Source organism: Haliotis cracherodii, unplaced genomic scaffold, assembly GCF_022045235.1.
Source record: "Haliotis cracherodii isolate W230 unplaced genomic scaffold, xgHalCrac1.p SCAF_6, whole genome shotgun sequence".
Taxonomy (NCBI): Eukaryota; Metazoa; Mollusca; class Gastropoda; order Lepetellida; family Haliotidae; genus Haliotis; species Haliotis cracherodii.
The window spans coordinates 60,106,870-60,395,227 of NW_027266319.1; the positions used below are offsets into that span (position 1 = coordinate 60,106,870).

At 40.3% G+C, this 288,358-nt stretch overlaps 11 protein-coding genes and 2 pseudogenes across 11 annotated transcripts; 9 read left to right on the top strand and 4 right to left on the bottom strand.

Annotated features, from left to right (window-relative positions):
• The first annotated feature begins 1,563 nt into the window (after window positions 1-1,563).
• Window positions 1,564-6,875, top strand: LOC139446553 (uncharacterized). The gene is made up of 2 exons (XM_071227853.1): window positions 1,564-6,762; window positions 6,846-6,875. Exons 1-2 carry the CDS (start codon window positions 1,564-1,566, stop codon window positions 6,873-6,875), a joined length of 5,229 nt encoding a protein of 1,742 aa, XP_071083954.1.
• Window positions 6,876-7,029: 154 nt separating this feature from the next.
• LOC139445785 (uncharacterized) lies at window positions 7,030-8,073 on the top strand. Its single transcript, XM_071227003.1, has one exon. The coding sequence runs from the start codon at window positions 7,030-7,032 to the stop codon at window positions 7,573-7,575; it is 546 nt and encodes a 181-aa protein (XP_071083104.1). The 3' UTR covers window positions 7,576-8,073.
• Window positions 8,074-17,360: 9,287 nt separating this feature from the next.
• LOC139445892 (uncharacterized) lies at window positions 17,361-29,573 on the top strand. Its single transcript, XM_071227132.1, has 6 exons — window positions 17,361-17,497; window positions 20,819-20,900; window positions 22,917-22,933; window positions 23,754-23,924; window positions 26,557-26,625; window positions 29,511-29,573. The coding sequence occupies exons 2-5, from the start codon at window positions 20,828-20,830 to the stop codon at window positions 26,611-26,613; spliced, it is 318 nt and encodes a 105-aa protein (XP_071083233.1). The 5' UTR covers window positions 17,361-17,497; window positions 20,819-20,827; the 3' UTR covers window positions 26,614-26,625; window positions 29,511-29,573.
• Window positions 29,574-34,033: 4,460 nt separating this feature from the next.
• On the bottom strand, window positions 34,034-36,606 carry LOC139444678 (uncharacterized). The gene is made up of 2 exons (XM_071225610.1): window positions 36,528-36,606; window positions 34,034-35,130 (listed from the first exon to the last, which is right to left on the bottom strand). The coding sequence occupies exons 1-2, from the start codon at window positions 36,604-36,606 to the stop codon at window positions 34,034-34,036; spliced, it is 1,176 nt and encodes a 391-aa protein (XP_071081711.1).
• Window positions 36,607-36,842: 236 nt separating this feature from the next.
• LOC139445198 (uncharacterized) lies at window positions 36,843-40,555 on the top strand. Its single transcript, XM_071226327.1, has 3 exons — window positions 36,843-36,861; window positions 37,825-37,961; window positions 39,086-40,555. The coding sequence occupies exons 1-3, from the start codon at window positions 36,843-36,845 to the stop codon at window positions 40,553-40,555; spliced, it is 1,626 nt and encodes a 541-aa protein (XP_071082428.1).
• A 3,227-nt stretch (window positions 40,556-43,782) lies between these two features.
• On the top strand, window positions 43,783-127,528 carry LOC139445219 (uncharacterized). The gene is made up of 39 exons (XM_071226357.1): window positions 43,783-43,916; window positions 52,530-53,123; window positions 55,436-55,522; window positions 60,030-60,139; window positions 60,618-60,737; window positions 62,457-62,533; window positions 63,682-63,819; window positions 65,719-65,798; window positions 67,214-67,379; window positions 68,152-68,358; window positions 69,233-69,394; window positions 70,280-70,384; window positions 72,094-72,280; window positions 73,268-73,342; window positions 75,205-75,357; window positions 76,310-76,400; window positions 77,881-77,989; window positions 79,964-80,118; window positions 80,707-80,757; window positions 81,493-81,575; window positions 82,037-82,117; window positions 83,662-83,830; window positions 84,395-84,466; window positions 88,389-88,585; window positions 91,533-91,605; window positions 92,092-92,172; window positions 95,697-95,887; window positions 97,184-97,315; window positions 97,582-98,019; window positions 100,390-100,417; window positions 102,490-102,759; window positions 107,750-107,944; window positions 109,059-109,117; window positions 121,129-121,181; window positions 122,165-122,245; window positions 123,686-123,816; window positions 125,485-125,692; window positions 126,019-126,180; window positions 127,134-127,528. The coding sequence occupies exons 2-39, from the start codon at window positions 52,619-52,621 to the stop codon at window positions 127,327-127,329; spliced, it is 5,478 nt and encodes a 1,825-aa protein (XP_071082458.1). The 5' UTR covers window positions 43,783-43,916; window positions 52,530-52,618; the 3' UTR covers window positions 127,330-127,528.
• A 6,222-nt stretch (window positions 127,529-133,750) lies between these two features.
• Window positions 133,751-143,286, bottom strand: LOC139445728 (COMM domain-containing protein 7-like). Its single transcript, XM_071226934.1, has 8 exons — window positions 143,200-143,286; window positions 142,944-142,997; window positions 142,048-142,150; window positions 140,487-140,543; window positions 139,250-139,378; window positions 137,999-138,048; window positions 134,979-135,027; window positions 133,751-133,834 (listed from the first exon to the last, which is right to left on the bottom strand). The coding sequence occupies exons 1-8, from the start codon at window positions 143,284-143,286 to the stop codon at window positions 133,758-133,760; spliced, it is 606 nt and encodes a 201-aa protein (XP_071083035.1). The 3' UTR covers window positions 133,751-133,757.
• Window positions 143,287-169,763: 26,477 nt separating this feature from the next.
• On the bottom strand, window positions 169,764-170,912 carry LOC139446554 (galactose-3-O-sulfotransferase 2-like). The gene has a single exon (XM_071227854.1). It carries the CDS (start codon window positions 170,910-170,912, stop codon window positions 169,764-169,766), a length of 1,149 nt encoding a protein of 382 aa, XP_071083955.1.
• Window positions 170,913-190,434: 19,522 nt separating this feature from the next.
• Window positions 190,435-202,370, top strand: LOC139445229 (prostaglandin reductase 1-like). The gene is made up of 9 exons (XM_071226367.1): window positions 190,435-190,632; window positions 192,732-192,777; window positions 193,019-193,069; window positions 193,876-194,061; window positions 195,741-195,858; window positions 198,172-198,324; window positions 199,443-199,548; window positions 200,831-200,949; window positions 201,397-202,370. The coding sequence occupies exons 1-9, from the start codon at window positions 190,527-190,529 to the stop codon at window positions 201,505-201,507; spliced, it is 996 nt and encodes a 331-aa protein (XP_071082468.1). The 5' UTR covers window positions 190,435-190,526; the 3' UTR covers window positions 201,508-202,370.
• Window positions 202,371-207,609: 5,239 nt separating this feature from the next.
• Window positions 207,610-215,456, top strand: LOC139445336 (prostaglandin reductase 1-like). Its single transcript, XM_071226465.1, has 9 exons — window positions 207,610-207,822; window positions 209,695-209,740; window positions 210,381-210,431; window positions 210,831-211,016; window positions 212,223-212,340; window positions 212,818-212,970; window positions 213,160-213,265; window positions 214,372-214,490; window positions 215,172-215,456. The coding sequence occupies exons 1-9, from the start codon at window positions 207,717-207,719 to the stop codon at window positions 215,280-215,282; spliced, it is 996 nt and encodes a 331-aa protein (XP_071082566.1). The 5' UTR covers window positions 207,610-207,716; the 3' UTR covers window positions 215,283-215,456.
• A 6,678-nt stretch (window positions 215,457-222,134) lies between these two features.
• LOC139445335 (prostaglandin reductase 1-like) lies at window positions 222,135-235,034 on the top strand. The gene is made up of 9 exons (XM_071226464.1): window positions 222,135-222,367; window positions 225,113-225,158; window positions 226,414-226,464; window positions 227,121-227,306; window positions 227,915-228,032; window positions 228,615-228,767; window positions 231,870-231,975; window positions 232,682-232,800; window positions 234,657-235,034. Exons 1-9 carry the CDS (start codon window positions 222,262-222,264, stop codon window positions 234,765-234,767), a joined length of 996 nt encoding a protein of 331 aa, XP_071082565.1. The 5' UTR covers window positions 222,135-222,261; the 3' UTR covers window positions 234,768-235,034.
• Window positions 235,035-239,911: 4,877 nt separating this feature from the next.
• LOC139446556 (prostaglandin reductase 1-like) lies at window positions 239,912-245,517 on the bottom strand (annotated as a pseudogene).
• Window positions 245,518-245,917: 400 nt separating this feature from the next.
• Window positions 245,918-274,566, top strand: LOC139446557 (uncharacterized; annotated as a pseudogene).
• The last annotated feature ends 13,792 nt before the right edge of the window (window positions 274,567-288,358 follow it).

Here is a 288,358-nt window from a genome sequence, read left to right on the forward strand (position 1 = left end):
GTTGCTCCACAGCGTTTTCCTAATATATCCCCGACCCAAATCTCCGCTACACTTTATATGTAACAAATGTTATATTTGGGGTAACACTTCCTCAGTAAAGTACAGATCCTCGTACATTCTTCTTCTTTTTTTTTTTTTTTTGGGGGGGGGGGGGGGGGTGTATCTTGTCCGAGATTCGAACGCCAAGGTGAGGCACTGTGTCCGGTTCTTGTTACTTCATATATTGTGATTATACAATTGAACAGATTTAATAATCATTTTATGTCTTTGCTTAAAGCGATATGAGAGAATATCACCAAGAAGGGTCTTCCAAAATCAGACCATTCATTTTAACAATCTCATTGTGAGGCACCTAATCGCCTGCACACTAGCGATCTAACTCACTCAGCCACCGAGGCTTCCACAGAAAATGAAAGTCCGACAACTGGTAGTCTAGATCACGTACTTTGAGTACCCCTCTGACAAGTGTAAATTGGCACGGCTCCCATGGCCGAAAGCTACGAACACGCGTTGCCATTAAAAGTGTTATCCCTGTAAATGCAGAAATGGTGTTTTTCATCTGTTTCAAGAGTTTTGTTTAAAGTTCATTTTCTATATTTTGGTAATGGTTTAAGTTTCATTTATTTTTAAAAACAAAGTTTTTCTTAGTTAAATATTTGGTCCACTTAAAGTCATCTTCATTTGAACCTCCTCACTTTGGCTTAGTGGATAAAGTGTTTGGTCATAATATGTCACATGACCTTTGAAAGCTAGACATTGTGAGTTCAAATCCCCATTTCTCAATAAACTTTTGCAGATAAATTAATTACTTGTTTACAGCCTCAATTCCATTTCAAGTCACATGATCTAAAAAGCACATGTTCCCCACACAATCAGTCAAATCTCCATCTTGTTAGGACCACGGTTTCATTCTCCAAAGTGTAAAGCAACACAAATGTAAGTAAACTCATATTTTTCAATGCCAAAGTTAATATTATTTTATCTCTCAAGTGCTCAATGCATTTATAACTTCAATTCAGTAACCATTTGGCAGTTGTAAGCAATTTTGAGTATTTTGTCAGACAGTTGTTTGTTATTCTTTTAAATTGGTAATTTTGACTATTTAATTGGTTCAGCCTAAAGTAAGGATTGTATTTTCTTTCTATTTTTAGTTTTCTGAACCTCACCCACCAACGTATTCAACGTAAACAATGTAAACAAAGATAGTCGTCTTGTAACGAGACTGAAATTGCCTCATTATAACGCCTTAGAACGTAAACATAGTTTGAAGTTGTATTTTGAAGTCGTCTTTACCGTTCAACGTCAGCTCTTCAATTCAACTCCTTCACCAACGATTATATCTGAATGGATATTGTTCAACGTTTGTACTGAACCTTGTGATTAACGCTCAACATCATGTAATAAAAATCCCTGTGGGTGCGAGTGTCAGAAGTTTGTGTTTCTTGCATCTACATTAGTTCAGAAAAATTTATACTGCAAGATAACGTTGAAACTAGACTTGTCCAAAACTGAAATTGATAAAAAGCTAAAACTGAACTTTGACTTTTCAAGTACAACGTAACCATGGCAACTTGTCAAGATTATTCAATAGTTGATGATGAGACTGATCTGTCACATGAGCAGAATAGACAAGTGAGCTTTGAAGAAGATGAAGGAGAAAGTGAAGGTCGTAATCTTAGAAAAATTAGGACTCTAACTGATAAAGGGAAAGTTGAGAGACTCAGACTTTGGAAGAATAAACAGATAGCAGCTACCACAGCAGTGACAAAGAAGCGCAACGAAATCTCAAGGCTCATGGAACGTGGAGATAATTTGCACTTAGTGAAGATGAGTTATCAACATCTAAATGAACTGTTTGATCAATACACAATGTGTTTTGATGCATATTTTGCTGCATTAGAGACAGAAGAGCTAAAGAGTATTGAGAGCAAGTCGAATACAGAAAAGGAACACGACTTCATCAAATACAGAGATCACGTTTCCCAATGGATCTCCAACATAGAAGTTCAACTTGCAGACAACATTGACTCTGCTTCAAGATCTTCATTTAAGTCAACAAGTTCAACACGATCAGCAAGAGCCAAGGAGAGAGCTCGCCTTGCAGAATTGCTTACAGAAAAGGTCAAGTTTGAAGATATTCGCAAGTTAGAAGAAATAAAGCTTGATATTGAAATTGCAAAGGCTGAGGCAAGGGAGAGAGTATATGCAGAAATGGAGTCTCCATCGTTTCAAACAACTGTGCCACCAATTGTTAAGCCACGAGGTGATCATCTGCATGCTCAATCAGAACTGCAACATGATGCTAAAGACATTATATATCTTGTTTCCTCCAGTCAACAGAGTACTGTACATGTTCAGCATAACACTCCGGTCACTCCATGTGACACTGTAACGCCTCTGTGGTATACTAGGAGTGCAACAACGTCATATCATCAGACTCCTGTGAGGCAGAACTTCACCTCTCCATATCAACAGCCTCCCAGCTTAAATCCTCCTGCATTCAGCTCAACGTTTACTCAACCTGCAACAGAAAGTATGGTCCAAGCTCAGCAACAGATGTTGACTGCCATGTTTCTCCCTCAACCTGAAGTACCAAAGTTCAAAGGTGACCTAATTGAATATGGATCCTTCATGATGGCATTTGATGCTAGAATAGTGCCTCATACTAACTGTGACAGAGACAGGCTGTACTACCTCGATCAGCAACTGGAAGGTGAACCGAAAGACTTGATCGCTGGATGTCTGTATATGTCTCAATTCGATGGATATACAGAAGCAAGGGAGCTGTTGGACAAGGAATATGGTGATCCATACAAGGTGTCAATGTCCTACATCAACCAGGTTCTGTTATGGCCTGATATCAAGTATGATGACAGCCAGAAACTGAAGAAGTTCTCTGTGTTCCTGACAAAGTGTCTCCATGCAATGAAGAACATATCCCACATGTCAGTGCTGAACCATGCTCCGAATCTTCAAGCAATTGTCCACAAATTGCCATCTCATCTTCAGAACAGATGGAGAGATCGAGTGACAAAGTGCCATATCATCAGTTCAAGGTCAATGGAGTTCAAAGATCTTGTCGAGTTCATTGACTTTGCTGCCAAATCAGCCAACGAACCAGTGTTTGGAAAAGAAGCCATGCAGCATAGAGAACATTTAAGTACATCTTCACAAGGTAAAACAACTAAGGGCAGACAACCATCATCAAAGTCTAGATCAACTGCATTTGCTACTTCAGTTAATTACAGTTCCTCAACTGATAAACCGAGAAGACTGTCATGTTACTTCTGTTCAAAGTCGCATGATATTGATGACTGTTTCGAATTTGCCAAAAAGACACTTACTGAGAAACGAAGCTTTATGATGGAGAAGAAAATGTGCTTTGGATGTTTCGCTTACAACCACACTGTTAAAGGATGTTTGAAGAAAAGACTCTGTAAGAAGTGCGAGAAGCGTCATCCAACTTCACTTCATGATGACAACTTCACCATGAAATCAACACCGCAGTTAACAGACACTCAAGCCAAACAAGTATCAAGGTCAAGTGATGGTGTAACCACGTCCTGCAGTGCAGCAACTTCAGATGCCATGGAAACAGTTCTCCAGTCAATTCTTCCAGTTACAGTGCATCTTGAAGACAGTGATGTGAACATAAAGACATATGCTTTCCTGGATAATGGGAGCTCAGGGTGTTTCATGACTGAAGATCTTCAGTGTCAGCTTGGTGCTCCATCAACACAGACAACTTTAAAGCTTCGCACGATGCATGGTATTGACATTGTGCCGACCTCAGTGGTGACTGGTCTTGTGGTTATGGACATTGATTGTGCTAATCCTGTTCCACTTCCAAAGACATATGTGAAAAATGATATCCCTGTCAACCGTGATCAAATTCCTGATCCAACATTCTTGAAGAAATGGCCTTATCTTCGTGACATGGCAAACAAGCTTCCAAGAGTGTATCCCAATCTTGAAGTTGGACTGTTAATTGGAAGCAATTGTCCGCAAGCACTGGAACCACAACAAGTTATCCCTTCGGGTGACAATGGTCCCTTTGCTGTGCTATATAAACACGGATGGACTGTAAATGGGCCTCTGCATGTGAAATATGATCAGGTTCAGAATTCTCTTTGCTGCAACAGAGTGATCTTCACTGAATCAACGGTTGTAAAAGAATGTTTAACACCGGACACTGTAGTGAAACTCCTGGAGAAGGACTTCAGCGAACAAGACATTGGTGATCTTCCTGGTCAACGTGGCTATTCCAGAGAAGACAAGCTGTTTATGGATATAGTTGAACAGAATGTGGAGTTCATCAATGGTCACTATCAGCTACCACTACCGTTCCGGATTCCTGATGCCTACTTTCCAAACAACAGACAACAAGCACTCAGCAGAGTTAAGTGGCAGAGAAAGAAGATGCTGGCAAGTGAAACCTACCACAGAGACTACACTGTGTTCATCAACAATCTCCTAGAGAAAGGTTTTGCCTATCCTGTGCCTGATGATGAACTCTCTGCATCTGCTGATAACGTCTGGTATCTTCCACACCATGGTATTTACCACCCAAGGAAACCTGAGAAAATTCGTGTTGTATTCGACTGCAGTGCCAGATATGAAGGATCTTCTCTTAACGACAGACTACTCCAGGGTCCTGATTTAACGAACTCTCTGATTGGTGTGCTGACAAGATTCAGGACTGAACCAGTAGCTTTCATGAGTGACGTGGAGGCTATGTTTTATCAAGTAAAGGTTCCAGTTTCACAACACGATCATCTGAGATTCCTTTGGTGGCCAGAGGGTAATCTTGATACTGACTTTAAAGAGTACAGAATGGCTGTACATATCTTCGGCGCAGTGTCATCCCCAAGCATTTCCAACTTTGCCTTGAAACACACAGCATCCAAAGCAGAAGAAAAGTATGGTATTCTTGTTGCTGAGACCATCCGAAAGAACTTCTACGTAGATGACTGCTTAAAAGCTGCAAAGGATGAAGACACAGCTGTGAGTTTGGTGCAAGATCTTGTATCAGCCTGTGCAGATGGTGGATTCAGATTAACCAAGTTCACCTCTAACAGCAGAAATCTACTGAAGTCGATTCCCACAGATGATCATTCCAAAGAGCTGCAGTCCAGAGACCTTGACTATGATGATCTACCAATAGAACGAGCCCTGGGCATGAGATGGTATGTGAACTCTGATATGTTTGGATTTTCTGTGGAGTTACCAGACAAACCAGTGACTCGCAGAGGAATCCTGTCAACCGTGTCTTCATTGTATGATCCACTTGGAATGGTGTCCCCAGTTATTCTGCCTGCAAAGAAGATACTCCAGGACTTGTGCACCGACCGAAACCTAGATTGGGATGATGACATACCTAGTGAACTTGCATGTGAATGGAAGAAATGGTTATCAGAACTTGACTTGATGAAAACTCTGAACATTCCACGGTGTGTAAAGCCATTTGACTTTGGGGAAATCACATCAGCTCAACTGCATGTGTTCACCGACGCAAGCACTCGGGGATACGGATGTGTAGTATATCTCAGACTGTGTGACAAGAGTGAGAACATCCATGTTGCCTTCCTGATGGGTAAGTCAAGACTATCTCCTGTGAAAACTGTCGCTATTCCTCGTCTAGAACTGACAGCAGCAACTATGTCAATCAGAATTGGACAACAACTCCTTAAAGAACTTGATGTGAAAATAGACAATGTCTCATACTACACGGACTCCACAACGGTTATCCACTACATCAACAGTGAGAAGAAGAGATTCCCGGTGTTTGTTGCCAACAGGGTCCGGCTCATTCGTGATTTCTCTTCTCCTGACCAGTGGAAGTATATTGATACATATGACAATCCTGCTGATGTCGCCTCAAGGGGAACAACTACAGCAAAACTACTCCAGGACGACAAGTGGTTCAATGGGCCAGTTTTTCTCAGAACTCCTGAAACGGAATGGACAATAAAGCAACTACCAACTGACTGTGATGAACAGTGTGAAGAGACTGTACAATCGTGTGTCACACAAGCTCAAATCTGTGAAAGTGGTATGGACTGTCTGATCAATCACTATTCAAATTGGTACAGATTGAAACGTGCAGTTGCAGTCTACAGTTGTGTGATAGACATTCTTCAAGAACGGATGAAGTGCCAGTTAGAGAAACATGTCCCTGACTGCCAAACGACAGAAGCGCTCACTGTAAAACGCCTAGAGCATGCTTCAAAAGCTGTAGTTAAGTATGTTCAGTCAAAGACTTTCAGTTGTGAAATCAATTCTCTTCAAGACTCATCTGGTAAACGAGGCCGAGTACCAAGAAGCAGTTCTGTCTCCAAGTTGGATCCATTCCTAGATTCTGATGGAGTACTCAGAGTTGGAGGCAGACTCAACAAGGCTCAAGTTCCAGAATCCATGAAGCACCAGATACTCTTACCAAGAAAGAACCATGTGACAACACTCATCATTCGTGACGTCCACCATAAACTGAGTCATTCTGGTAGAAATCATGTGTTGTCAGTGCTAAGAGAAACTTTCTGGGTGGTCAGTGCCAACTCAACAGTCAGAAATGTGCTTCATCAGTGTGTGACATGTCGTCGACTAACTGCCCCAACATGTGAACAGAAAATGGCCGACTTACCACCAAGTAGAACAAGTCCAGGACCACCGTTCAGATTCACTGGTGTTGATTACTTTGGCCCTTTCATCATCAAGGAGGGCAGGAAGCAGGTCAAACGTTATGGAGTGTTGTTCACTTGTCTTGTGAGCAGAGCTGTCCACATAGAAACTGCTAACTCTCTCGACACAGACTCCTTTCTCAATGCTCTACGTCGTTTTGTTGCCAGAAGAGGACCTGTGCAGGAGATGTGGTCTGATAACGGGACCAACTTCATTGGGGCTACAAGGGAACTGAAGGAAGCTCTAATGGAAATGGACCAAAACCAAGTGAAATCTCATCTGCTAAAAGTCAACATAGACTGGCACTTCAACCCACCATCAGCTAGCCACATGGGAGGGGCCTGGGAAAGTATGGTGCGATCAGTTAGAAAGGTTCTGGCTCCAATGCTGTGTGAGTTTGGAGATAGAATTGAGGACGAGTCATTCAGAACCTTGATGTGTGAAGTTGAAGAAATAATCAACTCAAGACCTCTGACAACACCTTCCAGTGATCCCAGAGACCTCACTCCATTGTCACCAAATCATCTGCTAAAGATGAAGTCCAACGTATATGTAGCTCCTCCTGGACAGTTTCAACGAGACGATATGTACATGCGTCGGCGATGGCGCAGAATCCAGTATCTTGCCAACGTGTTCTGGACAAGATGGAAAAAGGAGTATCTGCTCTCTCTACAAGAACGCCAGAAGTGGAATACACCTCAACGCAATCTGATGATCAACGACATTGTGCTCGTCAAAGATGACAATCTCCATAGATCCTGCTGGTCTATGGGACGTGTGATCAGTGTAGAGGCCGATAAAGATGGCTTTGTCCGCAGTGTTCAGATAAAGACTCTGAACTCTGAACTACGTCGACCAGTGACCAAACTTGTTTTGCTGGTACCAAGTGAAAAGTGAACTAATCAGTGTTTAATTGACATTGCAGTTATGTGATTCAGAGACTCTAAAAGACAATTGATTGGAATGGTTGATTATTTATATTCTGCATTTAGTAGTTAGGTTAAACATGTATGTTTAAGAGGCCGAGTATGTAAATGCAGAAATGGTGTTTTTCATCTGTTTCAAGAGTTTTGTTTAAAGTTCATTTTCTATATTTTGGTAATGGTTTAAGTTTCATTTATTTTTAAAAACAAAGTTTTTCTTAGTTAAATATTTGGTCCACTTAAAGTCATCTTCATTTGAACCTCCTCACTTTGGCTTAGTGGATAAAGTGTTTGGTCATAATATGTCACATGACCTTTGAAAGCTAGACATTGTGAGTTCAAATCCCCATTTCTCAATAAACTTTTGCAGATAAATTAATTACTTGTTTACAGCCTCAATTCCATTTCAAGTCACATGATCTAAAAAGCACATGTTCCCCACACAATCAGTCAAATCTCCATCTTGTTAGGACCACGGTTTCATTCTCCAAAGTGTAAAGCAACACAAATGTAAGTAAACTCATATTTTTCAATGCCAAAGTTAATATTATTTTATCTCTCAAGTGCTCAATGCATTTATAACTTCAATTCAGTAACCATTTGGCAGTTGTAAGCAATTTTGAGTATTTTGTCAGACAGTTGTTTGTTATTCTTTTAAATTGGTAATTTTGACTATTTAATTGGTTCAGCCTAAAGTAAGGATTGTATTTTCTTTCTATTTTTAGTTTTCTGAACCTCACCCACCAACGTATTCAACGTAAACAATGTAAACAAAGATAGTCGTCTTGTAACGAGACTGAAATTGCCTCATTATAACGCCTTAGAACGTAAACATAGTTTGAAGTTGTATTTTGAAGTCGTCTTTACCGTTCAACGTCAGCTCTTCAATTCAACTCCTTCACCAACGATTATATCTGAATGGATATTGTTCAACGTTTGTACTGAACCTTGTGATTAACGCTCAACATCATGTAATAAAAATCCCTGTGGGTGCGAGTGTCAGAAGTTTGTGTTTCTTGCATCTACAATCCCAAATATTACATTTGTTAAATTTGACCACTTTCTAAATGGCATCGTGTGTTCACACCTTGTCTTCTTCAACAGTCGTTGATAAAAGTGGTAAAACTCCTCGGAAAGCCTCGGAGTTTTTCCCCTTTTTATCAACTCGTGTGATGATATATTTGATATCAAAAGACACGAAGGTGAGATTAGATATATAAATGAAAGCTAAACAAAATAGTTACACGTCAAAGTGAATGGGGTATGAACAAATGCTGTCACTTGTCTATTAGGAATCTTTTAGGAATACACTATGGAACAGACTCTAGCTCTGTGTAGCGACACGGCAATATCAAAATTGTTTATAGGGAGCAGCGCCTAGATACGGTTACCGCAGATACCCAACATAAATAACTCAAGCGTTTTTGTCAAATATGTGTATTTGGTTGACATGAGAGAAGCTTTACTCATTTCCCACGAATATACATGTATCGTAATATTCCACACGAATCAATCTCACAACGTTTGTCATTCGTGACCAACTCGTGTTATTCCGGGACAAGCCGAAAGGGGCGAGTGGTGACGAATGAACGTGTGTATCAATAGCGATGGTACAAGGGAGATAATTCTTACACAGCACTTTGACTGAAACGAAACGCGATTGTTTTATTACAAGTGGCTCATTCAGGATCGATTCTCAAGTAAGGAGTTCGAATCATGTTTACATGTCAAAGTCGTAAATTCACGTCTATTTCAGTTTCACATACTTTTCTAATGTTTTTGTGTGTGTAATATTTAAGTGAGTGAGTGAGTATGGTTTTACGCCGCTTTTAGCAATATTCCAGCAATATCACGGCGGGGGACACCAGAAATGGGCTGGCTTCATACATTGTACCAAGCTGAATATTAAAACGTGGAATATAAATGGGGACCATTGTATGGACGTTGTTATCATGAAGCCGTTATCATATGTCACATTAAAGTCATAATGAACGACTGAAAGATGGTTCAAGTTACTGTTTCATGCGACCTACAGATTAAATGATTATAATGATCATTCTTTCTGAGTTCACACATTCTCGATTATCCAAGATCTCCATTCTAATATAATTTATAAACCTACTGGCTGTTTGTGTAACTCGATATGGAGTTTTTGAAATTGTGGTAACACCTCGAAGGAGGTATTACAACGATTTAATCAACCTATTCATTGGGATCTCTATCAAGGAAGAGAGTTCTTTCTATAGGCATTAAAACCTATTGTGAGGTTTTACTTTCAAAGTAAAACCTATTATGAGGGTTTTTTTTCGTTCGGGAGGTTTTACTTTGAATGTAAAACCTCAAATCCCAGGTTTAACCAAGTAACTGAAACAAGTAGCAATTCAAAATTAAAATTGAATGTCATGTGTACAGTTCCGCATAGATATTCAAAAACGACATCACTTCAGAGTCTCTGGTGAAAGGACAGCGAGGTTTCAAAACACGTGCTTTTAAACAAGTCCTTATCAATGCTGAACAAATTGCACGTGCAGTAACTGCTAGCCGTTACGTCACAACTACCTCTATGTAACAGTTGGATTGTTTAAGGTCGAAATTCTTGTAAAGCCAAAAACACATTTAAAATTTGCGAATTTTCGTTTTGAAAAGTTGAAAAGAAGTGGAATATTGCAACACAAACATTTAGAAACCGAAGATGTCACTTTCATTTAAAAGTAAGTATTTTAGCTTTTTTTTGTTCTTGACACATCCAAGTGCTCTTGAACGCCTGGCAAGTCAGCGAATTTCACGTGCAAGTTATGATATCACGTCTTCAAGGAAGCGCTATAATGAAGCGCCTCATTTATAGATGCTCGTTATAACATTTAATCAATGTAGACGGTTTATAAGTATGGAAAAACACTTACCCTCGGTTTTGGTAGACAGAGCATCGCCCCCTTGGTTTTTCCCTCTCCCCAGGGCATGCATGCTCTGTCTACCAAAACCTCGTGAGCGTGTTTTCTCCAATACGCAACACCTCGCAGGAGGGCTTACAATCATTGATAGACCAAAACCTACGAACAACCTACGAGACGCACGTGCAGATTTCGTGCCATTGCGAGACGCACGTGCAGATTTCGTGCCATTGCGAGACGCACGTGCAGATTTCGCACCGTTGCGAAACCCACGTGCTGAGGTCACCGGTTTCATTGAACCGAATTCACGACAGCAGGCGATTTTTCATCTCCGATACAGGTTATACATTTGAGAGTTTTTATTACAGTTATTTAATTAAAAACGTTGTCTATGCGGTGAGTCGGTTTATTAGGTGGACAAACCATGTCTCTTCGAGATTATGTGAGGGTTTACAATCTCTTGTAATCCCCCGGAGACATGGTTTCTCCTGCACAATACCCCGGACCAATTTGACACAATTCAGAAGTGACGTCACGTCTCTATTTTCCCTTGGGGGCACGGGTGGCCCAGTCGGTTTTGACGCCGCGATTCGTTGTGCAAAGATGCGTCCCTTGGGCACGCCAGAAACCTATGACCGTGGGTTCGAATCCCGGTTCACCCCAATTATGTTTCTAGGTTTGTCAGCACCATACCCGTGCTCTTGGGTTTCACCGAAGTGGTAAACGTCTGAGACCTGCATCACTTCGGGCTTTCCTCCCACATTAAGCTTCCACTGGAATCCTGTTAAAAGCGACTTTAAACCCAACTCACTCACTCACTATTTCTCTTTGTCTTTGTCTAAGCACATAATTTCACTCGCTCGTGAGAGTAAATTGATTGGACGGCTATATTTAACATCGGGTCATACGAATCTGGCCCAAAACGAGGCTTTCGTGGCGAATGGGTCAAGGGTATTTATCACACTATAAAATGTCATGACAGATTTATGATAGTATTATGAAAGAATAGGGTGTTCCTTAACTTCTTTTGAGTAGTATACTTCCTTATGGTATATACCCTGGGCATATTCACCACCAAAGCTTCGTTTGGGGAGTGACATCTCCAGCTCCATTCTGCTTCTCAGTAACCTTGCGCAGAATTTCTCTCTTATGAGTTTGAAATCGCAACCAATCAAAATGCCTCAACTTGACGCTTGTTCAACATAGATCTATATTCAAAATGGCGGCCTCGTCCGATCGAGCCCTGGGTGTATTTATTCGAAAATGATCATGAAGACTGTTATTAATAAACTTTTAGCTCCCACAGATATTTTCCTAGGGATGTTTTTCTAGGTTTGTTTGTTTGTTTGTTTGTTTGTTTGTTTCTTTGTTTGTTGTTTAACGCTGATCTGCAATATGGCGGCGGGTACAAAATCGACTCTGTCGCTGATATTGTGGGCAACAACCCACGCCTTCAGTAGTCGACCAAGTCACAGAACCTGACCACCCGAACCATTAAGTCGCCTCTTACGACAACATAGGTTGCTGGGGACCTACTCAAGTCCGAGATAACCCGGGATCACCACGGTGTGTTCAGAATGCATATGAGACAACAGTCGTCTAAAAAAAAAGGTATGGCGGAGAAAGGCACGACTGTCACAGGTGGAGATTTAAAAATAGTGATTAACGATTCTCAAGTAAGGAGTTCGAATCATGTTCACATGTCAAAGTCGTAAATTCACGTCTATTACAGTTTCACATATTCTTCTAATGTTATTTTTTGTGTAAAACGCATAAAAACTGCTAAATATTAAAGTGGTTTGGTTTTGGTTTGGTTTGTTGTTTAACGCCGCATTCCAGCTATATGACGGCGGTTTGTATTAATCAAGGCAGGAAGCCTGACCACCCGATCCCGTTCGTCGCCTCTTACGACAAGCATAGTCACCCTTTACGGCAAGCATGGGTTGCTGAAGACCTATTCTACCCCGGATCTTCACGGGCCGAATAATAAAGTGAGTGAGTGAGTATGGCTTGACGTCGCTTTTAGCAATATTCTAGCAATATCACGGCGGGGGACACCAGAAATAGGCTTCACACATTGTACCCATGTCGGGAACAGAACCCGGGTCTTCGGCGTTACGAGCGAACGCTTTATTCACGAGGCTACCCAGCCGCCCTGGCAGTTTAAGAAGCGGCATTACATCATCAAAAGAAATTAAACTTGAGAATGACCTGAGAACTATTCAATATTAGATAGAGAAAAAGTATTTTACAAATAATTTTCACTCTACACCATTTGTCCTGCTTTTATTCATCAACCGTTTTGTATCGATACGGACGCGTATCACTGAACATGGTATCACGATGCATCCATACTCGTGACCTCCTTATGTTTGAGCGAAATCCACAACCCCCAGGTCAGAACAGGGTTCCGCGTCAGAATAGATCCTGAGTGTAATGCTGCTTTTAACAGTATTCCAGTTATATCACGGCATGTCAGCTTTATGTGGGAGGAAAGCCCGAAGTGATGCAGGTCTTAGAGGTTTACACTTCGGTGAAACCCACGACCACGGGTATGGTGCTGACAAACCTAGAAACATAATCGGAGCGAACTGGGATTCGAACCCACGATCACAGGTTCCTGGCGCGCCCAAGGGACGCAACTCTGCACCGTGAATTGTGGCCCCTTAGATGACTGGGTCAACCGTGGTTCTATGTCCTCAACCTACTTGGATACAATTTGCATACAATTCTTTGCATTAGGACCGATTAATGAGTATTGGGTGGTCACAATGTGTGATCTGGCTGCAACTGATTTTGTGTCATGATATGATATGATATGATATGATATGATATATGATATGATATGATATGATATGATATGAGATATGATATATCTGCTAGCGGTAATACTCGATGTCAGTAATCAGTGCGATCAGTCAAATTGTAAACGGACATTGAACTCTTTGTTTAAAAGAGAAAACATCCGTAAAACAGGACAGATTCTGAACATTCTAAAATTCTAAAAAATCACATTCCCCGTGTAAACAGGTAGAAATTGACTCAAACTATGTAAATAAATTAAGTAGATTTTCACCAAAAGTTGACTTAGGTCTTCAGCAACCCATGCTTGCCGTAAAAGGCGACTATGCTTGTAGTAAGAGGCAACTAACAGGATCGGGTGGTCAGGCTCGTTGACTTGGTTGATGCATGTCATCGTATCCCAATTGCGTAGATTGATGTTCATGATATCAATCATTAGATTGCCTGGTCCAGATTTGATTATTTACAGACCTCCGTCATATAGGTGGAATGTTGCTGCGTGGGGCGTTTAACAACAAACAAACAAACAAACAAAAACAACTTCCCCGATTACTGGCCAGTCTAGTCAAAACTTAATTATTTACAAACAACGGTTGTATAGATGGAAATATTGCTGACGATGCAAAACCAACATTCACTCACTAACGCTCGGGCGAACTGAATTAGCCATTCTCTTATCATTCGCTGAAAGTCGCCTATCCTTCATATGGAAAGTCACATAATAGTCCGAAATGATCATTATAAAATTATAAATTATAACGTAAGATATGAGAAAACCATTTTTAGAACAGGACAAGGATATCGGAGACAGCTGTCGTCAACAATTAGCCACGAAAATGTTCGGGTTTTAAAAAAAACAACAACTTCGTGTACACGCTTTTATCCACGTGAGTTCGCATGAACATAAATGAGGTCATACTACATGTGAATAGACAGCTGTGAATTAACTGGATTTGTTTTAAAGAGGGACAAGGCACGACAAAATTGCAATCCCAGTAACATTAATGGTTTCAAGGGGGCGGTCGGGTAGCCTAGTGGTTAAAGCGTCAGCTCGTCACGCAGAAGACCTAGGTTCGATTCCCCACATGGGTACAGTGTGTGAAGCCCATATTCCGGTGTCCCCTGCCATGTTATCGCTGGAATATTGCTAAAAGTGGCGTAACATTCACTCATTCACTCACTCACTCACTAATGAATTCGAGGCTTTGAAAGTTTATCATATTACGTTTCATATCATAACAAGTATCCAAATAACACAATGTTTACATATGGCACCATCCTCGCTTATCCAGTATATTATTTTCCATTCTATTCTATACTGTGTCCCATTCGCCATCGTTAAAAGGCCGGTTTGAATGAGCAAATCACTGTTCATTCATGATTTAAACGACCCGTGAAGATTCCGGGTTAGAATAGGTCTTCAGTAACCCATGATTGCCGTAAAAGGTGACTATGCTTGTCGTAAAAGGCGACCAACGGGATCGGGTGGTCAGGCTTGCTGACTTGGTTGATGCATGTCATCGATCCCAATTGCGTGGATCGATGCTCATGACATTAATCACTTGATTGTCTAGTCCAGACTCGATTATTTACAGACCGCCGTCATATAGCTGGAATATTGCTGAGTGCGGCGTTAAACAACAAACCAACCAACCAACCAACCATGATTTAAACAAACATCCATATCACCGTGTGCATGATACAAACTGAGTGAGTATAGTTTTACGCCGCCTTTAGCAACATTCCAGTAATATCACCTCGGATACTAAAAATGGGTTTCACACATTGTACCCATATGGGGGATCGAACCCGGGTCTTCGGCGTGACGAGCGAACGCTTTAACCACTAGGCTACCCCAGTACAACCTGAGAGTCTTCCAACATAAGGACCTCCCTTCCCATCTCTTATTACTGAGGAAAATATATCTTCCTGGTGCAAATAAGTCATTTATAATGATCATGTGATCCGTTTAAATATATCGAGGGGTCGTTCAGGTGGGGCCTCGGTTTTGAACGTAGATCTATGTGGAACTTGCGTTATGAAGAGGTTGGTTGAAATCCTAATAACAGCGATGAAGCTGGTGACGTCACTTCCAACGTCATGGGTCCGTGCTGAGTAGAATTCTAGAATGGAAATGATACACTGGAAATGACATCTTTAGCAACATCTGGACAAGCGCCCCGTTCCACAAAGCGATGTTAGCTCTACGGGTGTCGTAAGTCTGTGTTAAAGTATGGGAGTTACGATCATCTTAGCGCTTAGATCGCTTTGGGGAACAGGGCCCCGTTCCACACAGCGATCTTAGCTCTAAGATGATCGTAAGTCCCATACTTTAACATAGATTTACAATCATCGTAGCGCTAAGATTGCTTTGAGGAACGGGGCCCAGGGCTCTGGTCTGAAAATTGGCACTTGGTTGTGTAAGGTGGGCCCTCTTCAACATCTAGTGCTTCAATAGAACAGATCCACGCGTTGTATTAATTGTACACTAAATATTCATTGTCCGACGATGTACCCGGGTCTCGATCAACACGACGGCACCGTACATCCATTTACTATCTACAGAGCACGCAACAAATTGACAGTTCCTCTACTCTTCTGATACTTCATGAAACGGAGAACCCGCTCAGGGTTTTAAATATGAAATTAAATTACCAATGGTTCCAGACTTTTTTAAGCCCGCCATATTTGGATATTAAGATAATAAAAAGTATTACAAGGGTATATTCACACGGTACACTTTACTTTGATAATTTAATGTACCATCTTTAGTTCGACTCTGGACCCGACAATCCAGTGATTGATATGACCTACGGCCCACCTCGTCGGGGTACGATGACATGGACGACCTGGTCACCTCACCTGACCTCACGGTACATTTAGTAGCCCCTTGACCGCCTCCGTGGTCAAGTGGTAGGCGTCCGTCCGGAGAACCGAAGGTCCGGGGTTCCATCCCCGGCCGCGTCGTACAAAAATACGTTAAAAGATGGTACTTGTTGTTACCCTGTCTGGCGCTCGGCTCGGCTCGGCATACTGTGTCTGAGTGAGGTATTCATGTTAAACAGCGGCATGGTATCTCAGTGTGCTAGCACTATAAATCGGCATCATTCCGGACTGTTACAAGCAGCCACACACACACACGTGCATGCACGTCGTTATACAATTGCAATAATCTTGGACGCGACGTTAAACCCCATTTCACTTCACCTATATAGTAGCCTCTTACGACCTTCATGGGTTGCTTGGCATCTTGTCTTGCTACGCACCACCAAGGAGGGTAAAAGGTGTCCATCTCTGGGAATGAGAGTGATAGTTTGCTAAGGACCAATTCTATCCAGGAATCCGTGTGTGCATGTATGTAGTGCAGCATCAAATTATGACATGTTGTTAATCAGGAACGACACAAAAATACATATAATTTTAAAGGGGCGGTCGGGTAGCCTTGTGTTTAAAGCGTTCGCTAGTTACGCCGAAGACTTTGATTCCCGACATGGGTACAATGGTGTCCCCCGTCGTGATATTGCTGGGATATTGCTAAAAGCGTTGTAAAACCATACTCACTCACACTCACTATAATTTTGAAATAACGAACAATTGTACCGATGACTAATAATTCAATCACTTTTTACTGTGATCTCACTTTTTTAACGTTACTTATACTGAATGTGTCGACATATAATATCGTACGTGGATCGATGCTCACAATCTCAGTCACTGGTTTGTCTAGTCCTGACTCGATTTATTAACAGACCGCTGTCATATTGCTGGAATATTGCTTAGTGCGTCGTTAAACAACAAACAAACAAACAAACAAACATATAATATCAAGTAGGTGATATGTTTGGTGTGTTTATCTTCTTGTACTCGGCTGTTAAAAATCGAGCTGTTCATTTTTAGCCATTTTATTTTTATTTTAAGGCCAGGTCGTGCACACGTGTACAATGAATTGGCAGTTTAATGTGTCTTTTTAAATTACGTTACTATAGAAGTCTATGGGAAAGCATTTGGTGGTGAGAAGCCTAGTATCACTCGTGACCTTATCTGGTCTGTCTCTTGATGTCACCGTGTCACCTCGAGAAGGAGGCGGTCCTGTGTTCTGGGAGCGGCGGTCTGACGTTGTAAACATCTAGGTCTGGGATTGTTGATGATATAAACATATAAACACACACACACAGTCAGACCGTCAGCAATTCTTGAAACAAGGTAGGTGTGTTGTATACGAGAGAAGTATATTAACTTTGAGTCTCACCTTAGGTAGTAGGTATGTCATTTTTCAGGATTACTAATATTTGATGTTTTTACAACAAAGCTGGTATTTTATTTAGTGGTGAGTAGATCTTACTACTGACATTTGCGCTACAGCTCAGGAATCGGACAGTATAAAATGGCCCTGGCTTGGTAAATATAGATGCGTGTGACGTCGAGTGTATTTTGTGTGAAGTCTGGCAAAGTGGATTGAGTTTCAACTCGCAATCCGTTATTCGATCTGGACAGAAGGAAAGCATTTTAGAACTTGAGTTTTTCTCGTATATCAAAAAATATTTTGAAAAGTAAATATTTCGATTCATTGGATCTGTGCCCGAAAGAAACCTACATTTTATTTCTTGACCTATGATTTTCACGTAATGGTATGAATAGAACTATTTGTTTGTTTCTTGTTTAACGCCCCGCACAACAATATGTCCATAAATAGTCGAGTCTGGACCAGACAATCCAGTGATTGGTATCATGAGCATCGATCCACGCAATTTGGATACGATGACATGCAGCAACCAAGTCATCGAACCTGACCACCCGATCCCGTTAGTCACCTCTTACCACAATCGTGGGTTTCTGAAGACATACTCTTCTCCGGATCTTCAGGGGTCATTAGTAAAATTAACTTATGAATGCATGTCCTTGTTCGCCATCCATCCACTGACATATCCAGACTGCAGCAACACATAGGTAGCAATGCCAATACCTGGTGGACTGGCAGATGTGCGTTTTATAAAACCACCATGCATAATTGTCAACTAGATCTTTCCAAAAATGTATCCAAATGCTATCTTGCTTGAAGGCATGACAACTTATTTGTTGTTTTGTAACGACGTTTCAGGGCTACTTCTTGTCCCGTCTGATGAGGTTTCGGGGCTACTTCTTGTCCCGTCTGATGAGGTTTCAGGGCTACTTCTTGTCCCGTCTGATGAGGTTTCAGGGCTACTTCTTGTCCCGTCTGATGAGGTTTCAGGGCTACTTCTTGTCCCGTCTGATGAGGTTTCAGGGCTACTTCTTGTCCCGTCTAATGAGGTTTCAGGGCTACTTCTTGTCCCGTCTTATGAGGTTTCAAGGATGCTTATAGAAGAAGAAGTTTATTCATGAGTGGAGGCCACATGACCCAGAGTTCATTTACAGGAATACTATATGCTATGCACATGCACAAATCTTCGTTAATATTTTTTACATTTGTATTTACATAGGTAAATGTCTTTTTAAATATATGGACAAGGTTTTTAATAACAGAATCATTTCTGGTAGATAGAAGATAGAAGAAATATTTGAACAGATGGTTGCACGTGGTAACATTTTGGAATTAAATTTTCTCTACTCCTTTTATGAAAAGGACAAATTAACAAAAAATGGTATTCATTTTCTATTTCATAGCGGTTACATTTCATACATAAACTAAACGATGACTCTGTGGTTGTATTAAATCGGGTTTTCTGTACATTTAAATTATGGCTTAAACAACGGAATTTACATAAAGCTGAAAGAAGATCTCTTTCAAATGCTAAAGTAGACAGGTATTTTTCTGGTTCGACTAGTGATTTATAAGATGAATAAACATCAGAGAAAGAAGAATTGGTGATTTCGTAATGCCAGTTTTGGAATTCTATATCTTTACGTCGTTGTTTGAATATAACCATGAAGCACTTCATATCGCCGCAGTCCTGAAACAACCATATGAAGGATTGCATATTGTCCCTTCTGGTGACGTTTCAGGGCTGCATATTGTCCCTTCTGATGACGTTTCAGGAATACCGACTGTCCCTTCTGAGACGTTTCAGGGCTGCATATTGTCCCTCCTGGTGACGTTTCAGGGCTGCATATTGTCCCTTCTGGTGACGTTTCAGGGTTGCATATTGTCCCTTCTGATGACGTTTCAGGGCTGCATATTGTCCCTTCTGGTGACGTTTCAGGGCTGCATATTGTCCCTCCTGGTGACGTTTCAGGGCTGCATATTGTCCCTTCTGGTGACGTTTCAGGTTTGCATATTGTCCCTTCTGATGAAGTTTCAGGGCTGCATATTGTCCCTTCTGATGACGTTTCAGGGCTGCATATTGTCCCTTCTGATGACGTTTCAGGACTACTCTCCTATTGTCCCTTCTGATGACGTTTCAGGGCTGCATATTGTCCCTTCTGATGACGTTTCAGGGCTACCTATTGCCCCTACGACGTTTCAGGGCTAAGTATTGTCCCTTCTGATGACATTTCAGGACTACCTCCTATTGTCCCTTCTGATGACGTTTCAGGACTACCTCCTATTGTCCCTTCTGATGACGTTTCAGGGCTACCTCCTATTGTCCCTTCTGATGACATTTCAGGACTACCTCCTATTGTCCCTTCTGATGACGTTTCAGGACTACCTCCTATTGTCCCTTCTGATGACGTTTCAGGGCTACCTCCTATTGTCCCTTCTGATGACGTTTCAGGACTACCTCCTATTGTCCCTTCTGATGACATTTCAGGACTACCTCCTATTGTCCCTTCTGATGACGTTTCAGGACTACCTCCTATTGTCCCTTCTGATGACGTTTCAGGGCTACCTCCTATTGTCCCTTCTGATGACATTTCAGGACTACCTCCTATTGTCCCTTCTAATGACGTTTCAGGACTACCTCATATTGTCCTTCTGATGACGTTTCAGGGCTTCATATTGTCCTTCTAATGACGTTTCAGGGCTACCTATTGTCCCTTCGACGTTTCAGGGCTAAGTATTGTCCCTTCTGATGACGTTTGCCCCTTCAGCAAAGTCGCCATGAAACGGATTTACAAATATAACTGCAAAAAGGTCATCCAGTAAAATGAGATCTGAACCAATAATGTTATCGAAAGATGTATGATTAAACCAAACAAGATATTGGAAAGTCATACATATTGCATCATACTTACTGATATACGAACGCTGGTTCGTGTGATACACCTTGTTTGTTTGTTTACACTTGAGGGGCAAGGGTGGCCCAGTCGTCTTAGGCGCCGCGATTCGCTGTGCAGAGTTGCGTCCCTTGGGCACGCCAGAAACCTATGATTGTGGGTTCGAATCCAAGTTCGCCCCGATTATGTTTCTAGGTTTGTCAGCACCATACCCGTGCTCGTGGGTTTCATCGCAGTGGTAAACGTCTGAGACCTGTATCACTTCGGGCTTTCCTCCCACATTAAGCTGACACTCCGCGATATAACTGGAATACTGTTAAAAGCGGCGTTATACCCAACTCACTCACTCACTTGTTTACACTTGAATTATTTTGAACATGTTGTGTTTAGTTGTCGACCATGAACACCTGTGTGGCTGTCGCTGTCGTCGCCGTCATCGTCGTCCTCGTGAACGGAGCGCCTTTAAATAATGGTATGTGAGGTGAGGTGAAACGGGGTTTGACATTGCGTTGAGAGTGTGTGTATCTGCGTGTTTTATAATATACCATGCCTCAGTTAAACATAAAATACACAGCTCAAACACATTATACTATCGCCGAGCCCTCCAGTCTTTGTTTTTGCCTCCCTATATGACTGTGGCCTCTAAATAGTCGAGTCTGGAACAGACACACCAATTCTTGATATTATGAATACCGTCCCGCGTCATAGGAATACGATACAACGCAATCAACCAAGTAAAGGGGCATTCACACGGTACAACTAGTTGTATACAATTTGTTGCATGCAACACATTGCATCGTTTGAACGGACAAGTCGGTCCAACTTTTGACGTATGCAACCTGTTGGACGCGAATTGTACCAAATAGGACATGCTCTATTTTCATGCGACAAGTTGTATTAACGCAGCCAATCAAAACGCGTATGAAAATCACGTGACATTTACACGACAATTTGTAAGCCTGACCATCCAATACATTACCTCTTATAATAAGCATAGGTTGACCGGGGCCTATTCTTACCCATACTCCTCGCAGAGACTGAAATATACCAGTCTTACAGTCTGTGGTTCTTATCAGAGAGTCTATGGGCGCGTTGCAAGCCAGGAATCGCTTAGAGAAAGCAAATTCATCGCTCGAAGCGTTTGCGCACTCTTCCAAAATGGCGGCGCAACTACCGCTGGGCTGCCTTTACGTGATGAAGAATGTAATAGAAGAGGCTCGAAGACGGGCTGGTGAAATCTATGACTACTTTGAAGATGCTGTCAAAGTCAGCCGCCATTTTGGTTTGAGAACGAAGCGACCTCAGCCAGCGATTATTTCGCTTGCAAGCGGCGTAAAGTTAGCGCATTGTTGTAAGGCGAATCGCTGTACATTGCTTGCAAGCGATTCGCGCTTTGCAACGCAGCCTATGTGTACATCAGACTGACCAGTGTGATTGTTACTGGCCCGGATACAGCTATAAAAATACAAATTTCTACGGTGGCCCATAAGGGACATTTTTCAATATTTTGATATTTCACTTACTGTTATCGTAACCTTTTGCAAATTAACACGATTTGTCATACAACTATGTGATAAATCATGTATAAAGAAGATATTAAATCGTTGAAAAGTGAAGCGAAAATGTCGAAAGCTAAAATGGAAATGTCAAAAACAAAAACGAAAAGGTCAAAAACTAGAATGAAAATACAGAAAACTATTTCCATCGCGGTGAAACCGATTTCGCAGGGGAATAGTGCATGAATACATCAGCGAAGATTACATAGTTCCTGATGTCAGAATTAACAGTAACGTTAATACACTATGATTCTGGGTTCCTCTGGGCATAGTTCATTAGATTAAATAAACTTTATAATGCAAAATGCTGAGCTTTAGCCAAATTCAGTAACTTCATCGCGACCTGATCTACCTGTCACAAAGTTAAAATGGCGGGCGTCGGCAAAACACGTAGCTGCGCCCTGTTCACAAATTCACTCAAATATGTATAAATATCAAGCTGCCAAGTGATTGTGATCTGTTTGTTGAAGAACAAAGGTATTGTTGATATGTATCTGATGGTTAATTTGCGTAACTGTGTGCTTAGAACGATGAATTCTTCATGATGGCATGGACATATGATAATAATAACAGTGTGCTATGAAGCTCTATAACATCATGCAATGATCCTCTGGTAGATTTCTTACCAGAACGGGATTCAAAACAATGAATTACGTGAATACGAGGTTGGCAAAAATATACTGCTATATACATACCTGCAAATCTAATTACAGTTTACAGGATAATTATGATATAATTCGTGCACTGTCATATAACCATCAAAAATACAACAGGGAAATATTTAGGAACTATTTCTAATTTTTACAAGCTGTCATAACTTACACATTTTATAATAAAGACACATTAATATTTATATATTCTTCGTGATGGCCATCGCATCATCAACATCCCTTCGTTTTCTTCTAATCTGCCAAACTGTGTTTTCCTTTCAGGTTTACCTGCTGGCCAGGTAAGTCGACTACCGTCTATTTAATTTATCTATAATCAAAGGAGGCATATCTTATTCGGGCCGCCTCCGTGGTCAAGTGGTAGGCGTCCGCCCGGAGAGCGGAAGGTCCGGGGTCCCATCCCCGGCCGCGTCATATCAAAAGACGTTAAAAGATGGTACTTGTCGTTACCCTGTCTGGCGCTCGGCATTAAGGGGCTAAAAGAAGGACTGGTCGGCTCGGAGTCCGTATACTGTGTCTGAGTGGGGTATTCATGTTAAACTGTGGCATGGTATCTCAGTGTGCTAGTACTATAAATCGGGATCTGCAAGTTTTTGTTTGTTTGTTTGTTGTGTAACGCCGCACTTAGCAATATTCCATCTACATGACGGCGATCTGTAAATAATCGAGTCTGGACCACACAATCCAGTAGTTGACATCATGAGCATCGATCCACGCAATGTGGATACGATGACATGCATCAACCAAGTCAGCGAGCCTGACCACCCGATCCCGTTAGTCGCCTCTTACGACAAGCACAATCGCCTTTTACGGCAAGCGTGGGTTGCTGAAGACCTCTTCTACCCCGGATCTTCACGGGTCTTCTGCAAGTAGACATGTGTATTCTCTAAACTTCTTGTCGTCTCAACCCTCAGATGTGGATATATATGAATTGTACATTGAACTCGACCTGATCATAACGTGACTGAATGAACCATGCTCATGCTGTCGACCTTTAGTTTGCTTTTTCTTGGCCAGAAAGTACTTTGTAATGTGTAACGTAGCTTAATGTTTTGTGCGTACGGGGACACACTCTCTTTAAAGTTGAACGTTGATAACAAGGTTGACCAGATGCCGGAGCCGCGTCCCACTGCCGACAAGGTGATTGGTCACTACCCTATCAAGATGATCCTTGACCCACTGAATGTTGACCAAGCTGGCCTCGCTCCGTTTCTAAGGAGGGCTCGAAAGGACAGAAAACAGGAAATTGGAAACGAACTCCAGAAATTACAGGTACGTTTATATTTTTCCCCCTTCAGGGTAATATGGTATGTAATCAAGAGCAGGTAACTCTCGCCAGTCATATAGCCACTCGGATTATTCCGCTACCGTCCGGTCCTTTTGCATTCATCACCACTCGCCCCTTTCCGTAAGCGTCAAGGAGACCCGTTCCCCTATCGATGTTATTTGCAAAAATACGACAAACCAATAAAAATGCGCGTATGACTTCAAGTACTTCGGTCAAAGAATCCCTCAGGAATAATGTTTAATTTTACATATGTCTTGCGTTTAAAAATATACCTAAGATACAGTAAAATGTGTTAAGTCACACTGTATGTGGTTTCAGTAGCATCTGCAATGTATATGATGTATGGGGGAAATATACGTGAATCATTAGGCAAGGAGTTGACAAGTCTTTTAGCTATGCCCGTTTGCGCTTAGACGGAACCCAGTCGCAAAAATGACCAACTCGTGTTATTCCGGGACAAGCCGAATAGCAACTCGTGCACCTCTCGTGGCCATTTTTTGGCGACTGGGTTCCGTCTAAGCGCAAACGGGCATAACTAAAAAAATGTCAACTCGTTGCGCAATTAAAAAAAATAAAAATATTATTATTTTTTTTATTTTTTCTATTTTTTTTTTGACTCAATGATTCACGCAAATTTCCCATATGTCATATATATTTCAGATCCTATTTAAGACACATCGGGAATTAAGGTATTATACAGTATGATTGAACACATTTAACTGTGTCTTGGGTATATTTTATTATGCAAGACATATGTAAAATCAAAACTGGGATTCTTTGACGAAGAACTTGAAATCATACGCGCATTCTGACTGGTTTGTCGTATTTTCGCACATAACATTCATCGACAGGGAGACGAGTCTTCTTGCAGGTTACGGAAAGGGGCGAGTGGTGACGAATGGGCCACGAGAGGGGCACGAGTCGCTATCCGGCTTGTCCCGGAATAACACGAGTGGAGACGTACGAGACGAGTGTGTCGCTATAATTAAATAGTTGACTGGTCCCACCTTTGGTTCTCGCGGCGTGCAAAGCTCTTCCCCCCTAAAGGGAGACAGGAAACAAGTCTATTTGACGCGGCGGCGGAAGGATAATTTAGCAATTTGCAATCTGTGAAATAATACTTTAGAAAAGGTACAGATGTCGTAAAACAAAGAGAGAGAAGTTATATACATATGTAAGTATATGTGACTGACTCAAGACGAGGAAATAATAAAATTCACTATATGTGCTCAGGCGAATCAACAAGTTATGCAATGCGTTAAATGAAAACCTCATCTGTTAAAGTATAATAAAAGCAATGACCTCGGCTGAGACTTTATGCTCATAATTCTCCTCTCGTACACCAGATTACATTAGGATAAATCATGACGGGCGGAAATCGTATCTCATAAGCGTTTTAAAAACTCATTAGGCCTTGGCGTAGCTGTTATTTATAATGCACATGCATTTGACTTAATGGATACCAAATGCCAACGCGATAATTTTATTAAGTTGTTAAAGGTAGTTTTAACATGGCATATTGAAGTTGTACCCAAATGGTTGTATGTAGAACCGTCATTCTCAGTGTCTGTTGAAAAAAAAACCCTCATTAAACCACACACAAAATAAAATAATATTTCTCCTTCGCCCGACATCACAATCGGGCTGATACGCCACTGAACTTTAAAACAGATTACATTTCGTTTCCGATTCCGTTTGTTTAAAGTGCTTACCACTACAAAGCTGCAGTTGCCAAAAAAGGATTTTGTGGCTCTGCAAATGATGCAATTGCAAAGAATAATTGATGAGAAATGAGGTATTGTTTATCTGTGGTCACTCTGTCAACGCTATTTGTCCTCTCTCCGGCTCCTGTCTGGCGTAGGCAAGGCACATGGTCGCATTGAAATTAATTGTTATTATCGCAGGAGTTTTAAATAATTTGATTCTGTATCCGAAGTGTGGCCGTGAGCAAATGTTTTTCGGAATTCAGTGTTTCTCTTTTTTGCAATTTTTATTCCGATCTTCTTAATATGAGCGCGTGGTGAGATCTTATAACTGCGCGCACCTCCCTACCTGGCACAGGGGGGGTCGGGTAGCCTAGTGGTTAAAGCGTTCGCTCGTCACGCCGAAGACCCGGGTTTGAATCCCGACATGGGTACAATGTGTGAAGCCCATTTCTGGTTTCCCCTGCCGGGATATTGCTGGAATATTGCTAAAAGCGGCGTAAAACCAAACTCACTCACTCACCCACCTGCCTGGCACAAAAATAGCCTGACATGTTTTGACTTGAAGACAAGTATAGATTAGGAGCATTATAACCACTTTATAGACACACCGATGCTAGTTCGAATGTTTCAAGTCAAAAATCGTCTTGTAATGTTTGTGCCATGAGTTTGTGAACATTTCACAAGAGAAATATGAAAATATATAACTTTTTAGTTTTCTTTTAATCAAAACGGAAAAGGATTGATTTCATAAATCAGTTTGACATGACACCAACCAAGTCGCCCAGTCTGATCACCCAAGTTGTTTATCACTAGAAAAACATATATAATTCATATATGACTTGAACTTCGTACCTGTAGTATTCATTTATCCTGATTTTCTTGTCTACAACACTCTGACGTTTTGTTGCAGTTGCAAGCCCTCCTGAATGAAGCAATTTCGCAATTTCCGATCAAAATGCACCTTTAAGACATATCAAAGGTAACAATTCTTTTTAATCTCCTCAAAAAGACATAGCACTGGACTAGTAGATTATTTCGCTTGTGAACTCATCTGTGTCGTCATCTGTGTCGTCACCTGTGTCGTCATCGGTGTCGTCATCTGTGTCGTCATCTACGTGCAAGGGAAGCGGGTAGCGTGGTGCTTTAAGGCGCCGCAACATGCTAAGAGTTGCGTCCTAAAGCCATGCCAGGATCCGCTGATAGTTGGTTCAGTTCCACGATTTTGTCCGATTATGTTCCTTGATCTATTTACTTCACACCCGTTTTCGGCAGTACGCATGTATACGACCAGTGTCACTGAAGGCTTCTTCTTGCAGTTTGCCGTCAGGCTGTGGTGGAACCCAAAACGTTCGAACAAATCTAAACCCAAGCCACTCACTCATTTGCTCTGTCTTATGCGCTGTGTTACGACGCGGTACACATGTCACACCGTTGGTGTCGTGCATAGCCATGTAGTTGACTATTTTGCTCGTCACGCTGAAGACCGGGTTCCATCTTCCCAAGGCAAGGGCATTAACTGACTGTAGAAGCCCAGTTTCACCTTGCCGAACTAGGCTGGAATATATATGTACGATCGTAGCGCTACCTGTGGCTATTACGAGTTATGTCCCTTCTATGTCCCTCCTAATGACCAATCAGATTCAACCTCTCATATCACTTGCGTTTGCTTCATACAAAATGGCGGTGCCCAGTCATGACGATCCCATCGATAATGAAAAATCTCTATTGTAATAAAACGGGTCTTACTTCATGAAGTGCAGCAAATCACGTGAGCACCTTGCTTAAAAACATGAAAAGATTTGGAAAATATCTGTTGACGCTAAGTTGACGGTGCACATGTATTGTAAATCCTGCAATCGATCGAAATCTCCGTTTACGAACCGGATGTTGATTTCGTAACACGATTTTGATTGGACTATTCACAGACTCGTTAGCCTAGCCGAATTATAACCCCATAATTGTAGTCTAGTTCGGCAAGGGTGGGAGTGGACCCTTATAGTCGGTTATCTCCCTTGCCTCTGGCATATGCCGTTCAGTTCAGTTATATCATATTAGTCCTTTTCCTTGGACCGCTCGGAGTCAGTATACTGTGCCTGAGTGGGATATCCATGTTAACACTCCAGCATTGGCTAGCACTATTATACCGGCGTCAGTCCGGACTAGTACAAGCATGCAGGTCGCTATGTAGTCGAACCCCATGCGACGTTAACCCCATTTCACCTCACGTTGTCTTTGCATAAGAACGAACGATTAAAATACCACATTATTGGGTGTATATGATTAAATATTACCGATGCAAATTAATGGGGATAAATTTGCAAAAGTGACCTTTGAATTAGGTGTGTGGGTCTAGAGAGAATTGTTTATCTGACTTTAAAATGTCACGTTAGATAAGATATAAACGCTCGTGATCCATCTATTGTCCTTTATCATGTATACAATGTATTTCAGCTGTCGTGTATAGTGATCGTGTATAGTGTATATCTGTCTGGGTTTGTACGCTATGTGTCGAAGTGTGCGCGCAAAAAAGTACATCTCTTGAAATCCCCAACACCTGCTTGTGACACATGGAAGTAAGTTTCAATCATAAATTCCCAAGTTAAAGACATAATTTCGCTGACGTAGTTGTGAATGACAATTAGAACTATCTTGTGACCGCCTCGAGACTGGGTCTATTAGTTACGGTGTCTTTAGTTGCCGTACACGGTGTCATATCAGGTTAGCAGAAACACATTGGGCGAAGCGTATCACAAAAATGCCCGCGTGTTTACGGAAATCTGCCGGCCTATGTAACTTGATAGCAGTCCGCTTTCCCCTAACGACGGGCTGCTGTCTGTTCATTTGCTTCACGTTTCTTGTTTGTGACGTCATCCTATATCATGTTCAATGACGTTGCTATTTGTAACTCAGTGACCTCCGTTGTAACCATTCTTTCTCTATAATTTTTATCAATAAAGTCACGAACATGGTTACTTTAATAAAAAATGCCTTTGCTCATCACAATTAATGATATTAAAACACAAACCAGTGTCAAATAACCAATTTGTGTACCAGAATTTCCATGTGAAATATGTGAGGTGGGCGTTGGAAAAAATAGAATGGCTGTTACTGACGGTATACGGTCTGATATTAGGTCAGTGACAACCATCTTGGATTTGTACTGACGGTATACGGGCTCATGTGGGGTCAGTATTTCTGCTCTCTGATTGGTCCACCTCACTTTGAGGCATAATAAATGCAATTATGGCGTCACAAGCAAGAGACGTCATACATTATGACAGCCCGTCGACCTATATGGGTTTTTACAAGATGGCGACTGGCAAATCAGATTATTATATTCTTCAACAAGTATATAAGACAATATCTCCTTATTGTAACATATGCTATTACAGAGTTTAAAACAATTTCTTTTGATATCTCCAGGAAGGAAAAAAGTTAGTTGTAAATATATGTCTTACACGTTTCATACCATCATCACAATTTGTGATAATGGTATGAAAAATTATCGGACATTTTTTCACAAACGTTTTCGTAACTTTAATATATTGAATTCCATGTGAGCCAAAAATGGTCCTTATCCTACATTGTATTTTAAAATAGAGATTATGTGATTCGTTACTGTCTCTTTTATCACAAAGCAAACCCAGCATCGAAGCTATCCCGACGGTAGCCACCATTTTGAATATTGAATTTGTTGGAATTTTTTAAGTCCTTTGGGGTGCATTTTGACGTATAACAGGGACAATAGTGTTATGAAATGCATGATAGGGTGATAGTTTGGACACCAGTACTAGTGTCTCCATGAAATGGAATAAGGAAGCCCCCCTCTTCTCCAAAATGATTTCCACATCTCGACTGTTTCAGGAGCGAGCCTTGGAAGAGGGAGTGCTAGGACAAGCCTACTCGCAATACATCTGTGACATGGAACTTTTGATGTTTTGTTTTGTGTATTTGCTGGATATTTTGTATATATAATCCTTTTGATGCGTTTGTTTGTACCTCGGTACGATTTACGACGTCGGGCGTTTACACTTGACGTAGTTGACAACTGTCAGCTAATAATGCCGACTGCCGAACTAGACTGTCGTTATCGAAGAGAAGTAGGGCTTATAACGGGAGAGGCAGTGATGGAATACCGGCTCGTTGCACAGGGGGATTTACAGTGCATTTCCACATCCCCCGTGGTGATTCTGGGTTAGAATTGGTCCAATCTCATTGAAATCAGATCTTAGTTCTCGCTACCGCTCAACAAAGATCTGAAGACATCCCATTCCGGGTCATGTCAGACCGACCTTGCGCGAACTATGACAGACCAATGGAATGACCAATCAGAAGGCAGCTTTGTCGTGCTTTACGGCACTAATTTCAAATTGGCGACTACGCTTCGAAACATATTTTGACAAATTCTCGATTACAAGTTTGAAACCTGGACAAAAGAACATTATGGAATGGCTAATAGATGGGCTAGAGTGTATGGATTCAGTCGTTAAAACCGTAACTTTCTTTGGGAATAAAGTTTTCGAGGTTGCATGATTAGAAATCACATTCCGACTGTCACTTTATAATCTGGTAAGCGACGCTCTGATTGGTCGGATGAAAGGTCGTTCTGACGTGACCCCTTGCGAGAACTAAGGTCTGAATTTTATGAGATTGGAATCGGTCTAGCAACCTATGCTTGTCTTTATGGATCGGATGGTCAGAGTCGTTGACTTGGTTGATTCGTGTCATCGTACCCCAACGGTGTGGATCGTTGCTCAGAATATCGACCACTTGGTTGTCTGGTCCAAACATCTCTGAGAGAAATAGGGAATCATCATCACAAAATAGTGTTACATTCTACTTACCCATCTCTTAATAAATGATATGTAGATATTTAAACCCAATCGGCGATGTAGAAGTGCGCTGTAATTATTACAGTGGATTGTGACACGAAGTGACCTTTGGACGAAATGAAAGAATTTACAGTTAAAAGCTGTGATACTCATTTAGGTATGGGTGTCAAAAACATGTCACCATATATTTGTTCCTTTTGACATTACATTTATTTGAAAACGTTCGAGAAAACCTCTGTTAAGAATATGCTCGCCCCTTAACGATGACATCATCAGGAATATGTCGGATCCCCAGAGAAAGGAGGATGGAGTAGTAAATATGTATAACCTGGCTGAATGTGTATTATCTAATCTCCATCAGCGTTTTTTTCAACCACGTTTACTTGGCTTAAACTTAGATTATCGTCGACACCACTCTCTGAATCTCATGATAGGATAGGTCTTCACCAACCCATGCTTGTCGAAAGAGACGACTAACGGGATCGGGTGGTCAGGCTCGCTGAATTGGTTGAAGCATGTCATCGTATCCCAATTGCGTGAATAGATGCTCATGACATCAATCAATGGATTGTCTGGACTATTTACAGACCGCCGTCATAGCTGGAATATTACGGCTTTGAACAACAAACAAACAAACAAACAACATGATTGAGGAATGATTGCGCATGCGGTGGGGCGGTTGAGGAAACACCCATTGTCGTACAGCAACGTCACTGTATCAGAGCGGTGTGGAGCAAAGGGGCAGGTTTCACAAAGTGATCTTAGTTCGACGGACTATCGTCAGTCAGGGAAAAGTACAAACGTTACGTCAGCCGTTGCGCTACGATTTGTGAAGCAGTGCCCCGCGTGGTACCGCAAAGCGACAACTGTTGTAAATCATGTTTCAGTAGCAGAGTGCGTCTCAGCGTTCATATCGCTTTGTGAAACCGAACCCTGGTCCTGCTGTCACTCAGTAGGTCAGCAGTGAATGAAATGCAACATGATTGTTTGCGGACACAGGAGTAATTTTATTTAAAATGTGGCTCTCATTGAATGCTGGATAACACACTCGTGTCCACGTGAGCTCACAATCAACTTCACCTAAAACGATTGCCTTGGACAATAAACGTGGGTGACTTGACTTGAACATGCATGGTCTGAATATATCCTTATCTTCGCCCACCACGCATCTAGACGTAGTTGGGGGCACGGGTGGCCCAGTCGTCTAAGGCGCCGCGATTCGCTGTGCAGAGTTGCGTCCCCTGGACACGCCAGAAACCTATGATTGATCCCGGTTCACCCCGATTATGTTTCTAGGTTTGTCAGCACCATACCCGTGCTCGTGGGTTTCACCGAAGTGGTAAACGTCTGAGACCTGCATCACTTCTGGCTTTCCTCTCACATTAAGCTGACACGCCGTGATATAACTGGAATAATGTTAAAAGCGGCGTTAAACCCAACTCACTCACTCAATCACTCACTCACTCTAGACGTAGTCAGAAGTCCAAGGTGTAAGTACATGTAGTAGCAGGTATAGTCAAATCTCTCTCACATTAAAATAGTCCAAAACTGGGAGCGACACATTTATTGAAACTTACACTCATGACTCACTGTATATATACATAGAGATTATTATATGAGCATGTGTGTCATACTGATTCTGAAATCAGTTTGACACACATATGAGTGTAATAATTTCTTTATTACCCATGATTTCTTTATCCTTTTGAGCTCCCCTTTATAAAAATGTAGTGATCGCCAACGTCAATGTGCAGCGTTGACGTCGTTTCTAGTGTAACGTCATTCAGACCTTACGTCACAATAAGAATCGTTTGACGTCAACAATGTCGTTCGGATGACCGAAACACTACAATGGTGCGCGAGAAGTGATATTTGCACGAGTGCACATACGATTTTAAGAATTCAGTTATTTCTAACCCTATTTGGTCATAAAAAACAATTATGACGCTTGGTGTTCATGACACTACGATTGTACAGTGCAAACTATTATTCTCTGAAGGAATTAGGAAGATGCCATTTTATACGTGTGACAGTCAATTGTAAGCTGTACCGATGGTTTTGAATGAACAGATTATTAATTTAGTCGCTATATGAGCAGCAGTTGTTGGAGTGAGTGAGTGAGTGAGTTGGGTTTAACGCCGCTTTTAACAGTATTCCAGTTATATCACGGCGTGTCAGCTTAATGTGGGAGGAAAGCCCGAAGTGATGCAGGTCTCAGACGTTTACCACTTCGGTGAAATCCACGAGCACGGGTATGGTGCTGACAAACCTAGAAACATAATCGGGGCGAACCGGGATTCGAACCTACAATCATAGGTATCTGGCGTGCCCAAGGGACGCTACTCTGCGGCGCCTTAGACGATTGGGCCACCCGTAACCCCCGACCCTTAATAGAAGCATGGGTTGCTGGGAACCTATATTGTGTTACCTCGAATCCCCTTCAGAGACCATATTGTGTGTTACATATACTTCGCTATACTAAGATCTTGTCTTTGAAATGAACATATTTTACAGAAAATAAACCGTTGTTAAATTATAGTTATGAAATATAATAAAAGGAGCCAATAGACTTTCTTCCTTTTCAGATACTGCAGTAATCTAGACCTGCCAAATATTATAGACTTGCATGGGCTGTATTGGATATACTCGTATTTGTTTCAGGGTCTGTATGACAGACTAATACTTCACGAAACATGAGGATCAGACTTAATCGTGCTACCATCAGACAATCCCATATATGAACTTGAGACGAGGAAACGAGACCGAGTAAGTCTAAGATTGTAGAAGGTCAGGCATAATATAGGTGAACTTTAAAGGTAGATAAAACATTTGATGATATTCTTGTTTCACATTAACATATATGGTTATGAATTAAAGTGATCATAATATCAAACGTGTCCTACTCTAAGTTTTTTTTCGTGAGAGGATTGTAATTATACCAAATTATTTGTTTACACAATAATACCATATCTGTAGTCCAGTGCTAAACGGAGTTGCTTCCCTTTGCCGTGGCACGATTCGCTGGTACTGGGTTCGAATCCCAAATTCGTCATGATTATGATGTTCACTTATTTCAGTCAGCCTCATACCCCTGATCATGTGTTTCACCGGAAAAAAAAGATCTATTATCTAAAACTTATGTCAGTAATCCAGATCGGCGTTAAACCCACTAACTCTCTACCAATGTTTGTGAAACTTTTTTTTTTCATAAATGTATGATTAAAACTACATAACATATCCTGAATACAATAGTTTAATAATACGCCATGTCACTAAATATACATACAAATAAGAACTTGTGAGTGAGAGTGAGTGAGTATGGTTTTACGCCGCTTTTAGCAATATTCCAGCAATATCACGGCGGGGGACACCAGAAGTGGGCGTCACACATTGTACCCATGTCGGGAATCGAACCCGGGTCTTCGGCGTGACGAGCGAACGCTTTAACCCCTAGTCTACCCGGCCGCCCCCAAGAACTTGTGAATATATTAACTTGGTCTCGTCGCTATATGGCTGAAATGCCGATGCGACGTTACATTTTGACTTACTACTCTCTCACTCACTACTCCAAGAAACTGTCCTCGCTTTTGAAATAAACTTAGAGCTTGAACCTTTCGATTCACAAGAATCAGAAGAAAGAGACGAAGGGGGTTCGAATCTTGCTGAATCAGGTTCCTCATCGGAAGTTTCGGACAACAAATCATATTTGAAATTATTCAGCCCAAACATATCGTTCGTTTTCATGGACATAATTTTATCTTTCATCTTCCCAAAGCTCTCATTATTCCTACCTTTCGTCTTGTGGGCAGTGTATATACACACGCCTAGTACCAAACCCACAAATAGCACAACCCCAGCCACGACCAGACCCGTGTACAACTTGTACTCAAGCATCAGGTTGTACAACCGTTCATACAACGGCGGGGGTGGAGTTACGGCAACGTTGTACCACGCTGTATGCCACGTTCGTTTTGTCACCGGGTCTGTCACTGCGCATGTCCAATTTCCTGCCGAACTTCTTCGTACCTTTTTAAGAATAACTTTCTCACTTGTGTTTGTTTTTATGGCTGGTATATATTCTGTGTCATTCAAAAACCACTTTACGTTTGTTTCTGGGTACATTTGTGACAAAGCATTACTGTTGCAGGTGAGCTCCAGTGTCTCTGTTTCACGGACACTTTTTGAGGGCTGTTCTGTCTTCACTACCAAAGAATACACCCCAACCGTTTTAAAATTCTTCTTAGTGTATTCCATAAAGCATACATACACACCGGTGTCGTCAGAGTTTAAATCCCTGATTGAAAATGTCCCTTTGAATAAAAACATCCGGGATGCATCCATGACAATAGGGTATTCGTTGACTGACCAGTGGTATATAGATTTGGGGTACTCTGAAGCTATTTTCTGTGAGATTTCGTTTTTACAGGGAAGCTCCACACTATCACCTTCGGTCTTCGCGAAGTCGTAATGCATCCTCTTAATGAATTTTACCCAGAGCTTCTCGGTTTCTGAGGACAGACTGTCATCTATGTACTTCTGAAACATCTTTTTGTTTTTGAACTTATCATAAAGCCAGAACCGTTTCTCCCTTCGTAACAACTTATCATTGGAAACTTCGTCTGTGTTACCACTGTTGGCATCAGCTCTGATTCCTGAAATAATAAAAATGGTTATTCTATTGACTTTCTAGTTTTTACCCTATAATGGTGATAATACAATACCGTGCATGGTCGAAGAATGGATGCTAAATGAGGGTAGATTTAATTTGATCAAATTTAAGGTGTACAAGACATATGGTTGACAAAAAAACTGTTTTAATGTATCCTGTTAAACACGGATACCCAAAAGAGTGCGTCAGTCAAAGAACAACAAAGTTTCTTTGAGGAGACTTGGGCTTTGGAGGGACGGGGTACAGTTTGGACAACTGTTATCAGTATTTCTGTACAAAGCCTACCATTTGTTTTTTGATACATTTTTCAATTATCCATGTATGAATGAATGAATGAGTATGGGTTTACGCCGCTTTTAGCAATACTTCAGCAATATCACCGCGGGGGACACCAGAAATGGGTTTCACACAATGTACCCATGTCGGAAATCGAACCCGGGAAATCGGCGTGACGAGCGAAAGCTTTAACCACTAGGCTACCCGACCGCCCCTACATTGTTCATGAAATCCCATTGCTTTAGGTTATAAGTTATTGCACATTTGACTTATGATACAGAAATTATTTTTAAAATGGCAAGAAAGTATGTAAGGCAAAAGCATGCCTGTGTACATACCATATGTTAAAAAGAAGGGGAAATGGCTATCGTACGAGAATATAGCTTTTGTTCGGTGCGCAAGTTTTCGACTTCAAACAGACATATGGTAGGCAATAGAAGATCTCTCAAGACATTTTTAACTTTTATGCATAACCAAGTTCTTCTTGCCGAGAGAGAGAGAGAGAGAGAGAGAGAGAGAGAGAGAGAGAGAGAGAGAGAGAGAGAGAGAGAGAGAGAGTATGTGCGTGTTTGCTATTATTGGTTTTTTTGTTTGTTTGTTTGTTTTGTCTTATAAATATTTTGGGCGATTGGGTGGCCAAATAGATAAGCGTTAACGTGATAGGACAGCTAGTAGGACTTCGACGAGTCCAAATTTACAACCCGGGTAACCACACCCCTATTACCCGGGTACCCGCTGTAGGTCTCCAGAGATAGGTCCAAATGTCCGACTGGCAATTGTATGACCGAAGACCTGTTAAAATGTATTTAGATACTCGTATAAAACGATCTGGTCATGCATAAACTGAAGTTGACTGAAGTTTTATCTTTATTCAAGCATATGAAGTGAGAAGGAACGCAAATATTAGTCACTTATAGTGTAACCATAGAGTTCTAGATAATTTTTGTCATTAAACAATATTTCACGTGAATAACCACGGGTCCGGGTAGTCCTGTCGGTTCCCGGGTCCTACTCAGTACCCACCCAACCCGAGTACCCGAGTTACCCGTCCAAGCCCCAACAGCTGGGTTGAGGTGATGAAAATATAGTTTGCAGACATCCTACCTTGAAAAATGAGGAGGAATGCCACGAGCATACAACTGAACGTGGCCAATGTCGCCAAGACTAGTTTTGAAAGCTTCATATTAAAAACCCAGATGGATCTATTTCCACTGCGGTTGTTGTTCCAGCGATCTCGTTTATGACGAAAGGAAATATGTACGTCATAACTATTGTGTTACGGCGCAACCGCTCAAACACCGTGACGTCATCATTCACTGAGAGTTATCTCCCTTCGTGGTGGCGCCGTTGCATGACTTCCGCCACAACGTCTTTTTCTCATAAAGATGTTCGGAAATAGAGTAATATGAACTGCAAAATATGAGTAACTCGACGCCAGGTGGGACTTGCATTCCATGTTTTCAATAATATGTCGGTTTAAGTTTGGACACTGTCCTGTACATTCAGTTATACCGTAGATTTCTGTTTAAATCCATTATCAATTTATGACAAGATTTGAAAATAGCTCAGACGTTTTCTAGCTACTCGATCAGGGGTGTTTTTATTTAAACGATAGGACAGATGAACATAATGATCAACATAAGCTTATAGTATATGCAATGCATATTCATATTAGCCTGTTGTTTTCCTGTTTTCCGTTCATATTTTAAAATATTAATTAATTATTGATAATTAATATGAAAATAAATGTAATCAATGTTCGATGCCTATGTCTAATAGGCCTAATCATGGTGACCCGTGAAGATTTCGGGGTAGAATAGGTCTTACCTAGGTCTTCAGCAACCCAAGCTTGCCGTAAAAGGTGACTATGCTTGTCGTAAAAGGTGACTAACGGGATCGGGTGGTCAGGCTCGCTGACTTGGTTGATGCATTTCATGTCACTCATCGATCCCAATTGCGTGGATCGATGCTCATGATATTAATCACTGGATTGTCTGGTCCAGACTCGATTATTTACAGACCGCCGTCATATAGCTGGAATATTGCTGAGTGCGGCGTAAAACAACAAACCAAATCAAACCAAAACCTAATCATGGTGTCAACCAGATATTTTGCAAAGAGGTATTATACGCCTGGGTCTTACAGTCTGTCTTTATTCATTTTTTTAGTAAGTGAGAAATATTAGTGACATTGATAGTTAATCCTCAATTCAGCGTCAGAAATTGGCACAAGTCCTATCGTCCTTGCCAAAATACTCATAGGTAAGGTACCATCAGGACTAGTAGAAATTTGCCATTATTAAGGCTTTTGCTATATGTGATCATTATAAGGACAAGTTGATTAAAACAGTTAATTTCTATCGCTGCAATTTCTGATAGTTTCGATTATGTGATGTCTGCAGGCACCCCAGTGTGTCACTGGAAGGAGTCGGCCATCTTGAGTGGGGAGAATGGACCAAGTGCTACACCGAACCTCGAGGCAAGTGGAAACAGTTTATCTACCAGATGCAGCCTTGCTTCGAGAAAACTCCAGTTCAAGGTGTGTATTGGGACCCAGGGACCCATTAAGGGACATCTGCATCACATGATCTGCATAAGTTTAGCAAAATAGCTTTTAGAAATTCATTCGACATCTTCCGTAAAAGGGGTCACGGGTGGCCAAGTCGTCTAAGGCGCCGCGATTCGCTGTGCAGAGTTGCGTCCCTTGGGCACGCCAGAAACCTATGATTGTGGGTTCGAATCCCGGTTCGCCTCGATTATGTTTCTAGGTTTGTCAGCACCATACCCGTGCTCGTGGGTTTCACCGAAGTGGTAAACGTCTGAGACATGTATCACTTCGGGCTTTCCTCCCATATTAAGCTGACACGCCGTGATATAACTGGAATACTGTTAAAAGCGGCGTTAAACCCAACTCACTCACTCACTCACTCTTCCGTTAAAATGTATTAACGTTCCCACCGGTTTAGGGACCAAATACTGCAGTCTACCCAGAAATTGTTATATGATAGTTATCTGATAGACATGATCCTATGAATGAAAATTATAAAGGAATATTTCAATATTTGAATGTTTTGGACTTGTAGTAACACTAAATGTATTCAGCAGTTAACTAAAAACAACATTTTGTCCAAAATTGCAGGAACCAGGTTTTTCTGACATTTGAGCATAAGCAGGGCTAGTTTTCTTTGGGCATGAAGAAAAAGTTGGATTGGGTCATGTTAATTGGTTCTCAGATTTACTCATAGTAAAATTTAAATTCGAAAGATCTTCCCTTTTAACTCAGTGTTTCATTTCTGTATTTTGTCATGTGATCAGTCAGGTGTAAGAAAGGAAAAGGGCTAAGGCATCTAATGACAAATTTGAGGCGTTCCAAATGACTTGACTTGCACGAGAAATAGTAAACAAGTCTGCTTGGGTTTTAATATAGTGATCAGATTTAACGATGTGGAAAATTCGTGAATTTTGAAAGTTGTCCTGCAAATTCTGTGTGACACTGGTTCTGCTGTCTTGTATATATAACTCTGGTTAGTAAGCACATGAAATTAATCTGGTACTTACAACTCGTTTTGCAAATGTGTAGTATGCCTTGTCAGCAGTGATCTTCAAGTCAGTTATTATTTCCAATATTAAGTCAGTAACTAAAACACATGTCGCTATTTTCAGTCAGAAGAGATAAAAGGACACGCAATTGGAGCTCCGCGCATCTCAACAGAATCATGGAGAAACAATCAAGAATTATCCCCACCATTTTACAACACAACAACCAATCTGCACTTCCCCCAGCCGGCCGGACACCAGCTAAGTCATCCCTGTCAGCCAATAAAGACACCGTCCCACGGGTCAGGCTATACAAGCAGTTTTGGAAGTGTTCCTGGTGTCGGTGAAAAGAATGGAAATGACTGGCAGATGTCTGACACTCCCGCTTCATATATTACACGAGGTGATGACCCCAGTGGCGGAACACCAGGTTTACGAAAATACGACAACAGTGAACTGAAATCAGGTAATGGATTCATTAATGAATCCCATTCTAAAGAAGCAACGCCAAACATGCCCACGTCGAGATGTCTTCAAGCATCTGTTCCAAACAGCATCAATGATATTAACAGATGTATTGTGTATTCAGCACAGACGAATAATCTGACTCCGATTAGTAACATGCTGAAGACATGCCAAGTGTTTCATCCATTGGACGCAGTTCCACAGAATCCCCGGTCTTCTCCCGTGGAGGGTCCGGTGCGGTCGTTGATGGACGGCGGGGATGCACTGGATGTGAGGGGCCTGGCCTCGCGGTTGGCCAAGATGCAGTCGGAGACCAGGATGCGGGATGCATTGCAGGAGTACATCCACACCCACGTCCCTTCTGTTGAAGGAAGTGTGAACACACTGATTGAAGACACCGTCAGACAGATTGCTACTGTCAGCCTGCGGGACAAGAATCCCAGGAGATGTCTCTCCAGCATTACAACCACACGCGATTGGATGAAGCTTCAAAATGGCAATGGGGAAGTTGCCTCTCCTTCTATACGCAATAACCACAGAGGGCCACAATCAACGAGTCCAAGTCCGGATCCGGTTAGCCCAAAGTCCACAAGTCCGAACAATAGTAACTTCATGTCAGTTAAACAGGGCCAAACTGGTTCATCCTCATCCAATCGAAATCAGTCGGAATTACGTTCAGCGAATCAGAACTCGCAGATCGAACGACCTGTTCCCACTGGTTCTCGCGTTCACGATAACCCGCCGTCAACAAGTCACGTTTGTAATAATTTCAATGAGCGGCAGCTCTCTCAGATTCTGGGCGTGTCATCATCAGAGATGTCTGACTTGGACATGGGCAACATGAGAGTACACCGGCTTGTAAATGAGTACACACTACCAGGATGCAACAGTGACAACCGGAAGGTGACGGAGGTCTACAATATGGGCGGCGAGCTGCTCTATACCGACTATGTATCTCCAGAAGAACGCCGATACGAACATTACGTATTGCAGACGTGCCACACGGCCAAGAGGAAGTTCCGGGATGCTGACAACGGGGAGGGACACGGGGGGAAGAGGAGGATGTCCTTCTTGGGGGAAGAATTCACCGATTCCAGATTCATTAGGTTCAACAATGGCTCGTGGGATTAATTATTGAACTTAATGCCAGTCTGTTAATATACCATAATCCTGGGAGAATGTGGGTAAAATGCCATTAAATGCCGGAAATCAGAATTTTAAACTCATCAAAGCCTGATAAATATACCAGATGTGAGAGAGTACTTGGACTTCCTATGCACTACTCCTTTAGTGTTATTTATTTATTTTTCAATTTGAACAATTGTTATCTTTTGTATGATATATATTATATATGAAACGAGTGTGTAACTATACACATGCTACAGTCAGCCTAAATTGTATGTAATAAATTTCATAGTAATAGAACACGTCTGGGACGTATGTTTTATGTTTCGGTAATAAAGGTATTATACAACGTCTAAAGTAACTCTTCGGTGTGTTACATTGGAAGGTCTCATATCCTGCCATCTTCTGATTGTTTTATGTTCTTTGTGAATTAAAAAAGAACGAAAAAGCTCTTGAACTTAGAGGTCAAGGCCCCGTTCCACAAAGCGATCTTAGCACTAAGGTGATCGTAAGTCCCATACTCTAACATAGGTTTACGATCATCGTAGCGCTAAGATCGCTTTGAGGAACGGGGCCCAGAAGAGTAACCTCCTCTAAAAGAACGCAACTGAAGTATTTTATAGACGCTTCCAAAGAATCGCCGTTGTCATTGTCCGTTGTTCAACTCTACCATCAGCTGTTGTTCAACTCTACCATCAGCTGTTGTTCAACTCTACCATCAGCTGTTGTTCAACTCTACCATCAGCTGTTGTTCAACTCTACTATCAGCTGTCTGAGTACTGTCGGGATCGGGTGGTCAGGCTCGCTGACTTGGTCGATTCATGTCATCGATGCGTGGATCGATGCTCACGATATTAATCACTGAATTGTCTGGTCCAGACTCGATTATTTACAGACCGCCGTCATATAGCTGGAATATTGCTGAGTGCGGCGTTAAACAACCAACCAACCAACTGAATACTGTAAGGGAGATCTCGACCTCTGGAAACGAGCTAAATATGCCAAAAGTGCGAGAATGCGAGAACGCGAGATTTTGGCCAAAATATTGCGAGTGAGAATTCTTTTACGCCGCTTTTAGCAATATTCCAGCAATATCACGGCGGGGGGACACCAGAAATGGGCTTCACACATTGAACCCATGTCGGGAATCGAACCCGGTTCTTCGGCGTGACGAGCGAACGCTTTAACCACTAGGCTACCCGACCGCCCCTTATTACATATGCGCGACAGTGGCCTAAAAGAGATTGAGTCTGCACCAGACAAACCAGTGATTGACCCCACAGCGTCTGGGTACTGTGAAGACGCCATGCAAGCCTGACCACCCGAGTCAGTCGCCTCTTATAAGCATATGTACCTGTGGCATATTCGAGCACGGTCCAAAATCCCAACAGGGGATGAGTGAGTGAGTATGGTTTTACGCCGTTTTTAGCAATATTCCAGTAATATCACGGCAAGGAACACCAGAAATGTGTGAATTAATACATGTATACATCTAATATAAATATTAAAGAACATCTGTTGAATAGTGTTCATTTTAAACTAAATCTCAAATAAGATATTTTACTCCGATACCATTCTGCGTGAACATCTGACATATCGGCCATTCAGCTTCGAGGATTCTAAAATATCGATACAATGAGCGAAGCTTTCGAACTATATCTGACTTCTGTATCTTGAAATCTAACGTGTACAGTCAGTTCCGATTGTAAATAAAAATGACTGCGGCGTTATAGTGTTATGAATAGTTTATACACCCTGTCGTTTGGAAGCTACATCTGCATCCAAATGAGAATACCATATCGAAAGGATAGGTGTGTTCTGGGTTGGTTAACATTTCTTTTGTTAAAATCGAAATTTCCGTTTCAAGACTTTAAAGAAAAATCCGTATCGATTTAGAAAGATGATTTTTCCAAGAATATTCACAGCCTTAATTCGAATTAATTTCGATTGGTCCGTCAAATTTCGAAAAGGGTTCACCTGACGCGACTTTCTGTGCAGAGAAGACTCAGAGAAGATGTGTTTTAATGAGATTGATCATTCTGATGAGAGCATTTTACATTTACACTGGGCAGTTGCACTTCCCTTCTCGTCGTACGAGGCGACTAACCGGATCGGTGGTCAGGCTCGCTGACTTCGTTGATGCATGTCATTGTATCCCAATTGCGTGGATTGATGCTCATAATGTCAATCACTGGGATTGTCTGGTCCAGTCTCGATTGGGGGCACGGGTGGCCCAGTTGTCTAAGGCGCCGCGATTTGCTGTGCAGAGTTGCGTGCCTTGGGCACACCAGAGAGAGAGAGAGAGAGAGAGAGAGAGAGAGAGAGAGAGAGAGAGAGAGAGAGAGAGAGAGAGAGAGAGAGAGAGAGAGAGAGAGAGAGAGAGAGAGATTTGGACGATTGGATGGCCAAATATATAACGGTGTAGGATCTCTGGATTTACCAACAATGCAGCTTATTTTAGTCTGAAAACAAGTTTGTATCTGTTTTAAAGTATGAAATTAAAAAAAAAATGAAATAATAATAAATCATGTGTGCGTTTGGCTCTAACTCGATGTGACAAGAATGCCCGGAGAATGGAAACGGGACTGCAAAACGATAACGTGTTTCGCGCAAGCTCCTCACAGCGATAGTACGTTCCCGGAGCTCTCTATACTATCGCTGCCACCAGTCAAAACTCCCAACTGTGAATATGTGGCCACAACCATGTTTGGAGTTGAACTCGCAACCGAATGACAATGACTTGTTTACAAAGAAAGTGACGACTGTCGTGTCGCCGAATACACTTATCGCTGCTAAATTACTTTCTTCGTTTGTCAATTTGAATTTCTATTTCATTAAAACTATCATGTTATTGATATAGTAAGAATGTAAGGGAGAAGTTGGTTTATTTTCCGTTAGTCTGCAATCTCGAACCAATCTGATTATACAAACAACAAAGTAAATTCATCTGGAAAACATGGTCAGTTGTAAACCTTTTCAAAATGAAATATGATGGCATTCCCAGGGATATAAACAAAAGTATCAACGTTACTACTTGAGGTGTTAGAGGGCAAATTTCAAGATTCTTATAATGGCCGCGCCCACACTGGTGGCAGCGATGTTACCGAGAGTGTAACGAAGGTGTCACGCGCTGGAAAGGAGCTTGGTGTTTCGCGCTCAAAGGGCAGGTTACTCTACTCAAGCGAGCACTTGCCGCTAGATGGCGGGATAACGTTGCTACCTGTAAACAACATGGCAGACCAGTGGCACGCTTTTTCGTCAAAAAGGGAGTTTGACAGGCTCTGTCATGTGATGTAAAGTTACCTCGTGGAAATTGCGGGATATGAAACTGTATTGAGTAAAAACAGATATGGGATAAAGAGAAAAGGTAAGATCGGATGACCCGCATTGAATGTTATGCGGAATTTAGAATAATGCTGGTCAACTTCGGAATGTTGACATTGTAACAATATGTTGTCAAACGGAAAAAGGAAGACAGTCTTTTGACATGTCATGATATGAACGATGCCTATTTGGTAGCATTAAAATGACAGTTCGTTATAAAATTAAGAAATTTAACAAGACACTTTGTCACGCATATTATTCATGTCATATGGATAATAAATGGCGATGTAAAGAGAAACTTGATAAATGGTTTCTCGACATTTGACCAATGCCATTAGTAATTATAGATTTACTTTTCTTTGTCTAATTATTTTCAGTGAATGTCAGTCTCCAGATGTGATCATAAGTTTTCAAAGCATTTACTGGCAATGTCCTTGCATCTGCAAGGCATAAAACTAATTCTGTGGTTCAGATTAGGCCTCTATTTCCCTTCAGGAAAAGAGTAGATGGTCCTTTAAAATGTGTTTTTTTAAACCCTGAGAAACATCTGCAGCTGGTTATGTTGTTTTTGTTATATTTTCATTCAAGCTTTTTTAAGCTGTCAGTAACAGTGAACAACAGTGATAGAAAAAAATAAAATAAAGTATGCCACTCACAAAGATACATGGATATGTGTCAAGTGTGAACATAATTCTTATAAATAAACAATTTAGCAATAGTAAATTCCAATATCTGTGCTAATTGATATATGTAGTCATTGGAATCTCAGACAGACAGGTTTATTCAGTATTATGGCCATATGGCCTAAAGTACAATTGCTATAACTCGTAATATGAGGTCACGTGCATATACAGAAATTACATCTTCTTGAATCTGATAGAAAAAACATGCTTTATATAAGTTACCACTGAAAAGATAACATGTTTATTTTGTGAGTTGATAATATTGATCATTTATTTCGTTAACATTTCAAATTTATAGTCATTATTCAAGAAGGGGAGATATGTAGATCTTAACTTGGAATACTTGTTACACTTAAATAAGACATCTTCAACTTCACCTCTGTCACAATTGGTACAAACACTATCAACTTCATCAATACCTTTCGATTTATGAGATTTATAAGATTTTAAATTAACAAAACGATCTTATTAATGACTTGTCTGGTAAGACAGATAAATACATTTCCTGTTGAAGATGTGTCTTTAGTTTACTATAATTGCTAAGATAATGCGAAGATGAAACAGTTTTGGTCCAGTTTTGTGCAAATATATCTTTCACTTGCTGCTTAAATATTCCCATAAACATGATAAATACTTGAATGTTTCCAATATCCTGTGCAATCCAGACAAAAGAAACATCACATGTAAATAATAGATTTCTAACTTCAGATACCCAGTTTTGTTTACCTTTATCATCCAACTGCTTTAACAATTTATAACATTGAAGAGGATATCTACATTCTTCCATTCTTAGTAACTTTATCCAGTATTTAACTACTCTGTGCACAAACATATTGCAGCGCCCAGTTTCACCAAGAATTGCTTAATTTGAGGCATATTTACCAATACCAAAAAATCGTTTGAAGTATGAGGTATGTACTTTTTCGATGGCAGCATAATATTTTGTTCCCAATAATGCCGAACCATATAATATTGGTGCAATTTTCAATAAAAAATATTGCATGCTGTTGAAAATGATATATACAGATTTTGTTTAAACAATTTATACACAGGCATATATGCTTTTGAAGCTTGAATAGCAAGTTGTTTACATGCTACTGAGCAAATGAAAACATTACAATATCATCATGATATCAACAATATCTTCATGGATAAATATACCATAATCACATTGTTATTGAAATCTCATCAGTTAGTAACACCAGAACAACTGTCAAGAGAAAATTACAAAACTTTTCCATCTACCAAAATAATAAACATAGTGTATGTTATTTGATCATGTTGATTATGAAGAGAAAATTCATCCTGCCTTTAAGCTACTCCAAAACATATTCACCACTGCTACATTGTATAACCTATCAGGGATAGAAACTATTACATTTTTAGTCCAGTAGTCCTTATAATAATAACATGAAGCAAACCACTTAAAAATGTCAAATTTCTTGAAGTCCTTATGGTACCAAAACTGTTGGGTAGTTTGCTAAGGACTTAATGGGACTAGTGCCAATTTCAATTTCTGCCTATAGCAGTAATCATAGGGGCGGTCAGGTAGCCTAGTGGTTAAAGCGTTCGTTCGTCACACCGAAAACCTGGGTTCGATTCCTGACATGGGTACAGTGTGTAAAGCCCATTAATTAAATTCTGGTGTCCCCCGCCGTGATATTGCTGGAATATTGCTGGAATATTGCTAAAAGCAGCGTAAAATCAAACTCACTCACCGGTAATTAATTAGAAAGTCACTTCCAGTCTAAGGCGTTTTGCTGTGCAGAGTTGCGTCCCTTGGCACGCCAGAAACCTATGATTGTGGGTTCGAATCCCGGTACGTCCCGATTGTGTTTCTAGGTTTGTCAGCACCATACCCATGCTATTGGGTTTCACCAAAGTGGTAAACGTCTGAGAACTGCATCACTTCGGGCTTTCCTCTCACATTAAGCTGACACGCCGCGATATAACTGGACTACTGCGGCGTTGGACCCAACTCGCTCGCTCACTCCAGTCTTTTACTAATCAAAAAAGTAAAACAATGGCAATATTTGTTCTTGTTTATCAGGATGGAAAGTGTTCCATCACTTCCATACAATACTAAACATAAAGATTAGAGGACAACTCCATAGGAGGCTGTGTATGTAAAAGTACTGTTGTAATCAAAGCTCGAAGTACAAGCACATAATAAAGTCGAAGTACTTCCTAAAGCTGTTGACAGTCAATAATCTTTTCCTCCATAAAAATATCAATAATATATGTATTGATATAGTTTCTCTGTAAACCATTGATGTTTTAGCGTGTTATTCTTTGTGTTGCAGGGGTGGTCGGGTAGCCCAGTGGTTAAAGCGTTCGCTCGTCACGCTGAAGACCCGGGTTCGATTCCCGACATGGGTACAATGTGTGAAGCCCATTTCTGGTGTCCCCCGCCGTGATATTGCTGGAATATTGCTAAAAGCGGCGTAAAACCATACTCACTCACTCACTTTGTGTTGCCACTGGCTCATGGACAATTGCTGTGTTTGGATGGTTTGTCTTTAATGGCTCCATAATCCTAATTCTGTTTTTTCCTGTCTGTAATCTTTATTTACTCTGTGATCTTAAAAACAAAGTTAATACAATGTTTGTACACAGTGTCCTAGCATGCCATCAGGCTAATTCAGGTATTTAGGGGAATATCTCGGGGTATTATTTCCAGCCCATGTTTAGTCGCCAGTGGGGATCTTTATCTGTATTCAACAGTCTTTTCAAAACCAGTCACTTGTGAATATCGTGTTTCTTCTATTGATAAGCCATACATCAACGCCCATTGATTTGTGTGGTGACATTGAGAGGGGCACGTCACAGTGTTGTAAGTTTTAGAGAGGTCTCTGATGGACATTAATCAGTGTTGACATTTCTAGACATTCCAGGTTTGAGGTAGGGGTTATTACATACTGGCTATTGAAATAGTGATCATTTGTATGATATTTTGTTTTTTACCATCTGCTGATGTTTGATTTTTTAAGTTTGAATAAGAATAAGCTAATTATACTCCTGTTTAAATCGGGGGTATATAGCGTTACGTCTGTCCGTCCGTCCGAGCTTTTGTACGGCTCATATCTTTTTAACCATGCACCCTAGCTTCACCAAACTTGCTACACACATTTACCACAATGAGTACTTGTGTCTTTTGCTAGTTTGAAGATTCTTAACATTTTAATTTTTGCTGTTTCCATGGACACATTTAGAAACATCAAGAATGTATGTTGTGCTAAGCATTGATTATCCCACACTAGATTGAAATGTATTTGCAAAAACGTGTTCATTTCAAACATAATGCATCCTCATGGGGTTACAAAGGAAGGGGCAGTTCCTCTGACTTAAAGCAACAGGTATATTTCATTAATTAACAAACTATTTACTATTTGTTGTTGACCAGCGGGGATAACGGGGCTATGTGAGCTTTGCTCACTTCTTTCTTGTTATCATGGTTATATTTAAGTTGCAAAAAAAAAAACCCCGCAAAAAATAGTACACCAAGATTGCGTTCCAGTGTACATGTATTTCATTTCTATTATTATTATTATTATTATTATTATTATGATGATTACTGATTGAATGCAGGGATCACAGACATTAACAATACTGCCGTGAATAATGCACAAAGATTATTGTAACTTAAATTTGACATACAGTCAAGCACAGTTGTGTCGAACTTTGATTTGTCAAACTTACGGTTATCTCGAAGTATAAGTTTGGTCTCTGCATATTCCTTCGTTATTTATCATTTTCGGTTGTGTCGAAACTCGGATAATTAGAAGCATTAACAAAGCTCCCTCAGGGGTTGAAATTTTAAAAAAAATGTTACTTGACCAAGGGCAAGTATGACCAACATTCTCACTTGCCCTATTCTAAAATGTACTGCCCCAAATCAAGCTATTAAATTCAGTTAAATGTAACATCTACAAAACTGAGAATCTGAGATAGCAGAGATACACACAGTGTTCCTTCGCTATTGCGCCCCTCAATATAGCGCCAACTCGGTTATAGCGCGCAGTAATGTATGGCTCCCCAAATTTACTTACATACAAACTCAAGTTTTACACTGACACAATGTTTTTCCTCACATCTAAAAAAAAATTATCAGCTGATCACCGTGAGCGGGTAACGAAATACAAGTCAACAAATCCGAACTGAAGTACGCAATTTAATCCCAATATTATACTATCTGGTTATAAAAATGTGTTCATTGTATATCTGGACTGTTGCGTTATATTTTTTTTATTTTATTCAAAATTTTATTCACTGTTTGTTTACATTCATCTCGGCAAAATCATGTTTGAAATGATCGGTAGATCGCACAACTCACCTTTATTTACAGCAACCACAGCCAAAGTGACGCCTTGAAACAAACTTTAGTTGACAGGGAATCGATACATATATCATAAATGCTATACTCATTAAAAGTCATATTTGTTGTAGCCCTGAGTGATTCATCCATGGTAGATGAGAAATGTTGGAAAACTTACTTTTGTAATTTTGCAAATCCGCTACCCCTAGAAAGTAGAAATTTTGGTTTCATGGGGGTAATTTATTTTTGACAGTTTACTATATTTGTGGTCAACTGAAATGCTGAGCTGAAACACTAAAGGTCTTTGAGTGAACGAGTGAGTGGGGTTTAACACCGCTTTTAACAATATTCCCGTTATATCGCGGCGTGTCAGCTTAATGTGGGAGGAAAGCCCGAAGTGATGCAGGTCTTAGACATTTACCACTTCGATGAAACCCACGAGCACGGGTATGGTGCTGACAAACCTAAAAACATAATCAGGGCGAACCGGGATTCAAACTCACAATCATAGGTTTCTGGCGTGCCCACAGGACGCAACTATGCACTGCAAATCGCGGCGCCTTAAACGACTGGGCCACCCTTGCCCCCAAAGGTCTATGAAAGGCATTTAGAAGTGATACACATAAGAAAGAGAATATATGGATGTCAACTTCTTTATTATGAGGAACACAACGTTTCGGATTATATGAAGGAGTAAGCGTATACTCAGAAATGATGTGTTCCTCATAATAAAAAAGTTGACATCCATATATTCTCTTCCTTATGAAACACTTAAGTTCACTTTTGATACTTGTAAACAACAACAACACAGAAAATTTAAAAACTCTCATAGGTAGGGTAATATACTATAGGACCAGAACTAGTGGGCTAAAACCATTTTTCATATCCACCTTATGACCCAGTTAAATAAAAGAATTACCCTGACATACCCTATTTTCGAAAAGTTAATAGAGCATTGCTGATATTTTGATTGATAAGTGAATCAAAACCCAAATTCAGCTTCATACCAGTCGGTGATGTCTTCAGCAATAGAATTCAGTTACATTACGAAAGACAAAAAAAACTCTTCGATAAAAGAAGTGACCTCCATTACAGACTTTCTTGTTCCTGTGACAACTATGAGACAATCCTATGTCTCATTCCCCCGTCTCCCCCCCCCCCCATCGGGTTGCCCTCCCACCCTATATTAAAAGGACCCGTGAAGATCTCCGGGGTAGAATAGATCTTCAGCAACCCATACTTGCCTTAAAAGGCGACTATGCTTGTCGTAAAAGGCGACTCGACATTAAGGGGCTAAATCAAGGACTGGTCGGCTCAGGGTCAGTATACTGTGTCTGAGTGGGGTATTCATGTTAAACTGCGGCATGGTATCTCAGTGAGCTAGCACTATAAATCGGCATCAGTCCGGACTAGTACAAGCAGCCACACACACACACACACGTGCATGCCTGTCGCTATATAAGTGCAATAATCTTGGACGCGACGTTAAACCCAATTTCACTTCACTTAAAAGGCGACTAACGGGATCGGGTGGGCAGGCTTGCTGACTTGGTTGATGCATGTCATCGATCCCAATTGCGTGGATCGATGCTCATGATATTAATCACTGGATTGTCTGGTCCAGACTCGATTATTTACAGACCGCTGTCATATAGCTGGAATATTGCTGCGTGCGGCATAAAACATCAAACCAACCAAACCAACCAATTATATTAATTGACCAGTCACTTAATGAGGCTGATTCGGGGGTTTATGGATGGGGTGTAATGCGGGATGTATTCGGTACATGGATTCAACGATTCAACGTGAAAAAAAGAATAATGGTCTACATAAAAATAGCCTTTATATTTTGTATTTTTATATATTTTTTGCTTTTGAGATTTGTGTTAAATAGTAGTCGTTATTCGGGGGTTAGCAATTAGGTTCACAGTCAAAACTTTGGATTCAGGATATGGGGTTTGGCACCCTCCTTATTCAAAAGGTAGACTGAAAAAAACATGTTTGAAAAACTAAACTAACATGTGTTTTGTAGGTTCAGATACATGGGTATTTAGGCGTTCTATCCAGTTGATAGATACGTTAAGAACACTGCCACTGAATCGTAAACAGCCTTATCAGCCACACTGTGTGTTAGGTTGACCTGAATTAAGCAATGTACATGTTTGGCTGTGTGATGTAAGCCTTTAAATCCAGCATATTTTACATAAGCATGATCTCCAAGATGGAATGAACAAGGTTGTTTTTTTAAGGTTTCATTTGTGATGGTTGTCAGGAATCAATATCCAGAGATATGTGTAGTGTTTCACTAGTGTTTGAACACACTGAGTTTTGTAGGTTTAAGCTCTGGCACAGGGGGTTCTTTGTCACACAGTTAGACCGAAGAGTTCATGCGAGTTTTAATTTTTTTTGCTGTTTGTTTGATAGTAAACTTTGTAATGTAAATCGTTAACTTATTTTTTGCAATGAAAAAAATAACAAGAAAATGGGCTACTTTATCATGTTTATGGATAACAACTCGTGGTTTGTTGCATATAATATATCACTCCAGCTTGATAACTGTGTAAGAATCTACGTGGAAACATCACTAAATGCTTAAACCACAAGTTGTTATTCATAAAGTTGTATGTTTTCTAACTCACTCGCCATTTCTAAAATGCCAATCAAACAGATAGTAAGTAATATATCTGTAAGACGTCAATGTGGGTGTATTTTTTTATTTGTAGAATCAGAAAATTTTATTTTTCATTTATTATTTTTTTATTAGTAGTATCAGAATTTTTTTAAATTTTTTAATCATTTTTTTAATTTGTAGTATCAGAAATGTTGGAGTGGGCCCAGTGATGCTTTTGAAAAATAAAATTGGTTCCACCATGTCCACTAAATACTACAAAAAATATTGTTTATAAAAATATATTGCGGAAAAAAATGGTTCAGCTCTTTCTTTGAGGGAAAACAATTGTATTCTTGAAACAGGGACAGAAAATATATTCTTTTTCTAACAAACAAAACATGCTCTCTTTCCACCATTTTTCCCTCCACAATACATCATTTGCATTGTCTTTACAAGGGTTGGTTGGTTGGTTTGTTGTTTAACACCGCACTCAGCGCTCAGCAATATTCCAGCCATATGACGGCGGTCGGCAAGCATGGGTTAGACCTATTCTAACCCCGGAATCTTCACAGGTCTCTTTACTAGGGATGGGTATTGGAGGTTTCAAGTGTTTCACAATATTTTGCAATGCACAAGGCCGTATTGCGACACTTATCATGATATATTGTATAATTCTAAATTTTGAATTCTGAAACATCTGCAACATCAGTGTATGGATGGAAGTTCAGAAATTGAACAAAAAGGGATGCTGGTACAAGAAAATATGTACTCATTTAATAAATATGCAGCCATCTTGGGGCCCTGGATGCACGCTCCGTGGCAGTGAAGCTATTTGGCAAGTGTATTACATGAAACACATGATAAAAGTCGCTATTTCAACTCACCCGATATACTGAGCATCATGAAAAAATTATATTGTGATACAAATGAACATGATCAAGGAAAGAATGAACCTCAATTTACCGATATACCGGTATTACTGTGCACCCTAAATCTTTACACATAATTACAACTGTGAATATAATTTGTTTTTTTTTACTTTTATAGATGATTTCATTGGACAAAGTACCCAGTAATTTATAAGAAAAATGTGGAACAAACAGTAAAACAACAGTTAACAAAGTCAGATAAACAATATGTCTGTTTCTGTGGAGACCCCCCAGGACAAAGATCCTCCAACTACGCCTGGGTCAGTGCCTGAACGTGTCACCAACCGCCCTGACCAGTATGACCCCATGGCACTGGCCGGCATGTTGAAACTGACCTCCAGACTCGACGCCAGCAACAATTCAATCAATGAAGCTCAAGAAGTCAATGACCAAGAGGTCGATGACCAATCACTCCTTGCCTTTATCGATGAGCTGTCAATGGGGAAGTATGACGCTGATGAGGAAAGCGATTATGATATTGACACAGAAATGGACAGACATCGGGATGTCGATGAGGTCTTTGAAGAAATAAAGGAGTCAATTTCCAGGAATTTAGAAAGAAAAGATTCGTCTGTGTCGCACTTGAGTTTGTCATCCTCCAACAGTGAGAGTCAAGTTGTGAAAATATCGGACAACTTTACCTCCATTCCGTATGGAATACAGCCCAGAGCTACGTACGAACATGGCAAGAAGAGCTCCGATATTATGGGAGGTGAGTATTGCAACAATCCAGTACGATCCAAACACATTTATTCTTACTCCCGCTTTTCTTACAAGCTTTGAAAACAAGAAAATAAGCGGTCTGTCTTAAATACTCGAAAAATGATATACCAGGGATCTGTAATTCATCCAAAAGAAAAATAATGATCAAGGCTTTTTGTGGCCCGTGAGATTTGCATAATTTAAGGAATAAGCAAAATTGTCAGAAATGGACGTTACCAGGAATGTTTACATGAATGAGTACTAGACTTTGTTAATTTAAACACTTGCACACTTTAATTTAGACTTACAGCATCACTAAATATAGAGAACAGGGGTCAATTTAACTGCTGGCTCATAACAAAAGGCTTGCTGAAACATTAAGTAGATTGCCTGTCTGGCTTGTCAAAATTTCCCCCTTTCTCTGCTCGTGAATCTTGTAATTTCAATGAGAAAATATTTTGTGGGGATGAGATCGAGTGAATGGTTAACTTAAAGATCATCCTGGTAGAATGACACAACCGGCAGCCATTTTGTAATGTTCTGTACAACATCTTTATTTGATCATAGAATCGCTGCGAAATGAGGCAAATGGAAGCCAAGATTTAATCTTATAGAGCAGCAAATGATGTTTTAGGGGTGAGGAGTTCTAAAATTCTGGAGCTCCTGGGTAACTCAGTTGTTGCCTCCAACATTTAGTTTTGGGCCAGTTAGTTTGGAGAAGGGCCAGTAACTTTTGAAAGGAGCAGGCCCTGCTGGCTACATACAAGTTAAATCTACCCCTGTAGACATAAGGCTAAAATGTGCTTTAAAGGCTGATTGTAGAGAATTTCATGAAGACTTGACCCAAACTGACCTTCTCAGAATAAAAACGACTGAAAACATTTGATGAGCATATGGTGACTTAATCCTATTTAGATTTTCTAAAGTTTGAAATATGAGCCTGTAGCACTTCATATGTAGAGTAAACTAAGGTTATAACGAACTCAAAGGGTTATATACGTTGTTCGTTATAAGGAAAGGTACAGCATATATACAGCAAATGGACAGGATCAAGAAATAGATGGTTATATCCGTCATTATCCGGTTATTGTGTTTGTTATAAACATAGTTAACTGTATAGTTAACTGTACTTGATCATGTAAAAAAGAAAGCAGATGTCAACCATTTTCTTTTCTTTTGATAATTTCCATCCAGTTTGTAAATTTAAGACTGAACTTTTCCAGTGGGCCAAAGAGTCTTCATCGATCCTCATCCTGTGATGGTTCAAAGTTCTTAGTGACGGATATCTTCAAGTCAAAACAAAACAAATAGGAAACATGATGAATAGTGTGTTGAAGTGCTTGTAAATGATTTCAGTAACTGTTTGAAGGAATCGATCATGTAACGTAGTTGGAACACTATATTTGTACCAGGGGTCCGGAAACGGTCATATGCGCCGGACATGTCCGATTGGGAATCTCAAATGTCTGGTTTGAAATATTGATTACCGGCCATTTAAATTTTTCTGTCCGGACATTTTAAAAAACAAACAACACTACTTTCAGGGTCCAAATAATTGATGAGCGTTATCGTATCCCTTCAGGGAATTCAGGTGAATAAACAGGTATAACAAACTTGGTCAATAAAAGTATGAAATTTGATATAAAACATCACCAGACATGATGATTTACCATTTGTATTTCCTGCTCTCCAAGACACTGTTTTATATGCAGAGATTAAGATTACCGTGTGTATTTTCTCGTAAACTAAGCCAGAAATAGCACTCAGCTGTGCGCACGTTTCCTCCCAATCTTCCTGTGATTCAGTTTAAGCGTTCCCAATGATACAACTTCAAAGAATTTTGATGCAATGGTTGGAAGAAATTGTATCTGAAATTATTATTTTATCCGGAATAATATATTCCAATATCGTGTTATTTTAGTTGCAGTTTCCACCGTACATACCGTATTCGACGTAATAAGCGCCCTTCTCTAATAAGCGCCCACGGCTACATTTGCTAATATATTGGCTAGTGAACAATCTCAATTAGCACCCCTTCCAATTGATCAATGTACACAAGACTTATTTTTTTCGCGTATAATACGCACTCGTGCGTTATATGCACCCTTAATTATGGGCAATTAAATTCTGGAAAAATATATCTGTCATACATAAACATTTCAGGCTGTCAGCATAAACCACGAAATTTATCTTTCAGCTCTGTTTTTTTCACCAAAATAATATTCTAATAAGAGCCCCTATTTCTAATTTTGAGAGCGCCCTGGGCGCTTATTACGTTGAATACAGTACTTAAAATTATAACAAATTGTTACCCCCTGCCAGTGTCGTACAACGGGAGGATGAGGCAGTTCATCATCCTGGATGCTAAGGGGGTGATCGCCTGGAAGAGGGATGCTGTGGACGCCAGAGGTTTGTTTGTTAATTTGTGTTTGTTTTTTTATTTTTTGTTTACACCACAGTCAGCAATATTTAAGCTATGTCATGGGTAGGGCTGGCTAAAAATATCTTTGAACGGAATTATCATTGATGGGAAGAACTATCATTGATGTGAAATTGTTGTCATCGATAATAACTTACGTACACTATTGTGATGAAATGAAGTTTAGGTTTACTGAAACAGACTTGTTATTGTCAATATTGTCAATTGTTGAAGACAGAAAGCAACTGTTTTTTGTTCTATCTCAAATGTCCTCAAAATAATCCATGCATGAATGTGACACTGCTCACCAGTGGCGGGGCGGTCGGGTAACCTAGTGGTTAAAGCGTTCGCTTGTCACGTCGAAGACCCGGGTTGGATTCCCGACATGGGTACAATGTGTGAAGCCCATATCCGGTGTCCCCCGCCGTGATATAGCTGGATTAAAGGGGCGTAAAACCATACTCACTAACTCATCAGTGGCGTGAAATATGTTGATTTCTTTCAGGACTTCCTTGCATATTTGCTTAAAGTTACTTCTCTGATATTTATCGATAATTGATGGATATTTAGTTAGTGAACATCGATCTCTATAAACTATAACGATAGCCAGCCCTTGTCATGGCAGCCTGTAAATAACCGAGACAAACCGAATGAGCAAAGACCAACTTAGCGCTAAGATGATCATAACTCCCATACTTTAACATAGGCTAACAATAGTCATAGCGCTAAGATCGCTTTGTGCAAGTGGACCCTGATTCAATATGTTTCTCATGTTCCTATCTTGTTTTCTAGCTTACTCGAACCAAAAGCCATGTTTATGTCTGTCTGTCCTTCCATTTGTCAACTTTCAGATGAAGGTAGTGATGTGAAATGGGGTTTATCGTCGCATTTCAAGATTATTGCACTTATTCTATGATATGCGCTGATTGTACTAATGCTGGTTGTATCATGTTGTAGTGCTGTCCCATTGAGAGACCATGCCACAGTTTAACATGGATAGTAATAGACACCCAACTCACACACAGTGTACTGGCTCTGAGTCCTGGTATGGTATCTGTAATGCCAAGCTCTGCTGAAATTCCAAGAGTTTTTACTTAAGAAATAAACGATGAGTGGGAGTTGTTTATCATACAATAAAACACTGCAGGGAGAATATACCATGAGGGGCGCAGCCCGAGTGGTTTATTCTCCCTACAGTGTTTTATTGTACGATAAACAATGACCACGAGTAGTTTATTTCTTATATGAGATATCAACATTATGTACAGCCTCTTTAAGGATGTTGACAAAAGAAACAAGCTTTAAAAGTATTTGCCCAAAATTTAGTAATGATGACTCCCTGAATAGAACCCGACCTCGGAAAGGTCGGACAAGTCCATTTTATGCACTGATGGGTGAAGTTTGGTATTTCCCGCATATCCCACAATCCTAAAATTGATTATCTGAACATTTTCTCCTAATACCGATTGTCATATCTCTTCCACTTGGGGATGCAATCATTCAGGCACTGCATTTTTCTGCATAGCCCCGCTACATCTATGGGGAACAAATCACTAGACACTCCCCTCTCAAAAGTAACTTTGTTCAATATATGACTTCATCATGTTGCGAGCGCATATTCAAATCTCCAGAAATCATGCCACTACAGAACAAAGTTTTATCGTGAAATAAACCATGCTTCTTTCTTCATTGGTCTTTGCGATTTATCATGTAGGTATCTCATATAAATATATAAGTAATGTAACAGGCCATATACTGTAAAACGTGAAATTAATGTGTCTCCAAAAGAATGCCACCGCTGGCCCCTAGCCAAAAATGCGACTCAATATTAATGCGACACCCCCTCCTCTCAAGCATCAGTGGATTTATATCTAAACAAAATGTCCTCTGTCAGGTTTCCAGGAGAATCCTCACCTTAATCCAACCTTACATTAATCCAATCACACACCAAATAGCACCGCTTATTCGCGCTGAGTAGAGTACTTCAGCTGAAACAATACGTGCGCACTGGCTCGTGTCGGCCTTTGATGCAGTCGCAAAGAGCAAAGACAATGTGTTGGGTGGCGTCTGTCTGGACTTGCAGGTGTGATCAGTGATGACATGAGTGAGTAGAACGCTTGTCTTCACCCCAGCAGTGACAATTCACAGGATGTAATTAGTCTTTAAATGACATTGTATATATACTTGTTACAAGTGCTGCTCAATAAACATTGATGTGGAATACATAGTTGTTTGTTTTCAGCGTATGTCTAAGTTGGTATTTCTGCTATCCAAAATGTCTTATTGTCGATATAAACGCGATGTTTAATAATGCGAGCAAAGACCACTCGCATTTTTCGCATTTAAATCACGCTCGTGTTAATTTCAAGATTTACAGTATTCTATTGGTGTAAAGGTTCACTGATGACCACTTGATTCCGCCATACACCTATGTATTTATTCATGTCTGCTTGTGGGAATTCTGGGGCAAATATCTCACTAGACGTAGAACTGACTGATATTAGGGTCATGTGATAAATCGCGAAGAAAGAAGCATGGTTTATTTCATGATAAAACATTGTTCTGTCATGAAGTCATTTCTGGAGATTTGAATATGCGCTTGCAAGTTGATAACGTCATATATTGGACAACATGCTTTTGAGTGGGAAGTGTCTAGTGATTTGTTCCCCTTAGATGTATTGGGAGAAAAGGTACAGATAATTGATGTGAGGATTTTGAGAATATGTATAGGAAATACCATCAAACTTAACCCACCTTTTCATAAAATGGACATTTTTAAGCTTGGATTCTATTCAGGGAGTCCTCATTATGTTAATTTGGGTAAATAGTTAAAAGTCTGTACATTTTATCAACATCCTTAAAGAGGCTACATAGTGTTGACATCTCGTATAATATTGCATGCTTAACCTCATGGTGTTTTATTATGTAACTTAAGAGGGATTAAGATAAGTCCCACCTAAACCACATCAGGTAGATAAGTCCTTGATGGAATGTACATTGCATTGCTTGATAGGAGGTGTCAGTAGCGGAGACTGTAATCTACGCTTGTCAATATCATTGATTACAGCTACTGCTGCAGTTGACTCATACACTTTTGATTCCTATAACCTGATCATTAGAGTATCGGGTCATCGTGATACAAGGATTTGAAACAGTCTGGCTACATAAGAAAGTATTTTAACACCTCCATTTGTGATACCGCTTCCATGGCCTAGTGGTGTAGCGTCTGCCCGGCGAGCAGAAGGTCGGGGTTCGATCACAACGTCCCCGGCCGCGTCATACCTAAAGACGTTAAAAGGTGATACTTGTTGTTACCCTGCCTGGTTCTTGATATTAAGGGGCTGAAACGAGGACTGGTCAGTTCAGAGTCTGTATACTGTGTTTGAGTGGGGCATTCATGTCAAAGTGCGGCATGGTATCTCAGTGGGCTAGCGCTATAAAATCAGCACTAGTCTGGACTAGTTCAAGCAGCCACATTCACACATGTGGATGAACGTCGCTGTAAAAGTGCAACAATGTTGAACGAGATAATTTTAATTTCAATAATTTTGAAACTGTTTCACCACACCTTGATTTGTCAGATATTCCTTAAGCTTTGGGGTAGGGGTTAACAGGTGTACTTTTCATGATTTTCACAGTTCAAGTCAAGAAATAACATGTCTACACATCATACATTGACGCTGAATGTGAATAGCAGCATTTCCATGCACTTCATAAACGATGAAAAGTGGCACTGCCTAGCAAAAGTTCTAATGTTCAGTGAGAATCACTGAAAATATTTGGACCAATATCTTTGCCGGCCATGGATAATATTGGCCATTACTGTGAGGCTGCGTTTGGTTTGTTACTCTATTTTACCAAATACATTTTTTGTTACCCTGCATTAAGGGAACAAGGACTGGTTGACTCGGAGTCAGTACACTGTGTCTGAGTGGGGTATCTGTTTTAAACTGTGACATGGAATCTCAGTGGGCTAGCACAATAAAACCAGCACTCTGTTTGTGTGGCTGCTTGTACTAGTCCGGACCGATTTATAGTGCTAGCACACTGAGATACCATGCTGCAGTTTAACATGAATACCCCTCTCAGACACAGTATACTGACTCCGAGCCGACCAGTCCTTGTTTTAGCCCCTTAATGCCGAGCGCCAGACAGGGTAACAACAAGTACCATCTTTTAACGTCTGTTGGTATGACGCGGTTGGGGATCGAACCCTGGACCTTCCGCTCTCCTGGCGGACGCTCTACCACTAGACCACGGAGGCGGTAGTCCAGACTAGAACAACAGCTCTATGAGCGGAAAAACTCTTGCTAAGTTAAACCCCATTTTACCTCACCTGAAAACATTAAGTATGTTACATTTGGTTACCTTGAAAACATATTCATATTACGAATAAAATTAATACAAATGTACTGAAAATATTATGATTATGGTAATTAATTTAATAGTTAAGAATAGGGAAGTAATGACCATATCGAATGAAATTTTATATTTCAGTGACCCAAGCCCTGACGTATCCTAAATACGAGTATCGTCTCATAACACACCTGGTCTATGCAAGAAAACACAACTGCTACTTTGCACTAGCTAAAGATTTTAGTTTAAAGGTGAGACAAAGTTTCTATCATTGATGCAATATTATGCAATCACTGTCATTACTCTTCAGGGAAGACCAACATGATTTATTTTTTTTAGAAATTTGCTGTTTTTTTAAGACTTCAACGAGACAAAGAAATATTCACTATGTTTACATTTTCTGCCAGTTTGTTCAGTTCCAATTTGTAGCAAAATTGAAGCATTGAGAACTGGTTCAGAAATAGATGCTACTTGTCAATCACCCTTCATTGGACTTTTACTTGTCCTCAGCACAATTTAGTAGCCTCGGGCTAGTGGACAAGCATGAATTTCGAAGACAGGAGCTGACCCACAAATGTCTGAAAGTAGAAAACTATGCTTGTTTTTATTTTTTTTGCCGCCTGCCTGTTGTCATATTGTGTTGAAGAATCCATGAAACAGAAAATCAAGTTTGTCTGGCCTTAAAGCAAGAATATATTGTATATTTACTGTATAATGTTCTTCATCCAGGTGATGAACCGTGACTTTGTGGAGACGTGTTCCGTGAGCGCAGACCTGAGTTCCGTGCTGTTTATGTTGTTTAACCCTGTCCGAGATGAACTGATCACTGGCGGAGTCGGAGGAACAAAGGTACAGTCATGCCCCGCTTATACGTCTTCAGATATCCGGAAACCTCGGTTCCCGGACGATTTTCATTCAAAACGAAATAATTACTACATAAATTTACCCATATATACGGAAATTCAGTTTCCGCAACCGGATGGTCATTTTCATAAACAAAACACTGAAATGCACACAAAATTGTCTCACTTACCCGGACAATACACTTCTACTGGTGGTAATCCTTCTGCTGGTGGTAATCCTTTGATTCGTGAGAAGTCAATTAACCAAGTGACACTGAGTTACGTTTGAGACGAGCTTGTTTATCGTACATGTAATCCCCTTCGATAAATATGGCGTCTGTGGAGGTCAGAGGTCAAAAGTTTGTGCTTTTATAGAGACCTTGATTACATATTACGAGAACACAGGCGATCTGGACAATTTGGAATTATTGTTTAAAATTCAAACCTCAAAATGTGGTAAAGTTCAAACTTCCATGACAGATTTTTTGAAACGTGTATATCTTGAAAAAAGATTGAGTGGATGTATCTGTTTGCTCTGTCATCTGTCATGAGTTGCATAATTGAAGGGAAGTAACTCATCCAGTAAGAAGCTGGTTTCAGTTATACGGATATTCGTTTAAACGGACGATTTGTGAAATAACGCTAGTGTCCGTATAAACGATGCACGACTGTAACTGGAACTACATTATATCATGAATACACATTTAGAAAGTGGTCAAATGTAACAATTTCACCTATATCCTGACTTTTTGGATTTTGTAACTGTCTGTCTAATTGTTAAATGAAGGGGGAATCCCATGTAGTTGGTCGTGCTGTAATAGACGGTCACCTTGTGTCTGGTCGCTATTACCCCTGGGTCCGTGGATTTGACCTGGTCCCCAGCATTGAATTGGGTGGTCAAGCTTGATGATTGTAAGAGGTGACTAATGAGATCAGGTGGTCAGTCTTGCATTACATCTCGAGTGCATAGATCGTGCCCATGATGAGTGAGTATGGTTTTATGCTGTTTTTATCCCCCGTCGAACCAGAATGGCCGAAGGGGGATTATGTCGTGGCGCAGTCTGTCCGTCTGTCCGTCCGTCTGTCCATCCCACAGAGGGTACTAAGCTCGTGAAATCAACTCCTCCTACAGTTTCCAGAGAATATCCCTGACACTCTACACATAAGATGTCAACATGTTGATGATACGCATATCGCAGTCCTGTTTCATTTCAACTAATTTTGACAGAGTTACTGCCCCTGTTTTACGGAGCTTCATGAAATCTACTCCTCCAGTTTCCAGAGAATATCACAATATCTAACTATAACTATAACTATAGTTAGTCTCCTTGTATAAGGCTTTTGGTGGTGAGCTACATCCTTATGGCATTAGCATTCAGACTGGATTACTCCCAACAAAATGTTCTGCACAATTTGTGTCAAATGCAGTTCCATCTACTGTTGTTATTTCATAAAATACAAAGAAAATATAAACACGTTAAAAAAATTCATGCGGGGGATGTTGTGCTCTCAGGGCACTCTTGTTAGTTATATAACTATCATGGGGGAACACCAATTGGCTTCACACATTGTACTCATGTGAAGAGTTGAACCTGGGACTTCGGCGTAACAAGCAAACGCTTTAACCACTAGGCTACCCCACCGCCCCTACACATTTTACAGAAATTTATAAACAAATGATTTAATTTGTTGTGGCTACATTTGATGTTGTTTTGTTCTACTACAGGTGTGGCATTTCCATCAAGTGGCAGCCAAGGCGTTTAAAGAGCTGAAACCACTGGCTAACTTTAGACTGACCCTCAGGTACTCATATCTGTCCCATGAAGATCCGGGGTAGAATAGGTCTTCAGCAACCCATGCCATTAAAGGCGACTATGCTTGTCGTAAGAGGCGATTATTTACAGACCGACGTCATATACCTGGAATATTGCTGATTGCGTCATTCAACAACAGACAAAGAAACAAACAAACTAAATTGATCGGGTGGTCAGGCTCGGTGACTTGGCTGATTGTATGTCATTGTCACATTTGTGTCTCAACAATGTGAATCAATGTTCATGATGTCAATAACAGGATTGTCTGGTCCAGACTCAATTATTTACAGATCATCATATAGCCGGAATATTGCTGAATGCAGCGTTAAACAACAAACTTCACAGTCGAATCATTGTTTAATAATTGTTAAATCATTTCCAAAAAAGAATATCTGAATTAATTATATTTATTTCAAACAGGCATTTTATCATATGATTTTAGTTTCTCAAAGAAAGTTGAAAAGAGTTTGAAATAAACATACTTTGTTTTGTTTTTGCTATTGATGAATGTACTCCCAAGTATTTGCAAAACAACAGGAAATTATGCCCTTATGTAAAATACCAGAATCATCTTCCTGAGCCGAACTAGGCTGGAATTTCTGGGACCGATCATGTAGCCACCAGTGGCTATGACGATTTATGTTCTTTCTGTCTTCCTCCTATGGACCAATCAGATTCCACCTCTCATTTCACTTGCATTTGCTTTAAACAAAATGACGTTGCCCAGTCAAGACGGTCTGATCGATAATCAAGATCTTTATCTTTTAAAACGGGCCTTACTTCACAAAGTGCATCAAATTACCTGAGCACCTTGATTGAAAAGATTTGGAAAACATATGTGGATGCTAAGTTGTCGGTACTCATGCTTTGCAAATCCTGCAATTGTCTGAAATCTGCAGGGCAGTTTAAGCACCATTTCGTTACACGATTTTGATTGCAATAACCATAGACTCATTAGTCCAGTCAAAATATAACTCCATAATTCCAGGCTAATTTTGCAAGGGTTGAAACTGGACATCTATGGCCAGTTAACTCCCTTGCCTAGGGAAGATGTTACAGAATGTGACATATGATATGGGGATTGCATGACATTGAGATGTAAAGTATTCTTCTAAATAACATGTTGGCCTGTTGCAGGTATGAGCTGCCTAACCTGGGAGGAAGATGGGTGAAACGGGTCGACCTTGACTACAACCTTGACCACCTGTACTGCTGCTCGGACACAGATCTGCTCGCGTATGACATGCAGGGGAAGCTACTCTTCAAGTTCTCCCAGTAAGTATATATTTTAATGAGTGAGTGAGTGAGTTTGGTTTAACGCCGCTTTTAACAGTATTACAATTATATCACGGCGTGTCAGCTTAATGTGTGAGGAAAGCCCCAAGTGATGCAGGTCTCAGACGTTTACCACTTCGGTGAAACCCACGAGCACGGGTATGGTGCTGACAAACCTAGAAACATTATCGGGGCGAACCGGGATTTGAACCCACAATCATAGGTTTCTGGCGTGCACAAGGGACGCAACTCTGCCTTAGATGACTGGGCCACCCGTGCCCCCGTATATATTTTAGTCTGTTTTCAGTCGTACAAATGGGTATCTCTCATACCCTCACTTCTAGTTGCACGTTTCAAAAGGAAACCAGAAGCTTGAATGTAAACTTTAAACTTGTTTCTGTCCGGTTGCGCACGTACCTCCCTATGACATGTCACATGAAGTGAGGGTATGAGAGATACCCATTTGTACGACTGAAAACAGACAACTAAAACATCGTTTTTATTCTGAAAAACACATATTTGTCGTCGAAGGCGTAGGGGTAGCCTTGTGGAGAATGTGTTTGCTCATCCTGCTGAAGTCTGGGGTTTGATTCCCCCATGGGCACACCATGTGAAGCCTGTTCTTGGTGGTCCCCCTTGGCTGGTAGATTGCTGAGATGGTCATACGTCTTACTCAATCATTCTCTTGCTCTCTCAATCATAGAATATGAGAACATGTATAAACTGACATTCCATAGGCTTTATTTGTGTCTCACCGAGCCTGAAAGGCCATGTAAGCTTTTGTCTTCTCAAATCCACCGCCTCCGTGGTCTAATGGTAGAGAGTGGGGTTCGATCCCCAGCCGAGTCATACCTAAAGACGTTAAAAGATGGTACTTGTTGTTACCCTGTCTGGCGCTCAGCATTAAGGGGCTAAAGCAAGGACTGGTCGGCTCGGAGTCAGTATACTGTGTCTGAGTGGGGTATTCATGTTAAACTGCGGCATGGTATCTCAGTGAGCTAGCACTATAAATCGGCATCAGTCCGGACTAGTACAAGCAGCCACACACACACACATACACGTGCATGCACATCGCTATATAATTGCAATAATCTTGGACGCGACGTTAAACCCCATTTCACCTCACCTCACCTCTTCTCTAATCATACATCCTGCCATCATCTTCATCCTTGAGCTTTTTCACATAGGAAGCCATTTTTAAAAAGCAATTTTTGGCTATTATATATTTTCTCTGCAATTTTTGTTCAAATGTAATGAATTTTGGAACATATGTATTTAGAAGAGAGGTTCAAAATATTTATACCGAGTTATTGCAGTATTTAAAGTTTTGACCTTTATTTGACCTCTGCACTTTTTACTGATGTCAATCAAGTAATGTAAGGCATGTCTTTGGACAATGTAATGACAATAGAACCTTGTTTACTTAAAGTCCTGAGGATCAAATAAAACTGTGCCTTTTAGAAAGTGGTCAAATGTAACAAATGCTATATTTGGAACAACCCTTTCTTAGTAAAGTACAGATTCTAGGACATTTTGGGGTTGAGTCCATCCAGGATTTGCACCAACACTTGTCAGAAGTGTGTGCTGGCGATTAGGTGCCTCATTCTGGATGTGTGGGTTCGAATCCCGGATGGGACTCAACCCAAAAATGTACTAGAATCTGAACCGAAAGTGTTGTCCAAAATATAACATTTGCTACATTTGATATTTGAGAAGGTTTTCTTCTTTTATAGACGAGTATCAAATGTCTTGAGGGCGATGTTTCATTTATGATCTAACATATTGTCTCTCAATTATAACCATTGTATGTAAATTTAGTTTGCCGACGATTCTGTAGATTAGAAATCCTGGTAGTAGATGATGTTGTGTTGCATTGTTGAGTGTTTTCTGTGTTTACAGAGCTCATGCCATGACGATCACAGGCTGTCAGTACTCTGTAGCTTGTAAAGTGTTGGTGACTGCATCTGTGGATTCAGAGGGTAAATATCATCTTGACTTTCAGTCTTCCAACAGTATGCACACTAGGGCTGCAACAAATACACTGTGAGGCGAATACGATTCATATCACGAATATAGGGTAACGAATACGAATATCAATTCACAGTTACAATAACAAGTCAGCAGCTGATGTATTATTTGTTATATTCATTGAAACAATAACAACATAATTTATTTGACATGGTTTGTTAATTATTAATAAATTATATATTTATATACTGCACTTATCCAGGTACTAGTATCTGCTCAAATGCAACAATGACCAGTGACAACAATACTATCAATTTAAATATTATAAGACTGTCGTCATTGAAAGAAATCTATGCATATGATATGTTGTTATGGATATTTTTAAGTACAGGGTATGTAAATATACATGATAGCATATTCATAAATATTCCATTCTAGTGGCCATGAATAACAAATTCAATTCATGAATGGTTACGGTTCGATTCACCGAATATGCGAGTGAAACGTAACAGCCCTAATGCACACTGAAGCTTTTGGTTCATACCATTGTCACAAGGACGTCATGTAGAAGAATCGGACTGTTCTAGTTTGACCATTGCCATTTTAAGTAAGCACTTGATGAATATGTCCCTAGCCCTGAGGTTGTTCATGCTGATTTGCCACTCCAAATATGTTTTCACAATATGCACGTTTCACTGGAAGAAAAGCATGAATTAATATGTATGTTCTTGAACTCTTTGAGTTCATTACGAAATCCAGAGACACACCTGCACAGTACTGACATTTATTTAATCCATTTTTGTTCATTTACTGAATGTTCATTGCACCATAGTATCTAGCCTTGCTCCAAGGCTGTACTGAAAGAAAAGTCCATGGATGTGTCGTAATTCTATCCTTCTGATAGGCAAGTCTAGATATATGGACAGTCTAAGGCAGCGTTAAATTGGCACTAGTCCTGTAGTCCTTACCAAACTGCCCAATAGTAAAGGTATACTAAATACTAGTAGAAATTGGCCCATTTTAAGGGTTTTGCTATATGTAATCATTATAAGGACTAGTGGACCAAAACTGTTAGTTTCTACCCCTGTAAGGACTCCTGTCTCTTGTAGGGATGACTTGTTCTTATTATTTACAGGCCATATTTTCTTGAGTATAGTAATCTAGAACTAATGATTTGAACAAATAATTATTGCCTTAGAGACTTCTGCAAGTCTAAATATTATCCAGTGTCAAGTATAGCTTTCTGTCCATGATTAGCAAAGTAAATTGGAAGATCTCCTTAACAGCAGACTTTTAGCAGTTGCGCAAAGTCAACTAAATTGTAAACCTTATTTTGATATTGTTACATTTCCCATGTGATACACTTCATGGTTCAAGTTGCTAAGGCTTCCTGTCATCTTTCAACCTGCCGGAACCTGTATTTCAGTGAAGGTATGGAGTTTGCGAGGTGGTCTGGTGCACACTTTCCGTGGTCACTCGCGAGCGGTCACTCATCTCCTGATTCACCCCGACACCTCCACAATAGCCATCACGTCCTCCCTGGACGGCACGGTCAGAATGTGGTCACTCGACACAATGGACGCTCTCTATAGGTGGGCTGTCACTAAATCTCACGGCTGAAAATAAGGCATTTTGTTGAAAAAGTATTCAGTCGGTTATTGGTATTCAGGTCAGAGTTACCGTATTCGACGTAATAAGCGCCCCGCTCTTATAAGTGCCCACAGCGATATTTGTTAATATACAGGCTAGTGAACAATCCTAATTAGCACCCCTTCCGACTGATAAATGTACACAAGGCTATTTATTCGTGCATAATATGATTGTTATATGCACCCTTAATTATGGGCAATTAAATTCTGGAAAAATATATCTGCCGTTGATAAACATATCAGCATAAACCACGAAATTTACGCTCTTTGAACTCTATTGTTTTTCACCAAAATAATATTCTAATAAGAGCCCCCTATTTCTAATTTTGAGAGCGCCCGGGTGCGTATTATGTCGAATATGGTAAATTATTTTTTTCACTTTTGACAATATTTTTGTACATTAATTTTGGGGATATAGTGAATAATATTCACATAGTTTAGAAAAAATTGTTTTTTGAATAATATTTTTGGTGTTGTTCCTGATGTACTTATGCATGCCACTTATGCATGCTTGAGCACAACGGTTATGCATGTTCACCATTTCAAAACACTTCACAAATTTTGTTTGGACACGTGTGACCTTCTTCAGCATATTTTGGTTTGTGCATAGACAGTCATTCAGGGGATGAAATCTAAACATGTCGTCCACTTTATATTTGTTATCATGTTGTTGTGCTAAATTCTTATCAAGGTGTCGGTGTTGTTGTTGTTGTAGCTTGGTTGTTTCTTCTGATGGAGTTTTGTGGATGGGGCTGACTGATGACAACCTCCTCTACATCAGCACAGCTCGCAACATCAGCATCTGGTCTCTCAACTACTTCTTCCAGTTCTGGAGTCTGGCCAGAAATGAATTGTCCAACTTGAGTCTGGTGGGCTGCAAGGGGAAGACGACACGGATAGTAGCTCTGGGGGAAGATAGCAGGTGGGTGTAGTCAGTAAGTGCTGAGAGGCAGTCTGGTGGGGTGGGATGGGAAAAACATCATGGAGAGAGGCCCTGGAACAGGATTGTGAGGCAGTCTGGTGGGGTGGGAGTCTGATGGGGTGGGAGGGAAAGACATCATGGAGAGAGGCCCTGGAAGAGGATTGGGAGGCAGTCTGGTGGGGTGGGAGTCTGATGGTGTGGGAGGGAAAAACATCATGGAGAGAGGCCCTGGAAGAGGATTGTGAGGCAGTCTGGTGGGGTGGGAGTCTGATGGGGTGGGAGGGAAAGACATCATGGAGAGAGGCCCTGGAAGAGGATTGGGAGGCAGTCTGGTGGGGTGGGAGTCTGATGGGGTGGGAGGGAAAGACATCATGGAGAGAGGCCCTGGAAGAGGATTGGGAGGCAGTCTGGTGGGGTGGGAGTCTGATGGTGTGGGAGGGAAAAACATCATGGAGAGAGGCCCTGGAACAGGATTGTGAGGCAGTCTGGTGGGGTGGGAGTCTGATGGGGTGGGAGGGAAAGACATCATGGAGAGTGGCCCTTGGAGAGAAAAGCAGATCAAATGTAAGACAAGGTTCTCGCTGTCGATTGCTACCAGCTTTCCCAAGATTTTGTCCACTGAGCCATGGACAATGAGCACCTTGTCTAGTTACATATAGTCAGTCCTGACAGCAGTTGAAACCAACCATTGAAGACAGGGTTCCAGATCAGCTCATTTTCTAGGATATGGACTGATAATCATCCACAACTGTTCGAGGCAACTGACATTAGGACTTTTACATGACTTGATCAATTATGGACAGGTCATTCTTCTACATCTTGACCATATTTGAAAAGGGCAGGTCACTGTAAATGTTTGATCTGTGTGTTCCAGTTTGAGGCTGTTTGCCCGCAGCAATCAGAAGAACATGTCGACGGTGCTGCCCCCTCCCAGCATCTCCCCGCTGCAGAAGGTGCTCAGTGTCTGCTACAGTCGTGAATTCAGCGTTGTGTTCATGCTGGTCAACCCTCAGGAGATATGGGTCTACACAACAAGGTCAGTTTCTTTCTTTCCTTTCTGGAGACACTGTTGACCAAGTTCTCTTAAGTGTCATAATTCACTTGGGCATGCCAGAAACCTATAATTCATACAAATCCTCTAACTCTATTACATAATTGCCAAGTTCCGGTATGTTGGCTACAATTACACCAGAACTAAATCTTCAGATTTTCAACGGAGGTCCTGTTCACTGTCAACAGATTTAGGTCGATTGCAGGATTTGCAAAGTATTTACACCGCGAACTCGGTGTCAGCAGATATTTTCCGAACCTTTTCATGTTTTTAATGAAGATGCCGGCGGATTTGATGCACCTCGCAATGTAAGACCCGTTTTATCACAATATAGATCTTGATTATCGATCAGATCATCTTGCTGGGCGCCGCGATTTTGTTTGAAACAAATGCAAATGATTGAATCTGATTGGTCCATAGGAGAGGCTTAGAGGGGACATAACTCCTAATAGCCACTGGTGGTGCTACGATCAAGCCCAGGAATTCCAGCCTAGTTCGGCAAGGGTGGAAACTGGACTTTTAAAGTCAGTTAACTCCCTTGCCTCAAGAAGACGAGTTGGAGGTTTCCCAAGACGCCCTTTGAATGGCACGGAGCAACATGAAATGTCCATTATGTTTGTTATCTAAACGGGGATTAGGTGGTTACAATGGCTGCTCAGTGTGGTTAGTGTTTGGGAAAGGGGCCTAGTCGGGAGACAACTCTTCTGGATAATAAGAATTGGTTTGTCACTGCACCCAGATGTTTAGGATATATATATCAGCAGTCCATTTGATTGTTCCAAGGTTTTGGTTTGTTTAACATTTCTGGATTTTAAGGTGTTACTGACAATGTCTTATTCTCACATGCTGTGATATACATCTGCATAACAGGACTGACCCGGCTTGTCGGATCGCAGTTTGGAACATCCATGAGATCCAGTATGTGTACATCATGAACAGGTCCCGGAGAGAACAGGACGGTGGACAGGGTGTCAGGTAGGTCAAGTACATCATGAACAGGTCCAGGGATGAACAGGACCTTCGTCAGGGTTACAGGTAGGTCCAGTACATCAGGAACAGGTCCAGGAGTGAACAGGACCGTTGTCAGGGTATCAGGTAGGTCCATTACATCTTATTCTCACATGTTGTGATATAAATCTGCATTACAGAACTGATCCGGCTTGTTGGATCGCAGTTTGGAACATCCATGAGATCCAGTATGTGTACATCATGAACAGGTCCAGGGATGAACAGGACCTTCGTCAGGGTTACAGGTAGGTCCAGTACATCAGGAACAGGTCCAGGAGTGAACAGGACCGTGGTCAGGGTGTCAGGTAGGTCCAGTACATCAGGAACAGGTCCAGGAGTGAACAGGACGATGGTCAGGGTGTCAGGTAGGTCCAGTACATCAGGAACAGGTCCAGGGATGAACAGGACGATGGTCAGGGTGTCAGGTAGGTCCAGTACATCAGGAACAGGTCCAGGGATGAACAGGACGGTGGTCAGGGTGTCAGGTAGGTCCAGTACATCAGGAACAGGTCCAGGGATGAACAGGACGGTGGTCAGGGTGTCTGGTAGGTCCAGTACATCAGGAACAGGTCCAGGGATGAACAGGACGGTGGTCAGGGTGTCTGGTAGGTCCAGTATATCAGGAACAGGTCCAGGAGTGAACAGGACAGGGGTCAGGGTGTCAGATAGGTCCAGTACATCAGGAACAGGTCCAGGAGTGAACAGGACGGTGGTCAGGGTGTCAGGTAGGTCCAGTACATCAGGAACAGGTCCAGGAGTGAACAGGACGGCGGTCAGGGTATCAGGAACAGGTCCAGTACATCATGAACAGGTCCAGGAGTGAACAGGACGGTGGTCAGGGTGTCAGGTAGGTCCGGTACATCATGAACAGGTCCAGGAATACACATGACAGCAGGAAGCTATGATTATACTGTAACAGTTTCATCCATGCTACATGCATTAGATGCAGAATGCAGAGGATTGCAGAATTATTCCCGTGACAGTCTTGTCTTCCTTCATCTTCATCTCATCAGCCTGTCTATTAAAACAGAACCTCTAAAGTCTTATAGTGTTGAAAACATTGTCGTTATAACCATAATAAAACTAAAAGTCCATGCCAGCAATATCTATAAACACATTTTAAATGTTGAATGGTGATATGGCATCAACAATATATTGATGACAATTTCAGACCCATGCAATATCTGTAAACACATTTTAAATGTTGCATGGTGTAGGGCTGGCACGGGTAACTCGGGTACTCGGGCTGGGTAGGTACTGAGTAGGACCCGGGTACCCACAGGACTACCCAGACCCGTGGTTAGTCATGTGATACATTTTTTCATGACAAAAATTCACAATATAACTACATGGCTACAAGACAATTTTAAGTCTCTATTGTTTGCATTTCTTCATGACTATGAACTTCTGACTTATATATGTTTGAACAAAGCTAAAACGTCAGTCAACTTCAGTGTATGCATGGCCACATTGTTTTATACGTGTATCTAAATACATTCTGCTAGGGCTACTGTCAAACTATTCAATCGGACATTTTGTACATCTCTTGACACCAACAGCAGGTACCCGGGTAGGGTCGGGTAATATGGGTGTGGGTACCCGGGTAGTAAAATTTGGACTCGTCCCAGCCCTAGAATGGTCATATGGCATCAACAATAGATTGATGACAATTTCAGACCCAGCAGCAGCTCCTCTTTTCTCCATGGGGGCCAGTCAAGTCACCGAGCCACGGAGAGCGGCGTGGGGAATGAGGCGATCACCAACTGCCGCTGTCTGTGTGACCTCAATGCCTCAGCCATGATGTGGACGGACGAGGGCTTCTGCTGTCCTGTCAGACACTCCTACCTCCTGCTGGGAATGGAGGTGGGATAGCTTTTGTACTTAAGTGTGTGAGTGAGTTGGGTTTAATGCCACTTGAACAGTACTTCGGTCGTATCATGGCACATCAGCTTCATGGTTAAGTGAAGTGATGCAGGTCTTAGATGTTTACCACTTTGGTGAAACATACGACATGGATTTCATGGTAATCAACCAAGAAACATACTGTGGGCGAACCAGGCTTAGAACCCATAATCTACCAGGACTACCCTGGACTGCTGGGACACTGATGCATTTATTGAAATTTTTATATAATTTGTATTTCAATTTCATACGATTTCCTGTCATATATATGTGTTGCTTATAAGTCGACCAGGGGCGGTCGGGTAGCCTAGTGGTTAAAGCGTTCGCTCGTAACGCCGAAGACCCGGGTTCGATTCCCGACATGGGTGCAATGTGTGAAGCCCATTTCTGGTGTCCCCCACCGTGATATTGCTGGAATATTGCTAAAAGCGGCGTAAAACCATACTCACTCACTCACTCACTCACTATAAGTCGACCAAGAGAATAGATATGAACACTCAATGCCATTTAGAAAGTGATCAAATGTGACAAATGTTATATTTGGGGTAACACTTTTTTAGTTAAGTAGAGATTCTCGTACTTTTGGGGAGTTGAGTCCCATCCGGGATTCGAACCCACACTGCCCGAGTGAGGCACCTAATTGCCAGACTTACAGTTTTTGTAGAAGCCCCGGTGGCTGAGTGGGTTAGATCGCTGAATTGTGTGCTGGCGATTAGGTGCTTCACTCTGGCAGTGTGGGTTCGAATCCCGGACGGGGATTGTTATCCCAAATGCAACATTTGTTACATGAGAGAAAAGATGGTTACCAGAAACATAAAAGATGATTTTAGGTTTTAATGCAAAAAATTGTTATTGAGGATGACAACGATTGCTTTTCCGCTGACGTTATAAAGTTTAGTTAAACAGTATTTACTAAATACTAAATGTGATGTGGTATGATGAATTCAGGATGGCCGGATCCTGTTCATGGATCCTGTGGTCAAAGGACAAAAGTACATGGAGTTCAAAGCTTCAAAAGATGCTGTAAGTAGACAAGAACAACTTGCACCTCTGATATGCAGGAGTCAAATCCTCTGTTTTTGTTACAGGGCTCGATGTGTCTATATAAGGCTTAAAAAAATACTAGCCCTGGTTCTCAGCCCCCGCTGCATCATCAGAAATTCTGCCACATATTTCGTTGTTTTTTTTCCATTTTAAAAAAATAAAAAAAATAAAATAAAATCCTAATACTTAAAAACAATGCAATCCAATATAGAACACAGTTACTTCCCTTTACATGGACACTGCTTTACTGCACATCTCGTGTTTTGGTAATGGCAGCAATAGGAGTTTGTATGCTTGTTTATATAGGGAGGCCCTTTCCCAGGTTGGTTACATACTAGTTTGAACAAGCGAAATAAAATTAATAATTTCAGAAGTCATTTCGTGAGAACCTATTCTTTTATTGTTTTAAGCCTCTGATTGAAAAATGAAACCTAATATTTAGTGTCCTTACTTGTCCACACAACATCTACCTTCGAACACAGGTTATTTACCATACTACATACCATACTACATCACTAGTCCCAGTGTTACATGTAATTTGTCTACTTTCTTCGGTGTGACATCATCAAACTGTGGGTACTTCAAGATTATGTGCACATGTACCTTTTACGTTTTACAGCAATTCGATTAATTCGATACTGGCAGCAGACTGGCCTATTTTTCAACTTTGGTAAATTTTTTGGTGCAACTTGGTTTTCAGATCAACATGCACTTGGTGCAAGTTAAATCTAGTTCCTTAAACCGAGCATTAAGTTTGATTTCATGACATGCCAGACACGTGTCCATAAGCAAGTGACTTTCATCTGAATAAGCCTATATTCACCCAGCAGTGAAGGGTACCGGGGTAGAATAGGTCTTCAGCAACCCATGCTTGCCGTAAAAGGCGACTATGCTTGTCGTAAAAGGCGACTAACGGGATCGGGTGGTCAGGCTCGCTGACTTGGTTAATACATGTCATTCATCCCAATTGCGTGGATCGATGCTCATGACGTCAATCACTGGATTGTCTGGTCCAGACTTGATTATTTTACAGACCGCCGTCATATAGCTGGAATATTGCTGAGTGCAGCGTTAAACAAACAAACAAACAAACAAAACGAGAGGCAAATGGTTGGATGAGATGGAAATAGGAATGCTAAACCATCCAGTGGATGAAAGGCAGCTTGGGTTGTATACTCCCCAGGGAGCTGAGAATGTCATTTGAGTGCAAACGTATCCATTGAACACACTATGGTAATTATGTAGCACCATGAGCATGCTTGATGATATGATGCAACTCAATATTAATATGCATTTATCATAATCCAGGGGGCACGGATGGCCCAGTCGTCTAAGGCGCCACGATTCGATGTGCAGAGTTGCGTCTCTTGGGCACGCCGGAAACCTATGATTGTGGGTTCAAATCCCGGGTCGCCCTGATTATGTTTCTAGGTTTGTCAGCACCATACCCGTACTCGTGGGTTTCACCGAAGTGCTAAACGTCTGAGACCTGCATCACTTCGGGCTTTCCTCCCACATTAAGCTGACACGCCACGATATAACTGGAATACTGTTAAAAGTGGCGTTAAACCCAACTCACTCACTCACCCATTTATTGATAGTGATTCGCAAAAGCTTGCTTGTGAGAAAGACTGTATCTTACAACAAACTCTTCTTCAAGCAGATTTTCTCATGATTTTGAAAATGGTTATGTCGCTTTTATCCACATAGTATTCCTATGTACGGAATCGAAATAGGCCCTTAACCCCTAGAAGCATCCATCCACCATTGTTTGGAGAGGCGTGTAATTTCAATCATATTATTATCATCATCCATGTGAAGTACTATTGTGATCTGACCAGATTGAGGACATGCGGCACGACCCCGGCCACGACTCCCTGATAACGCTGTGCCTCCTAAAGGACCTGATGCAGATACAGATCTGGAGCCTCCCCGACCTGGCTCTGACGCATGAGGTCTACTGTGCTCCAGACATCGCACACTACGCACGAATAGTGAGACCATCTACATTACTCATACACTCGTCTCAAAACACTCCTACCCAGGGGCGGTCGGATAGCCCAGTGGTTAAAGCATTCGCTCTTCACGCCGAAGACCCGGGTTTTATCCCGACATGGGTACAATGTGTGAAGCCCATTTCTGGTGTCCCCCGCCGTGATATTGCTGGAATATTGCTAAAAGCGGCGTAAAACCATACTCACTCACTCACTCACTCTCCTACCCAGAGTTCCATGCGAACTCCGGCGCAGTGGTGACTCAACATAACACTGGCTGGCTGCCGGCCGCATGGAACTCTGGGTAGGAGAGTGGCCAGCAGAGTACCTCTGCCACAGGCCAGCGCCATGTGACGATTCGTCACATCTTTCACTGTCCATTCAAGATATTGCATATGCATTTCATCCTTTTTCATGTTTGACAAGTCTTCACATTTTTATAAACAAATGTCAAAGAATGGTTATGGTTCATTAAGAAAGTATCCTAACACGTGCAAATCTACTTGTTTTTGCGTAGTTATCTTTTGTTTACATTGGTTGTACGGCTCCACGTGCTGTCATCGAAACATTACGGAGAGCTAGCGATGCGGTCACTTCGATGTATAAATATATATTGTCATGCAACTCACTGTCGCAGTTGTAGTAGCATATCTATACTGATTTCTGAAAAAGCGCGTTTGATTATCAATCAGATCGTCCTGACTGGGCGCCACCATTTTGTGCGAAGCAAACGCAAGTGACACGAGAGGTGGAATATGATTGGTCCATAGGGGAGGCTTAGAAGGGACATTATTTCTTAATAGCCACTGCTGGCGCTATGATCGAACCCAGTAATTCCAGCCTATTGGAATAATAATATACAGTATTCAAAATGACCATAAAATTTATGTAAAATGTCTGAACTGTGGAGCATGCTGGTATTCGTCCTCATCTCTTGTCTCTCTGTCTTCAGAATATGACCTTCTTGACTGGACACAAAAGTGGTTGTGTCAATGACTACACGTTGACGCCAGCTGAGGACGCGGGGATGTACAAAGCTAAAGGTGACAGTGTGGTTACATTCTCAAAGTGAAGACCGCCTCCGTGGTCTAGTGGTAGAGCGTTAACCTGGAGAGCGGAAGGTCTAGGGTTTCGATCCCCGACCGCGTCATACCCAAAGACGTTAAAAGATGGTACTTGTTGTTACCCTGTCTGGCGCTGGGCGTTAAGGGGCTAAAACAAGGACTGGTCGGCTCGGAGTCAGTATACTGTGTCTGACTGGGGTATTCATGTTAAACTGCAGCATGGTATCTCAGTGAGCTAGCACTATAAATCGACATCAGTCCGGACTAGTACAAGCAGCCACACACACACGTGCATGCACGTCGCTATATAAGTGCAGTAATCTTGGACGCGACGTTAAACCCCATTTCACCTCACCTCACCTCAAAGTGAAGCGGGCCCTGGGGTAGACCAGCGTCATGCCGAGGTCCGGTTTCGATTCCCCACATGGGTATGCTGTGTGAAATAGAGATTTCGACACAGGTGTCTGTCAAATACCATTTATTTGTCGTTTTGTTTTTTTTAAATATTTTTTATTCAATTCAGTATATGATATTACATGGTTATACATGGAGTAGCACATCTTGTAGCATACTTGTTAGGTATAGGTTACCTATACAGCAGACAGCAGGTCAGCAAGTTTAAGTTCGCTACAGGTGTCCATCAAAGTTTACAAATGGTGAAAACGAGCAAATATTTGCCATATTTATTATCTAAGTATTATTATCTTACGAGTTGTTTTAAAAGGTATCTAACAGGCATGAGCGGAGTGATCTGTTTATGTTTCCCCCTAAAATCGAACCATTTTATCATCAAATGCATATTCTGTCTATTCTTATGATCACAATGGCGCATTAATACATAACTACAAACCTCATTTGTGACGTCTTCTGAACAACTGCTTACTACCCATACGTAGCGTGACCTTCCACACTAAAAAAGTTTTGGCCATATCTGTGGATTATCAAGGCGATGATGACAATGCAAACTAGACAAGACCAAGGAACACTCTAAAGTTTCGACACAGACGTAGGTGAATTCGACCGAAGCACAAGTGAATTGCAATCATGAAAGAAGACTGTCATAATTTGACCTTAAGCCATCACCATGGAATAGCCAATCACGGACCTGGAAATTGATGTCACACATAATTATGTTTGATACAAGTTATCTCAAAAGGGTTTCTCACCCCAGGTATATAAGAAACCATTTTCTGGTGTCTCCAGCCATGATATTGCAGGAAAATTGTTACAAGTGGCATAAAACCATACTCACTCACTCTCAAAGTCAAAGTCTTGTCGAAGACAAAAAACTCATAATATTTTTGACTCGTCTTTCAAAGATTTTGACCCATACAGTCACATGCAGTTCTTAACAGAAAATAAATATTTTCAGTCTTTTATTGTCATTGAGGGTTGACATTGTAGACCTTTTTTTAGTATGACATGTATTTGATTGTGTCGCTTTGTTTTGTTTTTTCAGCTGTCCCGGAGTTTTCGGAGGCTGTAGATATTTACAAACGTCCCGAGCACAATGAAGCTATCATAGCTCTCGATGCCTGCCAGACCATGAAAATATTCTGTTCTTGCAGGTACAGACAAAGTCTAACATTTTGTCACTGAAATGAAAATATTTTAAGATTTATTTTGTTAAATTGTTTTTTTCTGGAATGAAAATAGGCTTTTTATTGTTAAATAGTCTTTCAATATATAATTGTAAGGAGCCGAGAGAATCGCTTCATTTTCATGTTCACAGTATTATTGATTTGGGATTTTTCGGATACTTTTGTTTTAGGGTCGGTATCAGAGATTGGTTGGTTGGTTTGTTGTTTAATGCCGCACCCAGCATTATTCCAGCTATATGACGGCGGTCTGTAAATAATAGAGTCTGGACCAGAAAATCCAGTGATTAATATCATGAGCATCGATCCACGCGATTGGGATTGATGACATGCATCAACCAAGTCAGCGAGCCTGACCACCCAATCCCATTAGTCGCCGTTTTACAACAAGCATAGTCACCTTTCACGGCAAGCATGGGTTGCTGACGACCTATTCTACACCGGAATCTTCACAGGTCCAGTATCAGAGATTAGTACCGAGACTTTATCTGGTCCCATAATTCCCCCTTTGTCCAACATACAGGCTGGGTTATTTAAAGATTGGTGTGATATAACTGGAATATTCCTCTAGTTAAGAGTCTTTTAATAAACTTTATACCGGTATTGGTAAATGATTCTTAGGTACATTTGAAGATATATTTCTGTCTCCCTTAAAGCATATTTGTTCGTTTGTTTGCTGTTATATCCATCATAGGTGGATCCAGAGGGGGAGTCAAGGGGGACCGGACACCCCCTTTTATAAAATCCAAATGTATGTTGTAGACATAAAATTGTCTGAGATAGAATTTTGATATTTTGGACCCCTCCCTTTTAAGAATGCTGGATCCGCCTTGTCCCTAACTCAGCAATATTACATTTGTATAAAGACAGCCTGGAAATACATTCGTCACCACTCGCCCCTTTCCGTAATCTGCAAGAAGACTCATCCCCCTATCGATGAATGTTATGTGCGAAAATACGACAAACAAATCAGAATGCACGTATGATCAAGTTCTTCTTCAAAGAATCCCTCAGAAATATTTTTTATTTTACATATGTCTTGCATCTAAAAATATACCAAAGACACAGTTTAATGTATTCAATCATACTGTATAATTCCGCACATCCCGATGTGCTTCAAATTGCATCTGAAATATAAATAATATATGGGGAAAATGTGTGAACCATTACGCAACGAGTTGACAATTGTTTTAGGTATGCCTGTTTGCGCTAAGACGGAACCTGGTCGCAAAAATGGCAACGAGAGGGGCACGAGTCGCTATTCGGCTTGTCCCAGAATAACAAGAGTTGGTCACGAATGCCTGGAAATAGTCAATTCAGGACCAGGCAAGCCAGTGCTTGTTATTATGAGCAACATCAATGCGGTGCGATGGCGCACAATCATCCAATTCACTGACCTCCTCATCATGTGCTGTGCGACAAGCAGTTTGTGCGACAAGCAGTTTGTGCGACAAGCAGTTCGTGCGACAAGTAGTTCGTGCGACAAGCAGTTCCATAAGCAGTTCGTGCGACATACAGTTCGACAAGCAGTTCGTGCGACAAGCAGTCGATAAGCAGTTCGTGCGACAAGCAGTTCGTGCGACAAGCAGTTCGTGCGACAAGCAGTTCGATAAGCAGTTCATGCGACAAGCAGTTCATGCGACAAGCAGTTCGATAAGCAGTTCGTGCGACAAGCAGTTCGTGCGACAAGCAGTTCGTGCGACAAGCAGTTCGATAAGCAGTTCGTGCGACAAGCAGTTTGTGCGACAAGCAGTGCGACAAGCAGTGCGACAAGCAGTTCGATAAGCAGTTTGTGCGACAAGCAGTTCGTGCGACAAGCAGTTTGTGGTGACTTGTTCTGACCTGGCATCACAAAGGGGACCTTTTTATGTAACGTTTAGCGAGGGGCTATGTACATGATGTATGTACTTGGGGACATTTCAACTGTATGTTTTTTGTTGCCAGTGATGAAGGTGCTATCAGGATCTGGGATGAGTTCCGTGTGCTTCTGACAGAGATTACACTGGACAGTACGCTCAGTGCGGCCTGCTTCCTCAACGACTGTGGGGATATGGTTGTGGGCTTCAAGAAACACATGTTTTTTATCGACCACACTAAAGGTATGTTGGCAATCATTGGATAGAGACGGTGAGGTGAGGTGAGGTGAGGTGAAATGTTGTTTTTTAAAATTTTACATTCAGGTTTATTGCACTTTTATAGTGATGCATGTGTGTGTGTATGTGCGTGTGTGTGTGTGTATGTATGTGTGCGTGTGTGCGCGTGTGTGTGTGTGTATGTATGTGTGCGTGTGTGCGCGTGTGTGTCTATGTATGTCTGTGTCTGAGGCTGTGTGTGGCTGTGTGCTTGTGCTTGTACTAGTCCGGACTAATGACAGTTTTAAATTGCTACCCCACTGAGATACCATGCCGCAATTTCACATGGATACCCCACTCAGATACAGTATCCTGACTCCGAGGCCAACCAATCCTTGTTTTAGCCCCTTAACGCTCAGGCAATGTAACAACACATGTACCATCTATTAACGTCTTTTTGTATGACACGGCTGGGAATCGAACCACCGACCTTCCTCTCTCCAAAAGACGCTCTATCCACTAGACCACGGAGGCGGTCTAGAGACTATGATATAAGTGTGTAAGGTTAACCATGTTTTTAAACAATTGTTATGGGAAAATATCTTTCTGTTTCAGTTTGTCCATTTCTGACCCCTCCCGAAACTGAACCAGAAACGTTTGATCAAGGTGGGTGGCCATTTTACATAAGCAAGGAGTAAAAAAAAGTATTACCATATTCAACATAATAAATACCCCGCTCTAATAAGCGGCCATGGTGATATTTGCTAATATATTGGCTTGTGAACAATCCCAATTAGCACCCTTCCGAATGAATTAAATTCTGGAAAAATATATCTGTCGTGTATGATACGCACAGACTTTTCTTTTGTATCATTTCAGGCTGTCTGCATAAACCACAAAATTTACGATCTTTCAACTCTTTCACCAAAATAATATTCTAATAAGAGCCCCCTATTTCTAATTATGAGTGCGCCCTGGGCGGTTATTATGTTGAATATGGTATAAAGTATCATATAGAGGGCTATACATATTTTTTGACAATCCACAACCGTTGACTACAGAAATGACTACCGGCATTTGACAATTAAGTAACTGTTGATCATAACCATTGGCGCCTGTTAGTGTCAAAGCAAGGGCAAGCCAAAAGGCCCTACTTATCCGGTGAGCCACTTATATATTATATATACTATCTGACAAGGGTGTTCTAATCGTGTTTTCTACATTTCTAATATCACATTAAAGGAATTGAAAATACAAATGAAAATAGTTCATTATATTTTGACATGTCAAAAACAAGTTATCAAGTACCGGTAACATAAAATGAGATTAAAGATTTTGTGAGGCCTCTCTTGAAAAGAACATAATATTCTTACACTGTTCTTGTCTGGCTGTTGGTTACAGAGTCGTTTGTGTATGAGGATCCTGCCGTGATGTATGAGGGGGCGCAGGGTAATCCTGATCCCATCACACTGTCTAACTACTTGGTGAGTCGCAGAATTACAAGGGCAGGACCCGTGAAGATCCGGGGTAGAATAGGTGTTCAGCAACCCATGCTTGCCGTAAAAGGCAACTATGCTTGTTGTAAGAGGCGATTAATGGAATTGGGTGGTCGGGCTCTCTGACTTGGCATTTTGAAAGTGAGGGGTCCATAATATCAAAAACCTCTCTCAGGTAATTTTACTTCCTAAAACATACTACATTTGGTTTTCAAAAGGGGTGACTCCGCCTTTAGATCTGCCTATGTATTGCATTTCTTTCTTTTATTAACCAATCTTATATGCCGAATCAATTGAGTTTTGAGAAATGTATTCAGTTTGTTTCAGTCGATGTCTTTTGAAAAATTGATTTATCCGGATTGACAATTATTATCAAAGTGTGAAGCAGTGTGCTATAGCAGGGCAACACTTTCATCGATGTAATTATCTGATCATGATCTTTGCTATAGGTGCCATATGAACTGGAGTTTTCTAAAGACTTCCTGGAAGGAAAGCTGCAACTTGACCCCATGAAGGCAAAGAAAGATGAGGTATGTTGTTGATATATGTTCAATTATTTGTGATATACCTAGTGGTGATTCAAAGGCAGAGTAGATTCCCTTTGTCCATGGGTACGGTGAGATTCCCGGGTTAGGAAAGGTCCCCGGCAACCTATGTTGGGCATGCGAGTCAACTGAATGGATCATATGGTCACCGTCTTTCTCAAGCTCCTCACAGTGATGGCCCGTTCGCGGAGCTCTCTATACTATCGCTGCCACCAGTCAAAACTCCCCACTGTGATAGGTGGCCCCAACCATGTTTGTTGTTGAACTTGCAACCGAAAGACCGGTATGTTTACAAACAAGTGACGCTGAATACGCTTACCGCTGATAAATTACTTTCTTTGTTTGTCAATTTGAATTTCTATTTCATTAAAAGTATCATCTTTAATTGATATAGTAAGAATGTAAGGGAGAAGTTGATTTTCCGTTAGTCTGCAATCTCAAACCAATCTGATTATTAAAACAACAAATTAAATTCATCTGGAAAACATGGTCAGTCGTAAACCTTTTCAAAATGAAATATGATGGCATTCCCCCAGACATAAACAAAAGTATCAACGTTGCTACATTTGGTGTTTGAGGGCAAATTTCAAGATTCTTGTAATGGCCGCGCCCACACTGGTGGCAGCGATGTTACCGAGAGTGTAACGAAGGTGTCACGCGCTGGGAAGGAGCTTGTGTCTTTCTGAGGCAAGGGAGATAACTGACTGTAAAAGTCCAGTTTCCACCCAAGCCGAACTGGACTGGAATTTCTGGGTTCTATTGTAGCACCACCTGGGCTATTAAGAGTTACGTCCCTTCTATGTCACTCCTATTGACCAATCAGATTCCACCTGTCATATCACTTGCGCTTGCTTCAATCAAAATGGCAGCGCTGATTGAAGACGATCTGATCGCAAATCATCATCTCTATTGAAATAAAACAGGTCTTACTTCGCAAAGTGCATCAAATCACGTGAGCACCTCGATTTAAAACGTGAAACAATTTGGAAAATGTCTGTTGATGCTTGGTTGTCGGTACACATGCTTTGCAAGTCCTGTAATCAACCTAAATCTCCAAGGCAGTTTACAAATCGGATGTTGATTTTGCTACGCCATGTTGATTGGACTATGCATAGACTCGTTAGTCCAGCCAAAATGTAACTCCATAATTCCAGCCTAGTTCGGCATGGGTGGAAACAGAAGTTTTATAGTCAGTTAACTCCCTTGCCTCTGGAAGATGGGTGGTCCGGCTGAGTGACTTGGTGACAGTGTGTCGATGGCAAAGATTGTTGCTCACAACTTGGATCGTTGCTGTTATACGCTCATGGTAATGTCTTATCGCTGGGACTGTTGTTATTTTATGCGCACATCCTTAACACAGCTATATTTTTTAAGAGAAAATACAGTAATCAGTCTGACTAAATATCTATCAGTCTTTGATGTATGTGAGAATACTGACTGAGAAACAGCAAAAAATGGTTAAAATGGTTTTCTTGATTTGAGTTGCATGAATATTTTACTACCTTGAAGGTATTTTTTGTATGTTCCAGGAATCGTCGGAGGAGTCTGAATTCTCCATGGCACCAACCGAAATCTATTTCTCTCCGCCGGACACACCTAAACCCCTCTCTACCCTTGACCTCACACTGGGGTCAGAGGTCAGCAAGTATGACCTTGTGAAGCACATGGAGAAGACCCTTCAGATTCTCATAGAAAGAGGTGACATATCTTTCATAAATGTTGAATTATCGCCATGATTATCTTCATGCTGTTTCATGTTTAATTAATAAATGATCCAAAATAAATAAATAGGGACTGACCGTTTAAATGTTTCGGGATTGGCTGGGATTTTTGTTTGCAACAGAATGTTTTTTTGTCAGTCAGCTCTTCAAGATCTGTGTTTTTTTCTCTGAAAGTAGGAATCATGTTCTCTCTTTACTCAAAACACATTATGTTTTAGAACGTCCATGGGCAGTGGAACCTTTCAAAGAATGATTTTTTTTCAAAAGAATCCCAGCATATCAGATGGTTGGCCTACTTTAAAAAGTCTGATTGGTTGTCCAGTTCTTGGTTGCAATTCTTGCATCATCATCATCATCATCATCATCATCATCATCATCAGTCATCACCATTATCTTGGTCTATACATCAGTCACAGGAATTTGGAATGGTCTTGCAATTTCAATAGCATCATAAGGATAATTCACAAGATTGGTACTTGGGTAGCCATATTTTTAATATGCTGAACAGTTGAGAGAAATGTTGAACACGTGACTATTTCAGCCACTACCCCTGTATATAGACGAGAGATGACTCCGAGACAGAGACGACAAAGCACTGCCAGAGATTCTGCTGGTACACATATATACTGAACCGCAAAAGAAACATCACCATGGATAGATATATGAGAATCCTTATTTGTCCAAACACTGTAAACATACTCTGAGACATATTAAAAAGATGAAACTTGGCAAAACTGATCATCAAGGTTGAAATTATAGTGTCAAATGTTCTTAAAGTGAAACACAGCACTAGCCTCTAAATAAATGGCATCACAAGTCAGTATCTCGTGGGTCCGCCAAGTGCATTGATGTGCAACGTCGATACATGGAATGGATGAGGTGGTTGATGAAGGCCACAGGCCACAGTCTGAGGAATGCCTGACGCAGTTCAGCCGCAGTTGTTGCCTTGGTCGGATGTCATTCAGCCGTCTTTGAATTTCGTCCCACTGGTGCTCAATGGTATTTAGATCGGGACTGGCCACTGCATGGTTCTGATGCCATTCTGCTGGAGGAATTCTCTTGTTGCTCTCACAGTGTGGGCACGGGCGTTATCATGCTGAAACTCATGGTTGCGGCTACGTGCCAAATGAGGTATGGTGTGTAGTCTCAAGACTTGATCAATGTACCGAGCTGCTGTGACACCATTGCCTCTCCCTGGATCGATATTCTGGAAGACCACAGGGCCGACCCTCATGCATTGGCTACTTGCCGGGAGGTTTGTCCAGCTTGCAATTGTCCAAGGGCTTGGTGTCGCTGATTTCTTGTCAATCTTGGCACGTGTTAGCAATTCAATAACGTTGAATGTTATCCGATCTGGGTGGATTTTTATAGGGCAAGAAATGGGGGAACGCATGTGCATTTCAATTTTCACAGAACTCACGTGCATCAGGTTATCCTGGTCGTTGCCATGATTCATTTGGGCAATCGGTTTTATTGTCATCTGCTTTGGGTTTTTTATCAGATATTTAAATGACAACTTTTTCATGCAATGTTACTTGGGGTGACGTTTCTTTTGCGGTTCAGTATAGTTAGCTCCCCTTTTCTCTGCACTAATGTATGCTGATCATTTCATGTAGTGATAGTGTCTTCGTAATTAAAAAAATGATAATTTCCTGTAGAATAACAAAACTACCGTTAGTTACATTCACCACAGTCGCCCAGTCGTCAAAGGCACTGCAGTTCACTGCCCACAGTTGCGTCACTTAGACGTGCCAGAATTCTGTGATTGTGGGTTAGAATCCTTGTTAGCCCTGATCATGTTTCTAGCATTTGTCAACATCATACAAGACTACCGTATTCGACGTAATAAGCGCCCAGCTCTTATAAGTGCCCACGGCGGTATTTGCTAATATATTGGCTAGTGAACAATCCCAATTAGCACCCCTTCCGATTGATTAATGTTCACAAGACTTATTTATTCGCATGTAATATGCACTCATGTGTTATATGCACCCTTAATTATGGGCAATTAAATTCTACGAAGAATATATCTATTGACATAAACATTTTAGGCTGTCAGCATAAACCACAAATTTTTCTTTCTGTTTTTTTCACCAAAATAATGTTCTAATAAGCGCCCCCTATTTCTAATTTTGAGAGTGCCGTGGGCGTTTATTATGTTGAATACGGTATGATGTTTTAGTTTGGTAATCTAACCATATATGGGAGGATAGCGCGGCTGATTCTTGCAATAACCTTTGAACAGCCAATGTAAGGAGTTCCTAGTTTGTAGTCAAACATGTCTTTTTAGGGTTTTTAGATGCCAGTATATATTTTTCAGGACTTTTTAATAAGCAGGAAAGTTTTAGTTTCATCAATGTTTGATGTAACTTTGTTCACTACTGCTCAATCTCTAATAAAAAAGTCAACTTTAATTAAATTAAATTAAATTCAGTTAGTGGTCCCCCCTTGTCAATGTTCTAAGCGACCAGAGCCGTGAAGATCCGGGGTAGAATAGGTCTTCAGCAACCTATTCTTGTCGTAAAAGGCGACTAATGGTATGGGATGATGAGACTCGCTGTCTTGGTTGATACATGTCATCGTATCCCAATTGCAAGGATTGATGCTCATGATATCACTCACTGGATTGTCTGGTCCAGACTCGATTATTTACAGACGGCCGTCATATAGCAGGGCACTGCTTACAGCTAATACGGCGTCCGTTATCTCCATTAGCTAGTCCGCAGCTCATCTAGGACTTGGGATTTATGCAAGAAAAAAAGATTTTTGAAGAGAACAACTAATCCATTCACAAATTTAACTTGTCTTGGACTATCGTGACAAAAGGGGTGTGGAAGGGAGCCCAGTGGGTAAAGCGTTTGCTCATCATGCTGAAGACCCGGTTTGATTCCTCACATGTGGAGTCCCCCTCCTGGAATCATGCTGACTATACTCACTCACTCACTCCAAACCTCAGTAGGTGGGTGAGTGGATACCTTCCACATCGTGGCTTCAAACAATCTTTCAGCTACTGTAGTGCAGGCAACAGCACCATTGAGAGATTTTTTGTCATCTTTATTTTCAGGAAGTGCCACAGAATTAAAGATTTTGCCATGTCATCTTGTATCTTAGTTTAGCTATAGCTTAACACTGCATAAGAAGCAGATTTCCCTTTCTTAATCTTTTGTAGGGGGCGGTCGGGTAGCCTTGTGGTTGAAGCGTTCGCTCGTCACGCCGAAGACCCGGGTTCGATTCCCGACATGGGTACAATGTGTGAAGCCCATTTCTGGTGTCCCCAGCTGTGATATTGCTGGAATAATTGCTAAAAGCGGCGTAAAACCATACTCACTCACTCACTCACTCACTCACTCACTCACTCACTCACTCACTCACTCACTTAATCTTTTGTAGACTTTGTACAGTAGTCCTTTTTCGTTTTTTTAACATTTCTTGTCCAGTGAACAAATTCTTTGCTTGAGGTACATTTTCTCTTTCTTGTAATACAAGTTGTAAACGGTAAAATATCTACACAGTTCACAAGACATAGAAGAAATTATTTGTTTTGATATTTGAAGTGATAATTCTCAAAGAAATTCATAAAGTAAAGTGAAAACAGATTCTTGGTGTACAAGGTGGTTGATTTCAAGAGACAGGGAGATATTGTCTTTTCAGCTGTTGTAGTTGGCCCTTTGGAACTTAAATGTGCCAAAATGTTAAAGACTTATATCCTTATTTAAACTCAAGCTTGAAAAATATATAATATTTTAAGCAATTTCAATATAAACAAATTCAAAAGAGAAAGATCTTGAAAATGCTACTTGTTGTTACCATGCCTGAAGTCGGCATGAGATAAAAAAACAAATTCAATACAGAAAGTTTGCCGCCATTATTTTCATTATTTGCTAAACATCAGTTTCAATCCCCTGACTGCGTCATACCAAAAGATGTTGAAAATGCTACTTGTTGTTACCCTGCCTGAAGTTGGCATTAGGTTATAAAACAAGCACTGGTCAGTTCGGAGTCAGTATACTGTGAGTGAGTGGGGCATCTATGATGATCTGACATGGTATCTTAGTGGGCTGGCACAATAAAACCGGTATTACTTCAAACTAGTACAAGCAGCCACACACGCTACATACACAAGCTTGTCGCTTTATGAGTCAATTAACTAAAAGTAATTTTAATCACATTTTTTCATCTCACCTCATCTCACCTCAACTCTGAGGGGGCGCTCGGATAGAGCGTTTGCTCGTCACACCGAAGACCCGGGTTTCGATTCCTGACATGGGTACAATGTGTGAAGCCCATTTCTGTCCCCCACAATGATATTGCTGGAATATTGCTAAAAGCGGCATAAAACCATACTCACTCACTCACTCACTCACCTCTGAGGGGAGCAAAGACAATGAAAGAGTCGCTGTGTTAAGATCCTTCAATGTAACAGAGTCATACAATGTTTCCCGTACTGCATTTCAGAAGATGAGGAAGAATTGTTCTCTTGTGTATATTCTAATCTGTCATTTTATTTTTTTAGTTCATTCAGAATGTAATTTCAGGCAAAAAGAAGAAACATCGGAGAAGCAAAATAGCCATGGCTGTCAGTGATGAAGAGACAGACAAAGAGGATGAGACAAGGGGGATAACTCCGTTTGAGTTTCCTGCATTTGGCAGCTCCCCTGGCCCCTCCCCCTCCCCCTCCACGCCCCCCACGCCCACCACACCCCTGTCTGCAAGTTGTGCTGAAGACTCAGAGGTGAGGCCTTATTTTAAGAATTTTGAAATTCTTCAACACTATAATCTCAAATAATCCTAGATTTGAATAATGATATGACATAGGGATATATTTGGACCTGCTCAGAGGCTGATATTTGGCCCCTAATCTGAAGCTAATGTCATTATAGATCCCCATACCGGAATTAAATAATTCCCCAATTCATTGGTAGAGATGACTTGTATTTTACTGATATAATGAAGAGGAAAGGGGATCGAAGAGGCTTTACAGTGTGACACTAGTGCATTGAACTTGTTAAGCCAATGTTAAAATATCTCCTAATTCCTGAAAAGAAGAACAATGACAAATCCATGAGTTTATGTTGGTTTTTGTCAGTACCAGTTGAATTATTGGTTGTTGCCTTTATGAGAGTAACACTATGTAAGTTTACCATGCCAGTAACATGCCCTCTGTTTACTATGTAAGTGACCTGTGCCTGTAACTTTCCCTCTGTTTACTATGTAAGTGACCTGGCAGTAACATTCCCTCTGTTTACTATGTAAGTTTACCATGCCAGTAACATTCCCTCTGTTTACTATGTAAGTTTACCATGCCAGTAACATTCCCTCTGTTTACTATGTAAGTTTACCATGCCAGTAACATTCCCTCTGTTTACTATGTAAGTGACCTTTGCCAGTAACATTCCCTCTGTTTACTATGTAAGTTTACCATGCCAGTAACATTCCCTCTGTTTACTATGTAAGTGACCTTTGCCAGTAACATTCCCTCTGTTTACTATGTAAGTGACCTGTGCCAGTAACATTCCCTCTGTCTATGTAAGTGACCTGTGCCAGTAACATGCCCTTGGTTTACTATGTAAGTGACCTGTGCCAGTAACATGCCCTTGGTTTACTATGTAAGTGACGTGTGCCAGTAACATTCCCTCTGTTTACTATGTAAGTGACCTGTGCCAGTAACATGCCCTCTGTTTACTATGTAAGTGACCTGTGCCAGTAACATGCCCTCTGTTTACTATGTAAGTGACCTATGCCAGTAACATTCCCCCTGTTTACTATGTAAGTGACCTGTGCCAGTAACATGCCCTCTGTTTACTATGTAAGTGACCTGTGCCAGTAACATTCCCTCTGTTTACTATGTAAGTGACCTGTGCCAGTAACATTCCCTCTGTTTACTATGTAAGTGACCTGTGCCAGTAACTTTCCCTCTGTTTACTATGTAAGTGACCTGGCAGTAACATTCCCTCTGTTTACTATGTAAGTGACCTGTGCCTGTAACTTTCCCTCTGTTTACTATGTAAGTGACCTGGCAGTAACATTCCCTCTGTTTACTATGTAAGTGACCTATGCCAGTAACATTCCCTCTGTTTACTATGTAAGCGACCTATGCCAGTAACATTCCCTCTGTTTACTATGTAAGTGACCTATGCCAGTAACATTCCCTCTGTTTACTATGTAAGTGACCTGGCAGTAACATTCCCTCTGTTTACTATGTAAGTGACCTATGCCAGTAACATTCCCTCTGTTTACTATGTAAGCGACCTGTGCCAGAAACATGCCCTATGTTTACTGTGTAAGTGACCTTTGCCAGTAAGATTCTATCTGTTTACTATGTAAGTGACCTGTGCCAGTAACATGCCCTCTGTTTACTATGTAAGTGACCTGTGCCAGTAACATGCCCTCTGTTTACTATGTAAGTGACCTGTGCCAGTAACATTCCCTCTGTTTACTATGTAAGTGACCTGTGCCAGTAACATTCCCTCTGTTTACTATGTAAGTGACCTGTGCCATTAACATTCCCCCTGTTTACTATGTAAGTGACTTGTGCCAGTAACATGCCCTCTGTTTACTATGTAAGTGACCTGTGCCAGTAACATTCCCTCTGTTTACTATGTAAGTGACCTGTGCCAGTAACATTCCCCCTGTTTACTATGTAAGTGACTTGTGCCAGTAACATGCCCTCTGTTTACTATGTAAGTGACGTATGCCACTAACATGCCCTTGGTTTACTATGTAAGTGACGTATGCCAGTAACATGCCCTTGGTTTACTATGTAAGTGACCTGTGCCAGTAACATTCCCTCTGTTTACTATGTAAGTGACCTGTTCCAGTAACATGCCCTCTGTTTAATATGTAAGTGACCTGTTCCAGTAACATGCCCTTGGTTTACTATGTAAGTGACTTGTGCCAGTAACATGCCCTCTGTTTACTATGTAAGTGACCTGTGCCAGTAACATTCCCTCTGTTTACTATGTAAGTGACCTGTTCCAGTAACATGCCCTCTGTTTAATATGTAAGTGACTTGTGCCAGTAACATTCCCTCTGTTTACTATGTAAGTGACCTGTGCCAGTAACATTCCCTCTGTTTACTATGTAAGTGACCTGTGCCAGTAACATGCCCTCTGTTTACTATGTAAGTGACCTATGCCAGTAACATTCCCCCTGTTTACTATGTAAGTGACCTGTGCCAGTAACATGCCCTCTGTTTAATATGTAAGTGACTGTTCCAGTAATATTCCCTCTGTTTACTATGTAAGTGACCCGTGCCAGTAACATGCCATCTGTTTAATATGTAAATGACTGTTCCAGTAATATTCCCTCTGTTTACTATGTAAGTGACCTGTGCCAGTAACATGCCCTTGGTTTACTATGTAAGTGACCTGTGCCAGTAACATGCCCTTGGTTTACTATGTAAGTGACCTGTGCCAGTAACATGCCCTCTGTCTACTATGTAAGTGACCTATGCCAGTAACATTCCCTCTGTTTACTATGTAAGTGACCTGTGCCACTAACATGCCCTTGGTTTACTATGTAAGTGACCTTTACCACTAACATGCCCTTGGTTTACTATGTAAGTGACCTATGCCAGTAACATTCCCTCTGTTTACTATGTAAGTGACCTTTACCACTAACATGCCCTTGGTTTACTATGTAAGTGACCTGTACCACTAACATGCCATTAGTTTACTCAGGATGAAGACAATGTCCAAGACACGTCCAGACAACATGCTCGCTCTGCTGTGACACATGAACAAAAGTTACAAGGTGAGTTGATCAACTTATACCAGCATCGTGACATTAATATAACCTCATCTACATACTTTTAGAAAATAATCATGAAAACATTCATGATTAAACGTATACCTATCAGTGTTTTGAAATAAAGCATGACAGTCAAGGGGTCAACTTCTACATGTGGGGGTTGCCTCTGGACTGTTTAGATTCAAAAGCGAAAAATAAACAAAGCACTCAATCATCCTACATTAATTTTCAACACTGCATGTCATTAGTGAAATCGTAATTGAGGGATGTTTCATGAAATTATTGAATAATTATTTTTGTTTGTTGATGATTAAAATAACATTATGTGTGCATGTTACCGGTAACCACGGTTAATGGCAGATTAATAAAACCACATTTTACCTCATACATGGAAACTTATAACATTAAGCTGCTATTTTAATGTGACAAGAAAAATATCTTTGCAGTTTGCATGTACTGTTTTTCATACCCTCTGTGGTATTATTGTAGCTCTTATAAAGGCAAGAGTTGATGAAATTATGCCACCTCCACCACGAAATGACCCCTGGTCGAAAATGGTTAAAGTATTCGGTAATGCATAGACACAAGATAGACGTTAGTAGAAGGAGTAGACCATTCCATTTTGTTGGAACAATTCAGTAGGAGCGTTCTAAGTCATAGTTTATATGTGTCGTGAAAGTAGAACTCCACTTTGTAGAAACAGAAGGCAGTAATTGTTTGTAGAAACTAATCATATCACTCGTCAAAGTGAGTGAGTTTGGTTTAATGCCGCTTTTAACAGTATTCCAGTTATATCACGGCATGTCAGCTTAATGTGGGAGGAAAGCCCGAAGTTATGCAGGTCTCAGACGTTTACCACTTCGGTGAAACCCACGAATACGGGTATGGTGCTGACAAACCTAGAAACATAATTGGGGCGAACCGGGATTCAAACCCACAATCATAGGTTTCTGGCATGCCCAAGGGACGCAACTCTGCACAACTAATCGCATCGCCTTAGACGACTGGACAACCCATGCCCCCCACTCGTCAAAGAGGGGCGTAGTCATGGTTTCAGTACGCCGACAGTCTTTGCAAGTTTGATTCAAGTTTTCAAAGCCGGAGTGGCCCAGTCATCTAAGGCGCCACGATTCACTGTGCTATAAATAGAACAGGAACTAATGGAGTTACCACCTGTAATGGCAGAAGGAAGTAGCATAGCGCCACCGGTAAGCATGACGGAACACAAGGGTGTGGTCGTAAGAGAGGACGTGCATTTAAGAACCAACCTTCATTTAAAAGAACTGTTTTGTTCTTGTTTTTTTGGTAAAGGTTTTGACATTATGATAAATATATGTATGTAGCAAGAGGGTGTAGAGTTGTATGTCAGTGACTTCATCTTTTCTTACTATTCGTTGTTGTGTATCGTGATACCAGTGGTATTGCCAGGCCATATTGTGATACGTATCTTATCGCATGATATCAGGCGATTCTCAGCTCAACTTAAGTCCTTTGCAAGATGTTACAGCTAAAGACGATGGACAGAGATTGAGCAAAGTAGTATTTGTTTTAATGTGTAGAAAGTAGATATCTTTCAGTTTCTAGAAAAACAGATGTTACGGTGTTTTGTTTATATTACCGTATTCGACATAATGAGCGCCGCGCTTGAATAAGCGTTCACGGCAAAATTTGCTAATATATTGGCTAGTGAACAATCCCAATTAGCACCCCTTCCGATATACGCACTCGTGTGTTATATGCATCCTTATGGGCAATTAAATTCTGGAAAAATATATCTCTCGTATGTAAACATTTCAGGCTGTCAGCATAAACCACAGAATTTATCTTTCAACTCTGTTTTTTTCACCAAAATAATATTCTAATAAGAACCGCTATTTCTAATTTTGAGAGTGCATGGACGCTTATTATGTCGAATACGGTAATGACATTGAGGTCCAAGCGAGCATTGTGAAGTTGGTCAGTACAGGTAGTGTAGACTGGTCAGTTATCCAAGTTTCACCAGGGCTGAGCATCTAAGACCTGAACTGCTTTCAGTCCAACAGACATACCGAATTTGGAACCAGCTTATGTTTGTTTCCATATAGTTTTTTTCCTTTTTGCCGATATAGCTGAGCCTAAAACGACTAGAACTGACAAGACTAAAATAGGTTAGATTCGGTTGTAACAATTATGTGTTGTGTTTTAGTTTCATTGCAAGTTCCTTGTGAAAAATCAGTAATTTTGATTAAAAATTGGAGGTTAGAATAATACTTTTTTCAGTAAAATGTTATGTGGAAGAGTTATTGAGTAATATTCATTATATCATATGAAACAGCAACACCAGGAACTGTCAATGTGTCAGCCATTCGTATCTTGGTCAGTGCATGTGCTGTCTTTGATATTTTTGGTAGACAATAGCTGCAGCTATTGCACTAGCATTTATTGTGCAGTTTGTGCAGTTTGTTTGTGAATGTGTTGTATGTTTTAACATATTTGTCCAAAATGCATTTTTTAGCTCACCTGACTAAAAGTCAAGCGAGTTTTTGTCATGCATGTCCAGCATCCATTGCTGCCAACATCATCTCCCTAGAACCACTGGACCAATGAAGCTAACACCGGCAGCTGAATTTGTTGAAGAGGTTTGATTTTCAAGACGGACACCATGGCGGCCATATTGAAAAATCTATCTATCTTGTTCCAAATGTAATGAAACTTTTGAAATGTGCAGTTGAAAGTGGAACAGACGTTCCTATTTTTGTATTTTAAAGTGTTTGCCTTTGCTATTAGGCCTTTGCACTTTAACTATGCTTTCAGTTCTCTAAAAGAGGCGGTCGGGTAGCCTAGTGGTTAAAGCGTTCGCTCTTCACGCCGAAGACCCGGGTTCGATTCGCAACATGGGTACAATGTATGAAGCCCATTTCTGGTGTCCACCGCCGTGATATTGCTGGAATATTGCTAAGAGTGGCGTAAAACCATACTCACTCACTCACAGTTCTCTAAAGATGCACTCGAGACTATGTACTGATATCTAAATTTATTCAAAAGGCTGGTGTCCAATTTTCAATACCTGCTGTGGCTCAACATGCATGTTACATGTTTTGCATTATTTTAAATTCAATTAAATTCAAAAGTTGATGTGACTTTTGTATTTTTGCCACACTCTTAAATTTTCTCAAAATACATTTTTGTCACAATAAACGTCTCCCTTGAAATTTGCTAGACAGGAAGCTGAACATTTGGCATGTATGTTTCTTCTGATGATGATATTGTATCTCATTCAAAGATGTTCAGTGGATCCAGGGTATTTATCAGACAGAATGGAGACATACTGGTTGTACCCTGGCTAACAGAGGATGGCTTGTACATCTGTTGTAGCATGATTTATTTATATTTGAATATCAATGCTGAAAGCGACTTTGTATAGTGGCAGACATTGTTGACACTTGTAACTGTTGACTAAATATCCAGGTGAGCTACAGTGCCTTGGCATTATTTTGCTTTTGATAATCTCAGATTTAATCACATCTTTTTTAATGTTCTATTTTCCTCACAACTAGTAACAAGAAAATTAAATAAGCATTACTTAAACAAAACACTGTTGTTATGTATATATTTGTTATTGACAAAGTTTATGTAGATTGATGTGCAAAACAAGTGGAAAAAGTGACTCTCCTGATAACGTTAACTCAAATTTAATGATGTAATATTGGTAGAGACGCATTAAGATTACCATATTCGATGTAATAAGTGCCCGGCTCTAATAAGCACCCACGGCTTTATTTGCTAATATATTGGCTAGTGAACAAACCCAATTAGCAACCTTTCTGATTGATCAATGTACACAAGAATTATTAATTCGCGTATTATACGCACTCGTGTGTTAAATACACCCTTAATTATAGGCAAATAAATTCTGGAAAAATATATCTGTCGTATATAAACATGTCAGGATGTCAGCATAAAACAAGAAATTTATCTTTTAACTATGTTTTTTTTCACCAAAATAAAATTCTAATAAGAGCCCCCTATTTCTAATTTTGAGAGCGCCCTGGGCGCTTATTACGTGGAATACGGTATGTGAGAATAACCCTTGACATGGATGTCCCCTGCTGTAGTGTCCAAGCCAGTGCTGAAGAAGGAGGTGAAGCAAGAAGTGGACGCTCTCAAGTTTTCTCCCAAGTCCAAGATCAACCTGGGGGACATGAAGGTGGACATCAAGAGCCTTCTGAAGGAGAAACGTAAGGTCCAGAAGGTCAAGGAGGCTGACCACTCCCATGTCAAGTCCGAGCAGACCGAAACTGTCCGGGTGAGTCAGATTGTTGGCTTTACTGTATTTTGAGTATAGTGTGCACCCAAGTATAAAGCTCAACCCCAACTAGCGGATACAGTATTTTGGAGAAATATTTTTTTCGAATATTAAGCGGAAAAATATTACACCGTTACGCGTACCCCTTCAGCGAATTCAGGTAAAGATAAGAAACTTGAAATTCGAGATTTGGGATAAAAACATAAGTCCAGATATACATCAACACTTTTTATAACCAGACAGTGAAACTACGAGATTACATTGTGTAATCCTGTACGGATTTGTTGACATGGTATTTCCGGTGTTACGTGTTGACGGTATTGTCTTTGCTTTTGGGGAAAAAACCCATCAAAACTCATTATTGCATGTATAATGTGCGACCCCTTCTACACAGCTGTGTTTTTTGGGGAAAAAGTCTGCACTATACTCAAGAAAATATGGTAGTTCTCATTGCAAGGGTAGATTTAGCCTGATATTTTGTTCACCATCTTGTTTTGGTTCATTTTGCATTATTGCAGCTATATGACCATGGCCTGTAAATGATTGATTCTTGACAAGTGATTGTTATCAGGAGCAATGTCCCACACTGTTTGGGTACAGTGACACACAATTAACAGTTTGACAAGCCTGATCTCCTGATCCATTTACCGGGTTGTTGCCTTGTATCTAGGGGTGCAACGATACAGCAAGGTCAGGATACGAAACATATCACGATACAAAGGTAATGATACAATACGTATCGCGATATGCATCTTTATGTCAAAGCTTGTGGAAATGTTTTGACTGTAAGTATTTCAGAGCAGGTTCTGATGGAAAAGTAGACACTCGTCTTAGGCGTCGGATTCGCTGTGCAGAGTTGCGTCCCTTGGACACGCCTGAAACCTATGATTGTGGATTCGAATCCCGGTTTGCCCCGATTATGTTTCTAGGTTTGTCAGCACCATACCCATGCTCATGGGTTTCACCGAAGTGGTAAACGTCTGAGACCTGCATCACTTGGGGCTTTCCTCCCACATTAAGCTGACATGCAGTGATATAACTGGAATACTGTTAAAAGCAGCGTTAAACCCCACTCACTCACTCACTCACTCACTCACTCACTCACTCACTCTACGATTAAGGCCTGTGTTTGATTCCTGACTGGCGTACTATGTGTGAAGCCATTTCTTGTGTCCTCCAGCTTTATAGTGTGAAAACTCACTCACTCACTCACTCACTCACTCACTCACTCACTCACTCACTCACTCACTCACTCATCAGTTTTCATGTTCCTGAATTCCATATTTTATCCTTTAGGAGAAGCCTAAACGTCAAATTCAGAAGAAAAAAGCAGCTATTACAAGAAAGATGCCGAAAAGAGGTCAGAAAGGAGTCGACAGTGTACCGGGTAAACTGGAACAAACAGAGGTGAAGGACATCCAAGAGAAGGTAATCCATTTCCTGTCAGTGACAACTACTGACAAGAATTGGCAATTTGATTGTTGATGTTTATTGTGCGCTTGCTCTTCTTAAATACATTTGGAGAGTAGCGATTGAGCTGTCATTTGATTGTTGCATTTTGCATGATTGAACTTTGAGGTTTGGCTTGCAACATATGAATTTTTATTTGAAAAGTAGGTTATGTCATTTTCATCAGTATCTTGTCAGGGTAAAGTTTTTTTTAAATCAATGTCTGCAATGTATGAACCTCTTAGAAGGAAGAACAACCAGCACAACTAGGAACCGAAGCCGTTGAACATGCAGCAGCAGCAGCATCTCCAGGAGAAGAGACAGTGATGACATATAGAGAAGAGGAGAAAACTGGGGTGTTGGAATCTGACCCAAGACCTGACAGCGTACCCCATGTAGAGATCAGTGTGCTCGATCTACCCTCGGTGCCAGGCCTGGCCTCGGTGCCAGATCTCCCCTCGGTGCCAGATCTCCCCTCAGAGGCAGGTCTTCTGGAGAAAAGTCAATCTAGAGAGAGACTTAAATCTGGCAAAGTGAGGAAAAATCTTTCCTTTCTTGGTGAAGCCAATCTCCCACTTGGTGACAGATCAAGGGAGGCCACTCTCCCGCTTGGTGACAGATCAAGGGAGGCCACTCTGGATGGTTTGAGTGATGGTGAAGATAGATCTATTGACTCAGGACAGGTAACAAATGAAATGACCTCAACCCTGTCAGCTGTCTCAAGTTCCTGTCACTCTCTAGCACCTACGTATCACTCTTAGAGAATCTGTACTCTTTTGCCCATTGTTTGTCTGCAGAATATTTGGAAAAATTCTTTTTGTCCTATGTGTTTATATCTGCTGTTTTGCATATCTGTATTTTTTTGTCTTAACCGATTGATATTTATTATCAATTTTTGTTAATTCTGGTTAATGATTCTGTTTTCTTCCTACAAAATGTTCGGAGAAGTTGATGAAATTCAACAATAAGTGTAACAACAATTTGATTCCAGTTGCCATGTCACCCAGTTCCTTAGCAACAACCTAATAATCTCTTCTCGTTCTCTCAGACACAGGACTTGCAATTTGTAATTAGGCTTGCTTTTTATACAATTATACATAAACTTTATTTTTTTATTTTGCTGCCTATAAGTATGCAAGTAAGGCAAGTTGTTCATGCACGAGAATGAATGAATGTGTGTGTGTGTGTGTGTGTATATGTGTGTGGCATCCTATGCATGGGATATGATAGTTCTTTTCCTTTTGATATCAATAAAAACAATTCAACAGCATCTGTATAGAGTCAATGAGTCAATCATTACAGCACGGTCTGATTGTAACTGGGTAGAAAAATTGTTTGAAAATGTAGAAACAAGCACATTTTACATAAGATCTAACTCCAAGTATTTCAGAATTGAATGGTATGATTGACATGGCACGTTGTGGTTGACTGCTTGAAGAATTTGGCTTTGTGTTTAATATTCAATTTATTCTTCCTTATCTTAAATATTATCAAAACTGACCCGTGAAGATCAGGGGTAGAATAGGTCTTCAGCAACCCATGCTTGCTTTAAGAGGCGACTATGCTTGTCATAAGAGGCAACTAACAGGATCGGGTGGTCAGGCTCGCTGACTTGGTTGATGCATGTCATCGTATCCATTATGATATCAATCACTGGATTGTCTGGACCATACTTGATTATGTACAGACCACAAACAAACAAACTATTATCAAAACTATGTTTTTCCCTTACTTAGCATTTAGGCTCAGTGACTTGGGGGGGTCAGTCTAAGGGCCAGCGATTCGCTGTGCAGAGTTGCGTCTCTTGGGCACGCCAGAAGCCTATGATTGTGGGTTCGAATCCCGGTTCGCCTTGATCATGTTTCTAGGTTTGTCTGCACCAAACCAGTGCTCGTTGGTTTGACCGAAGTGGTAAACGTCTGAGACCTGCATCACTTTGGGCTTTCCTCCCACATTAAGCTGACACGCCGCGATTTATAACTGGAATATTGTTAAAAGCGGCGTTAAACCAAACTCAGTAACTTGGTTGATTGCGTGTCATTGTATCAATACTCATTGGGAATGGTAAGATGTAAGTGAAGACTCATTGGCTAATTGTCAGAACGCCTGGAACATATACACCTCGTGAGGAAATATCGTCAAGCCCTGTGTCTGATATCTAACAATGTGTCAAATGCAGAGATGCCATCCATTACAATTTGGTGGAATTATTCTGATATTTTGAACCAAATTCAGGCAATACAGTTTAGGGACATATATTACAATTTTGTCCCCAAAACATCGCCTGTAATTTATAACTAGGCATACGCCTCACTCATACAACCAATTATTAAATAAATATAATTTAAAAAATCAGTTTTTGAGGAGTTTGGGAAATAGAATATAATGGCAAGCCATATGGTCCTATATGTCAATTAATAATGATTACTAATTGATAAAAATTAAGCTTTTAACATGCCATTTTCCCCCGATGTTCCTAAATTCCTCAAATTTTGGTTGGCATCTCTTCATGTTGTTTCTTAATTGTCTGTCATGATTTCTTACTTTCTGACTATATTTTTTATCTATGGATTGACCTCATATATATGGATGATGCTATCTGATGATATGTGTGTTGCTTTGTCTTAGAGTGTATAGAGAAATAAGCCATCTTATGCATTTTTAAGAACATTTAATGTTAGAAAACAAACCTTGCTTCAGTTGAATTACTTGAGGCATTTTAAATGAACTATAGTATAAGTCGTACGAAAATACGCTATTTGAAGGGGCCGTGGCCTAAATGCAAATGTCCGATTGGGATTTTAAATTTTCCGGACCCCTGAACTATACACATGTAAACATGGTACCAAATATGTATTGGCACTTAAATTTAAAAAACACAAATGATTTATCATTTTTTGTCATATTAACAATATTTTTCAATAATCTTGTTTTGTCTTAAATCACAAGTATGAAAATTTAATGGTGGGAAATCTAGTAAATCTAGTAAATGGTCAGGTCCCAAAGAAATTGATACAAACGAGTGAAATATTTTCCAACATTTTGAATTTCAGCTGAGACAAGGCTTTTCTCATGGGAGAGGTGAGTGTACCTGAGTTTAACATTGTACTTGCTTGACAAACACGGCTTCATCTGTTGTTGTCAGAATCTGTAGTGTGATGTAGGAGGATATGTTGTAGATACGATATAATTAAAATCAGATTTATTATTCCAATACGATATCCTTTTTTGAGATGCCATGTATGGCGTTTAGAAATGATATAGTGTACAAATTATCCACATTAGAATGGCACAGCCTTTATAATGATCATTCAGAACTGACCATTTAAAGGGCAAGTTCACACGGAAATGAACCTTTTTTTCTTGTACTTTTTCCACATTAAAAGTGTTAACATAGAAGTGTCATAGACAAAAATATAAAAACATCATACTTAATTAACATATTTTTTGCACTAAAACGATTTATATTTTTCACATTTACCAAGTGTTCTATTTCCATAACAAAAACACCATGGCTTATGTCCCTTGCAATATGACGTCATTGGTGCCAATTGATAAACATTATGACGTCATCATGCTTTGTTAGAGCCGCTTCACGTGGTGTAGGTACAGTTTTGTGATTCTAGCATCTCAGATGCCAGCCAGAATTGTGTTATGCTGAGTCACCACTGCGCCGGAGTGTGTCGTAGACCATGTTGTTTTACCGCAAACTGGTCCTTGATATCTTTTGCGTTGAGAATAGACAGGGACCCAGTTGAATTGGCACCAATTACGTCATAATCTAAGGGGGATAACTCAGGCCTATTTCGCTCGTAAAACGAAGGCCTCATAACGGCATATCAATTTCACACTATTGTGAGCTTCCTACTTTCACTGTGAAAAAAAATGAGTGTATATTTTCAAACACAGATACTAACTAATTCTAAAATTGCGTTTTGTTTAGAAAAAGCAAGAAAGTGATTTTTGCGTGTACACTTCCCCTTTAAGTCCATTTTCCAGATACAGAAATCAGAAATGCTGTTCTGAAGGCTGACTTTAAAAGCCTGGATGATGATTGGCTGATAAGAAAGTTGTCCTAACGCAACCTCATGTGGAGGGTTTGTCAGATATTTGAGCAAATATGTCTTGTTTTGGAGTTAAAGATGTGACTGAAATGTATAAGTGACCAATAGATACACCAGGTAGAAACAGTCAAGGTGCCATGAGAGTCACAAGGCTAGTATGATGAAGACAAAATGGCAAAGTTACACAAAGGGGCACGGATATTGGTGAAATTATTTTTTAGTAATTCCCAATGAGTATTGCCATTTTTGCTTCATGCTGAAGGCTTTTCAAGACATATTCCATTGTTTTCATTGCTTCAAATTGACCCGTTTTAGTCTTTCATATCAACATATTGTCGCATATAACTGAAGACATCTTCCCAAGCAAGAGAGTTAACTGACTTTAAAAGTCCAGTTTCAACCCTTGCCGAACTAGGCTGGAATTCCTGGGCTCGATCGTAGCGCCACCAGTGTCTATTTCGAGTAATGTCCTTTCTATGCCTCTCCTATTGACCAATCAGATTCAACCTCTCGTATCACTTGCATTTGCTTCAAACAAAACGGTGGCGCCCAGTCAAGACGATCTGATGGATAATCAAGATCTATACTGTGATCAAACGAGTCTTACACCGCGAAGTGCATCAAATCACGTGAGCACCTTGATTAAAAACATGAAAAGATTTGGAAAAAATCTTTTGATAATGAGTTGGCTGTGCACATGCTTTGCAAATCCTGCAAATGACCGAAATCTGACAGTTTACGAACCGGATTTCTATTTCATTGCGCGATTTTGATTGGACTATCCATAGACTCGTTAGTCCAGCCAAAATGTAACTCCATAATACCAGCCTAGTTCGGCAAGGGTGGAAACTGGAATTTTATCGTCAGCCAACTCTCTTGCCTCGGGAAGATGGCAATAGATTGACTTCAAATTAGTTAAGGGATCTCCATATACAGTACCGGGTAGGTAGATTTGGACAAATAACACAAAATACATACCCACAGACATCATTAGTTGTACTTCTCTGTTCACTTTAGTTCTTGTATTTTAAGATCAGTTCTGTTTTGTCAGTAAGATGATTTTGCTTTGATTTTTCTTTTTTTTGAAAGTTTCAGCAGTCAACATTCTGAGTGAAGAGACTGAGGCGACCTTGAGTAGAAATCTGTCTGACCAGTTTGTCCCCCACCCCCCTGATTCCACCCATCTCCCTGACAACTACAGCTACTGTGCCCCCCCTCCGACCCCTATAACCCCAGATACGTCCCTTGGGGAGGGGTCATTCTCACCCCGCCCTCATCCGATATTGGCGCCAGAGCCTCTTAATGTTGTCCTCCCACAAGTCGGCCATGATGAAGATGACATTGACATTACATCATACAGTAAATTCATTTCCCTTCCTTCATGTTTGGCGTGTCACTTACCTGGCTTTATTAATAATAATTATGATCATTACTATTGTTCTATGTTAAACCTTTTAAGAAATGCCCTACTTAAATTCATTTATTTTAACAATTTAAAAAATTTTCCTTTACATTATTAGTTTAAACCGCTTTGCTGACACACTGCAACAACTTAATTCAATCTAAGAGTTTTTTCTTTTTATCATTGACAGAAATTAAGGGATGATTCCCTGTTTTTATTTATATCATCCCCAGGGAGTCTGTGTAAGCCTTATACACTCTCCTACCCAGAGTTCCATGCTGCCGGCAGCCAGCCAGCATAGTACCTCTGCTACAGGCCAGCGCCATGTGCCGATTCGTCACATCTTTCACAGTCCATTCAAGATATTGAATATGCATTTCATCCGTTTCATGTTTGACAAGTCAAAAAATTTCATAAATAAATGTCAAAGAATGGTTCCGGTTCATTAAGAAAGTATCCTAAATCTTCTTGTTTTTGCGTAGTTATCCTATGTTTACATTGGTTGTATGGCTCCACGTGCTGTCATCGAAACCCAACAGTGTGCTAGCGATACAGTCACTTTGATGTATAAATATATATTGTCATGCAACTCACTGTCGCAGTTGTAGTAGCATATCTATATAATTATGCAAAACAATATGTTAATACTTGCATAAGTCTGTTCTATACTGATTTCTGAAAAAGCGCATTTGTTTACAAACAAGAGAAAAGTCCGGTCACATGATGTGCAAAAAAGCCTGTGGCAGTGGTGTTATGCTGAGTCACCACTGCCCCGGAGTGTGAGCCTTATATAGCCTCTCTGGTGAATGTAGGTGCCTACTAAAGAGGTTTAACATGTTATGTATGCACTGTGTATTCCAACCCTAACCCTGGTATTTCTGTGGTGAAATAATTCCTTTTTCAGATTTCAAGGATTTTTTCCAGCACATTGTGTACACTATAACCCCATGCATTTTGAGAGGCATTCAAATTGCACTTCTAAAAACCAGCTAATGAGAAATATGTACATGCAGGGCTAAAAAAAACTTGGTTCTCAGGCACCACCCACATCATCATAAGTTCGCCACACGTTTCGTTTTTTATTTCCATTTTTTCAAAAAACAATGAAAATCCTTAAATATTCCAGATCCAACGGTTCTCAAATACGGTATTCCAGTATTTTACTCATCAAGGAATACATTTCCCAGGTTAAACAACTGCCTTTTTTTGGTACACAACTTTTTATTCGGTTACATACTATTTTAAACACTCCCCCCCCCAAAAAAAACATGTTTGAAGCAGGCTTGTGTCGGCTAAATTCTGATAAGGCTGGTTTTAGTGTATTTTGAATGTATCCCAGTTTTTTATGTGTTTTATCTGTATATTGTGTTTATATCCCACATCGCACAACAAATACAAAGGTCATCTTAGAAATGTCTTGGAATAATGGTTGTGAATGAAATATGTCAAATATTAATTGTAAAATATCAAAGACCAATGGATCTGTCGACTGTAATTTTGGTAAAAGAACACAAGATTTGTTTTGCTGTCATTCAGGAATGTTTAACGAAAGTTAAAGAAACCTTGACATTCTGAATGTTTGTGAAAATAATGTCTGTGAAACAAGAATTAATTAACTAGTCAATGAACAGTGTGATTATATCTGATGCCGCCTCCGTTGTCTAGTGGTAAAGCATCCCCCGGGAGAGTGGAAGGTCTGGGGTTCGATCCCCGGCCGCGTCGTACCTAAAGACACTAAAAGATGGTACTTGTTCTTACCCTGTCTGGCGCTTGGCATTAAGGGGCTAAAACAAGGACTGGTCGGCTCGGAGTCAGTATACTGTGTCTGAGTGGGGTATTGATGTTAAACTGCGGCATGGTATCTCAGGGAGCTAGCACTATAAATCGGCATCAGTCCGGACTAGTACAAGCAGCCACACACACGTACATGCATGTCGCTATATAAGTGCAATAATCTTGGACGCGAAGTTAAACCCCATTTCACCTCACCCACCTCATGCTTTAATGTCACTACATGGCTGAAGTAATGCCGATGCGACTTTAAATTGTAACTCACTCACCTTATTCTTTAATATTATATTTTTATAATAACTTGAGGCCAGACAAGGTCATGACCTTGTAATCTATATCAGCATCCTCACATTGATCAGTGTCCCATTGCAAAAAGCAACATTAGAGCTACGACGATCGTAACTCCCATACTTTAACATAGACTTAAGACAGTCGTAGTGCTAAGATCTCTTTGTGCACATGGACATTGGCCTTTATGAAGAAAGTGGTGTTAATCTTTTGTTAATAACATCCAAACGTGACCGTTCATGGTGTAACATGCACATGTATCACTAGGTAACTTGTATTTACAGGACATTTGAATTGAGAGGCAAAACTAAAATTAACATGTGGTGATAAAGGTTGTATTAATGTGGTGGAAAATTATACACCCTATTCGATGTAAAAAGCGCCCAGGGCACTCTCAAAATCAGAAATATGGGGCCCTTATCAGAATATTATTTTGGTGAAAAAATTAGTGTTGAAAGATAAATTTCGTGGTTTATGCTGACAGCCTGAAATGTTAATATTTAATTCAGAATTTAATTGTCATAATTAAGGGTGCAAGTAACACATGAGTGCGTATCATACGCAAATTAATCAGTATTGTGTACATTGATTAATTGGAAGGGGTGCTAATTGGGATTGTTCACTAGCCAATATATTAGCAAATATCGCTGTAGGCGCTTATTAGAGCGGGGCGCTTATTACATCAAATATGGTAATATATTACTTACATCTGTATATTTGTTCACTGTATAATTCATAAAAGAACATTTGTACACACTCCTATCAGCGTGGTAGCCTGTTTGGGTCTACCTCATGACACAGTTGTATATAATTGTAATGCACAAAGATCGCTCATACTCCACTGCACTTGGTGATGGGAAAATAAATAAATACACGAATGTTGTGTTATTACAAAAAATTCTAGATTATACATACTTCAAGACAAAAGTAACTGTGACCATGTTTTCATATTGTGGGGGGAAGGGGCGTCCCAGTTGTCACAAGCATTGCAGTCCGCTGTGCAGAGTTGTGTCCCTTTAAAGCAGGCCAGAAATTTATGATTGTGGGTTCAAATCCTGGTTCGACCTGATTATGTTTCTAGGTTTGTCAGCACCATACCGAGGTTGTGGGTTTTACCAAAGCGGTAAACTTCCAAGACATGCATCACTTTCGTCTTTCTCCATACTTCAAGATGACATGCAATAATATAACAAATATTTTACAGAGCCACATTTAATCAAATTCACTCGTTCTCTATTGTGATTTTTGATAAGCACAGAACTCAAGACTTCTCTCTTATATTTGAAGATTAAAATTGTTCTGGCGTCAGGCTGAAGATGGACCTATTAGGCTTTCTGAAGTGGTTGAAATAAAGTAAAAGTTATACAAATTCCAAATTCTAAATCTTGCCTTGCAAACTTTGAGGTCTTAACACAAGTGTTGTAAATATTTGATTATTTTCATGAAGTTTAAAACAGAAGTGAGTGAGTAAGGTTTTACGCCGCTTTTAGCAATATTCCAGCAATATCACGGCTGGGGACACCACAAATGGGCTTCACACATTGTACCCATGTCGGGAATGGAACCCACATCTTCGGCGTGATGAGCAAACGCTCTAACCACTTGGCTACGCCACTGCCCCTTATAACAGAAAGAAATGTTGGATGTGTGTCTCTTTACGTAGGCCTCAACAAGACGATGTTTAGGACACAGTTTGAAATTAATCAATTTGTAAAGTTTTGTAATCGTTTTCATTAATATAATTATTTTTTATGATCACAGTTACTTTTGATTTTGAATATATTTCATTGTCTTTATGAACATTCAAGAAACTAAATTAAGCATCTCCAATATTTACTGTTTAATATTTTCAATTCCTCCTTTGAAATAAAAAACATGGTTATTGTAATGAAGCAGGTGATAATATAAACCAGGTGTTAAAAATCGTCAATACTTCAAAGTGTTTGGGTCACTACGCTCTTCCATCACGTCCCTTCCACGGTGTAGTAATGGAGTGTCAATTAATGAAATGATTTGGTTGTTTGGTTTGTTGTTTAACGCCGCACTCAGCAATATTCCAGCTATATGATGGTGGTCTGTAAATAATCGAGTCTGGACCAGACAATCCAGTGATTGACATAATGAGCATCGATCCATGCAATTGGGATCAATGACATGCATCAACCAATTAGCAAGCCTGACCATCCGATCCCGTTAGTCGCCTCTTACGACAGGCAGATTCGCCTTTTACGGCAAGGATGGGTTGCTGAAGACCTATTCTGACCTGGATGTTCACGGGTCTAATGAAATGAGGCTGTGTATAACCATGGACAACTAAGTCAAACAAGCCCTTCTCCATGCATGAATTTGTCGAAAGCCACCCACTGCCTGATATTGGAGGCATGAGATATAGTGTTACTGTATGAGCGATGTAATCCGAGTCCTCATCAGTCTAAGCGCTCACTTGTTTCCTTGCTGTAACCGAACCACAATTCGATTTATGGTAAAAAATAGCATTTTAACCTCAAAACAGCTGTATGTTTTCATGGTTGATGGAGGAGTGAGTGAGTATGGTTTTACGCCGCTTTTAGCAATATTCCAGCAACATCACCAGACGAAGGACACCAGAAATGGGCTTCACACATTGCACCCATGTCGGGAATCGAACCCGGGTCTTCGGCCTGATGAGCGAACGCTTTAACCACTGGGCTACCCGACCGCTCTGTTGATGGAGGAACGTAGGGTATACAAGCCAATGAAGTATTGACTGTATAAACTATATTCATCCAAGGAATGAAGTTTTTGTGATAAGTATTAAGATATCCTTATGTGTAAGGATGCAAGTCATAACGTCGCCTATTTCTGTTATGTGTCCATGTTATTGTGCAGTGGGAGAGTCTGACTCGGGGATGGACAGTGAGTTCATCTCGGTGTCACAGCGGGGAATGTACCTGACGGAGACGGAGGGGGAGGAGGGGGAGGAGGAGAGGGATGTCACGGCAAGGATGCTGAGCGACCCAGGGAAGATCAATCTGAAGCGGAGACCTGCATCCTCCTTTATTGACCGTCAGGACTATGTGCAAGGTGAATACATTTAACATCTCACAACTGCTTACCACGTTATCATGGTACAGTATAGGAAATGTACCGCTGTACTCCTGCACAAGTACCATGGTATGTTTGCAAAATTAATGCAGTATCGTTGTGGAATTGCAAAGGTATGTTGTTGGAATAGGTGTGGTATGTTTTAGAGCTGGGATGGGTAACTCAGGTACTCGGGTCAGGTGGGTACTGAGAAGGACCCGGCCACCCACAGGACTACCCGGACCTGTTATTAGTCACGTGATATATTGTTTAATGACAAAAATGATCTAGAACTCCATGGTTACACTACATGTCACTAATTCCTTCTGGCCTATATAGGTTTGAATAGAGATAAAACTTCAGTTAACTTCAGTGTATGAATGACCAGATCATTGTATACGTGTATCTGATATGTTTTAATTGTCCAGGCATACGGTCAAACTATTCCCAATCAGACATTTTGTACCCAACCTCAAGACCCAACCTCAAGACCCAACCTCAAGACCAGGGTCAGGTACCCGGGTTGTAAATTTTGACTTGTCAGTATACTGTGTCTGAGTGGGATATTGATGTTAAACTGCGGCATGGTATCTCAGTGAGCTAGCACTATAAATCGGCATCAGTCCGGACTAGTAAAAGCAGCCACACAAACACACACACGTACATGCATGTCGCTATATAAGTGCAATAATCTTGGACGCGACGTTAAACCCCATTTCACCTCACCTCACCATTATCTATCAGGAAGACACTGCTGTCTTGGTTGTCAGCATCAAACCTAATGGTAAAAGTGACTCCAATGATACTGGAAGCACAATAAAGTAACTGGAATCCACTTCTGACATCACATCTATCTGACGTCCCTGTGGACAGGAAGTCCAGTTGGCATGAGATTGTCAGATTCTGCTTTGAATTATTCACTTTGCAAGAGACCAGCCACAGTTATAAATCACATTTATATAAGGACACAGCCCCAATAGGCCGGGCTCTGATAGACGTGAGTGAGTGAGTATGGTTTGACGCTGCTTTAAGCAATATTGAAGCAATATCACGGCGGGAGACACCAGAAATGGACTTCACACATTGTACCCATGTGACTGTTCCGTGTTTTCAGACTCGCGTTTGAGCAAGGCCCGGCCTCACACAGCTGCTAACGACCACTTCACAACAGAGGTAGGTGTCGATGTTTTATCCATAACTCATTGAGGCTCTGAAATAAACTGTATTAAAATTATTATATCTCGCAGAAATCGAGCACTGGGATTTAAATGGACTCGATCGCGAGTACCTGACCATGGGAGGTAACTCACATCTTCACTTCACTGACACATGTGTTGCTAACATGGAAGAGAACTGGCAGAGTGTCTGACACATTTGACAATTGTCAGTTTGTGCTGAGAGATAAAGACACAATTTCGATTGTGTTGCATATTACTGTTGAAATCGGGTACTCGAGTCCGGGTAAGATTTTGTGAAATGGGTTCTTCTCTCTGTCAGACCTTTAATTCATGTATGGGAGCGTCTTTGTTTCTTCTGCGCCCACTAAGCCATTATGAAATCATGATGTAGAAATGTCTTTAACATTCATTTATTTATTTTTTTAATCCCTATTGTTACATCATATGGTTGACTGCATTGACTGCATTTTGATAAAGTTGTTAATAATTAATACTGATCTTTTATTTCAATTGCGTGGATCGATGTCAATCACTAGATTGTCTGGTCCAGACTCGATTACATACAGATCGCCGTCATATAACTGGAATATTGCTGAACAACATGAAACAACATGAAACAAACTAAAACAGCATGTCACCCAGTGATCAGAAAAGCTGGCCATTCAGTCAATTGCTCTTTCAACAACAAGTGCAAATATGTATCGACAGAGGGATGTGTTCAGACCTACTCAGACCCTGTCAAGATCTGGGTCTTATCAATCCATGTTTGTCGTAAGAGGTGATCAGTAGTCAGGCTCACCAACTTGGTTGATGCCTGTCATCGTATATTAATTGCGTATATCCATGCTCTTGATGTTAATCACTGGATTGTCTGGGCCACACACGGTTATTTACAGACCACAAAAGGGTGCTATTGTAAATAGTTAAGTTTGCTGAAATTAACACACTCAAGATTGAGTGAAATAGACCCTGTATCCACTTTATGTGCAAGCAGTAATGTTGTCGCTTTGAGGGGAAACTCACTGTCTGTGCATAACGCACCACCCTGTCGCTGTATTTGTAGGTGCAAAGTGTGCACTCTACACAAAAAGTGTGTACTGCTGCACAGAGATTGATGTCACCAGTGTTTAGAGGATTGGATTACTGGTGTTCAGATATGGAATTCACTGGTGTTTAGAGGTTGGAATTGGTGATATTCAGATATGGATTTCACAGGTGTTTAGAACTTGGGATTGGTAGAGTTCAGATATGGATTTCACTGGTGTTTCGAGGTTGTGACCACTGGAGTGTCTAGAAGGGTTAAGGGGGTCGGGGAAGGTGTGGGGACGGCTATCGTATGTTGTATAGAGACTACAGCTTCCAAACTTGATTTAAAAAAATGAAAACCCTGATCCTATATATTTCAAACAAATTGTCTCAATATAATTTTTGTTTCAGACATTCTATTCTTTTTCAACAGTCTAAAGCATTTTTTCAATCATTTGTGGGACATTATTGTTTAAAACCCACCAAAATGTCATTATAGCCAGTCCCTTACCATCTTACCTCAAAACAATTGATCTTTTTCATAAAAGTTAGCATGAGGTGGATCTGTAATTGCTTTCCCTTGAGGATTCTCATTTACTTTTTCACTTTCACTCCTCTGAAACACAAGTCCTTTATTTGTCAGCTGCAATCATCAGTGTTTGCTTTGAGAGTACCGGTAACACTTTTTATAAGAACACTGCGACCCGTGAAGATCCAGGATAGAATAGGTCTTCAGCAACCCATGTTTGCCTTAAAAGGTGACTATGCTTGTCGCAAGAGGCGACTAACGGGATCGGGTGGTCAGGCTTGCTGACTTGGCTGATGCATGTCATCGTATCCCAATTGCGTAAATTGATGCGTAGGATGTCAATCACTGGATTGTCTGGTCCAGACTCGATTATTTACAGACTGCCGTCATATTACTGGAATATTGCTGAGTGCAGCGTTAAGCAACAAACAAAACAACAACGACAGCAAAAAATAGATAAGAACAGTACACCTTTCAACTGTGCCATGCCATGCATTGTACGGCCCAATTTGTCACAGTGTTTCACAAATGAGCTTCGACCAGTAGAGATTTCTATCTGTCATGGGAATGTAATCTGTCTTGAAATTTATGAGTCAGTCAGCCCACTATAGTGAGATTGAGTTTGAGATTAACTCGGATCATCCACCCTAATCCTCTCAAGAGATTTAGCTTACCGAAGTAGTGTTAAAGATATCCGCTTGCATTTTTGTCAGCTGCGTTTCAAGGACATTGACTGGTTGACTGTCCTAAAGATATTTTTCAAATTTGGCAATTTAGATAGAGAAGATTCAAAAATTCACGAAATCCTGAAAATATCCATATTCATTTTGCTGTCTGTGACGTTAAACAACAAACAAACATACAAGCAAATTTTGTCCTGAACAATTTTACTGAAATGTGTTAATTTCACACATGCCACTCATCAATAAATGGGCACCCAAACATGGAGGAGAGTCTTCATTGAGTTTGATCCTCAAATTTCAGTTGTGAACTTTTATGAAATTGATCCCAGAACAGAAATAAATCAAACCCATAAAACCGAAAAATGAATTGAGAAATTTTTACCTCTAATCAAATACCAAGCACTCGTGACTTAAACCCACTCAGCCAATAACAATAAACGGTCTAAGTATATAGAGCCATATATTACCCTGTGTCACTTGTCTCTATCAATATACTCAATGTAGCGTGCATGGCTACAAACCAGCGTCAGTGCTTAAAGCCATTCAAGTTTAGTGAGGTATATAAGCTGATAATAATCGGCCGAATTGCTGTTTTGTTTCCCATAGCTCTCGCCATATATCTGTGGAAGGATTTGGATGAATGGCTGGCATTCCCTTGCTCAGATTTCTTATTGTTTGTTAACTTATTAATATGGTGGAAATATACTGCCATGTTAATGGTGGATTGTAATATGACTTCACTGTAAGTGTTCAGTGTCAGCGGCGGGATGTTAATTTCACTGTGTATGTTGTTGATTTCCATTGAAGTGAAATAGACTTAGATGAATGAGGTCTGAGGTTAATCAGTTTGGTGGATGTTATGAAAATTCTTTGATATGCTGTTCTCTACAGGAAGGAGTGGATATTGGCATTGTTTGTTTCATTTAGGGGTGGTGGGTCTTTCATGTGTGTCATCGCTGGAGTGGATTTCGACTTGCGGTCACGTACATTTCACTATGAAAGTAACGACCCTGTGATTAATAGAACTTTGCAATGATGTGTTTTTCACACTTTTCTTCAAACTGGATGGATTCTTTACACTTTCATCTGTGACTAAAATATTCATGGACTTTGTGAGTGTGGAAATCCAATCTCTTCAGTTTTGTCTCAAGTTATTTCTCATATATGTCAAATGAATGTTTATGTCAGTTGCACAGTTAGAGTGCTGTATACTTCAATCGCGGTGTGAGGCAGTCAATAATTTATTGCCTTGTTCAGGAAAGGTCAGTCTGACATCAATATTTTACAATTACCGGTTTGTTGCAGATTTTGTTGCATACTTTTTCTAAAGCAGAAAACTTTGCCTGTGTTAGATTGTTCTCTTAAAAAAGTATGAAATTTTGGCTTTTTTTTTCAATATATTTCAAACTCATTTTGAGTCAATACCTGAGGTTTTTTTATTAATTAATTTCAATTGTAACAAAGGATACAATCTAATAAAGAGGGATTGAGCGATATTTTTATCAACAGAGAACCTCAATACAGTTACATGTAAATTTCACTTTGCAATCACGTGAAATTGATGTCTTGCCAAACTGTGGATTTCGCTTTCGTTGACATTTGTTTTCAATGGACATTGTTATGTGAGGCTTAACAACTACAAGGAAGAAACTGTGAATTGCGTTTACCAAGACGGTGAAAGTTTGGGGAAAAACACCTTGCCATATATTCAACTTTAGTGATATCAGGGTGAAGAAGGGAACATACATGATGCTTATCAAAAGCAAATTATCTATCCCAACGCAGTTGGAGCTGATTGTGGACCTGCCGCACAGTGTCAACGTAAGTATGGTGTATATATACAGTGTATATAGCATGCACATTGCCTGTGTATAGATGGTTTTATAACATGGTCCTGTGAATAATAATCTTTGTGACTGGCATCTGCCGTGATAGCTTGCAGGAAAATGATTGACAGGTTTGTCAAATTGCATGAAATGTATCTGCTTGTTGATATTGACATGGTTATTGTGTCAGCTGTAGTATAGCAATAGAGTACTTTAAATGTCTAAATTTCACTGACATTATTTTGTTTACGAAAATGTGTTTATAAGAATTAATATTTTTGTTTATGTAGTTTTAGGTTGAGGAACTGTATGAAAATTAAGAACATTCCTGAACTAAATTTATTTTTATGTCGTTGCCCTTAGAAATATATGATATATAGTCTACAAAAATACTATTCATATATTGACATTGTTATGATAATAATTTTTTTTTTTTTTTAAATATTTTTTTTTTAAGAAAACAATTTTGTAGTGTTAAATGACTTTTAATTTTGCTGTAGTTTCAGTTGAAACAACAATGAAATTGTTTTTCATAACATACAAGTGTATTCATGGGACCTATGTTTTCATGTTACTGCTTTGTCCCTTAATGGAGAATACCCTGTTGTGACTATTAACCAGTTGTGTGCATGAAATAATTAGCACCCACCTTAATACAACAAAGACATTAATGCATTTGCACACCTTAACCCATCCTCTGTTAACCAGGGTATTATGTCACACTTTGCTGTAATAAATACCCTGAACTGTTACCTACGGTAGCTTCATTTCAAGCCTGATTCAAATAATATGACTCTTGCAACTTCCATTCAGACAAATTTCTCTCATGGGTGTTAAGTTAGTGATTTAGATGTAAGATGGCAATGTAACTTCCGAAATGAAGTTTTGATGGCAAGTGGGTCCAGGATATCTATCTTAAAAGAATGGAGATTTAGTACCCTTAACATCGAGGATGAACTTACCAGTGTGCCCCCGACCCCTGTGTACCACCAACTTGACGTCAACAGGTATTTTCAAATCTTTTCATGTTTTAAATCAAGGTGCTCACATGATTTTATGACCCTTTTCATCACAGTATAGATTTTGATTATTGATCAGACCGTCTTGACTGGGTGCAGCAAATGCAAGTGATATGAGAAGTGGAATATGATTGGTCAAAAGTGGGACATAACTTGTAATAGCCATCAGTCTGGCAAGGGTGGAAACTGGACCTTTCCTGTCAGTTAACTCCCTTGCCTCGGGAAGATGGTTTTGAAAATGAATGTAAACAGTTCATGTAATGAATTGTTTTTTGGGATGAACATTTATCTCGCCTCAGTGTTTGCGCAGTTTAGCAAGCAAGCAAAGTGTTTAAATAGCAGACCCCATTTTTTTCCACACACACCCCCCCCCCCCCCCACGCCACGAAGTAGTATTTTTGTGTGCTATCCTCATCATGAGGGTTTGTATAGATTCAAAACCTTAACTGTATAAACAAAGTTGGCGGGGGATATAGAAACGGGCTCCGTCTGTCCGTATGCTCCGTTCCCTGTTTCGATTGAGAATGTGTCATGTAGTCACTCATGTATACTACAATGAAAACTTTCTTGTATAGACTTAATCCTGGATGTCCATGCATTGCGTCACATTTATGATATGATATACACATTTATGATATACAATCATGTCTGGATTTCCTTTTGTTATGTCTATTTTATTGGCACAGGGTAGGGTAATAATTAGGGCCGGGACAGGTAACTCGGGTACTCGGGTCGGGTGGGTACTGAGAATGACCCGGGTACCCACAGGACTACCCGGACCCGTGGTTAGTCATGTGATATATTGTTTAATGACAAAAATGATCTAGAACTCTATGGTTACTCTACAATCTACGAATGTTCGCATTTCTTTCTGACTATATATGCACCTGTTCCTTCTGACTTTTATATGTTTGAATAAAGATAGAACTTCAGTCAACTTCAATGTATGCATGATCAGGATGTTTTATACATGTATGTCTAAACACATTTTGTCCAGGGCTTAGTAACAGTCAAACTATTCCCAATCGAACATTTTGTACCTATCTCTTGAGACCTACAGGTAGGGTCGGGTGAAAAGGGGGTGGGTACGCGGGTAGTAAATTTGGACTCGGCCCAGGCCTAGTAGTGATAATATCATATTCAATTTAAAACATTTCCTTATCAGACAGAACAATCGAGGTTACAGTGTAGGAGAAAACATAAAATAAAATAATGTTTGCAAGTAGCTGTTGTGTGATAATATAATAGAGTATGTGTGTACCACAGTTGTTTCAACCTACCACAAATTGTCAGAATCAACTGATCTCATGCCATTAAACCTCAAAAGTGTGGATGATTCTCATGATATCAGTCACTGGTTTGTCTGGTCTAGACTCAATTATTTACAGGCCGCCACATATAACTGGATTATTGCTGTGTGCAGTGTTTTGTTTCCGGAGCGGAACTAAAAAACTATGAGAGATATCTTAGCCAAACATGGCACATAGGTAGGTCTAGTGGTGAACTGGTGCCTTGTGATAGTTTGTGATTTTTTATTGTTCAAGTTTCCATGGCAATGACTTTAACTTCAACAACGACTAAATGGCAGTAGGGCTCCTTTCTGGAGCAGATCTTCCAAAAAGTACAATATTTCTTCACCAAACTTGGCACATAGATAGATCTAGTTGTAAACTGGTGCCTTTTGATAGTTCGGTATTTTAAAAAACAATTCTGAGTTTCCATAGCAAACGACTTTCACTAGACTGAAAATGGCAGTAGTGCTTGTTTCTGGAGGGCTAATGCCTTGCAAACAACTGGATATGTCATATTGGCGGGGAATGTGAGTATTTCATGCTTCTTTTGTGTTGCAATAAGGAATGTACAAGACACAAAGTTGGGCATGGTCAACCAGAGGCACGAGGACAACCTGGTCACCCAATCTGCATGTTAGTCAACTTGTGTAAGCAAGGTTCCTATACTGAAACCTCACTGAGATTCATCAATCATAGGACGGGTAGCTTCATGTAAATATTGAGCGGAGGGGTAGCCAGGTGATTAAAGCAATCTCTTGTAACATCAAAGACTTCGGTTCCGTTCCTACATGGGTACAGTGTGTGAAGCCCATTTCTGGTGTCCCCCCGACGTGAGATTGCTGGAATATTCCTAAAATTGGCATAAAACTATACTCACATGTAAATAGATCTCCCCAGATTAATGTGTTGATATTCGGCAGATGTTCATGGCATACCACACTTCAATCAGGGAGGAACAATGCTGAGCCCCCTACAACGGCCAATGTAATGGTTTTATATAATGAACAGGTATTTTGCTATTGACGAAATCAAGCAGTTGTTAATAACTCACGCAATATAATTTATCTAGAGAATCTGAATTTTGTTCTTGTTCTCCTAAGATAACATCAAAAATATAGTTTGACAAAGATCAGGGCCCATAGCAGAGGGGAGATAGGATTTCCTCCTGGCTCGATTATAGAAGAAGAATAGAGTTATTTAAAGACATAAAATGTTCCATTGACATCTGTCCTTTTACATGATAAATATTGTCAGTGAACCATCGCACTGAAGGTTTTGATGATGTGAGTGTTGCCTTTAATATTTTATTGAGTTTAAAGTCATGAAACTGTCTTTTCTTAAATAGTAAAGGAGAAATGATACCTCGGTGCAATGTGAGTTTTCATGCAATGATACACGATATTTTTCGGTGCTGAAATAAATCAGCATTTTTGTCGGTCAAATATTGCAAAATGTGTTGTAATTACTGTTTCTAGTTCAGTATAAAAGTAGCAGCTACAAACATGTGTTTTCCTGCTCTGAAATATTTATAGTCAGAATTTTCCACTGGATTTGATGTAAATATGTGTATTGCGATACGTATCGTATCGTGACCTATGTATCATGATATGCATCATATCATGACCTTGCTGTATCGTTTCACCCCTATCAAATTGCCAATGCAACAGGACTAATGAAGCCTCAAAGTTATTACTGCATGTGCCAGAGCCTACATGAGACAAGGTTTACTGGCAGTTCAATAGGCAGTCCCAGCAAGTTTTATTTAAGTAGCTGAAACACAACTTTTATGACAGTCATTAATGATTATCACTCAAACAGGAAATGATTACCATATTAAGCGCCCCCTGACCACTGTGAGACCAATCTGTAAGTCATCTTAATAAGCACCTCCTACTTACAACCGAACAATTGCATGACAATACATAGTTTCTTGTGTATATTACATTAAAAAATGCTGTTTCAAACAGGTGAGAAAAGCAGGATAACTGAATTAGTCTGGCTTATATGGAACTCCATTAAAAAATGCTGTTTCAAATTGTGCTGGTTGACTGGTGAGAAAAGCAGGATAACTGAATTAGTCTGGCTTATATGGAACTCCATTAAAAAATGCTGTTTCAAATTGTGCTGGTTGACTGGTGGGAAAAGCAGGATAACTGAATTAGTCTGGCTTATATGGAACTCTGTTAAAAAATGCTGTTTCAAATTGTGCTGGTTGACTGGTGAGAAAAGCAGGATAACTGAATTAGTCTGGCTTATATGGAACTCCATTAAAAAATGCTGTTTCAAATTGTGCTGGTTGACTGGTGAGAAAAGCAGGATAACTGAATTAGTCTGGCTTATATGGAACTCCATTAAAAAATGCTGTTTCAAATTGTGCTGGTTGACTGGTGGGAAAAGCAGGATAACTGAATTAGTCTGGCTTATATGGAACTCCATTAAAAAATGCTGTTTCAAATTGTGCTGGTTGACTGGTGAGAAAAGCAGGATAACTGAATTAGTCTGGCTTATATGGAACTCCATTAAAAAATGCTGTTTCAAATTGTGCTGGTTGACTGGTGGGAAAAGCAGGATAACTGAATTAGTCTGGCTTATATGGAACTCTGTTAAAAAATGCTGTTTCAAATTGTGCTGGTTGACTGGTGAGAAAAGCAGGATAACTGAATTAGTCTGGCTTATATGGAACTCCATTAAAAAATGCTGTTTCAAATTGTGCTGGTTGACTGGTGAGAAAAGCAGGATAACTGAATTAGTCTGGCTTATATGGAACTCCATTAAAAAATGCTGTTTCAAATTGTGCTGGTTGACTGGTGGGAAAAGCAGGATAACTGAATTAGTCTGGCTTATATGGAACTCTGTTAAAAAATGCTGTTTCAAATTGTGCTGGTTGACTGGTGAGAAAAGCAGGATAACTGAATTAGTCTGGCTTATATGGAACTCCATTAAAAAATGCTGTTTCAAATTGTGCTGGTTGACTGGTGAGAAAAGCAGGATAACTGAATTAGTCTGGCTTAAATGGAACTCCGTTAAGAAAATGCTGTTTCAAATTGTGCATTGTGTTTGTCCTTAGCTATAGTGGGATGCTGGATAACCTTTCACACTGGAGTGTAAGCATGAAATATACCACACTGTGTTCTTGTCAATAACAGCCATAACGTTACCTGTCCTGGGTACAAATATAATGTATGTACCGCGGCAAGAGTGTGTGATTTACGAGTTCAAGTGGCAGTTTGATTAACACCATAGCTCACTGGTTGCTTTTGTATGTTGTCCATAGCAGCTGTTTTGAAGTGTAGTGAACTGACATTGATTGTTTATTTCAGTTGATATATTGATAAGAGTGTGTGTGTTTGTTTTCAGGTTGTAAATTTCGTTGACGCTTGAAATATACATGTATGTGTTGTGAGAGCATTGATTATAAGCTGCAAGTGTACTGCGGCCTGTGTTGGTTTGTGTCACTAATTTCATTAAACAAACAAACAAAATAACAAACAAAAAAACAAACAAACCATTTACTCAAACACAAAAGTAACTGATCTTATCAATGTCAAGGCAGACCATTTTTAGGGTCAACGTGCACAAAGTGATCTTTGTTGTAACTCCCTGTGCCATCCCTACTCTAACAGACTAAGGATAGCTGTAATGCTAAGATTGTTTTGTGCAAGTAGGCCCAGGGTAACTTCATAGGGGCTGGCCCAGTCGTCTAAGGCACCGCGATTCGCTGTGCAGAGTTGCGTCCCTTGGGCACGCCAGAAACCTATGAATGTGGGTTCGAATCCTGGTTAGCCCGGTTTCTAGGTTTCTAGGTTTCTAGGTTTCTAGGTTTGTCAGCACCATACCCGTGCTCGTGGGTTTCACAGAAGTGGTAAACGTCTGAGACCTGCTTCACTCGGGCTTTCCTTCCACATTAAGTTGACACGCCGCGATATAACTGGAATACTGTTAAAAGCGGCGTTGAACCCAACTCACTCACTCACTCACTCACTCACTCACTCACTCACTCACTCACTCACTCACTCACTCATACCATTATATTGGGGTAAATAAAGAAAGCCATTAATCCACTTTTTTTCCTCTTTGATCTGCTGTGCATCTTTAATGGAGATTGAAAATACACAGACATTTCTCCCGGACTTGTGTTGAGGGTGCCAACCCACTTTTGGTATGCCGGATGCCGAGCCCTATTTAGTGGTATTCCGGATGCCGCAGTGCAGTAGGCTAGATGCCATGAAACGTTCATGTGGTACGCAGATGCCAATATTTCAGCGGTGACATTTATTCATCTTTCTTTCTTGCAAAGAGTGAAAAATAATAAATTACGTATTCCTAACCTTACGATCATGCATGGCCATGCATTCTATGTGAAAATCCCAGTATGAATCACTGGTTCCAGCTGTGTACACTGATATGACTCAAGAGTTCCTTAATTGGTAGGCCAGAAACTTAAGTGGTACCGGTATGCCGAATGCCTAGAGAAGTTGGGTTGACACCTGCTGTGTACTTGGGACCCACTTGTGTGATTCCACAAGGTGATGTTTGCACTACGATAATCGTAAGTCTGTGTTAAACTTGTGGACATAGGGTCATCGTAATGCTAACATCACATAGGGAATGGGGCCAGAACACCAAAATTGCAAGGCAAAATTTAATATAAAAATTTAAAATAATTGAATTTTTTTTATAAAGCCAATTTGGTGCATCTTTAGTCCGGTTGTACTTCAGTACACTTAATTTCTAAAAGGGGAAAAAAGTTTTGAATTCTGTTTTGAATTATTTCACAGTTTGATAAATAAGAGTATGATCACATGATTATTCTGTTGCCTTGGTGTATATTTAAATGACCTGTTTTAAATTTTAGTAAAGTTCGTTTCTCTGATATTCTTTTTCAAACATCTGTTTTGTCAGGTATGTAATAAGAGATTATGTTACTGAGTGAATGAATTATAGAACCATAACAAACATTTTACGTGTGGTGCTTATTCTAGTCTTATACATGTGGTAACATGGTTTGTATTGTCAAGCTTACATGTGTGTTTGTCCAAATTACACGTCTGTATGCTTGACCCAAGAGAATAAATCAACAACTTAATCCAGTCTTGAATTAAGTCTTAAATAATTCTGCAAGTCTAGATTGCTTCAGTGTGAGGCCTGAAAATATAGGCATTGTTTGGGCTCCATTTGGATTATATTTTATGTTTTGTAGATATATATTTTTATATAAGATAGCTTTATATTTGGGACTAAATGTTAGCCTACCATAGTGCTAGCATATATATTTATCGACTTTTGAATTGTGATTCCTTTGAAATGAAATTGTTAAGGTCTTGAATGAATACAAAATAAAGACATTAACAGTTATCTCCCCTGCATCGTTCCCCGACGTCTTACAAGCATGTAAGTGAACTGAGGATGACATCTTAATTTGCCAAGAGAAGCCTTTCTGTCTGTTTTTTTTGGACCAAACCTCTGAATTTATCAGAAGATGACTTTCTAACAATGACCTTCAATATATATGCTTCTAAACCAGTAGTAACCATTACCTGAATATCAGGCCATGGGGTAGCCTTGTGGTTAATCAATCCAAGCCGGTGTGATATTCATCACTAAGGTGTGTATATTGATGCGATGTTTCAGGATCTGCAGGCGGCTTTCAATGCCGCGATGCTCAAGTACCAGAGAATTCCAGGGTAAGTCAGATGCAAGCCTTACAAGATTTTAAGTAGGATTTAAAAAAAAACTTTTATCAGTTTTGAATCAGAATTCAAGTGATGCTAATTGCATATAGAACCCCCAGAATTAATCCCAGTATCATATTCCATACTTGAATTCATCTATGTAGCTGTGTGAATTGTACAACAGTACTGACGTGGACCTGTTATTGTCTAATAATCAAATTTTTGTTCTGTTCATTCTAATTACTGCATTCTGATTAGCTTAATTGGTCACGTGTTATTGCATTCATTCCCCAGTGAACGTAAAAATTAAGCCACGCCCACTGAAGTGGACTACTTATGTTACTACGGAATGTCGGGGAATCCCAATATTACAGTCAGGGGAATTTCCTTTCTGCTTGTGTGTATGATCATGCACAGGACATTTTAGCAAAATTCATGCATATTCATTGTCCAAACTTTGAGACCGAAGGATGAGAAGGAATGAAACAGCTAATGTGCAGGCTTGCTCACATATTTTTTTTCCGCTTGTCTGGGTTCCACAAATTTCATGTCTTCGGATGTTTGGTCAATATCAATATCTCAGTTGCATGTAAAAGTTGGAGTTTATTTTGCAGTGGTTTCTATACTACCATGAGGATCAGATAGGCACAATGCCATTGTAAACTGATCCAAGGGAAGTCACTCTGGATCCAAGGGAAGTCACTCTGGATACAGAAATGTCAGGGATAGCGTGGGATCATGCTCGTAGTCTGTCTGGTCCAGACTCGATTATTTACAGACCACCATCATATAGCTGGAATATGGCTGACCAACCAACCAACCAACCAACCAACCAACCAACCAACCAACCAACCAACCAACAAACAAACAAACAAACAAACTAGATAGACTGTCATCATACAGCATAGTTTTGGATGATACATCCTTAAAATCATTACTTTCACTGATATCATTTGCTGGGAATATTTGTACAGCTCCTATGTGACTGTTTCCAGAAGTCCCCTGTCTCCGGACAAGCTGTACAGGAACGATGGTGTGACTTTTGATGAGAACTGGCAAGACAGGGCCATTGAGAGGTAATTCACTTGTGTCTGTGTCACTTCACATGTATGTCTAAATTAATTACCTTAAAGGGCAAGTTCACACGGAAATGAACCATTTTTTCTTGTACTTTTTCCACATTAAAAGTGTTAACATAGAAGTGTCATAGACAAAAATATAAAAACATCATATTTAATTTACATATTTTTTGCACTAAAATGATTTATATTTTTCACATTTACCAAGTGTTCTATTTCCATAACAAAAACACCATGGCTTATGCCCCTTGCAATATGACGTCATTGGTGCCAATTGATAAACATTATGACGTCATCATGCTTTGTTAGAGCCGCTTCACGTGGTGTAGGTACAGTTTTGTGATTCTAGCGTCTCAGATGCCAGCCAGAATTGTGTTATGCTGAGTCATCACTGCGCTGGAGGGTGTCGTAGACCATGTTGTTTTACCGCAAACTGGTCCTTGATATCTTTTGCGTTGAGAATAGACAGGGACCCAGTTGAATTGGCACCAATTACGTCATAATCTAAGGGGGATAACTCAGGCCTATTTCGCTCTTAAAACGAAGGCCTCATAACGGCATATCATTTTAACACTATTGTGAGCTTCCTACTTTCACTGTGAAAAAAAATGAGTGTATATTTTCAAACACAGATACTAACTAATTCTAAAATTACGTTTTGTTTAGAAAAAGAAAGAAAATGATTTTTCCGTGCACACTTCCCCTTTAATTAAACTTTGATCGGTTTATTTGCTTTTACTACATGAAGCCTGTTCTTGTTGTTTTGTGCAATGATTACCTCTGAAAGTGGTGTGAAATCCAACTCTCTCCTTCTATCTCTCTCTCTCTGCCTCTCTCTCTCTCTCTCTTGCTCTCTCTCTCGCTATCTCGCTCTCTCTCTCTCCCTCTCTCTCTCTTTCTTTCTTTTTTTCCTTTCTCTCTCTCTCTCGCTCTCTGCCTCTCTCTCTCTCTCTCTCTCGCTCTCTCTATCTCTCTTTCGTTCTTTTTCTCTCTCTCCCTCTCTCTCTCTCTTTCTTTCTTTTTCTCTCTCTCTCTCTCTCTGCCTTTCTCTCTCTCTCTCTCTCTCTCTCTCTCTCTCTCTCTCGCTCTCTGCCTCTCTTTCTCTCTCTCTCTCTCTCACGCCGCGATATGACTGGAATAATGTTGAAAGCGGCGTTAAACTCAACTCACTCACTCATTCTCTCTCTTTCTTTCTCTCTCTTTCTCTCTCTCTCTCTCTCTCTCTCTCTCGTTTGCTCTCTCTCTCTCTCCTTTTCTCTCACTTACTCATTTTTAGATTGTCTGGCCTATTTTAACTATCATGGATAGATAAAAGGCTCAGGCCAGTTGACAGTCAAATTTAGAATGAATGTTTTTTTCACATCACTCCTTGATCTACTAGTATGTTAGAATGTTGCATCTTCTGACTTACCCCAAACTGGATTATGTCCCCTGCAGGCACATGCTGCTGCGCATGCAGAAGGAGCTGCGACAGTACAACGCAGCACAGAAACGTCACTTGCTGGAACAGAGGCAGCGAGAGAGGCAGACATCGCTGTTCGGTCACTCTGATTGTGGATTCAACACAGGTAACATCGTGGTCAGGGATCTGATACTGTCATGCACGCTACAGTCAGTTGATACAAGAGACAGCCTTCTTAAAATTAGATCTTTTACTCCAATACAATCCCTCCCTCTTGAAATTGAATATAATTGGAGAGTTCTGAATGCAAAAAAATAAAGCTACACAATTTCATCATGGATTTTTTTGTACACACTGTTGGCCAAATCGTTGTTGAAAGCTGACATTTGATAGGCTCTAGATTTCAAAGCGTAAAGTACTTTTAGCGTATATTGTGTGAAATATATGCAACTGAAAGGTGATTGCCTTTAACACGAGCCAGCAAGGTAGTGTCTAACTAAATGGATGTTCTGTCATGGACTGTTTGATACTGAAGTAACAGCAAGCGGTAAACAATTAGATGATAATACATACATGTATGTGACCCACCATGAAATTGGTTCTTATTATATTTTTAACTACAGGTTTTTATAAAAATACAATTCACAGGCAGCAAGTCAGAGATACAAATTTTCTGCAAAATCCCATTTTCAGTCCTGATAAAATAACTGTAATTAATAACTTGATATAATAACTATAATTAATAACTTGATATAATAACTAATTAATAACTAGATATAATAACTGTAATTAATAACTTTATATAATAACTGTAATTAATAACTTTATATAATAACGGTAATTAATAACTTGATATAATAATGGTAATTAATAACTAGATATAATAACTTTAATTACCGTATTCGACGTAATAAGCGCCCCGCTCTAATAAGCCCCCATGGTGATATTTGCTAATATATTGGCTAGTGAACAATCCCAATTAGCACACCTTCCAATTGATTAATGTACACAAGACTTATTTATTCACCTATTATACACACTCCCCTTACTTATTGGAAATTTAATTCTGGAAAAATATATCTGTCATACATAAACATTTCAGGCATAAACCACAAAATTTATCTTTCAACTCTGTCGTTTTTTTCCACCAAAATAATAAAAGAGCACCCTATTCCTAAATTGGGAGCGCCCTGGGCGCTTATTACGTCGAATACGGGAACATCTTGATATAATTACTGTAATTAATAACTTGATATAATAACTGTAATTGATAACTTGATATAATAACTAATTAATAACTTGATTTGATAACTGTAATTTAGCTGCGGTGACTGATTAATCAAATCCAGACATTATGCTGAAATGTTTTGAAGTAATGTTTTTATTGCATTGCAAACTAACAAAAGAAAATTATATATTTTTGTACATTCTTCATGCATGGCGATATTTACGAAAGTAAGATGACGTCAAACGTCTTTCTTTATAATGTCACAGCACAACCGTATCTTTCCATGCCAGAAACCTATGATTGTGGGTTCGAATCCTGGTTCGCCCCGATTATGTTTCTAGGTTTGTCAGCACCATACCCGTGCTCATGGGTTTCAGTGGTAAATGTCTGAGACCTGCATCACTTCGGGCTTTCCTCCCACATTAAGCTGACATGCTGTGATATAACTGGCATACTGTTAAAAGCGGCGTTAAACCCCACTCACTCACTCACTCACTCACTCACTCACTCTCTCACCACCCATATGGTCCCTCTTCCCCTGTTGGGTCACATATGTAAATGAAAGACTTGATGCAGTACTCCATCGCCTACATGCACTGTGTACAGGGACTGCACCCCGCCCTGGGTCTTCAGCGTATGCGGTGCAGCAGCTGGAGAGAGCTAACACCACCGTGCCCCTCCGCTCAGCCACCGCAGCCTCCTCCCTCATCCCCCAGCGGCCCCGCCCCCAGACTGCACACTTCGGGGCCTTGAAACGCCAGCAGCAGCTGAAGCAGTCAGACCGGAGTGACCTTGCAGTTGAGACACCCTTCAGGTGAAGGTCAAGGTTGTTTGAGTTGACGACGAATCACGGAGGATTATTGCTTAATACTGGAAATTGTGTTTTGTTAGCTGATACTTCATGTCCTTTTTTGAAAGAGCACGTTATTGCTTCTTCTTTATGTTTTTTAACCTTTTCATACTGCTGGGTATTTTCATCTTTTGAAATTAAGTTGAAATTAAGTGTTTATTTGGATCCTAAAAACTGTGATGAATAATTTATCTTGATAATTATTTGGAAGCACAATGTCCTGAAAGTATGACACGTGTATGACTGACCGTGGAACTGGTGGGATCTATGGCTAGTCTGTATGTTGTCAGGTTCCGTTTGAGCCCCATGCCGCCAACTGCATTGTCCAGAGCCTGGTCAGAAAGGAAGGACACTCCAGATAGCCAGAAGAAGGTTGACCCTCAGATGCTGGACCCCCGAAACCCTCATGCCATCAGACCCAAGTCCAGTCGCTCCATACCCAGCAAGTGCAGGTGGGTGGGTGGGTGAGTGGGTGAGGGTGGTTGGGTGAGTGAGTGAGTGAGTGAGTGGGTGGGTTGTTGGGTGAGTGAGTGAGTTTGGGTGGGTGGGTGAGTGAGTGAGGTAGGGTGAGTGGGTGAGTGAGTGGGTGGCTGGGTGGGTTGTTTGGTGAGTGAGTGAGTTAGGGTGGGTGGGTGGGTGGGTGTGTGAGTGAGTTAGGGTGGGTGGGTGGGTGGGTGAGTGAGTGAGTTAGGGTGGGTGGGTGAGTGAGTGAGTGAGTGAGGGTGGGTGGGTGAGTGAGTGGGTGGCTGGGTGAGTTGGTGAGTGAGTGAGTGAGTTAGGGTGGGTGGGTTGTTGCTTGAGTGAGTGAGTTAGGGTGGGTGGGTGGGTGGGTGAGTGAGTGATTGAGTGAGTGAGTGAGAGTTATATCACTGCTTGTCAGCTTCAAGTGGAAGTGATGGGGTCTTAGACATTTACCATTTTGGCAAAACCCACAACCAGGGTAATGATGCTGACAGAAAAATGATCGAAATGAATCAAACCCACTATGATATGTTTCTAACACAACTCTGCACAGTCACGGTCGGGGCGGTCGGGTAGCCTAGTGGTTAAAGCATTCGCTCGTCATGCCGAAGACCCGGGTTCAATTCCCGACATGGGTACAATGTGTGAAGCCCATTTCTGGTGTCCCCCGCCGTGATATTGCTGGAATATTGCTAAAAGCAGCATAAAACCATACTCTTTCACTCAAAGTGGTGTAAAAAGTCTCCTATTGTTATTTGTATCTATCTTTAACCTAGACTGTAATGCACTCATTGTTATCTTATAGGAGAATACATATACCATTGCCATTTGCATTAGAATATTAAAATTTGTTAACACTTGTAGCAATATTTAAGGCATGTTGGTTGGAAATGTATAATACCTTTAAGCAAGCAAATAACTGACATACTTATCTTTGCCACAGTCGCTACATCCTTGTGTCTCGGCCTAAAGATCAGAACCAGCCACCGATACCATCCCCTATGGAAGAGCAACTTCTGTTTGAACGCTTCCCCAATATTGGCATGAAGACTCTCAACACATTCGACGGAACCATCATCCGGCAGCGGAAACCTACCTACGGCATAGAGTACAGTCCCTTTGCCCCACAGATGCACTGACAGAGTACAGTCCCTTTGTCCCACAGATGCACTGACAGAGTACAGTCCCTTTGCCCCACAGATGCACTGACAGAGTACAGTCCCTTTGTCCCACAGATGCACTGACAGAGTACAGTCCCTTTGTCCCACAGATGCACTGACAGAGTACAGTCCCTTTGTCCCACAGATGCACTGACAGAGTACAGTCCCTTTGTCCCACAGAATCACTGACAGAGTACAGTCCCTTTGTCCCACAGATGCACTGACAGAGTACAGTCCCTTTGTCCCACAGATGCACTGACAGAGTACAGTCCCTTTGTCCCACAGATCACAAGCTCCTCACAGCGATAGTATGTTCCTGGAGCTCTCTATACTATCGCTGCCACCAGTCAAAACTCCCCACTGTGAATAGGTGGCCACAACCATGCTTGGAGTTGAACTCGCAACCGAATGACCGTTATGTTTACAAACAAGTGATGACTGTCGTGACGCCGAACACACTTATCGCTGCTAAATTACTTTCTTCGTTTGTCCATTTGAATTTCTGTTTCATTAAAACTATCGTGTTATTGATATAGTAAGAATGTAAGGGAGAATTTGGTTGATTTTCCGTTAGTCTGCAATCTCGAACCAATCTGATTATCAAAACAACAAAGTAAATTCATCTGGAAAACATGGTAAGTCGTAAACCTTTCCAAATTGAAATATGATGGCATTCCCAAAGACATAAACAAAAGTATAAACGTTACTACATATGGGTTTGGAGGGCAAATTTCAAGATTCTTGTAATGGCCGCGCCTACACTGGTGGCAGCGATGTTACCGAGAGTGTAACGAAGGTGTCGCGAGCTGGGAAGGAGCTTGCACAGATCACTGACAGAGTACAGTCCCTTTGCTCCACTGATCACTGACAGAGTACAGTCCCTTTGCTCCACAGAAATACTTACACAAGCTGATTACATATTACAGTCACAACTTGTCACAATATCAAGTATATCAGGATGGTACGTCACAACATGATATATGGTACACCGTCTGTGATACATGGAAAAATACATACTACGGTCATTGAATAGCCTTCTATCTCGGAAAACCCAATAGGCCCCTTTGTGTCGCCATGTCCTATATCCTGTAGTTCCAATCATTTTCAAAGGTAATGGGTCACTTGGTCGTCAGTATTCAAGCCAAGCTGAAGCAATGGTGATGTATCACATTATTTGGCATTATATGGAAGATAAGATGCTTTTATCGTGTAAACTCATTTAGAAACGTTACCTAGGCAGATCTAGGATTTTTTAAGGAGGGATGGGATTACATTTAATGGTTTACTTTCAGTGTTTTAGGAGTCAAATTATATACGCAAGTATTTCAATAACAAGAGGGTATTTTTTTAAAATGATATTTTTTTTGTATTCAGGTCTGTATTTGTGTTGTTTTTGTTGAAAGTCACACAAGCAACAAGATTCTAATACATTCTGTTAATGCCATGCTTATGATTAAGGCAAAAAATATTAGAGCATTGCGTGTTTCATAAGCATTCCTACTTTTTGAAGTGGCCAATCACTTCCAGTGAATGTACATTTGACCATTAATGTTGACATGTGTGTGTTTCTTTACATTAGATTTTTCCTTTAAATAACAGAAATTGAAAACAGACATAGGTGTTTAGTTGCGTGTGTGTTAAAAATTACATTAATCAGAACTAACATTGGGTATTAATGTATTGTTGTGAGTCTAGTTTACAAGAGGTTTAGTGTCCGATATTAAAATAGATTGAAAAATATTTATTGTAAAATTACGACTTAAATACATTCACATTCAGTGTATGTGTTCCTTAAAGTGTTCATGTTTCTGTAAATAGTTCTCCAGTGTCTTTGAATTAGGTGAAATTTTATCCTTATGAATGATTGAAGCAAGCTTTACAAGCCTACGTAACGATGCTACCTTGCAGGTATACGGTTCTGCTATGTTTTAGTCCACAAGTCCATATAATGATAACATATAGCAAAAACCTTTACAAGGGTAGATTTCTACTAGTCCTTATGATACCTTAACTATTGGCCAGTTTGGCAAAGACTACAGGACTAGTGCCAATTTCTAAGGCTGTCTCTATTATTGACAGATATAATGTTTACTGAGGTTATCTCGACCCAGTATTTTCCTTGTTTAAGAATAAGCCTGCCTTTGTTTTGAACATTTTTCTGCTTGTATTTTTTTGTGTAGCCTTAATTTCAAGAGTTTGTTTTGGGAAATTACGTCATTCAAACAATACAATAATGTCATTTGGCTTCCTTGATCTTGACATTACATGTATACCAAGTTCGATAAACAAAAAAATATGTTGCTCTGGCTCAACTGGATATGAAAAGAATTTGTAACACCTTGAGCTCAACACTGTAAGAGGTTGATGTTTGATCATTTCAGTCAAATATCATCCTTCATTGCAACTTCACTTGTTTCAATATGGTCACTTTTGTATCATGAAAATATTTTTTTGCATGTGTTGATTTTATTTAATATCTGGTTACTTAAGAATATTATAATTATCCAAAGATTTTTATAACATTCAATTTTCTGTTGTATATGTTTAATATACAGATAGAGAAGATATTAGCTACCAGTATTTGTTATTTCAGTGCGTTATTAGTTTTATCCAACTGGGACTTCAGGTTACCTAAATTCCTTTTGTGTAAGGTCACCTGAATATATGTACTAGAAACAAAGAAATATTGACTGTATTTACAAATCATCATGCCAATGAAATGTCAGCCATGTTCCTGTGGATAATATGTCCATTCTTGTGTGATAAACACCCGTCATTTTAAGCCCAAAATAGCTGTCTACACCTCTTGATCGATGCTCATGGGTTTTGACAAAGTGACACACCTCTAGACCGATGCTCATGGGTTTTGACAAAGTGACACACCTCTTTACACTTGTTCTGTGCAGCATTAAACCAAACTCATCCGTCATATGACTGTGATTACATTATCAACGGAGCTGTTAAACATGCCCCGTGATTATGTTGCTTCGTCCCAAAGATGTAGACAAAAGGATGCTGATATTAGCATGGTAAGAAAGTAGTGTGTGTGAAATGAGTGTTGCTTGTAGTATGAGAACATCTGTTATCTATCTTCTTGTTGTGAATCGTCACAGGCCTTCAACTGTGTCATGCTTTGTTGTCAAGACATTACACTTCCATTCATTCTATGTTTTCTGGAGTATAGTGCACACCCAAGTATTATGCGCACCCCCCTCTAGCGGATTCAGTATTTTGGAGAAAAAAATATTTGGAATATTATGCGCAGAACAAAATTACACTGTATCCCTTCGAAAGCAAATACCGGTAAACGAACGGGTGATGAGAAACTTGGTCAGTACAAATTTGAAAATTCACATAAAAAATCACAAGACATGTTGATTTACCATTTAAATTGTATTTTTTTTATGAGGGATGATATATTCCAATATCAAAGGGGTATAATAAAAAGTTCTGACAATTATATACCAGAACAGATATGAAAATTTAGTTCAGGATTTGAAGCCTTGGGGACCGGCCATTTGTCACAGGTGGGAGTGGGTCTGATGTTTGGTATGCACTAGTGAACTGAAAATAATTACCCTCCACTACGGCCACACATTTTTTATTTTTCATTTAATGGGACCACAGCCCCTCCAGAAAAGCAGCTGGAAAAGAAAGAAATTATACAAAAAAAATATTTATTTTTATCATTTCGCCTTGCAAGTAACATAGACCCTCTCATACAATATATGAATTCCATGTCTACATCACTATCAGTGATTCAAGAAGGCAGCTGCAGCTTTAACTCCATGGGAGAATGACTTTCATATAAATAAATAAATAAATGACATCACTATTTATTTTTGTTCATATTCGACTGACATTGTGTGGAAAAGCTAGAATAAATCTGAAAAATATAAGTATAAAAGTGTGGCCTAATGCTTTTCGTATTTTTTATGACCTTCCCTGAAAAGATAATCACAAAAAGACCATTTTTTCAAGACCCTCCTTAAATATGTGTTATTTGGTATAACCCTCCCCTAGAGACAGTCCTTTTTTAAGGTGACCACCCCTGATTCCGTCTGACCCACCCACCCCTATAATAAATGACCGGACCCTGGGTTTGTTTGGTTGGTCCTGTTTGTGGTGTGTCGCAGGAACACGTAGTTAATACTCAGGTTTCCGATGGTTCGTGTTCAAAGCAGTGTTTTGTATATCTGTTAGTTGTTTTGTTATGAAATGTATTTCTGTAGAATCTGGAATTTTAGAAATTCTCAGCACTGTGATATTTGCTATTGTGAAGAGGAATTTACTTTACAATTGAGGAATAAAGATAGTTACTATAGCTAACATGTGTTCCAGTTATTTTGGGGAATCCCATGCCATGAATTATAATGATGGAATGTCGAAACTGGTCGTCTGTTTGTCATGTCCGCAGTGGGTATTCTTGGTTAGAACTGCTCCGCAGCATCCTATGCTGGTCATAAGGGGGACCAAATGGGTCACGCGGTCAGACTAGCTGACTTGGTTGATTCAAGACATTGTACCTTGATGACGTGGATCGTTGTTCGCAATATCAATCACTGGACTGGCCAGTCCTGACTCTATTATTTACAGTTGGTTGGTTGGTTTGTTGTTTAACACCGCACTCAGCAATATTCCAGCTATATAACGGTGGTCTGTAAATAATCGAGTCTGGACCAGACAATCCAGTGATTGATATAATGAGCATCGATCCACGCATTTGGGATCGGTGACATGTATCAACCAAGCCTGACCACCCGATCCTGCTAGTTGCCTTTTACGACAAGCTTAGTCGCCTTTTACGGCAAGTATGGGTTGCTGAAGACCTGTTCTACCCCGGAATCTTCACGGGTCTTACAGGCCACCATCATATAGGTGGAATATTGCTGAGTGCGGCATTAATCAACCACAAGCCAAACATGTTGGTCATCTGTGGTGCTGGGTTTTTTCATATCAACCATGTTTATACAGTAATCTGTGTAGTTTCTGAAGATACATGGAACATCGTGAAGATAACTTGGAGGCTTTTTAGATAACCGAGTATGTTTGATTATCATCAACTTAAAAAACATTTTGGAAGAATAAAAACTGAAACACTTCTTAATTTTTAGAGTTGATTTTATACAAGGATGTAGAGATTATACACAATACATTGACATTTTTACAATTACAAAGTTTGTCCATAATGTGCAGGTAGAGCTTAAAAAAATGTTTTTTTTGGGTTGTTACAAACATTTCGACAAAAACATGTTCTTAAGTATTGTAGATGGGCCGCCAGGGTTGTGTGTTCGAGACGTGGAATATTTAAAGATTTTTTGTTGTTGAAAATAACAATATTAATGAAATATGCGGCAGACATAATGATGCATGCGGTGCCTGTTTAACTTTAACATCAAAACTCTGGACCGTGATTCTAACCCTTACTATGGCAATAACATGGAGCATAGTCTCAGCTACATATTCCTAAGCAATGCTAACAACAGGCTAAGAGACTAAAGAGTTGTCCTAAGCTGCATGCATCAGGGATCAGGCCTTGTCCAACACATGGTTCTGTTGCCGCTCATTCCTAATTTAAGAATAGGGTCGGTTGGCCTTTTCCATTTCTATTAAAAACAATGTTTGTTGGAAACTTACTGTAAAGTAAGCAGTATTTGTGTGTCACATATTTTTGTCACGTTCGCTCGTCCTGCTGAAAACCTGGGTTCGATTCCCCACATAGGTACAATGTGTGAAGCCCATTTCTGGTGTCCCCCGCTGTGATATTGCTGGAATATTGCTAAAAGCAGCATAAAACCACACCCACTCACTCACCCATTCACTCACTCACTCACAGTGTGAACCACTGACACTATATCAGGTGTCATTGGGTTATCATCAAGTCTTCATTAAATCTATAAACGTACAATGGTCATGAATCTTCAGTGGATTACCCAACCAAATTATTCATCAATGATATGCAGTACCCCTTTTGACAAAATATTATCTATAAAATTATTATCTTCTTTAGAGATATCAATTCTACCTTAAGACATTTAGAATTTGCCACTCTAAGGATGTTTATTATCAGTTTCTACCCTTTGCTTTCCAATGAAACAGTTATGGATTTAATGTCAGAAACCTCTTTAAATTTAAAACACGGTAGGTTTATCTGCATATTCTCACAAAGTCAAACTAGCAAACACTGGATTGTCTGGCCCAGACTCGATAGTTTACAGACTGCCGTCATATAGCAGGAATATTGCTGAGTGCGGCATTAAACAAACAAACAAACATCCAGTAGTCAACATTATGATTCCACCCTAAATCAGCCATGCGTGAGTGACAATTGTTGAACATCAACGAGGACAGGTCCATGTTCTCACCACCAAGGGAGATAACTGCATCATGTCCCCAACCCCCCAGGACTAGCTGAGGTATTCTAGACTTGCTTTAGCCTTCTCCATCTCATGCAGGAATGAGTAAAACTGTGGCAATGATAGTTCTGAAAAGTAATAGATTGTGATCACAAATGAATCATTGCTTTTCCCAATAATGAAATTAAATAAATTCCAACTTTCTTGAATAATTTGCATGAAAACTGCTTCCGTGCCTTGAGGAACATACATAGCACCAACATCACAGATTCCTCAAGTATGTTCACACTTATAGTCTGGAAGTTAATTTAAGGTACCGATGTTTACCAAAATATCTGAAAAACTATTGGACCTACTCCAGTCAAAGTTGGTATGAGATTATTACACAGTCATACATAACTGGATATTACATTTTATCATGTTGGGTTTTAAAATTATTTCAAACACTGCTTGGTGGTGGCCTGGTGCTCTACTACTGGAATATTACAATAATAATAGTACATCTAATAAATGTGTTTATATTGATCAAATATAACTATATTATTACTGATCTGGGTGCCGTTGTACAAGGCGATCTTAGCGCTAAGGTGATCATAACTCCCATACCTTAACATAGACTTACGACAGTCGTAGCGCTAAGGTTGTTTTGTACAACGGCACCCTGATTCGTTTCTTGGTGCATTTGTTGCTGTTCAACACATACCGTATTCGACGTAATAAGCGCCCACGGAGATATTTTCTAATATATTGGCTTGAGAACAATCCCACAATACACAAGACTTATTTATTCGTGTAGAATACGCACTCGTGTGTTATATGCACCCTTAATTATGGGCAATCTAATTCTGGAAAAATATATCTGTCGTATATAAACATTTCAGGCTGTCAGCATAAACCACGAAATTTATCTTGCAACCCTGTTTTTTTCACCAAAATAATATTCTGAAAAGAGACCCCTATTTTAAATTTTAAGAGCGCCCTGTCGCTTATTATGTTGAATACGGTACTTAACCACAGTCAAGTATGATAAACGATGTGGCAAGAACTGGTCATCCTATATAAAACAGGGTCCCACTATGAATAATTTCAGTAAAGACTTCACACACAGGAGGCCAGCTAACTTTCTGATGACTGTCAAAATGAACTTCAAGATGCAGACAATTCTGAGATAAAGCTGATGATGACAATAATGAATAGAGTCTAACATCTTTCATGGGTCATTGTATGTCCACCATTCACTGTCCACGTTACACTAGTACGTTGCTGACTCACCCATATATGTGTTCTTGGCTCCATTTCCTGTGTTGATAACTAGTTTCAGCTGAAACAGAATTTCGAAAAAAGTATATTAATTGAAACTATGAAAACCACTGTCATAGAGTGAGTGAGTTTGGTTTTACGCCGCTTTTAGCAATATTCCAGCAATATCACGGCGGGGGACACCAGAAATGGGCTTCACTCATTGTACCCATGTCGGGAATTGAACCCGGGTCTTCGGCGGGACGAGCGAACGCTTTAACCACTAGGCTACCCGACCGCCCCCACTGTCATAGAGATTACTCCATGAGTGTCAGTCAGCAGACACCATATGATATATCCATCTATTGTATGATCTCTGCTGTCAGATACCATTTACCTTCAAAGTACCCAGTTGTTTCAAAAGGTATCTAGCAAGCAAAAGCGAGTTACATGCATTTTGAGCAAAATGGTATCGGACAGGCACAAGTGCAATAATCTGTTCCTTACACACATCACACAATTTTAGGTGAGTGAGTTGGGTTAACAGTATTCCAGTTATATCGCGGCATGTCAGCTTGATGTCGGAGGAAAGCCCAGAGTGATGCCAGTCTTAGACGTTTACCACTTCGGTGAAACCCATGAGCACGGGTATGGTGCTGACAAACCTAGAAACATAATCGGGTGAACTGGGATTCGAACCCACAATCATAGGTTTCTGGCGTGTTAAAGAGACGCAACTCTGCACAGCCAATTGCGGCGCCTTAAACGACTGGACCAACCCATGCCCCACCCCATTTTAGCATCAGATTGATGCATATTTTGTCTATTCTTATGATCACAGTGGCGTATTTATACATAACACAACAGTCATTGACATGAATGTGAGTGTGAGTGAGTTGGGTTTAAAGCCGCTTTTAACAGTATTACAGTTATATCACGGCGTGTCAGCTTAATGTGGGAGGAAAGCCTGAAGTGATGCAGGTCTCAGACGTTTACCACTTCGGTGAAACCCACGAGCACGGGTATGGTGCTGACAAACCTAGAAACATAATCGGGGTGAACCTGGATTCGAACCCACAATCATAGGTTTCTGGCGTGCCCAAGGACGCAACTCTGCACAGCGAATCGCGGCGCCTTAGACGACTGGGCCACCCGTACCCCCATTGACATGAATGGCCTATGCTTACTCCCCATGCCTAGTGTGACATGCCACAATAAAGTTTCCGCCATATCCGTGGATTATCAAGGCGAAGATGATAGTGCAAACTAGACCAGACTCAAACCATAAAGTGTCTACCAAGTGTTAGACCAAGCACGAGTATGCTATCAATGAATTACAATCAGGAAAGTAGTCCGTCATAATTTGACTTAGGTCATCACCATGGAGTAGCCAATCGCACACCTGGAATTCGATCTGACACATGCTTCATACCAGTTATCTCAATTCGACCCATGAAGATCGGGGTCATAATAGGTCTTCAGCAACCCATGCTTGTCTCCCCCCGTGAAGATCGGGGTCACAATAGGTCTTCAGCAACCCATGCTTGCTGTAAAAGGTGACTGTGCTTGTCATAAGAGGCGACTAATGGGATCGGGTGGTCACCCTCGCCAACTTGGTTTATGCTTGTAATCGTATCCCAATTGCGTGGATCAATGCTCATGATGTCAATCCCTGGTCCGGACTTATTTACATACCGCCGTCGTATAGATGGAATATTGCTGATTGCGGCGTTAAAAATCAATCAATCAATCAGTCAGTCAATCAATCTGATGGTTTATCAATCAATCAATCAATCTGATAGTTTATCAATCAGTCAATCTGATGGTTTATCAATCAATCAATCAATCAATCAATCAATCAATCAATCACAGGTGTGTAAGAAACTCCTGTCACAAACATGACCACACATAACTCATGAATCACAATATCTGAAGCAAATTCTCAGTGAGGGTCATGATGTGGTTGACCAATGACACAATAGAGTTGCCTCCCTTAGTCTTGCCAGACTCAAGATCCTTCCCAGCCAGTGACATCTTCGTTACCTTCCCAGTATCATCGCTGCCATCAGTGTTCAAGCGGACATTACAAGAATCTTGAACTGTTTTCCTCTACTCCAAGTGTAGTGTTTGTTGGGATTGCCATTACTAAGAAGTTAGAAAAGTTTAACAATTGACTTAAAATTTCACAGATAAATTTATGTTCGTGTGTTTATTCTCATTGGTTCAAGATGCAGACTAAGGAAATGCAGCCAATCTTATTAAAATCAGATTTTAGTTCTCGCTACCGCTAAATAAAGACATCCCAACGATAGTTACGGGCTAAACGATTGAATCTATACAATCTAGACCATATATTAGCCATTCGAGAATGTTCTTTTATTCAGGTTTCAAATTTTTAAGCGAGAATTTGTCAAAATATGTTTTGAAGTGTAATCGCAAATTTGAAATTAGTGCCGTAAAGCACGAGAAAGCTGCCTACTGATTGGCTAATGTCGACTTCTTGTCAGTAATTCCATTGGTTGGTCAGAGTTCGCGAAAGGTTGGTCTGATGTGACCCGTAATGGGATGTCCTCAGATCTTTGTTCAGCGGCAGCGAGAACTAAGATCTGATTTTAATGAGATTGGAAATGCAGCCAACTTCCACCTTACAGTCCCACTACACTCATTACATGGCAATGAAATGAAAGAGAAATTCAAATTGTATAAAAGTTCCACGAACACGCTATCACTGTGAGGAGCTTGAGCCAGAATCAAATTAGCGTGAGTTTGAATCCCATATTGAACCAGATTATGAACCTTGGTATGTCAACACATCTCTTCTGATTTCACTCCCACATCAAGCGGACAAGAGAGTGATATAATGGAATACAAAGACTACTCACTCACTATTTATTACTGAAACCATTACCCATGTGCACAAACAGCATCACCGTCTGAAGGATAAACCTGTGGAGTGAGTGAGTAACATTATTCCAGTTACATCACAGCATGTCAGCTTAATGGGGCAGATGACTGGGCCACCCTACAAACCTGTAGAAGTAGAAGCTGCTTACCTGAAGAAAGGTGTTTCCTACTTTGTCAAGCTCACTACTTGATGCTGTAACTGCAAAGGTGATAGACGAAGATCAGAAAACTGTACCGGTACACAAGATTAATCCCAATACTTTTCATCATCATCATCATCATCATTATCAAAATTAATATTAATACAACATATAATACATAATAATAATAATTTGACATAATAATGATGATGATGATGATAATAATAATAATAATAATAATAATAATAATAATAATAATAATAACAACAAGTAGTAGTAGTAGTAGTAGTAGTAGTAGTAGAAGTAGTAGTAGTAGTAGTAGTAGTAGAAGTAGTAGTAGTAGTAGTAGTAGTAGTAGTAGTAGTAGTAGTAGAAGTAGTAGTAGAAGTAGTAGTAGTGGTGACCTATGTTTTATAATTAGTCTGGGTACCCAAGGGTTACTCAATGTTATATCACTAGGGTACTTTTTGTACATTACTTCGGTGGGTTGTTATTCTTCATAACCAATCTGCACATGCAATGTGCTGAGGTCAGACGATTCGATTGAGAAGGGAGAGGAGCAAGCCTTGGTTCATGGTTTTGAATTTTCCCTGGTTAGCTTCCTCTTCTGTGGATAATACAGACTTTCGGATGACGCCTTGAGCGTTGAAGTCTGTATGACCCTCTCAGATGACGCCTTGAGCGTTGAAGTCTGTATGACCCTCTCAGATGACGCTTGGAGTGTTGGAGTCCCTAAGAACCTCTGATGACGCCTCAAGCATGGAAGTCCGTATGACCTTCTCGGATGACGCCTCAAGCGTTGAAGTCTGTATGACCCTCTCGGATGACGCTTGGAGTGTTGGGAGTCCGTAAGACCCTCTCTGATGGCACCTCAAGCGTGGAAGTCCATATGACCCGCTTGGATGACACCTCAAGCATTGAAGTCTGTATGACCCTTTCTCTTATGGCGCCTCAAGCGTTGAAGTCCGTATGACCCTTTCTGATGGCACCTCAAGCATTGAAGTCCGTATGACCTTCTCTGATGACATCTCAAGTGTTGAAGTCTGTATGACCCTCTCAGATGACGCCTCAAGTGTTGAAGTCTGTTTTCCCCTTTGGATGACGCCTCAAGCATTGAAGTCTATATGACCCTCTCGGGATGACGCCTCAAGCATTGAAGTCTATATGACCCTCTCGGATGATGCCTCAAGCGTTGAAGTCTGTATGATCCTTGAGGAAGGAGCTAACCTACATTACATGGTGAGTAAACAGAACACCTACCTCCAAACTTCCACTCCATGTCCACCAGCTGGTTGACCATGAGAGTCTGGCCCAGCGCACTGTGAGACAGGGACACCAGGTTGTTCTTGTACTGCTCTGTGAAATAGTCAGCTTTCTCTTCTGATAAACCTGGAAACAAATACAGTTCAGGTAATAAAAACATGAGACATAGTATAGTTTTGTTTGTTTGTTTGTTTGTTTGACAGCTTTATGAAGGCGGTCTGTAAATAATCGAGTCTGGACAAGACAATCCAGTGATTGACATTATGAACATCACTCCACACAATTGGGATACGATGCCATGCATCAACCAAATCAGCAAGCCTGACCAACCAGTCCCGTTAGTCGCCTCTTACGACAAGAAGAGTCACCTTTTACAGCAAGGATGGGTTGCCGAAGACCAATTCTAATCAGGATCTTCATTGGTCATATAGAGTATCTGTCTTTGAAATTTATAAATCCTATTCAGCCACAGATAGCATGTTTGGAATTAGTATTATGTTCATAAAATGTCCCAGACCACACGCCTTGTAATGTGAGGTCAAATTCCTTCATTGTCCACATGACCACTGAGGTTGATCCTGTCCGTAGTCTGACCAGGTCAGGACTCCACATCCTGCTCCCGAAAGGCACAGCCCAGGCTCATGGTATGCCTGATGTTTGTCCTGTGATGGGAATCAAATCATGGACCTTCTGATCCAAGGTCAGACACCCTGTCCACATGACTAAAGAGACTAGGGCTGGGACAAGTCCAAGTTTACTACCCGGGTACCCGATCCCCCATTACCTGACCCGACCCAGGTCTCAAGAGTTGGGTACAAAATGTCTGATTGGCAATTGTTTTACCCCAGCCCGGGCAAAATGTATCAGATACATGTATCAAATGATCAGATCATGCGTACAATGAGGATGACTGAAGCTTTATCTTTACTCAAACATATACACATCAAAAGGAATGTGTGCATCGTCAGAAAGAAATTTGTAAACATTAGCGACTTGTAGTGTAACCACTGAGCTATAGTGGGTTTTAGTCATTAAACAATATATCCCGTGACTAACCAGGCATCCAGGTAGTACTGTGGGTACCTGGATCCTACTCAGGACCCACCCAACCCGAGTACCCGAGTACCTGAGTTACCTGTCCCAGCCCTAAAAGATATACCCCGTCAGAAAAGGGAAGGATGTCATCTGTGGGATGACTAAACACACTCGTACATGCTGCCGAAATGTGACATACCTAAGTTGACTAGATCTTCTTTGACCTGCGCTGGACTCAAGCTCTTCTTCAGGGCACCTGTATAAAGGGAGATAATCACTTGATTCATAAGTTCATTAGGCTATAATAAATATTGGTATTGGTTCTGAGGCTCATAAAGTCCCCACAGATCTCGTTTTTATTTCCATTTACAAAAACAAAATCCTGAAATATTCCGGGTCTCGAACAAACGACCCCAGCAGTGAAATGCTACAATACTTAAAAACAATGCATTCCAATATAGCCTGCAGTTCATACACGATTTCACCGAAATAAATGCAAACATAATTGAGTAGAATCTTAGAAAAAAGTAATATCATGGATTACAAACGTAAGTCCAGATATACAATGAACTCTCTTGTAGCCACAATATAGCGTAATAACAGGACTAACTTGTGTGCTTCAGTACGAAATTGTTGACATACTTTTTCTGGTGTTCTGTGTTCGCGGTGTGAAATAAAATCAACGCTCATTGTATGTGTGTATTATGCACACACTGGAAGCCCAGTGGAGTCAAATACAGTATTTTACTATTGTAGTCATCAAGGAAAACATTTTTGTACTTCCCCAAGGTGATTGTAAACAACTGTTTATTTGATTACAAACTTGTTTGAACACCCCGCACCCACCACCCACCCCCACAAAAAAAAAATGGAAAAGGAACACTGCCTGTCTGCAGTTTATATTTCAAAAGCCATTGTCTTAGAACCATATCTTTTATTTTTTAAGCCTTATGTATTCTAATACTTCTAAAATATTGACCAACAAACAAACCTTAAATCCTCAGAAGGGTCTGTGGTCCAGTGTCGTTTAATGGACCTTACCTCGGAGATGTTGGTACCTAACTACAGTACAGTTATAATGCCATCTAGTGGCGGTCGGGTAGCCTAGTGGCGGTCGGGTAGCCTAATGGTTAAAGCGTTCGCTCGTCACGCCGAAGACCCGGGTTCGATTCCCGACATGGGTACAATGTGTGAAACCCATTTCTGGTGTCCCCCGCCGTGATATTGCTGGAATATTGCTAAAAGTTGCGTAAAACCGTACTCACTCACTATAATGGTATCTTGGTATAGGTTTCCACACAATCAAATTGTACATAAACTGAAGATGGGGATCTACTCTTAAGTGGTTTGTTGTACAAACAGTTTCATGATAAATGATTCTGATATGTCCATCACATCATAAATATTATTAATCTTCAGCGATCAATCACCTGATGAAGGAGTAAGCATATATTCCGACACATTGTGTTCCTCATAATAAAGAAGTTGACATCCATAAGTTCTCTTCCTTTATGTGAATCACTTCTAAATGCCTTTCAAAGACTTAATAAATTCATATGATCACTGTTAATTTTGCCATTGAAAATTTATACCTCATGTTACTAGTTTTGGAGCTGACCTGTAGGGTTTAATAATAAAACATCACATGTTTCGTAATACAAATTTACAAGGAATCAGCCTTTCACATATTTCCCTCCAATATAATATTATTGGTTTAACTACATTTTTGCCAATTTCGACTTTTTTAGAACATAACTCACTATTTGGCAATGAGAGGAGACTTTTGAAGACATTCTTCAGGGCGCCAGCTCCGACGCCATTTTGTTCTGCAAACTCATCAAGCTGTGACAATAGACGAGATGACTGGAAGGGAATAAACAGTATGAACAACCTGATTGAGTTACCATGGTTACATACAGAAAAACATTTACACAGCTCCTACATATTCCATATAGTCACCAGGTGTGTAATTACTCCAGTTCAAACCCCAAGTCTCATAACATTCTTGTAGGCTCAGGTAATGATACAGACATCATGATGATGATGATGATGATGATGATGATGATGATGAAAATTGTTTTTTTTGGGCTGGAGATATGGAGATGGGCCTCTCATGGTCTCACTGACTATGCCCTATTTTGTATTTCATTCTGTCACGTAAGTCTAAACAACATAAATATTCTCATGCAAGTGATTTTACAAACAAAAATTTTAAAGAGATAATTCCATGTACTATTATCAATGTACCATATTCGACGTGAAATAGGAGGCTCTTATTAGAATATATTTTTGGTGAAAGAGTTGAAAGATATTGTAAATTTTGTGGTTTATGCTGACAGCCTGAAATGATACAAAAGAAAAGTCGTTATTAAGGGTGCATATAACACACGAGCAGATATCGCCGTCGGCGCTTATTACCGTATTTAGTGCCTTACCCTTAACCAAATCAAAAGCCCCAAAGGGTCCTTTCAAATATCAGCACAAGTGTCGTGTTTTGGTATCGTAACAATTACATTTTCTATATTGTTTTAGTATAGGAAGAACATACAATGATCTAGTAATTGATTATTTTAAATCATTATATCTGACCAGAGAACTAAATTAATACATTTAATGATAGACGAACATTATTTTGGCTTGAAAATTTCCACTTTACCTTTGTCGGTTCAATGAGAAACAGGAACACATACTCCACAAGTTGAGTGAATTGCTGAAAACATAATAAAGAAAACAGTACAAACTAAATCAGTCAAGAACGTAAACAAGATTATATTTCAACAGAGAAATTCAGTTGCAGAGATTATTCATTTCACCAATCGCTCAGTATCATGCCTCGGTGGTGGAACAAAGGGAGTATTTGTCCCTTTCACAAACCAATTGATATCTATGCAACTAACAAAAGCGCAACTTACTTCATTCTGGAATTTATTCAGAGTCTGTATGTCACTGAACATGGAATCCGGGGGCGTTTCTTTACTGAAGTTGAAGGTGGCCGCCATCTTGAACAATATCTAGCACGTGATCAGGTGCGTGTGCTATTTTTAGACAAGGTGTTTTCCGATATAACAACCAATAAAAGCGTCGTAAAATGGACATAGTAGAACCAGTTCGCGATCACTGATGTTGCTTTCATTTGGATTAAGGAAAAGACGACGTCAGTGACAAAAGATGAATGGGTTATTTTTAAGTAATGACACAATTGACGCCGAGTGTTGCCAAGTACTCAGAAACGTTGAAACAATGATACGTCTCTTAAATTGACTGGCTCTGGTGCAGATACCGTACTCGTTGCATTTGACCCGTGAAGAACCGGGGTAGAGTAGGGCTTGTCGTAAAAGGCGGCTTTACTTGTTTGTAAGCGACGATTAACGGGATCGGGTGGTCAGGCTCGCTGACTTGGTTGATGCATGTCATCGTATGCGTGGATCAATGTTCAAGATGTCAATCACTGGATTGTCTGGTGCAGACTCGATTATTTATAGACCGCCGTCGTATAGCTGGAATATTGCTGAGTGCGGCGTTAAACAACAACAACAACAAAATCATTGTGCTGCATCCTCGTACATCCAGGGTGTTATATCTGTAGTGTACTAGGATAAATACCCTGGACCCATTCTCTACCATAGGTTCGTCTCGGAAGTGACTTCATGATTAAATTTCATCTCTGCAGAGAGTTTAACGTGAATGTCACTATAGACCTTTATTAACTGTTTTTAACCCTAAAGCTTTATAGACATGTTGTTTTGCTACTATTTTGTACACAGTTTAAAGTAAATGACACCAGACTTTCCTTACTAATAGGAAAACGCCCACTTCGTACTCTTCAAAATGCCAAAATGATTATCACTGACTTATCAGCAATATCACGGCGGGGGACACCAGAATTGAACTTCACATGTGGTACCCGTGTCGGGATTTGAACCCGAGTCTTAGGCGTGACGAGCGAACGCTTTAACCACTAGGCTACCCGACCGCCCCTTTGCTCAAAAGGAGTGAGTGAGTGAGTATGGTTTTACGCCGCCTTTAGCAAAATTCCAACAATAAAACGGCGGGGGACACCAGAAATGGGCTTCACATATTGTACCGATATCGGGAGTCGAACCCGGGTCCTTGGCGTGACGAGCGAAAGCTTTAACCACTAGTCTACCCGACCGCCCCTTGGCTCAAAAGGAAATAGCATGTACAAGACACTGATCAATTGCAAGTGGCCTAATATGCTTTACGCGAGGAACAAGTCACATGAAAGAGTTTAGCGTGTTGACAAGATTATGTTCTTAGATATATACGTTGGTATATATATATGGTGAAAATGTCAACTGTCATTCATCTGTCATTTTCCTTATTTTAGAAATTTCTGTACTGTCTTATTTCTGATTTTTATTGTGTACAGGAGAGCTCTTTGAGTAGGTCTTATATGTGCCTGTTGACCAATTCTATAATTTGCTATTATTATTTTTTGGCAGTAACAACTTGAACTAATGTATCAAAAAAGGAGTGCGTGTGTGTGGCGGGGGCGGGGGTAGGGGAACACATTCTGGATCATAAGCCGAGGGGCAAAAGAAACGATACCTCTTGGTTAATTTTATCATATGTTTGACTTTCAATAGAAAATATCTAAGGTTAGCAATATTATATCTAAAAACATTAACTGAGCCTGGGCTTTGTCAGCCATCCAAGAATACTGCTATGTTGTTTTATTTTTTCTAAATAATTGAATTTAAAATTATTTTACATTTAGAAAAATCTTTTCACATATTATATAAACACAATTGATGATGGGTGTCTTGGAGGCACGGGTCCCCCAGTCGTCTAAGGCGCCGCGATTCGCTGTGCAGAGTTAGGTCCCTTTGGAACGCTAGAAACCTATGATTGTGGGTTCGAATCCCGGTTCGCCCTGATTATGTTTCTAGGTTTATCAGCACCATACCCGTGCTCGTCGATTTCACCGAAGTGCTAAACGTCTGAGACCTGCATCACTTCGGGCTTTCCTCCCACATTAAGCTGACACGCCGCGATATAACTGGAATACTGTTGAAAGAGGCGTTAAACCAAAGTCACTCACTCACTTAGACATCTTATCTTAAATAATGAATTTCGGCACAAATCAGAATTTAATAATAACACTAGACTGAACAAAGAACATTGAAATGTCATTCAAATGAATGTGAATGTTTCTAGAAGAATATAATGAGCTCGAAAGTGGTAATTGATGTGTTAGATTTTCAATGTTATTGTGTTAACAAATATCTATTTATATCGTCATACGTCATGATTTTCAATTTTGAACTGCAATAAACTCTTCTTTTCAAAATAGTTGTGCCGTTTCATCTGTGACTTTCTTTCCGATTTCCACGCGCAACAACAACAACAACAACAACAATAATAATAATAATGATAATAATAATATAGACTAGAATACGTGCGTAAGCCTTGCATAAGCAGGTCATAAACTGATATTTTGTCCAAATGATATATGCAGACTACCATGTAGGCGATTAACATAATGCGCCATCTGGCTTGAACTTGTTATTTCACATTGTGTTAATATTTTAACCAACAGAAGCATAAAAAGACTCCACTCTTGCCTGCGGAATTGGTGATGTTATTACATGTGATTGGCTCGAGTACTATATTGCCTATATGTGCCTATTGTGTTAATCTTTTATCAGCGTGTGAGAGTGCTTGATATGCCTCCAGTTGGAAATGCTAATGACTAAACTATGCATATAGAGAAATAATATTTTCCTAGATCTATGGATATAACATGAAAACAGCTTTGTGCGGCAGATCTTCATTCAGTGACCCAATCAACATTGAATTCTTAAATCAGTCCACGATTTTTTTGTAAAAAGTATAAGATTCGAATATTAGTGATATTGCTGGAATATTGCTAAAAGCAGCGTAAAACCATACTCACTCACTCACTCATGATATAGTCGGAATCTTACAGTCGACTCATCTTTATGCAGAGATTTCCATTGGATATGGAAAGGATTTGAGCGCTTTGTTTAACAGGCTTACGGTAAGAGATATATTGTATGCATTGTACATCTATATTCAACATGCTTATATAAAGCTACAAACTGTAGTCTTTTTCCTAGAGCGGTATTTACATAAGCAATGTTTTGCCTGTTTACCAATCCAGATTTTGCTTATGAAATAAAAATATGTTTCAACCAAATGCAAAATGAGGTGTTATTAATTCCGGGTTAAAGCTTGAGTAGGTCCCTAGCAACTATGGATGTCACCTTCTTTATTATGAGGAACACAACGTTTCTTAGTATATACTTACTCCTTCGTTAGGTGAACTTAATACTTACTTACTTACTTATATTGGAGATTGTACGTGCGCTTTCCGACTGCAGCGTATTTCGCACACGGGCCCGGCCAAGCCATTTAATGTGTTTCCGAAAAAGGGGGAAAAGTTGTTTGGCAATCCAGTAGGGGTGTTTTAGTGGTTGCTTAATATAGAATTTTGGAAATTTTGAGATTTGGAAAAAATGCCAAGAGGGTTTGGGGGGCGAACTAAGGGACCTGAGTATGGAAGTTTGTTAGTTTGATTATGTGGTTTGGTTTTGGTAGTTTATTGGGGTCCTGTTTTGATTAAGTATACGCCTAAGGCTTTGAATTTTTCTATTATATTTTGTGGGTTTAGGATTGCTTCGAGAGTAAGAGCCTTATTTAGATTTAGGGTGGTTTGTAGGGTAGTTCGGTGTGTTAGGTAGTGGGTGCAGTGTATGAGTGCGTGTTCTGGGGTTTCTTGTTGTTTGCAATGTGGGCAGGTTCCTGTTGCGTGTTTTCTTATTATTTTGAGGTTGTTATTTAGGTTGGTATGTCCTGTTTGGAGTTTAGTAATTGCTCTGTCGATTTTTTTGGACGGATGTAGAATTTTTGGTTTGGTTAGTGGTTTTTTTAGAACCTTTTTGATTTGGCTATTTGAGTTTTGATATAGATTATGCCAATTTAATACTAGGAAGCAGAGAAGATATATACATAAACCTGTAAGAACAACAAAGGTAATAAGATAACAAAGGTGGAAACAACAACTTGCTGACGGAGTAACAATATCCTCCGAAACGATGTATTCCTCATAATAAAGAAGTTGACATCCATACATTCTCTTCCCAAATGATCATCGTGTATAAACACTTATCTCCATATTGTATGAAACGTGGTAAATTCAATAAAATTATACTTACTACAAACAATCAATAATTATTATTTCCAAACAAGCGACACCAAAGGTGTTAATCCCGTTTATTTTAATTATCACAACACAATGCCTTTGAACATGGCGAACCCAAGCCCTCTCTATTCAAAATGCGTGTACATCACGGCGCGAGTTGTAACAAGATCGGGGCTGTGTTTGTCTTTGAATCATTAAGTTAGAACCTCAACCAGAGTAACCAGCTGCGAACCTTTTGTCTCAATCTGTTATAAAAACAGTCGGCAGTGTAAACTAATTAAGGCTTCCATTACCTTAATTGGGACAGAGGAATGGGCTCTGACGGGTATATATAACCATGGGAAACCCATGTTACATTATATTCTGTAAGTTTCATCATGACAGAGGTAGTCCGATTTCTGAAACTTGTTCTTGGAGTTGTCCTGAAGCTGATTCTAATATTCCTCAAGAAGGGAACTTTAAAATCTAACAACTTGGCTGAATCCAATGAAAGATATGCTTGTACGCGAAACGACCACAGTAGAAAACGCTCGTTCGTGTTAGACGAAAGCGACTCTACTAGTCCGACTTCGTCGACGGTGAAGCAACACAGCGTTTCCTCTGGGATTGGTTCGTCTATCAGTTCAGATGACGACATCTACGACCAAGGAAACAAGGACGACGTTTTTGATGAGCCACTCCAAAAGGTGACGCAGTTTGATGCCGAGTTAGAACGCCTTGGACTCCAGAATATGACACTACGTGATAGACTTTACAGATGTGAGTTACGAAGTCGGAAGAGATCTCAACTGACGGAGGTCTCACGAGTGGCCAATAGAACCAGAAGCTTGTCCAGTGTCCCTGGGGGTCAGGGATCAGCAACCGAGGCGACGAGGAAACATTCGGTCTGCGACATTACATGGACCAGCACGCCACAGGCGGCGAAATCCGACTCCAGCATTGATGACATCATCTGCGGGAAGTTGATGAAGAAGCTCCAGTGGGAACGGGAAGAGAACAGGCGGCTCCATGGCTACATCAATGACCTGATATACGTTGTGCTGGAGACAAGACCACAACTTCTGGAAAAGTGACCGATACTAACGGTGTTCTTCGCCTTACTAGTGCTTGTGTAACATGTGTTTCGTTGCTCCATCTCTGCTGTAACGATAATGGACGCTATAATGGAAAGGGGCCATGTTGAATGTTTACCATGATGGGAGACTTGTTAATGTTTTATGTATACTGTCATGTCAGACAATGGTTATATTAAAATGAACAAAAAAGTCGTTATTGTTGTCATTTGTTAATATCATTTCCAAGTGCTATCATGATCACCTAGAGTTATTTCGAGACGATCTGAAAGTTGATTCGTGTCCCAAGCAGGATTTCGTATTGGCGTATGGACATCATAACTACTACAAACAAGAACGATGATTATATTTCTGTTTGAGTCCCATAGTAATACTCGTTACATTAGCTTATTATTCATTTAAAAATAATGAAACGTCTTTGATATATTGAAATGATAAACAGTATTTGTTGAAACAATAATCTAACTTGATTATTCTTTCCTTCTTTAATATCTATTTTTTTTCTAAATGTTTTTCATCTTTCTTACTTTCTTTGTGTGTTGTTTAACGCCGCACTCGGCAATATTCAAGCTATTTGGCGGCGGTCTGTAAATAATAGAGCCTGGACCAGACAATCCAGTGATCCCGTGGAGATCCGGGTTAGAATAATCTTCAGCAACCCATGCTTGTCGTATGAGGGGACTAACGGGATCGGTTGGTCAGGCACGCTGACTTGGTTGATGCATGTCATCGTATCCCAATTGCGTAGATCGATGCTCAAGATGTCAATCACTGGATTGTCTGGTGCAGACTCCATTATTTATAGACCGCCGCCATATAGCTGGAATAATCCTGAGTACGGCGGTAAAAAAGAAACAAAGGAACATCAAATTATAAGTCCGTTCATTTTGTTGCAGTTTTCCAGGAATAGTAGTCTAAAACATAATCGCATCGCTCTGTATAATCATTTTACAATAAATAAAACTCGACATTTTGGTTTTTTTCATGTCGTGTCTGGACCAGGCAAACCGAGGATCACAAAGAAGGGCTTCGTATCAGCCATATTGAAAATAGAAACACGACTAATCATACACTGAAATATTACATTTCTACCACTCCGCTTAATTATAGAGGCCTTCGATTTATTCTGTAAAACACAAGTGAGTCACTGTTTTGAGATTTATATGGCATTATACCGTACAATCAGAAGGTCTGAAGTCATACACTTAGCTACAATAAGCATTTTCTAATAATACCGAATGTCTGCTATTCGCATGTTTGTCTTACAAAAGAGAATCGCTGTTTTCTAGGGTATTCCGCACCAGTTTCAGGATATTAACATTTGTTTGCACCAAGACTCTGTATTCTTGGACTAACATTTCTACTGGCGACTTAGGCATATATCAAATTATACCAATGTCCTAGTTAGATATTTCTATGGGATATATGAAAGTGAAGAAAATAGGTGCTTAACCTTTTCCGGGTCTATATATACCTTGTCGAGATTGAAGGTCCCCCGTACATAGAACAGACGAAAATGGGGGTCGTTTTGGGATTGGCTAGGCCACGTTTCACTGTTCACGGAGGACATAAAGAAACATCCTCGAAACTTTATATCTGGGGCCATAAATTGATATACAGAGAAACTGGTGCAATCTCAAAGAAGAAGAAGACGGATTAATATTGTTTTAACAATGTTGATTCACGAAAGAGATTCTTCTCGGAGTAATAAATGCTCAAGGAGCGATATTCAGATCTCAAGTCAAAACTCTTTCCACAATCATTAGAAATCTCTGCCCTAAGCAGACTCGACTGAGATTCTGACTATATCAAAAGCATATGTTGTGGTATAGTAGGGCAGAACATGTTTTGCGAACACTTTGTGTCATCACTGATTTTCAGCGGTCCATTCATGTAATTTTCAGCTATTTTGCCTTTTGAACCTATTGGAATTTGTTTCGGCAGATAATCAAGACTGGTTATTCTCTTGCATTGACAATATACATTCTAAGTGGAACTGAAAACGAAACTTGCATCAACATTTCTTAAACTTGACAATCAATCCTACAGATTTTGAAATCAAATAGGTTTATACAATTTAATTCTTAATTGTATGATGTATATAGTCACATGTATCCACTATGTGACTTTCCAACTGCTTCACCGAAACTTTGTGGTTGATATAAAAAGTGTTTCTATATAACTAGAAACATGCATAACATTTTGTAAAGGGGAGGTATTCACATGATAAAAATGTAGATAAAAATGTTTCAATAAAGATTAAACACTTATCTCCATATTGTGTGTAGCGGTGTAAATTCAATAAAATTATACTTACTACAAACAATCAATAATTATTATTTCCAAACAAGCGACATCAAAGGTGTTTATCCTGTTTATTTTAATTATCACAACACAATGCCCTTGAACATGACGAACCCAAGCCCTCTCTATTCAAAATGCGTGTACATCACGGCGCGAGTTGTAACAAGATCGGGGCTGTGTTTGTCTTTGAATCATTAAGTTAGAACCTCAACCAGAGTAACCAGCTGCGAACCTTTTGTCTCAATCTGTTGTAAAAACAGTCGGCAGTTTAAACTAATTAAGGCTTCCATTACCTTAAATGCGACAGAGGAATGGGCTCTGACGGGTATATGTAACCATGGGAAACCCATGTTATACATTATATTCTGTAAGTTTCATCAACATGACAGACGTAGTCCGATTTCTGAAACTTGTTCTTGGAGTTGTCCTGAAGCTGATTCTAATATTCCTCAAGAAGGGAACTTTAAAATCTAACAACTTGGCTGAATCCAATGAAAGATATACTTGTACGCGAAACGACCACAGTAGAAAACGCTTGTTCGTGTTAGACGAAAGCGACTCTACTAGTCCGACTTCGTCGACGGTGACGCAACACAGCGTTTCCTCTGGTATTGGTTCGTCTATCAGTTCAGATGACGACATCTACGACCTAGGAAACAAGGACGACGTTTTTGATGAGCCACTCCAAAAAGTGACGCAGTTTGATGCCGAGTTAGAGCGGCTTGGACTCCAGAATATGACACTACGTGATAGACTTTACAGATGTGAGTTACGAAGTCGGAAGAGATCTCAACTGACGGAGGTCTCGCGAGTGGCCAGCAGAACCAGAAGCTTGTCCAGTGTCCCTGGGAGTCAGGGATCAGCAACCGAGGCGACGAGGAAACATTCGGTCTGCGACATTACACGGACCAGCACGCCACGGGCGGCGAAATCCGACTCCAGCATCCATGACATCATCTGCGGGAAGTTGATGAAGAAGCTCCAGTGGGAACGGGAAGAGAACAGGCGGCTCCATGGCTACATCAATGACCTGATATACGTTGTGCTGGAGACAAGACCACAGCTTCTGGAAAAGTGACCGATACTAACGCTGTTCTTCCCCTTACTAGTGCTTGTGTAACATGTGTTTCGTTGCTTCATCTCTGCTGTAACGATAACGGCCATGTTGAATGTTTACCATGATGGGAGACTTGTTAGTGTTTTATGTATACTGTCATGTCAGACAATGGTTATATTAAAATGAACAGAAAAGTCGTTATTGTTGTCATTTGTTAATATCATTTCCAAGTGCTATCATGATCACCTAGTGAGACGATCTGAATGTTGATTCGTGTCCCAAGCAGGATTTCGTATTGGCGTATGGACATCAGAACTTCTACAAACAAGAACGATGATTATATTTCTATTTGAGTCCCATAGTAATACTCGTTACATTAGCTTATTATTCATTTTAAAAGAATGAAACGTCTTTGATATATTAAAATGATAAACAGTATTTGTTGAAACAATAATCTAACTTGATTATTCTTTCCTTCTTTAATATCTATTTTTTTTCTAAATGTTTCATCTTTCTTACTTTCTTTTGTGTGTTGTTTAACGCCACACACGGCAATATTCAAGCTATTTGGCGGCGGTCTGTAAATAATAGAGCCTGGACCAGACAATCCAGTGATCCCGTGGAGATCCGGGTTAGAATAATCTTCAGCAACCCATGCTTGTCGTATGAGGTGACTAACGGGATCGGTTGGTCAGACACGCTGACTTGGTTGATGCATGTCATGGTATCCCAATTGCGTAGATCGATGCTCAAGATGTCAATCACTGGATTGTCTGGTGCAGACTCCATTATTTATAGACCGCCGCCATATAGCTGGAATAATGCTGAGTACGGCGGTGAAAAACAAACAAACATCAAATTATAAGTCCGTTCATTTTGTTGCAGGTTTCCAGGAATAGAAGTCTAAAACATAATCGCATCGCTCTGTATAATCATTTTACAATAAATAAAACTCGACATTTTGGTTTTTTTCATGTCGTGTCTGGACCAGGCAAACCGATGATCACAAAGAAGGGCTTCGTATCAGCCATATTGAAAATAGAAACACGACTAATCATACACTGAAATATTACATTTCTACCACTCCGCTTAATTATAGAGGCCTTCGAATTATTCTGTAAAACACAAGTGCGTCACTGTTTTGAGATTTATATGGCACTATACCGTACAATCAGAAGGTCTGAAGTCATACACTTAGCTACAATAAGCATTTTCTAATAATACCGATTGTCTGCTATTCGCGTGTTTGTCTTACGAAAGAGAATCGCTGTTTTCTAGGGTATTCCGCACAAGTTTCAGGATATTAACATTTGTTTGCATCAAGACTCTGTATTCTTGGACTAACATTTCTACTGGCGACTTAGGCATATATCAAATTATACCAATGTCCTAGTTAGATATTTCCATGGAATATATGAAAGTGAAGAAAATAGGTGCTTAACCTTTTCCGGGTCTATATATACCCTGTCGAGATTGAAGGTCCCCAGTACAAAGAACAGACGAAAATGGGGGTCGTTTTGGGGTTTGGCTAGGCCACGTTTCACTGTTCACGGAGGACATAAAGAAACATCCTCGAAACTTTATATCTGGGGCCATAAATTGATATACAGAGAAACTGGTACAATCTCAAAGAAGAAGACGGATTAATATTGTTTTAACAATGTTCATTCACGAAAGAGATTCTTCTCTGAGTAATAAATGCTCAAGGAGCAATATTCAGATCTCAAGTCAAAACTCTTTCCACAATCATTAGAATTCTCTGCCCTAAGCAGACTCGACTGAGATTCTGACTATATCAAAAGCTTATGTTGTGGTATAGTAGGGCAGAACATGTTTTGCGAACACTTTGTGTCATCACTGATTTTCAGCGGTCCATTCATGTAATTTTCAGCTATTTTGCCTTTTGAACCTATTGGAATTTGTTTCGGAAGATAATCAAGACTGGTTATTCTCTTGCATTGACAATATACATTCTAAGTGGAACTGAAAACGAAACTTTCATCAACATTTCTTAAACTTGACAATCAATCCTACAGATTTTGAAATCAAATAGGTTTATACAATTTAATTCTTAATTCACATGTATCCACTATGTGACTTTCCAACTGCTTCACCGAAACTTTGTGGTTGATATAAAAAGTGTTTCTATATAACTAGAAACATGCATAACTTTTTGTAAAGGGGAGGTATTCACATGATAAAAATGTAGATAAAAATGTTTCAATAAAGATTAAACACTTATCTCCATATTGTGTGTAGCGGTGTAAATTCAATAAAATTATACTTACTACAAACAATCAAGAATTATTATTTCCAAGCTAGCGACATCAAAGGTGTTTATCCTGTTTATTTTAATTATCACAACACAATGCCTTTGAACATGGCGAACCCAAGCCCTCTCTATTCAAAATGCGTGTACATCACGGCGCGAGTTGTAACAAGATCGGGGCTGTGTTTGTCTTTGAATCATTAAGTTAGAACCTCAACCAGAGTAACCAGCTGCGAACCTTTTGTCTCAATCTGTTGTAAAAACAGTCGGCAGTTTAAACTAATTAAGGCTTCCATTACCTTAATTGGGACAGAGGAATGGGCTCTGACGGGTATATATAACCATGGGAAACCCATGTTACATTATATTCTGTTAGTTTCATCAACATGACAGACGTAGTCCGATTTCTGAAACTTGTTCTTGGAGTTGTCCTGAAGCTGATTCTAATATTCCTCAAGAAGGGAACTGTAAAATCTAACAACTTGGCTGAATCCAAAGAAAGATATGCTTGTACGCGAAACGACCACAGTAGAAAACGCTTGTTCGTGTTAGACGAAAGCGACTCTACTAGTCCGACTTCGTCGACGGTGACGCAACACAGCGTTTCCTCTGGGATTGGTTCGTCTATCAGTTCAGATGACGACATCTACGACCAAGGAAACAAGGACGACGTTTTTGATGAGCCACTCCAAAAGGCGACGCAGTTTGATGCCGATTTCGAACGCCTTGGACTCCAGAATATGACACTACGCGATAGATTTTACAGATGTGAGTTACGAAGTCGGAAGAGATCTCAACTGACGGAGGTCTCACGAGTGGCCAGCAGAACCAGAAGCTTGTCCAGTGTCCCTGGGAGTCAGGTATCGGCTACCGAGGCGGCGAGGAAACATTCGGTCTGCGACATTACACGGACCAGCACGCCACGGGCGGCGAAATCCGACTCCAGCATCCATGACATCATCTGCGGGAAGTTGATGAAGAAGCTCCAGTGGGAACGGGAAGAGAACAGGCGGCTCCATGGCTACATCAATGACCTGATATACGTTGTGCTGGAGACAAGACCACAACTTCTGGAAAAGTGACCGATACTAACGCTGTTCTTCACCTTACTAGTGCTTGTGTAACATGTGTTTCGTTGCTTCATCTCTGCTGTAACGATAATGGACGCCATCATGAGTGAGTGAGTGTGGTTTTACCCCGCTTGTAGCTATATTCCTGCAATATCAAGGCAGGGGAAACAAGATACGCCATCATGGAAAGGCTCCATGTTGAAAGTTGAACACGATGGAAGACTTGTTAATGTTGTATGTATCCTGTTATGGTTGATATTAAAATGAAGAAAAAATACTGCAACGGGTCATGTGTTAATCTTAATTTCTAAGTGGTGTTTCATAATCCCGATTCGCGCTATCCCCTCGGCAGGACCAGTGTCCCGTTCGACAAGCAGATGTCTCCGTGGTCTAGCGGTAAACGTCTGCCCGGAGATCGTAAGGCCCCCTGCCGAGTCAGACCAAAAGAGTGAGTGATTTTGGGTTTAACGCCGCTTTTAAGTTACATCGCGGCGTGTCTGCTTAATGTGGGAGGAAAGCCCGAAGTGATGCAGGTCTCAGACGTCTACCACTTCGGTGAAACCCACGAGCACGGGTATGGTGCTGACAAACCTAGAAACCCACAACCCACAACCATAGGTTTCTGGCGTGCCCAAGGGACGCAACTCTGCACAGCGAATCGCGGCGCCTTAGACGACTGGGCCACCCGTGCCCCCCCTCAGACCAAAAGACATCAAGGGGCTAAAACAAGGACGGATCACAGTTACTATACTGTGCCTGAGGGGGGTATTCATGTTAAACTGCGGCATGGTAGCTCAACTGGCTGGCACTAACGAGTCAGTGACTGATATATTAAGGCTTTCCAATCATAATACTTCATGACGTCTGTCAATATGAAAAAAGAAATCTCACACCCCGATCAAAGAATCTTTATTTTATTTGAAACACGTTTTGATTACAGACGGACGGACACGGGGTCGACTATATGCATGTATATCCTCCCGCATTATAGGCCAGGGGGGATAATAATCGCCTCTGGACCAGACATTCCAGTGATTGACGACACGAGAATAGATCTACGCATGCATCAACCAGGTCAGCGATCCTGAACACCCGATCCCGCTAGTCGCCTCTTACGGCAAGCACAGGCTGAATTAGCAATATTCCAGCAATATTCCAGCAATATCACGGCGGGGGACACCAGAAATGGGCTTCACATATTGTACCCATGTCTGGAAGCGAACCCGGGTCTTTGGCGTGACGAGCGAACATTATAATCACCAGGCTACCGACCGCCCCTTTGTGAACGAACTACAAAGTGTGAAGTGTTATTATGCAATATATACTCACCACCAAAAGAAACGCGAACCATAGATACACATGGAGAAGTATCCGCGTTATAGGGCTTCATAGGGTACTCGTGCACTCGGGCACGGGCCGAGTTTAACTCGAGTCCAGCTTAAAGGACTCGAGTACTCGACCAAAGGAGATAACTCTAATTTGGTTGACTTTCAATAAGTTAATAGAAACGTGTCTTATTTAACTTTCTTTTTCATGAGTGAGTGAGTGAGTATGGTTTTACGCCGATTTTAGCAATATTCCAGCAATATTACGGCGGGGGACACCAGAAATGGGCTTCACACATTGTACCCATATCTGGAATCGAACCCGGGTCTTCGACGTGACGAGCTAACGCTTTAACCACTACGCTACCCGACCGCCCCTTTTTTCACGAGTAATCAGTTCAATCTATTAAAGTGTCAATATCTTTTCTTTTGATTATTTTCTATTCAGCAAATCAGCATGCAAATTTCAAAGGTATTTTATCTGATACGCGATCAGATTTGTTTTCTTAGTGATCTACGATGTCATTGTGACTCTTTTATTTTGGATACGATAGGAAAATTTCCAATTTTATTGAACAGATGTGTAACTGCGGGTACTCGAGCACGAGCCGAGTCTTACCCCTCGTGTACTCGAGTCCATATTTTTGGACCCGTTGAAGCCCTACCACGTTAGAAGAAATGTTTTCAATGTGTACCACTTAATGACAACACCAACAATCAGTCAAGTGCTGCCATCGCGCACAGGGGATTGCCTAAAAGTCGGGCCGGGCCGGGACGGGCCAATGTTATTATTGGCTAATTACTCCATAATCAACGACCATACCTACATGTTAATAATGGATCATACACACATGACATTAATGAATAATCACAAACCATAAACATGCAACATAAAAAAAGTTATTGCGAGTAAATCATTGAAAATCAGGAAGTCGAGCGGTCAGTGAGCGTGGCTGAGTTAGGTTACATGTAAAAGAAGAGTCGGTAAACGAAACAGGATTTGAAACGTATCAAATACTTTCCACTGTAATTTTTACTGTGATACAAATTTCCATCTTCAGACATGGCTGTATTTAACCATATACGGAAATAGAGTGGCATGGTATACGTCATGGGGCTCAAATAAGCAAGGAAGTTCAAGAAAGCCATTTCAGTTTACTCTCATATCTCAGTGCATTCGGATGGGAATCTGACTTGGCCCTGGCGGTCAAAATCAATCTTACAAAAAAAGCTGTATCATAAAATATGTTAAGATCTCCAAAACAATATTTAATCTACCCAACTGCTACTTTAAAAGACCATAGTAAATCTATCACGGTAGATCTATCACCAAATGTGTTTTCATCTATAGACTAGTACATCGTGGTATTAATGCATATATACGTTTTCCTCTACAATTCTCAACACGGTCTCTATCAGATTTGTTTGGTTTGTGTTCAGACTTGGCCCGAAGAAACTCTATGTAATGTCATCAGAAGACGTTAAATAGGTCATACCGCTGTAAAAAAAGTGTGTAATTCTTGTCCGATAATTAAAGTGTATTGTGATCACTAAATATTTCCACATCCTAAACATGTTTAGATTTGCTTAAAACCCCAAAATGTTCATAATCTAAACGTGTTTCGAACCAAATTGTGTTCGAATATTAATATTCATGAGTTCAATGTTTATCAGTTTTGCTGAGACATTTGCCTGAAATATATGTTTGCTTTGCGATGGTCACAATGGGAAAGCATGAATACCAAGGGCCCCCAAGTTAAAACTTGGCATTGATAATGTAGAGTTGGTTCCACAGGGCTGGGCATGATGAAAATGTACCATCCATCAGCTGAACCAAAGAGGAAAAGACTAACCTCTTTTCTTCGCCATCACCGTCAGCAAACAACAGGTATGGTTGGCCGTTAGCTGTCTCAGTCCATTTTCCCTCAAGTTCCACATCCCCCCTTGCCAGTGGGAGTGCTGGTATGGTGTGTCGTCTATGCCGGTAAAGGGCACTGCTGAGACTTGCGTAGGATGGTAGATGAGGTACTACTTCAGGATCTTTTTGGGCAACTGCTTCCTCGTACAGGGTTGGCATCGGGGTGATCTTTTCTCTGGCCCTCTTCCCCATGTTACTGACAAATCTAACTGTGTCAGGTTCTTGAGGGCCGTGGTTATGAGGGGTAGTGTTCCTGACATAGTTTCCAACTGTTGTAACTCTACCACGGCAAGTTTTCAGGTCACACTTCCAGTGGATACAGTGTTCCTTTGTAGAGTTCTTGTTGTGAAGGTGACCTTGAAACATTACCTTCTGTGTACCTCGCCTAGAAGTAACATCTTCCACTTCAATCAATCCTTCCATGATAACAAGAGTGATATGCTAGAGTCTAAAGCATAGATAGAGGTTATCACGCGAGTGTGTTTGGGGATGGTATGTATCCTGCATTAGGAATGAACATTGTATTTAGCGAGCCTTGGCGAGTTATTCCTAACTCATTGTAACAACGAGTTGTAAGATCAATGGTATCTGACAGGCACGAGTGCAGTGATCTGTTTCTTACATACCCTAAAATCGCACCTTTTTAGCATCGAACCGATGAATTTTGTCTATTCTCATGATTGCAGTAGCACATAACACCAGTGTCATAAGTGACGTCATCCTATGTGCTGCTTACTACTCATAAATAATGTGACCCTACACAAAAAGGTTTCCGTCATATCTGTGAATTATCAAAGCGATGATGAAAATGCAAACTAGACAAAAACCAAGGACACGCTAGGTGCCACGTTGAAAGTTTACACCTGAAAGAAATTACCAAATATGTACGACAATGTTTACTTCCGTATGACATCACTACCGGTGACCGACTTTTACAAAATGGCGTGTTCACTGATAACAGTACGCGGGATTTCCAGAGGAGGTTTTCGTTGATTGAGGGATCGTATACACATAAATGTATCACGTAAGTAATCAGAAACATTCTGACAATTTGCGTAGTTATTTGTTTACCATGTTTTCCAATATATCAAAGAGAATTAGTCAGAAATGCAGATATAACTACCGTCATGGTTGTGCGTGATTTAGCGTCAGTCATGGCGTCACACAGGACGGAAACTTTTACGGCTTCTGTTGAATTTACCACATCATTGTAATGTATATATGCGTAATTCCATAATTAGTGCAACGATACTCTTCCCATGAATATTCTCTAACGTGTGATCGAGCCAATGTATGCAACAATTAGACGAAAGTACCTCTAAAAATGCTAGACAGTGTAAAATCTGAATTTTGCTTTGTTTACATTTCAGCAAGTAAAGTTTTCCGAGCACAGTTTTCGTTTCCATACCTAATTTATTTCGCATGATTTCATCTAGATAATTTGCATTGGTGACAAAGTCCATTTATCCATATTGTTTCGAAAATGTATGAGGAATTCGGGGATGCATGTATAGCAGCTGAGTTTGAAATATACCTGATCGAATAGGCGTCTCATAACCGGCATTTTATAAACACCATCCAATATGGCGGAACGTCGCCGTTCGTGTATACATGCGTATATTCCAAAACATTCTAAACGATTCTAGGCTTATCAGCGACGTTTCATAATAATCTAAAAGTGATTTGATACCCGTGATCGCAAATATGCTATTTTTCGACTTTAATTATTCGAGTAAATATCCGATATTGAGATTTCTAAACACACAGTTAATATTTATATAACGACGTGAATTGTGATTTGGCGAGATTTACAATGTTCCTAACTTTCAGTCACTTTCAGTAATTTTGAATTGCCTAAAATAACAGTAAATGATAAACAGAAGGGGTAATTCAAAACTGTGAAGTGTATTAGTCTGCGTGATGTATTTTGAATTTTTATTCGATTTCTAGGTGAGGGTTGAAGAGGAGGGACAAATGTGTCGCAGGGCATCCAGGGGGTTAACACTCTGAAAAAAACGATAATGTTGACATAACAACAGATAATGTAACTAATAATAACAAACAAACTCGCAGACGAGGACGATCGAGTTTGTTTATTATTATTATTATTAATTGCACGGTCCTGTTGTTCACTACAGACGTAGGTGAACATTCGACTGAAGCACGAGCAACTCATGAATGACTTACACTCAGGAAAGTAGTCCGTCATCATCTGACCCCAGGGTCATAACCATGGAGTAGCCAATCATGGGCCTGGAATTCGATCTCACACATATGTTTGATACCAGTTATCTCAAATGGGTTTCTCACCCACAGGTGTGTAAGAAACACTTTTATGTGCTAGTTTGTATTTTTTCACTAAATTGAGTAAACTCAAATTAACTCAGTAAAGAACAGTAAATAGTTTGAGATGAATCCTTTACTTGTTCCAAAAACATCATAAGTATTTATTTAAATAACATCAATTTGAATGTTTTTATTATCAAAGACTGTCTGCATGTATTATGTTCAAATAACTTCAATGTATAGTACTTTAATAACATTCGTTTATGTTTTCATCGGAGAATAAACTAATCCCAAGCTTTCTAATTAGTGGACTAATCCATTTTGACCAAAGGGTATATGCCTATTGTTGTTTCAACTGATCCCTCATTTGCTGTATAACTATTGGGAGTAAGACAAATGGGCGTATGACTAATGGGACATGACCTAGATGTACTGGCCTTGCCCCACGTTACGTAATTCCTCTAGCTACAAATCAAAACCTGACAGACGTGGTTAGTCAGGAGAATAGACAGAAGCGGGTCTCAGCACCGGGAATATTGGCCAGTCAGTCCCGGTGTGCGTTCTGTCACATTATTACCAACCTGTACCCTTTCGACTTATTCCCACATATTAAACATGGCTGCTGTCGTCTAAAACCATTCATCACCACTCGCAATCGCCCCTTTCCGTAACCTGCAAGAAGACTCGTCCCCCAACATTCGTCATCACTCGCCCCTTTCCGTAACCTGCAAGAAGACTCGTCCCCCAACATTCGTCATCACTCGCCTCTTTCCGTAACCTGCAAGAAGACTCGTCCCCCAATCGATGAATGTTATGTTCGAAAATACGACAAACCAATCAGAATGCGCGCATGATTTCAAGTTCTTCGTCAAAGAATCCCTCAGAAGTATTTTTTGATTTGACATATGTCTTGCATCTAAACATATACACAAGACACAGTAAATGTGTTCAATCATACTGCATAATTCCGCACGTCCCGATGTGCTTTAAATCGCATCTGAAATATATATAATATATGGGGAAATGTAAATGAACCATTACGCAACGAGTTGACAATTGTTTTAGGTATGCCCGTTTGCGCTGAGACGGAACCCGGTCGCAAAAATGGCCATGCGCGGGGCACGAGTCGCCATTCGGCTTGTCCCGGAATAACACGAGTTGGTCGCGAATGGTCTAAAACTTCACCCCAGAGTTTTGTCTTCCGTCATCACCCTGAGCTACCACCTGAGGGCGAAACGTAATCCCTTGGACAGTTGCATCACATTTTGAACTCAACACCGTTGTCCTAAATGACGTTGCGAAACAACTTTTCTTTCACAGAATCATTTGCATCATTTTTTTTCTTAACTCACTAGAGACATTTATATCAAAATAAGGTTGAAGTGGAATCATAACATTACTTCGAAAGTCAGGTGAGATACAGAGCCTTGAGGCTCTATTTTTGCAAAAGGTACTTATTTTGTCAAACTATTTTAAGTATTAAGTACAATCTCATGAACGAATTTGCCTCGTTTGTACATGCATAAATTGTCCACAGTGATACAACGTAGTCAAAATAAAATCGAGAACTTTATGTGATCTACTGTGATTGTTAGATTATATGTGCACAGCCGAACCACACCTCACAAAACCAACGTTTTACGCAGGAGGATCACTTTTAACAAAAAAAAACCCATTAGTACTATCACTGTTTCGATCTAGAATTTGTAGGTTTACAAAATTAATATAGTTCTTTCAGAGAGGCCATTTCAAAGTGGAACAGATAGTAGATGGTTGTGTATAGACGGTAGTATAATCATGGCTTTTGATGTTTGAGAACATGGAATGGTACTGTAGTATGTTGGAGAATATGGAATGGTATTGTAGTATGTTGGAGAATATGGAATGGTATTGTAGTATGTAGGAGAATATGGAATGGTATTGTAGTATGTTGGAGAATATGTAATGGTATTGTAGTACGTTGGAGAATATGTAATGGTATTGTAATATGTTGGCGAATATGTAATGGTATTGTAATATGTTGGAGAATATGGAATGGTATTGTAGTATGTTGGAGAATATGGAATGATATTGTAGTATGTTGGAGAATATGGAATGCTATTGTATGTTGGAGAATATGGAATGGTATTGTAATATGTTGGAGAATATGGAATGGTATTGTAATATGTTGGAGAATATGGAATGGTATTGTAGTATGTAGGAGAATATGGAATGGTATTGTAATATGTTGGAGAATATGGAATGGTATTGTAGTATGTTGGCGAATATGGAATGGTATTGTAGTATGTTGGAGAATATGGAATGGTATAGTAGTATGTTGGAGAATATGGAATGGTATTGTAGTATGTTGGCGAATATGGAATGGTATTGTAGTATGTTGGCGAATATGAAATGGTATTGTAATATGTTGGCGAATATGGATTGGTATTGTAGTATGTTGGAGAATATGGAATGGTATTGTAATATGTTGGAGAATATGGAATGGTATTGTAGTATGTTGGAGAATATGGAATGATATTGTAGTATGTTGGAGAATATGGAATGGTATTGTAGTATGTTGGAGAATATGAAATGGTATTGTAATATGTTGGCGAATATGGAATGGTATTGTAGTATGTTGGAGAATATGGAATGGTATAGTAGTATGTTGGAGAATATGGATTGGTATTGTAGTATGTTGGCGAATATGAAATGGTATTGTAGTATGTTGGCGAATATGAAATGGTATTGTAATATGTTGGCGAATATGGATTGGTATTGTAGTATGTTGGAGAATATGGTATGGTATTGTAGTATGTTGGAGAATATGGAATGGTATTGTAGTTTGTTGGAGAATATGGAATTGTTTTGCAGAATTTGGAGAATATGGAAAGATATTGTAGTATTTTAGCTGTCTATGGTTGATAATACAGAACGACTTGCGTTTGTCTTTATTTGTTACATTCCTTGTTCCAAGGGTAGAGGATGCATGGACGGCTCCCTCGCCCAAGGCGCTGCAAATCGCTATGCAGAGATTCCAATGGTCTTGGGTTCGAATACCCGATTCGTCCCGATTATAATTCTCTGGTTGTAACAAAACCCTGACTCGTGAACTTCAACAAAGTGGTTAACCCACGGCCTGTGTAACTTGGGGCTTTTATCCGACATTATGCTGAATTACTGGTCAAAATGCCCTGAACCAACTAACTCATTATTTTTGTCATGCTGCATGTAACTTTAACCATAAAACGCCAACGCCAGAGAGTAACCAGTCTCAATTATCGCCGAAACAGATGCCATTGGAAAAAAATTATTATTAATGGATGAGAGCTGTTACATGCGGGGCATCTAGACAAAATACAGTTATCGGTACACAGCTTCTTTATATGCACACACCCAAACTATTAAGCAGCTGCAATTGACATATTTATAAGAGAAAGTCAACAGAACTGAAACGTATTTGTAACATGATATATACGAGTCGAGTTTGTATAAAAATGATACAGTTACTATTTCAGAGAAACCTTTATTTAAACGGTTAAGGTCTACCTGAAATCGGTTATCTACCTTGTGTAATCAGTAAATGACAATGGCAAGTCAACTTTGATTACCCTATATCATATATATATATACTCACAGGCAAAAGTAACGCAACTCGAGTGTGCAGTATAAATGTTATATATTTTCAACATTAAAGACAAGAAATACGAATAGGGCAAGATTGACAAAAAATTGACTGAAGACAGTTTACTGGATTAAAAGAAGATGACAATTGTTTTTTTCAAATGTTAAGGGCTTATACAGTTTCGGGTCAATACCCAAAATGTCAGTCAGTACCTGGTGTGACCAACATTAGCATTGATCACTGCCACACATCTGTACATTGAGTGGATCAGACGGTTTGTGAAGGCCCTAGGGATCCTGCTGCACACATCCAGAGCAGCTGTGCGTAGTTCATCGGCAGTTGTAGGAACTGGGCGCACATTGTGCAGACGCCTTTGAACCTCATCCCACAAGTGTTCGATGGGGTTCAGATCAAGGCTGAGGGCTGGCCACGGTAGAACACGGATGTTGTGTTGTTCCAGAAAGGCCATGGTGGCTTTGGCAACATGGGGACGAGCGTTTTCCTGCTGGAAAATGTGTTGTTGATGTTGTGCAAAAAATGGAACAACGTGGGGTCTGATCACTTGGTCGATATACCGCTGAGCAGTGAAGCCGTGTCCCCAACATTGACCAACATTCAGAGAGCACATGGGTCCAAGTCTCGCATTGAGTCCAATCCCTGCCCATATCACGACGCTAGGTCTACCCCATAGATCCCTTTCCACAACGTTTCCGTCAGCGAAACGATCACCTCGACGCCGCCAAATTCTGACTCTTCCGTCTGCATGGGAGACACATAAGCGATTTTCATCAGAGAAGATGACTTGCCTCCACTCACGATGACGCCAATTGTGATGACCCTGTGCCCACTGAAGTCGTGCTTATCGATGCCGTGGTTGGAGAACAGGACGACGTGCATGTCGGCGACATCTGAGGTTGTTGGAACGTCGGATTACAGTGTCCCGGCTAATGTGTCGATTATGTGTTCCTATGGTCTGTCGAGCACTTTCACTTGCAGTTAGGAACGGATGTTGCTGGTGTTGACGGGTAATCTGCCGATCTTGTCTAGGTGTGGGGACCCTAGGACGACCGCTCCGAGGAAGGTCATCTGTGGTCTGTGTAGCATTGTATCGATGCAGGAGACGGTAAATTGTGGTTAACGTTGAAATGACGGGCAACATCTTGGACAGACTCCCCAGCTTCCAAACGTCTCATAGCCTGGTTTCACTCAATTTGAGTTAGGCGTGGCATTGTTGACCAAAGAGTTGTAGGTCCGAGAATCGGTCACAGTTTTATACCCGCTGCATTTCTTGACAGTTTGTGCATTTTCAATTTCGCGAGAAATGGGTGCATGATACCCACATATTCATTGAAATGGTGCGTTTTGGCGATTCGATTTTTATGTTACGTTTTTACTCGGGGCTTCCAAAATGCAACCAAAAATATTGATCACACCATCAGGCTTCACTGCATGCTAAAACTCGTATCCATTTATGGTTCTGTGTTTGTTACCTATTTGCTTAAAACCACTTGCGTTTCTTTTGCGTGTGAGTATATTTATGGCAACACGTCATACCCTGAGTTTCGTGGACTAGCTTGAAGCATGAAAAAGATCGAAACATGATGGGTTATCATAGAATGGGTTCTCGGAAGAGTACCAAGTTCCATTCTGTCAAAACATTTATTTTAAATTTGCACACCACTATCCCAAATGACAAACTTAAGGACAAACTTCATTCCTTGATCCAAGTGTTTTTGTTACAAAACGTGGTGACCATAGATTCAGTAACGAATCTGTATTCCGAAGTTCAGCACAATTTGCAAATGCCATCTGGTGTTTACTGAGAAAACAATAGGTAAAAACTGGACTTCCTCATTGACAACAAGGCAAGAAGTAGGCATCCCCATAGGCACCGATTGTGCTCCCCTTCTTGTGGATCTGTTTCTTTATGCATAATTATGAATCTGAATTTCTGTTCGGTTTGGCAAAGTCAAAACAAGATAATTTTCCCAAGAGGTTTAACTTAAGCTTCAGGTATATCGATGAACTGATATCGTTGATATACTGATATATGTCGAGCAATATTCCAACAGCTCCAGCCCTTGATGTACATTTGGCAACTTTTGAGATACAATCGAGCATGCTCTTTCTACTAAGATTCCAAGGAGCGTCATACGAAGTTGTTTGATCAAGGTTACAACATTCAAGGCCTCAGTAAAACTTTCAAAAGGGTTTATGATAGACATGCGGAGGACATTTCCAATTATCACGAATCAGTGACAAAAAATTATGCCCGAGGCAATTCCCTATTTCGACTTGTACCATATGTTCCCGTGCTTTTTTCAGGTGAATAATTGACTTGACTTTGCGTGTGTTTTATGCAGAGATTTCTATTGCATATGGAAAGGGTTTTGTCGCTTTATTTCAATTTCAAGTGTGATATGCTACTATCGTTTGAATATATTTAAATGTTACCGCATGTCAAGATAGCTGTGTAGATTTGTGTTTTTATTTAGCAAGTTGGTCAGTTTGTTTATATTAAATACGGGCCAGTTTGTAACTCTTGCGCCCCTGCCAGCTATTGCAATGTGAATGGTTGGAATAATACCCTAAATATTAGGGTCGATTACCTATATATATCATCACCAGGATCATCTGTTCATATGCATATGCCCACAGGTAATACCTATATTTGGTATGACACGTCCTCAGTGTACCTTTGAAGATCGGGGGTGGAATAGGTCTTCAGCAACCCATGCTTGCCGTAAAAGGCGACTGTGCTTGTCGTAAAAGGCGACTAACGGGATCGGGTGGTCAGGCGCGCTGATTTGGTTGATGCATGTCATCGATCCCAATTGCGTGGATAGATGCTCATCATGTCAATCACTGGGTTATCTGGTCAAAACTCGATTATTTACAGACCGCCGTCATATAGCTGGAATATTGCTGAGTGCAGCGTTAAACAACAACCAACCAACCCAACATCCTCAATGCCGGATAGTTTTATGTTGTCACGCGAGTGTGCAGAAACAAGAGATTAAATTATACAGAAACTAGGCACGACGACTTTTGAACATATCCAGCCTGATTATCAATAATATAATAATAGAGGTGGACCACTTTCTCCAAGAACAGCATCATTACAAGCACTCAGAGGCAAAAACAGAATTATTTTTATATACTCAGTCTGAACTCTCTCAATTTGATCCACGAAGTTCGGATCCGTATGCTAGGATGGGCAGAACCATGCTATCGAAAATCTTCAGTGCAGTCGTAATTGGTAAGCCACCACACAAAGAGTGCAATCTGTATATGAGTAAGCATGCTTTCCCCGCCTGCTTTGCCAACACCTGTTTCGATCACGTCCAAACTAGTTTAGATGTAAATAAAGACCAAGAAATTTATAAAAAGGGATGGTTTCGATCTGAGAGCCCCTGTTATACCGTTTTTCATACTGCCGTACATATCCACCGTTTCGGAATACAAGAATCTTCGATTTTTTGTATATTTAGGTTCATACCCCATTTTTCACAGAAGTTGCTGACGTAATATATTTGTTCTTGGAGTTTGCCTGCGGAATCTGCAGAGTTAGCGACATCATTAGCAGAGAGAAGTGAACATATATTAGGATAATCTTCAGTTATAAAAATGCCTCTACAGTTTGAAGAAGTCATCTCAGTAACCACTTCGTTGATGTAAAATGAAAATAACATTGGGCTGAATATACATCCTTGGTGAGTACCAACCCAGCACTGATACAAGTCTGTGAAACATTTATCTGTCCGTACACAAGTCTGTAGGTTTGAGTACATATTTCGTAAAACAGTTAAAATATTTCCATGTATTCCATAGCTAATACGTCGATGCCAAAGTGAAGTGTGATTTACGCAATCCAAGGCTTTTGAGAAGTCTATAAGGTGAGGTGAAATGAGGTTTAACGTCGCGTCCAAGATTATTGCACTTATATAGCGACGTCTGTGTGTGTGTGTGTGTGTGTGTGTGCGTGACTGCTTGTACTAGTCCGGACTGATGCCGATTTATAGTGCTAGCTCACTGAGATACCATGCCGCAGTTTAACATCAATACCCCACTCAGACACAGTATACTGACTCCGAGACGACCAGTCCTTTTTTAGCCCCTTAATGCCGAACGCCAGACAGGGTAACAACAAGCACCATCTTTTAACGTCTTTTGGTATGACGCGCCTGGGGATCGAACCCTGGACCTTCCGCTCTCCGGGCGGACGCTCTACCACTAGACCACGGAGACGGTTGAGAAGTCTATAAAGAAAACATATAATCTGCCACCTGTTGATTTAGAGAGGTATTTTTTAATCATCCCCAAAGAGAAAACATGTTATACACCGTCGAATAACCTTTCCTGAACCCAGCTTGATTTTCATAAATAACATCATTTTCATGAGACCAATTTTGGAGTCTCTGGTTTAATATTTTGGTGAAAACCTTTCCAATCACTGGTAACAGAGAGATTCCTCTGTAGTTGTTGGATCAGATAAAGCCTTTTTTGAAGAGAGCATATGATTGCCTTGCACAATCAATCGGGAAATTCCCAGTTTTCATTATTTCATTAAATGAATTTATTAGTATCGGAGATATTTGAATTATAGAATGTTTAAGGAATTCCGATGAATTCCAACGCAACCTGCATCTTTATGACTGTCATATTATGTAATAAAGCGTGTTAGCTAAAAGCGGGAGAAAAGATACAGTTGTAAGATATTTTTCAGTTGATAGACCCCTGAAGAACCGGGTCTTCAGCAACCCGTGCTTGTCGTAAGAGGCGACAATCGGGGTGAGGTGGTCAGGCTCGCTTGATGATTGATGCATTTCATCGTATCCCAATTGCGTGAATCGATGCATGTTATCAATCACTGGATTGTCTGGTCCAGACTCGATTATTTACAGTCCGCCGTCATATAGCTGGAGGTGGCACAGGTGGCCCAGTCGTCTAAGGCGCCGCGATTCGCTGTGCAGAGTTGCGTCCCTTGGGCACACCAGAAACCTATGATTGTGGGTTCGAATCCCGGTTCGCCCCAATTTTGTTTCTAGGTTTGTCAGCACCATACCCGTGCTCGTGGGTTTCACCGAAGTGGTAAACGTCTGAGACCTGCATCACTTCGGGCTTTCCTCCCACATTAAGCTGACACGCCGTGATATAACTGGAATATTGTTAAAAGCGGCGTTAAACCCAACTCACTCACTCATATAGCTGGAATACTGCTGAGTGCGGCGTTAAACAACAAACACCAAACAAACAAAACCACTTTGATGAAGGACAAGGTATGGTGCTGACAAACCATGGAACTTTATCTTGGCGAAAAAAAGATTCGCACCAGGGATTAAGGGATCCTAGCACACATAAGGGACGCAACTCTGGGAGAGCCGTCACATGGGGAGTTTAATAAAGTAGGGTACATTTGGTCCTTCTTTCTTGAGGCGGGTGTAGATGCTCTTTTTCATCATCTCTACAGCTGAAACTTCAGTTTGTTCCATGTAGCTGCAGTCACAGAAGCCTACCCTAAACTTCTCATTCCACAGTGTAGCTCCCACAACGAGGACTCTACCCATGCCACGCGAGTCACCAGCGGCACAAAACCTTGCCACATACTGCTGAACACGGCGAAGGTTCTCCACTTCGTCCTTGAAAGACTCGTCTTGCTTTCTAATCTCCTCCCGAAGGCGTCTTGAAAAATGGTTATATAGAATATAGTCTAAATGTAAGAAATCTTTTGCTTTCGATGTTACCAATTTTGTCAAATGAACGGGCCTCTTTTGCTGTTTATTTTGTGCGATGTACAGAATGTCCTTGAGGCTCCAATTCAGTTTCCGTTTCAGAAGAACAATGGACTCTGGGAACAGGTCTGCATCAAGGATGAGGTCGAATCTAGAATCAAGCAGGGTTAGGTACTGCTTGAAGTAGGATAGGTTGCCGAAATGTTGAGGAGGAAAACCGAAGTCAAGTGCCATTCTGTTGTTGGTGTGAGAAAAATAAGCATCCTTGATCTCGTATTTACTTGGCTCCGATAGCAATGTGCTTACTGGATCGGGTCCTGGTATCTCTCGTAGATATTGAGTATTATAGTTAGTGAGGTAGAACCAAAATGCTGATACGAGACGTTTTATTGGTTCACGAATTATAGCAACGTATATTGTGTCTTTCGGTAGATAAGCTTCATAAACCTCCTTCTCGAAAATAGAATGAAGGCACGCAATATCAAATGACTTATTCCCAGGAGGTGGAAATAGTTTTCGTTTTCGCATGGCTGTAAATTGTCCAAAGTAGTGTCCCTTGCGAGGAATCACGAATGTTAGATGCCTTTGTTGTCCAAACCTGTAAAATATGTTAAATAGTGTAGAACTTGCACATTTATGGACTTTTAGGAAAGCTATGTGTCTTTTTTCTGCGTTATTGCCTTGGATAGGCCTCGATGACAGCGCCAGGTACTTAATGCACTTGTCCTGCGAAATATTGTGGGATGGTGTCGCCAAGACAGTGACAGAAGCTATCTTCGAAGCAGCCTTAACTGTGGCCATCATTGGAACACTTGGTTCAGTCCGTAAAAGGTCTCTCCACATCCTGAAGCATGCAAGGCAAAATGCGATGCCGAGAACAAGCTCTAGCCTGAAAAGGGACAAAGAGTTAGTTAGTGAGTTAGTGAGTTGGGTTTAACGCCGCTTTTAACAGTATTCCAGTCATACCACGGCGTGTCAGCTTAATGTGGGAGGAAAGCCCGAAGTGATGCAGGTCTAAGACGTTTACCACTTCGGTGAAACCCACGAGAACGGGTATGGTGCTGACAAACCTAGAAACATAATCGGGGCGAACCGGGATTCGAACCCACAATCATAGGTTTCTGGCGTGCCCAAGGGACGCAACTCTGCACAGCGAATCGCGGCGCCTTAGATGACTGGGCCACCCGTGCCCCAGGGACAAAGAGAGCAGTATAGGTTTGTATAGATACATGACTTACAATATATTTAAGGACTGACTGTGTATTGTTTTCGGTTAATTGGGGTATGAATCGAAAAACCGATGTGCATATAGTATAAATCCGCGAAGCGGATTCTTTCAAAAGTTGCCCATTGTTTGGACAATGAATATGCATGAATTTCGCTAAATGTCCTGCGCATGACGATACACCTGAGCAAAAGGGGAATTCCATCAACTGTAATAGTGGGATTCCCCGACATTCTGTAGTAATAACTATCGGTGGACGTGGCATTTCTTTTTACATTCATTGTGAAATGAATGCAATAACACGTGACCAATTCAGCTAATCAGAATGCAGGAATTTCAACGAACACAAGGAAAAAATAATTATTTTGTGAGTGATTTGGTGTGTTTGTGTACCAGGGCGCGGATCATGCGTCAGATATGACGTCTTTACCATGTCAGTTTGCTACTTTACTCATATGGACTATGCGTCAGACATAGGATCGGAAGATTCGTGGTTCGAATCCCATGTACACCAGTCACGGACCTCGGATCAGAGGGTCTGTATTCCAATTTCACTACATGGGATGAGCACGTTCAAATCAAGCACGCAAAACAAGCCTCACTACCCGAAATAGATGCTTTCTTTACGCTTCCCCTTTTGAATCGAAATAGAATTGTTGATATTCTTAGCAGCCCATGGGTGAGTGAGTGAGTTGGGTTTAACGCCGCTTTTAATAGCATTCCAGTTATATCACGGCGTGTCAGCTTAATGTGGGAGGAAAGCCCGAAATGATGCATGTCTCAGACGTTTACCACTTCGGTGAAACCCACGAGCACGGGTATGGTGCTGACAAATCTAGAAACATAGGACCGGGATTCGAACTCACAATCATAGGTTTCTGTTAAATTATGTATTTTTCCTTCAATTTATGCCATTTTGACCCCCTGAAAATTCACGAACACATATGCAAGCTTACTACCCAATGGAAATTGTGTACAGATACCTCCTTTATGCAATAGAAAAGGTTTAAGGTATACAGGACAATGTGGGAACGAAAATCTAGTTTTTCACCCCTGGACAACTGACTATAACATTCTGCAGGATTACCCTCAACACACACAACCATTGTGTCCGTCAACCAGTACATGGCAGCGGACGTTGGTGCCCTTGAATTATGTCTGCCACTCGCCATAGGAATGAGAAATCCTTGACCCGTAATGTAAACAAATTAAACTTCAGTCGCTCAGCATAGGCTATTTAGCAACATACCACTATTGCTTTTTTCTCCACCTTGTCCTCGTACTTTAGCTGCTATAGCTCAGGGTAAAATTATATTTTATTACACTACACACTACACAAACTTCTTTCTTAATTACATATTTTGAGTGATAGGGTCCTCATCGATCCCCGAAATCCCTATTGGGTGTGTCACGGGATCAGGTTGGATATACCCGCTGTTGATTTATTATTATGTTTTCTATTGATAAAGTTTCAACGTTGCGCAGTGCCTGAGTTATGTAATATTCAAATGTTAGGTTTATTATTAGAATAAGATTGTAGACTTGGAGGATTGCATACCATCATACTACCAAAGTCCAGAGACCGCCTCCGTGGTCCAATGGTAGAGCGTCCGTCCCCGACCGCGTCATACCAAAAGACGTTAAAAGATGGTACTTGTTGTTACCCTGTCTGGCGCTCGGCATTAAGGGGCTAAAACAAGGACTGGTCGGCTCGGAGTCAGTATACTGTGTCTGAGTGGGGTATTGATGTTAAACTGCGACATGGTATCTCAGTGAGCTAGCACTATAAATCGGCATCAGTCCGGACTAGTACAAGCAGCCACACACACACACACACACACACACACACGTACATGCACGTCGCTATATACATGTAAGTGCAATAATCTTGGACGCGACGTTAAACCCAATTTCACATCACCTCTCCTCACCAAGGTATAGATTTTTGTTTAGTTACAGAACGCCGCAGTGTTTAAACAACAATCGGGCGGTAGATTAAGGCGTTCGCTCGTCACGCCAAAAGCCCGGGTTCGATTCCCCCGATGGGTACAATTTGTGAAGCCCATTTCTGGTGTCCCCCGCCGTGATATTGCTTGAATATCGCTAAAATTGGCGTAAACCCATACTCTCTCACCTTAACAGCAATCAAACAAACAAACCTGGAACGCCGCATGTTGACGCAAGTTCTGGTCTTGTATAATACATATAGTTTTCTCTTTCCCGACATGTCCAGTCAAACTGAAAAATAAATTATAGTTTAACTGACATAATGTAGCCCATCGCCCTGGGATATCCACGCGACATAGCGACAATTAAAGCGATAGTGCGACTCGATATAGCGATATAGCCCAAAACGCAATATTGCGATATATTACACGATACGACGACAGAGCAATCTGCGATATGGCGACATGGTCTCGCAACACAGTTAACGTTGATAACAATATGAAGTGCATTACTCCTACAAGGCTGATAATCATATACGCAAATGGATTAGACACATATACTTTCCAATTAGTTTCCTACATCTTGACACCTTGACCTACCCTTTGTACTGAATGTTTCATCACGTCTGCGGGGGCACGGGTGGCCCAGTCGTCTAAGGCGCCGAGATTCGCTGTGCAGAGTTGCGTCCCTTGGGCACGCCAGAAACCTATGATTGTGGGTTCGGATCCCGGTTCGCCCTGATTATGTTTCTAGGTTTGTCAGCACCATACCCGTGTTCGTGGGTTTCACCGAAGTGGTAAACGTCTGAGACCTGTCATCACTTCGGGCTTTCCTCCCACATTAAGCTGACACGCCGCGATATAACTGGAATACTGTTAAAAGAGGCGTTAAACCCAACTCACTCACGCACTCACTTGTCACGTCTGCCAGCAAACATTTTTACAACTGATGACGTCGCTACCCGTATCAAATAAATCTTGCAAGATGTTCATTATGTTGTGCGGAATCGTGAAATTCAATGACTGGATAACCCAGAATTACAATAAATCACATAGAACTATTCCTCTATGCACATTCCTGGACAGGATTGAACTTTCAAGATATTACCTTGAAATTTCAACTTCCTATCTTGAAATTTCATCTTAGAATATGTATCTTGAAATTTCAACTAAGCATCTTGAAATTTGAAGATTAAAAGATTTGAAAAATATCTGTCGACGCCCAGCTGACGGTACGCATGCTTTGCAAATCCTACAGTCGACCGAAATCGCGACCTGTTGGTCAGGGATCAATAGCATATTTTAACATTTCTTTACACTGAAGATGATCAGTTGGTCTGTCCTTGTTGGTCATAGAGCAATAACATGTTATAACATTTGTTTACACTGAAGATGCCCATGTTGTATGCCCTTGTTGGTCATAGAGCAATAACATGTTATAACATTTGTTTACACTGAAGATGCCCAGTTAGTCTGTCCCTGTTGGTTATAGAGCAATAGCAAGTTATAACATTTATTTACACTGAAGATGCCCAGTTTGTATGCCCTTGTTGGTCATAGAGCCATAGCAAGTTATAACATTTATTTACACTGAAGATGCCCAGTTTGTATGCCCTTGATGGTCAGGGGGCACTGGCACGTTATATCATTTCTTTACACTTTACTTATGCGCATACCTTTAGTGAAACAGGGATCAGCAGAAGATGGAAACTACAGACAGCTCCAGGTGATGAGTAAACACGACATAAATGTGTTCATTTTACACTAAGCGTCTTGTACATGTTAAAGGGGAAGTGTACACGCAAAAATCACTTTCTTTCTTTTTCTAAACAAAACGCAATTTTAGAATTAGTTAGTATCTGTGTTTGAAAATATACACTCATTTTTTTTCACAGTGAAAGTAGGAAGCTCACAATAGTGTGAAAGTGATATGCCGTTATGAGGCCTTCGTTTTACGAGCGAAATAGGCCTGAGTTATCCCCCTTAGATTATGACGTAATTGGTGCCAATTCAACTTGGTCCCTGTCTATTCTCAACGCAAAAGATATCAAGGACCAGTTTGCGGTAAAACAACATGGTCTACGACACACTCCGGCGCAGTGGTGACTCAGCATAACACAATTCTGGCTGGCATCTGAGATGCTAGAATCACAAAACTATACCTACACCACGTGAAGCGGCTCTAACAAAGCATGATGACGTCATAATGTTTATCAATTGGCACCAATGACGTCATATTGCAAGGGACATAAGCCATGGTGTTTTTGTTATGGAAATAGAACACTTGGTAAATGTGAAAAATATAAATCGTTTTAGTGCAAAAAATATGTTAATTAAATATGATGTTTTTATATTTTTGTCTATGACACTTCTATGTTAACACTTTTAATGTGGAAAAAGTACAAGAAAAAAAGGTTCATTTCCGTGTGAACTTGCCCTTTAAGTCATGAGCATACAGTGATGAATAATAATATCCACCGATTTCTAGCATTATGAAATCCAAATCAAATAATATATACTCGAATAGACGTTCCAGGAGAGTGAGTGAGTGAGTTGGGGTAGACTGCAGTATTTGGGTCCCCTCTTCGGAAGGAACGTTTTTACGTGTTTACGGAAGTTGTCGAATGAAAAAAGTTCCACGCCTGCGCAGTTCGTTATTTACGGTCGAAGCGAGAGGATTTGTTGGCCGCCATTTTTCTACCGAACGCTGTCTGCAGTTCAGTATTTTCTTACATAGATAACACACGGGGGGTACAAGGGGGGTTTGTCCCCCCTTGTCGCAATATTAAAGTAAAAATGGGAGGTAAAGGGGGGTTACACCCCCCCTTTTTCAAAACATAAATCGCAATATGGTATAACTTCATTCATGAAAGCATGTGAATTTTCATAGGAAAATGATCATCGATAGATACTTTCTCATTCAAACAAATCATTTGAAACGTTGAATTCGTTTTGACTGTCATAGAGATTCTAGGACCTAAGTCTGTGGATCCATCTGGACCTAATTCAATTTCTTTTTCTGCTTCTTTTTCATCTTTTTCTTAAACGATCAATTTGCATCGTAAGTTTAATAAATGTAAACACGGCCGGTGAACTTAGAAACTGATCAATTGAACAACTGAAATATTTCTTTTCTGATAATGTTTTGAACAAAATAATTGTCATACATTCCCGCATTCGCCCCATACCTATGCAAAGATGTCTTCACTGTACGCCAAGTCGGCTCTGTTTTATTTGTACAAGCCACACTTTATGAATTTACAAGTTATGAGCAAAGTTGCTTTCGTAGTAACGAGTCCATATAAGGAAAGTCACATGATCAGACACGTGACGTCTTACGTCATTTTTGTCCCGCCCACAAACAACAAGGAGTTGACAGTACAATAATTCGGCTTCACTTTCTATCGTAAAACTCTCGACCCCCAGAGGGGCGGAGTTTAAGACCATACTTTTCACGTCCAGGGCCCCGTTCCACAAAGCGATCTTAGCGCTAAGTCGATCGTAACTCTCATTGTTTAACACTGACTTACGACAGTCTTAGCGCTAAGATCGCTTTGTGGAACGGGTCCCAGCTCATTTTCGGGGTCCTTTTTGCTAAAAAATGCCTCCAAACGGATTTCGGCACGCTTGCGCGTGCGCGCTTATATATAAGCTTATATATTTGCCTTACGGAAACCCCCGAAGTGGGGACCCAAATACTGCAGTTGACCCGTGAGTTGGGTTTAACCCTCTTGGTGCCACGGGACCATATATGGTCCCTCACTTTTCACACCCGCATAGTGCCAGGGGACCATATATGGTCCCGAGAAAATGCCCTTTTTAAACTGTGAATTTTGATATTTAACACTGAGTGCGCAAAGTCAAAACTATAACCATCATCACCCCAATCATCTTAGCTTTAACATCGTGTAACTCATACTTTATACAATGCTACGGATTGCGAAATATGGCGAGATTAGTAAAGTGGCTACCGCTCTTCTCGGCCTTTTTCTGCCATGTTTGAACACCAAGCGAATGACGGCGAATTTTGATTATGCACCCATGTCACAAACACGTAAATATTTTCAGACAAAATCCTTGTTCATAAGAAAAAATATGATCTGAGTGGTCAGAAAGACATATTTTTCCCAACTGTATACTTATTCACGTAAATACAATTCTGTTCACTCCTTTATGAACAAGTTTGTTTACACGTTTTGTATATTTTTATCGACTATCGGTAATGGCGGAATGGTCGGTACATATGAGAAAACGACAGTGTGTATTTCCATTACATTTATGACATTCATTGAAAGAATTTATAACCATAATCACCCTAATCAATCTCAACGTTAATATCGTGTAACCCATATTTTATGCAGTGCTACGGATTGCAAATTATGGCGAGATTAGTAATGTGGTTACCGTGCTTCTCGATTTTTTTTCTGCCATGTTGAACTTTTTGCGAATGAAGGCAATTTTTTATTATGCACCCATGTCACATACACGTTACTATAAACATATCAGACAGCCAATTTGAAAAAGAAATGTGATCGGGCTGGTCAGAAAGATTTACTAGTCCCCACTGTACAGTAATTGGCGTAAGAGTACTAACGTTTAGTCGGCCACGGAAGCTTTTTTGTTCAAGTATTGCATATGTTTGTCGACTGTGTCATGACGATGTAGCATGGCGCTACATTCCAACCGACAGTGCAGATTGTCTTTTTGTTTATGATGCTGATTTACAGAAAATATTCAAAACAAAGATATTGAAAGATAGCTTTAATCGTTAATACTAAGTTGGTACAGTGTATATTTATGGACAGGAGGTTCATGATCAAAACCTAAACATTGAATAGCCAAGCCCGAAGTGATCGACAGGGCACGTTCGCATCATATCTGTGCCGCGATTTCTTGTTTACCGGTTGTCCTAGCTACTCGCCCGTTCAGACAAATAACTGCTCCTTTTTTCATATGAAATGACTAAGAGTCATGTGTGATTGCTTGAACAACCCGACCGTGACAGTGACTTGCCCTAACTGTTTCACATTTTGTCGCAAATGGAGATTTCAAAAGTGTGGCCACGACATCTAACGTGAGTCGACGCCATATTGTAAACAAATTGTGTCAAGGTCGGTTCCACATGTGGTAGCTCGGCCCCCGTTTCTGTCGATGGTACACGCGATACAAACACAGTGCAACTATTGAAAACATCAACATAACTTCTACAATGATGACATCAATACCTTTTTGTATTTGGATTAACCGCTTATGGATACGCTGTGCTCTTAGGTTCGATTTCGATTTGTTTTTCCTTTCATTGTAACTGTGATAATGGTGCTGTTATTGGTTTGCTGAAATAGTATTTTCCATGAGACTAATGTGCATGGTACATGCTGTGATTGGAGAAGATAATTGATAACCAATTGTGTATGCATATAAATAATCAAATACACATTACTAATCTCTTCAGAAGATGGAACATATTATAGCTCGTTTTCAAAAATTCTGCCATGGATATTAGTTAAAAAATTAATATTAGATTTACAACTCATTTATGTACACTGTACTCTCGATTAACGTATGATAATCTATTGCAAGTCGTCAACTCATATTTGTTATGTCATCTGAAATGTCAGCAATGAGTAAAATTAATTTTATTTCGTTACAATCTGCAATTTTATTCAGATAGGCTAATAGACGGTCGGTGATTTCCCGCCGCTGTGAATTTGTCGTCTGGACAGGTGCGCGTGATTTGACCTCGCGTGTTGTGACGTGGATGACGTCACATGAAACAACTGATCTAATGCTGGGTAGTATGATGGATACACGTGTTTTTATTTTCCAAATAACAATATTCTCTTTGAACTAGAAAGCATGTCTAGTACATCACGATTGGAAAATGTCTACGGCGAGCGACGAGTGAATGAGACCGCTTATCATTTGACTAACAGTGTTAGAATATTTGGCGCAGTTTTCTAATTTTGGTATGTGGCCGGACATGTGCTTTTCATATCTGTTTGAAGGCTTGATATTTCAACAAAAAATAATGTGCATTGAGTTGAGTACAATGAGAAAGCTCTCAAAATGGATCCAATATCTAAACAACCTGGATTTTTAATATTTTAGCTTCATCCATTGGAATTTCGAATTGTTCAATTTATAACATACGACAGTAAAAGAAATTAGATCTACTCACAATATATAGATAATCAATTTCTGAAAGACAAAAAGTTTTCAGTGTAAATGCGATTTCGTTTTGATGTTTTATATATGTCTTTTTAAATTATCAAATACTTCGACCAGTGACATATAGTAGTAATTAGATTCTACTTTGTTTTGAATCCTAAGTATGAAATAGATCATTTTTTTTAAATAAATATTTGTCTAAGAGAAAAATCAATGCATTCTAATTTTTTGTTTACCATTTTAATTTGTATATCTTCTCTCCAAGCTAGTTTAGCTAGGCCAAAATTAAGAAAAAAAAGTAAAGACAATAAACCATTTTTATTAAAGATTTTGCTGGTTAAATATTCGAAGCTCAATACCAAGAATATATTTTTCCTTTTATGACAAATAATTCCATTACTTTCATTGACCTATGATCATTATCTATTTCAAACTTTTCCTTTAGTAGAATGGGATGGAATGGGAAACTAGTGGAAATAAACTATCACGTGTGACATATGGCGCACGAGTTGCGAGTGATCGAAAATAGGTTTGTTGAATAGATTTGCTGCCCATGAAAACGTTTCAACAATTTTGATTGAGTCTACATGTACTTACTCTTGGGTGGTATTACGTAAGTATAATATTGTTAATTATTAAGAAATAACAATGATGCCCGATATTGAGCGATGTCAATTTGAGTATTGTTAGGGCTGTTTAGCGATCTTTCACATTTTGTCCTTTTAAAATGTACGATGTCAGTTACCCGGAAGTTGTTTTTATCACTAATAAAAGAGCACGTTCATTGAAACCTACATGGATGTAACCGGGATTTCTTCAAGATATACATTCCAAACTGTCATTCGTTTTGTGACATAATCTTTGAAACAGTCTGCGTATGAATTAATCACGACCACTTCCGTCAATTTTGTTTTGACGTCAAAAACACGCACAATTTCATCGGGATTTTATATCGGTAAATATAACTCACGGAACATTCTCAGTGAATGTGTACTTCAACATAAATATCATATGTCTATCACTGTTAGGACATGTACTTGCCAATGATATGAATTATTGGTCATTTACATTTCAAACAAGGGCGCTTGCTTGACTTTGCTTGCCATATTCGGGTGCGTCCATATTACGATTAATGTGGAAAAGTAGGAAACTTATAATACCAGCACATTTATCGATGGCTGGGCAGTGCATAGATCTTTTGGATTTGGTGACTTTAGATACTGTTGGAAAGACAATCAACTCGAGTTGCATGTTATACAATTTGGTTACACTGTGTGAAGAAATAAAGACGTTGCGACACTTTTGATACAATGTATACGATTTTGTAACCGCGACGTCAGCACAGTGCGACACAGCGGTTTGCAGGCTGACTGACGTCCAGGCACCATGAGGGTTAAAGCCCCATCTGCGGTAGTAACTACCGCACTCTAGTGGGCGGAGCTTATACAAGTGATCTGACAGGTCAATATGACGTCATGATAACACATACATTTCATTGGTTAATGCGTAAACGGGTGACGTCATGTAAACACCCACCCACGTGGGTCGTTTGACAACAAGGACGTAAGTTTTAATGGTAATATAAATATCTACCAAACGATTCCAAGACTTTTCAACAAACGCGTACGTCTTTGGTTTCAAAACCTACCTGCCATGTCGTCTTCACATCTTCATAAAATGATACAGTGGAATATCCACGATTTATCCAACACAGTCCAACACAAATTATATTTCTATAGATCTCTGGACGAGAACGAAATACGTTTGTCGTGATGCATATGAGCAGTGTAAATGAACAAGAAACATAATATGTGTTGGGGCACCAATCGTTATCCTGTGATGTACGGTATATCTGCAGTTTATAAATAGCATTTCTCACAATATATACGGCAATCGGTGATTTCAACAATGTTTTTCTTCGTTGTGTTCGTCTTGCCTCATCTGGATGACAACGATCGTGTAAAAAACATATTTTCAAGTGATAAAAGTAGTTTTTTGTCGTTTCCGTGACATTCTTTCATTGCCAAGTAGATCTAGCAATGTATTTTGGCAAAGTCACACTTGTCCGATGAAGCCCTTATGCTGAAGTAACTCGATCCGTGAAACTTGGCGGGTCCCAGTGACCCACATCCCTGTTGATTGGCATGCCAAGTGTCATTTGCATAAGGCCATCCATATTGTTTGTATGTGTTTCTCTCCTCAAGCCTAAACTAACCAGAGAGCGGGCGGACGAAATAAAATATATTACTTATAAAAAAATCTCTTTCAATAATTGTGTAAGTTATTTTATGACATTTAAAAAAAGTGTTTAACACTTGGTACTAGAATCTAGTCTATGAATTAAGTTATGATGTAGATCGATTCCCTTTGCTTCGGAAACGAATTTTTAATAAACAACGGAACAAAGATAAAGTTGACCTGGTTCTTTTATGACGGTGCAATGGTAAATCTAGTAGTATTTCTTTTATTAGATCGGTGCGCAATTTTCCACAGCGTCAGCAAAATTGAGACACGAAGACATATTATTTCACGTCGGGATGGAGATATAAATAATAAAATACGGACAGCCTCACAGACTTCGAAACGATGTTCAGATAAATATTAGTTCACATTAATTCTGTCATGTGAAAATGGGTTTTAACATTATTTTCATCAAGCTTACATTCAGGTCGCTGGCTACTTCGGCATTAACACATGTATTGTCTCGAAGCTCAAAGCAACAATGTTTCTCTCAGATACATTTTTCTCTCCATTCATGACGAACATCTGTCAAAATTTCAATGCCTCAACAATCTTCCTGGGCAGTTGAATTCAACAATGTAATACACACGGCCTCATTCACGGCGTCATCGCAAAAATTCCTTCCAAATACCCACCACGTGTTCAGGGTTACGACCTTTGGATAAATTAATAAATTAATTTGCATTTTTAGAAAAGATTTTTTTTCGTGAATATTATTATTAAAAACTATCCTGTACATGGTACTTTTGGATTGCACTGCGTATTTCTTTTATTACTTTCTAAAAAAAATTGTTTTCCCCTTTCTGACCACGCGATCTCCTAGCAACCACGCCCCATGAGCGCATCGAGTTGCTGCTTACAACTGTCAAGAACTTTGCAATTTCGCTTGTCTTCAATATGAGCAACAAAACATTTTCATGTGAAGCCTAATTTGACGAAGATTTGTTCGAGATATTCAGGGAGCCTTTGGTCATTTCGATTATGACATTGGTGACTTTATCGTGGAGAAAGTTCCAATTCAAGATGACATCATTCCGATTCACAACTCGAATCGACAAGATGGCGCCTCTCTTCCCGCCCTTGCAAGTGCAACAGAAACTTTGATAAATTCAGTGCCGATTCTTGGGATTAGTGAATCAATGTGACAGCTAGATTTCATTGTGGAACCAGATGAAGCCGAATATGTATGCTCACACTTCTTTTGTCAACCATGCGTGACACGGCACAGGCAATCGCAGTTGGTGAATGGTGCGGCCACCATGTTGCAGAAATTCGTGGATTTGAACACATTGCTTCTGGACTGAGCTAAATAAACGAAGTGTTTGGAGACATCGTAGATACTTGGACTTGAAGAAACGTAATTAAACGTTGCAGCAGATGAAGGATTTGTGTGGACAAAACGGGAAAGGGATCCCAGATTGTATTTCATAACTTGTGCGCGAAATGTATCCAAATACCCCGAACAAACATATACATGGGACAAGTGTGGATCTAATGATCAAACTCAGTTTTGTGTGTGAAAATTCTGTGAAAGAAAAGGAAATTCATAATTAAAGTTGTCTTGGAATATAATTATGTATTGGAGTTTTCGTTTATCGTAAGTACAATATTATCTGGATACGCCTTCTGTAGGTAAAAAAATCAAGTATATTTCGTTACTTATTTACCAGTTGCTTATGTGCATTGTTATGTTGATACACGTGACATATTCATCTATTGTAGTCAAGCTGAGAAATATTGGCGGAACTTCTGGTGCTTCAAATTAGGCCCCTTCTTAAACACTAGTTGAAAATCTGTGTAATAATTTAAGTTTTATGAATATAAACTGATTATTGTGTGGCACAAATCTAACTGTTGAATGCAAATGACCAAAACTAAACAAATATATGTAATTTTCGGATTGAACTGAAAGAATCGCGTCGTCAATTTCGTATTTAAGTATCGTTACGGTTACATTAACCGAAATTGATGTTCTGCTGCTGTTCTGCCGTAAAAATATGCAACACAATTCCCTTTGACCACAAATGCATTGAATGTGTCACATGTACATCTGACCATGTGCTTTGCTATTTATAGCGCTAACGTAAATAAGCTCCGCCCACTGTGATCGATGCAGACGCCAAACACGATCGATTCGATTTTTTATGATAAAACTACAGAAAATTTATTGACTTATATCTTAATATGGAGCCATTTATTGTATCCATGGTTTGTCATTCAAGTTGATACGAAGTTTGACGGTCAATGGTGGTCTTGTTCCCGTATGATTTTCAAAAAACCTCTCCCGACACTCGGTTGTGTTTACATTGTCAGTCATTGTTCGAAACTGAAACACCGCCACCTTGCGGGCTATTTATAGTCAGGGTGGGGCTTTAACAGTATTCCAGTTATATCGCGGCGTGTCAGCATAATGTGGGAGGAAAGCCCGAAGTGATGCAGGTCTCAGACGTTTACCACCTCGGTGAAACCCACGAGCACAGGTAAGGTGCTGACAAACCTAGAAATATAATCGGGGCGAACCGGGATTCGAACCCACAATCATAGGTTTCTGGCGTGTCCAAGGGACGCAACTCTGCACAGCGAATCGCGGCGCTTTAGACGACTGGGCCACCCGTGCCCCCTCGTTCCAGGAGAACTATTTGTACTATATCATATGGGTATACACAGTTGTATAGATGCATCTTATTCTTATTATATACGTCAACGTTTGACGTAAACCTGATATGGTTATTGTGACGGATCTGGGGGGTTCGCTTATTTATACATGATGTCACAGTTTGCCTTTTCCAAATAAACACAGAACAAGATCTCTTTGTTCAACAATACAACTGTAATTTATTTATATGAATTTACCACTCAAACTATATTAATAAATATTTATATAAATATATACTATTCTACTCAATACATACACAATTTATAATCTCCAACAGCGCCAAATAAGAATTGGTGGCAGCGTGTTAATACATACTTACAATTCGACTCCGTTCAGTCTTCCTCTCTCACTCACTCATCTCACCGTAAAAAACAGCAAAATGACGTCACAACCAGCTGATCGGCTCTAGTGGTAAACAAAACTTGACGTCACAGCTGGTCACTGAACTAATATTAACTTAGATATTATTTTATAACACAAAGCATACGACTAATATAATCAATTAAGAAACTGACTGAAGTGAAGGAAATTAAAATACGACACTTTATGCAATAATTGTAAGGTAATCGAGGGAACACAAATATCGATGACGTCATGATCCCAAAATGGCGCGGCTCGGTAGCCTGGCATGTCGCTCTGTGCAGTCCGTCATCGAAATACAAACTTAAGGTAATTTACAGCAAATAAACATAACACCTACGTCTATTACATTGTTACTCACGTAAACACAAATGTTATACACAAATTAACTTGGAATAGTGCCTATAACTGAAGATAAACAATGAACGAAAACAGGACAATGTTACGCGCGATGTATGAGAACTCTTGCACATAACAGTTATTATTATGAGTAAAATACTCAACTTGACTTAAACCCAACTATTTCAGAGATCCGACACTTCTAATAGTAAAATCAAACATCCTTTTCAGTTTTGTAACGAGCAATTGATGTCATGTTATTTCATAAGTAATATATACAGATCATGTCATGCACAACTACAGCTAGACCACCTACAAATAGTAAGGTATGTCGACATCAACTACTACCTTTTGAGGTAAGAAAAAGGTACATGAACATCTTAAAGCTTTAAAGTTGTATGCCAAAACTGAACGGTAGACGTAGACTGTAAATTTGTAGGGTATTGATCTGAGCCTAACAGGGAGTGACCTGAGCCTGGAGTTAGTGTTCTGATCCAATTGTAATGACATTGTGTCTGTACCATGGACATCCTTTCAGAATAAAACGTCAGGTAATTAAGGTATCATATCACATTGCGGCTGTACCATGGACAACGTTTCAGAATAAAGCGTCAGGTAATTAAGGTATCATATCACATTGTGTCTGTGCCATGGACAACGTTTCAGAATAAAACGTCAGGTAATTAAGGTATCATATCACATTGTGTCTGTACCATGGACAACGTTTCAGAATAAAACGTCAGGTAATTAAGGTATCATATGGCAGTAAAAGATCCGATTTTAATGACATTGTGTCTGTACCATGGACAACGTTTCAGAATAAAACGTCAGGTAATTAAGGTATCATATCACATTGTGTCTGTACCATGGACAACGTTTCAGAATAAAACGTCAGGTAATTAAGGTATCATATCAAATTGTGTCTGTACCATGGACAACGTTTCAGAATAAAACGTCAGGTAATTAAGGTATCATATGGCAGTAAAAGATCCGATTTTAATGACATTGTGTCTGTACCATGGACAACGTTTCAGAATAAAACGTCAGGTAATTAAGGTATCATATGGCAGTAAAAGATCCGATTTTAATGACATTGTGTCTGTACCATGGACAACGTTTCAGAATAAAACGTCAGGTAATTAAGGTATCATATGGCAGTAAAAGATCCGATTTTAATGACATTGTGTCTGTACCATGTACATTTTTCAGAAAAAAACCCGTGAGCTAATACATGACTGCAATGTCCTAGATATCTCAACATCAGTTCACTTTAAATACAATACTAACAAGTCACATAAAGTCATTATGCTTCATGTGTATTGAGACATCTACGGAGCCCTTACCTTTCACCGCACCCCATGAACCTGTAACTTGCTCTAGTCATAATGTGGCTTCACGGCTATTTATGTCACAACGATCCTGTCAGGTGAATACATCAATCACTTATCAAGGCGTCGATGGTATTTCTATTGATCCCCTCCCGACACACACACACACCTGTTCCTTCTATCAGTGTGTAGCAACGGTAAGCCTAAGGGCACATCTAAATTATCCCTTGTTCCTCGAGCTCGACACATATATGGTGTTTGGGCTGGAGATTTGAGTGGGTGAGTTGGGTTTGACTTCGAGCAGCCTTCCGTTATATCACATAGTGCTAGCTGTTGGAAGAAGAGGCGCTGACCTTTAACGTGTACTTGTTGTTGACGTGGAGAATGCCACTAACACAGGTAGGACGCTGACAAACCAAGGATGATAATCGGAGCGAGTCTAGGATCAATCTCATTAAAATAAGATCTAAGTTCTCGCTGCTGCTAAACAAAGATCTGAGGACATCCCATTATGGGTCACGTCAGAACGACCTTTCGTGAACTTTGACCGACCACTGAAACGAATAACAAGAAGTCGATATCAGCCAATGAGAAAGCAGCTTTCTCGCACTTTACGGCATTCGTTTCAACCTGGCGACTTCCATTTCAGACGACGCTTGTTGACACGGTTCTCGAATTTTTTTTTTGAAAACTGAAAGACTGCACATTCCGGAATGTCTGATATATGGTTGCAATTGTATGGCAGTCCTCCCCACGTACTGTGCAACGCTGCCTCCGTTCAAATATTTATCGAACAGAAGCGAGAGAAAAAATAATTTGGACGGCATCAGTCGTACGGGTCGTAACTGTCGTTCAGAATACCGTTTTAATGTTTTCGAGATTGCATGATTAGAAAACACATTCCGACATTCCAAGGGACATAATTCTGCACAGCAAACTAAGGCGCTTCAGGCGAAACGGCCAATCCTCAAAATACATATATGTAGCGAAAATAGGAAAGCGATTAATTTATACACAGTTCACAGTTCACAATAGAAATATAGAGTCCTTAGGTTTAACACAAACACCATATATCGTTGACTAGACAATGGTACTTGTTGTTACCCTGTCTAGCGCTCGGCATTGAGGGACTAAAACAAGGACTGGTTAGCTCCGTCAGTATACTGTGTCTGAGTGGGTTATTCATGTAAGACTGTGGCATGGTATCTCAGTGGGCTAGTACTTTAAATCGGCATCAGTCCAGACTAGTACAAGCAGCCACACACAAACACGTACATGCACGTTGCTATATAAGTGTAGTAATCTTGGACGCGACGTTAAACCCAATTTCACTTTACCATTTCCTGGACATGCTCTAACAGTCTCGTTCCTATTGTTAAAAGTTTAAAATGCATCCAAAAAAAAGAGAAAATTATAACAAATTAATAAACATGATAACTACAGCCGTGATAGCTTCAGTGATGTGATTGCATTGTACACAGATATGGTGACAGAAAGGGAATTGATAGAGAAAGGACATTTCCCATTTATCATCGTGACTGTTTCCAGCTGTCATTGTTGTTGAATTATTCTCCACAGAGAGAACACACATCATGAAAAACTTCACAAGGTGATTCAGGGTGATATTTTTTCCGATTACGACATAAGTTCGTGGTCAGATTTAGCTTTAAGAACCAAAAAGATGTTTTAGGACATGTAACAAAGAAAGGTCGGGTTCGATCACTTTAAAAAGATACCCGTAACACAAGTAGAGAGGGCGGGGTTTTCGGTTGACAGAGGTAAATTCCCACGCTGTGGCGAGCCTATTCGGTCTTGTTTAGAAGTTATATTCTGAGCGATGGACCAAATCGTTTGTAAAGGATGCGAGCATTAACCTTGGGTTGCGTTTATCATTGTGAGTAAGGGCCGGCATATGATTGCTGGTGGAAACGGTTCGGAGTCAGTGCCGATTGACCAATAACTCCGCAACTTAAATGACCCTTGGCAGACCAGGCGAGTTGTAGAGTCATGGCTGACAATGGCCATGACGGCGCGGAACGACAATACGTTTAGGTAAATGCAGGTAGGACCCCTTGACGCCCTAACGCAGTAACGACACTATCTCCATCACTGGTGAACACTTCAATATATGCTGAAAATACACCGTATGTGTTGCACCATAACAAGGAACTATTTTTATTTATAACTTATAGGTAAAAACATATCGGTACCAGTAACATGAGTACTGTTCTTGTAATAACCTCATAGAAAAATGATATTAATGCAGTTGCTCTATAACAGGGAACGTTTTTCATTCATGCCCTAAAAGGTACAAATCGATATCAATAACAAGAGTAGTGTTTTTGTAAAGACCTTATTGGAAAAATGATGATTAAATGTTTCGGCCAATATATGGCTGTCTACTACACAGCAGCGAACGCCGTTGGCGATGATGATGGCGCACTCCCTGCTGTTATCTGTAGTCCATTGTTCCCTTTTCCATAACATCCAATTAAGTAGAATGGCACATTGCCGCTATTCATTGTATTACAATCCACACATTGATGGAGGTAATTAAAACTGGGACACTCTATGTACTCCTGATAGAATGGAATACTTAAATTAACAAACATATAGTCTATGAAATATTTTATTACACAATTATATTCATTGTATATTTCTCTCTTTAATTTTATCTAATGCTGATCGCGAACGCCACGTGTCATCACTGGCTTTCACAGACATCCGCCCCCACTTCGTTCAGCGATGTTTTTCATCAGATATCAGGTATATTACTTTGTGTAATGTAACAAGACAATGATAGCCCTTGTTCAAAAAATTTTAACTTGCGTGTAAATTCTATCATCTGGTCATCAAGTGTTAGTTCGAAAGCGAATATCTTGGCTTCGAATCCCAAATTCTCCCTGATGTCATCACCATACCCGGGCTCGGCTTTGTCTGTATTTATTCGTACACGTGTGGGCCAACGGCCCATGGTACATTTAATGGCCCACATCATTTACTACAGATTCACGATAAGCAAAGACATACTACAGATACATTGCAATATTTCTAATTATAGTTTGTTCATAGTCACACATGTAAGTATTAAATGTATCTAGTGTAGGATGGACATAATACTTTTCAGGGATATATTGTCGCCTTATATTAACGGATTCTTTACAAATTAACAAAAAGTGATATACGTTTTCCACACTACCAGTATTACATGTATTTTCCAGATCCTCTCGGTGTATTATGCCGTCTTGCTTAAGAATAACGGAAACGACTTATTGCCGACCTACATTTACCAACAGTTAAGGCAAATAAGTAGGGTTCAGCTCGTGTGTTTCACCAATGTGGTAAATGTCCAAACTATTCTCTATCAACAAGGGGAGTCATTGCGCCCCGTTGGGGAGTTAGCCTGAGCCTGTCTAGGGGCGTCATGTGAGCCTAGGCCCATATGACTCTATAGTCAAATTTAAGGGGAGTCGTTTGAGCCTACTTCAATTTGTGAAAGAATTGTTTTAATTGTTGTGTGCATTAATGGAAGGATAACAGTCACAATTTTAGAATAAAACTGATTATAGTTAGAATGTATTACTATTATCCTGCCTTCACAATCGCTCCGTTGTAGATGAGCTGTAAGTTGGGGCAATGTTTCTTTCCTACCAGTACAACTGACGCCCCGTAATGCATAACAGTGAGGCCGACACAATGTTGTGCCCATTCGCTCTCTCGCTCAACGCATGTCAGACAACTACTAACCCTTTCCTGCATTTACAAGTCAAAACTAGCTAGGACGTATGCCTCTAGACAAAAGAATATTCATGTATTCATAATTGAGTTTTCAAAGTAAACAAATCTAATAAGCAAAGTCACATGTGCATTCCCACATGACCTAATTGATTTGGGGTACCATGGGTTCAAAGTTGGATCAATTTGGATGACGCGAACATTTTTCACGCAAGTGCTCACTGCCTCACACGAACAATCCAGATCGGGGAAAGTTTGCCTAGCTGATAACACTCCACCAGACCTTTGGACGCATCGGTCGGTAGTCGGCCTGGGGAATCAACATTCCATATTACTGCTGTGTCATTCCGCTGGAGAGGAACTATATAGCTGCGGGACCTCGAGTTAGGGATCACAGGTAAGCAGGCTGACGTCAAAATGGTTAAGGCAAAGAAGTGGATCCTTGCAACAAAGTTTGATGGGGAACCAAAGGACTCCAACTTCAAGCTTGAAGAAGAGGACCTGCCTGCATTGAAAGATGGAGGTGAGAATATAGTGTAGTGATAGACTTGAGATCTCCCACCCACACTGTCAATATTACAACGCCATGTACAGTACTAGCTAGTTTATTAAGGGAAGAATATACACTCAATAACACACGTGTGTGTGTGTGTGTGTGTGTGTGTGTGTGTGTGTGTGTGTGTGTGTGTGTGTGTGTTGCATTCAGTGTGATTCACCTCAGCTATGTACAGAATGCCTCAATATTTCAGACTGAGTCATTTGGCAAACTGCATGACAACTCTGTCGCTTCTATTTGACACATTGACTTATAATTATTAGAAGAATATATTAATTATGTTTGGATTTGTTCTGGCTCCTTGATCACATAGGAATGTGTCCTCATTACTCTGTGGGCTGGCATGTGACTGAAAGGATGGCGACCAAGTGTTACATTATAAATTTGGACTACTCTGATGATATACCTATAATCTTGTTTATAAGTGTATTAGTCACCTTTACAGCTGCATATATCACACTACACAACATCTCTTCGTGGACACAGGTTCTTCGCAAATGCTCACACTTCAATTTACCCTTCTGTTGATGCATCAGATATATACGTAAAAAGAAAGGCGAACCATAAAATCATATACAGAAGTTATTACCTTAAGAGTGAGTGAGTGAGTTTGGTTTTACGCCGCTTTTAGCAATATTCCAGCAATATCACGGCGGGGGACACTAGAAATGGGCTTCACACATTGTACCCATGTCGGGAAGCGAACCCGGATCTTCGGCGTGACGAGCAAACGCTTTAACCACTAGGCTACCCGACCGCCCTATTACCTTAAGAAGAGATGTTTCCAGTGTGTATCACTTAATAACAAAACTAACAATCAGTCAAGTGTTACCACAGGGTGTCTTTATTCCTATCACGATATGCAGCCCGTGATTTCCAAACTTTACACATCTCGAGTCATGGATCTATGACGTCATATGTGGTGCGTTCATGAGCGTCGGTTCACACAGTATAACAGTATGTTCGTTTGTGCATCGAACCAATCTGATGTCTCTTGCAAAGGAGTAATTCCTCCTATATTAACCAACATATATGGTATTCGCGTTTCTTTTGTCGGTGAGTATATTTACCGTTTATTTGAGAAATGACTTCCACTTTGTGTGAGTTCATTGGAGTATGAACCAACATAGAGCGAGGGCCACACTGTATGAACGTCGGATCTTGCGACATATATTTTTTATGTCACTATTTATTTCTTCGAAGGGTGTAGATCTATACACAAAGTTGTACAGTACATGTGACTTCTTGTTTGCACTGACAGCCATACAACAGCCATATGTATCGCGGAATGAAGTAGTTCCTAAAAAGGAGAGGCGACATGAGCGTATAAATGCTCACAGTGACATCTTTTGTAGTTTGTTAACAAATATATTGAAATAATATAATTATTAGATGAAATAATATCGTTATTAGATGAGAAACGTCCGTTAAGAACCACCCCAGTAGGCCAGTCACAATGACAGCGCGTCATAATACATTTACATGAAGTAAATGACGTCAAAATGGCTGACACGTTGAACGTGACGGGGGAGACATCCGAAGTTGTTCACGAACCTGTGGCGATTACAGGTGTTTATCATCATTGATCAATTGGTCGACCATTGAAAGGGGTTTGTAAATATGTGTCAAATAGGTACAAAGTTTCTGTCAGTTTTGATACGGATCCAGTCGATTTTGCAATACTTTGGATGTGAATCTCTTCGTTTTGTTCTCCATGATGGGTCGAAGCGAGGACATTCCTGAGGCCATGTAATCTCTGTCTTATTCTAAAACTCAAAGTTCAAAATTAAAGGGTCTAAATGCTCAGAAACAACGCTTTTGAATGTATTCGTGCAAGGGAATTTCCAATGGTTTCCCCAGGAATGTGAAAGTAGTCCGTTGGCGTTAACGTCATTTCAAGAATACAGTCTCGTGAAAAACGTATGAACGTCAAAATGTGTCGTTCATACAGGTATCAACTTCAGTTTCGCACTCATGTGATCGACCTCTCGTCCAATGTAAAGGCCGTACATCGTGTAAACTTCACATTAAAAATTATACGTAAATGATATATATGTATGTTTCAGAATTCATCTGTGATGCAGTATATCTCAGTGTGGATCCATACATGAGGTAAGATCGTGATAGGACTAGGTATTTATAAGCTTAGATGTGAACTACTCTCTGACTGAATTTGGGGACTCGAACCTCTAGGTTGGATCTCTGTAACAGCCTGTGTTTATGCGGAAAACAATGGAGTTAAACATAAACTTTGTGCTTGTACCCCAAACCTACTGTAGAACTGCATATGGCTTAACTGAATATATGCTTTTATACTTAACCGACATTGTTTTTTGGTTTTACTTCTATTCAGGGCGCATGTTTTCCCGGTCGGTAGTGTCATCATTGGCGAACAAGTAGCGCGGTAAGGACTTTGTGACATCTTTTAAACCGGATTCTCAAACATTACTCTTGATTTTTGTAGATAGTAGATATTTGTACATAGATATATAATTTTGGTGTTCATGTTAATAGAGCTATTCATTGAAATCGTTACATACAAATAACTGGATACAGGATTATATACTTACCGCCAAAAGAAACGCAAACCATAGAAACATATAGAGAAGTATGTACCTTAAGAAGAAATGTTTCCAATGTGTACCCTTAATGACAAAACTAACAATCAGTCAAGTGTTACCACAGGGTGACTTTATTCTTATCACGATATGCTGCACGCGATTTCCAAACTTTACACCCCAATCACGCAGGAGACAAATGTGCATCTCGAGTCAAGGATCAATGACGCCACATATGATGCGTTCATCGGTTCACACAACATATATGTTTGTTTGCACATCTAACCAATCTAATATCTCTTGAATATGAGTTAAGTTTTCATATATTAATCAACATATATGGTATCTGCGTTTCCTTTGGCGATGAGTACATCTTTACCGCTTTTATATACAGGGCTAGGAGATGGTCCATAAAACTAATATCATATGTTTTACAGTAACACAGCTCAAGTTTCAATGAAGATTGAGTTTACTTCCACATGTCGACTCTGTCTTCAATCTGATACAGTCAAGTTTTGGATGTATTTCGTTTGGTTATATTTATACATCAAGCTCTGTCTTTTGTAATTTACATTATACGTGTCTTTTTTCATATATGATAATAAGATTATGCAGATATGGGTTAAGTTCACTCAATTGCGCTTCTTCCCAGGGTGACGGAGAGTAAAAGCAAGGACTACCCCGTAGGATGCCTGGTCCAGATGTATGCGGGGTGGAGTTCACGTACACTGGTGGACACTAAAAATTTAAAAGCCATGGAAACATTACATCTCCTGAAAGTTCCAGACCTTGGAAAACTAGCGCCATCCCTCGCACTGGGTGTCCTGGGCATGCCAGGGTAGGTGGTCTCATCAACACGGAATTAGGTGTCTTGTCCGTGACGTGTCAGTGAATTCAGTTTGACGTCGGCGAATTATGTGTCGCGTCAATGAATTCAGTTAATTAGGAGTGATCTGGGTGAATTAGGTGTAATGTGATTTAATTAGGTGTGACGTGAGTGAATTAGGTGTAATGTCATTTAATTAGGAGTGATGTGAATAAATTGGGTGTAATGTCATTTAATTAGGAGTGATGTGAGTGAGTTAGTTGTAATGTCATTTAATTAGGGGTGATGTGAATGAATTGGGTGTAATGTCATTTAATTAGGAGTGATGAGTGAGTTAGTTGTAATGTCATTTAATTAGGAGTGATGTGAGTGAATTAGGTGTAATGTCATTTAATTAGGAGTGATGTGAGTGAATTAGGCGTAATGTCATTTAATTAGAAGTGATGTGAGTAAATTAGGTGTTATGTCATTTAATCAGGTGTGATGTTAGTGATTTAGGTGTAATGTCATTTTATTAGGTGTGAAGTGAGTGAAATAGGTGAAATGTCCTTTAATTAGGTGTGATGTGAGTAAATTAGGTGTAATGTCATTTAATCAGGTGTGATGTTAGTGATTTAGGTGTAATGTCATTTTATTAGGTGTGACGTGAGTGAAATAGGTGAAATGTCCTTTAATTAGGTGTGACGTGAGTGAATTAGGTGTAACGTCATTTAATTAGGTGTGATGTGGGGGAATTAGGTGAAATGTCCTTTAATTAGGTGTGATGTGGGGGAATTAGGTGTAATGTCATTTAATTAGGTGTGACGTGAGTGAATTAGGTGTAACGTCATTTAATTAGGTGTGATGTGGGGGAATTAGGTGTAATGTCATTTAATTAGGTGTGATGTGGGGGAATTAGGTGTAATGTCATTTAATTATGTGTGATGTGTGTGAATTAGGTGTAATGTCATTTAATTATGTGTGATGTGGGGGAATTAGGTGTAATGTCATTTAAGTAGGTGTGATTTGAGTGAATTAGGTGTAACGTCTTATTGAATTAGGTGTGATGTGGGGGAATTAGGTGTAATGTCATTTAAGTAGGTGTGATGTGGGGGAATTAGGTGTAATGTCATTTAATTAGGAGTGATTTGAGTGAATTAGGTGTAATGTCATTTAATTAGAAGTGATGTGAGTGAATTAGGTGTAAGTCATTTAATTAGGTGTGATGTGGGGGAATTAAGTGTAACGTCATTTAATTAGGTGTGATGTGGGGGAATTAGGTGTAATGTCATTTAAGTAGGTGTGATGTTGGGGAATTAGGTGTAATGTAATTGAATTAGGTGTAATGTCAGTTAGTATGCCGTTATGTCAGTGAATCAGGTGTGTGACACACTATGAATGAGTGAATATCCCCACAGACGTATTAGAGTTATATCACAGCAATCTGTAAATGGTGGAATCTGGACCATCAAAACCAGTATATATTTATCTTTATATCATGAACAAACATAGCCTTACTCCGGGATCCTCACTGGGTTGTTGGAAATGTATGTTAAGGGCGATGATTTATAGTTGGTGTCATCATTGCATGTTTATAGATTTTTATAACTTTTGCCGATTCAGTTTTATTTAGCCTTTTTTTTTATCTCAAACGAATGGATGTGAATAGCCCTATGTTTGACATTTTTATTAACGTGAGTGCATCACTTCAGGATGACGGCCTATTTCGGGTTCTTGGAACTCTGTCAGCCTAAGGCTGGGGAGACTGTGTTGGTCAACGGTGCCGCGGGGGCAGTGGGCAGTGCTGTCGGACAGATCGCCAAGATCAAGGTGAGAACATATCACCGCAACAAGCAACACCCTTGAACTCAGATTGGTAATGTGTGAGTTCAAATATAAAGTTCATTTAATAAATGTCCAACAAGATGACATTAGACAATTCCTTTGATTACGTTGTATCTTTAGAGTGAGTGAGTTGGGTTTTACGCGGCTTTTAACAGTATTCCAGTTATATCACGGCGTGTCAGCTTAATGTGGGAGGAAAGCCCGAAGTGATGCAGGTCTCAGACGTTTACCGCTTCAGTGAAACCCACGAGCACGGGTATGGTGCTGACAAACCTAGAAACATAATCGGGGCGAACCGGGATTCGAACCCACAATCATAGGTTTCTGGCGTGCCCAAGGGACGCAACTCTGCACAGCGAATCGCGCGCCTTAGACGACTGGGCCACCCGTGCCCCCTTGTATCTTTAGAATATTGGTAGATTTCTATAGGTTGAAATTTTGAAAACAATTTACTGTCTTCTGGTAAGTTAGGCGATGTATAGCAGTAATCGTTTTTAAGTCTTTTTCTTACATATTAAACATATGAACATTTTGGAATTGTTTCGCGTCAACTTCCAAATTAACACAATAAGTTAAGCCGGAAATTTATATGCCAAAGAATTCAGTGGGAAACCAACAAATAACAAAGAAATATTATACCATTAACAATTAAAAAAAATAACTAGGTTTACAAATCAATACAAAATACTGCAGAGTAATTACATTGGCAGTACACGATAGAGTGGTAGTACAAACTTAAATGGTAGTACAATTACAATGGCATAATAAAATACAATAGCAGTTGTAATAGGAATCGAGTCGGAGATAATGATATTGACCCAAAAGCAACAGTATTCAAGTTTCCAAAGAGTCCTAGGATGGATATCCAGGGTGAAAATATGATTTTCACCCAACCGTTGGTCTTGATGTAATGTGAGATGAGAGGGCCATGCACTTCCCCACTTATATGGTATAAATGCCTTCTAGAAATATTCTAGAAGTTTTCAGATTGCACTTGACTCAAAAAGCATAAAATATAGTAACATCCACCCAACTGCTTACATTTATAGCAATAAAACTAAGTATTGTTAAAACACAATGTTATGAACTTCTACAGAAGCTTAACAGAAACAATTAATATAATTACGCCACTGTTTAACAATAAATTACTCTGCCATATAACAAAATAAACTGAAATTTGAATCCTCCTTGTTGTGAGTTAACTATAATAATTTTCCCCAATTCCGTCGGCCGGTTTCAGTAGGTACATTGTTATTTGATTACCGCTCCGAAAGTATTGATTTGGTTGCGATAAATATGCTAGGAACTACGTAGCTTCCAAACAATAGAGAAAGTGTTTATAACTTTAGAGTCTTGACATTAGAAGAGCTACTTACTTTACTATGCCCTGCCTGTAAATATTAATCTTTGACAATTCTTTCTTCATATGAGTCAGTCTACGTTTTACTATATGAATGTTGCTGGACGATTTGGTTAGGTACTCCACAGGTATCAAAAATATGTTTTACATGATTAAACAAGGAATGAGTGAGTTTACTACTCAGCGCTAATGAGCGGTGTTATTTGCTATTTGTTTTGATAACTTGGCCTGGGGGCGGGGAATCCAATAAAACTCCGAAATAGGGCAATAAATCATTCAAATTCTTTTCAGTGATCCATTCATACAATGTTCACTTCTCGTTTGACTTTTACGCCCAGTGGAATCTGTTGGTGAATAATCGAGGGAGATTATTGACTGGCGTTGACGTTTTAAATATTCTTAGCCAGGAAATAGTTTTATAATCTTCAGACGAACACGCTCAATTACATCAATATTCTGAAACTCCCTTACTTCACATTCATACATTTATATTGGCACCACCTACTTGCCAAACGCAAGCGTGGGGTAATTTAGAATTGATGGCAGGCCAAAGTAACAAAAATGTATCAAATGTATTAAATGTATTGAAGAAGTTGTTAGCCATAAATTGTGTCTACTTAAACAAAAATGGTGATTTCATTCCAACATCAGCAATATTTCTTTTGTTGCGAAGTTTAGACGGTGTGTCTGTGTAAGGTAATCCCTAGGTATCTATACGTGTCGACACGCTCTATTTCTTGTCGGAGAAAGTTGAATTTTCCAAGATTGAAAATTAGTGGTTTGTTTTATCAATATTGACTTACAGAAATATTGTTTTCAGATGTATGTCCTAATTTTATGTTTTCCTAAGGGAATTAGAACACAAAGTGCTGACAGTTTCATGTAGATACATACTTTTCGGAAAGATCATTTTCAGATTTTTTAACTCCATTTTACAGGGGTGCAAGGTGATTGGCTTTGCTGGATCAAAGGAGAAATGTGATTGGGTGAAGAGTCTTGGATTTGATCACGTGTTCAACTACAAGGAAGCAGACATCAGCAAGTCCCTGAAAGAGGCGGCCCCTGATGGAATTGACTGCTACTTTGATAATGTACGTACAACGCCCACCCATTGTCACCATGCTGTATTTGTTTGCCCAGCTACTGGGATTGACAAGGAGTAACAGTACTGTTCTCCCCTGCATACTCAAGGCATGATTTAGATAAGACCACAATTAAGCCTGGTGTCGATCAGAATTGGGGGTGTACTTGGCAGAAGGTGCATTTAGGGTTGGGCACTAAATGCATACAAGGAGACCACGGTTGAGCATTATTAGAAAGAATGAGTTCACGGATGGGAACTAATTGGAAAGAAGGTGACCACGGTTGGGCACTGAATGGAAACGAACATGTGTGGTCACTTGTCATTTGTTGTTAGCAGACCAGGAATGGGCGTAAGTGATCAGTAGGAGACCATGGTTGGGCTTTGATTGGAAGAAGAGGGCCAGGTATTGTTTCCTGGACGGAAGTCCAGGGTTTGACACTTTGAGGTAAAAGGAGACAAGAGTCGTTCGTTAATTGATAATTAAGAAGGAAACTATGCATCGATGATCAACAATTAGGATTGACAAAATGGAGTGTTCATTAATTAGACAGTTGGAGACCGGGATTGTTCATGTATTGTGAAAGAGAAGACATGGGCTGTTCATGATTTGTGCAGAAGAAGACCTTGGTTGTTTATTAGTTGTGCAGGAGAAGACCTGGGCTATTCATTAATTAGGCAGGAGAAGAAGACATGGGTTGTTCATTAATTGTGCAGGAGAAGAAATGGGCTGTTCATGATTTGTGCAGGAGAAGACATAGGTTGTTCATGATTTGTGCAAGAGAAGTCATTGGTTCATGATTTGTGCAGGAGAAGACATGGGTTGTTCATGATTTATGCAGGAGAAGACATTGGCTGTTCATGATTTGTGCAGGAGAAGACATGGGCTGTCCATTATTTGTACAGGAGAAGTCATGGGTTGTTCATCATTTATGCAGGAGAAGACATGGGCTGCTCATTTATTTGTGCAGGAGAAGACATGGGCTGTTCATGATTGGTGCAGGAGAAGTCATGGGTTGTTTATTAAGTATGCAGAAGACCCTGGTTAACTAGACTTACAACCATCATGTGCTATTGCACAGTGTACAGGCGCGGTTGTACTAACTAGATCATCATGTACTATTTCAGGTGGGAGGAGACTTCACGTCCAAAGCACTCCAACACATGAAACTGTTCGGTAGAATCTCTGTTTGTGGTGGTATCTCAATCTACAATGCCACACAACCACGACTCAGTAAGTTTAATATATCTGACAACCCGGCTATTAAATATATTTTACCTATGAATTATTAGAAACAAATATGCACCATACTTGTTAATGACGTGTTCTAGGCCAGTGTCTCACAGACCTCTGTTGTGTTCTTTGTGTGAATAACAACTGCTCACCATGTGTTTATGTTTATGTATTGGGTTGTTTTAGAGATTTGATCATCATCTTAATCTGTTTTTGATATAATAACGGTAACGCTATTTCCCAGGGCGTTATCAATTGCAAAAGTCACCGGTCTGTTCAATGTAAACTGTGGAATATATCTATTTTATGAAAACATAACCAATCTAGATTTATATAAAAGCAAGTCTAGCCAGCTCAGGCCACCTCTATTTCACAATCAGGGGCGGTCGGGTAGCCTAGTGGTTAAAGCGTTCGCTCGTCACGCCGAAGACCCAGGTTCGATTCCCGACATGGGTACAATGTGTGAAGCCCATTTCTGATGTCCCCCGCCGTGATATTGCTGGAATATTGCTAAAAGCGCCGTAAAACCATACTCAGTTAGTCAGTAGTCTATGTCCAATGTTAACGACATACCTCGGGTTTCAGCAAATGATGATGGCTTTAAAATAGCGTTAACGTTGTGTTACCTATTAATAGAAATACTTGTATGCTTAATATGTACGGGTCGTTGCTTATTTAAGAACATTGAATGACTGGATTTGGTGTTACATTGAATAACTTATTTATGTATTAATTATTAATTTCCTTACTGCCTACTTCAAAACAAGCGTTACGGCCACAATTTGTTTAACACGACCACTGGTCAGTTCGCCCTGAGAGAAGTGATAATCTAGACTACCATGTGTCCAAAATTCCAGCTACTGTGCATCAAAACAAAGGTATAAACGGTATAAACAATGGTTGAATCATGAAAACATCGTGACTACTTCATCAAACAACTCCAATGCTCCTGAACAAACAGTTCATTTCAGATTTTAGTTAAATATTAAATACAGTAAGATACGTTTGTAACGAACACCCTTATAACGAACCGATGGATATTACGAACTTAATATTTGGTTTCGGGCATTTGCTGTATATATGTTGTATATATACGAACTACGGTTATAACGAAAAATAATTAGTGGTCCAATTGAGTTCGCTATAACCGTAGTTTACCGTATACCTAATACTAAATGTAAGCATGTGTTATATTTCTGCCTAAATGACGTAGATGAAGGTAAAAAGATTTAGGATGAATGAAACCTGTATTTCCAACACGTGTGTGTTGTGTCTGTTCCAGCTCCAGATCCGTTCATGACGATCTTATCCAAACAACTTAAAGTGGAAGGTTTCATTGTGATGAGGTGGTGGGCAAAATATCCGGAGGGCAAAGCTGAAATGAAGAAATGGATAGACGAAGTAAGTACTTTACAGCTGGAGTACCAATTCAACAAAATGAAAACTCAAAGTACAATTCCATTCACTGAACAATACATTAACCATTATTCAGAAGAATCCCCACAGACAATGTAGTCAAACACCTTTTGTATCAAAATAGATATTTTACGAGACAAGTGTATTCATATAGATCCGGTTGTCTCGAAGGTCCATACATAGTGAAAATTCATTACCTCGAACTCCACTGATTCTACATATCGTTGAATTCGATGTAGAATCATCTCAGCCGTTGAGGTCTTCTTCTGCTCCTTCTCCCTTTAGAAGAAAATACCTGCATTTTTTAGCAGTGGCCAACGAAATATATTATTTTACGTGTCCATCACTATCGTCTCTCGTAAACAGGACAGCGTGGTCCTTCAACGCAGCACACCTTCCCTTGTGACTTATTTACATTGTATTATATTCCAGGGCAAGATCAAGTACAGGGAGACGGTCAAAGATGGTTTCGAGAACATGCCCCAGATCTTCATGTCTTTGTTGAAAGGAGCCAACATTGGGAAGATGATCGTTAAAGCCTAGACCAATCATTTGATAACTGAGTGTTGGCATTTCATGCCGCTTTAAATCAGTTTGAGCACTAAGGCACCATCGTGACATTCCTACTTATGCTGATATCATGCAGATATAGTGTTTCGTGAAGTGTACACTGCTCGTGTGGATGGATGCATTATTGTACTAGCCAGCTGAATGCCTGTGTACATATGCGGCCATGACAAATGAGTTATATTAAAAAAATGGGTGTTCATCAACTTCTTTACAGTAGTTTTTATATCAGATGGTAGTGAAATAATCTTGTTGTGTCGTAAATTGATTGACAAAAAAGTGACATAACGCCATTGGAACTGACCGTGTCTCTTATTCTGAAGTCCAGAGTTTTTATATAGACTGTGATCGTTTTGTTTGCAGTGTACAAAATTATAAGTAATCTAATTTGCCATATTGGGTTCGAAAAGTTGCTTCATGTGAAACCCTTATGGTATGCCAGAAATGTGGGTTCGAATCCCGATTCGCCCTGATTATGTTTCTAGTTGTTCAGTAACAAACCTGTCTGAGACGTAGAGCTGTATCAATTCGGGTCTCCACAACACGTGAAGCTGGCACGCTCTGACATAACTGAAATACTGTTCAAAGCAGTATCAAACCCAACTCACTCACTACTAGTAAACCAGTCTGTATAAAGAAATGTCCGGATTAGCGAATCATAGGTACCCAGTACTCCCAATATGTGAACATTAAACGTCTCAGTTATTATCCTTGAAGCGGGTGTTTCCGGACCGATCCGGGAAGCGGATGATTCCAGATCGATCCGGGAAGCAGGTGATTCCAGACCGAAGACGTACCCCTGTACATTATTTCCATTTTGGCTATAAACATGTCCGTCCAAGTGTTGAATAAAGATCGAGTATACCACTCTCTTGTTATGTTTAAGCACTTCAACAAGTTGGTAGTGAGCAGGTATCTTTCCCACCGATCCAGCTATATCACGCCTGGGGACACCGAGAATGGGATACACATAATTTTGTACCCATGACTGGAGTCGAACCTGGGTCTTAAACCACTGGACCCACCTGCCGCCAGCAGCAAGCGCAGAGGATGCACTGGGTATGTGTATACACTGGACATATATGGATACAAAGTAACAGTCATTGGCGTCCGAATGTCACACTACTTTACACTAAGGACTTTTACGGCAAGCATGGGTTGCTGAAGACCTATTCTACGCCAGATCCACACAGGTCCAAGACGCCCCGTTCATGCATTTAAATACTAGTACACTGTACATCCAGATAATTCCAGGAATTGTGAAAGGTACGTAAGGCCAGAAAATGTAAAAGACTTGTAAATATTTAACGTCAACGCCAGAGAATAACCAGTCTCGATTGTCCACCCAGATTTCATTGGGCGTAAAAGACAAACTTGAGGTGAAAATTAAATGATTAGATCACTGAAAATCAGTATTGCCACCAGCTGTTTGCGAAAAGGGTAATAATGTCCCGCCCTACCGGTCGCATCCAGCTTTCACACAATTTGCAGTAACAAACTAGTGTTTGTTGCCTGACGCCGCACTGAAGTATTCCTGCCAAGCAACGGCGGCCTGTAAACAAACCAGACACTCAGCAAGTGATCGATGGACCAGAACAATAAATTGACACGATGGGGTATATAATGATTTTGTTGAAGCTGAAAACGAAATGTCTATTTTGGATTAACGTCGCGCCCGCCACTCACACAATACAAAAAGTAGTGCTTGTTGCCTGACCCGCACAGAATAAGTAGGGAAAATGTGAAAGAAGTAAAAGTCGTGAAGGACATGTATGTCGGAAAAACGTAAAGGACGTGTAAGTCAGGAACATGTGCAAAATGTGTAAGACAGGAACATGTGGAGGACGTGTAAGACAGGAACATGTGAAGGACGTGTAAGGCAGGAACATGTGAAGGACGTGTAAGACTTGAACATGTGAAGGACGTATAAGACTGGAACATGTAAAAGACGTATAAGGCAGGAACATGCAAAAGACGTGTAAGTCAGGAACATGCAAAGGACGTGTAAGTCAGGAACATGTAGAGGACGTGTAAGTCAGGAACATGTGAAGGACGTGTAAGTCAGGAACATGTGAAGGACGTGTAAGTCAGGAACATGTGAAGGACGTGTAAGACTGGAACATGTGAAAGACGTGTAAGTCAGGAACATGCAAAGGACGTGTAGGTCAGGAACATGTGAAGGACGTGTAAGTCAGGAAAATGTGAAGGACGTGTAAGTCAGGAACATGTGAAGGGCGTGTAAGTCAGAAACATGTGAAGGACGTGTAAGTCAGGAACATGTGAAGGACGTGTAAGACTGGAACATGTGAAAGACGTGTAAGTCAGGAACATGTGAAGGACGTGTAGGTCAGGAGCATGTGAAGGACGTGTAAGACAGGAACATGTGAAGGACTTGTAAGACAGGAACATGTGAAGGACGTGTAAGACTGAAACTGGTGGAGGACGTGTAAGACTTGAACTGGTGGAGGACGTGTAAGACAGGAACATGTGGAGGACGTGTAAGTCAGGAACATGTGAAGGACGTGTAAGACAGGAACACGTGAAGGACGTGTAAGTCAGGAACATGTGAAGGACGTGTAAGTCAGGAACATTTGAAGGACGTGTAAGACTGGAACATGTTAAAGACGTGTAAGTCAGGAACATGTGAAGAACGTGTAAGTCAGGAACATGTGAAGGACGTGTAAGTCAGGAACATGTGAAGGACGGGTAAGACTGGAACATGTGAAAGACGTGTAAGTCAGGAACATGTGAAGGACGTGTAGGGCAGGAGCATGTGAAGGACGTGTAAGACAGGAACATGTGAAGGACGTGTAAGTCAGGAACATGTGAAGGACGTGTAAGACAGGAACATGTGAAGGACGTGTAACGCAGGAACATGTGAAGGACGTGTAAGACAGAAACTGGTGGAGGACGTGTAAGACTGGAACATTTGAAGGACGTGTAAGTCAGGAACATGTGAAGGACGTGTAAGACAGGAACACGTGAAGGACGTGTAAGACAGGAACTGGTGGAGGGCGTGTAAGACAGGAACATGTGAAGGACGTGTAAGACAGGAACTGGTGGAGGGCGTGTAAGACAGGGACATGTGAAGGACGTGTAAGACAGGAACTGGTGAAGGACGTGTAAGACTGGAACATGTGAAGGACGTGTAAGACAGGAACATGTGAAGGACGTGTAAGGCAGGAAGATGTGAAGGACGTGTAAGACAGGAACTGGTGGAGGACGTGTAAGACAAGGACTGGTGGAGGACGTGTAAGACAGGAACATGTGAAGGACGTGTAAGTCAGGAACATGTGAAGGACGTGTAAGTCAGGAACATGTGAAGGACGTGTAAGTCAGGGACATGTGAAGGACGTGTAAGACAGGGACATGTGAAGGACGTGTAAGACAGGAACTGGTGAAGGACGTGTAAGTCAGGAACATGTGAAGGACGTGTAGGTCAGGAACATGTGAAGGACGTGTAAGTCAGGAACATGTGAAGGACGTGTAAGTCAGGAACATGTGAAGGACGTGTAAGACTGGAACATGTGAAAGACGTGTAAGTCAGGAACATGTGAAGGACGTGTAAGACTGGAACATGTGAAAGACTTGTAAGACAGGGACATGTGAAAGATGTGTAAGATAGGAACATGTGAAGGACGTGTAAGACTTGAACATGTGAAAGACGTGTAAGTCAGGAACATGTGAAGGACGTATAAGTCAGGAACATGTGAAGGACGTGTAACGCAGGAACATGTGAAGGACGTGTAAGACAGGAACTGGTGGAGGATGTGTAAGACTGGAACATGTGAAGGACGTGTAAGGCAGGAACATGTGAAGGACGTTTAAGACAGGAACTGGTGGAGGACGTGTAAGACAGGGACATGTGAAGGACGTGTAAGACAGGAACTGGTGAAGGACGTGTAAGACTGGAACATGTGAAGGACGTGTAAGACAGGAACATGTGAAGGACGTGTAAGGCAGGAACATGTGAAGGACGTGTAAGACAGGAACATGTGAAGGACGTGTAAGACAGGAACTGGTGAAGGACGTGTAAGACAGGAACTGGTGAAGGACGTGTAAGACTGGAACATGTGAAGGACGTGTAAGACAGGAACATGTGAAGGACGTGTAAGACAGGAACATGTGAAGGACGTGTAAGACAGGGACTGGTGGAGGACGTGTAAGACAGGAACATGTGAAGGACGTGTAAGACAGGGACATGTGAAGGACGTGTAAGACAGGGACATGTGAAGGACGTGTAAGACAGGAACTGGTGAAGGACGTGTAAGACTGGAATATGTGAAGGACGTGTAAGACAGGAACATGTGAAGGACGTGTAAGTCAGGAACATGTGAAGGACGTGTAAGTCAGGAACATGTGAAGGACGTGTAAGACTGGAACATGTGAAAGACTTGTAAGACAGGGAGATGTGAAAGATGTGTAAGAGAGGAACATGTGAAGGACGTGTAAGACTGGAACATGTGAAAGACGTGTAAGTCAGGAACATGTGAAGGACGTATAAGTCAGGAACATGTGAAGGACGTGTAAGGCAGGAACATGTGAAGGACGTGTAAGACTGGAACATGTGAAAGACGTGTAAGTCAGGAACATGCAAAGGACGTGTAGGTCAGGAGCATGTGAAGGACGTGTAAGGCAGGAAGATGTGAAGGACGTGTAAGACAGGAACTGGTGGAGGACGTGTAAGACAGGGACTGGTGGAGGACGTGTAAGACAGGAACATGTGAAGGACGTTTAAGACAGGGACATGTGAAGGACGTGTAAGACAGGAACTGGTGAAGGACGTGTAAGACTGGAATATGTGAAGGACGTGTAAGACAGGAACATGTGAAGGACGTGTAAGTCAGGAACATGTGAAGGACGTGTAAGTCAGGAACATGTGAAGGACGTGTAAGACTGGAACATGTGAAAGACTTGTAAGACAGGGAGATGTGAAAGATGTGTAAGATAGGAACATGTGAAGGACGTGTAAGACTGGAACATGTGAAAGACGTGTAAGTCAGGAACATGTGAAGGACGTATAAGTCAGGAACATGTGAAGGACGTGTAAGGCAGGAACATGTGAAGGACGTGTAAGACTGGAACATGTGAAAGACGTGTAAGTCAGAAACATGCAAAGGACGTGTAGGTCAGGAGCATGTGAAGGACGTGTAAGGCAGGAACATGTGAAGGACTTGTAAGACAGGAACATGTGAAGGACGTGTAAGACAGGAACATGTAAAGGACATGTAAGACTGGAACATGTGAAGGACTTGTAAGACTGGAACATGTGAAGGACGTGTAAGACAGGAACATGTGAAGGACGCTCATTGCGTATTTCTTGTTTATTGTTTATCTGTTGTGCTTTAAACGTTCCGGGACAGTGATGCCGATGTTGTCCTTGATTTTCCCCAAAGAGCTAACTCCCCATCAACATAGGGGTTAACAGTACCATACCACTGCAGGTTTCACCAACACACCAAACGTTAGCCCTCCACGACCCTCTGGCTTCCTCGCCACACCAAGCTGGCAAACCGTGATGCACAACTCAAGTCCAGTCCAGTCCGATTAACTACGGTTATAACGAACTCAAAGGGATAACTGAATTTAGTTCGATATAACCGTATTTCGTTATAAGAATATATACAGGATATATATAGCAAATGGCCGCGACCAAAAATATGTTTTTTACATCCTTCGGTTCGTTATAAGCGTGTTTGTTATAAACGTAGTTTACAGTATGTCAGACAGCTGCGTACCGCCAACACAGCGACCACCACACAACCACATTTGATTTCAGACGTTCAACTATCCATTATAGCAAGCAAGTACATGTACAGAATATCATGCACCCGCATTATCTCGAGCTCAGCGTTGAAATCAACCCAGGAATATATTACCTGACCGCAGTTCGAAAATATAGGCAATAAAAACTAGGCCTTGAGAAGCATATTATTATCCATTTAGAACCCAGCTCATTGCGTTTCAGGCTGCTATAGATAACCTCTTCGCGTCACTGCCTTACGCAAACAATGCAGACTGTTGAACAACTTATACATACCTGCCAAAGACCTTTGTCCGCATTTGTTGGTAGCCGACCAAAGAGACCGAACATATCGGTATCACTGCTGTGTCAACCCCTAGCGTCGTACGTATACATAGCTGAAGGATCACAGGTAAAAAAATATAAGCAGGCTGACGTCAATATGGTTAAGGCAAAGAAGTGGATTCTTGCAACAAAGTTTGATGGGGAGCCAAAAAACTCCAACTTCAAGCTTGAAGAAGAGGACCTGCCTGCATTGAAAGATGGAGGTGAGAATATAGTGTAGTGATAGACTTGAGATCTCCCACCGCACCGTTATTACGCCATACACAGCACTTGGTTAGGGTATAGTTGACTGGCTAAGGTGCATTGAAAGAAGGTGCCTGATGATGTTATAGAAAAGTCCCATGTCATTCGTTGCCGCCGCTGTTTTGGATTACCAAATGTAGTATTCATGTCATTCAATGCCACCGCTGTTGCCTATACTTTGATTCATCACTAGCAAATTTCGCCACTTGATCACGGGGAACGATGTGTCCCACTACCCTTATCTAAGCTATTCTAGGTGGAATATTTTCTCTGGTACTGCTTCATGCACCTTGCTTGGATTCCATTATAACATACCGTTGTCATGTTGTTTGAATATTGCACAAAACGTACTCACTCACTCTTCTATGACTACTCACTCACTCATTCACTCACTCGGATCACTGATTTTTAAGACTTAGGACTGAAAATATGACCTGGCTGGATCCGGTTACAAATACACCCACATAACGTCCACTCCTGGGCCCACTTGCACAAAGCGATCTTAGCGCTACAACTATTGTAAGCCTATGTTAAAGTATTGGAGTTACGATCATCTTAGCGCTAAGATCGCTTTGTGCAAGTGGGTCCTGGGCCCACTTGCACAAAGCGATCTTAGCGCTACGACTATTGTAAGCCTATGTTAAAGTATGGAGTTACGATCATCTTAGCGTTAAGATCGCTTTGTGCAAGTGGGCCCTGGTGTGTGTGGCCCGTACAACGCTACACCCAAGTCCGTGGTGACCCAGTTAGAAGGCTTAGGGACTCGCTTCACGTTGACAGACAAATAGCTGATCGTCCCAGTTTCTGCTTCAGGCTAGTTATCTACCAAGGACACGGCTAAACCCCTTCATTCAAGTGCAATTCAAGTTAGCCGAAAGCTAGTGTATATAAAGCACTGGATATAGGGCACGTTGATTCAAAACAGCAAGTCATCCTGGTAATTTCACCGTCCATTTGTGGGTAGATTATAAAAGTTGGGGGCTGTTATATCAATTGCGTGTGCGTGTGTGTGTGTGTGTGTGTGTGTGTGTAAACATTCTAGGACATGCACGAAACTATTTTAGCGTGTCCAATTATTTATATATATTTTTTTTTTATCTTATATTAAAAAAAAACCCTGAAAGAAAAGAGGACATAAATTAAATAAAAATCGGATCTGAAGAAGGAATATCAGGCAAAAGGAAGAGAATGTTTAGAGGTCAACATCTTTATTATGAGGAGCACAACGTTTCAGAGTATATACTCACTCCTTCATCTGATCGGGAATTGGTTATGACATCAAACTCTGAGATATATTTGTATGTTCTCTACCAACAAACCAACTGTAAAATGTGTTTTTTTTTAAATTAAGATATAAACATGTAGTAACTGCAACTTTGCATTTGTAACCTATAATTGTGTGTATAATTATTTACATATGCTTACCGACAACGACTGAAACAAATACCATCTTTTGAAAATTAACTTCCGCGGTGATGCGGCTTACAAATCGGCTGTTTCAATCAGAGGGGGTTTCTTGTGATTTGACAACCTCTGAATGACCAGTCAGAATAGAGTAATTTTCAAGAATACAGATTCAACGAGGAAGCTAACGCTTACAAATGTATGATGACCTTTAGCATAGATATCTTATGCTTATGGATATGATTTCTTATGGTTATGTTAGTGAAAAAACGTGTGAAGGAGGGCTGGGAAAGTTTGGAAGACAGTTTATATCGGCATTTCAAATAACATTGGAGAGAAATAGTCCCGTTTGTGTAATGTGTTTCTGGGACTAACATCATCATTTAACGGTGTAACTATACATGCATATTGTTTATATGCTGTTTCAGAATTCATCTGTGATGCAGTATATCTCAGTGTGGATCCATACATGAGGTAAGATCGATGTTGGAGGTTTTTTTGTCAAAATGGTTTTATTAAATTTGATGTGAGGTGAGTTGAGGTGAGATGGGGTTTAACGTCGCCTCCAAGATCACTGCACTTATATAGCGACGTGCATGTACGTGTGTGTGTTTGCGTGGCTGCTTGTACTAGTCCGGACTGATGCCGATTTATAGTGCTAGCTCACTGAGATACCATGCCACAGTTTTACATGAATACCCCACTCAGGCACAGTATACTGACTCCGAGCCGACCTGTCCTTGTTTTAGCCCCTTAATGCCGAGCGCCACACAGGGTAACAACAAGTACCATATTTTAACGTCTTTTGGTATGACGCGGTCGGGGATCGAACCCTGGACCTTCCGCTCTCCGGGCGGACGCTCTACCACTAGACCACGGAGGCGGCCCAATAAATTGGATGTGAACTACTGTGATTGTTATTAGGCCATTTGCTTTGAAAACTCGAAGCTACAGGGTGGAGCTCTGACATAACGTCTCACATGCATAGTCTGTTGTTGTGCTGAAACAGTGCAGTCCAACAAACTTTGGGCTGGTACTACTGCAAGCGCATGTGGCTCAACGTGAAAAACATTTAACACCTCAGACAGTGTTGTTGGTTCCACTGCTTTTTCAGGGTCCATACTTTCCCTGTTGGGATGTGTGTCATCGGCGAACAGGTAGCAAGGTAAGGACTATGGTGATATCTACCAACCAGTTTTTTAATACTTTTGAATTTTAATCACCATAATTATGTACTATTATAGATTACTATTATACTGATTATACTGATTCAGATTACTATTATACTGATTCAAATTGTATCCAATTTACATCCTTTTAACAAGTGCTAATAATATACTTTTACAGATATGTTCTATGTTTATCTATCATGATTTACCGCCCTGAAGTAGCACCCCCTTAAAGAAACCGATATTTGATTCACTATATTTACATGCACAAAGATTACTTTTATACATATATATATATATTATATATTGTAATGCATAGTGTATATGTCATATTTTCCTACAAACCGATCAGATGTCAGTTTAGACAGAGTTCACGTTTTTGTGCTTTTTCCTAGGGTGACAGAGAGTAAAAGCAAGGACTACCCCGTAGGGCGCCTGGTCCAGTTGTATGCGGGGTGGCGTTCACGTACACTGGTCGACCCTACAAAACCAAAAGACATGGAAGCCATACAGCTCCTCAAAGTGCCAGATCTTGGAACACTGGAGCCATCTCTCGCACTGGGAATCCTGGGCATGCCAGGGTAGGTGCTCTCATCAACAGTGATTTAGGTGTAGTGTAAGTGATGTAAGTAAATCAAGTGTGATGTTAGTAAATTAAGCATGATGTTAGTAAATTAAGTATGATGTTAGTAAATTAAGTATGATGTTAGTAAATTAAGTATGATGTAAATTAAGTGTGATGTTAGTAAATTAAGTATGATGTTAGTAAATTAAGCATGATGTAAGTAAATTAAGTATCATGTAAATTAAGTGTGATGTTAGTAAATCAAGTATGATGTTAGTAAATTAAGTATGATGTAAATTAAGTGTGATGTTAGTAAATTAAGTATGATGTTAGTAAATTAAGTGTGATGTTAGTAAATTAAGTATCATGTAAATTAAGTGTGATGTTAGTAAATTAAGTATGATGTTAGTAAATTAAGTATGATGTTAGTAAATAAAGTATTATGTTAGTAAATTAAGTATGATGTAAGTAAATTAAGTATGATGTTAGTAAATTAAGTATGATGTTAGTAAATAAAGTATAATGTTAGTAAATTAAGTATGATGTAAGTAAAGTAAGTATAATGTTAGTAAATTAAGCATGATGTAAGTAAATGAAATGTGTTGTAAGTAAATTAAGTGTGTTGTAAGTAAATTAAGTATGATGTTAGTAAATTAAGTATGATGTAAGTAAATTAAGTATGATGTTAGTAAATTATGTATGATGTTTGTAAATTTTGTATGATGTTAGTAAATAAAGTATAATGTTAGTAAATTAAGTATGATGTAAGTAAAGTAAGTATAATGTTAGTAAATTAAGTATGATGTTAGTAAATTAAGTATGATGTAAGTAAATTAAGTATGAGGTTAGTAAATTAAGTATGATGTTAGTAAATTACGTATGATGTAAGTAAATTGAATATGATGTTAGTAAATCAAGTGTGATGTAAGTTAATTAAGTGTGATGTCAGTATTGGAAGTAATGCCCGTGAAGTAGATGCGATGTCAATGAATTAGGTGTTAACAATGAGTGAGTGGGTGAATGTTTTTAACGCCAGTCAGCAATATCCCAACTAAATCACACCAGCCTGTTAAAATAGAGTCTTGACAAACCAGTGGTTGATATTATGAGAACGAGTATGTCGGCTAGTAGATATCAATGAATTTGCAGCTTCGATTTTTGTGAGATTTTGTGGATGTCCCTAGGTTTTGACATTTTGATTTATGCCACTGCATCACTTCAGGATGACGGCCTATTTCGGGTTCCTGGAGATCTGCCAGCCTAAGGTTGGGGAGACTGTGTTGGTCAACGGTGCAGCGGGGGCAGTGGGCAGTGCTGTGGGACAGATCGCCAAGATCAAGGTGAGAACATAACACATATCACATAATGAATACGCCAGTGATGGTCGCCACTTACAAGTAGTAAAGTACGGTTATAACGAACTCAAAGGGACTACTAATTTTAGTTCGTTATAACCGTAGTTCGTTATAAGCATATATACAGCATAACTACAGCAAATAGTCGGGACCAAAAAGTAAGTTCGTTATATCCGTCAGTTCGTTATAAGCGTGTTCGTTATAACCGTAGTTTACTGTAATTCATTTTACTAGGACACTATCACTTGGGACCAATGATCAATTCACTCAAAAGAAGGGGTGAAGTTGTGATGAAGCAACTCACTATGTCACGATGTAGTTGCTAGTAGTTAACTACAGTTGATTGTACTTGTACCCGGCAACTTATAACCAAAAACTCTCAGAATGCATATGTGATGCTGCAAAAACTGTTATTGTTGACTTACTTTTCGGAAAACAGATTGTTTCAATTCCATTTCACAGGGTTGCAAGGTGATTGGCTTTGCTGGATCAAAGGAGAAATGTGATTGGGTAAAGAGTCTTGGATTTGATCACGTGTTCAACTACAAGGAAGCAGACATCAGCAAGTCCTTGAAAGAGGCGGCCCCTGATGGAATTGACTGCTATTTTGATAATGTACGTACAACACCCATTTCATTCGAAAACTTACCAGTGCCAAAGTTGGGCACTGATTTGGCATTTGGAGACCAGGGCTGTTTATAATTAGATCTGTTAGATGGAAGCAATGGGGCTGTAGACTATCTGCAAGTTGCACAGCGACGGGATTAGTAACTAAAGACTTACAACCATCATAAACTTTTGCAGGTTGGGGGAGATTTCACCGCTAAAGCACTTCAACACATGAATCTGTTTGGTAGAATTTCCATTTGTGGTGGTATCTCAATCTACAATGCCACAAAACCACCACTCAGTAAGTATTTATCGAGTAATACATCCATGAACTTTCCTCTTCATTTGTTAAATGATAAATATATGCACCTAGATATAGCTGTATACGTGTATCGTGTTATCGAGGTGGTATTTTTTTATCATACTTAATGAATACGCAATATCATTTCTCATGTTTAGGCTGCTTGTTTATTGTGTATTGAATAGCTTCAGTGTTATCCGATAATTATCGATTCTCCAAGATATATACGGTTTCTATATGAAATCCATATTCTATGCTAGCTAACTTTAAGCATTATTCATTTATCTATTTATTGTATATTATAAAGCTTTGGTGCTATTCGATATTACCTACATTTATTTGTTTACCGTGTGCTATATTGCAACAAAAAAGTCGATAAAAGTGAGATTTGAGGAGATCACACAAAAAACTACATTTCCTACAAGGCTCCTTCTTTCTTCTGTACATCCATGTGTGTATTGAGTGTGTTCAGCCCTAGGTCGATAAAGTGAGATTTAAGGAGATAACACAAAAAACTACATTTCCTACAAGGCTCCTTCTTTCTTCTGTACATCCATGTGTGTATTGTGTGTGTTCAGCTCCAGGTCGATAAAGTGAGATATAATGAGATAACACAAAAAACTACATTTCCTACAAGGCTCCTACTTTCTTCTGTACATCCATGTGTGTATTGTGTGTGTTCAGCTCCAGGTCGATAAAGTGAGATATAAAAAGATAACACAAAACTACATTTCCTACAAGGCTCCTACTTTCTTCTATACATCCATGTGTGTATTGTGTGTGTTCAGCTCCAGGTCGATAAAGTGAGATATAATGAGATAACACAAAAAACTACATTTCCTACAAGGCTCCTTCTTTCTTCTGTACATCCATGTGTGTATTGAGTGTGTTCAGCTCCAGGTCGATAAAGTGAGATTTAAGGAGATAAAACAAAAAACTACATTTCCTACAAGGCTCCTTCTTTCTTCTGTACATCCATGTGTGTATTGAGTGTGTTCAGCTCCAGGTCGATAAAGTGAGATATAAAAAAGATAACCCAAAACTACATTTCCTACAAGGCTCCTATTTTCGTTTGTACCTCCATGTGTGTTTTGTGTCTGTTCCAGCTCCAGATCCGTTCATGACGATCTTATCCAAACAACTTAAAGTGGAAGGTTTCATGGTGACACGATGGTTGGCAAAATATCCGGAGGGCAAAGCTGAAATGAAAAAAGGGATAGACGAAGTGAGTACTTAACAGCTGGAGTACCAATTCAACAAAATGAAAACTCAAAGTACAATTCCAGTCACTGAACAATACATTAACCATTATTCAGAAGAATCCCCACAGACATTGTAGTCAAACACCTTTTGTCTCTAAATAGATGTTTTACGAGACAAGTGTATTCATATAGATCCGGTTGTCTCGAAGGTCCATCCACAGTGAAAAAAATCAATTACCGTATCATTTAACTTTATGGCTCGCAAACGTTCTTGCCTTATTTTGACACTACGGCAGTCTCGAAATGTGAATAACATGGTAATTAATTCTTTCCATTGTGTCTACGACTTCGTGTTGATGCGGTTTCACATGTAAAACAATATTTTTTGACCTACACTCCTTTCGGGGATTATAGTAGGTCATATCCTTTATTAAACTTTAATCAAGATTCTCAATACTTGAAAACAAAGAGATATCTGATCACTTTCATAGAGCTTGTTTTACTTTGTATACTATTCCAGGACATGATCAAATACAGAGAGACGGTCAAAGATGGTTTCGAAAAATACCTGTATATGTAGCAATGTCCAACGAAAAAAAATATTTTACGTGTCAGTCGCTATCGTCTCTCGTAAACAGGACAGCGTGGTCCTTCAACGCAGCACACCTTCCCTTGTGACTTATTTGCATTGTATTCTATTCCAGGGCAAGATCAAGTACAGAGAGACGATCAAAGATGGTTTCGAGAACATGCCCCAGATCTTCATGTCTTTGTTGAAAGGAGCCAACATCGGGAAGATGATCGTTAAAGCCTAGACCAATTATTTGATAACTGGGTGTTATCATTTCATGCCGCTTTAGATCAGTTTGAGCACGACTGCACCTTCGTGGCATTCCTACTTATGCTGATATCTTGTAGATGTAGTGTTTCGTGAAATGTACACTGCTCGTGAGGATGGATGCATTATTGTACTAGGCAGCTGAATGCCTGTGTACATATGCGGTATCAACATACCATACACTCTGTCCAATAACATATACTGCTCAAACGAAATGGGCATTTCAAGCCATGACAGATTAGTAATATTAAACAATTGGGTGTTCATTAACTTCTTCACAGTAGTTGATATATGAGTTCTTACATAGACTATGATAGTTTTCTTTGCTGTCCACTATATTATGTTCGCAATCAGTAATTCAGATACGTCACCTAATTTGTCTTTAGGGGCGGTCGGGTAGCCTAGTGGTTAAAGCGTTCGCTCGTCAAGCCGAAGACCCGGTTCGATTCCCGACATGGGTACAATGTGTGAAGCCCATTTCTGGTGTCCCCCGCCGTGATATTGCTGGAATATTGCTAAAAGCGGCGTAAAAACATACTCACTCACTCACTCACTGAAGCCTAGACCAGCCATTTGATCCCCGACTGTTGGCATTTCCTTCCGCATCAATTCGTACGCACTTCAGTGTCAGTGAAGTGTGCAAATACTCGATATATCCATCATTGTGATATTGTAGCTGTGTGATATTGTTGTGGAGATTTGTAACTCGATAAACATTAACAAGATCAACATTCCATCATATCACGATGGAAAGAAAACCTTGTTTTTTCGTTTATTGTTTGAAATAAAGAGGTATCTGTAATAAACAATTACGTTCAAAATAAACGTATATCTAACTCTGAAATTTCTGAGTTTCATATAGAATGTGATAGCTTTATGTGTTTTCCTCTGTTTCTTATGACGGAATCATCTAATTTATCAAAGTCGACGCAAATAGGGGTTTCATGTATATAGTGACACCACATTCCGATCCGAGGGAAACGCAGCGGTAGGCTAACTTTTTTCAGTTGGATTCATCATTTCTATCAGTCCGCTTGTTCACTCTGCGTTCATTAGTCATCCACTGGCTTCCATTTATCTTAATCAGCCCTCTGTGTCCATCAATCATTTACTGTATAAACATTGATGTTAATAAGCATATAAACCTATGCTGTTTAGCACTATTCATTACTTGCTTGATAAAGGTGTTAGGATCTACACCGAAACGTCGCACTAATTGTAATAAAGAAGTTGTTCATCCATAGAACTCGTCTTACTTCAGCGGTAGCCTAGCCTCGTTGTTAAAGCGTCTTGCTCGAGTTCTACAATGTGATCAGTGAATGGACTTCTTGTGATATCGCAAGAGTATTGCTGCAAACAGAGAAGAACCATACCCCGGTCATTTGACATTTCTGAAACAAATGACTTCAGTGAAACAAACCAGAGATGAAAATAAGTGTACATTTTTTCCAATTTTGATTATAAACGCGTCTTGTATGTTAAGTGTGACCTACTACTCAGGTAACCTACGTGCACCTGTGTTAACCATATCAACTAGTTGAATTCTCGATGACCAGAATAATTGTGTGCATTGATCTTGAAGTCCTCCTTGGTGTTGAAAAATGATCGATAACACGTATACCCTTCTTGTGAGGTTTTAGTACAAGGAGTGTGAGTGAGCAGGTATGGTTTACGTCGATTTTTAAGCAATATTTACAAAAAAATATTTTGAGCAATACTCCAGCTATATTACGGAGACACTAAGGAAGGACGAAATGTACAAATTGTACCAATGAATGGATTCGAACACGGGTCTTCGGTGTGGCAACTGTTTTAACCACTCGGCTTGCCCGGGGCTCTCAGGGGCTACCGGGTCCGGGTCTGTTGTTCAGACTGGACTTACTATGAAAAGGGTGTTTTCATATTAGCAGCACATACGGTACAAGTGTCGCATTATAATATGTTTTATGCTATCGGCGATATATAAATATAGTTTATATTCAAAGTATATATGCCATCTCAGACGTAGTGAGAAGTACTTCACTGTTTTAGAGAGAAGAAATCCACCAACTACGTAAACACGAAACAAGTAGATCAGGCGTAACACGGGAATGACGTTTGACGTATGAGTGACGTATAAGTTAGAAAATGTATGATATTTAAACCAGTGTAGAGCAAGTGGTATTGTGACCGTCTCTGATTCGCCCTGATTATGATGCTTGGTTTTTCAGTACAAGCCACTGTAGGTATCGCCAAGAAGGTAAACATTTACCCTGCATTACTTTCGGCTTTCTTACCACAGCAAGCTGACACGCCATGCTATATAACTGAAGTACAGTCCAACGCGGGGTGACAATTCACTCTTTCAATATTTGTCAGCCGCATAGGATCTTTTTGTATATTTGTTGTTTAACGCCGCACTCAGCAATATTCCAGCTATATGATGGCGGTCTGTTAATAACCAGACATTCCAGTGATTGATATCATGAACATACGATCCACGCAGCTGAGATACGATGACATGCAACAACCCAGTCAGCAAGCCTGACCACTCGATCCCGTTAGGTGAGGTTGAAACATTAAACGATTGTTCACCACACAGAACGCTTAACACCAGCAAAGGAATTGTGAGAGACCTGGTTCGATTGTTCACGAACACGAAGGAAATGGTTATTGTCTCAGAAATGAGTCAATTCACCAAAACGATTCACCAACCGTAAAATTTCGGAAACCTTTCAAACAAACACCGAACCCTTTTCACATTCGCCTCCGAATGCTCCAAAGTCAATAAAGGCTACTGCAATATTAATGATACACATACATACACAAATGCCACACGTACTGCAAATTATTCCAGTTATATCACGGCGTGTCAGCTTAATGTGGCAGGAAAGCCCGAAGTGATGCAGGTCTCAGACGTTTACCACTTCGGTGAAACCCGCGGCACCTTAGACGACTGGGCCACCCCCCCCCCATCCCCCCCCCCCCCCCCCCCCCCAAAAAAAAAAAAAAGAATAAGAAAAAAGTGCACCAACTGATCAGGACGTCACTCATCCTTCTCCAAAGACTGTCCCATCACGAAGCAAAACATGGAAAACCATAAAATTAAATTCACAAGAAAATAGTTTTGATGATGCTAAAAAGCTTTACAAAAGACAGAATCAAACGAAACGTATGCTTCCATCACCAGGATCACAAAACAACCCCAAAAGAACCCACTACACCTGCAACCACTTTGTCCATCACCTGCCAAACAGACTTGACATGGGTGAGCACGATACTCCTCAAGTATTCTCACCTGAACAGTCATCTCACACTGCAGATTCATGTCCTAACATACCGAGCCTATCCCAAGTTCACCAACAGTCATCTTCTTTATCTGAAGAAATAATATCATCCACTCCACAACTTCAATCCCAGTATGAAACAACTGTCAAACAAATTGTAAAATCTAAAAATCCAACCTAAAACAGAGCCCAAAAAGGATCAGACAACCAGGTCCGATTGTTTAACAAGTCTGGATTCCTCGTGGGCATGGATCCGTCCGACAAAAGTCATCAATGGGCACATAGCGTTTCGCCCTCAAAGAAAGGGCGGGGTAGATCCCCCAATAATCCTTCGAGGAGACAGCTTCTTCACATATTTTACAATGGAATTGTAGAATACTGAAGAATAATTTTTATTGATTATAGCTATTAGTACATGATTTTAAAAGCATGAGCGTTCTGTCGACAAGAAATGTATCTAAAGCAGACAAGTTTAACTTACCTCAATTAAATGCATATCATAATTTTTCTCCTCTGGGGATCTTCAATCATTTCGAGGCAGGGTGTTATCCACAGCTCCGTTCATGACATATCGGCCTCATATTTAAAATACTTTCCTCAAATACGTTAAAACATGATCTTTTCATAGAGGTTCATCATCCTTTACAATTATTCTCTGACGAACCGCACAAAATAGCAGATGAATGTATTCCTAAGCCCTCTATATTTCCATTGCCATCCGTGGGTACATAATTTTAATAAATATACATTTTTGATGCTAAAACACGACACGTTAAAACAAATAAACGCCAGTCTTGGTAAACTTATGTTTCCAAAATAGATTCTCGTACGCCTACGTCCAAAGTATTGAACATGATAAAACAATCAAAGGTAAGGGTTTAAATTTTAGCATTCACCATCTGAAAAATTGAGATAGATTATTAACTGATAAATCTGATATAACAAATGAACTTGGTGAAAGTTTGGTACCTCATTCCCAAAAATACCAAATACAGCAGGAATACAAATCTATTAATTTTCATGCAGCTAATGGGGAAGATTACAACGAAGTGTTTTCAATACAAAACTCCACGCTGCTCTCGGACAAGCTCATAATACTGCCACTGGAGCCGATAAAACACACCATCAACACCTAGAAACTCCTGGAAACCCTTTTGAACATATTTGATGAAATTTGGACATCAGGAACGTTTCCTTCTGCTTGACATGATGTCATAGTTGTTCTTCCACCTAAACCTGGACGAGATCATACTGATCCCTCAAACTACAGACCCATTTTGTTGACCAGCTGTTAACTAAATCATAAATATTGAGGAACAAAGCTGTGTATTTTATAAATTGGTATTACATAATTTTTAAAAGAGATTGTTAGTGGCTGTGCCCTCGAAGGGGATTGGAGTAGTGGAAATTATTGTCCCCCTTTGAGGTTATCGTAAGTCCATGTCGTTAAAAGAATATTTATACCTACACATCCACAAATGTTTTAACCGTAGAATATTTGTCATGTTAATTTTGGCTGAAATTGCCAACTACCGCCAGCGATTAAGGCGATGGTGTAAATCATGCTGGGGAACCATGCAGGTAGTGCAAGTCCTCATGGTCCCCAGTATGGTGGCCTAACTTGGCTGCTGGAAATGTAAAGTGATATATTTTTATGGTTGCAAACTAGTTTTAAATATAAATCTGTGATCGTCTAGTTATTTCACTGTCCTTTGTTGACAGGTGTTTATATTCTAAATGTATTTATTTTATATAGCATTTGATAGTCACGATTTGGCTGGAATAGGGCCGATGTGACTTTCAATTTTGTCTTGATGGCGCAAATATTAGGCACACAAGAAGGAAATGGTACTCGTCTTCAATATTATTTTGACTGCATATTTGGCAAATTCGATTTTCCCGTGGAATACCTACAAATGGTCGGAACTCAGTTACAGATTGTACATCAAGATCAGTGTGTGTTGGGTTTTCTGGCGCTTGGAGCTGGAAATAAGGGTTGCATTCAATATCGGCGAGTGAATGAGTGGCTTAACGCTCAGTGAAGAGTATTCCAGTTATATCACAGCGTGCCTGCTTAGTGTAGGAGGAAAGCCCGAAGTGATGCAGGTCTCAAGCGTTTACCACTTCGGTGAAACCCACGAGCACGGGTGTCATTATCGTGGAATGAAAACAACTTTTTAAAGTCATTATATCAATCGTTAATGTTTTTTTTCCAGACAGGCCTAAAGGTTTGGACCAAAATCTTGAGACATTGTTCTTTTCTGTTTAAGATAGTCTTTTCCTTTCTGTTTGCAAGCGGCATTATAGTTATTTCTAGTGCATCATTATATTTTGCATATTATTCCTAGCTCTGCAGACAGCCTCCGTGGCCTAGTGGTAGAGCTTCCGCCCGGAGAGCGGAAGGTCTGGGGTTCGATTCCCGGCTGCGTCATACCAAAAGACGTTAAAAGATGGTACTTGTTGTTACCCTGTCTGGCGCTCGGCATTAAGGGGCTAAAACAAGGACTGGTCGGCTCGGAGTCAGTATACTGTGTCTGAGTGGGGTATTCATGTTAAAGTGCGGCATGGTTTCTCAGTGAGCTAGCACGATAAATCGTCATCAGTCCGGACTAGTACAAGCAGCCACACAAACACACACACGTACATGCACGTCGCTATATAAGTGCAATAATCTTCGACGCGATGTTAAAACCCATTTCACCTCACCTCACCTAGCTCTGCATTTATCTTTTTTTTCAGCCGATCACACTCAGCGCCATAACAAATGTTCCATGAGGGATAAACAATTACCAGTAAAGAACAGATTCAAGGACTTTTTGGGGTTGAATTCTATCTGGGATTCGAACCTACACTGCCAGAGTGATGCACCTAATCGCTGGCACACAAAGTCAGCGATCTGACCCACACAGTCACCTAGGCTCCCACGTATATTAATACTACCTCTCTTTGTCTACTTTCCTTTTTGTCTTTTCAAATGAGAAGCAGCTGCACTCAAACCTGCACTTAAAGCATCCACAATATACTCGATTTTTTGTCAATATTTACAACTGATAGATTCCGGGGAATGGGTCTTCAGCAACCCATGCTTGCCGTAAAAGGCGACTATGCTGGTCGTAAAAGGCGACTAACGGGATCGGTGGGTCAGGCTCGCTGACTTGGTTTGATGCATGTCATCGATCCCAATTGGGTGGATCGATGCTCATGATATTAATCACTGGATTGTCTGGTCCAGACTCGATTATTTACAGACCGCCGTCATATAGCTGTAATATTGCTGAGTGCGGCGTTAAACAACAAACCAACCAACTATAACTGATACAGATTAATAATGATAAGGAAATGTCTGTCTACATTGACTTGACGTCTTACTGTCCATTACAAATTTAACTTTTTCATTCCACGTGCACACTGTCTCAAACAAACAATCCAGATCGTTGACCATATAGGCGGCATACATTGTATTGTATCCAGACCTGACGTCACGATGACCTCGTCATTCTGACATGAAGGTATGACAAACAGAGTTATGCCTACCTGATAATACTCCACCCGACCTTTGGACATATGTGTTGGTTGCCGGTCAAGGAGACTTAATTCAATATTACTGCTGTGTCATTTCCCTAACGTAGCACGTATATATAGTTGCGGGACCTCTAGTTAGGGATCACAGGTAAGCAGGCTGACGTCAATATGGTTAAGGCAAAGAAGTGGATCCTTGCAACAAAGTTTGATGGGGAACCAAAGGACTCCAACTTCAAGCTTGAAGAAGAGGACCTGCCTGCATTGAAAGATGGAGGTGAGAATATAGTGTAGTGATAGACTTGAGATCTCCCACCCACACTGTTAATATTACAACGCCATGTACAGTACTAGCTAGTTTATTAAGGGAAGAATATACACTCAATAACACACGGTCATATACATATATATATATATATATATATATATATATATATATATATATATATATATATATATATATATATATATATATATGTGTGTATATAGTAATAATTGAATAAGTGGAGTGAGATTGAAGACAGTTTTAATAGGCTAGCGCTTTCAACTCGTATATATGAGTGTGTGTGTGTGTGTGATTTTTGTCATGATTTTGTCTGTCTATCATGTGTGTGTGTGTGAGTGTGTGTGTGATTTTGGTCATGATTTTGTCTGTCTATCATGTGTGTGTGTGTGATTTCTGTCATGATTGTGTCTGTCTATCATGTGTGTGTGAATTTTGTCATGATTTTGTATGTCTATCATGTGTGTATGTGATTTTTGTCATGATTGTGTCTGTCTATCATGTGTGTGTGATTTTTGTCATAATTTTCTCTGTCTATCATGTGTGTGTGTGTGATTTTGTCATGATTTGGGGGTGGGGTGTGGGGTGTGGGGGGTGGGGTGGTTGTGGGGGTGAGTGGGTATGGGGTATTCATGTCATTCCTTGCCACCTCTATTGCTGATATTTAGATTTATTATTTGGAAATTTACACTACCCACTACCCTATGTTGGATATTCTAGGCGGATTAGTTTCTCTGCAACTGATTCATGCACCTTATCTTGCAACTTTCACAAACGTTTCTTCGGATCGTTGATCTTTAACTTTACAATATGGGCTGTATACATTTACAAACACCTACATACTGCAGGTACCAGTCAAGCCACAGTACTACGCCCAAGTCTGTGGCGACCCATTTCGAAAGTCTAGTCGCTCGCTTCATGTTGACAGAGAGCTGATAGTCCCAGTTTATTCTCCAGGTTATTTATCTAACAAGGTCACGACTAGGCCTCTTGGTTTGTATGGTTTGATTAATCGCCTCCAGTCAATGGCTGGCGATATTTGTATAAACATACGCGTGTAACTAGAGCACTTCTCACTGGATACAGGGCATATGTGCGTGTGTGTGTGCGTGTGCGTGTGCGTGTGTGAGTACGTGCGTGCGTGTGTGTTTGTGTGTGTGTGCGTGCGCGCGTGTGTCTGTGTGTGTGTGTGCGTGCGCGCGTGTGTGTGTGTGTTTGCGTTCGGGTGTGTGTGTCTGTAAACAATCTAGGACACGTAAGGCACTATGTAAAACCAGTCCAGTTACTTGTTTTTTCGGATTTTTATCCCTAACAAAACAGAAGGCAGGAAGGACAACAACAACAAAAATCTCAACGACTATCTATACCCTGCAAAATAAGTCAAATCGTACATATTTGACGGAGTGTTGCCGACATCAATACCAAAGTTAATACCAAAATTGAATTGGTCATTTCGCCAATGTTTGGAATTGATTTTTGTGGAAAGAAAGAGGTACTGCAGAAATTTGGTGAAAAGATGGAAAAATCGCAAAAACATTCCAGTTGAAGGTATTTTGCGCTAAACGAAACTGCATGCAGGAAGTGGACAGATTTGTTGGTGGTACTGTTATGATGTGGGTAGCCATCTCCTACACTGGTAGAACAGACTTGCTTGACGTGTTTTATCGGACATTCAAGGGGGAAGTTTAAGCTAAAAAAATGTAGGGTACATTAAGATGAGTGAGTAAGTATGATTTTAGGCCATTATTAGCAATATTCTAGCAATATCACGGCGGGGGACACCAGAAATGGGCTTCACACAGTGTAGCAATGTCGGGAATCGAACCCGGGTCTTCGGCGTGACGAGCGAACGCTTTACCGACTAGGCTACGAGACCGCCCCACATTAAGATGACCTTTAGCAGTGATATATTATGATTACTTTAAGAGTTATGTCGCTTTTATGTAGAAGATTAAAGTTTAACAGAGAGCAAAGCAATAATGAACAAAGTTTGAAAGTGACTCTGGGGGCACTAGTGGCCCAGTCATCTAAGGCGCCGCGTTTCGCTGTGCAGAGTTGCGTCCCTTGGACACGCTAGAAACTTATAACTGGAATACTGATAAAAGCGGCGTGAAAACCCAACTCACTCACTCACTGACTCTTTTTGACCCACAAGATCAGCTTAATTAAAGAAATAAGCAAAAGTAGTAAAAATCGTTATGAATGTTTTCAGGTATGTTCGTATGAAAAATAAGTTAAAATTTGTACATTTATGATCAATATCTGCCTCTTTTGTGTTTGTCTGTCCTTTTACGGTGGTCTTTAAAAGAAATATATCAACGGTTATTAAATATCTTGTTACCAATATACGTTGTATTTACTTTAACGACAAAGCACGAATCATATATGTTAAATCTACCTCTATATGATAAACATGCATCAGCCAAAAGAAATTACCTAATTAAACTACGTGTCTGCACCTATGTGTAACATTCATGATTTTATTTGTATGTATACGTCTTTCTTGCATATGGGCCGGAGGCCATTTGTGTAATAAACTTCTTTTGACTTTGACTTTTAACAACAGTGTGTTGGTAACGTAAAGCTAACATGTGTGAAAATACGCGTGCAGGGGGGAAGGGAATGTTTGGAAGAAATTGGGGGGAAATATTCCAGTGGCTGTAAATTTATCATCATCAGATTATAGATCTACTTTACGTGTATTTGTATAAATGCATATAATGTGTGTGTATGTTTCAGAATTCATCTGTGATGCAGTATATCTCAGTGTGGATCCATACATGAGGTTGGCATAGTTTTGTCCGATGGTTTATTAGATAGAATTTAGGCCATCTGCTTTGGAAACCCGAACCTTCAGGTTGGAGTGAATCTCTGAAATGCAGAATCTATAGGGTGGAATTCTGAAATAATATCACACATGCAGAATATATAGGATGGTGCTCTGAAATGACGGCAGAAATGCAGAACCTATAGGATAGATATCTGAAATAACGTCACACATGCAGAACCTATAGGCCATCTTCCCGAGGCAAGGGCGTTATCTGACTATAAAAGTCCAGTTTCCACCCTTGCCGAACAAGGCTCGATCGTATCGCCACCAGTGGCTATTATGACTTATGTCCCTTTCTATGTCCCTCCTGTTGATCAGATTCAACCTCTCATATGACTCATATGACACCTATAGGGTGGATATCTGAATCAAAACGTCACCACATGAAGAGCATAACGGCACAGATATAGGACCTATATGGTGGAGATCTGAAATAACGTCACACATGTAAACCCTAATACGTAGGATCTCTGAAATAACGTCACATACGTAGAGCCTGATACGTAGGATCTCTGAAATAACGTCACACATGTAGAGCCTAATACGTAGGATCTCTGACATAACGTCACACACGTAGAGCCTAATACGTAGGATCTCTGAAATAACGTCACACATGAAGAGCCTAACACGTAGGCTCTCTGAAATAACGTCACACATGTAGAGCCTAATACGTAGGATCTCTGAAATAACGTCACACATGCAGAACCTATTGAAGTGAATATCTGAAATAACGTCACACATGCAGAACCTACAGGGTGGATATCTGAAATAACGTCACACATGTAGAACCTACAGGGTGAATATCTGAAATAACGTCACACACGCAGAACCTACAGGGTGGATATCTGAAATAACGTCACACACGCAGAACCTACAGGGTGGATATCTGAAATAACGTCACACACGCAGAACCTACAGGGTGGATATCTGAAATAACGTCACACATGCAGAACCTACAGGGTGGATACCTGAAATAACGTCACACACGCAGAACCTACAGGGTGGATATCTGAAATAACGTCACACATGCAGAACCTACAGGGTGGATACCTGAAATAACGTCACACATGACATGACACGAGTCTGTGTTTGTACTGAAACCTTTAATGTGTGTGCCATGCCCGAAACCTCCTGCAAGTGCATGGGGATCAACATGAACATATGTTTTAATACCTCACCGACAGTGTATTTGGTTTCACTGCTTTTTCAGGGCGCATGTTTTCCCTGTCGGGAGTAGCGTCATCGGCGAACAGGTAGCAAGGTAAGCACCTAATGATGTCTACTAAACCAGTTTCTATTGCTAAGGATTCTTCAACATTTGGTCCTTCACCATGACTGGGGAATTTATATATATATATAGTTTCCTTAAGAAAACAGCAGAAGAGGAATGGTTTTTCGAAGAAAAAAATATATATTAAAGAAATGTTTTCATTGAATAAGTGTTAGTCTTCATCATTCTGTGTAAGTAAATGAGCGATGTGGATGGAAATGGGGAAATTCATTAAAATATATTCCTTCGTGCATAGAAATAACTGGAGAAATATGGTAATATGTGATCGGTAGAGGACCCTATATACAATACAGTAATGCAGGGATCTTTCAGACAGAGGTATCTACCAGATTACTATTATACTGATTCAAAATGTATCAAATTTACATTCTTTTAACAAGTGCTAATAATATACTCTTACAGACATTTTCTATGTTTATCTATCATGATTTACCGCCCTGAAGAAGCACTCCCTGAAAGAACCTTTTTTTTTATTCACTACTCAGCAGTATATTTACATGCACAAAGATTTCTTTTATATATATATATTATATTGTAATGCACAGTATAGCGCATATGACATATTTTCCAACAAACCCATCAGATGTCGGTTCAGACAGAGTTCACGTTCTTGCGCTTGTTCCCAGGGTGACGGAGAGTAAAAGCAAGGACTACCCTGTAGGATGCCTGGTCCAGATGTATGCGGGGTGGCGTTCACGTACACTGGTCGACCCTACAAAACCAAAAGACATGGAAGCCATTCGTCTCCTCAAAGTGCCAGATCTTGGAAAATTGGAGCCATCTCTCGCACTGGGAATCCTGGGCATGCCAGGGTAGGTGGTAGGTGGGGTGTAAGTGAGTTAAGGGTGGTGTGAGTGCATTAGGGGTGCTATAATTGATTAATGTGCTGTGTGACGTTTCTTTGTTTGCACACAGCAATATTCCAGCTCTATAAATAATCAAGTCTGGACCAGACAGTCAAGTGATTGACATCATAAGCATCGATCCACGCAATTGGGATACGATGACATGCATTAACCAAGTCAACGAGCCTGGCCACCAGAACCCGTTAGTTGCCTCTTACGACAATCATAATCGCCAATTACGGCAAGCATGGGATGCTGAAGACCTATTCTAACCCGGATCTTCACGGGTCTAGTGTGAAGCACTATTTAAAGTGTGTGAGTGTGTGAATCTGCTCATCAATACTTCAGCTTTATCACAGCTGCCTGTTAAAATAGAGGCTGGACAGTCTAGTGGTTGACATAATGAGAAACATCGCATGTCAATGAGGTCAATAACATGCAGTCATTTCGGCAATCTTCTCCACCGATCTGTTTTGTTTGTAGACTTGTAATGATTCCTGTGTAGGTTTCAGTGAATTTGCCGCTTTAAAGTTATTTAGAAAAGGATTTTGATTTACGCGATTGCATCACTTCAGGATGACGGCCTATTTCGGGTTCCTGGAACTCTGTCAGCCTAAGGCTGGAGAGACTGTGTTGGTCAACGGTGCAGCGGGGGCAGTGGGCAGTGCTGTCGGACAGATTGCCAAGATCAAGGTGAGAACATAACACATATCAAACCACGTGTTGGATTCAACCAGCATACTCATTTTAATTTGGGACCCGTGATTCAAATTAAGCGCAGATACAGCTTGAAGAAGAAAACAGCGTTATCCAATCACCCGCCATGATGCACATTAGAATTGTGTTTCTTCATATACCTGTACATTTATAAAGTCCTATAAAGCCTTAAGAAGAGATAGGCACTGGGGTCGCTTTATGCCATCAGAAAAAAATGATTAAATGTGAAATTAATACGTACAAAAGGCCCCTTCTCAGAACAAAAAAAAATTATGGCACCACTTCTCGATTGCAGTCTTGATGACAATCATTAAGATTAGCTTCAGTTGTTTCTGAGAAAACTTGTCCCCGTTTCACGAAAAGCATGGAGCAATGGCCAAGGAAAATGATTTTAAGATACCCTTTTTCAAACTCATTGAAAGATCATGACAAGTAACATCGGTGCATTAAATTTCATTTCTCTAACTTACGTGGTTTTGGGGAAGCAGAAGGTATTGGAACGAGTACAAAACTGCTTTGGGTGAAAACCAAATATATTATTTATAACACTGTTCCTAGGGGTGCAAGGTGATTGGCTTTGCTGGATCAAAGGAGAAATGTGATTGGCTGAAGAGTCTTGGATTTGATCACGTGTTCAACTACAAGGAAGCAGACATCAGCAAGTCCCTGACAGAGGCGGCCCCTGATGGAATTGACTGCTACTTTGATAATGTACGTACAACGCCCACCCATTGTCACCATACTGTACTCAACGAAGGTATTTGTTTGCCCAGCTACTTGTAGGTACAACGACTAACAGGACTATACTTGTCTGCTTACTTAAGAAACACAATAAGTAGGAGACCTGAGCTGAACACTAACTGGGGAGTTGGAGACCTGAGCTGAACACTAACTGGGGAGTAGGAGACCTGAGCTGAACACTAATTGGGGAGTAGGAGACCAGAACTGAACACTAACTGGGGAGTAGGAGACCAGGGCTGAACACTAACTGGGCAGAAGGAGACCAGGGCTGAACACTAATTGGGGAGTAGGAGACCAGGGCTGAACACTAACTGGGGAGTAGGAGACCAGGGCTGAACACTAACTGGGCAGAAGGAGACCAGGGCTGAACACTAATTTGGGAGTAGGAGACCAGGGCTGAATACTAACTGGGCAGAGGGAGACCAGAACTGAACACTAACTGGGGAGTAGGAGACCAGGGCTGAACACTAACTGGGCAGAAGGAGACCAGGGCTGAACACTAATTGGGGAGTAGGAGACCAGGGCTGAACACTAACTGGGGAGTAGGAGACCAGGGCTGAACACTAACTGGGCAGAAGGAGACCAGGGCTGAACACTAATTTGGGAGTAGGAGACCAGGGCTGAACACTAACTTGGCAGAGGGAGACCAGGGCTGAACACTAACTGGGCAGAAGGAAACCAGGGCTGAACACTAACTGGGGAGTAGGAGACCTGAGCTGAACACTAACTGGGCAGAAGGAGACCAGGGCTGAACACTAACTGGGGAGTAGGAGACCAGGGCTGAACACTAACTGGGCAGAAGGAGACCAGGGCTGAACACTAATTTGGGAGTAGGAGACCAGGGCTGAACACTAACTGGGCAGAAGGAGACCAGGGCTGAACACTAACTGGGCAGAAGGAGACCAGGGCTGAACACTAATTTTGGAATAGGAGACCAGGGCTGAAAACTAACTGGGGAGTAGGAGACCAGGGCTGAACACTAACTGGGGAGTAGGAGACCAGGGATGAACACTAACTGGGCAGAAGGAGACCAGGGCTGAACACTAATTTGGGAGTAGGAGACCAGGGCTGAACACTAACTGGGCAGAAGGAGACCAGGGCAGAACACTAACTGGGCAGAAGGAGACCAGGGCTGAACACTAACTGGGCAGAAAGAGATCAGAGCTGAACACTAACTGGGCAGAAGGAGATCAGAGCTGAACACTAACTGGGGAGTAGGAGACCGGGGCTGAACACTAATTGGGGAGAAGGAGACCAGGGCTGAACACTAACTGGGGAGTAGGAGACCTGAGCTGAACACTAACTGGGCAGAAGGAGACCAGAGCTGAACACTTACTGGGCAGAAAGAGATCAGAGCTGAACACTAACTGGGGAGAAGGAGACCAGGGCTGAACACTAATTGGGGAGTAGGAGACCAGGGCTGAACACTAACTGGGGAGTAGGAGACCAGGGCTGAACACTAACTGGGGAGTAGGAGACCAGGGCTGAACACTAACTGGGCAGAGGGAGACCAGGGCTGAACACTAACTGGGCAGAAGGAGACCAGGGCTGAACACTAACTGGGGAGTAGGAGACCTGAACTGAACACTAACTGGGCAGAAGGAGACCAGGGCTGAACACTAACTGGGCAGAAAGAGGTCAGAGCGGAACACTAACTGGGCAGAAGGAGATCAGAGCTGAACACTAACTGGGGAGTAGGAGACCAGGGCTGAACACTAATTGGGGAGAAGGAGATCAGAGCTGAACACTAACTGGGCAGAAGGAGATCAGAGCTGAACACTAACTGGGCAGAAGGAGATCAGAGCTGAACACTAACTGGGGAGTTGAAGACCAGGGCTGAACTCTAACTGGGCAGAAGGAGACCAGGGCTGAACACTAATTTGGGAGTAGGAGACCAGGGCTGAACACTAACTGGGGAGTAGGAGATCAGAGCTGAACACTAACTGGGCAGAAAGAGATCAGAGCTGAACACTAACTGGGGAGTAGGAGACCAGAGCTGAACACTAACTGGGAGGAAGGAGACCAGGGCTGAACACTAACTGGGGAGTAGGAGACCAGAGCTGAACACTAACTGGGCAGAAGGAGACCTGAGCTGAACACTAACTGGGGAGTAGGAGACCAGGGCTGAACACTAACTGGGCAGAAGGAGATCAGAGCTGAACACTAATTGGGGAGTAGGAGACCAGGGCTGAACACTAATTGGGGAGAAGGAGATCAGAGCTGAACACTAACTGGGCAGAAGGAGATCAGAGCTGAACACTAATTGGGGAGTAGGAGACCAGGGCTGAACACTAACTGGGGAGTAGGAGACCAGAGCTTAACACTAATTGTGCAGTAGGAGAATTGAGATGAACACTAATTGGGGAGTCGGAGATCAGGGCTGAACACTAACTGGGCAGAAGGAGATCAGAGCTGAACACTAATTGGGGAGTAGGAGACCAGGGCTGAACACTAATTGGGGAGAAGGAGATCAGAGCTGAACACTAACTGGGCAGAAGGAGATCAGAGCTGAACACTAATTGGGGAGTAGGAGACCAGGGCTGAACACTAACTGGGCAGAAGGAGATCAGAGCTAAACACTAACAGGGCAGAAGGAGACCAGAGCTGAACACTAACTGGGGAGTAGGAGACCAGAGCTTAACACTAATTGTGCAGTAGGAGAATTGAGATGAACACTAATTGGGGAGTCGGAGATCAGGGCTGAACACTAACTGGGCAGAAGGAGATCAGAGCTGAACACTAACTGGGCAGAAGGAGACCAGAGCTGAACACTAACTAGGGAGTAGGAGACCAGGGCTGAACACTAATTGGGGAGTAGGAGACCAGAGCTTAACACTAATTGTGCAGTAGGAGAATTGAGATGAACACTAATTGGGGAGTCGGAGATCAGGGCTAAACACTAATTGGGCAGAAAAACTTGTTACACTTGGGAACTAATAGGAACAGGAGGAGACGTGTTGGGCAGCGACTACAGGTCTGACCCGTCATGTGATTGATGACAGTAGACACACTTCCAGTGGTGTAGGGACCCGGTTAGTAACTAAGATGTACAACCATCATATACATTTGCAGGTGGGAGGAGATTTCACGTCTAAAGCACTTCAACACATGAAACTGTTTGGTAGAGTTTCTATTTGTGGTGGTATCTCAATCTACAGTGCCACAAAACCACCACTCAGTAAGTATTTATCGAGTAATACATCTACGCAATATCCTCTACCTCTGGAATTGTTTACTCCATGAACTATTCTCATCCTTTGTCAAATGATAAATATATGCACCTGGAGATTTGTGTATAGCCATGCATATGTAGCTCATGGGTATGCATATTGTTTGTAAGTTTTTACTTCATATGTACTTTTATGTAAACATGACTTACGTCTATCTACCCCTCCTCTGTAAAATGTGCCAGATTATTGTATTTCAATAGACATCTGACATCAGGAAAATATTTCATCTTATTATACTTAATGAATCTACACAATATAAATGCTTCGTAGTTATACTATGTTTGGGTCATGTTTATTTATTGTATAGGAAATAGATTAATTTATATATAATTCAAGATGGCATATATACGATCACTATATGTGTCGACATATCATACTAGCCAGCATCGAACAGTTTTCTAGACATTTCTTTGTCGTTTGTCTTATTTATTTGTTTGTTTGTTTATTTTTTTTTATATAGATTCAGTGTTGTCCGATATTACCTGCATGCATTTGCTTAGTGTTAAAAATAATTCATACAATTTAGTGTGTGTCCTATTTCAACAACATGGTTGATAAAGGTGACCTATGGTAAATATTAAAGATACAATCTGCATTTCTAACAAGTCTCCTATTTTCGTCTGTACCTCCATGTGTGTGTTGTGTTTGTTCCAGCTCCAGATCCGTTCATGACGATCTTATCCAAACAACTTAAAGTGGAAGGTTTCATCGTGTATCGGTGGTGGGCAAGATTCCTGGAGGGTAAAGCTGAAATGAAGAAATGGATAGACGAAGTAAGTCCCTGACAGCCGGAGTAACAACTCAACAAGCTAAAAACTCAAAGTACAATTCCATTCACTTAACAATTGCTTCTGTGCTGTCTAGAGTAACGCCTCACCCGAAAGGAACGGTCTCGTATAATTGTACAAACATATTTCATCCGATACTAGGGATTAGCATTTTAGGTGGTGAAATATATTTCATATAATATATTATATAGCGACGTGCATGCATGTGTGTGCCGATGCTATACATCGTCCCGAGGTAACTGGCTGTAAAAGTCCAGTTTCCACCCTTGCCGAACTAGGCTGAAATTTCGTGGTTCAATCGTAGCGCCACCACTGGCGATTACAGGTTATGTCCCTTCTATGACCAATCGGATTCCACCTCTTTTACATCACTTGCATATGATTGAAACAAAGTGGCTGGGCCAAGTCAAGACAATCGAGATCCTTTTCTTCAAATAAAATGGGTCTTACCTCGCGAAGTGCATCAAATCACTTGAGCACCTTGATTAAAAACATGAAACCACCTGTCGACGCCCATTTGATGGAACACATGCTCTGCAGTTGCCTTGTTGTTTATGAACCGAATATCGATTTCGCTCTGCGATTTTGATTGGACTATGTATAGACTCGTTAGTCCAGCCAAAATATAACTCCATAATTACAGCCTAGTTCGGCAAGGTAGAAAATTGGGTTTATAAAGTCAGTTAACTCCCTTGCCTCGGGCAGATGAGCTTAAAGTGCTAGCCCATTGAGATACCAGGACGCAGTTTAACATGAATACCCCACTCAGACACAGTATCCTGACTCCGAAACGACCAGTCCTTGTTTTATCCCCTTAATGCCGAGGGTAAGGCAGGGTCACAACAAGCACGATTTTTTAACGTCTCTTGGTCTGATCGAACCCTCGACTTTTCGCTCCAAGGACATATGCTCTATCCACTGGGCCACGGAGGTGAACGATTAGCAATTTAACTAACAGAGTAATAAGATCAACAAAAGGTGAAGCGTTTTCACTTTAAGATAATGTTTCATATACAGGCGCAGTTGGTTTTTAGTTACCGCCTGAAAGGTTCAAACCCGAGATAATTAAACTGTTTAGGTAAATAAACAATAACACTACAACGGGGTGGTCTCTCAATCTAGACCTCGTCACAGCAATACATATATTCAAACAATACGTGGTTGTAGGTAATGGTTAGTGAGTATAAGATGACTTGCGTTATGCCAAAGACGGTTATCTCGAAGTAGATGTTTAAGAAGACAAGTAAGCTATCATAGCTCCGTTTATCTCGAAGGTCCAGCTACAGTGAAAGTTCATATCGAGACGTGATTGCCACTTGCTTCACGGATTATAGTTTTGTTCCACACGACCGATTCTTCGTTACACCCGACTTCATTATATTCGTTGTTACTGTAATCAATTATTATCTCCTATTCATTGTTTGTTGCTTAACGCAATATTCAGCAATATTCCAGCTATATGACGGCGGTCTGTAAATAATCGAGACCAGACATTCCACTGATCGAAATCATGAGCATCGATCCACGTAATTGGATACGATGACATGCATCAACTAAGTCAGCGAGCCTGACCATCCGATCCCTCTAGTCGCCTCATACGACAAGTATGGGTTGCTGAAGATCAGTTCTAACCAGGATCTTCACAGGTCTATCAATGATTCTTAATAGAAAACAAAGGCTCAAGGAGATCTCTAATCACTTTAACAGAGCTTATTACCACATTGTAATAAAATATATTATTTTACGTGTCCATCACTATCGTCTCTCGTAAGCAGGACAGCGTGGTCCTTCAACGCAGCACACCTTCCCTTGTGACTTATTCACATTGTATTCTATTCCAGGGCAAGATCAAGTACAGAGAGACGGTGAAAGATGGTTTCGAGAACATGCCCCAGATCTTCATGTCTTTGTTGAAAGGAGCGAACATTGGGAAGATGATCGTTAAAGCCTAGACCAACCATTTGATAACTGAGTGTTGACATTTCATTCCGCATCAATTCATGCTTATGTATACATAGTATTTGCATTTAATGTGAAACTACGTTATAATGACGCCGTGGCTAAATCCATTATTGTGATAATGTAGGTATGTGGTGCATATATTGAGATTTGTAACTCAAGAGACATATATAAGATCAACAATCCATACACTGTGAGATTTATAAATATATATCAGGACATAGGACGAATCCTTGTTTTTGTCGCTTATTGTTTGATAAAAAGAGGTATCTGTAACAAACAATTCTGTTATTACTGAGGTTTTGATATAGAATGTGATAGCTTTGTGTGCTTTTCTCTAATCTATTCTCGTATTCTAGTGGTTCAATGATTTTCACGCCGAAGGCCCTTGTTCGATTTCATGAATGGGTACAGTGTGTTCTGGGCCGGCTTGCACAAAGCGATCTTAGCTCTAAGACTATTGTAAGCCTATGTTAAAGTATTGGAGTTACGATCATCTTAGCGCTAAGATCGCTTTGTGCAAGTGGGCCCAGGTGTCCCCCGCCGTGGTACAAGCGGCGTAAGACCTCACTTACACGATCTTAGGAAATCCGAAATAAAATTAATTGTGAACTTTATTTTCAATATATTTGTTCCCATTGTGGCCATTAAAAACGTCTTGTATGTACATATAGTGAGTGAGTATAGTTTTACGCCGCTTTTAGCAATATTCCAGCAATATCACGGCGGGGGACACCAGAAATGGGCTCCACACATTGTACCCATGTCGGGAATCGAACCCGGGTCTTCGGCGTGACGAGCGAAAGCTTTAACCACTAGGCTACCCGACCGCCCCTGTATGTAAATATAAGCGACAAAGCCCTTTCCAAAGTCACGATAAATCCCTGTATAAAGCAGAGTCGATTGTACGAGTCCGACAATATCATGAGCACGTGTTTATGAATCACTATCATACTGTAACGTACCGTACCAAGTCTACCCACGAGCACATGCTCTACCCATATCAGTTTGTTGATACAACGGCGAGAATCATCAAACAATCTCGTGAACTGATCTGAAGTCCAAGTATTGAATAAAAATGGATAATGGTTAAAAGTACATCAAGAAGTGAGTGAGACACTACACACAAACTATACATAATATACATAAACTATACACATACTATACACACTATACCTATACGATACTCACTACAGACACTATACACAAACTATACCAACTATACACATATTATACACACACTATACATACAATACACAAACTATACCAACTATACACAAATTACACACTATACACACACTATAAACACAATACACACATGTTTACTCTTTACACACACGCACGCACGCACACACACACACACACACACACACAAACACTCACGCACACACACAGAAGTCAAGTTCAGGTTCTTCATTCCGTCTGAGAGTGAATGCCACAAAGACGTCATCGTTTGACCACAATTAACAGATTGTTCTGTGCTCGTTCCATTACATTGTTTAATGTCATAATTTGTTTTCATACTTGTTGCTGTTAGTTGTGTATGTGTGCATGGCAAGGTCATTCTTCATGAAATCTGTATACAACTCTGGGTCACGTATTGTCATAGGCTGCACATCATGCTCAGCGCTGACTTGAATAATCTAGCGCATTTAATCAGCCGTTGTTTAGAGGCAACTAACGAATTCAAAACATGCAACTCAAGAAATGTATCCCTATTCTACACACGTCAGCTTGCACGCGAGGGCGGAGGCCCAGTCGACTAAGGCGCCGCAATTTCCCTTTGTCGTGTCATGATCCGCTGATCGTGGGTTCGAATCCAAGACTCGTCCTCTATATGATCAATGGTTTGTCAGCATCCTGCCCGTGCTTGAAGATTTCACAACAGTCTGCAGAGCTCCAGATAAGCTGCGTATCTGCGTGAAATACGCATCAGAAATGCAGAAATACGCAGTAAAATATAATCCAAGCGTATCAAATACGCAACGAACATTACAGATACGCTACAAAAATAAAACTTGTGCGTATCATCAAAATATTGTGAAGTAACCCTACGTATTCGATTAGAAAATCAGCAACTTATTTTGAAATTATAAATGGGCATTCCGTTAACCTTGCCAAACTCCACGATGACAGTTACATCATGATCATTTGCCATCATACTTTCTTGTGGAAGTATCGTGGTATTTTTGAGTCCTATAAAGCTCTCAAACCCACACGACACCAGTTTGCAGGGACCAGTTGAATAGTGTTTTTAAATATTTAACTTAAATACCCACATGTGTAAAAACTAGCGGGTAACAGAAATGTGAATACGCAGATAGAATTACTGATACCCAATGATTTTAAAATGCATGGGTAAAATACCAACAACACCAAAAGCTTATCTGGAGCTCTGTCAACAGTGTTCTTTTATTTGTTGCGGTCTACACATTACTGGTAATACTAATAGTTGAGATGAAGCCCTACTGCCAGGTGTAAAGCAGTACAGTGAAAGACGAATCTACGGCCATTTTAGTGAAACGGCCGCCATATTTGATTTTGGATGGTTACATTATTTTTCCTTTTAAAGGCGAACGACAATGTAAATTGTTTTGCTTACATCATCGTTTTATCAAATACCCATATCTATTCCACTGATAGAATATGCAGCTGAATGGGTGGTAAATAGACGCTACGTTGAACGGTGTACTGTAATTCTGCCTGGTCTGCAATTTTTAACGCTTATCAGTACGAGTGTTTCTATGCATGTGAAGTAGTCCTATGATGATTAAATGGTTATCTGATATCAGTATTTGGAGCAACATGATGGCGTCATTATAGTTGATCACCCGCTGTTCACATGCAAAACTATGACAGGCGATCGTAAACCATCAAACTCCACAACAAACTACCTAAAGGATTCAAAGCAACAGAAAATCCGATATATGTTTTTACAGACAGATTTGATAAAAAAAATAAATTTCTGAGGTGTTTTGCGTGTATATTAGTATTGGGGGTTCGGGTGTGTGTCCTGCTGTTCTACACTATGGTAAGGAGATGACTGGGAGATAAACATTAGTTCCCTTCAGATTTGAGAATTCTCTGACCGGACATTTTAATTTGGAACCTAAAAATCATGTTCAGATGTTTAAATTTCCTCGAAACCAACATGACAACCGCAAATCCCGTTTCGAAACAGGTACGAAAATCATTGGTGACCTTCCTTAGTGATTTGCCATTTGTTTGCTTCTTATTTTACGCCGCAACCAGCAATATTCGGGTTTTATAAAGACGACCTCAAAATAATCGGGTCGGGGTCAGAGAATTCGAAATAAAAATTGCCAGGCCATCGGGACCGTGGGCGCCGACTAAACTCGTCAGGCCTCATTTTAAAAATGCAGCTTATTGTGACAAATAAGTAGACACGGACATTTTCTTTAGGCTATAAGGACTACGGGCCCGACACACGATCTACCTGCCAGGCGGCCTATTTACGAAGCTGTCTAAGCTGAGACAAATCTTAGCGACCTACGACAAAAGACAGAACCAAGCCAATATTAATACGTGAATAGGCCGCCAGGGGTCTACGGGCAGGCGCTTAGTTCGAACATTGTCACCGTCAGACGAACCAGAGGCGGAACATGGCCATCGTTTCATGTCCAAGTCAGCCGGTGAATGTTAAGGTGCCATGTTTGTGACGGGTGCCACCGGGGGGACGGGACGCGCATCTAGACCACAGTTTGTCCACGTGATCTATCGTAGACCATGAGGGATATCTTTCTGTAGAATGCATTTCGGTTTGGTTGCATTGGCAGATCCAGAGACCCCTCCCCCACCTTTGTTTTCAAGCATACTCATCATTTAAACGTTCGAAATTTAATAGGTGATCGGGTACACAAGAGGTACCCGTATATAAACACTATGACCAACTCATTTTGTAACATTGTCTTAATACACGATTACGAAACGTGAATTGACAAATAACAAAAGGTACACTTCTTTTTGTAAACAGCTGCATCAGTGCTTGTTGGTGGTGGAGGTGGAACGGAGATTCACGTCGTGTTCAGGTTGTTGCACTGATATAGCAACGTGTGTGTGTGTGTGTGTGTGTGTGTGTGTGTGTGTGTGTGTGTGTGTGTGCGTTCGTGTCTGTATGCATGCCTACATGCGTATGTGTGTGTCTGCTTGTACTAGTCCGAACTTAGTCCGGTGTTTTCATACTTTAACATGGATACCCCACTCGACACAGTACACTTACTCCGAATCCTTGTTTTATCCCATGTGTGTCTAGCGCCAGGCAGGGTAACAACAAGTACAATCTTTTACCGACTTGTTATGACGCGGCCGGGGATCGAACCACCGAAATCCGCTCTCCGGGCAGACGCTCTACCAGACGCCCCTGCCCTTGCAGTCAACTTTTTCACCGAATCTAACCAGCGATCCAAATAATAAAGCAATAGGGTGCTGAGGACCTATTCTAACCCGGGCCCCCACGAGGAAACGTATCGATGCGGTAGTGCATACTCGCCATCGTTCAGGCCAGTAGAACAGCCTCACATTATAACCACTCGTACCTCTTTAAACGGCACACAAGACAAGCATGGACTGCATAGGTGAACAGGATGCACCTGAACAGATGTTTAAAATATATGTGTGAGCTCCAATACATATATGCTAATTATCGAAAACGACCTCGTTATCAGAACAGAACATAATTTTACTCGATATACTTTTACGTTTGATTAATGTGAAGTACGCTTGGCACAGCAAATTGTGAAACATATCTTTGGCTTTTTTAAATTATTTGCCATATAATGGCATAATGCTATAATGGCATTATTGGCAGTAGCATATATAATGGTAATTTGGGTAATAAAATATAATCATCGCTTACAAATACCGACATTGATTTCACCCTTACCGGCGGCTATATTGGCATTATTATATTATAGCTAGTCTGTCTTACAGAACCTGATACAAATATAAATCAAATACAGCCCATGCAAGTCTATATTACTGCAGTATCTGAAATTGAAGAGAATCACTGGGCTCCATTTTTATAATATTTTTTTAAAGATATCTGAACAACTGTTTTTTCTGTACGGTATGATCATTTCAGAGACTGGATGTTAGTCTATATTATAGCTAAACCAGTCTAAACTTTCACAATTATTTTCCCAGCGACCTTCCCCTTCAACGCAGTCAGGAAAGCCTTTGGCATCTTTTCAAACCCTTCTTGAACCTCTTCTTTGTACTTGACCTTGCCCTGGAACAAGAATGCTGTTTTGAACGTGTCTAAAAGGAGGATTATATCAAAACTCGTTCAAAATTGGGATTGTAGAGACAAGAAATCAATTCTCTTTGCGGGATGAAGTCTCACTGCACATACATGTTCGCAAAACCGATTCTGTCGGTTAGCTATGCAAGTGTTATAAGGTAAGGGACCAAACAGGTGATTCAATGAAACACACTACCACGAGCCGTATGCTAACATACACGAAAATATGTCATGAAAACTTGACCCATGACGGCATTCCTGCAAATTGCACTGGTCTATGACTCCAATGTACAAAGAGTAGTCCATGCCTGAAATGTAGAAGAAGGGGACCCTGACTGGTAAAGTGTTTGAATGGCATTTAGAAGTGATACACATAAGGAAGAGAATATAAAGATCCGGGTAGAGGACAGAGAACCGGGTCTTCAGCAACCTATGCTTGCCGTAAAAGGCGACTATGTTTGTCGTAAGAGGCGACTAACGGGATCGGGTGCTCAGGCTCGGTGACTTGGTTGATGCATGTAATCTTATCTCAATTGCTCGGATCGATGCTCATGATGTCAAACACTGGATTGTCTGGTCCGGACTTGATTATTTACAGACCTCCGTCATAAAGCTGGAATAATGCTGAGTACGGCGTCGAACAACAAAGAAACAAACAAATCTAAACGCACTCAGAGGCTGTTTGTCACCGTAGTTGTAGGAGGACATTGCTCCACTCACGCAAACCCGTCCTAGGTCGTTCATGTGCTGCAGTACGCGGCAAGAGACCTCGCCGCCGACCTGGAAACATACATGAATATTTTAAGTAATCATTCAAATATCTTCAGTTCGTTTTTATTATAGACAGGCAGTAGTGTATGTGTTGTATAACGCCGTACTCAGTAATCCAATAGACCCCTAAAGATCCGGGGTAGAACAGGTCTTCAGCAACCCATTATTGCCCTAAATGGCGACTATGCTTTTCGTAAGAGGCGACTAACGGGATCGGGTGGTCAGACTTGCTGACTTGGTTGATGCGTGTCATCGATCCCAATTTCGTGGATCGATGCTCATGATGTCAATCACTGGATTGTCCTGTCCAAGCTCGATTATTTGGTTAAAACACGACCCATGAAGCCGCTCGCACAGGTTGCTGGGGACAAATCCCGTTTGTAGCTGCATTTTGTTCTCATCATTACTTTTTAACACTTTTAAATCTACAAGAAATAGATTTGGAATAACTTCCTACAGAGATACTGTTATGTTCTATAGAGCATGCATATGGAATATCAATTGGCTGTTACACACGCTGTCAAAGAAACAGTCGACACCATTTGGAGCAGCGGATGTGAGTGCATCGTCCAGATTCACTTCCTTAAAGTTGAACACGTGATCAAATCCAAGACTCTTCAACCAATCACACTTCTCCTTCGATCCGAAAAACCCAATCACCTTGCAGCCCTGTGATATAGTAACAACAATGCTTTAAAAACGTTTTGACTTCCAAGTGGTATGTAACTCCTTGACAAAGACATCGCTGACTCCAAATAGAAGCGTTTATATTATTAACACAAGCGAGTGAGTGAATTCCTTAATGTCGCCTTGAAAAGCATTCAAGTAATACCATATTGCAGTAGGGGCGTATCAGCTTGATGTCAGGAGAAAGCTAAAAGTGATGCAGATTGATGAGATTTTCCATTCGAGGATGCCACTCAAAAGCAGGGCTTATTTGGGATTCAAACCATAAGCTTCTGACTTGGTATGGGTCGCAACTTACAGACTCGAGAGCCTAAGACGACGGCATATGTTCATGTTCCCATGGCAAGGGAGTTAACTGAATATAAGAGTCCAGTTTCCACCATTGCCGACCTAGGGGCACGGGTGGCCCAGTCGCTGTGCAGAGTTGCGTCCCTTGGGCACGCCAGAAACCTATGATTGTGGGTTCGCATCCTGGTTCGCCCCGATTATGTTTCTAGGTTTGTCAGCACCATACCCGTGATCGTGGGTTTCAACGAAGTGGTAAACGTCCGAGATCTGCATCACTTCGGGATTTCCTCCCACATTAAGCTGACACACCGCGATATAACTGGAATGCTGTTAAAAGCGGCGTTAAACCCAACTCACTCACTCACTCATTGCCGACCTAGGCTGGATTTTCGGATCATATTTTGGCTGAACTAACGAGTCTATGAATAGCCCATTCAAAATCGCGTAACGAAATCGACATCCGGGTTGAAAACTGATTTCGTTCGAATGAAGGATTTACAAAGCATGTGTACCGTCAATTGTGCATCTACAGATATTTTCCAAATCTTTTCATCTTTTTAATCAAGGTGCTCAAGTAAGTTGATGCACTTCGCGAGTTGAGACCAATTTTAGTACAAAATAGATATTGATTATCGATCAGATAGTCTTGACTGGGCGCCGCCATTTTGTGTGAAGCAAGTGCAAGTTACATGTGAAGTGAAATCTGATTGGTCAAAACGAGGGACGTAGAAAGGACATAACTCATTATAGCCACTGGTGACGCTCCGATTGAGCAACAAAATTCCATCGCAGTTCGGCAAGGCTGGAAACTGGATTTGTATAGTCAGTTAACTGCCATGACTGTCATACGAATATAATACCTTATGTTTCTTATCATAAATAATTAGTCTCTTTTGCAGAACCAACAACCTACATTTGTTATCAACGTCAATGATATAAACACTAAATCACATAGTGTTAGATAATAATGTAATTCCCAGTTCAGCGTCCATCCTACCTTGATCTTGGCGATCTGTCCAACCACACTGCCCACTGCCCCTGCTGCCCCGCTGACCAGCACCGTGTCCCCAGCTTTGGGCTCACACAGCTCTAGGAAACCTAGATACGCCGTCACTCTGAAACAATGGCACCAGGAAAATCTCATTAAAATAATAATTTCTAGGTTTGTCAGCAACATACCCGTAATCGTGGGTTTCACCAAAGCGGTAAACTTCTGAGTGCAACACTTCGGACTTTCCTCCCTGATTAAGTTAGCACGCCGCAATATATCTGGACTCATGTTCACTGCGGCGTTAACCCCGACTCATTCACTCACTCACTCACTCATAGCGTCTGGAACCACAAATCGATCTATGGGCTACGACTATGGTAAGTCTACGTCAGAGAATGGGAGTTGTGATGGTCGAAGCGATAAGATTGTTTTGTTGCCCGGAACATCACAACCTACACGAAGGCGGCAGCATCAAGGTGAATATTAAACATGAAAAAAAGGCTCGGATTAATACAGACATTTTCTTCGCCCCCTCTTACCCTGGTATCCCCATGACTCCAAGAGCCAGAGAAGGTTCTTTTCCACCGAGGTTGGGCACTTTTAGAAGCTTGAGAGCCTCGGGATTTTCTTTAGGGTTTATCAACGACCTGCTCCGCCACGCACTGTAACACTGGACTAACGTCCCGACAGGGTACTCGCTGTTCTTGGTGTCTGTCACTCTGAAGGTTGGACAAACAGAGGCTTCAAGACACAGAACACAATTTGTAAACAGTTTCAGAATTGTGCATTAGTGACCAACTCGTGTTATTCCGAGAAAAGCCGAAGTGCAGGTTACGGAAAGGGGCGAGTGGTGACGAGTCCAAGATTATTGCACTTATATAACGACGTGCATGTACGTGTGTGTGTGGCTGCTTATACTCGTCCGGACTGATGACGATTTATAGTGCTAGCTCACTGAGATACCATGCCGCAGTTTAACATGAATACCCCACTTAGACACAGTATACTGACTCCGAGACGACCAGTCCTTGTCTGAGCCCCTTAATGCCGAGCGCCAGACATGGTAAAAACAAGTACGATCTGGGGGGTGGGGAGTCCCGTACTGGATTCAAACCCACATTTGCCAGGGTGAGGCACCTAATCGCCAGCTCTCAAAGTCAGCGATCTAACCCGCTCAGCCACCGAGGCTTCCACAAAAATGAAAGTCCGACAACAGGTAGTCTAGATCACGTACCTTGAGTACCCCTCTGACAAGTGTAAATTGGCACGGCTCCCATGGCCGAGAGCTAGGAACACACAATGCCATTTAGAAAGTGGTCAAATGTAACAAATGCTATATTTGGGATAACACTTACCTTGTAAAGTACAGATTCTCGTACTTTTTGGGGGGGTTGAGTCCCGTCCGAGATTCGCACCCACACTTGCCAGTGTGAGGCACCTAATCGCCAGCACACGAGTAATATCATATCCAATTTTGATTCAGCTGGGACATTATAACGATAATCAACGTTACAACATATATACTAGTTCGGTTAATACTGTAAGGTTATGTAAAATTAAATAAATATTCAACGGCAATACGAATATATGAATCATATATAAACCGAATTCAGTTCGCGATAAATATTGCAATATGTACCATCAATAAATTTATAACAAACAAAAGTACATTTCATTTTAGTCCGATTAAAGGGAAGCAACCATTCGTCCTTTAACTAAGGGTGACGTCATAACGCTTGGGAGCCTTGTACTGCACTTGAACGTAAAAAAACAAAAACATTTTCACTTTTTCTTATTTCCATCTCTCAGGTTCTCAGCATGAGTAGTGAATGAGTGAGTGGGGGAGTTTGGTTTAATGCCGCTTTTAACATTTTCCAGTTATATCACGGCGTGTCAGCATAATGTGTGAGGAAAGCCCGAGGTGATGCAGGTCTCAGACGTTTACCACTTCGGTGAAACCCACGAGCACGGGTATGGTGCTGACAAACCCAGAAATATAATCGGGTCGAACCGGGATTCGAATCCACAACCATTCTGCACAGCGAATCGCGGCGCCTTAGACGACTGGGCAACCCGTACCCCCTCAACATGAGTAACAGTTACTAACAGGTCAACGACACGGAATGGCAATTGAATCAAATTAACACATCCATGTGTGTAGTCAGGACAAATGTTACCTTTCGTATGGACTGACACTTAAATACAGGGCCTCGCACACAAACTCTGAAACACAAAGGTCACAGGTTTATATCCTTGTTTTATATATCTCGTCCAATGAGACCTGTGGACGTATAACTCATCATAAATGAGATGAAGGAAAGCAATTTACAAATGTATAAAAAAATTAGTCATTATTATTCAGTATAACGTTGACGTACGCTCCGACCCGACTCGTCCAAAAGGCGCCCTATCGGTTTCGAATTGGTGATTTAGAGGAGCACAGGAGGACTTGTAGATTCTGATGGAATGCTGCTGGAATTTCCCCGCGATAGCATTTAGCTGCTGATATGTTTCACACTTGCAGCAGTGTTGGAGATTTCCTTCCACCACCAAATATGTTAATTAATAATATCTGAGCCCAACAGTTTTCCAATTATATTAGGAATAAGTACGTGCAACAAGCTGTGTTCTAGCCTTCCCTACCTCCCTGCTTCGGCTACGGCACCTCTTCCTCGATGAGGCGAAAGTTGGATTCCGTTGGCTCCCCATAGAACAATTTCGCGGTCACCCATGTCTTTGCCTTCATCGTGGTCTTGTATGTCTTTATCAGGGGTAGATCTTGTGTGTTATCTTGGACTGCACTACGTCCGGGGCTTTTATACCAACTTTTTCGCTGGCCTCGGCGAAATGCATCTTATTGTTTCAAACGTGATAATGTCGGTTGTTTTTCAGCACAATTATGCTGCCATCTGGTGTTAAAACGCTGACGTGATTGAATATACTGATGAGTACTGGGCCATATTATATACGATATGTGCAACAATCGAGCCCAGAAATTCCAACCTAGTTCAGGAAGGTTGGAAACTGGACTGTTAACCTCGTGAATATGTAGAAGCCCATGCCTTGGGGATATTCATTATCCCTGTCACATGAAAATCGTACAGTCAAAATTGAATTTTGAATTCAGGAATCTTTGTCAACTTAATATGTCACCAGGTGTTAGGTAAGTGCCCGATCAGTAACACCCGTTGTGTAGAAAGGTCAAATACATAACATCCCTGAGTCTCACACCGTCCAATTCCAGAACATAGTTTGTAACTTGAAGAAGAACCAAAAGGCTTGCAAGAAAAGGCGACTATGATTGTCCGATGAGGCGACTACCGGGATCGGGTGGTCAGGCTCGCTGACTTGATTGATGCATGTCATCGTATCCCAATTGCGAGGATCGATGCTCATTGATGTCAATCACTGGATTGTCAGGTCCAAACAAACAAACAAAACAAAAAAAAATCAAAGTGTGTGAAGGTTCTATGTTTAATTGAAAGATACAACATTCGGGCGTCGACAGCTAAATTAAGCGTGAAAGAGAGCGTTTTACTTATTGGTTTGACTTCAAAAGGAAGCAAAAATGGCAATAATAGCGTTGCGGGTAATTGATCCTCTACAGGATTGTCTGGTCTTGACTCGATTATTTACGGACAACCGTCTTATAGCTGCAATATTGATGAGTGCGGTATAACATAACACACCAACAAACCAACCAAAGATCCTTTACTTCGAAATACAAATGATTAATGAATATACATATACTCCATATAGATTATGTTTAATACATGTGAAACAATGTGGTTATGCAATATATGACCAGTGAAAAACATAACCAAATATCCATATGATGAAATTGCAGACTTGGCAATATCCCTACATAGTGCACTAGTTTAACATATTGTCACCTATGCGTGTTGTCAGCACGGAAACCAATCTGGATCCAGGTTTACAAATATAAATTAAATATTCAATGAGAGAGTGATTTGGGTTTAACGCCGCTTTGAACAGTATTCCATGTATATCACGGGAGGATATGTGTTAGGAAAGCCCCAAAGTGATGCAGGTCTCAGACGTTTACCACTTTGGTGGAACCCACGAGCACGGTATGGTGCTGACAAACCTAGATACATACACGGGGCGAGCCGGGGCTCGAACCCACGATCATAGGTTTCTGGGGTGCCCTTAAAACGCAACTCTACACAGGGAATTGCGGCGCCTGGGGCCAACCGTGACCCCAGTGTCTAAATCGGATAGAAATGTTGTCAGTATGAAGGTACTGGGGTGAAATGTGACATAGACAATGCGAAATAGACATTTGATATCGAGTCCTGTGCGAAGAGATCAGGTTTTAAACAAAAGGGAAATCTGATCATAATTTCAACCTAAAGATTCGTCCGAAAATATTGCGGAAAATGATTACCGTATTTCCTCTATTAGACGCCCGGGCTTCTATTTATTTCGGACAAGCGTTTCATCCGGCGTCTATTGGAGGCCCGGCTTCTATTAATATCCCAATTTCACTATGACCACGAATGTCCCGAATCGTTACGAAATGTGTACACTTTGTGTTCGTAGATATCTGTAGATATACCTCAATCAATTCTCGAAGTCTTGATCGACCGGCGTCTATTAGAGGCCCGGCTTCTATTTTTTGCACTGAACAATTGACCTGGCTTTTATTAGAGGCCGGCGTCTAATAGTTTAAATACGGCAGTTAAATTGTAACGTCACATAGTTGAGTCATGTATACGTAGCGACGGAAACATATTCTGCATTCGGAAATTCAAGTGCAGTATTATACATGCAAGTATCACAGATTCAAGACATACGTAAAACATTTCTAAGCAAAGTATTAAAGAAACATGATAAAAACGCGTAACTGAAATACATATTCCTTCTAATTGTTGTAAAATCAAATGCTCGCTTACACGAGTAAACAGTTCTGCCTTAACATAAGAATTGCGATTGCAATGTTCACCTAGTCAAGCAAATTATTTCGAAAATGCAGCATGCAGCATAAAGGTGAAACAATGCAAAGACAGCCAAACACCTGTCTATATGAAATGGGCTTCATTGTATGGTGTGACGCGTGCACAGTTATCAGGGAGGCCATTTGCATAGAAAACGGTGACGTTACGGTTAGACTTGAAGTTTGTTTGTTTGTTATTTAATGCCGCACTTAGCAATATGCCCGATAAATGACAGCGGTCTGTAAGTAATCGAGTCTGTACCAGAAAAATCAGTGATTGACATCATGAGCATCGGTCTACGCATTTAGGATACGATGATATGCATCGGCGAAGTCAGCGAGCCTGACCACCCGGTCCCGTTACTCGCCTTTTACAGATAGGCTTGTAAAGTTTAGACTTCTTCTAATGAATACGGGTGTTGGGGTTGCCTAGTGGTTAAAGTGTTCGCTTGTCGAAGATCCGGGTTCGATTCCACACATTGGTGCAATGTGTGAAGTCTATTTATGGTGTCCTCCGCTGTGATATTGCTGGAATGCGGCGTAAAACTATCCTCACTCGAACTGAATATCATTTTGTGCAGCAGCATCTTCATCTTTATATAAGCACATGAGGCCCGGATGACCGGACAGGCACGTGCACGCACACAGACACAAGCAGACACACGCACGCATGTACACGCGCAAATGCCCGTGGTTGTATGAGTGCAATAATCTTGAAAGCGACGTTTAACCCGATTTCACCTCACCTCGTGTGCATGCACGTAACTACATATGTCCCCTGGGGCATGTCCGGTTGCTATGGAAACTCGAAAAATGAATTTTTCAAAATCCCAAACTATCAAAAGGCACCACTAGACCAATATATGTGTCAAGTTTCCTTAGGATATATCTCATGTTTTTTAGTTCTACTCCGGAAACGAAACATGACGGACGGATGGCAAGCCGTTTTCACACGAATTACTGATTTACTGATATATTCAATTGTTTTAAATATATCAGTATTCTATTTGAAGATATCAATAATGTTTTGAAGATATCAAAGAATAATTAAAAATATCTTGCATTCATTTCTGATATCCAAAATACAATTACTGATATTTTAAAATGTTACTGTGATATCAACAAAATATTTCGTGATATCTCTAAATTCAATTCAAGATGTACTGAAATAAGTTATGCATATCCACAAATGCATTACAGATATGATTAATTCTTTTTAGATATCATCAATTCAATTAAAGATATCTTTAATTCAATTCAAGATATCTTTAATTCTGAGCGTTAATGATATAAAAAATCAAAATATAGATAGTCATAATTTTGAAGTTATCTTTATATTACTTGTTGCTATCTCTAATATAGTGTCACAGAGTGACTTAACTGCACTCTGGAGAACGCAATGTTAAAGAATTGTAGCCTCTGAAAAACATCCCTTTTTGTACAGTATCGTTTAGGAAAATCTGAACTATTTTAACATGATGTAATCCATGCGTAACGGCGGTCAGTTGAACCATTGTCTAACACAGCATTTCACATTGTGACATTTATAGCCTTAATCCATTTTCCCCGGGCCGTGTCTGTAACCACATCCATAAGCCCCATATCAAGGGCAACGCCATTGTTTCATTGTCTGTCTATTGTTGTCCTATAGTGTATATATATGTTTTCATCTTTACTGTTAGTCAGTATGGTATTCCGACAGCACCTGTATGTACAGCCGCGAGTAGGATACGCCTGCTTGCTGGACTTCACTTGTACTTGTTGAGTTGGAATTTCCGCTCGACATATTTCTAATTGTATTTTGTTTTATTGCCGACTAAAAAAAGTTTGGACTCAACGTATTCTTCGTCTTCAATCTGCGCTAATTTCCCCGTCAACACATGCGCGTTGACAATAGTTTAGGTAACATGAAGGAACGGCAAACGAATTATTCCGGTCTCTAAAATGGCGGGAAATGATTTAGAAATATCTTAAATGCTTCCTGTCTGGCGACATATCCGTAAATTCTTCAGGTTCCAAAATGGCGACAAACCCAACTTGTGCAGGAACTAGTCTCAACAGCACGCCAAGCAATTCGCGGAGGAGTTGAGTGAGTGAGTGAGTGAGTTTGGCTTTACGCCGCTTTTAGCAATATTCCAGCAATATCAAGGCGGGTGACACCAGAAATGGGCTTCACACATTGTACCCATGTCGGAATTCGAACCCTGGTCTTCGGCGTGACGAGCGAACGCTTTAACCACTAGGCTACCCGACCGCCCCTCGGAGGAGTTGAGGGGACTGACATGACGGCAGTGATCAATTTGAAAACATGGTTTCCGTAGTGAGAAGAAATTGTCCGCCATGGTTAGAAACATTACCCACAGTACTTAACAGACGGAAGTATTTGAAGATATATATAAATAAGCGGATGTCTTTGATAATGGCAACAATTGAAGATATCAATAATTTATTATTGATATTCTGTATTTAGTTTCAAGATATCAGGAATTGAATTACTCATATCATAACAAAACATTACTTTTTGACATCTTTAAATCATATTTTGATATCATTAATCGATATTTAAGATATCAGCATTTCTTTTCAAGATATCAGTAATAAGCTTCATCATATCCTTAATTAATTTCGTGATATCTAAAATTGTATCGCAGATATCTACATTACGGTATATGTATATAAGATAACTTCAATTCCATTCAAAATATCTTAAATTCAATTCACGATATCTTCAATTCAATTCAAGATATCAGTAATTCCGTAATAAATGTGAAAAGTGCTTGCCATACGGACGAACGGACGGACGGACAGCACCCATTCATATATCCCCTTGCACTTCGTTTAAAATTTCTCTGGTTAGCAGTTTTATATTCAGCCAACTGTCAATTGCGCTTTCTCGGTCCAACTGCGCCTCTCAGTGTGTCGCGTCATATTTCAACCATGTGAATTCCGTGCAGCACATGCACTACAGTCACCCCGACTCACAGTGGACGAGAGAGCCTACGGTGAAGCGGCCTTAGCCCGGTTATAAAACTTGGACCGACTGTAGGACTGGCAGGTGTTTGATCCTCGGCACGACAGATGCGGATTCAAGGACACCTTGTTGGTTGGTTTGTTGGTTAACGCTGCACTCAGCAATATTCAAGCTATATGACTCGGTCGGTAAATAATCAAGGCTGGACCAGACAATTCAGTGATTGATATCATGACGCAATTGGGAAACGATGACATTCATCAACCAAGTCAGTGAGCCTGAGCACCCGATCCCATTAGTCGCCTCTTACGACAAGCATGATTTGCTGTAGACCTATTCTACTCCGGATCTTCACGGGTAGCGGATAAAAGAATTTCCTTTTGTTTTCTATTACAAAAGGACTCTTCTGTGGCAGTAACTTCTAACTAAATTACGTTATTGTTTTGTTTTTTCAAAGGAAGATAATGTGTAATAAGCAGCTAAGCGTTTACCGATTTTACTATTATTAGTTGGCGGTAAGCCTGACAGCAGAATTTCTGTGAAGTTATGATTTAAGGAACGTTCCAAACACAAATGTTTACCACAGCAAGGACAGGATGTAGCAGCTGAGTTTGTTTGTTTGTCGTTTAACGCCGCTCTCAGGATTATTCCAGCCAAATGAAGGCGGTCTGTCAACAATCGAGTCTGGACCAGACAATCCAGTGCTTGACACCATGAGCATCGATCCTCGCAATTGGGATACGATGACATGCATCAAACAAGTCAGCGAGCCTGACCACCCGATCCGTTAGTCGCCTCGTACGACAAGCATAATCACCTTTTACGGCAAGCATAGGTTGCTGAAGACCTATTTTACCCTCGGATCTTCACGGGTCTGTGGGCCTATTCACTATCATCAGATACATGTCTTGAGATCAATTTGAAAGACACCACAAGAGAGTAATACAATTGCAGAGAAATGCAGTTGTAACTTCACTTCTTAAACAAAGTTATGGCAGCGATTATAGAATGTAAATTGATTATACAGTATACAGTATTGATATACATGTTGTTAAATGCTGTTGTATTCATTGTATAGTTCTTATTTTCTATCGTTTTAAATGCTCTGTTTAAAACTGTGTATTGTTGTGTTTAATGTTGTGGTTATTTTTGTGTTATGTGATGCTTAACGTTGTGTTCAGTGATGTGTTTAATTATGATGTCGTAACTATTGTTGTGGTTAATGTTGTGTTTAATGTTGTTTATTTTAGTATTAATTTTGTGTTTATTTTGTGTCCTACCTTGAGACTTGTTCTCCCATCAACACTTTTCCAACAGCCGACCCAGCCATGCGGTTTCTTGACAACACAGAGATCATTAGCACATGTAACATTCTAATTAGTGCACGGTTCTATTGCACGGTGAGTAGTGAGTAGTGAGTGAGTTTGGTTCAACGCCGCTTTGAACAATGTTCCAGTTAAGTGACGGCGTATCAGATTAATATGGGAGAAAAGCCCGAAGTGATGCAGGTCTTTGACGTTTACCAATTTCGTGAAACCCATGGATATGGTGCCAACAAACCTACAACTATAATCGGGGAGAATCGGGATTTGAACCCATGATCATGTACCAAGAGACGCAAGTCTGCACTGCGAATTGCGGCCACCAGTGTCCCACTAGAAGCGTAAACTCCTCTTAAAGATCATGTATATGATTCAGTGGCCCATTTCAGAGTTGCGTCCCTTGGCACGCCAGAAACCTATGATTGTGAGTTCGAATCCCGGTTCGCCCCGATTATGTTTCTATGTTTGTCAACACCATGAGCATCAACACCATACCCGTGCCGGTGGGTTTAAACGTCTGAGGCCTTTTCGAGCTTTCCTCCCACATTAAGCTGACACGCCGCGAATACAATTAAAAGCGGCGTTAAACCCAATTCCCTCACACTCAGTGCAGAAAATAGTGGAAGGAACATTTATGCCTAACCCTTCAAAAATACAGTATTAATGTATTTTTCACTTGACATACTGAAAAGGTGTGTTTTGGATACCCCCAAATGTGGCTGTCTGAATGTAGTGGAACAGGGTAGGATGTTTGTCACATTCAAATGAAGGGCTTTCCTCCCAGATTAAGCTGACACGCCGTGATATAACTGGAATACTGTTAAAAGCGGCGTTAAACCCAAATCAATCACTCTATTACCAAAGAAATATTCATTTTGCTGTCGTGGTTACATACCGGATGACCGCAAGCGGTTATATCTATGAGTGCGTGCATCTCGAACTAGCTCAGTGTGTAGATACAGCTAAAGATCGACTGACAGAAGTATATGATCATATTCCAGCAATATCTAGAGGACACCAGAGTGAGTGAGTGAGTGAATTGGGTTTAACGACGCTTTTAACAGTATTCCAGCTATATCACAGCGTGTCAGCTCAATGTGGGAGGAAAGCCCGAAGTGATGCAGGTCTTAGACGTTTACCACTTCGGTGAAACCCACGAGCACGGGTATGGTGCTGACAAACCTAGAAACATAACCGGGGCGAACCGGGATTCGGACCCACAATCATAGGCTTCTGGCATGCCCAAGGGACGCAACTCTGCACAGCGAATCGCGGCGCCTTAGACGACTGGGCCACCCGTGCCCCCAGAGGACACCAGAGATGTGGTTCACACACTGTATGTATGTGTGGAATCGAACCATGGTCTTCGGCATGACGGGCGAACGCTTTAACCATTAGGCTACCCCACCGCCCTAAGAACGTTTAGAGCAGTGGATGTATGACAACCCAGCTATGTTGCAGATTGTCATATTCAGTTATAGGGGGACTGTAACGCCAGAGTCGGCTGTGGAAATCAGCCTCCTGTTTCTGTACATAATGAACCGTACAAATATTTTTTTTCCAGATGAGTCTGTTCCTTTATCAATATACCAATATTCAAGTGATAGTTTGGTTAATACATTCGGAAATATATATTTGAATTTTTCCCATATATACTCAACTACAAAAGAAACGCACATGCCGGATAGGTTTGAAGGGTTATATCTTGGAAACTATATGAGCTAGAAAGATAATTTTGTAGGTGATTGAAGCTTAAATGTTAAATTTAACAAAATTGATCATGCTAAAGTATTAATCATTAATTTTGCGTTTCTTTGAGTTATGCGTTTCTTTAGCAGTTGGGTATATTTAGATTGTAAATACTCAATGAGCATGTTGTCGGAGACAGTGGTGGTTCTTTTACTTTTATCAGTTAACAAGGATGTAGTAGGATCGATTATTTCATTTCCGGTTGATCCTTTCTGTTACAAAAACAAAATATTAGTAGTCAACAGCGTTGAGACTAATCATATGCCTGTAATCTTATATCTCATAGATTAAGTAAAGGATAGCGTACGATTAGAAAATACACCATATACTGTGAAGTATGAATGGGATAACTGGCATGTTGAAACTGTTATAGCCAACATGATTGCAGGTTACGGAGAGTGACAAGTTGTGACGAATGTCGTGTGACCTATTAAAAAAGTACCCTAAAAATTTCATGCTTAAGGAAACCGAAATTACGCGAAATAAGAAATCAATAAAATAAATGTTTAGATTGGATCTAACATTCATATCCCGTGCATACCTGTGGTAAACAGTTTCGTAAATTTACTGAAGACATATTTGTTTTATTTTTTGTTTGCAATCTTTTGGTAAGGGTACCAAAATTGTTTTGAATCTCTCAAACCTAGACACGGATAAACAGAAAGGTCTTTTGAGTCAGGCGGAAAACATGGACCCGAAAAGTTATTCGGCGTCAAGGTTCACACTCGATCTTAGATGATTCAGGAGAGAGGATTGTATAAGCTCAATAATGAGTGTTCGCTGTCTCTCCACGGACGATTGTGCAACATTGATAGACCAACCGAAATTACAGCTTCCTTATCTATCACTATCTAAACACACGATCGAAATCATGCTTCCTGGTGACAGCAGCTAACACCACGCCTGCCTTTGTACAGTAACTGTACCAACCCACCTTTTGGTACACTGGATGTCGCACTGCAGTAAGCTGGATGCCATGAAATGTTTACCTGGTACGCGGATACCAATATGTCCATGTTGAAATTTTATTTTCGTAATATTGTTATTGATGCAAGTAGTGACAAAAATATATAAAATATATCGCCCTTAGCTTATAAGCTCGCTTCGTCATGCCTTCAATATGAACATCTGATTTACTTAGTACCAGCTGTGTACATTGATAACAGATAACAGAGTTCTTAAATTTGATGCCAAGGCAAATTAAGTGGGATGCCGGATACATATATGTGATGGGTGGGCACCTCTTTCATTTGGAACACCTGCAACTCATTCTTTCACTTGGCCATGAATGCGGGAGGCAAGACCAAAGCAATGAGAAATGGCACGTCTCAACTGGAACTGAAAGATTAAAAGATTAACTCCTTATAGGAAGTAGCTAATCTCAACTGGAGATACAGCATTAGAGACCAACTCATCTGTGGCTTGGCTCTCCTGGAGCTAAATGACCAACTTATTAGAGTAGGGAACGGCGCGTCTCAACCGACGCTAAAAGACAAATTGAAACTAATTATGGAAGTTGGCGCGTCACAACGAGACCTGAAACATTATAAGACTATAACCTCTTACGGAAGTGGCCCGTCTCACCTGGAGCTGAAACGTTACAGACTAACTGATTTTACCAGAAAGTGGCTCGTCTCAAGGGGATCTGAAACATTAAAAGACTAACTCCTTATAAAAGTGGCACGTCTCAACGGGATCTAAAACATTTACAGAACAACTCCTTTTAGAAGTGGCGAGTCACAACGGGATCTGAAACATTAAAGACAAACTCTTTGTAGAAGTGGCAAGTCACAAGGGGATCTAAAACAATTTACGACTAGCTCCTTAAAGAAGTGGCGAGTCACAAGGGAATCTGAAACATAAAAGACTAACTCCTTATAGAAGTGGCACGTCTCAACGGGATCTGAAACATTTGAAGACCAACTCCTTATAGAAGTGGCTCATCTCAACAGGATCAGAAACATTAAAGACCAACTCCTTATAAAAGTGGCTCATCTCAACAGGATCTGAAACATTAAAGACCAACTCCTTATAAAAGTGGCTCATCTCAACAGGATCTGAAACATTAAAGACCAACTCCTTATATAAGTGGCTCATCTCAACAGGATCTGAAACATTAAAGACCAACTCCTTATATAAGTGGCTCATCTCAACAGGATCTGAAACATTAAAGACCAACTCCTTATGGAAGTGGCTCAACGCAACAGGATCTGAAACATTAAAGACCAACTCCTTATATAAGTGGCGAGTCACAAGGGGATATGAAATATTTAACTGCTAACTCCCTATAAAAGTGGTGCGTCTCAACCGGATCTGAAACATTTAAAGACCAACTCCTAATAGAAGTGACGCATCTCAATCAGAAGCTTAGAGCTTTTTAATAACTCTCAATATAAGTGCAAAAGGGATCAGACTTCCAGACGACCTCAGCTGACACTACAACTGCCTTTCTACGGTAACTGGGGTATCATTGGGTGTGGACAGCACCCGCAACTCATTCTTACACTTCACCATGAATGCGGAAGGTTATACTTTCCCCACTACTCGGAACATTCTGACCAGCAAAATACACCCCTATATCTACTGACCACATTCTTCACAGGGAAAGTCCAGCATAGCATGGCTTTCTCAGAATGGAGCCCACGTGACCACGGACAGTTGCAATGTGTAACCCATGTCCAGGCACCTTGGTCGTCTGGGTATAACCTACAATAATAGAAGGACTTGTTAACATTCAGTCAAAGTCACCCACCGTGACTACAGAAACTATATGGAGTTAAAGTAGCACCGAGTTTAAACCATAATATTGAAAAAGGTATTCTGTCAGGAAAAATATTCCGCTTCGTCCAAGTGACGCGTCTCAAACTGGATATGAATCATGAAAAATACTCATCATAGTAGGAAGTTGCGCGTCTCAACAGGAACACAAACATTAAACGACCAACAACTAATAATTATAGGATTTGGCACATCTCTACGGGATCTGAAACATTAGAGAGCATCACATGAAACTAGGAGGTGGCGCATCTCAACAGGAGCTAAAATATTAGAAAACAACACCATGCGACTGGAGAGATATCTAAACTAGGGCTAAAACCTCAGAGAACATCACATAATAACAGATATCACAAATGGAGCTGAAACATGAGAGACCAACTGATTATATGAAGTGGCGCATCACAACAGGTGCTGGAACGTTTGAGACAAGTTATAATATGAAGTGGCGCGTCTCAACGGGATCTGAAACATTTAAAGACCAACTCCCTATAAAAGTGGCGCGTCTCAACGGGATCTGAAACATTAAAGACCAACTCCTTATAGAAGTGGCGCGTCTCAACGGGATCTGAAACATTTAAAGACCAACTCCTTATAGAAGTGACGCATCTCAATCAGAAGCTTAGAGCTTTTTCTTAACTCTCAATATAAGTACAAAATGGATCAGACTTCCAGACGACCTCAGCTGACACTACAACTGTCTTTCTACGGTAACTGGGGTATCATTGGGTGTGGACAGCACCCGCAACTCATTCTTACACTTCACCATGAATGCGGAAGGTTATACTTTCCCCACTACTTGGAACATTCTGACCAGCAAAATACACCCCTATATCTACTGACCACATTCTTCACAGGGAAGTCCAGCATAACATGACTTTCTCAGAATGGAGCCCACGTGACCACGGACAGTTGCAATGTGTAACCCATGTCCAGGCACCTTGGTCGTCTGGGTATAACCTACAATTGGAGAAGGACTTGTTAACATTCAGTCAAAGTCACCCAGCGTAAGTACAGAAACTATATGGAGTTAAAGTAGCACCGAGTTTAAACCATGATATTGAAAAAGGTATTCTGTCAGGAAAAATATTCCGCTTCGTCCAAGTGACGCGTCTTTACAAAGTAAACATTCACAAATATATTCAGCGGTTTTACATAATATTGTGCTGACTGAAGTTAATTCATAACTTGTTCATATTCACAGCATTGAATATATTCCTACTTTTCCCTTGAAAGTTCAATTTCTTATTTCTGAACGTATTGTTTAACCCAATCACCAGTCAAAAATCTGATAGTTGAGGATAGTTAAGACAGACTTTACAAAATAATTCACAGTCCCCGCCATCCAGTCATCTTCACAAATTCGCTTACAACAGAAATAATGAATATAATCATATACCTTTAAAAAGTGTTGTTTATTTCATTGACAGACAGTTGCCAAGTATGCCGTCTATTAATGATATGAATGACGTGAGCACCCTTATTATTTCTAAGAAGGTGTGAGAGATAAAACATATTTTAGGTTAGAAATTATCTTGCGTACTGTGCTTTGTTTCTAACTTTTAAAAAAATACACAGCTGTCTAGACAGGGGTGCGCAATATTAAATACATGCCATCATAATTTGTGATGGTTTTCTTTCCCAATGCAAAGAGATGAGCGTGAGCACGCAACACTGGAAATACCATGTCAAGAAATCTGTACTGAAGTACACAAATAAAGTATCTAATAACTGTCTGGTTATAAAATTGTTCATTGTATATCTGGACTTATTAACGTATTTCATTAATTGTATTCAAAATTTAATTCACTTCTGTTTACATTAATTTCGACGAAATGGTTGTGAAGTGATCGGTAGATCGCACAACTGACTGTTATTTACAGCAACCATGGTCAGATGTCCGCTATTGGCCCCTTGAAACGAACTTTGTTTGACAGAGGATGGATATCTACATATCATATACTTTGACTAGTTCAAAGTCATATGTGTTGTAGTTTGACTATTATATGTCAAAATAAAGTTTTCTCGATCAGAAGGGCAGGAGCCTTGACGGCGACTGGTCAATTATTCCATTCGTAAAAATATCCGACAATAGCGATCAACCCATGAAAGTGCTTCACTTATGATTTTTATTTTAAAATGTATATAGTAAAGCTGCAACTAAAATCAAACGATATTAGAATATATTATTCCTGATTAAATAAAAGCTTCAGATACATTTCTGCCGATCGTTGCATCAAAATTCTTTGAAGTTTTATTATTGGTTAATTTTGAACCGAATCACCGGTGGAAAAGTGTGTACAGCTGGTTGCTGTGTCCGTTTTAGTTTACGAGAAAATACATTTAGTAATCTTTATCTTTGCATATAAAACAATGACTAGCAGAACAGGAAATACAATTTAAACGGTAAATAATATTGTCTGGTGATTTTGTATCTCAAATTTCAAATTAGTGTATTGACCAAATGTGCTATCACCAGATCATTAACCTGCATGAATTCGCTGAAGATATATGCTGTTAAGTTTTCCTGTGCCTAATACTCGAATATTTGTTTCCAAAATACTGAATGGCGTAGAGGGGGTGCGCATAATGCTTGCGTGAGCACTACACTCAAGGAAATGCAATCTTTTATTGAATTTGAGTAGAGATGAATTGATATGAATAGACTGAAATATGTACGGTAGGACGAGCGTTTGTTCACTTCTTTCTCGCCCTGCACATGCCACCACTCGTCAATACGAGCGGACGAGTGGTATTTCCGAGGCCTTCAATAACCATAAAATTGAAAACGATAATGTCTGTATCTGCATCGTCTGAGAGATCTCAACTTGAGCTAAAACATTAAAAGTACAACTCAGTTTAACAGGAGGGGCGCGTCTAATGGAACTAATACATTGAAAGCTTTACTCGTTATTGTAGGATGTGATCATATGTCACAACAGAAGCTAAAACATTTGAGATGAACTGAACATGATTTCACGCATCTGAGCTGAAGCTAAAACACTAAAAGACCACTCATTATCATTCATTCAGTCACATTATGGTATAATCGGCCGTAGCAAGTACTAACAGCGACAGCAACATCCTTGCATCCCCATCAGTACAACGTCCAACGACTCGCCAACAGCTTGGAACCTCCAACACTAAAGTCTCCGACCAAACCACAATCCATCAAAGTTCTGCTCCCATTCTTCTTCGAATAAATAAAAGCGAACACCCTTACCACATTTAATTATAGAAACTTTAGTAGAGTCGATTGTGCGATTCCGACTATATATGAATATGCGTTTATGAATCACTCCAGAATGGTAAAGATACCAGGTGTTCGCGAAAAGGTGAGGTACTCGTATACTGCACCACCTTTGGCTCCCGTCACAAACACACGTAAAGACAATTAAGTTAATTGTTGACCTGAAAAAACACGGGAACATCCCCCATGTAGCCTTGAAGAGATTATTATCAAATAGCATCAAATTTCAAAATGTCAAAATTTATTTTCCAAATTGTAAATCTACATTGACATAAATCCCTTTACACTAAACGTATTACTAAATGGCACAATTTCTCTAACTCGTCTCATTTCGACCAAATAAGTTAAAAAATTCAGACCCATTGCAGTTCTAAACTCTGCAACTAAACACCATAATGATCAATGTAAAATCTGCAAAACAACCGAGGACCTTGACAACTGATCTTTATATCATGATCGCTAACAAATTTCTGTTCGAGCTCTACAGCAAAATATAAATTAATCTAGCTTTACTCTTCAGACCATTTAATGCATCGGCAGTATTCTCGGAAATTTCAAATTTCATCAAAATATACAGCAAACATTTTAGATTAATCTTTGACAAAACAAAACTCCAAACAAACCAATTGCCCAAACAACATTTCTCCATTTCGGATCGGGATCGAAATTATCTCTACATATTGTAATGTTCGTTCATATGGAAGAGGGGGCACGGGTGGCCCAGTCGTCTAAGGCGCCGCGATTCGCTGTGCAGAGTTGCGTCCCTGGGGCTAACCGGAAACCTATGATCGTGGGTTCGCCCCGATTATGTTTCAAGGTTTGTCAGCACCATACCCGTGCTCGTGGGTTTCACCGAAATGGTAAACGTCTGAGACCTGCATCACTTCGGGCTTTCCTCCCACATTAAGCTGACACGCCGCGATATGACTGGAATACTGTTAAAAGCGGCGTTGAACCCAACTCACTCAATCACTCACTCACTCATATGGAAGAAAAAAAGAATATCTTCTATCTTTGAATCGACCCCCGTGGTCTAGTAGTAGAGCGTTTGTCAGGAGAGCGGAAAGTCAGGGGTTCGATCACCGGCCGCGCCATCCAAAATTCGTTAAACTTAATTTACCCAGCCTGGCGCGTGGCTTTAAACAAGGCTCGGAGTCAGTATACTTTAGCTGAGTGGGGGTATTCATGTTAAACTGCGACATGGTATCTCTGTGGGCTAGCACTATAAAATCGCCATTAGTTCGGACTGGTACAAGTACACACACACAGGTGCCGTACACACACACACACCACACACACACACGCGCGCGCACGCACGCGCGCATGCACGTCGCTATATAAGTGTAATAATATTGAACGAGACGTTTACCTCATTTCACCTCACGTATCTATGAATCTATCCAACTCGATTATACAACCAACTTTTCTAGGTCACCACGCCCACACAACAACACTGCCATCATCAGCCGCCTTACCCCGCCTCCCAGCCCAACGTTTTTTTCGCAACAGAAACCATGATTTATCTCCTTTTTCTTTATTTATAGGTCTATTATATTAATACCAGCTGAACTGGTACATTTTATTTAATACTCTCTCTATTCTATAATTCATAGTATTAATGTAACACATTGTTTTTACAGCTAGTATCAGTCTTTGTTTACTTTGTTTGGCTTTTGAGAGAATGAGACCGGAGAGAGATATATTAATTATTTACGTGTCACGATATATATAATATGCATAAATTCATGGTATAAATTCATCGTGATGTATAAAATAGTGCCACGGTATGATAGAAATAGAACCGTACAATCACTGTATAAAGAAAAATACGATTAGTAGCTGCGTGTTAAGATGTTCATACAGACTTATGACATAAAAAGAAAGGTTTTCTTATATATGAATAGCAATATTCTTAATAATATTTATACTAAACTATCATTCTGTATAATGTATATTAACTTTTCACACTCGTAAAGATTGTGAAACATCGGTATCATATTATTTGCATGTGATAAAAGTCCATATCTTAAGTCAGAACAAAACGGACATGAAATAGAAAAAAGTGCTTCTCATCTTCAACAGTGCGAACATTACATACACTAAGTGATTTGTGCAAATTATATCATTTAAAAAGTTCGGTTGGTTGGTTGGTTTGTTGTTTTATGCCGCACTCAATATTCCAGCTATATGACGGTGGTCTGTAAATAATCGAGTCTGGACCACACAATCCCGTGATTGATATCATGAGCATCGCCCCACGCAATTGGGATCGAGGACATGCTTCAACCAAGTCAGCGAGCCTGACCACCCGATCCCGTTCGTCGCCTTTTACGACAAGCATAGTCGCCTTTTACGGCAAGAATGGGTTGCTGAAGACCTATTCTCCCCGGATCTTCAGAGGTCTCTTTTAAAACAGTTGATGGTCTACTACGGCCGGGTTCTACTGCAAAAGGGAGGGGACCACATCTTAACATGGCGACAGTTTGCGCTGGGCTCTAAACCTAACATTATCGAAAACAAATTTGTCCCAGAAATGACTTGAAAAATGTGATTAGGCTTCAAACTGTTGAAATTATTTTTTTCTGACACAACAATTTAAAAAAATAATTTCAGCTCAATCTTTTTAATTTTCCTGAAATAGCTGCTTTTGCATCTGTAGCTGGAAAAAATCCAGTCTTCATACATATATCGCTGTTGAGAGTGTATGTGACACGCGTGGCAGATAAAAAAACAGAGACGTTACTTGAATCACCATTTCAAGCATAATTATTTTGCCAATTGTGCCTATTCATTCGTTTGAATACACCTTATAAACTGGCTCCAAGGGAGTTGAAATATAGGAAGAAAACGTGCAATACCCAATATGAATTATAACCCGTGAGAAAATATTCAATGGCTCAGAAGGTTATCTGGAGCCCTGGTGTGTGTATGACTTTAAGTAGGCATTATTGAGTGAGTGAGTGAGCAAGCGAATGAATTCAACGCCGCGTGGAATAGCATTCCAGTCATATCACGACGTGTCTGCTTAATGTGGGAGGAAAGCCCGAAGCGATGCGGTATCAGACTTTTATCACTTTGGTGAAATATCACGAGGACGGGTATGGTGCCCACCAAACACGTACATTTTTGTAGCTCAGTGGAGGGAGGGGGGCGCCAAAAGACAGAACTAAAAAGCATATTTATTAATTTCAACATAAATATATAAAATTTTATTGAATTTAAATTCGGTTTCTAAAATCTTTGTATGTATGTGGATGTCGGCCAATGGGTGCAAGGGTTTAGCAAAGTCTCACCTTGTGAACATTTGCTGATAAAAATAAAAGGCCGAAGGAGAACGTGACATCTAACCTCACCCCTTCCTATTTAGACACTGGTTCTAAATTTGCGGCTGCTTAAAGTGTACCAAACGACTACCCTCGTCGGAGTAAGACTACTGAATCGGCGTTGCTAAACTCGTTTCTATTGCAATTAATACTAAATTGTATTGACAGTAAACCAACAGCTTGCAGGTTTAACAAGAAAACAGCATGTATAGCTGGACAAGATAGAGCTGCAGTGAATGGTTAAAACGGCCACTTATGTTCTTACACCTATGTCGTTGGTGTTTTTTTAACTTTCCCAACTACTCAATTTTAATTATATTTCAGCCGCATTACGACGGGAAGACCAAGGATAGGTTTCACACATTTGTTTGTATGTTTGTCGTTTAACGCCGCACTCACCAATATTCAAGCTATTTGAAGGCGGTTAGCAAATAATCGAGTCTGGACCAGACAATCTAGTGATTGACATAATGAGCATCGATCCACGTAATTGGGATACGATGACATGCATCAACCAAGTCAGCGAGTCTCACCACTCGATCCCGTTAGTCGCCTCTTACGACAAGCATAGTCACCTTTTACGGCAAGCATGTGTTGCTGGAGACCCATTCTACCCCGGATCTTCACGTGTCGTTTCACACATTTACCAACTTGAGGTACAGGACCCGGATTTTCGTTTCGTCACAGGAGCGAACGTTTTAACAACATGGTTCCTCCATACAACACAAGTGATGTAAACAACAGAAAACAGTTTCGTTGACGCCGTAACGGCTTCTTCAACACAATTATGCCTCGTATATCATTTATCAGTTACTTTGAGGTAAGGTCAATATATTGAAAATCCTAGTTTCAGATATATTTCGCATTTTGGATCATTAGTGATAGCAAGACAAATATGGAAATATGATGTCAGTTGAATTAATAGTGGCTGTTACTCTCTTGTATATCCATAAGATAACACTTTTTTTCTCAAGGTGTACACAGGCCCGTGGGAGTAGTACCACGCACGCACGCACGCACGCACGCACACACACACAAACACCCACCCCCGAATCTTTCTTTTCAACACAATTTCACAAGGAGACTATTGTCCAATGCCTCCACACACTGGCCAACATCTTCATACATACACAGTATTTGCTACGAAACAGAATTTAGAATTAGTAGTTTGTTGTATGATTACATTTAATAATATGCTTTAAATTCATTGACAACATGGAACATGGAACAATGACACCATTGGCCATTGTAATCTCGATATTAAATAAATTCTAAACAGCTTAACTTGTTGAAATTAATTTTAAGATGCACCGGTACACTTGATAAAGTTATAATTAGCGTCGTCTGCTTCGATCCATAGAGTCTGGTTAACGCGCATGAAAAACTTGTGCACCGGAAGTGTTTCCCGATTGGCTAAACTCGTAACCATGCCATCACGTGACTATTCTGGTGAACACCTGCTTGAAATATGCAACACTTCTGACCAGATTTGACATTTCTTTATGTAAATAATCTTAACCGACAAAGCCATTGGCGGTGGTGTTTGTCTAGCGAGGTTAAAGCGTTGACTCGTCACACCAGATCACCACATGAATACACCACGTAGAGCCGATTTTGACGCCCCACTCCGTAATATGGCTTGGATTTTGTTAGTTCCAAATTTCGAACATGCGTTTTGAATAATAAATGATAAATTTTAGCGGTATTTATCATAACAAAATGGAGATATAATACAGTTGATAGTTGAGCATGAGTTGCCAAGCGCCTTAACTATTTCCAGCATTTTAATCATTGTGGCGATTATGAAAATAAAATATTAAAGAATTAAGAACAATATGCATAAAGTACCACACGAGCAAAACAGATATTAACTGCGGGTCAAAATAAAGAATACCGATATTTTTTTTTTATGTAATGGAAAATTTAAACAACTGTTGTTAAATTTGATTATGTCTATTTAACCATCACTCATGCAATCTGTGGCTGGGTAATTTGTGTAAAAATATATTGGTTCAATGTAGACTGGGGTTAGAAATGAACTTGCAACCACATGACTCCTAACATGTTTGAAATTTTATAAATTTATGCCGAAAAGAGCAAATTTATTAACTTACAAGATAAGATATCCAGGATGCCCATCAAAGGTTGCGTATTATGTGAATTAATTCTTTTATTTTTGTTAAAGTTCTAAATCAAATCATATTTTAAAAAATAAAACCATGTTGGGGTATAGTGTGAGTGCTGGAAAAGCGCCAGAATAATTTTTGGGGGTATGAAACCGCTAAATTATTTTAATAGAAAATAAAAAATATGATAACATCCACAGAGATGTACAGTTTCCTTTATTCCTCTGTCTATATTTGGAATACAACACAGCGGCGTAGCAACCACGTGGCACAGCAAGCGCTTACACTTTGAAACTGTGTTACTGGACGACCCAGTGTGTAAATTGTCGTTTATGAGTTGACTCGATATCGTTGTTTGATTGTTGCATTAGGTTTTAGGATATGGGTTTGATCACGATGATCAAACAGAGATTTTATCAAAGTAGTTATTAATTTCCAAGCAAATGCTTGAAAAGAATTTATAATAATGCTTCACACCTATGCGTAAAAACTATATTGTCTGCAAAAACAATTAAAATAACCAATAATTATCAAGCTCAAATATTTAGGCTCCTAGCATTAATTAAAAACAATAATATGTGGCTCTGCATCAGTAGCTAAGGAATGAAGAAATATCTAGCCTCCAAAAAAAATCCCTCCAACAAACGTCGGGTTAGAGGGGAGGGGCACATGAGGCCTTGCAAGAATGAACACTAGAATCAACCAATGGCTGAAATATTGCTTCCAACAAGGTATGGAAACTATTACGTGTGCTTGTGAGCAGTTGAAATAAACAGCTTCCTATTTTGTCCCACTGAAACACATGCCTTCCGTAAACGGTGACTAATATGCATGTCGTAAGAGGCGACTAACGGATTCGTGTGGTCAGGCCTGCTGACTTGGTTGATGCATGGCATTGTATCCCAATTACGTTGATCGAGGCTCATGATGTCAGTCACAGGATTGAGTGGTCCAGGTGGATTGTGTGGTACAATGTGCGAAGCCCATTTCTGGTGTCCCCCACAGTGGTATTGCCGGAATAATGCTAAAAGAGGCGTAAAACCAAACTTACTCACTCAGAAGATATGGCAAGGTGCTAGGATTTATAATCAGTTTTAACATGATATAATTACAAGTATACTGCCACATGCACAAAGCTCTGTAGCTCACCTGTGTTTGCTGGAATATTTAATGATATAAAAGAACATTTTATTTACAAAATTAACACGAAAATGCCGAACTTATTAACAGAAGTTTCAATACAACCAAACAACATGCATATTCCCGAGACACCCATACTGGGATTATAAACAGTAAATATTGTGCCCGGTATGCATAACAATTATGAATGGACGCAAATAATATCCATTTGACACACAGCAATATGGATGGTGGAATGGGTCTTTTTCCCCGGTGAACAATTGACTTACCTTTGCGTGTGTTTGTGGCACCGTAGGGGCAGGATGCGCTCACCTTTTCGCGAACACCTGGTATCTTTACCTTTTGATAGTGCTTCATAAACACATGCTCATGATAAAGTCGGAATCGTACACTCGACTCTGCTTTGTGCAGAGATGTCTATTGGATACGGAAACGGTTTGGTCGCTTTATTTACTCACTCATTAAATTTCGTTTTAAACAAGAACATCCCTTTCTGAAAAAAGCAAAAGACCTCATACATCATTTTTATGGTGCATTTTGGCTGTTGGTACAGTGGTCACTATACTAAGTTGGTACCCGATTATATTCACGTGACCATCAAAATGCATTACCTAGAGCCCATAGGACTCGCAATTACATAGGTAAGTCCATGCGATACCATTGCTTGGATGATCGATCAAAGTCACTATCTTTCTGCAGTAAACGTTCATCACGTCAGAGTTATACTTCATATGAATGCCCGTTCCCGTTTTTTCTGGTTAACAATACTGCAGTCCGCAGAATATGCTCACTGAACTAGGACTTAGATACACGTATAATGATTGTTGTAAATTAACAATGCACTCCAATATTCAAAGAATGTGATGGCAGCAAGAAGATAATTGATTCTGGGCCAGACAAACCATTTATTGATATTGTGAGCAATCATCAGCCATTAGGTATGACTCACAATCAATCACGTCAACCAAATCTATTTGGTCACCTCTTAAAGGACAAGTTCACACTTACAGGGTCCGGGAAATGTACACGCAAAAATCACTTTCTTTCTTATTTGAAACAAAATGCAATTTTGACTAGTTAATATCAGTGCTTGAAAATATACACTCATTTTTGTCACAGTCAAAGTAGGAAACCCACAATAAGTGTGACAATGTTATGCGTTTTGAGGCCTTCGTCTTCCGAGCCAAACTGGCCTGAGTTATCCCCTTAGATTATGACGTAACAAGCTCCTTTCCCAGCGCGTGACACCTTCGTTCAAACTCTCGGTATAGAGAGCTCCGCGAACGGACTATCGCAGTGAGGAGCTTGATGACGTAATGTTGGTGCCAATTTGACTGGGCCCCTGTCTAGTCTTGACGCAGAAGATATCAAGTACCAGTTTACGGTAAAACAACATGTCCTACGAGAACCCACACCAGCCAATTTCAAGTCAAGATAACGTCAACGTATGGTGATGAAGAGGAAACAAGTGAAGATCTTTTGTTCGTGTCGTCAAGCTCCGACCCATCTACGCAACACTGTGGTAAGTATAAACTAGGCCTACGTATCTCATTACAGCTCATTGTACATTTGGGGCGGTCGGGTAGCCTAGTGGTTAAAGCGTTCGCTCGTCACGCCGAAGACCCGGGTTCGATTCCCGACATGGGTTCCAAGTGTGAAGCCCATTTCTGGTGTCCCCCGCCGTGATATTGCTTGAATATTGCTAAAAGTGGCGTAAAACCACTCAATCACTCACCCATTGCGAAACGTATTCTTAGAGATATTTGCCCTGCCTGGTAGGTTACCCACACACTTCTTTAGCTATTCATCATGTTCCATTCTGTTTCGATTCTATGGCAATGTCATACTATCTGAGCTTATCAAAGATGTTTCACTTTTCGGCCTACCTTTAATGACCCACGAAGATCTGCTGGGATGGAATACGGTAGGTCTTCAGCAACCCATGCTTTCCTGTAAAAGGCGACTATGCTTGTCGTAAGAGGTGACTAACGGGTGGTCAGACTTGCTGACTTGGTTGATGCATGTCATCAATCCCAACTGCGTGAATCGATGCTCATGATATCAATCACTGGATTGTCTGGTCCAGACTCAATTATTTACAGACAGACTGCCTTCATATAGCTGGAATATTGCTGAGTGCGGCCTTAAACAACAAACCAGCCAACCATCCAACCTATCTTTAGAATACAGCAGGTGGCTTATTCAGGAAGCTGCCTTAGCGCTAAGATTGGCGTAAATGTGTCGTAGCGAAAAACTCAAGAACTGTCTTAGCGCTAAGTTATATTAAGTTTAAGACAAAAATTAAGACAGGGCCTGACCTGTGGTAAACCTGTCTTATGTATCCATCATGGCGTCCTACCTATTGCTCGGGCTTCTCGATAGAGAAAGGCAATCAACCCTAACACCTTGCAGGAAGAAAATATTCCGTGACAGGATGAGTTGGACACGCTTGATGACACGCAGCTTATATCCACATAGGCTATATTGGTTAGCCATCATGCAAATTATTGCGAATGTGGTGTCCCACTTCGAACGAACGACCAAGCGTTTGGTACCTCTATCACCCCAAATGCATGTTTTGATAACTCTACGATACTTGGTAAAAGGTGGTCTTCAGTCTGAAATCAGGGACCTACACGGCGTCACTCAACCCAGTGTATCGAGGGTGCTACACAAAACCATATGTCTACTGTGCAAACATCTGAATTTAATACACTTTCTAGGGGCACGGGTGCCCCAGTCGGCTAAATCTCCCTGGGGCACGCAAGAAACTTACATTTGTGGGTTTGAATCCCAGTTCACCCTGATTATGTTTCTAGGTTTGTCAGCACCATACCCGTGCTCGTGGGTTCCACCGAAGTGGTAAATGTCTCAGACCTGCATCACTTCAGGCTTTCCTCCCACATCAAGCTGACACGCCGTGATATAAGTGGAATACTGTTAAAAGCGGCGTTAAACCCAAGTCACTCACTCGCTGATACACTTTCCAAACGATGCCTCAACCCGTCAAAACACAAAAGAATGACATTTATGACATGGTTGGGTTCCCCAGTGTATTGATGCCACGTTGATCGCAATTATTCGGCCACCGCATGATGAGGAGGTGGCCTACCATGCCATCAATATTCAAGCAGCATGTGATGCTGATCTCCGGTAATTGTACACGGTGTTATAATAGTAATGAAATTGTTATATTGAATGAGAAAGATACATACTGCTATTTCATACATCGCCACGATCACATTAAATATACCGTCACATTGTTGACCTTGACCATGACCCACTGCGCCCCCTGCCAATAAACCCATCCAATGATATCGAAGGGGTACAATAAAGGTTTATGAAAGAGGCTTCTATAACACACCCTGTAATACGAGCCTTTGGTAAATGAATGCAACCCTAGCAACAGGAGGCATTGTCGTGCAACGGAAGGCAAAACACTGCCACGTTATTGACCATAAGATTGAAAAACAGTTGTAAGTGGATATTTATTCTTTGTCATGTAGCATATATCAGCTTAATCGATGCTATGTTTATCCAATCATTGGTTCAAATGTTAAAAATTACTCATTGAAGCATTTTATGTCTGTAACTGACCATTATATTTCAGGGATTGCTTTTTATCCCTCGCCACGAAGTGGAAGGGGGATATAGGAATGGGTGCCATCTGTCCGTCTTTCCCTCCATCCGTCTGTCCGGCCATCCTTCCGTCTTTCTGTCCAACACATTTCGTTTCCGGAGCAGATCTTGAAAACCGTACCATATTTCTTCACCAAACTTGGCACATAGATAGATCTAGTGGTGCACTGGTGCCTTTTGATAGTTTGGGATTTAAAAAAAATATTTTTCGAGTTTCCATGGCAACGACTTTGACTTAGACTGAAAATGGTGTCAGTCCTCGTTTCCGGAGCAGATCTTGAAAACCGTACTATTTTTCTTCACCATATTTTGCACATAGATAGGTCTAGTGGTGAACTGGTGCCTTTTGATAGTTTGGGATTTAAAAAAAATATTTTTCGAGTTTCCATGGCAACGACTTTGACTTAGACTGAAAATGGCGGTAGTCCTTGTTTCTGGAGCACATCTAGAAAAACGTATTATATTTCTTTACCAAACTTGGCACATAATGTCATCTCACAGTATTGAATACATTTCCTTTCTTGTTGGTAAGTTCTGCATTGCTTGAGTGTATGTTCCTCCAAAAGTGTCATGGACACAGTTGTTGCATTCACTGACTAACTGCATACAGAAACACAACTCATTACAAATACAACAGTGTAACTGATCTTAAACCTACTCAACTGTATAAATAATACATGTTCTTATCAACCATACTCTGTACTTCATTTGCTTGATAACGGTGTTAGAACCTACACCAAAACCATCGCTCCTAATTGTAATAAAGAAGTTGTTCGTCCATATGTCTCTTCCTTACTCATTACAAATTCAGTAACATATTCTATCATAAACTGCAGATGGAAAAACAAAACCAGTAATAACTTTTTTTTAGTGCTGCAGTTAGGCCATTGACAAAAAGGCCCAGTGAACATAGTTCACAGGAGCTAATGCATTGCACACACCCGACATGTCATATTGGCGGGGGATGTGAGTATTTCATGCTTGTTAACACTAAATTTATTTATAACATCCGAGACTAATGTAACAAAGCAGTTAGATATTATTATTTACACAGTGTTTGAATATCTATTAGTAACAAGTCAATCATAGGCATAAGAAATTTTAACCAATATGCATACTTTTGAAAAGATATAATTATTTTAAAAATCCCTCTGCTGTGGAGAAGGTGTTGCGAGGCTACCTGTCCAATTTTCATCTAGCAGCGGATGGCAAACAAAAACCCCTAAAAAGTGATACGGAAGGCAAACTCATTGAAATTTCTTTGTAATTACTTGTATGAAAAATGTGTCTAAATGGTATGTTTTTTATGATTATTGTTTTCTCATCTCCAAGGGGATATGTGTTACAACTGTCAGTGTGAATTTGTAGAACTGAAGGATGTAATTGAACACCTATGTGTCAGTCACCAGCACAGCGTGTTAAAATATTGTCAGATATATCTTTGTCCAACAAGTGGAAAATTGAAATACATTAGCAAAAACCTGCAAGTAACCCCCAGTGAAGTACATTTAACTTGAAAAAGTAATTGTTAATTATAGCGGTGACAAAGTGTTAATAACAACAAATGTGAAACAAAAGTGTATTTAGCTGGAATATTGCTTAGTGCGGCGTTAATAAACAAACAAGTGGTGTCAGACCCAACTCTCTAAACAAATTGACCATTTATCTACTGGAGCATAGAAAAAGATTATTAACCAAGGTATCATTTCAAAACAGAGTTGGTTGGTTGGTTGGTTGTTTAACGCCGCACTCAGCAATATTCCAGCTATATGACGGCGGTCTGTAAATAATCGAGTCTGGTCCAGACAATCCAGTGATTGAAAACTGAGTACTTAAACAAAGTGTCAATCATGTTTGATATTATGATGAGTTATGTATTTAAAGGGGCACTGATCTAACGCAATTCCCCGGGACTGCTTGTTGCTCTTGTTATTGTTTTTTCCCAGTGAGTACCCGGATGTATAGCAGAAATCTAGACTAGTTCGCGACCTCTGCTGCGCCATTCGTAAGCGCATTAGTCACTTTTAGTGACTTTTGGTAGAAATAAGGGCGTATGGTCACATTGATCAACAAAATGAAATACAGTTTTCGAGATAATAAGGAAATGTAGGTATCTTTGTGGGTAGCATCGGTAATGGTGACGAAGTTTTGATAAGTCACTTGCTTGGTAATTTTGCGATTTTCGTTTACACTATTTTGACTTGCAACACAAATTAAATATATCACCTGAGCATTGCTTTTTTATAGTGTGTATATTATTTTACTGTCAAAATGTGTAACATATTTATTAAACGTCTAAATATTCAGTTATTTTACAAATTGACTGAACAACATTTCCATCTGTATTATTATGATAACGAATTCCAAACATTTTGATGTTTAATGTCATCACCAAGAGACTGAAAATGTTACGTTGAAAAGTACATTTCTATGTTGTTTGGCTTCTAATCCTACATAATAATCTGTTGTGATGTTTGTAGGCCCTTTTGATAGTCTTAATCAATCTGGACAGATTTTATAAATTGCCTGAGAGAATCACATTTTACAAATTGACGGTAATATATACACGCTTACAAAGGAAAAGACCTGTGAAAACAACGTCTATCGCGCATTGAAGAATTTCCAAACCAAGACGTAGAGAAACAAGAACGAATTATCGGTTCAAATGAAGGAAAACAAAATGCAAATACCATAAATACAACCTACCAAATTTATGTGTATAAATTTTAGGCAGCTTCCTTGTTCGAGGAATGTATCCGTGAATATCCACACAAAGGAACAATATCCCACTCGTCTGCAGCTGTACAAAGAAACTTATTCGATGTCACGTGTCTCTGTAACAATCAAATATTTTAAAAGATATATATCGTTTCGGGATATTATAACCCGTGTTCGTTTCTCAACTGATCACTTGGATTGTTTCAGGTGTTTCACATAGGTGTCAAGTCTCAAGGGTCGGCTGAGAAAGCCCACGTGACAACTATTTTCATAACGTCCACGGTTCCTAAAAAATCCACTGAGTGATAGATAACAATGATCAATCAATCAACGTATTATCAGTTAACCCTTTGAACAAAGTATGTTGTTTTTACATCGGCACTTCACGCCATGATATGAGTGTATTCCCTTTGTTTTAGTAAACCTAGACTTGTAAACACTCACTTTTGACATATCCATTGTGCAAGATATACAGTGATTAATCAATCAACGTATTTTCTGTTAATCCTTTGATGACTAGGAACGATTCGTTGATTTACAAAAAAACTAAATCAACTGATCATTCATCTCTTGCTGGGCTGCCACGTGCATATTACATAACACACATTTCACCTCACTTCAAACCTGGATTTAGATTGAATAATTACCCCAGACACAATAAATGCCAAATGGGAACCTTTGTCAGGTAATCTAAGTGGTGCTACCACTAATTGTACCTGTAATAAATTCATTAATTGAGCATCAAGTGAATGACGACAAATACACAAGTGTAGGGTTATACGAGAAAACGTGGATGACAACAAGGGAGTAGTAATCGTATTATCGACGCAATCCGAAATCCGAAAATGATTTCACTGCATGGATACTTTTTTCAGTATTAAACTATAACCATCTGGGGTATTTCCAAATGACGACATCCGATGAGCTCCGCCGTTCTTTTTGTCTGTTTGTTTAGGCTGAAGAAATTAATTAACATGCGCCCTTTGTCGAAATCTTTATAGTTCACAGTTAAACAATCAGTGTTTATGCAAAAATGCGTAAAACAAATATTGCCTCCAGCCTCCAAGTTTATTTAGCTGTCCTTGCAGACGGTAGCCCAGTCTCTGGTCACGCTCAGTTGCGTTGCGTATCATCCGGGTACTCACGGGGGAAAAAACAATAACAAAGGCAACAACCAGTCCGGGGAATTGCGTTAGATCAGTGCCCCTTTAAGTTAGGTGAGGTGAAATGGGGTTTAACGTCGCGTCCAAGATTATTGCACTTATATAGCGATGTGCATGTACGTGTGTGTGTTTGTGTGGCTACTTGTACTAGTCCAGACTGATGCCGATTTATAGTGCTAGCTCACTGAGATACCATGCCGCTACTCAGACACAGTATACTGACTCCGAGCCGACCAGTCCTTGTTTTAGCCCCTTTATGCCGAGCGCCAGACAGGGTAACAACAAGTACCATCTTTTAACGTCTTTTGCTATGATGTGGTCGGGGATCAAACCCCGGACCTTCCGCTCTCCGTATACAACGATGTGATAACATGCATAGTCCTACAACTGCTGACTAAAGAGACAGAGACAGTCTGTATTTAAGTTAAATGATATGACATACTGAAAATATTCCTGCTTCAATAATGTTACAGGTGTACTTGTGGTTGCTGTGGTCACATGCAGTCTGAGGTAGAGGAGCTGTGATGTCAGGAATAAGCTTGATGACACATCTACCTGCAACGACTACAGCTGCATCGCTGCCCATCCTGGCCTCTATGAAATCACTCAGCAAGTACAGTATGGAGGCGTACTAGAATGAGTTCATTGACCCCAGTCAATAGGAGATTGGAGATGATGAAACAGTACACAAGTATGATATATTCTAATAATTTTAAAAATAATTGTTTGCTTTATAAAGAGAAAATGACATATTTGTAGACTAATTTGTATGCACAATTTTCACAATAATTGAAATATGAAATTTAATTTCCATAATCTCATATATCCTCAGATTTTGGTACGTCAATGGACAAAGGGTTTTGTTGCTAAAACCATCATTTAGTTTTTTTGAATGTATGTAGCTTCAGGAAACATAAAAAAAAAAAACTAATTTAAAAAAAAAATACCTGTTTTATTTTCATAAATGACTGAAATCCTCTATTGTTTATTGGGGGGCACGGTGGCCCAGTCGTTTTAGGCGCAACGATTCGCTGTGCAGAGTTGCGTCCCTTGGGCACGCCAGAAACCTATGATTGTGGGTTCGAATCCCGGTTTGCCCAGATTATGTTTCTAGGATTGTCAGCACTATACCCGTGCTCGTGGGTTTCACCGAAGTGGTAAACGTCTGAGACCTGCATCACTTCGGGCTTTCCTCCCACATTAAGCTGACACGCCGTGATATAACTGGAATCCTGTTAAAAGCAGCGTTAAACCCAACTCACTCACAATTGTTTATTGTAGAATACAAGTCAGCGTTTTAAAACAAATTTAAATGTATATGTAGGAGACCACGTAATTTAACGTAAGTAAAGGACATGAGGTGGCTATTTTTAGAACCTATAAGAAACATCCTATAAATTCGCCTGGACGTTGTAAGTATCTGTTGCTGTACGACAGGAGTATTCCCTAATCGTGTCAAGGGTCAGCCTAGTGGTATATAAGGACCTGGTACTGCAGCATTCAGTGTCTTAAGTCGTAAGTCCACTCCGGTGTGGGAAAAATTAGTTACAGTCTCTTGTTTAACAAGACGTCTCACTAGTTAAGTTATAGAATAGTGAGTGAGTGAGTATGGTTTTACGCCGCTTTTAGCAATATTCCAGCAATATCACGGCGAAGGACACCAGAAATGGGCTTCACACATTGTACCTATGTCGGGAATCGAACCCGGGTCTTCGGCCTGACGAGCGAACGCTTTAACCACTAGGCTACCTGACGCCCCAAGTTATAGAATAGGTTTGATGGAGATGGGTGGGGGAGAAATAAAAATGTAGGTAGATTTATTTATATAGATTGTGTAAGGGGGGTTTCTGTGGGGGAGAAGTAGGGTTAGGAGAAGTAGGGTTAGCGTAGGAATAGATAGCTTTCTTCCATAAGATTGTTGGATTTCTTCATTTTATATTTTGTTAATTAGTTTACTTTTGTTGTATTGATAATTCATCATATTTTCAACAAGTCTTTTTTGTCCCTTTTTACCCGCCGGATGCATGAACCCAACCACAAATAAAACACAACGGAAAGGGCCATGAGTCAGCAGTGGGATTCAAATAGAACACTCCCTGGAGCCAGTGAACTCTGCTGTCACTGGGCCGCCTCAGGCACGGCGCGTCTATTACATGTATATAGTATTTGAAGATATGTCATGTAAAACAAACAAATCTGACGAGTGAATTAATACTCCAATCTATTAAATGTTTACTTCTTGGACAAGTTGTGTAATCATATTCAAAGCAATAGTATTAACATCTTCCTGACACAAGAGAGTTAACTGACTTTAAAAGTCCAGTTTCCACTCTTGTTGAACTAGGCTGGTATTATGGAGTTACAGTTTGGCCGGACTAAAGAGTCTATGCAAAATCCAATCAAAATCGCGCTCAGAAAGCGAATTCCGGTTTCTAAATTGTCATGCAGATTTCGGTTGATTGCAGAATTTTCAAAGCGCTTACTCGTTGTCAACAGATATTTTCTAAATCTTTTCATGTTTTTAATCAAGATGCTCACGTGATTTGATTCTCTTCGTGTTGTAAGACTCGTTTTATCACAATAGATAGATCTTGATTATCGATCATATCGTCTTGACTGGGCGCCACCGTTTTGTTTGAAACAAATGCAAGTGATACGAGAAGTGGAATCTGATTAGTCAATATGAGAGGCATTTAATGGACATAACTCGTAACATCCACTGGTGGCGCTACGTTCGAACCCAGAAATTCCAGCCCAGAAAGGCAAGGGTGGAAACTGGACTTCTATAGTCAGTTAACTCACTAGCTCAGGATGATGTAATATTAAACATACCATGCCAACATGATCAAATGCATTAGTCAGTACAGAATCATTAACAAGGCACCATCACAAATCTTTCAAGGAAATTGTTATACCTATGTCATTTATCATTATATGATTTTATTGGAACAGTTTACTCAGCTTTTTTTGACAGTTGTGAATTCATTATGCATCTTTGAATGGACCTGAAAGATGCTGTGTTAATCAAATAAGGCCCCTCTCCTCCACCACTTCCCAGAGAGTTTCTACATTTATTGATAGTATCATGTAATAGGTCACACACTGAATACTCTAGGATATAATCTATTATGAAGTTTATGTCGTCACTTCAGTCAAAATATGTAGGAAAGCAATAATACTCTTTCTTTCACATGCTACTCAAATAATTGTTTATTAATACTATGCAGTATTATCCAAACCAAATTATTTTATACAATTAAGCCTAATACCGATTACTCAGGTACTAAATTATTCAATTGTCACCAATTGTCAATATCATTTTTAACAAGAGGACAAAGTCACCAATACTCCTGGCAATGGTAAATATTTGTCGAGAATGAATATACCCGGTATTATGCAAATAGTCCGGGATAGTGGAAATCATCAAGATATAGTCTGATCTATATGGTATTGGCAGATGGAAATGATATGTTCATATCTGATGGGCAGTTAGCGATCACATCTAATGGGTTGTAATAGTTGTGTGATGAGACGGTGGCAGCTGAGGTCATTAAAGAGCTCGGTGGTCAGATTCGAAATCTGCATTTTGCAGCCAAGTCCCTACTATCGAGTAAAACCACCTATGTTGGCCAGACATGCACAAATTCTGTTTCTGATGAGTCGACCAATGTTAGCTTGACACATGTAGTTCGACTCATGAGTGAAAGGGGGCGGTCGGGTGGCCCAGTGGTTAAAGCGTTCGCTCGTCACGCTGTAGACCCGGGTTCGATTCCTGACATGGGTACAATGTGTGAAGCCCATTTCTGGTGTCCCCCGCCGTGATATTGCTGGAATATTGCTAAAAGTGGCGTAAAACCATACTCACTCACTCACTCACTCATCAGTGAGAGTAACACCGAGTTCATTGAGAGTGGTGGGTGAATTTTGACGTTGACCTACACTTGGGTCAGTGGCATCCTATATGTGTTCCATGGTGGAAAGGTCAGTACTGAGTGCTGGCCATGACATGGATGTCGGCTGTTGGAGAAACTGGGTCGCAATCCTGGCACGGTGAGCACGTGCATTATCATCTTGAAAGATGAAACGTTGCCCCACACGTTGTGCAGGTGGTGCGATGACGTTGTCCCAATCGTACTGACCTGTGACTCTGTCATGGTCAAAATGGAGCACAGTTCGGCCAGTCATTGTGATGCCACCCCATGCCATTATAGACCAACCCCAAAACGGTCATGCTGTATGACATAAGCATCCATTAAATGCTCATTACTACATCTCCAAACTTGATTCCTTCGGTCATGGAATCACTTACTTTCATTGCCAGACATAAGTGCATGTTCCTGTAGTTTCCCCTCAAAACAAAATACATGTATCCCTTATTTTTTTGCTCAGTGATCGCAACATATTCGCTGCCTTTAAGCGACACATGTCACCCATAGGATATACTGTAGGGATGATAGTATTTCTGTCGCCTAAATATCTACACCCTACAACTATGTTATTTTCCTATAACAGCCACCCCAAAGTGTTTATTTGGATAGAATGTCTGCACGGGATGTTCATAAATGTTTCTGTGGCATTTTAATAATGACGTAATGATAGTATCAATAATAAAAAAATATATGCGAATTTGACGTCTGCGACCTTTCGGCGACATGTGGTTTCCTTTAATATTCTCGAAAACCTGGATATATGTTCTGTGATAACAAATTGATAAATTATGGTACAGGTATATATAATTAGTTTTTGTTCAGTTTTTCCTAATATACATCTCAGAACGGGTTCTCCATAACATGAGTGTTTCGCTCTTTTGACTTTCGCAGTTCTTCACCAAGACGGGCTGTATGTAAAAAAAATGTGAAATTCGGAATCGTCAAAGTCGAATTTAGCACTTGCTAATAATTCACCAATGTATGTAGGTATTGTTGAGGTTGACAGATAGTACGCCATAATAATACTTCAGTCAAAATAAGACTGTACAGATAAAAAAAATTGAATGGACAATTCAATAGGCCCATTCACATTTTGTGCCATTTCGGAACTTGCCGTTTTGTATTTACCGTTTCGCCCAGTAGCTGGCTTCGGAAATGTAGCATGGCAGCACAAAGTTATGGGAAATGCATGGTTTGTATCGTGATTGATCTCTCTTTTTTAAAATTAATTATTGTATTAACAATTTAACAGTGATGCTTGTCTCATATTGTGCTTACAAGACACACATTATTTCAAGATTTCTTATATGAATGAAATAGTCGGCTTATTTCCATTTGAACTTGATTGTGCTCATGTGGTCTGGACTACATTTTTCGTCTTGATCTCCATGCAGCTTGTTCATTCCAGTTTTAGATGTACATCTAGTCGATCAGCAGATAGGAAGACAGAGGGAACCACTTCGGATCGGTTTCGGTGAGTTGGTTCCCAACATACCAACTTGTCACTTTGGTCGAAACGGCTCTCATTCAGAGAGACCCAATAGCCAGCAGATATGAAGTTGTTCTTTGGGTTAAGATTTAATTTTGGTTTGTTGTTTCGCCGCACTCAGCAATATTCCGGTCTGTAAATAATCAAGTACCAGACCAGACAATCCAGTGATTGACATCATGAGCATCGATTCACGCAGCTGGGATATGATGACATGGATCAACCAAGTCACCAAGCCTGACCACCTGATCCCGTTAGTGGTCTTTTACGACAAGCATAGTCACCTTTTACACCAACATCGGTTGCCGAAGACATATTCTTCCTTGGATCTTCACGGGTCCTGTGGACTATGACTTCTGCATGAACAAGCTGACAATGTAGTATATTCAATTTGAATTTTAGAAATCACTCTGACATACTACAAGATCTGACTTTATTATTATATATGTATATTTATGCTACTAGGCCTATTTATTGTGCAATCAATATACGCTTACCCATTGTATAGAAACAGGCCTGATATAATATTTCTACCTTACCCAGGTACCAGCTGTAGGTCTCAAGAGTTGGGTGCAAATTGTCCGCTTGGGAATTGTTTTACCAGAGCCCTGGTAAAATCTACTAAGATACACGGATAAAACGATCAGAAGCTTTAATATTTACTCAAACTTATAAAAATCAGAAGGAATGTGTGCATTGTCTGAAATGCGACAATTTAGTGCATTGAAGCGTAACCATGGAGTTTGATTGTTATTGTCATTGAACAAAGTATCACGTGATTAAACAAAGGTTCAGGTAGATCTATTGTCTACAGATCTATCTATCTATATTGTGGGTACCTGGGTCCAACTCATGACCCACCCACCCACCCAAGCTACCCATCTCAGCCCCAGTTATTATGTTGTGAGTTTGAAAGGTGAATATATATTATTTAATTCAACACATTTAAAGCAGTCAAATATTTCATGATGTTTTCATAGACCATGTTGACAGACTTTATTTTTGCAGACACACCTAGACGTGTTATCTTCACACAGGGATATATTATGGGCCTATAAAAGGGCCACCAATCTCTGGCTTCTTCCGGGCTGTCTAACACTGCCTGATAGCCGTTATCATTACGCATTTCTGAACACTGATTTGTTACCTGTGATCTATGCAATCTCATTAAAATCAGATCTTAAAGTTCTCGCTACCACTAAAAAAAGTCCTGAGGACATCCCACGTCAGACTGATCTTGCGGGAACTTTGACCGACAAATGGAAGGACTGACAAGAAGTCGACATTAGCCAATCAGAAGGCAGCTTTCTTGTGCTTTACGGCACTACATTTCGAAACATATTTTGACAAATTCTCGATTAAAAATCTGAAACCTGAACGAAAGATCATTCTTGAATAGCTAATAGATGGTCTAGATTGTATGGATTCAGTTGTTAAACCCGTTACTATCATTCAGAATATCCCGTGTTAAAGTTTTCGAGGTTGCATTATTAGTAATCGCATTCCGACTGTCACTTTCATGATCTGGCAAGCGACGCTCTGATTGGTCGGATGAAAGGTTGTTCTGACGTGACCCCTTAATGGGGTGTACTCAGATCTTTGATTGGCAGGAGCGAGAAATATGATCTGTTTTTAATGAGATTTGTGATCTATGAAGAGTCAGATAGTACAAAGGGCGCATGTTAATCAATTTCTTCAACCAAAACAAACCGCCAAAAAGAATGGTGGTGGCTCATAAGATGTTGTTGTATGGAAATACCCTTGATCCCTTGTTGATGGTTTAAGTTAACAAAAAATGTGGATCGATGCTCATGACATTAATCACTGGATTGTCTGGTCCAGACCCGATTATTTACAGACTGCTGTCATATAGCTGGAATATTGCTGAGTGCGGCGTTAAACAACAAACCAACCATCCAACCAACCCTTGTTGTCATCCATGTATCTGGTATAACCCTTCATCTGTCTATTTGTCGTCATTCACTTGATGCTCAGTTAATGAATTTATTTCAGAGATAATTAGTGGTAGCACCACTCAGATTACCTGACAGGTTCCCATTTGGTCTTTCTTGTGTCTTGGGTAATCATTCAATCTAAATCCAGGTTTGAAGTGGGGTGAAATGTATGTTATGTTATATACATGGCCGGTACAGCGAAGCAAGGGAGGAATGATCACCTGAGTTTAAAAAAAAAATCATCAAAGGATTAACCGAACATATTTTGATTGATTAATCACTGTTATCTTGCAAAGCGTATTTGTCAAAATTAAGTGTTTACATGTGTAGGTTTACTAAATCAGAAGGAATACACCCATATCGGCATGAAGTGCCTATGTATAAACAACATACTTTGTTCATCTAAAGTGGCATTTTGACCAGCTGATCTGAGTTTGATGTTTGCAGTGTATGATCGACCATCCTTCTTTTCCTTCACTATCCTCTACCTCATTGTGACATTGTGGTACTTGGACATGTAGGTTCATTTGCTACATTAATCCCACCCCCTCCAGTCAAGGCCCCAGTCTAGTCAAGGCCCAGTCCAGTTAAGGCCCCAGACTAGTCAAGGCCCCAGTCCAGTTAAGGCCCAAGACTAGTCAAGGCCCCATTCCAGTCAAAGTCCAACTCCAGTCAAGGCCCTAGTCTAGTCAAGGCCCCAGTCCAGTTAAGGCCCCAGTCCAGACAAGGCCCCAGTCCAGTCAAGGCCCCAGTCCAGTCAAGGCCCCAGTCAGTCAAGGCCAAACTCCAGCCAAGGCCCCAGTCTAGTCAAGGCCCCAGTCCAGTCAAGGCCCCAGTCAAGTCAAGGCCCAACTCCAGTCAAGGCCCCACTGTTGAGTTCCATCATGAGGTCACCCTCATACATTAGAAATTTCTGGTTCTAAGTCACCTTATAAAGAATGTGACATTGATCGACTTTACTAAATTATCTCCCCTGTTTAGTAAAATGCATTGTATGTTTCTGTCCCTTACAGATTCTACTACACCAAATCAGAACCAGTTGTGACCAGCGGTTTTCGAAGTGAGCCTTCAGTGCAGATCGAGAGATATCTGCAGGCTGTGATTGGATGATATTGTGTAAGATTTTTATGTCTTTCAAATGTACATCCATCCAGTAATTAAAACTGACCATGTTTGTCTATATTTAGTCTTGTCTTTTTCAACATGATGACTTATGCTGAATGTGACCGCAGATATTTTCAAGTAGGTGACATTTGGTGCGGACCAGGGGTGGTGTGTTTAGCTTCCGGTACTCGGAAAAGGAGCTGGCTTAGCTAGTCATTTTTTTTGTTTTTATTGCTGCTCTTAGGCCAAACTGCACACATGTACAGGTAATAGCTGTTGAATGCTTAGTTATTTTTACATAATATATAATGTTACTATAGAAATAGAAGTCTATGGGAAAACATTGTGTGTAACCTGTAGGGTGAGAGCACTTTTCAGTAATTCATGCATTATAGGCTTTCCTGTTTACATTTCACCATGGACACATACTGGCATGAATGTGGAGGCAAATTTAAAAGTAATGACAGCGAAGTTGGGGACAGTTTTGGTTGAATGGAGCAGTTGGGTGGCCTGGAAATGAATGTTGCTTCGTATTGTGGTCGAATTCGGCACGAGCCCCCAGGGTAGCACTAGCTCTGTCCATCAGATTCTGGCCCCCTGCCTTCTGAATTTGACAACAAATAAGGATACAGTCACCACTGCCACAACATTTTCTGTCTCTGTGTTAATCGCCTACCTGTCAAGTCACGTGATGCTGGTATCTTGAGAATGATACATGTACACTGTTGACTGTCACAACCCCCATTATTTAATGTGAACAATGTATCATACCATCAGTTCCTTCTGTTTGGTACTTTTGTGTGAATGAATGATGCTATTTATCTATTAAGGTTCTTAAAACAGACTATTTTTCAAAAATGTGACTTTCAAATAATAGTCTCCTGGCTGTTACATCCAAAATGGTTTGACATTTAATCTTGTCTCAAAACTGTTTTCAGTCTTTAGCATGCCTGATGTTGACTTGGGAGGTGCATGGGTGGATACAGCTTTTTTGAAAAGGGGGGGTGCACAATTAAGATCTATTTATTGTCTTTTGTGGTAATTTATACAGAAATAAATATTTTTTTCGAAATAAAGGGGGGGGGGGGGGGCCCTCTGTATCCGCCCATGAGGTATATGTGAACTCATGCAGAAGAAATAGAAGTTTTCACATCCAATTTGGCATTTGGAGAAGCTGATCTGAAGTCTGGTGTTGGCAGTGTGTGATCGACACCCTTGTTTTGCCTCGCTACGCTCGTAGAACTTGGACATGCACGTACGTTAAGTACATTTAAGAACCCCAGCCCACTTAAGGCCCCCTCTTTTGCTCACTACCAAGTTCCATCACAATCTCATTAAAATCAGATCTTAGTTCTAGCTGTCACTAAACCACATTCTGATGGGACCCCTAATGAGATGTCCTCAGATCTTTGTTTAGCAGTAGCGAAAACTAAGATCTCATTTTAATGAGATTGGTTCCATCATAAGATGACCCTCATGCATTAGAAATTTCTGACAGTGCTCCCTTAATGCCTCACTGTGCAGTTTTTCAGTTTGCAAACATGAAGCAAGGGCTATACACCAGTCCCAGAACCTGCTTAGATGAAATAATACCCTCTTCTGGAATGAAACATTATGATTGTGGAATCATCTGTAAAGAATGTGATAGTGTTCAACGATACTAAATTATCTCCCCTGTTTAATAAAATGCATTGTATCTTTCCATCCACCATAAACCCATAGATTATTGGAGAGAAACACTTTTTTAAGCTGGTATTGCATGACACTGTTAATAGTGAATAAAAACTTTTTTTTGTCAGGATAAGCTGTACATTTTCTAAATTATATGGAATTTCAACTTGAAACTGGCAAATAACTTAAATTAGCAAGTTTAGCCACCTTGAAACATTAAACAGTAATTATTTTTGATTTCCTGGTGGTATTTTGAAGTCTTAACTAAACAAATCAATAGAGTTGAGTTTAATTTCCTTTCATGTTATAATTTCAAAGAGCTTTCTTCTACTTAAGAGGCTTAAAAAGGCGATATGGTTCACAGGTTAGTGTTTGAGGCTGCTTGCAATAATCAAACCCTTTACTTCCTATTTTCTGGTAAAGTTCATTATCCAGCCTTACATATATGATGACTTTAAAGCTTAGATGCTTATACTTTTGATTTTTGGAATAAATGAAAGCACAAACATAGATGATTAACCAAATGCTGACAGTCATTTGAGTGTTTAATTATATAAACAATGCAGGGTGTAAGTTTGAGCAATCTCAAATAATATCGCATCATGTCATGAATGTCAAAACCATCAAAATCATATTCCATGAATGTAGCAGACTCTGCTATGTTCTGATGATGTCAGCAAAGGAAGGCAAACTACAGACCACTACACAATTTTAAATATGTATTGTTAATGGTTTTGAGATTTGAAGATTTGTTCATTTTTTTAATTGAAAAATATTTTAGGGTGATATGATCGATGCAGCCTCAACCATGTATGGAATTGACCCTTGACCCCCTTCTTTTATGAAATATGAATTGACTCCAATGGTCAGTGTATGAAGGTAGAAACTTCTTTATTAATACAGAAATACATTTTGTAAAACATTGATGAAGGGTACATCATTAAACTCATACAACTCTTTTGTTGCATCAAAACCATGTATTCTGGTGCCATATAGACATGCTGGATAGGAACAAGTAGTGAAGTTTAATCCAATTTCCATTTTTTTCTGAGAAGCTACATATATATACAATACATAAATTACAGGTTTGTCTGGTGCAGATGTTTTCTGATTTGTCTACAAGTCCATAAGTTATTGGAGAGAAATTCTCTTTTAAGCTGGTATTGCCAACACTGTTAATTGTGAATAAAATTAACAACTTTTGTTTCGGGAAAACCTGTATACTTCCTAATTAATATGGAATTTTTACTTTGTCTCCTTCAAACTGGCCAATAAATGAAATTGGCATGTTAAGCTACCTTAAAACATTAAACGGAAAGTGTTTTAGATTTTCTGGGAGTATTAAAAAGTCTTAAGTGAATGAATCATTAAACTTGAGTGTAAATTTTTTCATGTTGTGGTTTTAAAGCATTTTCTTTTACTTGAGGGGGTTACTTCTCTTTATCGACTGTGACAGACAGTATGGTAACAATCTACTGCTTTACTTCCTACTGTCTGGTAAAGTTCATTACCTCTCCTCACATGTATGGGAACTTTAAAACTGCTTAATGTGTCCCTGGCCAATTTCACCGCCTCCGTTGTCTAGTGGTAGAGCGTCCGCCCAGAGAGCGGAAGGTCCGCGTCATACCAAAAGACGTTAAAGATGGTACTTGTTGTTACCCTGTCTGGCGCTTGGCATTAAAGGGCTAAAACAAGGACTGGTCGGCTCGGTGTCAGTATACTGTGTCTGAGTGGGGTATTGATGTTAAACTGCGGCATGGTATCTCAGTGAGCTAGCACTATAAATCGGCATCAGTCCGGACTAGTACAAGCAGCCACACAAACACACACACACGTACATGCACATCGCTATATAAGTGCGATAATTTTGGACGCGATGTTAAACCCAATTTCACCTCACCTCACCTCACCCAGCCAATTTCTGGCCTGAATTCCATGCTTTTTCTGTCCAAATTTGAATAATGTTTCTGATTTCTTTCCATGTGTACTTATGTCATCAGGTTTTATCATAAAATTAGGTGCTTCTACTTTTAATTTTGGGAGTAAAAGAATGCACAAACATTTGTGTTAGCCCTTCTATAGATGATTTACTAAATGTAGACAGTCATTTGGTGCTTGATAGTAGAAACATCAAGGGGTGAAAACTCGAGGAATCTCGAACAATCTCAGTCGTATCATGTCATCACTGTCAGAACTTTTTTCCATAAATGTTGAAGATTCTGCAATGTTCTGATAATATCAGCACAGGGAGGTAAACAATTGACCATTAATGAATTTGAAATATGTATTTTAATTGGTGTTGAGGTTTAAAGGTTTGTTTAGTTTTTACAGTTGAAAATATTTTTTAGGGTGAAATGATCAAAGCAGCCTCAACCATGTGTTGAATTGTTCCATGGCCCCTTTCTATTATGAAACATGAATATACTCCCATGTTCTCTGTTTGATTGTAGAAATTTCTTATTAATACAGAATTACATTTTGTAAAACATTAATGAAATGTATATCATTTAACACTTACAGCTCTTTCGGTACATCAGAACTTTGTATTCTGATGCCATATAGACGTGTTGGAAAAGTTAAATCCAAGCTACATGTATATATACAAAACATAAATCAAATGTTTTCTAATTTTTTTCTGCAGGTCCTATAACACCAAATTAGAATCAGTCGTTCGACAAGCAGATTTCATGGAGAGCTGTTTTCAGTCGCCTGGCATCTGTGATTGGATGTTTTTGTGTAAGATTTCAAGTTTTTTGGAATGTACTTCCATCCAGTGATTAAAACTGACAATGTTTTTCTATGTTTAGTGTTGTCTTTTTTAACATGATGACGTATGCTGAATGTGGCCTCAGATATTTTCAAGCAAGTGACATTTGGTGCGGAACTTTGGATAGTGTGTTTAGCTTCCTGTACTCGGAAAAGGAGCTTGCTAAGCTAGTCAATTCTGTTTTTTGTTATTGCTTCTTTGTGCACACATGTGCATTTATTAAATTGCTGCTGAATGCTTAGTTATTTTTAAACAAGAGTCATGCGAAGATGACATATCCCCCCGTCAAGGGCTACAAATTAAAAAGATTAAAATCTGTAAATAACAAACTGCACTACTAGTGAACATGATTGATATGTGCATAAAGTTTGGTGAATCTCTGTCGCATGGTTTAGAAGATATGCTCCAGACGAGGACATTACCCTAAGTTCATCAATTTTCACTTTAAATTGAAAAAAGAAAAAAAAAGAAAAAATCTCTAAATAGCAAAAGGCACTTCTACTCAGCCTGACTGTTAAATGTACCAAGTTTTCTAAAGCTAGGTTGTATGGTTTAGGAAATATGCTCCGGACAAGAGCAGTACCCTAAGATTTCCTAAGTTCATCATACTTCCATGGAAACGACAAAAATAAAAAAATTCTAAAAATCTTTAAATAGCTAAAGACACTACTACTGAGCCTGATTGTTAAGTGTACCAAGTTTTGTGAAGCTAGGTTGTACGGTTTAGGAAATATGCTCCAGACAAACAATGATTACAGACGGATGGACGGAAGGACAGACGGATGGACGAACGGATGGACAGACAGACATACTGATGGCTATATTCCCCCGTCATTATATGTCGGGGGGATAAAAATGTATAACGTTACTTTAGAAGTCTTAGGAAAACATTTGTTTGTGTATAACCTGTATCATGTCAAATCAAGCCCTGATTGTGAACTGTTTAAACTTGTTTAAACACCTATCTGTTCTGATATAATGTAAATTTCACACTTTGGTTTTTGTGTTTTTACAAAAGAAATTTGTGAAGACTACCTTTTGGAATATTGGGGGAGTCTAAAAGATGAGGAAAAAGGCAAAAGGAGTTGCTAGAGCAAAGGAAGGGTGCTACGTGTTCTGTTTCACATTTAAAGAAAAGAAAACATGGTATCCGCAGATTTTTTATCCGAAGATCCGGCGTTTTAATTTGTCTCAAAAGGGAGGGGTAGGTGTCGTTTACAGAGCACATCTTGAAAACCGTGAAAGACTTTGCATTCAAACCAGGTACATGTATTAACCAAGTGGTGCCTTTTGTTATTTAGGAATTTTTCAAAATTTGATTTTTTCCCTGTTTCCATGGAAACAAGGTAGACTTCACTGAAACACTGGTAGGTGTTGTTTGGGAGCAGAACTAAAAAACTATTCAACATTTTTCATCCCAACATGGTTCATGTATTAATCATGGGCTGAAGTTGTGCCTTTGGTATTAAGGGATTTAAAAATAAATAATCCTCTTTCCATGGCAACAAGTTTGACTTTGACTCTGTTCATAGTGGTGGA

Coding starts and splice junctions, on each gene's coding strand:
- LOC139446553 (XM_071227853.1), top strand. CDS start 1,564: ATGGCAACTTGTCAAGATTATTCAATAGTTGATGATGAGACTGATCTG. Junction 6,763..6,845: donor GAGTGTTGTTCACTTGTCTT/GTGAGCAGAGCT, acceptor TTTTGTTGCCAG/AAGAGGACCTGTGCAGGAGA.
- LOC139445785 (XM_071227003.1), top strand. CDS start 7,030: ATGGTGCGATCAGTTAGAAAGGTTCTGGCTCCAATGCTGTGTGAGTTT.
- LOC139445892 (XM_071227132.1), top strand. CDS start 20,828: ATGAACACCTGTGTGGCTGTCGCTGTCGTCGCCGTCATCGTCGTCCTC. Junction 23,925..26,556: donor ACGAACTCCAGAAATTACAG/GTACGTTTATAT, acceptor GTTTTGTTGCAG/TTGCAAGCCCTCCTGAATGA.
- LOC139444678 (XM_071225610.1), bottom strand. CDS start 36,606: ATGAAGCTTTCAAAACTAGTCTTGGCGACATTGGCCACGTTCAGTTGT. Junction 35,131..36,527: donor ATTCCTCCTCATTTTTCAAG/GTAGGATGTCTG, acceptor TTATTATTTCAG/GAATCAGAGCTGATGCCAAC.
- LOC139445198 (XM_071226327.1), top strand. Junction 37,962..39,085: donor CGAGAAAACTCCAGTTCAAG/GTGTGTATTGGG, acceptor CGCTATTTTCAG/TCAGAAGAGATAAAAGGACA.
- LOC139445219 (XM_071226357.1), top strand. CDS start 52,619: ATGTCTGTTTCTGTGGAGACCCCCCAGGACAAAGATCCTCCAACTACG. Junction 88,586..91,532: donor GTTGTGCTGAAGACTCAGAG/GTGAGGCCTTAT, acceptor TAGTTTACTCAG/GATGAAGACAATGTCCAAGA. Junction 100,418..102,489: donor AGGCTTTTCTCATGGGAGAG/GTGAGTGTACCT, acceptor TTTTTTTGAAAG/TTTCAGCAGTCAACATTCTG.
- LOC139445728 (XM_071226934.1), bottom strand. CDS start 143,286: ATGGCGGCCACCTTCAACTTCAGTAAAGAAACGCCCCCGGATTCCATG. Junction 142,151..142,943: donor TTCTCATTGAACCGACAAAG/GTAAAGTGGAAA, acceptor ATTCCCTTCCAG/TCATCTCGTCTATTGTCACA. Junction 139,379..140,486: donor AGAAGATCTAGTCAACTTAG/GTATGTCACATT, acceptor ATTTGTTTCCAG/GTTTATCAGAAGAGAAAGCT.
- LOC139446554 (XM_071227854.1), bottom strand. CDS start 170,912: ATGGCCACAGTTAAGGCTGCTTCGAAGATAGCTTCTGTCACTGTCTTG.
- LOC139445229 (XM_071226367.1), top strand. CDS start 190,527: ATGGTTAAGGCAAAGAAGTGGATCCTTGCAACAAAGTTTGATGGGGAA. Junction 192,778..193,018: donor AGTGTGGATCCATACATGAG/GTAAGATCGTGA, acceptor ACTTCTATTCAG/GGCGCATGTTTTCCCGGTCG. Junction 200,950..201,396: donor TGAAGAAATGGATAGACGAA/GTAAGTACTTTA, acceptor ATTATATTCCAG/GGCAAGATCAAGTACAGGGA.
- LOC139445336 (XM_071226465.1), top strand. CDS start 207,717: ATGGTTAAGGCAAAGAAGTGGATTCTTGCAACAAAGTTTGATGGGGAG. Junction 212,341..212,817: donor GACAGATCGCCAAGATCAAG/GTGAGAACATAA, acceptor TCCATTTCACAG/GGTTGCAAGGTGATTGGCTT. Junction 214,491..215,171: donor TGAAAAAAGGGATAGACGAA/GTGAGTACTTAA, acceptor ATTCTATTCCAG/GGCAAGATCAAGTACAGAGA.
- LOC139445335 (XM_071226464.1), top strand. CDS start 222,262: ATGGTTAAGGCAAAGAAGTGGATCCTTGCAACAAAGTTTGATGGGGAA. Junction 225,159..226,413: donor AGTGTGGATCCATACATGAG/GTTGGCATAGTT, acceptor CTGCTTTTTCAG/GGCGCATGTTTTCCCTGTCG. Junction 227,307..227,914: donor GGAATCCTGGGCATGCCAGG/GTAGGTGGTAGG, acceptor GCATCACTTCAG/GATGACGGCCTATTTCGGGT.